Source organism: Puma concolor, chromosome E3 (assembly GCF_028749965.1).
Source record: "Puma concolor isolate L17-30 chromosome E3, mPumCon1.1.hap2, whole genome shotgun sequence".
NCBI classification, from domain to species: domain Eukaryota; kingdom Metazoa; phylum Chordata; class Mammalia; order Carnivora; family Felidae; genus Puma; species Puma concolor.
Window position 1 is genome coordinate 42,008,564 of NC_141682.1, and position 220,669 is coordinate 42,229,232.

General features: G+C 62.7%; 24 protein-coding genes, 1 long non-coding RNA gene and 1 other non-coding gene across 59 annotated transcripts; 9 read left to right on the top strand and 17 right to left on the bottom strand.

Annotated features, from left to right (window-relative positions):
- The first annotated feature begins 1,550 nt into the window (after positions 1-1,550).
- On the top strand, positions 1,551-8,273 carry LOC112860050 (mesothelin-like protein). The gene is made up of 14 exons (XM_086691695.1): positions 1,551-1,771; positions 2,743-2,863; positions 3,731-3,816; positions 3,973-4,099; positions 4,180-4,370; positions 4,696-4,786; positions 4,994-5,135; positions 5,494-5,687; positions 5,765-5,920; positions 5,993-6,120; positions 6,686-6,816; positions 6,896-6,990; positions 7,206-7,461; positions 7,877-8,273. Exons 1-14 carry the CDS (start codon positions 1,632-1,634, stop codon positions 8,140-8,142), a joined length of 2,124 nt encoding a protein of 707 aa, XP_086547821.1. The 5' UTR covers positions 1,551-1,631; the 3' UTR covers positions 8,143-8,273.
- Positions 8,274-8,576: 303 nt separating this feature from the next.
- MSLN (mesothelin) lies at positions 8,577-24,570 on the bottom strand. Of its 2 annotated transcripts, XM_086691693.1 has the most exons (15): positions 22,313-24,570; positions 22,011-22,145; positions 14,693-14,808; positions 13,091-13,300; positions 12,452-12,611; positions 11,766-11,853; positions 11,066-11,109; positions 10,863-10,962; positions 10,410-10,588; positions 10,181-10,336; positions 9,945-10,087; positions 9,739-9,866; positions 9,284-9,378; positions 8,864-9,050; positions 8,577-8,789 (listed from the first exon to the last, which is right to left on the bottom strand). In XM_086691693.1, the coding sequence occupies exons 5-15, from the start codon at positions 12,509-12,511 to the stop codon at positions 8,701-8,703; spliced, it is 1,269 nt and encodes a 422-aa protein (XP_086547819.1). In that variant the 5' UTR covers positions 12,512-12,611; positions 13,091-13,300; positions 14,693-14,808; positions 22,011-22,145; positions 22,313-24,570; the 3' UTR covers positions 8,577-8,700. The 2 variants fall into 2 exon arrangements, with proteins under 2 accessions (XP_086547819.1, XP_086547820.1); XM_086691694.1 differs by lacking the exons at positions 11,766-11,853; positions 12,452-12,611; positions 13,091-13,300; ... (1 more) ...; positions 22,011-22,145; positions 22,313-24,570 and adding an exon at positions 11,494-11,681.
- A 30-nt stretch (positions 24,571-24,600) lies between these two features.
- On the bottom strand, positions 24,601-32,720 carry LOC147573250 (uncharacterized). Its single transcript, XM_086691705.1, has 2 exons — positions 26,462-32,720; positions 24,601-26,304 (listed from the first exon to the last, which is right to left on the bottom strand). Exons 1-2 carry the CDS (start codon positions 27,371-27,373, stop codon positions 26,119-26,121), a joined length of 1,098 nt encoding a protein of 365 aa, XP_086547831.1. The 5' UTR covers positions 27,374-32,720; the 3' UTR covers positions 24,601-26,118.
- CIAO3 (cytosolic iron-sulfur assembly component 3) lies at positions 32,115-39,390 on the top strand. The gene is made up of 11 exons (XM_086691701.1): positions 32,115-32,268; positions 33,490-33,585; positions 34,285-34,428; positions 34,707-34,839; positions 35,343-35,477; positions 35,770-35,888; positions 36,112-36,241; positions 36,904-36,976; positions 37,472-37,609; positions 38,036-38,193; positions 38,442-39,390. The coding sequence occupies exons 1-11, from the start codon at positions 32,203-32,205 to the stop codon at positions 38,678-38,680; spliced, it is 1,431 nt and encodes a 476-aa protein (XP_086547827.1). The 5' UTR covers positions 32,115-32,202; the 3' UTR covers positions 38,681-39,390.
- LOC147573251 (uncharacterized) lies at positions 32,749-38,040 on the bottom strand. Of its 2 annotated transcripts, XR_015245344.1 has the most exons (4): positions 37,533-38,040; positions 37,114-37,402; positions 34,167-36,917; positions 32,749-33,722 (listed from the first exon to the last, which is right to left on the bottom strand). It is a non-coding gene; the product is annotated as an uncharacterized LOC147573251 (long non-coding RNA). The 2 variants fall into 2 exon arrangements; XR_015245343.1 differs by lacking the exon at positions 32,749-33,722 and having other exon boundaries at positions 35,642-36,917; positions 37,330-37,402.
- A 38-nt stretch (positions 39,391-39,428) lies between the features above and the next one.
- Positions 39,429-42,280, bottom strand: HAGHL (hydroxyacylglutathione hydrolase like). Its single transcript, XM_086691706.1, is given in 9 exon segments — positions 39,429-39,718; positions 39,721-39,860; positions 40,124-40,203; positions 40,553-40,654; positions 40,885-40,988; positions 41,066-41,174; positions 41,262-41,379; positions 41,470-41,534; positions 41,883-42,280. Coding segments are annotated over 9 exon segments (849 nt in total). The 5' UTR covers positions 41,988-42,280; the 3' UTR covers positions 39,429-39,692.
- A 670-nt stretch (positions 42,281-42,950) lies between these two features.
- CCDC78 (coiled-coil domain containing 78) lies at positions 42,951-47,474 on the top strand. Of its 5 annotated transcripts, XM_086691700.1 has the most exons (13): positions 42,953-43,362; positions 43,641-43,727; positions 43,801-43,887; positions 44,123-44,437; positions 44,561-44,628; positions 44,754-44,832; positions 44,937-45,062; positions 45,297-45,484; positions 45,552-45,723; positions 45,863-45,951; positions 46,900-46,966; positions 47,044-47,144; positions 47,241-47,474. In XM_086691700.1, the coding sequence occupies exons 1-13, from the start codon at positions 43,303-43,305 to the stop codon at positions 47,350-47,352; spliced, it is 1,551 nt and encodes a 516-aa protein (XP_086547826.1). In that variant the 5' UTR covers positions 42,953-43,302; the 3' UTR covers positions 47,353-47,474. The 5 variants fall into 5 exon arrangements, with proteins under 5 accessions (XP_086547822.1, XP_086547826.1, XP_086547825.1 ...); XM_086691699.1 differs by having other exon boundaries at positions 43,111-43,362; positions 44,123-44,628; positions 45,908-45,951; XM_086691696.1 differs by lacking the exon at positions 47,044-47,144 and having other exon boundaries at positions 42,951-43,362; positions 44,123-44,628; positions 44,937-45,484.
- ANTKMT (adenine nucleotide translocase lysine methyltransferase) lies at positions 47,471-50,016 on the bottom strand. 2 transcript variants are annotated; one of them, XM_025923254.2, is made up of 5 exons: positions 48,664-50,016; positions 48,357-48,461; positions 48,124-48,264; positions 47,861-47,911; positions 47,471-47,724 (listed from the first exon to the last, which is right to left on the bottom strand). In XM_025923254.2, the coding sequence occupies exons 1-5, from the start codon at positions 48,823-48,825 to the stop codon at positions 47,503-47,505; spliced, it is 681 nt and encodes a 226-aa protein (XP_025779039.2). In that variant the 5' UTR covers positions 48,826-50,016; the 3' UTR covers positions 47,471-47,502. The 2 variants fall into 2 exon arrangements, with proteins under 2 accessions (XP_025779039.2, XP_086547833.1); XM_086691707.1 differs by lacking the exon at positions 47,861-47,911.
- Positions 50,017-50,169: 153 nt separating this feature from the next.
- Positions 50,170-54,317, bottom strand: METRN (meteorin, glial cell differentiation regulator). 2 transcript variants are annotated; one of them, XM_086691703.1, is made up of 5 exons: positions 54,125-54,317; positions 53,570-53,970; positions 52,622-52,681; positions 52,331-52,537; positions 50,170-50,869 (listed from the first exon to the last, which is right to left on the bottom strand). In XM_086691703.1, the coding sequence occupies exons 1-5, from the start codon at positions 54,220-54,222 to the stop codon at positions 50,757-50,759; spliced, it is 879 nt and encodes a 292-aa protein (XP_086547829.1). In that variant the 5' UTR covers positions 54,223-54,317; the 3' UTR covers positions 50,170-50,756. The 2 variants fall into 2 exon arrangements, with proteins under 2 accessions (XP_086547829.1, XP_086547830.1); XM_086691704.1 differs by having other exon boundaries at positions 50,170-52,537; positions 54,125-54,316.
- Positions 54,318-60,392: 6,075 nt separating this feature from the next.
- On the top strand, positions 60,393-72,079 carry FBXL16 (F-box and leucine rich repeat protein 16). Of its 2 annotated transcripts, none has more exons than XM_086691721.1 (6): positions 60,393-60,685; positions 67,222-67,880; positions 68,555-69,063; positions 69,471-69,555; positions 69,921-69,984; positions 70,146-72,079. In XM_086691721.1, the coding sequence occupies exons 2-6, from the start codon at positions 67,236-67,238 to the stop codon at positions 70,292-70,294; spliced, it is 1,452 nt and encodes a 483-aa protein (XP_086547847.1). In that variant the 5' UTR covers positions 60,393-60,685; positions 67,222-67,235; the 3' UTR covers positions 70,295-72,079. The 2 variants fall into 2 exon arrangements, with proteins under 2 accessions (XP_086547847.1, XP_086547846.1); XM_086691720.1 differs by having other exon boundaries at positions 60,394-60,680.
- A 1,190-nt stretch (positions 72,080-73,269) lies between these two features.
- WDR24 (WD repeat domain 24) lies at positions 73,270-78,454 on the top strand. The gene is made up of 8 exons (XM_025923367.2): positions 73,270-74,374; positions 75,359-75,536; positions 75,686-76,358; positions 76,908-77,026; positions 77,105-77,226; positions 77,321-77,425; positions 77,505-77,845; positions 77,999-78,454. The coding sequence occupies exons 1-8, from the start codon at positions 73,894-73,896 to the stop codon at positions 78,350-78,352; spliced, it is 2,373 nt and encodes a 790-aa protein (XP_025779152.1). The 5' UTR covers positions 73,270-73,893; the 3' UTR covers positions 78,353-78,454.
- Positions 78,455-78,620: 166 nt separating this feature from the next.
- JMJD8 (jumonji domain containing 8) lies at positions 78,621-80,872 on the top strand. 3 transcript variants are annotated; one of them, XM_086691724.1, is made up of 10 exons: positions 78,621-78,777; positions 78,856-78,954; positions 79,108-79,156; positions 79,234-79,330; positions 79,405-79,473; positions 79,578-79,697; positions 79,772-79,860; positions 79,937-80,071; positions 80,158-80,285; positions 80,832-80,872. In XM_086691724.1, the coding sequence occupies exons 1-9, from the start codon at positions 78,662-78,664 to the stop codon at positions 80,236-80,238; spliced, it is 855 nt and encodes a 284-aa protein (XP_086547850.1). In that variant the 5' UTR covers positions 78,621-78,661; the 3' UTR covers positions 80,239-80,285; positions 80,832-80,872. The 3 variants fall into 3 exon arrangements, with proteins under 3 accessions (XP_086547850.1, XP_086547849.1, XP_086547852.1); XM_086691723.1 differs by having other exon boundaries at positions 80,158-80,254; XM_086691726.1 differs by having other exon boundaries at positions 79,793-79,860; positions 80,158-80,254.
- On the bottom strand, positions 80,287-82,704 carry STUB1 (STIP1 homology and U-box containing protein 1). Its single transcript, XM_086691722.1, has 7 exons — positions 82,401-82,704; positions 81,673-81,871; positions 81,421-81,586; positions 81,123-81,210; positions 80,942-80,998; positions 80,736-80,852; positions 80,287-80,657 (listed from the first exon to the last, which is right to left on the bottom strand). The coding sequence occupies exons 1-7, from the start codon at positions 82,557-82,559 to the stop codon at positions 80,532-80,534; spliced, it is 912 nt and encodes a 303-aa protein (XP_086547848.1). The 5' UTR covers positions 82,560-82,704; the 3' UTR covers positions 80,287-80,531.
- Positions 82,705-82,809: 105 nt separating this feature from the next.
- On the top strand, positions 82,810-84,078 carry LOC147573256 (uncharacterized). The gene is made up of 2 exons (XM_086691736.1): positions 82,810-83,133; positions 83,804-84,078. Exons 1-2 carry the CDS (start codon positions 82,822-82,824, stop codon positions 83,951-83,953), a joined length of 462 nt encoding a protein of 153 aa, XP_086547862.1. The 5' UTR covers positions 82,810-82,821; the 3' UTR covers positions 83,954-84,078.
- Positions 84,079-84,258: 180 nt separating this feature from the next.
- On the bottom strand, positions 84,259-87,061 carry RHBDL1 (rhomboid like 1). Of its 8 annotated transcripts, none has more exons than XM_086691713.1 (8): positions 86,792-87,039; positions 86,173-86,331; positions 85,701-85,925; positions 85,475-85,623; positions 85,245-85,357; positions 85,070-85,170; positions 84,929-84,989; positions 84,259-84,852 (listed from the first exon to the last, which is right to left on the bottom strand). In XM_086691713.1, exons 1-8 carry the CDS (start codon positions 86,828-86,830, stop codon positions 84,581-84,583), a joined length of 1,119 nt encoding a protein of 372 aa, XP_086547839.1. In that variant the 5' UTR covers positions 86,831-87,039; the 3' UTR covers positions 84,259-84,580. The 8 variants fall into 8 exon arrangements, with proteins under 8 accessions (XP_086547839.1, XP_086547840.1, XP_086547837.1 ...); XM_086691714.1 differs by having other exon boundaries at positions 86,173-86,536; positions 86,792-86,899; XM_086691711.1 differs by having other exon boundaries at positions 84,259-84,759; positions 86,173-86,334; positions 86,792-86,845.
- Positions 87,062-88,479: 1,418 nt separating this feature from the next.
- On the bottom strand, positions 88,480-94,147 carry RHOT2 (ras homolog family member T2). 3 transcript variants are annotated; one of them, XM_086691718.1, is made up of 19 exons: positions 94,000-94,147; positions 93,808-93,866; positions 93,637-93,718; positions 93,505-93,548; positions 92,556-92,609; positions 92,056-92,108; positions 91,873-91,981; positions 91,637-91,738; positions 91,452-91,550; positions 91,211-91,319; positions 91,000-91,120; positions 90,671-90,755; positions 90,437-90,579; positions 90,253-90,353; positions 90,043-90,173; positions 89,830-89,910; positions 89,589-89,711; positions 89,298-89,500; positions 88,480-89,012 (listed from the first exon to the last, which is right to left on the bottom strand). In XM_086691718.1, exons 1-19 carry the CDS (start codon positions 94,034-94,036, stop codon positions 88,886-88,888), a joined length of 1,863 nt encoding a protein of 620 aa, XP_086547844.1. In that variant the 5' UTR covers positions 94,037-94,147; the 3' UTR covers positions 88,480-88,885. The 3 variants fall into 3 exon arrangements, 1 of the variants encoding a protein (XP_086547844.1); XR_015245347.1 differs by having other exon boundaries at positions 88,888-89,012; positions 89,294-89,711; positions 93,808-93,861; XR_015245346.1 differs by having other exon boundaries at positions 88,888-89,012; positions 89,294-89,711.
- A 296-nt stretch (positions 94,148-94,443) lies between these two features.
- On the bottom strand, positions 94,444-111,546 carry WDR90 (WD repeat domain 90). The gene is given in 44 exon segments (XM_086691737.1): positions 94,444-94,831; positions 95,316-95,400; positions 95,487-95,606; positions 95,682-95,825; positions 95,935-96,065; positions 96,179-96,353; positions 96,505-96,627; positions 98,692-98,863; positions 99,012-99,123; positions 99,245-99,413; positions 99,502-99,692; positions 99,788-99,947; positions 100,111-100,232; positions 100,559-100,661; positions 101,203-101,300; positions 101,644-101,826; positions 101,951-102,082; positions 102,272-102,340; positions 102,418-102,520; positions 102,788-102,916; positions 103,135-103,296; positions 103,658-103,788; positions 104,277-104,407; positions 104,574-104,713; positions 104,937-105,172; positions 105,395-105,511; positions 105,581-105,711; positions 105,796-105,939; positions 106,076-106,194; positions 106,694-106,751; positions 106,821-106,966; positions 107,045-107,155; positions 107,726-107,794; positions 108,029-108,091; positions 108,211-108,420; positions 108,509-108,612; positions 108,902-108,969; positions 109,054-109,168; positions 109,447-109,617; positions 109,804-109,912; positions 110,000-110,176; positions 110,283-110,374; positions 110,722-110,857; positions 111,291-111,546. Coding segments are annotated over 43 exon segments (5,547 nt in total). The 5' UTR covers positions 110,732-110,857; positions 111,291-111,546; the 3' UTR covers positions 94,444-94,619.
- Positions 111,547-111,651: 105 nt separating this feature from the next.
- Positions 111,652-116,816, bottom strand: MCRIP2 (MAPK regulated corepressor interacting protein 2). 5 transcript variants are annotated; one of them, XM_086691735.1, is made up of 7 exons: positions 116,548-116,803; positions 116,328-116,445; position 116,291; positions 113,552-113,706; positions 112,595-112,722; positions 112,263-112,364; positions 111,652-112,032 (listed from the first exon to the last, which is right to left on the bottom strand). In XM_086691735.1, exons 1-7 carry the CDS (start codon positions 116,597-116,599, stop codon positions 111,962-111,964), a joined length of 627 nt encoding a protein of 208 aa, XP_086547861.1. In that variant the 5' UTR covers positions 116,600-116,803; the 3' UTR covers positions 111,652-111,961. The 5 variants fall into 5 exon arrangements, with proteins under 5 accessions (XP_086547861.1, XP_086547859.1, XP_086547858.1 ...); XM_086691733.1 differs by lacking the exons at positions 112,595-112,722; position 116,291 and having other exon boundaries at positions 113,548-113,687; positions 116,548-116,816; XM_086691732.1 differs by lacking the exons at positions 112,595-112,722; position 116,291 and having other exon boundaries at positions 113,552-113,687; positions 116,548-116,809.
- A 4,449-nt stretch (positions 116,817-121,265) lies between these two features.
- TRNAG-CCC (transfer RNA glycine (anticodon CCC)) lies at positions 121,266-121,336 on the top strand. Its single transcript has one exon. It is a non-coding gene; the product is annotated as a tRNA-Gly (tRNA).
- Positions 121,337-121,694: 358 nt separating this feature from the next.
- METTL26 (methyltransferase like 26) lies at positions 121,695-123,418 on the top strand. The gene is made up of 6 exons (XM_086691731.1): positions 121,695-121,951; positions 122,102-122,264; positions 122,428-122,487; positions 122,868-122,935; positions 123,040-123,118; positions 123,198-123,418. Exons 1-6 carry the CDS (start codon positions 121,755-121,757, stop codon positions 123,243-123,245), a joined length of 615 nt encoding a protein of 204 aa, XP_086547857.1. The 5' UTR covers positions 121,695-121,754; the 3' UTR covers positions 123,246-123,418.
- A 408-nt stretch (positions 123,419-123,826) lies between these two features.
- On the bottom strand, positions 123,827-128,081 carry WFIKKN1 (WAP, follistatin/kazal, immunoglobulin, kunitz and netrin domain containing 1). Its single transcript, XM_086691719.1, has 2 exons — positions 126,046-128,081; positions 123,827-125,364 (listed from the first exon to the last, which is right to left on the bottom strand). Exons 1-2 carry the CDS (start codon positions 126,214-126,216, stop codon positions 123,886-123,888), a joined length of 1,650 nt encoding a protein of 549 aa, XP_086547845.1. The 5' UTR covers positions 126,217-128,081; the 3' UTR covers positions 123,827-123,885.
- A 138-nt stretch (positions 128,082-128,219) lies between these two features.
- RAB40C (RAB40C, member RAS oncogene family) lies at positions 128,220-157,685 on the bottom strand. Of its 4 annotated transcripts, none has more exons than XM_086691729.1 (7): positions 157,532-157,685; positions 156,559-156,782; positions 137,510-137,570; positions 136,961-137,021; positions 131,152-131,229; positions 130,653-130,875; positions 128,220-130,114 (listed from the first exon to the last, which is right to left on the bottom strand). In XM_086691729.1, exons 2-7 carry the CDS (start codon positions 156,698-156,700, stop codon positions 129,834-129,836), a joined length of 846 nt encoding a protein of 281 aa, XP_086547855.1. In that variant the 5' UTR covers positions 156,701-156,782; positions 157,532-157,685; the 3' UTR covers positions 128,220-129,833. The 4 variants fall into 4 exon arrangements, with proteins under 4 accessions (XP_086547855.1, XP_086547853.1, XP_086547854.1 ...); XM_086691727.1 differs by lacking the exon at positions 157,532-157,685 and adding an exon at positions 157,266-157,419; XM_086691728.1 differs by lacking the exon at positions 157,532-157,685 and adding an exon at positions 156,912-156,990.
- Positions 157,686-164,418: 6,733 nt separating this feature from the next.
- On the bottom strand, positions 164,419-177,477 carry PIGQ (phosphatidylinositol glycan anchor biosynthesis class Q). Of its 2 annotated transcripts, none has more exons than XM_086691739.1 (11): positions 177,179-177,477; positions 173,561-174,259; positions 171,727-171,858; positions 171,291-171,411; positions 169,431-169,557; positions 168,963-169,017; positions 168,741-168,852; positions 167,961-168,041; positions 167,391-167,505; positions 165,777-165,838; positions 164,419-164,722 (listed from the first exon to the last, which is right to left on the bottom strand). In XM_086691739.1, the coding sequence occupies exons 1-11, from the start codon at positions 177,475-177,477 to the stop codon at positions 164,570-164,572; spliced, it is 1,956 nt and encodes a 651-aa protein (XP_086547865.1). In that variant the 3' UTR covers positions 164,419-164,569. The 2 variants fall into 2 exon arrangements, with proteins under 2 accessions (XP_086547865.1, XP_086547864.1); XM_086691738.1 differs by having other exon boundaries at positions 168,963-169,116; positions 177,179-177,365.
- Positions 177,478-178,871: 1,394 nt separating this feature from the next.
- NHLRC4 (NHL repeat containing 4) lies at positions 178,872-179,726 on the bottom strand. The gene has a single exon (XM_086692646.1). The coding sequence runs from the start codon at positions 179,590-179,592 to the stop codon at positions 178,909-178,911; it is 684 nt and encodes a 227-aa protein (XP_086548772.1). The 5' UTR covers positions 179,593-179,726; the 3' UTR covers positions 178,872-178,908.
- Positions 179,727-182,020: 2,294 nt separating this feature from the next.
- PRR35 (proline rich 35) lies at positions 182,021-189,103 on the bottom strand. Of its 2 annotated transcripts, XM_086691747.1 has the most exons (3): positions 187,367-189,103; positions 183,179-184,353; positions 182,021-182,893 (listed from the first exon to the last, which is right to left on the bottom strand). In XM_086691747.1, the coding sequence occupies exons 2-3, from the start codon at positions 184,309-184,311 to the stop codon at positions 182,260-182,262; spliced, it is 1,767 nt and encodes a 588-aa protein (XP_086547873.1). In that variant the 5' UTR covers positions 184,312-184,353; positions 187,367-189,103; the 3' UTR covers positions 182,021-182,259. The 2 variants fall into 2 exon arrangements, with proteins under 2 accessions (XP_086547873.1, XP_025779033.2); XM_025923248.2 differs by lacking the exon at positions 187,367-189,103 and having other exon boundaries at positions 183,179-185,410.
- Positions 189,104-193,218: 4,115 nt separating this feature from the next.
- CAPN15 (calpain 15) lies at positions 193,219-218,021 on the bottom strand. 5 transcript variants are annotated; one of them, XM_086691740.1, is made up of 13 exons: positions 217,548-218,012; positions 208,553-208,848; positions 198,802-200,275; positions 197,789-197,997; positions 197,530-197,713; positions 197,220-197,443; positions 196,412-196,537; positions 196,188-196,340; positions 195,608-195,769; positions 195,290-195,522; positions 195,028-195,194; positions 194,769-194,947; positions 193,219-194,621 (listed from the first exon to the last, which is right to left on the bottom strand). In XM_086691740.1, the coding sequence occupies exons 2-13, from the start codon at positions 208,732-208,734 to the stop codon at positions 194,444-194,446; spliced, it is 3,471 nt and encodes a 1,156-aa protein (XP_086547866.1). In that variant the 5' UTR covers positions 208,735-208,848; positions 217,548-218,012; the 3' UTR covers positions 193,219-194,443. The 5 variants fall into 5 exon arrangements, 3 of the variants coding, with proteins under 3 accessions (XP_086547866.1, XP_086547868.1, XP_086547867.1); XM_086691741.1 differs by having other exon boundaries at positions 194,478-194,617; positions 217,548-218,020; XM_086691742.1 differs by lacking the exon at positions 208,553-208,848 and having other exon boundaries at positions 217,548-218,010.
- Positions 218,022-220,669: the final 2,648 nt, after the last annotated feature.

The window sequence follows — 220,669 nt, forward strand, 5'->3', positions numbered from 1 at the left end:
CTCTTTGCCATTGAGGACACCTGCCTGCTGCCTTCATCCCCTCCCGGCCTCACAGCACGCACACTTATGGACACACACGCTCACGGGGCAGAAAGTGCCGCATGCGTGGCTGAACCCAGGTGCCACACTGGATCCACGTGTGCCTGATGTCCCTGTGGGGAACACATCTATTGTTCACATAGTTGTGGCCGCCCCCAGGCACACACGTGTGCACAAAGACAGCAGCACACACGACAGCTGCAGACACGCACGTGTACGAATACACACGTGACCCCGAGGGCACAGACACGTTCCCCAGTGGGCAGGGGTGTGCGTTGGGCGGCTGCCAACCGTGAGCTCAGTCTGTCGCTCCGCCGGGGCCGGAGGGCAGGTGTCTGCTGTGCTCAAGGTCCCCCGGGGCGGACACGGCACCGTCACCTGGCACAGCCCTGGTCTCTCCCCTGCACATCTGCCTGGTAGGCATCGCTGCAGGACTGGGTGGCCAGGCAGGCAGGGTGTCAGGCGAGGCATGGAGCAGAGCAGGGACACAGGTGCCCACCCCCTGCACCAGCCCTGTGCCCCAGGGCTCAGCTGCAGGGTCTGACACACTTGGTGGGCTGGGGTCCCTAGTGGCTGGAGCACCCGTCACCTGGCTTATACCCCCCTGCATTGGACGGCCACCCCGGGGCACGGGAGCAGCCTCCCTCTACAGCAGAAGGTCTCCGAGCCCAGGTGAGAAGTGACGGCTGGGGCAGGGCCACCCGAACCTCAGGGCGCAGGCTGGGAGTCAGTGTCATCGTGGCTCTGGGTGGGGAGCTGAGCCCCTCTGAGCTAACGCTTTGCTCCCTGCAGAGGACAGTAACACCCTGGGTGAAGCGCAATCTAGAAGCCCACAAGCGCCAACACCCTCAGGACCTCCATCTGCAGGCTGGCCAGGGCTGTTCCGGGGCTGTGGTGGGGGTTGTGGCCGGAGGCAAGGTCTGGCTGGGCCTCCAGGTCTCCCTGGAGGAGAAGAGAGCTTTCTAGGCCACCCAGGTGTGGGCACAGGTTAGGGAACCCCTGAAGCTTCAACCCCCAGCTCCCTGCGGGGACCTACTGGGACCACCGCCCCTGCCCTGCAGCTGTGTGGAGATCTGTTTATCGGAGACACCAGAGCCTGCAGGTGCCATGAGCCCTGACCTGCGATAAGGAAGGCCCCGGGGTTAGGGCCGGCCCCCTTCTGCCACTCCCTTTGGTTCCGCAGAGCTTTTGTTTGTGGGGCTGTTACCCTCCCCAAAGACAGAGACACTTGTGGGGCAGCCATCCTGTGTGACCCCAGACTGCAATGCTCTCTCTGTGCCCGGGCCGAGGAGGGCAGGGGACGGTGATGGCGTGGGCCTCATCACGTCCTATCTCCTCTCCAGCTTGTCCTGAACCCACCGCCCGTGACCCCACACCTTCCTGCACAGCCATGGGCCTAAGAGTAGGTGAGACTGCCCCCCCTCACAAAGGGGCACCGTGGACCCTCCGGGGGTGGTTCCCACGGCCGGCTCCTCTTAGGTGGTAGGACCATCTGTGGTCATAGGGACACAGGGAGCCCTGGGCAGACCCTTGACGGATGCCCCCACCAGGCAGGCGCAGCTGTGCCGGGGAGGGGGGGGCGTCAGCCGCTCATGGCCCATTCTGTTCCAGGTGCCCAGGTGAGCCCAGGCCTCGCCCTCCTCATATGGCTCACCGCCCACCGCTCTTGTCCCCAGGCCCAGGGCTTCTCCCAGGGAGGGCTGGATGCCAGCAGGGCTGACCTGTGGGCCAGGTGAGTGCCAGCCCCTCCTGCAGTTCCAACCTACAGGTCACATCCTGGCAGCTGATCCCCTGGCGGGGGGGGGGGGGGGCGGGGGGGGCGGGAGGGTGCAGCTCCAGGGGCTGCACCTGATGGCCCAGGCGAGGCTGAGGCAGGGCTGCCCCCAGCACTCACCGACCTTGCCCCAAGGTGGCCCAGGTCACCCAGTGTCCTGCCTCATGTCCCAACCACACCCGAGTGGCCAAGAGTGGGTCCCCCAGGCTGTCGCAGCTGGGGCTGGGGCCGCTGAACCCCTCACCTCTCACACTGCTCTCCCGGCCAGAGTCCTCTGGCTTTCTTCCCCTGCCCCGAGGCTTGGCTGCTCTCTCAGGTCCTAAACAGAGGACCTCGGTAATTCCCAAGCACTGTTCAGAGGGTTCATGCGTGGGCTCAGCCACCCTTCCCTTCCCTGGGAGTCAGAGACCTCTTGTGGACCATCAATCACTGACCAATCAGTGTGCTGATTAGGCAGGGCTGGAGACCCAGGCTGAAGTCCCATGAGATGCCCTCCCCACACACGGATTTTAGTAGACGCACAGCCTGCGGAGCACTCAGCTAGGAACCAGCCTGGCCGTGGTGACACCGCAGATGCCCGGACCACATCTGCCCCAAACACTCAGCCGTTGCTGGGGCCGGGGAGCTCACTCGAGCTCAGAGCCCCCTGGGACCGGGCCCCGGGCGGAAGCACAGACCCAGAGTCCAGGCCGGGGCCATACTGAAGCCCTGCTCATCGCCTGGAGCCTGGGGCCAACTACGTGCCACAGGGGCACAAGTGCGTGCCGAGCAGAGCAGCGGTCTTGCCTGCGCCCAGGCGCCACCAGCCACCCTTCCTGTGTCTCAGCCCCTGGGTGTTGGAGCTGACCTCCCTCCTGTGCACTGCAGTCCGGGCTACACCGCCCGCCCCCCCCCCCCCCCCACTCACCGCCTGCCTCCTTTCTGCCCAGTGCCAACGCCTCCCTCCTGCACAGCTTCTGGTGCCAGCCGGCCAGCCAGCTGCCCCGGGACCAGCTCTCCGCTCTCATCAGGGCGATGGCGACTCGCCGGGTCCTCCTCAGAGCCTGGCAGGTGAATGGCTGTGGTGGATGGGCGCAGGCTGGGGTGCTGAGGGCAGGGGTGTCCCCAGCACAGGACACGGGCCAGCGGGGGGCCTGTGGGGCCGGGTGGGGGCGAGCTCATGGTGGGGGAGAGAAGGGGGGAGCACTGGGGCCCTGCGGGAGACACCGCCAGCGTCACCACCGCCTGAGGGGTGTCCCTTCAGTAGACCCCTATGCGACAGAGGGTCTGGCCCTCCAGAGGTTGGGCTTTCCCTCCCCTGAGTGATTCTCTGCTGCTGCCCACTTTGGGTCATTTCTAGGGCCTTCTCCACCAATTACCTGCAGACCCCCTGCCTTCTGTTCTTGTGTTCGGGTGAGGGCTTATCCGCCAGGCCTGCGCTGGCCGCTTCCTCCCTCCATCTGTCATGCAGTGTCCCCCTTTGGGACGGGTTCTGGGCCCTGGGCAGATCCCCCAGCCTGCTGGCCTCTCCCCGCAACCCACCACTGATCCAAGCATTGCCCGTCCCTGAGTTTAAAGAAACGGAAAGAAGAAAAGCTACCATTTTGTCTCTTTATAACATTGGTATGAAATTAGTACTGAACTTAGAAGGACCTCAAAGTGAGTCAAGCAACACAAGAAATCCAGGCAGGCGGCCCTGAGATAAATGCCTCTGAGTCACCGTAGTGCAGGGGGGCCCAGGGTGGGGAGGACTCTCGGGCTGGCCTTGACACATCCCTAGAGCGGCTGAGACGGGAAGACGACGTGATGTCCAGGTGAGGCGGGGTCCAGGCAGGCAGGGAAGGGGCCACCCTGAGGGGGAGGGTAACGTGGCAGAGAGAAGGGGGCTGGGGGAGCCCTGGGCTGGGCGAGAGAGTGACCCATCACCGCCCTGCCCAGCTCAGCTGCCTGGCCAACCTGGCCGCGCTGCACGGCCTCCAGGACGACTTTGAGCTCCACCCGCCGGACCTGCTGCTTTTCTACAAGTGAGTGCCCGCTCCCGGCCCGAAACCTGGGCAGCACAGGCTGAGCGTGCCTCCTTTGGAGTCCCGGGGACCCCAGCTCCCCAGGGATATCCGGGCCACCCCAGAGCACCGTTGGCCGGTCCCCACCCTCCCGACAGCCCCTCAACCCTCCCGCAGCCTGACACAGGTGAGGGAAGCCGACTGCCGGGCCTTCATCCACCGTGCCGCCCAGGGGGACACGGAGCTGCTGGCCAACCTGCCGGACCAGAGGGCCGCCCTGCAGCGTGTAGCCTTGGCCTGCCTGGTAGGCACCGCGGGCGGGCCCCGGGTGGGCCGGGTGGACCAGAAGTGGGGCCAGGTTCACGCTGACCTGCCGTCCCGTAGGGAGGACCCCGCTTGCGGCTCAGCGCCTCTGACCTGCTGCTCCTCGGGGTCCTGGTGTGCGACATGGACGCGTCCAGCATCGTGGCCGCGGACCCCCGTGTGCTGCAGAATCTGCAGCGCTGCCATCGGCTGACCGCCCCCCAGCAAGCCGCCCTCAACACGCTGCTGGCCAGTGGGGAGACCACGCTTGGGTAGGCAGGGCTGGAACTCTCTGCCCAGGCCTCCCCCTCCGGAGACCGCCAGTGTGTACCGCTCTGCCGACCTTTGACCTCTCGCCCCGGCTCACAGCCCCACTGACCCCGCAGCCTGGGACACACCGGCTTAGGGGTGCTGCCCCCACCCTCCGAACCCCACAGTCCCCTGCCCCCACACCCGGAGTGGGAGAGTCTCTCCCGAGCAGGGTGTCCCCCGCAGGGCAGGCCCCAGAAAGTGGGTGCTGGGAGAGGGGCAGGCAGCCTCCAGGCCCCGGGGCAGTGCTCCCGACCCTGACACAGTGCCCCCCTTCCCACATGCCAGGCCTCCGGGTTCCTGGAACCTAGAGGGGCTGCGGGCTCTGGGACCCCTGGCCACCTACATCAGGTCCAGCCTGTGGATGCAGGTGCAGCAGGTAGGGTGCTCTGGAGTGGGGGGCTGTCCAGCTGGCTGTGGACAAGGGGAGGGGCGTCCGGCCGGCCTTCCAACAGCCACTCTGCTGGGGACTGGTGTCCCCAGTCCCTCCCTGCCCCAGGGTTTCCATCCGTGGGGCGGGAGGAGGAACCAGGGGCCCCTGCCAGCCCCTCACCAGGGTATGGAGTCTGTATGCCCGCTCTGCCAGGCTGTGGGCCTGGACTTCTTCGGCAGCACGGTGGCCACATACCGAGCTGGGCGGCTTAGCCAGCAGGACGCCAGGCGCTTCGTCACTGGCTTTCTGAAGGCCAAGGCTGAGTCGGTGTCCTCTCGGCCCAAGCGGGGCACAGGTCAGTGTGGCCACTGTGGCCCGGGGATGCTCTGTCTCCTCCGCTTTGGGCTCCTAACCCTAGGGCGGGCTCACCCAACATGTGGCATGCTGGCCTGGGCGTGGGCCTGGGCGTGGCATCCAGCCGAGGGGTGCGGGGGGGTGGGGGGGCATCGGGGTTCGTTAGAGCCCAGTGGAGCTGAACTGTAAGGTCGGGCCTGGGTTGGGAGTCGAGGTCAAACTCAATCTGGTCTGGACAGAGTTTTCTTGGCTAGAGGTCAAGCTTGGGGAGGGAGTCAAGGGCAGGCCAAATTCAGGAGTGAGGTGGGTGGGGCCCCAGGTCAGCACAGGTCAGCTCAAAACCCCCAACCCACCCCCAGCCACAGGGAGACCCTGCCTCCGCGGGGACATCACGGCGGCCACGCTGCGCGACGACCTCTTTCTGGTGCACTATGACTGCGTGCAGCTGGAGTCCTGCCTGGGGAGCCACGTGCTCAAAGCCAACCTGGACCCCCTGCTGCAGCACCCGCTGCCGGCCGAGTGCCAGCGCGTCGTCAAGGCCAAGCTGGCTCGGGTGCGCCGCGGACCAGCTGCGGGAAGAGGTGGGCGGGCGCCGGGCGGTGTGGCCTGACCCCCCCACCCCCACCCCAGGTCTACCCGCGCGGGGTCCCCGAGGAGCAGCTGCCGCTCATCGCCTCGCTGGTCTACCTCTACTCCCGCTCCGAGATCGGCCAGTGGAACGTCACGTCCAGAGACACCGTCGTGGCCCTGCTGGCCTCAGATGTGGCCCTGGAGAACCAGACTGAGGTGAGGGCGGTGCGGGGGGCGTGGGGGTGGGGGGCGCCGACCCCGGCCCCGCTGACCCGGCCTCGCCTCCAGGCTGTGCTACAGAAGTACCTGGACCACAACGGCACCCTCACCGGCGCCCTGCTCGTGGCCATCGGGGGCTCCCGCCTCTGCTGGATGAGTGCCAGGCAGATCCAGGCCATCAGGCCCTCGGAGTTCCGGTGAGCAGGCCCAGTGACCGCCCCCTCACCGCCCCTCAGCCAAGGAGGGTGGGGCTCGGCCAGGCCACCTAAGGCTGTTAGTTTTCTATGGCTGCACAACAGAGTGCCATTAACCCAGCCTTTTGACACCTCTCGCTGTCTGGAAACCGGAAGTCTGAGATCAAGGCGTCACAGGACCAGCTGCCTCTGAGGCCTGCAGGGGATGTTCCTGCTTCTGGGGCTGCCCGAACCCCTTGGCCTTCCCGGGCTGGCGGACGCCTCGCCCCGGCCTCGGCCTCCGTGGTCACGCGGCCTCGCACTCTGTCTGCATACAGATCTCCTTCTTGCATCCAGTTGTTAGACCTTGGGCCACGCTAATTCAGCGTGGGGTCATGTTAGAATAGACCTACAGATAGCGACCACGACTCCATTTTCAAACAAGACCACCTTCTGAGGCTGGGGCAGGTGCGAGTTTGGGGAGGGACGCTATTAGGCACAGTACAGAGGGCGAGAGGAAAGCTGTGGAGGGGAGCGGCCAGGAGCGTGAGGGGCTCCCGGCCTGCCCAGCAGCCTCCTCCTCCCCCAGGCTGGCCGGGGCCCTGGATATCTCCTCCTGCCCTCAGAGCCGGAAAGACGTGCTCTACGCCAAGGCCCGCGAGGCCTTCGGCAGCACCAGGACCACGGCTGCGTATTACCGCTTCATGCGTCCTTACCTTGGTGAGACCCTGCCCTGTGTGCAGCAGCCCGTCCCCAGAAGCCCGCCGCCCCTCTCCCCTCACCACTGCCCGGCCCCCAGGAGGTGCCCCCGTGGAGGAGCTGCGGCATCTGGTCCAGGCGAACGTCTCCATGGACATCGACACGTTCACCAATCTGAACCCCCGTGTGCTGCAGGTGGGCCCTGAGGGCTGCCCGCCCAGGGGAGGCCCGAGCGCCCCAAAGTCAGAGGGATGCAGACCGCGTGAACCCCAGCTCACTGCTGCCAGGCCTCACCCCTGTGCTCACTCCTCAGTCAAGCACTGCCCTGCCAGGTCTGCCCTTGGCCCCAAAGCTGGCCTCTGCGGGACCCTCCGGACCCCCCCACCACGGCCCCCTCCCTTCCCTCGCAGAGCCTGAGTGTCGGCAATGTGACGACACTGCTGGGCCAGAACGTGGGGGACCTACAGAAGGCACGGAGCCACCCGACCATCAGCTCTTGGCTGCGCAGCCTCAACAGGTCGGCCCTTGGCGAGCTGGGCCTAGACACGGACCCTGCCGGCCTCAGCGGCCCAGGCCGCTCCACCACTGTCACCCCCAACACCACGCCCCGGGGGCCCTACCCAGCCCCCACGTCAGGCCTTCTCAGGCACAGCGCCCCCGCCTCCGGTATGCTCCCAACCCGCCCTCGCCTCTGGTGGGCCTTCCCCACCCGGCCCGGTCGGTCTGCCCAGCGCCTCTGTGGACCCCCGACCTCACACTCTGTCGGCCACTCTTTCTGTTTGTCTCCCTGGGTGGCATCTGGGTGACACCAGCCTCACTCTTCACTGGCGGCTGAGTTATTGGAGGACAAAATCCCCTCCTCCAAAACCTGCTGAGTGCCAGAAAGTGGGGGGTGGGGGGGTGGGGGGGAAAAGCTGTGCCATCCCTGCCCAGGGCCCAGGACAGCAGCCTACATGGCCTTCCCCAGCTGCAGGGACGGTGTGAGCCTTGAGGGGGTGCCCAGGCCCGGGAGGCGGCGGGACAGCCCGGGGGCGGCTCCCAGCCGGGACTGATGGGTGCTCCCTCCATGTTCTGCCTACAGGCAGCCCACCAGCCCATCTGGGGTACCTGCCACTCTCTGTGGCCCTGCCCTCTGGCCTCCTGTGGCTGCTGTACTGGGGCACCCCAGGGCTCAGCCAGGACTGCTCCTGGGACACCCGCACTATGGCCTCTGAAGACGGCGCCGCCCCAGCACCACGAGCAGGGAAACGGGGGCTGGTAGCTGGGGTCCACCATGTCCGGCATTCTAGGGGCCCGCAGGGCTGGTCCCCACCCACATCCAGCTCCAAGGACAGGGAGCTGGAATGAGGATCTGGGCCCACCCCGAGGCCAGCCCTGAAGAGTTGACGGAGATGCTGTCCCAGCCTTCTGGTCTCCCTCAGATGCTGCTGGGAGGGGGCATCCCTGAGGGATTCGAATAAAAGACAAGGTGACCTTCCTGCCTGTGTCCCTTTGTTCTGAGCCCGAGGAGGGGCAGAGACCTTCTCAGCCGGGAACGGACTTCTGGGCCGTCGTCTTCCGGCCGTGTCTCCAGACGCCACCCTGAGTGTTGGCCTGGACTCGGAGGGGAGACCCCGGGACGGGAAACAGTGGTAGGAAGGCCCTGAAGGCCACCTGCCTGCCTGGACTACCTCCCCTGGACCCCCTCCTCCAAGTGCAAATAGGAGGGGCTACAACTCGGGAACCACATCTACCAGGTCAGGGCCTTCCCACCACGTCCTCAGAACACCACAGGGTGCCTCTGCAGGGAAGGAAAGTGTCCTTTTATTGAACCCCAGTCCCCTTGAGGCGGGCCAGGGAGCACCGGGGCCGCTTTGGCCAGGCGGGGCCTCCAGCAGGGCAGGTCCAGCATCCGGAGCAGCGGGCTCAGTTCGGGACCAAAGCCCACAGCAGAGTCGGGGCCGCAGTGAGCACAGGTCCGGGTCGGAGCAGGCGGGCGCCCCCTGAGAGGGCCTCTGTACAGAGGGAGTGACTCAGACGCCCCATGCCGCTCCGCTCCGACCCCACCCAGCCGGCCACCCTGGCCCACCTCGGAAGCTGAGGTCCAAGACCAGGTAGCCATTGGGGATGCCGCCTCGGAGCCCCAGGCCCAGACTGTCCAGGTCCTCCTGCAGCTGCCGTGAGATCCAATCCCGCACGGGGCTGCTCTCCCGCGCCGCCTTCAGGCCCACCAGGTTCGGACCCAGAAGGTTTCGGACCTCGGCAACGGTCAGCGGCTGCCAGAGCCCCCAGCGGGCCGTCAAGGGCGCCCTGCCTCACCCACAGAAGGCTGCCGGGCTCTGCTCCGCCCAAACCTCCCGGCGCTTCCCTTCCCGGGAGCACAGAACCTGCCTTGGCCGCTCCGGGATTCGGCGCTAGCCCCGGCGCGAAGACAGCCCCTGCCTGGCCCCGCCCCTCCCGTGACCCCGCCCCCGCGGCCCCGCCCCGCGGCCCCGCCCCGCGGCCGTACCACCACTGCCTCGGGCCGCAGCGTCCGGAACGTGGCCAAGTCCATGCTTATGTTCTGACGGCTGAGAGCCCGCAGGTCCTCCGTGGGGGCCCCACCTGACCGCGGGGAGAGGGCCCCAAGCGTGAGACCTCGCAACAGTCCCCAGTCTTATCCCCTGCCCGGAGGCTGCAAGAAGCCGTCCTCCTTCCCCAAGATTCCCTTTTCCTAAGGAGTTCCTGGGCCCCGGGTTCCCCTGGTGCCCATCTGACCCTCAGGGTGCGTGGAGAGGCCGGAGGTGGCCGCGGGAGCATCTGGGCCGGCTCAGAACTCACAGGGTCTCCACCTACACACACTCGTAAGGGCACAGGGCACAGTGACCACCAGTCAAACCAGCAGTGGCCTAGTGAGGCAAGAACTGGCGGCCCCTGTGTGGGGAGCCTTGGCCATCACCGCCCCCTGGGTGTACCCTGGCTCACCCAGATAGAGCTTCATCTTCTCGAAGTATTCAGACCCGCTCATGTTCTGGAAGGCAAGGCGGGCCTTGCGATAGAGTACGTCCATCTGGGCCGGGCGGCATGCATCCAGATCCGGGGGCTGGGCTGCCCTGGAGAGGCAGCAGGGCCCGGACAGTGAGCCCAGGGCGCAGCGTGCCCACCACCCCCGGCGGACCCCTGGGACTCACCAAACAACGCTGTGGTGCACTGACTCCAGCTGCTCAGGACTGAGGAAGCACAGGTACGTCGGATGGAAAGCGGCCAGTGTGTCCAGGGTGGCCTTGTCCAGCTGGCCCCTTCCCACCAGATAGCGGGCAATCAGGGCAGCCACCTGTGGAAGGAGGCCACGGGTGCCTTGGGGCAAGGAGACCCACAATCCCCTGGGGTCTGCACGGCCTCACACCACCCGCTCCCTCCCTGTCACCTGAGCATCCATTTTGTGCCCTTTGCTGACTTCAAGAAGAGATTTCACGGTTTCCAGGGATATCGTGTTCCACTTGTGGATGTCCTCGGGGGTGAGCTCAAGGAAGAAGTACCCGAGGTGCCGGACCAGGGACTCGGGGTACCCCTGTGGATAGAGCTGCCCGGGGAGGTGACTGGATGGCTGGGGATGCTCTGGCGGGGTGGGCAGGTATGAGCCCCTCATGAACTACCTCGTCCAATTTGCGCTTAAAAACGCCCAGCTGCTGGTAGGTGAAGGGCACCATGTTCACCCGGTCCATCTGAGCGGCCAGCAGGGCCCCATCTACACAGGCCTCCAGCTCCCAGGGCTCGTAGAAGACAAGGTGTTCGTCCACCACACGGGCCCTCCGCTCTGGTGGGCAGGCTTTCTCTGCGGGGGCAGGCGGGGGATTGAGGGCTGGACGTCTCTTGTCAACCTCCTCCCCCCAAACCTCACGTAGACAGACCCTGGGCAATGCAGGACCCCCTCCAGGCCTCAGTTTACACATCAGCAGAATGGAGTGATTCTGTCCCTTCTCCGAGGTTGTCACCGTGGAGCAAGCCGAGCGGCCAGAAAGGGCCACGGGTATGGGCAGGTGTGAGCCCACGACCCTACCCCATCCCTGGGTCTCTTGACAGCCAGTGGGACAGGGTTTCCCACTTACTCTCTGTGTCCCGCCGGTCCCTCGGGAGGAGGACGGTCAGCTCAGGCCGCTGCCAAGACAGGTCCCGGGAGGTGCCTTGCAGCCAGGGGGTCATGACACCCTGAGGACAGAGCAGGGCTGTAGCTGAGCTGTGCATGGCCGGGGGTCCGAGGCCCCCTACCTGGGGCCAGACACCTTCCTCTGTCTCCCCAGAGGGAACTTACCGGTCGTGAGTCTGCAGCCCGGACCCTAGAAGGTAGCACCCACCCTGCAGGGGAAGAGCATAAGGCTGGAAGGGACAGCCAGGGATTCCTGGGGTGCCTGCCACCGGCCCCCACCGTATGTAGGAAGGAGGCAAAGCTGCTCCCCCAACACTGTGCTCCCCCCACAGACTTAGGCCCCTGCACCCCATGATGTCACAGCCCACCCCACCCCAAGGGCCCAGGCGTCCCTCATCCTCCTCCTAAGCCTTCACTGCTCCGGTCGAGGAGTTACCCTCTCCGTGGACACTCTCAGCTTGGCCTGAGCGCCCATCACTGCCCTGGCTCAGCCGCTAATGCTGCAGGGCGTGGAGGTCCAGCAGGGGGGCCGCCACAGTCACCTCTGGGGACAGAGACACGGCTGACAGCCTGCCCAGGTCTAGGGCACCTACCTACAACTTGGGGCACCCATCTGGAACTCAGGGCACCTGTTCAGGACTCAGGGCACCCGCCGAGATTCGGAGCACCCGCCAGGACTCGGGCCACCTGTCCAGAACTTGGAACAGCTGCCTGACCTCAGGGCACCTGCCAAGGATGGGGGAGGGGGCACTGCCCACAGGCAGGGAGGAGGTGTGGGGCAATGAGAGCCTTTCTTGAGGCCCCTCAGCTGTTTGGGCCCCCACTACTTTGCAGCAGCACCCCCCCCCCCCACCGCATTACTCACCGAGGCTGAGAAGCAGGAGCAGGAGGCTGCAGTGGGTGGCGGTCCCACGGGACCCCAGGGGAGGCAGAGCAGCCTGCAAGGCCATTGTCTGTGGAGGACAGCCGCTCTGATATCCCCACCGTTTGGGTGAACAACCCCCCCATCCCCCTGACTACCCCCCCCCCGCACCCCTCCTTTCCCCTCCAACCCACCTGCCTCACCCTGGGCCAGTGCAGGGCCTTATGAGGCTGGACTGTCTCAGAGCCCCACACCGAACCTTCTCAGGCCCCTGCAGGTGGCGTCTCTGCAGCCTCCAGCCCTGCTCTCAGGACTGACCTGTCCACCTGACCCGCCCCCTCCGGGAAGCTGGCCCCTCCTGCAGGGGGTGTTGAGTCTGAGTCAGCCAGGCCCCCAGCAGTGAGCCCAGGCGGGCAACTGGTTAGGGCAGGGCTGCCTCTGGCCCAGGCTGGCCTGATTCCACATTTGCACCAGAGCTGGGGATAGATCTGAGTGACCCCCCCCACAACCTGGGGCGTGGCCACTCTCTCCTCCCCATCCTCCTGCTCCTGGCACCTGCCAGGCTTTGTGCAAACCCAGGGCCCGGCTGGACAAGGCCACTGAGGCCCACCTGCTCTCCTGCTTTCTCTTCTGAGGTCCCTCCCAAGACAGAGGCCTCAGTGTCTTGTGGGTACAACACCCCTTCTTACCTGCCAGTCCCTTGGGTGAGGCAGTGGGTGGACAGGGATTCTGGGGCGGTTCCCCTGCATTTTTGGAGTGGGGTTCAAGGGGCCTTGCCAGCCAGTGTGGGGTGTGGAAGTGGGTGGAGAGCCGCTTTCCAGGGAGTATTGTCCCAGGTAGGGTGGGGACCTGCGGGAGACCGAACCAGTGTAGGCCAAACTACATTCACCCCTCCCAGGGAGGGAGGCTGCCCGCCCTGGGCGTGGTGAGCGGAGACATCCCCTCCCCACAAGCCTCCGTGCAAGCCTGCGTCAGCCCCATCTGGGGTCAAAAATGAGGGGGGCGCACTCACCCATCAGCAACGCCTTTCAGCGGGGCGAGGAGCCTAGCGCTGGGGGTGTGTCCTGGGAAGTGGCCCCAGGTGAGCCTTCTCCCCTCCACCCCCAGGTTCCAGAGGTGGCACGAGAAAACCAGACCCCCAGACCAGTAAACGGGCAATGGAGTGAGGGAGGACCCCGCCCCTTGGATGGGTGAGGCCAGGTGGGCCCCTCCCCAGGCCCATGTAACCAGAGAACCCCCAGCACCTCAGATGGCGCTTCCCGGGAGCCCCTGCAGGCCACCGTGGGCCCTGGAATCTGCATCCCTCACATCTCCACCCCCAGACCCACCCCCGGAAGGCCAGGTTGGGGCCACGGAGGCACTTCGGCTGTCAGGTCTGCAGCTTCCGAAGTGGCCTGAGCTCGACCTGCGGTTTCAAGTCTGTTCCCGCCAGTCTGGAGTGCCCGTGTTTGTGTGTGACGTGGAAACAGTCCCCAGCAGAGCTCTGTCTCCCTCTGCGAGCCTGCTGTCAAGCCTCCTTTTCTGTCCTGCATCGTTCCCTGGGGGGGGGGGGGGGGGGGCGCAGTACAGGGAGGGTGTCAGGGCTGGCCCCATCTCTAACCCTGAGGCCTCTGTGACAGCAGCCACCTGGTCGCTGTCACCCTTCAACACCTACACGCTGGCTCAGGGCCAACTGCATGCTGGGCCCTACTCAGATGCTGGCACATGCTAGAGCGGGCAAGGTTCGGGGCCCGTCCAGGGCCCTGGCAGTGGGGCCTGGTGACAGAGAGGCTGGCCCTGCCCCTGCCTTTCTGCCCCTACCCTGCTGCCAGGTGGGGTCTGGGGTCTGAGCGGACCACAAGCTGCTCAGAGCGCAGAATGAGGCAGAGGTAGCTCTGCCTTGACAGATTAACGTCCAGCTCCTTCCCCCGGCCTGAGCGTCAAGAGCTCAGAACTCGGGGCAGGCCAGCTGCCCCACCCAGCCCACCCCAGCCCAACCCCCACCCACCATCTGGTCTTCAAGCGACAGAAAATGAAGTCAGACCACATTCCCAACTTCAGGTCCTTCTGGTGCGAGTTGGCAGGGGAGCCGGACAGGTTCTGGATCTTCCACGTATGGTCATTTAGTCAGCCCCAAGCACAGACACGCTGTGCAGCCAGCCCGGGGTCACGCGGTGTGGCCGGAGCAGCTGGCACTAGGGCAGAACTGACCCTGAGGAGAGTTGGGGGGGGGTCCTCACACTCGCCAAGTGCGAGGACCTTGGAAGGGGGCATCTGTGGTGGCAGGGGCCGGGTTGCCCCCCCAGCCTGCTTCTTTGGGGTGGCCAGGGTCCCTCCCAGGTGGGCCCTGGGACCAGCCTTGGCTAACCCCCGCTCCCACTCAGACCTTGGCTAGAGGTGCCAGGAGTGCTGATGGACGTGACCCCACCCTCACCTCCCCAGGCATGTTCATGCGGGGTGACCCAGACCCCAGCTGGGCCGTTGTCCCCACCCCACGCAGATGAGGCCATGGTCAGCCCCTCTTGGCCCTGAATACTGGGCTGGGCCCCGGGACACCCCGGGAAAGTCCCCTGGGAACGTCCCCTGGTGCCAGTGGGCCCTGCACTGTGGTTCTTTCAGGGCGATCGACCAAACCCGAGCCTCCTTTGCCTTGGTTTCCTCAACCCGGAAGTGAGGTGGCCAAGAGTCCGGCACCCCCTCAGGTCAGTCGAGCCAAACAAAGGAGGCCTTGCCAGCTGGGAGCAGGCTGCTCCTGCCGCAGGAATGTGGGGGGGAGTCACCCGGGAGGAGGGGTGGCCCCGGGTGGAGAGCAGCCCCAGCCTGGGCCTCCCCTGGGGGGCGCGGGCATGTACCAGGCTCGAGTTGGGAGCTGACGCCTTACTTCACAGCGTCTCACTGCCCCATTTCTCGTGCCGTAAGATGAGGCCCAATGGCAAGGGTGGGTCCCCCACCTGGTGCCGCCACAGGATCTCCGCAGGCCGCCCCACTAGTCCTGACACCGGCGAGGACGCGGAGAGAGAGGATCTCTTTGGCACTGCTGGTGGGAATGCTGGCTGGTGCGGCCACTCTGCAAAACGGTATGGAGGCTCCTCAAAAAATTAAAGGTAGAACTACCCTACAACCCAGCAATGGCACTGCTAGGCATTTACCCAAGGGATACAGGTGTGCTGTTTCGAAGGACACGTGCACCCCCATGTTTATAGCAGCACTATCGACAACAGCCAAAGTATGGAAAGAGCCCAAATGTCCAGCGATGGATGAATGGAAAAGAAGATGTGGAATATATACACGATGGAGTATTACTCAGCAATCAAAAAGAATGAAATCTTGCCATTTGCAACTACGTGGATGGAACTGGAGGGTATTATGGTCAGTGAAATTAGTCAGAGAAAGACAGATATCATAGAACTCCACTCATATGAGGACTTTAGGACACAAAACAGATGAACACAAGGGAAGGGAAACAAAAATAATATAAAAACAGGGAGGGGGACAAAACACAAGAGACTCTTAAAGACAGAAAACACACTGAGGGTTGTTGGAGGGTTGTGGGTGAGGGGATGGGCCAAATTAGTGATGGGCATTAAGGAGGACACTCGTTGGGTTGAGCACTGGGTGTTATACACAGGGAATGAATTACCAGAATCTACTCCTGAAATCATTATTGCACTATATGCTAACTAACTTAGATGTAAATTTAAAAATTAATTAAAAGAAAGGAAGAAAGACAAAGACAAAGGAAAGGTCCATCCAGGGGTGCCTGGGTGGTTCAATTTGTTAAGCGACTAACTTCAGCTCGGCAGCTCAGTCATAATCTCGCGGTTCATGAGTTCCAGCCCTGCATCGGGCTCTCTGCTGGTCAGCACAGAGCCCACTTCAGATCCTCTGTCTCTCTCTCTCACTCTGCCCCTCCCCTGCTCTCCCTCTCTCTGTCTCCTAAAAGTAAAAATAAACATTAAAGGGGTGCCTGGGTGGCTCAGTCGGTTAAGCGTCCAACTTCGGCTCAGGCCATGATCTCACAGTTGATGAGTTCGAGCCCCGCATCAGGCTCTGTGCTGACAGCTCGGAGCCTGGAACCTGCTTCAGATTCTGTGTCTCCCTCTCTCTGCCCCTTCCCCGCTCATGCTCTGTCTCTCTGTCTCAAAAATAAAATAAACATTAAATTTTTTTTAAATAAACAAGGAAGGAAGGAAGGAAGGAAGGAAGGAAGGAAGGAAGAGAAAGAAAGAAAGAAAGAAAGAAAGAAAGAAAGAAAGAAAGAAAGAAAGAAAGAAAGAAAGAAAGAAAGAAGAAAGAAAGAAAGAAAGAAAGAAAGAAAGAAAGAAAGAAAGAAAGAAAGAAAGAAAGATCCGTCCACAGATGACAACTGAAACATTCCGGACAAATCGTAAAAACCAAGTCCTTAAGGGTCCTGGGGAAGGAACGAAATCTAGCAGAATTTGGAGGGGAATTGACACTGACGGAGGAGAGCAGCAGGGAGGAGGTCTCCCTCTGCGTATGTAGCTTTGCCCTGAAGATAGTCAGAGGCAGGGTCCCCGTGATCGGGCTCCAGCAGAGATCCCACCATCTTTCTGACTGAAGGAGGAAGGAGCCCAGGATTAGCAGATCCCAGAGAATAAGCGAAGAATTCTGAAAGACAGCCTGGGGAGGGGACCCCAAATTCTGTGTTTGAACTCTACCCAGGTCTCTTGCTGACCCCTGAATCATACATGTACAAGGCAGACTGGAAACAGCTCAGCCAAAGATGAAATACTGGCCGAGACCGACGGGTCTGCAGAGTTCACTGTTCAAGCCTAATCAAGTTTATTGCCAGCCAAGACAAAAGCATCAACAGTCTTCACAGGAATATAACAGAACGCAGTGTCTCTACGACATGATAGTCACAGTATTCATGGTAAAATCCAAGACCGTGTCAACTATACTTTGCTTAAGAAAAAATCCAGGGGCACCTGGGTGGCTCAGTTCGTTGGGCGTCCGACTTTGGCTCAGGTCATGACCTCACAGTTCACAAGTTCGAGCTCCTCATCAGGCTCTGTGCTGACAGTTCAGAGCATGGAGCCTGCTTTGGATTCTGTGTCTCTCTCTCTCTCTGCTGCGCCCTGGCTCATGCTCTCTCTCTCAAAAATAAATAAATAAATAAATAAATAAATAAATAAATAAATAAATAAATAAATAAATAAAATTGTTAAAGCAGCTATTACAACTATACTCAACTGAGTAATGGAAAATAGGCTTTCATGAATGGAGATGTAGGATACACACACACACACACACACACACGCATATAACCAAGTTTTAGAAATGGCAAACACGCGATTTGGAATTTTAAAATCCACAGGATGAGCTTAATAACAAGATTAATCACTTCCAATTGAGAGTCAGGTAGGAGCTCCTCAGTTGCACGGTTAAATGGGTTTTGAAATGTGGAAATTTCCTTTGCGAGAACACTGAGGAGCTGTAGTTTGAACTCAAAACATACAGCTGCTGCCGATGCACAGAGGAGTGGGGAGCCCGCTTCTCGTCTCAGCTTAGACAGCCTGGGAAGCATGTGACCCGCGTCCTTGCGATTCACATAACGTCATTGGTTGAGATGGCAGTAACGTGTGTATGTTTCACATACAAGTACTTCTTTCCCTTGTAATTTGAGGTTAAAATCATTAAGAGACATGATCAAGTCTGAAGCAAAAATTAAATTGCAAAGCAATTCAGTGTTCGATAATTTAGGTTAAAGGAAGTTCTTCACAGTGAATACAACAAACAGTGGATTGTACACTTTAAATGGGTAAGTTGTATGACATGGGTATTACATCTCAATAAAGCTATTTTTTAAAAATAGGCCGGGGCACCTGGGTGCCTCAGTTGGTTAAGCATCTGACTCTTGATTTCGGCTCAGGTCATGATCTCACGGTTCGTGAGTTCAAGCCCCGCATTGGGGTCTGCACTGACAGTGTGGAACCTTCTTGGGATTCTCTGTCTCCCTCTCTCTCTGCCTCTCCCCCCTGCTCATGCTCGCTCTCTCTCTCTCTCTCTCTCTAATAAACAAGCATTTAAAAATAGACTAGAGTAGAACAGAATAAAACAAAACAAAATAAAAAACAGGCCAAGGCAAGAATATCCAGTAGGAAAAGGACCATCTGTTCAACAAACGGGGATGGGACAACTGGGCAGCGACATGCAAAAGAGAGAAATTGAACCACTTTCTTACATCACACACAAAAATAAACTCAAAATGGATGAGAGATCTAAATGTGAGACCTGAAACCATAAAAGTCCTTTAGAAGAGAACACAGGCAGTAGCTTATCTGACACGGGCTGTAACAACTTCTTTCTAGACATGTCTCCTGAGGCAAGGGAAACAAAAACAAAAATAAACTTTTGGGACCTCATCAAGATAAAATGCTTCTGCACAGCAAAGGAAACAATCAACAAAACTAAAAGGCAACCAACTGAATGGAAGAAGATAGTTGCAAGTTACATATCCGATAAGGAGTTAGTATCCAAAATACATAAAGAACTGATACAACTCAATTCCAGAAAACCAAATAATCCAATTAAAAATTGGGCAAAGACATGAACATTTTTCCAAAGACACCCAGATGGCCTCCAGACACATAAAAAGACGCTCAACATCCCTGATCATCAGGGAAATGCAAATCAGAACTCCAGTGAGGGACCACCTCACACCTGTCAAAATGGCTAGACTCAACAACATGAGAAACAACAGTGCTGTCGAGGATGTTGAGAAAGGGGAACCCTCTTGCACTGCTGGTGGGAAAACAAACCAGTGCAGCCAGTGTGGAGACCAGTATGGAGGTTCCTCAAAAAGTTAAAAATAGAACTACCCCCCCCCCGGGGGGGCATCTGGGTGGCTCGGTCGGTTGAGTGTCCAACTTTGCCTTGAGTCATGATCTCACCGTACATGAGTTCTAGCTCCACATCTGGCTCGCTGCTGTCAGCACAGAGCCCGCTTCATATCCTCTGCCCCCCTCTCTGCCCCTCCCCTGCTCACACTCTCTCTCAAAAATAATAAATAAACATTAAAAAAAATAGAATACCCCCAGTCCAGTAATCACACTACTGGGTATTTACCCAAAGAATACAAGAACACTAATTAAAAAGGATACGTGCTGCACCCCAATGTTCACTGCAGCATTATTTACAATAGCGAAATTATGGAAGTGGCCCAAATGGCCATCGATAGATGAATGGATAAAAAACAGGTGGTGTAGGGGCGCCTGGGGGGCTCAGTCGGTTAAGCGTCCTACTTTGGCTCAGGTCACGATCTTGCATTTCGTGAGTTCGAGCCCCTCGTGGGACTCTGTGCTGACAGCTCAGAGCCTGGAGCCTGCTTCGGATTCTGTGTCTCCCTCTCTCTGCCCCTCCCCCACTTGTGCGTGCTCGCTCTCTCTCTCAAAAACAAATAAACAAATTTTTTTACAAGAAGAAGTGGTGTATATAGAGAATGGAATATTGCTCAGCCATTTAAAAAAAAATACGAGATCTTACCATTTGCAACAAATGGATAGGGCTATAGAGCTAGAGGGTATGATGCTCTGAGTGAAACAGTCAGTTGGACAAAGACAAATACCATGTGACTTTACTCATACGTGCAATTTAAGAAACGAAACAAATGGGGGCGCCTGGGGGCTCCGTCGGTTACGCATCTGACTCTTGATTTCAGCTCAGGTCATGATCTCTCCATTTGTGAGTTCAAGCCCCACATGAGGCTCTGTGCTGACAGCTCAGGGCCTGCTTCGGGTTCTCTCTCTTCCTCTCTCTCTCTGCCCCTCCCCTGGCTCATGCTCTCTCTCTCAAAATAAATAATTAAAAAAAAAAAAGAAACCAAACAAGTGAAGGGGGAAGAAAGAGAGACAAACTAAGAAACAGACTCTCAACTACAGAGAACACACTGACGGTTACCAGAGCGGGTGGCGGAAGTTGGTGCCGGGGGTGAAGAGCCCACTCGTCATGATGGGTAGCAGGTGACATGTGGGATCGTTGGATCACTGTACCGCGTGTGCGAAACTGACATCACGCTGTATGTTAACTCCACTGCACTTAAAACATAGATCGATCACTTAAAGAGGCTAAGGATTTGAACAGACACTTCACAAAAGGTGTGTGAATGGCCAGTCAACACACCCGGAACGTGTGGGGACAACAACAGTGGTCCGACATCACCCACCGCCCAGGGAAACGCAAATCAAATCCGTGTGACACTCGCCCACCTGAGCGAGTCAGTTGGAAGGGACTGACAGCGCTGAGCGTTGGCAGGCATACGGAGCAGCCGAACGGTCACACGCTGCTGGTGGACGCGCATGCCAATGCCGTCACTTTCGTCTGGCGTTTCCTTTTCTTTTTTGGGGGGAGACACCGAATCCGAAGCAAGCTCCAGGCTCCGAGCCGTCAGCACAGAGCCCGACGCGGGGCTCGAACTCACGAACTGCGACATCATGACCTGAGCCGAAGTCGGTTGCCCAACCAACTGAGCCACCCGGGCGCCCCTCATCTGGCGTTTTCTTCAGACGTTAGACATACACCTCACTGCGCGATTTGGTCACTCCACTCTTAAGTAATGGCTCCAGAGAAATGAAAATGTACATCCACGCAAAGAACAGTCACAGTAGCTCTATTCACAGTAGCCAAAAATGGGGAAAAGCAATTTTCCACCAATAGATGAACGGACAGACTAAATGTGGTCTGTCCATCTGGCAAGGAGGAGGAACAAGGCACTGACACGTGAAGAAACGATGAGTTTCAAGATCATGCTGAGTGAAGAAGCAGAGGGCAGAGAGAATATAAAATCTTTGTAAAAACTTTAAAATGCAAGCTAATCTATTATAACAAAAAGCAAATCCACGGCTGCCTTCAGCCAGGCAGCTGCCCCCAGGTTAGGGATTCCTGTTCAACAGGGAGTAAGGAACACAAAAGTGCAGTGGAGACGTCCCGCATCCTGGTTGCGGTGGTGGCTTCGTGGGTGTGTACGTGCCAAGGCTCTTTGGATGGTGCACTTTAAACAGATGCCTTTATTGTACACAAATTGCACAATAAAATGGATTTCAAAATCCACAGCCTTGGGGCGCCTGGGTGGCGCAGTCGGTTAAGCGTCCGACTTCAGCTCAGGTCACGATCTCGCGGTCCGTGAGTTCGAGCCCCGCGTCGGGCTCTGGGCTGATGGCTCAGAGCCTGGAGCCTGTTTCCGATTCTGTGTCTCCCTCTCTCTCTGCCCCTCCCCCGTTCATGCTCTGTCTCTCTCTGTCCCAAAAATAAATAAATGTTGAAAAAAAAATTAAAAAAAAAAAAAAAAAGAGTGCAGAATGTCCGTTTCATAAAAAGTTCGGCTGGAAGTTGACGGTGGTGGTGGGTACACAGCATTGTGAGTGTACCTAATACCACCAAATCGTACGCTTAAAGGTGATTGAAAGAGTAAGTTTTATGTATATTTCACAACCATAAAACATCAACAGCGTTCATTCACGTCAGCAATAATAACAAACTTAGTAGAAAAGTAATCCTTTCTAATAACGATGAGATCCACAAAGTCTCTAGGAATCAGCCTAGTAATGCAGAGAACAACCCAGCAGGATAACGCTATCAGTGCTCCTAAAATTGTTCCGTACAATTGGATCCTATTTTTTTTAAAAAATTTTTAATGTTTATTTATTTTTGACAGAGACAGAGAGACAGAGCATGAGTGGGGGAGGGGCAGAGAGAGAGGGAGACACAGAATCTGAAACAGGCTGCAGGCTCTGAGCTGTCAGCCCAGAGCCCGACCCGGGGCTCGAACTCACAGACCGTGAGATCATGACCTCAGCTGAAGTTGGACGCTCAACCGACTGAGCCACCCAGGTGCCCCAATCGATTCAATCCTATTAAAAATTAAAATACAAGGTTTTTTTTTTTTTTTTTCAGGAATGTAACGATTTTATTTTAAAAATAAAGAGAAAAAATATCCGTGACGTAAGAAGAGACAAGTTCCTGGATACTAAGACAAAGGCACACGTAATGAAGTTAGGAACAGACAGCGGGGGCAGGCACGAGACGACGCAAAATGCCCCCGTGTGCACGCAGGGACTGCTACCAGCAATGGCGGGGAAAGGGACAGTCCGTGGGACAGGTGGGGCAGGGAAATGAGGCCCCTTGCCCGCATGGCGGACAAGCTGGGTGCCAAATTCAGTAAGACCTGCGTACAGCAGAGAACACTCTAGGCACATAGAAGGGCCTGGACTGAGGAGTTGCGAAAGATGCCAAGATCCAAACAGAAACTACCTGCTGATTGTGGGTGAGTCTGACTTCACCAGAATGAAGGATTCCTGTTCCACAAACAATTGGCAGTTAGCAGGCAGGCGTCAAACAAGGAGAGGGACAGCCGAAGCCTAGAAGTGCCCGAGGCTCAGTGAGTACCTAGAACGGGGGAGGACGGGAGCCCCTGTGACCACAGAGATTCCAAGTCAAGCAAGGAGAGGGACAAAATTAGAAAGGTGGGGGGTAACAGGTGTTGGTGACCATGTGAGGGACGGCCCGACGGCGGACACCTGGAACGAAGCTCCCATCCCCCCCACCCTGGCAACCTGGATGTGCCTTCCTTTCCGGTCTCCTCCCAGCGCGGCTCAGCTCCGCGTTTTGCAAGTTGCACTCAGGCGTGCAGCTGGCTTCTCCTTCCTCATGCACGACCTCCGTTTGTCCTTCCTCTCTGTCAGGCGTTGCCCCCAGGCTATTGCTGGCCTTGTCACTCTCTGGGTGAACAAAACAAATGTGGGGCTGCTTATTCTGCACAAAAAGAAAAGGCCTTTTTTCTCCCGTTCACAGGACTAAATCTGTTCTTCATCAGGGAGGGCATCCAGTCACGGCTAAGGAGTCGGATGAACAGTCACTCCTGGTTTGATCTCTGGTGTGGACGCACTTCCGTCTAATCTGATCATCTCCATGAGTCCAAGGGTGGGCGGCCAGGTTCCCCGGCAGGACCCACGTCCTGGCACGGCAGGGTCCGAGCCCCGAGTTCAGTAGGCTGTCTCCAGTCCGGTTTCTCGAAACACCTGTTCCCCAGTGTGGGCAAAATAACAAAAAGAACCAGAGTAGGCTGGCCTGGAGCCTGGAGCAGACCTGCCACGGGTCTCTGCACCAGGTGGCCTCTTCCAGGAAGCCTTCGTCGGCTGGCAGTCTTCCTGACTCTGAGAGGTCAGCCCCTTTCTCCCTGAGCCCCTGTTTCCGCCCTGACGCCAGTGTAGAGCAGAATATTCATTCTGTGAATGAAGACCCACTGCAGATGGCTTTTTACCTTTTTACAGAGAAGGAAACTGAGGGCCAGAGAGGTCCGATGACTGACCAGAGCCCACGTAAGAGTCAGGTCTCTCGGCTTTGAGAGAGGAGTGTGGGGACGGTTCCGGTGTCTGGCACCCCCGGGGCAACATTCTCGCTCAGCCACTGCCCTGCGAGCAGGTTCCAGGGCCTCGGTTTCCCGCTTTGCCGGGCGGCACTTGCTGGGGGTGGCTGCATGCCTGCAGCTGGGCCCCAGCCTCAAGGAAACGAGAGGGCCCCTTCCTGCCCCCCAGAACTGGCCAGGTCCGGTAGGTGGCCAGGGATGTTTCCCTTTGCCGCTGTGTCCCTGAGGCCATGGGGACTGCAGCCACAGGAACCAGTGACCCAGCCCAGCTGGCCTGAGGCAGACGTGTGGGTGGTAGGGCTGTGGCTATTCACCCGGCTGATGTCCCCTGCCCTGCTGAACCTCACCTCTGCTCACAGCTATAGACCTGCTCACGGCCACCAGCTAGGTGGCCACTCGTCTTCTTGGACATTCCGAGGGTGTCCGCGAGGGCCAGGGCTGAGGCTGCCAGCACCACACTCTGCGTCAGCCAGGCCTGTGGGCTTCTTGTATGTTGTGGCTTCCCAGGTGGGCTGCAGGGGCTGGAGAGACGTCACCAGAGGATCTGTTCCGGTCGGGCCCTGCCCAGCCCTCCCGCCACCCCCTCTCACGAATCCACACCATCGTCCTGGAGGCTGTGGTCCACTGCGTGGGGCCAGAGCTCACACCATGGCCATCACTGAACTCAAGGACGGGTTCCAAGGGCCACTGACCCTCTTCCAGGCTTCGGTGACTCCTGTCCCAGTTCACTTAATACTCTCAGTGGAGGCCCACGTGCATGCTCCCAACAGGGGCAGGGCTGTGGGCAGAGCTGGGACTGCTTCGTCCAGGGGTGGAGGACATGGGCCAGGTCCCAGGGAGGGGGGAGTGGGCCAGGACCAAGTTTGACCTGAATGCCCACCTGCCTGCTGCTGCTGCCACCCCAAGCCCTGGGCGATGAGGCCCAGTGGAACCTGTGAGTGTCCCCACGGGCCACCGTGGTACTGGGATAGCCTGCTGGGCTCCCGGAGCCTCCCCCTGACCATCAGCCCTCCCCCAACATAATTTGCCTGGATATGACCTTGATGCCTTCTCAGAGGAGCAGAGGAAGCTCACACACAGCTAGATGTGGGGACCCAGAATGGCACAACAGTATCAGGGAGAGGGGGCAATCCTGGGGCTGACCCCAGGTCTCTACTTGGGCCCTGCTGACCCTGACCCAGCTGGCTCCACTGGCCGAGATGAGGGCCAGCCCTGCCCAGACACTCCCGGGCTTGCTTTGCAGGCCCACTGGCATCTGTGAGTGGTATCCTGGGTCAGAGGACACGGGGGAGATGGAACTGCCACTTGCCCAGCTGACCCGTTCCTCAGGCCCGGTGAACGAGCGTTGCCCCAGCCACCTCCCCCTGGACCTCCCCTGCTGCCACATGGGACCTGGCCTCCAGGGCCAGCACAGCCAGGACATCACACTCTGGTTCCAGACTCACCTGCTGCCCTTTCTGCTGGCCACGGAGGTGGGGGTGGGTGGCCCCGGTGCTGAGTCGGGTAGGGGGCGCCTGGGCAGTGACCCCACCCCTGTGCCCCAACCCCCGAGTGAGGGGCCGTGACGGTGTCTTCCAGCTGCTCCTGGTGCTGGCTCCCCACAGCACCAGTGGCCTCTGCAGAACCCTCCTGGCGTGCAAGGCATCTGGGGGTGAGGGTCAGCAGCACGCAGGGCTACCCTCACTCTCTGACCCCCCCACCCCAGCACTGTTCGGGTCCCTGGGCGGTCACTAGGAGCAGATGGGCAGAACTTGCCTCCCCCGCAGGGAGCTGAACCACTGTGTGGGCTGAGGACATGCCCGCGGGGACCCTCATGCTCAGACGTGGCCACGTGCTCCAGGGAGACTGCGTCTTTCTGACCGAGCACCTGCTATGTCGGGACCGGAGGCTCGGTGGCCCGAGCACGGGGAGGGAGGAGCGAAGCCAGCTGGGCTTTGGAGTGGGACAGGTGCCTCCCTGACAGCCAAGCTGATGGGCAATGCCCACATCCAGGCCCAGTCCTGGATAGGCCCGCCAGCCCAGCTGGCCACCTCCTTCATGGCCTCAGGCACCATCACCCAGGAGCTGACCGTGGACCAGGCCCTGGACCAGCTCTCTGTGGAGCTCCCTGGGTCTGTCAAGACTGGCCTCTGGCCTCCACGTGGCAGGTGTCCTGGGCCTGCTCTGAAGCCACTGCAGCCAGGGCATCTGGGGTGACCTGTTTCCCCTCCCCACCAGACTTGGCCTGTGGCCTACTTGGCCCCACCGACTCCAGGTCTGGTCCCTTCCTCAGACCCCTGGCCACCCACCAGGACCCTACCGCACGTCAGGACAGCTTCCAAGGGCGAGTGACCGGGCTCTGGCAGGAGCTGGCTCACCTGGCCATCAGAGGGCGAAAGTGCTTCCTCACTGTTCTCTGGCTTCAACACATCCCCATCTCCCAGTGCCTCCTGCAGTCAGGGTGACCTCTGGGAGCAGTGGTCCGGATTGGGATGACAAGGACCCTAAGGTACACGGGGAAGTCAGGGCTGCCCAGGGTGGAGGTGGCCCCAGGTCACTTCCTCCGTGCCACCACAGAAGGGAAAATGAGGCTGAGATGAAGAGACGAGCCGGGACCTCGGGGCATCGAGCCGCGGCTCTCACAGGTCACAGCCACGGAGGAGCGTCGTCCGGGCAGTGGTGGAGTGGACCTTGCCGTGAGCCCTTCTGTTCTGCAGAATGGCTCCCCTACCCCATCTATACCAAGGCAGCGGGCTCCTCCCTCCCAGTGCCCCCAGCACAAGAAAGACCTCATCTTCTACGGAGTGTGGGGGACTCCCCCCCTACTCCCAGCTGCTACAGCCCAGGGGAGCTGGAGGCCGTCCCCAGCGGAGACTGGCAGGGCAGGAGGGAAGGGAGCCTGGGATGGGTCTGCTGAAGAGTGCCGAAACGTCAAGAGCTGAGACGTCTCAGGGCTCGGCTCCGAGGCCCAAAGCACGGGGTCACCCGCCCACAGGCAGTGGGCCAGGTCTGACCTCACGAACCAATACAAACCTCACACAGAGAAAACCAAGCGGGCTTCCGGGTTCCTGGTCCTCCAGTCACTGTGCTGGTCAAGCCCCCTGAGCTATCCCGGGGGGTGCTGTCCGAGCCGGCCCCACCTGGAGCTCCATGGAACACCTTGGAAGGTGCCGGGGAGGGGTCCTCCCGGGGCCGTGGGGGCTAGGTGAGGGTGGCCGGCAGGGCAGCACCAGAGGGGCCACGGCCAGGGACGGCGGGGGGGGGGGGCACAGAGATGAGTTAGGAGGGAGCTCAGATGTGGCAGCAGGGTGGGGAAAATGCCCACGTCCCCCAAAAGAAGGCGCCCCAGAGGACCAACCTGGTGCTGCCGATGGGCCAGATGTGAACACGGACATGTGCGTGATCCCCGACCCCAGGGAGGTCTGGATGGGTGGCCCTGCCCGCCTCTGAGCCTGTCATCTTCACAGGGCCAGGCCAGTGGGACCCCCTTCACCCGACCAGGGGTTCCTGGACTGGTCAGCCCGCCGTGAGCATGGGTGTGGCCGGCAATGGCCGAGGGGGCTGCAGGTACAACACGTGGAGGGACTGCCGGGTGGGCTGCAGAGCCGAAGCACGTGAGCACCAAGGGTGCGTGGGCCCGGAGGCCTGGGGGCTCCTGAGGGGGCCCCGCGCCACCCAGCAGTCTCAGCTCTGCCTCCAGACACCCCAGATGGCCCCCTTGATGACTTGGGGGGCTGAGTACAAAGTGCAGACGCAGAGGCAGCTCAGGGCCAGGGGGAGAGTGCCACAAACGAGCCCCACAACCCGCCCCCAGAGAGTCGCCTCGCTCCCCCCACCCGCTCCCGCTCCGACCTGCATGCCTCGAAGCCTGACCAGCCTCAGGCGCGCCCTCCAAGAGTGGACTGTGCCCCCGGCCACACTTCCTAGGCCACAGCCCAGAGGCCCAGCCACAGAGAGTGGCCGGCCATGTCCCGGGGCCTTCCTGGCGCTCTCCTTCTGGCACCTGGTCAGGCAAAGGGGGCTTCCTGCCGGCGCGTCCCCACTGAGACGGCTTCGGCGTCCAGGGCTGAAGCGGAGCCAACCTCCCAGACCTAGGGACACGTGTGCAGCAGTGAGGCCGTGTGGCCGACCAGCTCTTTCTGCTGCTTCCTGCGCCGGGTGGGTGTGGAGGCAGGACCCTGGGAGCCCCAGCGCTCTCTGTGTGACCCTCCCCCCTCAGGCCCACACCGGTCTCTCCCGAGGAGGAACAGGTCATGGCAGGCGTCCTCATTAGCTACTAATTGCAGCCCGTTCCGGCCTCCCCGGGCTGTTGCCAGATTACACCTGTTGACAAGATGTGGCGTCCCCAGCGGGAAGGCGCGTGTGCTGATTATGCCGCTAATGATGTGTTCATTGCCCACGGTAATTTCCTTCAACAAATAAAACGCTGTGTCTGCTCAGCCTAGGGACACTTCTGGCTTCATGAGGAGCCCGGCGTGCACCTGAGGGTGGGGAGGGCTGGTGGGCTCCGAACGGGACACCTCAGGCCACCAGGGAAGTGTCCCGATCCAAGCACTGGACGAACTGCCCGCAGCACCTGCGTGTGCTAAGAGAGACTGCTTTCTCTCTCGATTCTGAGCATAAGGGGCGCTGGGTCCCACCCTGACGCAGACCCTCCCCGAGTGGGCTCTTCCTTTACCCTCCCTCCTCACACCCCAGCCCAGGGCCCAGAGAGCCTCCCAGGTGAGTGGAAGGTTTGCAGGGACTGGCCTGGAAGGCTGTGCCCCCACACCCACCGAGACAGGGCAGGAGAGCCATGATCCTCAGGGACCTGGGCTGATTTACTCAGAAACTCCTGAGCACGAAGGCCCTCACGTGGGAAGGAGACCCCTCAGTGGCCGCCCAGGCCCACAAACAAAATAGTCCCCAGTTCACAAAAAGCACGAGAGCAGATTCCAAAGGCCAGAACCACTTGTTTGGGTGGGAGGCCGGCCTCGTTCTACCTGACCCCCCTCCCTATCAGGCGGGGGCTCCGCTGTACAGGGAGCCCCTCCGTGGGCCCTGTTTGCCCCTCCCCACCCCGGTGCCCGATGAGGACGCCAGGGCCTCTGCACCAGCCACAAGTGTCCGGGTGGGTCCGGTGGGCAGACGGACAGCACAAGCACACGGGCCGCCCCCGGGCACACGCTCCTCCTCCTACAGCCATGCGGAGAAGGGGGAGCGGACCCCACTTCCCCTTTCCGACATCTTGGGGGGCCTTGATGCACAAAACAGTAACCCTGGAGAAGGCAGTGTTTTGAAATTACATTTTAAGAGAAAGTTAAAAAAAAAAATGTAAGTGTTTATTTAGACAACCTCCACACCCAACATGGGGCTCAAACTCACAACCCCGAGATTAAGAGTTGCACGCTCTTCTGAGCCAGCCAGGGGCCCCTAAAATTTTTTTGGAAAAGACAAAGGCCGTTTACTTTTCCTGACCCTAGGTGGATGTATTCCTACAGCACACAGGCTGTCTCTCCCCGCCCCTCCAAGACCCTGCGGGACCAACCCTGGCTTTGCAGCACAGCAGGCGTGGTCCGCCCCAGCCTCGCACCCCAGGGCCAGCGCAGTCATATGACCTGTGAGATGCATCACGTTATGCAGCTGTCCTCTGACCCTTGAGGGTCCCACAAAAGTTGGACATGAGGGCTCTGGCGGGTTGAACAGTGCCCCCCAAATAACATGTGCCCCAAACCCGTAAATGGGGCCTCGCTTGGAAATCGGGTCCTTGCTGAGGGTTAAGCTGAGGGTTTCGAGAGGATATCATGCTGGGAGGTAGGTTGGGCCCTGAATCCAGTGACAAGTGTCAGGAGAAGACACACAGGGTCCATGTGCTGATGAGGCAGATGCTGGGGAGATGCTGTCTTGTGCCCAGGGCTCCCCAGGGCCACCAGGAGCTGGGCCTGCTGACACCTTGGCCTCAGACTTCTGGCCTCAAGAACTGAGAGCGTGGGGACGCCTGCGGGGCTCAGTCGGTTGAGCGACTGTGGGAAACAGAACACCACAATAACCACAGGGGCATATTCGTTCAGGCTCCAAGATCTCTGAGAAAGCTGGAGATCATAGGGTTAAAAATAAGGCGAAAGGAATGGAGCGAAATGCCCTCGGGAAATGTGGCCTGTTCTCTAGTAGGCAGACAAGGATGTTTTGCTTAAAGGAAGCCAGCTGTAAATAACACAGCGTGTTCACTCCCCTCTTTGTTTCTGATCCTGCCATAAAGATTCCTATCATATCCTATGTATCTGCAAGAAAGCCTTTGCACGCAACGGCAACGTACGTTTGTGCTTTAGCTGAACCACATGTACTTTGTTGTCATGCCTTACTAACCTTCTACAGTTAATCGTCGTGGATCTGTAGCTCTGTAAAAGTATAAAAGAAGATGTACAATAAACCTCAGGGCCTCGGGCGGTTGGCTCGGGGTCCCCTGTGCCTCGCTATACTGTCGTCTTTTTCTCGGCTCTTTCACCGCCCCAGGTCCACGGCCCAAAGAGGTCGACAAGCGACCAGCTCTGATCTCAGCTCAGGTCATGATCTCACAGTTCGTGGGATCGAGCCCCGCGTCGGGCTCCGTGCTCACAGCACGGAGCCTTCTTGGGATTCTCTATCTCATACACACAATAAATAAACATTTCAAAAAGAAAGAAAGAAAAAAACTAAGAGAATAAACTTCTGTTGTTCTAAACCCCCCAGTCGTGGTCCTTTGTTGTAGCTGCCTGGATACTAACGTCAGGCGGGTTCCTCAGGCGGTGAAACTCTGATGTGCGTCTGCTCCCACCCAAAGATCTGGTGGCCAGCTTTGGGCAAAGGGGGTCCTGGGGACACATCCAGAGCAGAGGCCAAGCTCTGTACCTGTCCCAGCTCAGGGAGAGGGGTGCCGACACCCAGGCACAGCATCGCGGCCGCTGCCCAGGCTGGCTACGGGGCCCACGGCCTCTCAAGTCCTCAGCTGGCCCTCAGTTTCCCCCACGTGTGTAAACCCCGGCACACGGGAAGCGTGCAGTAAATACTAATGATGATGAAAGAATCTGCAGATGTGAGAGCAGATGCACAGAGGCGGTGCACGAAGCGTCTGCTCAAGAGCCCCAGGTCTCCAGGGACGGGGCTGCGATTGAGTAAAAGACCCTCGAGGGGCCCTTGTTGTGTGAGGGTGTGGGTGATATCAGAGATCCCCAGTCAGGTTGTCTGAACCAGAAACCGTCGCCTAGGTACGGCACGGGGACGCTGGGACCGATGGTTCGATGCTAGGCCAACCTGGGTGCACTCAGTGTCCGGACCTCTTGAAGCTCCCCTGGGGCAGCCAGTTTTATTGAGATGTAGATGCACATGCCATAAAATCTGCCCACTTAAAGGGTGCAGTTCAGTGATTTTTGACATATTACATTAGTAGTTTTCAAATTGTGGTACCATACCTACAACAAAAGTTGCCATAGCAACCCTTTTTACGTGGCATTAGTTACAGTGTTGTGCAAAGATTACCTTGCTTTCCAAAACTTCCTCCTCACCTCACCCTGAAGCCTCCTTCGGGCCCCTGGCAACCTCCAATCTACTTAACGTCCCTGTGGAGTTGCCTATTTCACGGGCTTCATAGAAATGGAATCCTACGATAGGTGGCCTTTGGCTTCTCTCGCCGAGCATCATGTCACCAGGGCTCATCTACACGGCTTTACAGCTGAGTCCTCGCCCGTCTACCCACTCATCTGCCAATGGACACGTGGGCTCTTCCACTTTCGTCCACCCCCACCCTTTGCTCCACTTGGTTCGCTCCCACAGACTTGGGTTCCAGGGGAAGGAGGCAGGAAGCCCGCCCTGCAGGGACCCCGGCTCTGCACACCTACTGGCTGCAGCCCCCCTTCCCGGCGTCGGGAGAACCCTCCCTGTCCCCCCAGCCTCAGCCAGGGCCCCTCCCGTGTAAATCCTCTCCACCACTCCTAACGGGCCCTCATTCCTGGCCCGCATCTCAATGCCATTGTTACTCTCACGAGTCTTTTGTAAACCTACTCTGGGGCATTTCGGTGAAACTAAGGTTGGTTGGGGCTCGCCCACTTCTAAGAATCACTTAGGATTGTTCAGGTTTCAGGAACCGTATCTCAGACCTCGGTCAGGTATTGTCGGGACAGGGGACGGGTGGCGCCTGGGGGCCTGGAAGCGGAGCTCCCGTAGCTGCTACGGAAAGCCTGCCCCAGCTGTTGTAGAAGAAAGTCCTGTCTTGGCAGCCAAGAGGAGCAGCTGCAGGGGCCCAGGACGCTGCCCCCGCCGGTGGACCTTGGGTCCCTGGGCCTCGAGGAAAACCCACAGGCAGGTGTGGGAGTCAGCAGCACTCAAGTCCACACTGGGCTAAGTACTGCAAGGAGACCGGGAGCACAGGCCAGGCTGGGCCCTCAGAAACACGAGATGAACACCGGGACGTGCCAGACTCAACTCCTGCAGGTGTCTGGAAAGCCCCACTAAAAAGGGGTCAGTAGTGACAATAAAACTGGACTCGACACGATTTATAACGGCCCAGGGCCCGAGCCTGGCCAGCAGCAGTCCCGCGTCGCGCTACCAAACCTTACAGGGAAACGGCGCTTTCCCAAGCTGGTCTCCAAAATGACAGAAGAGGGTGTCGGAGCCCGTGAGAGAAGCTCCGCACGGAGCCGCAGAGTTGTGGGGAGCGCTGCCCGCCCTGTCACTTCCATTTCCCTCGCTCTGCAACAGGAACTGCACGTCCGGGGGGGGGGGGGGGGGGGGCAGGCGCCCTTCTGGGGTCTCGAGCGCCTCTGCGACCAAGTATAGCAAGGCCGCTGCCTCTGCAAGCAAGCTCCCAGGGCTAGGACTCAGGGCCGCATATCCCGCCGGCAGTGAGCCCTGGGTGAGGGAGGCAACACTGTGGTCCTGGCGGCCCCTCCGCCCACGCTCAGGAGGCCGGGAAGGTGACACGCTCCCCCGCGGCACGGGCCCCGCCGGCAGGGGGCGCGCGGCCCGGGGGGACGCGGATGCGCATGCGCCAGACGGGTCGCTTTCCGGCAGCGTGGCGGAACAGTCCCGCAGTTTCGCGCCGCTTGGCGACGTTGGCGCCCCGCGCCCAGCCGCAGTACGGCCGCCATGGCGTCGCCCTTCAGCGGGGTGCTGCAGCTAACAGACCTGGATGACTTCATCGGACCGTCTCAGGTGGGGCGGCCCGGGTGGGTGGCGGCCGTGCCTGGCGGGGGGTGGGGGGGGACTCCCCGGACTCCCCTCCGCTCGGTTTCTTTCCCTGAAAAACGAGATCGGAACCCAGACTCCCCGCCCGCGTCACCCCGGGCCTCTGGCGCTCGGGCTAGCTTTCTACCGATGGGGACCCGAGGCCAGGGATGGAGGCGCCCCGAGCCGGGTTCCTGTGCCGCGAGGCGAGGCGAGGCCAGGTCACCAGCCCGCACCGCCCAATAGGACAAGTAGTTTCGGGTCATCACGCTGTCCTCGGCGCGACTGGGGGACGGGAGTGCCGAGTGGGCAGCAGGAAGCGGGAGGGAGCCGGGCAGTGGCGGCTCAGGACCGAGGCCGGACGAACCTGTCCGCTTACTCTGGTAGACGGCGGGGAATGTCCCATCTCAGTTTGGAAGGCAGGGGAGTAGGTCCCTTGGAATCACCTACCGTGACTGGGGCGGGGGGCGGTGGTCGTCCTAGGTGCTGGTTTGGGGAGGAAGACAGAGCTTGCCCCTAAAGGGGACAGGTCAGGTACACTTGAAAGCGGGAGGCAGCCTTCTCTGGTGTAGCTGCCTATCAACTGCACAACTGCACTGGCTGCGCAGGACACACAGGGGCTGGGAGGGGGAGGGCATGGGGCTGGTCACAGCTCCGAGGTCAGGGATGAGCTTGGACAGGGCCCCCCCCCCCCCCCCACCAGGGCTTTCTGGGGCTGATCATCTCTGGGAAGGGAATAGCCAGAGAGACTCTTGTAGTGACACCGAGAAAGGGCAAGAACTCGAAGTTGAAGAGAAAAAGAACATTTCACTGGGCAAGGCGGGGACTCCAAGTGTTCCTGGAGCGATGCAGAAATGGTGGTTCCTGGGCATCCTCTTGGTAGCCAGGGTAACACTGGCTCTCCATGTGTGGCCACGCCTTCGGTTTGTGCTGAACGGAGTAAAGGTCAGGGCTGGTGGTGCCCGCAGGTGCCTTAGTGTGTAGGCCCAGCTAAGTCCGCCTTCCCCTGACTGAGCTGCAGAGTAGGCCTCAGTGCTGGCAGGGGTTAGAACGTGTACCCCTGTGCAAGCAGGGTGACAACTGTATTGCCATGACTGCTGCTGTGGCAGGAAGAGAGTCGGGCAGCACCCCTGTCCCATGTGGTGGTCCCCTCCTCTTCGGTAACCTCCACACACTCGGGCCCCCACTTGGGGTCTCTTCCTGGTACAGGATTGCATCAAGCCCATGAAGGTGGATAAGAGGTCGGGAAGCGGCGTGGCCAAGATCCACATCGAAGACGATGGCAGTTACTTCCAGGTCACTCAGGTAAGTTCCAGCCCAGATGACCAAACACCTGTTTTTGCTGCTCCGTCCAGTCACAGGTACGGAGATCATGGGACCTTTCACTGTCATCAGAGTGGTCAGATTCACTGTCGTCACGGCTCGGAGGGCAGAGATGGTGCCTGGGGTGGTGGTGGAGGGGCACAGAGGCAGAACATGGAGCTGTGGGGGGGGGGGCTCTTTTTGCAGATGGTGGTTCCTGTCTTCCCTTCCCTCTCCCCCACCGCCACCGTGAGTTCTAATTCTGTAAGATTTTCCAGTTAAGGACCCCCTGGGCGGCTCAGTTGGTTAAGCGTCTGACACTCTCTTTTTATTTTTTTATGTTTATTTTTGAGAGAGAGAGCGAACTTGAGAAGGGGAGGGGCAGAGAGAGAAGGAGACACAGAATCTGAAGCAAGCTCCAGGCTCTTAACTGTCAGCACGGAGCCTGATGCGGGGCTTGAACCCACAAACCGTGAGGTCCTGACCTGAGCCAAAGTTGGACACTTCACAGACTGAGCCACCCAGGTGCCCCAACCAATATTTAATTTTTAAAAATTCAGTGGCGCACAAAGCCAGCCTCCTACCACATTGGTTGTCGGTGTTGTGAGCCAGAGAATAAAGGCTTCCTGCAGGTTCCATTATGCTGAGTGCTCGTGTCTTTGAGTAGAGGCCCTCTGAGTCCCGAGTGCTTGTGCTTTCCAGGATGGAGGGACCCGGAAGCTGGAGAAGGCCAAGATCTCGCTGGATGACTGCCTGGCATGCAGTGGCTGTGTCACCTCGGCAGAGACCGTGCTCATCACTCAGCAAAGCCACGAGGAGCTGCGGAAGGTTATAGATGCCAATAAGGTAAGTGGGGGGCGTCTTTGAGACTTTTTTAACCTGACGTCACCCCAGTGTCCTTTGCTCTTGCTGCCAAGGGCAGCCCATCTGGTGCCTCCTGCCTCTTGTAGGTGTCGTCGGCAGGATGCCCGTGAATTGCTGGTCAGGATTTCACACCGGGGTGTGGGGCCCTGCGTGTACGTGGAAGCGACACGCCCTGCCGGAGGCAGCACGCACTCCCCCAGCGCTGGCCCCCTGGGAGTCTGTACAACACAGCGAGTGAGCATGTGTCCTCTGCTTTGCAGACGGCGGCCCCCGGTCAGCAGAGGCTGGTTGTCGTGTCCGTCTCGCCCCAGTCCAGGGCATCGCTGGCTGCACAGTTCGGGCTGAACCCTACAGACACTGCCAGGAAGCTGACTGCATTCTTCAAGAAAATCGGTAGGCAGCAGACCTCGCGTGCGTGCTGAGCTCAGCGTGTGCGGGGTCCGGCGAGGGGCTCCTCCGGCCTCTGACTCACTGAACTCAAACGCACCAGAAACTGTTCTGAGTTGACTTCAGTATGAAGTTTGGGTTTGACAAATGAGAGCTGAGCCTTTTAAGAGGCAGCCATCTGAATCGTGGCTGTCCTCCTCCAGTCTGGAATTCCTGGAATTCTCTGGAATTTGCTCCCCCCTTATTGTTTTTAAACTATCACCTTCGAGGCCCGTTTCCCTGGTCCCCTGTCACGCTCTGGCTCCCAAAGACTTTGGTCGATCTCTGTGAGCCAGGAGCAGGCCTGGGAGGACATGGGGCGGGCACAGGAGGTGTGGCCTGGCCCGGACAGCCGCTGTGCAGACAGCTGAAGCGCCCCTGGAAAGTGGCGTCCCCGCTCCCAGGGGCGTGATCGGGGCCTTGCGATGTAGCCACGCTTCGTGGCGGTGAGGCGGGTGCTTGTGTTGCAGGGGTGCACTACGTGTTCGATACCTCCTTCTCGAGGAACTTCAGTCTCCTCGAGAGCCAGCGAGAGTTTGTGCAGAGATTCCGAGGACAGGCCGACTCCCAGCAGGCCTTGCCTGTGCTTGCGTCCGCCTGCCCAGGTGTGTTCACGCTGCGGGACACGGGGGACAGGAACGCTGGGTGGGGCCACACGAGGCTTCTGCCACAGTGGCCGCCTCGGCAGAAGGAGCTGCCCTGAGAGCCACCTGGGGTCACCCGAGTTCCCCAAGACTGTGATCTCACAGATGCTAGAAGCACACGGCAGTGACAGCAGAGTAGGCACGTTCTTTAACGGGACCAAAACTCCCCCTACAAGCCGGTGCACCCCAGAAGGTCATGCCACTCCCTGCCCAGCTGCTCAGACACCCTGTTTGTTCCCCGTGTCGGCCTCAGGCTGGATCTGCTACGCGGAGAAGACACACGGAAGCTTCCTCATCCCCTACCTCAGCACTGTTCGGTCCCCACAGCAGGTCATGGGCTCCCTGGTCAAGGACTTCTTTGCCCAGCAGCAGGTAACAAGAATATTCCAGCTGTGAACGATTCACTGCTATTGTTCTCAAAGATGAGCCAAGACCTCCGATGTCCACATGGCCACACGAGGCATCTCGGTCCCATCCTGGCCGCTGGCCGGCTGTGTCCCAGGCCGCGCCTGTGGTGTCACCCCCCCACCTTATCCTGCGGGCTCCTTTACTATCAGGTCAGGCAGCGACTTCACATTTCCACATTTCCCTGCAGCATTTGACCCCGGACAGGATCTACCACGTGACGGTCATGCCCTGCTATGACAAAAAGCTGGAAGCTTCCAGACCAGACTTTTTCAGCCAGGACTACCAGACTCGTGATGTGGATTGTGTTGTCACCACAGGTGTGGGTCCCACGTAGTGGTATTGCCCGGGTCCTGCCTGCAGGCTCTGGCTGGAGCTGCCAGCCCCTATGCATGAGGCAGCCGGTGGCCCTCCCCTGGGTGCCAGATCAGACCACACAGCTGTTCCATTGTCTTGGGGGACGTGTGGCCAAAGGGCCGGGTGTTTGCTCTAAAACAGTCTGCGTGAAGAGACGGGTGGGGATTCTCGTCATCCACTCTGACTCACATGGGCCAGTCACCCCATTTTTGAATTGAGCAGCCTCACAGTCTCCCAAGTGCTTAAAATACAGAAAAGAAAATGCTCAGGAACCCAGACAGTGGGGTGGGGAGGGGGCCCCCCTGCATGAACACATGCCCCTCTCCACCTCATGGGGAGCCACGACCACACTGCGGCGGGTCCGGGGATGGGTATATCCACCCCCCCGCCACGCTGCTGGGAGGGTGGAGGGTGGGCTGCGGGTCTTCTGAGGGTCCTCAGAAGTGGAGTCCTTCCTCGCCTCAGTGGCCAGGTTGACCCTCCACCCATAAGCCAGGAGGTGGACGTCCGGGTCTCTGGAGCTAAGGTACAGGTTGCCAGGGATGCAGATGACGCGGGTTTCCTCAGCGTTCTGTTTTGATTGAGATCTCAGCTGAAGCGCCCCTGTGCTGGGGTCTTACCGTAGGAGAAGTCTTCAAGCTGCTGGAAGAAGAAGGGGTCTCACTCTCGGAACTGGAGCCAGCCCCCCTGGACAGTCTGTAAGTCACCACCCACTGCAGCAGAGGGGAGAACGTGAATCCAGCGTCGGGGAGCTCGACGTGTGGGTTGGGGGGTTGCAGGCGCGCTGGGAGGCAGCAGCAGTGAGGGCGTGGGGGTAGACGGTCCCCAGATGGACCTCAGCTCTGCGTCCCCTCCCTTCCTCTTCTCCACCGTGACTTCCTCCTAGCCAGGTCCGCGTCCGCCCTGTCGCCGGTCTCAGTGCACACAGAGGTGGTCAAGTTCATGACCTGGCCAACGGACAGTGCACTGATGGTCATCAGAGCTGTCCCAAACTTGACACACGTCTGAGCTCCCCAAATAGGTGACTCAACAGAGGAATGATTTCTCCCACCTGAGCTTCCTCTTGACACGCAGACAAAGGCCCTGGGGGTTCTGGACTCCTCTCCCATCTAGCAAGCAGCTCCCTCACATGGGAGAGACAAAAGGTCACCCGAAAACTCCCGCTGCCACCGAGGCCATGCTCTGCTCCCCAGGTGCAGCAGTGTGTCTGCCCAGGAGCCCAGCAGCCATCGGGGCGGGGGCTCCGGGGGCTACCTGGAGCACGTGTTCCAGCACGCAGCCCGGGAGCTCTTTGGAATCCACGTGGACGAGATCACCTACAGACCCCTGAGGTCAGTGGGAAGGGCCGGAGCATGGGGACAGGGCAGCAGGCTGGGGTGGGGGAAGACGCAGGGCACCAGCCCTCCTCTCCCGCTCACGTGAACCGGCCTCCCCACCCAGCGGTCCGCGTCCCTGCCCACACCCCAGGGGGTGGGAGCCCCAAGGCCGCGATGGCGCGCCTGGCACAGGGTGTGTCCCGACACAATGCTCCCTTCCACGGAGGGAGGGCGGGGGGCTTTGTGCGACCTCGCCACGCCTCACTGCCATTCTTGGGAGGGAGGATCAGGACACTGAGGCCCCCTGCCTAACGGCGGAAGCGAGCTTTCTACCCTGTCCTTGCATCCCTGTCCTCCACGTCCTCCACCGAGGAGCCGGTTAGGTGGCAGACGTGCCTGCAGGGGCGGGTACCGAGGGAGCCTGGCCTGTGCTCCCCCCAGGAACAAGGACTTCCAGGAGGTGACCCTGGAAAAGGAGGGCCAAATCGTGCTGCACTTTGCCGCGGCCTATGGCTTCCGCAACATCCAGAACCTGGTGCAGAAGCTCAAGCGAGGGCGCTGCCCGTACCATTATGTGGAGGTCATGGCCTGCCCCGCAGGTAGCTGGGGTGGGGCCCGCTTCTCCCAGAGGGCACGGGGGCCCTTTCCAGGACCAGGGCTGTGGGCAGTGTCTCACCAGGGCAGAAGGGGTGGAGGCGGAGCCTGGGGGTCAGGAGGCTCAGGAGGGCCGGTGTTGGGAAGGGGTCTTGGGAAGGGGTCGTGCTGTGCTTCCCAACCCCCCTCCCCCACTCCCCGGTATAGGCATCCTCCCTGTCACCGTGCGCTCACCTGTCTTGCTCTGCTACAGGCTGCTTGAACGGCGGAGGCCAGCTCAAGGCCCCCAACACGCCCGGCAAGGAGCTTCTCCAGCGCGTGGAGACGCTGTATAGCATGGTCAGGACAGAGGCGCCGGAGGATGCACCTGGCATCCAGGAACTGTACCGGTGCTGGCTGCAGGGCGAGGGCTCGGAGCGCGCTGGCCGCCTGCTGCACACAAGCTACCACGCGGTGGAGAAGGCCAGCTCCAGCCTCGGCATCAGGTGGTAGGAGGCCTCCGCGCCAGCCTTCTAGGCCCGCCACAGCCCGCACCCGGACTCCCGGGGACCACCCCCAAAACACGGACGTCAGCTGTGGGGATGTGCCGGAGCCCATACGGAAACGAGCCTCAGAACCCATGGCCAGGACAGGTGTGCTCGTCCTGACTGCCCACTGCAGGAGGTCAGATGGTCCACAAGGTCCCAGAACCTCCCCACAGGCCCAGCTCTGCGAGCAGGGTGCTGGCCACTCCTGCCTTGTGGCCCAAGTGTGTGGGGGTTTCAGCCGGTCCCGTGGGCTGCACAAGGCAGAACAAAAGCAGGAGCCAGGCTCCCACCGAAGCCAGGCTGTGAAGGACGGTGATGGGCAGCGCCGCCGGGCCGGTCAAACTTGGAGCCCAGTGTGAGGAACCCTACCGCGCTGGATGGCGTAGAATGCTGGCAGGAGAAGGGCGCCCAGCCTGCGACACCCCCTGCTGGGGTGCAGCACCTGCCCCACCTGGGACTGGGCACTGATGATGCCAGGCATGGCCTCTGGGACCTGACAGCTTGCGTTCTCTGGGCAGAATTCCAGGTGGGAAGCAGGGTCTGTGAGAGAGACCGCTGAGACTAGGCACGAAGTCCCTTCTCCACTTACAGGAGTGGGGGAGAGGACAGATCAGGCTGAACCCACAGGCCTTTCCTTACCAAGTTCCAAGTCTAATAAAGGGATCTCTCTCCCGATGGTTTCTCTCCGAGAGCATCCACCAGCATCAAAAAAGAAGTCTTTTAAAGCTTTATTCAAAGTTCAAAAGCCCCGTGCACCCCGCTAGGCTGCTTCCCAAACACCCAGGTCTCAGGGCTCACATGCACCCCAGAGAGGGGCCTCATATGTCCCCTGCCAGGGTGCCTACCCTCCAAAGCCAGACAGCCAGCTGGGTGGGGCCATGGAAGGTTCCAGACGCAACCCTCCTGTGGGCTCAATGTGCCGAGGGTTGAAGGAGAAGAGATGTGCTGCCGGGCCGCACGGTGGGTCCACTTGGGGCTCACTTCTGTTGGGGTGTGCTCAGGGCCCCCACTGCAGTGCCAGGAGAGCCCGGGCCTGCGGCTGCAGGGGCTCAGCCGCCCGCTCGAAGCTTGCCCGCTCCCTGCAGAGTGCCTCCAGGACCTCGGCCGGGGCCGCCTTCCCCGTGAACTTGCACACAGGCTCTTCTCTGCGGGGAGAGGGGGCGCCGTGGGGACTCTCCCTGGGGACACTGCCGGGTGGGTGCTGGCAGAGGACACTTCATGAGCAGCCTCTCCCTGGTGCAAGTCAGCCCAATAACCAGTTCCCTGGCACCTCCTGCAGAGCCCAAGTGGCTGCCGAGTCGGGCTCAAGGCCAGCAGGCCGACCCTCAGGCAGCCTGCTCGGTGGGACAGCCCCTGGAGTGGGCACGGGGCCCCCACAAGAAGGCCTGGGATGCCGACCAGTACTCACGCCACCCTTAGGAAGGGGTTGTAGAGGAGCTCCTCGCCCAGGGTGGATGGCACTGTGGGCATGTCGTCCTCATCCCTCTTCTGGAATGACCACAGGCCCTTGTCACAGCCTTGTCTTGAGAGCCCCAGACAACTCCGCTCCACTCAGCCCCGCCCCTTCCTGGGGGCAGGAGCAGAAGAAGGACTGCCTCGCCCCATCTAGTACTTGAGGGCAGCCACCCTTGGGTCAGTTCTGCCAGCTGCCCAGCCCTTTGTCCGAGGCCACCAATCCCTCCCCTCACCAATAGGAGCCTCAGTCAGCAGGATACTCAAGGCTAAGCCAGGTCTGATCACTCCAGGCCAGTCATGCCTGACTCCCCCTGCAGTGCCCCTCCTCCGTCCCAATCTTCATCCACCCTCCAAACCTTGCCATTCAGAGGAGTGGCCGCACCTTGGCCCATGACAGCTTGGCCCTCACGTGGTCATTGCCGGGCTCCACTTTCTGTGCAAACTCAAGGTTGCCCAGCGTGTGTTCGTGGCCACAGAACACCTTCTGGAGAAAGGAGGCACTCAGAGGGTGCACAGTGCTGCCACAGGCAGTGATGGGGGAAGGCGCTCACTGGGGCTGGCCTGGACCCTCCCTGGACCCCAGAACCCCAGGCCTGATCTGCCTGGACTCCTTGGCTAAGGTTCACTCTGTATCCCTGGCACAAGGCAGGTACAGAGTGTGGAGGTTGTGCAGGGAGTCTGGACCTTACAGGAAGGCAAGGGATGCCGGCTCACCGTCTCCGGCGGCAGCGTACCCAGGGTCTCGACCAAGCTCTGATACATTTGCTGAGCTGTGCTCTCCAGGCGCAAGCCGCAGCCACCCACCGACAGCGCATCCCCTGGGGAGGAGAGCAGGTCAGGGAAGGTGGGGCGGGGTCAGAGGGAGGTGGGGCTGGTGGGGTGGGGCGACCAGTACCCGAGAACACCGCCGGCGGATCAGGACAGTCCTCTTCCCATAGGAAGTAGCTCATGTGGCCGGAGGTGTGGCCCGGCGTCAGGAGACAGCGCACATGGATGGCCCCAAACTGCCGCAGAGGGGCAAGCGGCTGGTGACGCGGGAGGGCCCGCGGCGCCATTCCCACCCCCCACCCCGCCCCCGGACCGGTGCTCACCCGCAGCTCCTCGCCGTGCACCAGCCTGCGGGTCAGCGCGCAGATGCGCTCGTCCGCGCCCAGCACAGCCAGCCCCGGCCGCAGCCGCGCCAGCTCCGCGTTACCCCGCGCATGGTCCCTGCGGACGGGGCGGAAGCAGGATCACAGGCGGGTCGGGGTGGGGCAGGGGCGATGCCCTCGCGCCTCAGCCCGCCCCGACCGCGCTCACCAGTGGTGGTGGGTGGTCAGCACAGTGGTCAGTGACACCCCCTCCCGGCCCACGATCTCCAGCAGCTGAAAGGGATGGGAGTTAGGGAGATCCGGCCGGGCCAGGTGGCCGCCCCCCACCCACGCTAGGGCGCCAGGTGTGATGTACACAGACTGCCGGGCAGGCCAGGAGCGGGTAGGGGTAGGGGAGACCCAGCAGACGATATCTGAGCGCCCCGTGCGTACAGAACAGTTAGGCACCAGGGAACGGGGAAAACGGAGGTGACGTGGTCCTAACTTGAGGGCAGACTCAAGATTAGAGAATAGGGGAAAGGCCTGCTCCAACCAGGGTGGTTGGGGTGGTGGGGGGACCCTCGGGGGCCAAGTTGCCTAGGCCCGCAGCGGCGCTCCCCGCCGCCCACAGGTTGCCCTCACCCTCTTAGGCACGGCCACGTCCACGGCCACAGCCTCCCGCGTGTGCTCCTCGATGACCAGGTACATGTAGTTATCCTCGAGCACAGGGATGACCTTGACCTTCATGGTCGCAAAGTCCAGGCACCCCGCGTCTTCTCCTAGAGAGGCCCCCCGCTTCTGAGCCCTTTCCCCTGGGCGGGGGCTTCCCTCAAAGCAGGGCTGGGCGAGGGAGGGGTCAGCTCCACACACACTTCAGGGGCCAGAAAGGGAGCCCGCCCCCTGCTCCGTGGACTTCCCGGAGGACCGGTGCGGAAGCCAACGCCCCAAGCTCAGGCGGTCCGGCCAAGTGCGGAGGCCAGCCCCCAGAGACGCCAACGCCGCCGCCGCCCGCTGCGCAGGCCCCGCCCCCCGCCGCGGGCCCGGTCCCCGCGACCGAACCGCCCGTTCCACGCTCAGGCCACGCCCCTCGCGACGATACGACCTCCCCAGCCCCGCCCCACTCACTCCGCCTTCCCCTTGAGCCACGCCCTCCCGTGCCGCTCAGCGCTCTGCCTAAGCCACGCCCCTCGTCAAGGCCCCGCCCCTCAGGCCCCCCTCCCGTCACGGCGCGACACGGGTCCCGAAATGTTCCCCTTACCCGCAAGGGCTGCGCCCCCCGACTGCGCGGACCGCTTGAGAGACAGCGGGACAGAGATGGGCCCAGGGCACTATCCACAGGGCCCGAGCGGAGCGCGGCGCTCCGCCTGGCCGCCGCCAACGGCCCGCGCCCCGGCGCAGGGAGCAAGCGTGCGCAGGCGGGGGCGCGCGCGTGCCCGGTGGGGGCCCCACGCACGTTCGGCCCCGCCACGCGGGGCGCTGCAGTGCGTCCTCCGCGAAGCCTTCTGGGCTCGGGAGCTGAGCCAGTCCTCTTGAGACCCCCAGCCCTTAACTGGAATGTCTGCGTCCCCTTCCCTCGGGCTGGTGGTGGGAGAATCTGCAGTTTGTTCGCCTGCCCATCCCAGCGTCCGACCAGAAACAGCAGGCACACAGGGGGCGCCTGCTGAGTGTGTGAACCCCCACGGTAGAGCAGGGCACTCTGCGAGAGAAAAACGGTAACAGCAGCGGTCACTCGGTCTCACACCTTCCCAGGCTGGGCGCTCTCATGCACTCCTGGTTCCATCTGCGCCCAGGATAAATGCAGCGGTGCTGGTCTGCATTTCGGAGAGGACAAAACGGACACCAAAAAGGATGGACCATGGAATGAGCTGAGAGAGGCCCCCTCCCCACCTCCTCAGCCACCACCGAACTTCCCCTTCCCGACTGCCCTCGTGGGTGGGGCCCTCAGAGACCGGGGACCAGCAGGAGACCAACAGAGGTCTTAGCAACGCCCCAAGCCTCTGTGTTGCAGCAACAGGCCAGTAGGCAAGGTGGCACTGCACTTGGGCCAGACTTCCTTTTGCTTATGGAGCATGCGGCAGCCCCAGGCCGCAGGCCGGAGCCCCCACCCTGGGCCACTGAGAATGTGAGTCCTTCCAGGACACTCCTGCTTCTGTCACGGGGTCAGGGTGCCTCCCCATCACCTCAAAGGCCAGGAAGGGTGCCGGTAGCCATGTCCTGGATTTGATCCTGGCCATGGGAGAAACTGCCTAGTTCACTCAGGCTGTGGGGTGTGTGTGTGTGTGTGTGTGTGTAGGGGATATTAGGGAGGAAGAGTGCATGGCTGGTGGCTCCATGGGAGTGGAGGCCACAGCCCAGGCCTGAGACCCACCTGGGGGGTGCGGGTGGGCGGTTCCTCCCCAGGTTCTGCGGCAGGCCGAGGACTGGACAACCAGCCTCAAGACAGATCTTCCCTCAGATCTACAACTGAGTGAGGAGCAGCAGCTGCAGGTTGGTGTGGGGCCCTGGGGTGCTAGCAAGGAGGGGTCCCACAGACCCCACCTCTTACTCTGGCCACCCACAGATCTCCAAGGAGTTGGTTGACCTGCAGATCACAACGCATCACTTGCGGGAGCAACACGAGGCTGAACTCTTCGAGCTGAAGAGTGAGGTGGGTGCTGATGTGTGCCCACATGTGCCCTGAACACACAGGAGGAGGGTGCATACCAAGGACCAGTGCTGGGAGGGGTCCGGGGGCACCCCATGTGATTGTACACACTCACGGGGTGCCTGTGTCTCCACCTCTCCCGCGTGTGCTGTGGTGCCCTGCATGGGTCCAGATGATGTTGACCTGCCCCGGGTGTCCTGGCAGGCAGGCGCACCTGCTCACCCTGGCCACCCTGCAGGTCCTGCGGCTGGAGAGCCGGGTGCTGGAGCTGGAGCTGCATGGAGATTGTGCAGCCCCGGCAGAGGCTGACCTGGGGCGCCGCCAGAAGCTGGCACAGGGGCTTGGGCACAAGGCCCAGGAGCAGGTACACTCCATCCACCACAGACCCCAGGTCACCCTAAGTGCATGGAGGGCCTGCCTGGGTGGATTGGGCGGCGGGGAGCCAAACAGGGGTGCACAGGGGCGCAGTGAGGTTGGGACCGGCTCTCCTGTACAGGCACAGCCCGAGGACTTCTTGACCCCTAAGACCGAACAACAGAAGCTGGGGAACAGTGTGAGTGTGCAGCTCCCTAGCCTGGGAATTAGTGCAGATCTGTCCCAGCCCAGGGTGCGGCTGGGCAAGGCCAGGGACCCAGAGCTTGGGGTCTCATTCAGCCAGCCCTTGTGTACCCGGCAGCTACAGGGGGAATGGCAGCGAGTGCTGGAGCAGCACAGGGCCCAGAAGCAGGCACTGGAGACCCGCGTGTGAGTGGCTGCCTCACCCGGGATGGGGAGGATCCGGGAGGGCACCTGGCGCAGATCGGCTGTTCCCAAGAGGCAGAGGGAGGCCCCGCCCTGAGCCCAGCTGAGCTTGACGCCCACATCTGCAGGGCAGATCTGGGTCGGCGGCTGCAGGGAGCCCGAGAGGAGGCCAGGATGGCTGGGCAGCGACTGGCCACACAAGCCATGGTGAGGCCCAGCCCTATCCCCTGACATCTGGTAGATGGGTGTCCTACAACGTCAGCAAAGGGCCACCTCGTGGAACGTAGGTTCAAGGCTGCCTCCACCCGCAGGTATTGTCCGCCTGCCAGGGCCAGCTCCGCCAGGCTGAGGCGGAGAACGCCCAGCTGCAGCTGCAGCTCAAGAAGCTGAACCAAGAGTATGCCATCCAGCTGCAGCGATGTGCCCAAGCCGTGGCCGTGAGCACCACCTGGGGGTGGCCCTGTGCTGGGTGGGAGGCTTCGGGTCCCGCGGAGCCCAAGCCTGGCCCGAGTGCGCTGGGCTGCTTCCGGGAGACCCCGTGGGCCCGGCCTGCCGCACGGCCCAATCTGCTCCACAGAGGGAACCGTGGGAGGAAGTGTGGGCCCAACCAAGCCCCGCCCTTGTCAGCCCTGGCCCCACCCCCACCCCCAGCCCCGCCCAATCTCCTCCAGGAGTCTGCAAAGCGCACCGGCCAGGTGCCGGAAGCCGCAGCCCTGAGGACGTTCCTGGAGACCACTCTGGAGGACATCCGGGCAGCACACCGCAGCCGTGAACAGCAGTTGGCCCGGGCTGCTCGCGCCTACCGCAAGCGCCTGGCAGATCTGAGCCGTAGACATGAGGAGCTGCTGGCCAACCACAGGTGGGCCCGTCCCTGAGACGGGCACCTGGGGGTGGGGTGGCCCTGTATGACCCGACATGTGGCTTAGTGTGCAGCAGGTGCCGGCAGACCCCAGTGGGGCACCCTGGACCCCCAAGGCTACCTTTGATGCAGCCACCTCAGACCTGGAGCCACTGCCTCTGCACCTGGTCACCAAACTCAGTCACCTACCAGAGAACCAGGCCAGGCTGGAGACGAAGCTTTGGAAGCTCCAGGCCCAGGTGGGCTCTCCCTGCTGCCCTACACTGGCCTTGGAGCTCAGAGCCCCAGAAGAAACCCCAGCCCCATGACAGGCTCAGCAAAGGTCCAACCCTTGAGTAGCCTGCCTTACTGAGCTGACAGAGAATTCCTACCACACAGCCTTTCCAGTCCAATGGGCTCATGACGCTGCTCTTGTTCCTACAGAAGGGACCCAGTGGAGCCTCCCAGGGGAGCACATCAGAGCCACAGTGAGTACCCTGGGGTGTGTGTTGGGGAGATCTGCGGGGAGAGCATTCATTTATTCCCCCAACTCTAACTGCGGGGTGGGAGAACAGGGAGGCCCATCTGTGTCCTTGGGTCTCGGTCTATATGGGGGGCATCAACAATCACAGAAAGCCAAGTGCCTGGGGTGAAGGGGGTACCTGACAGGAGAGGGGCTAACCGTGACTAGAAGGATCAGGGAGGGGCGCCTGGGTGGCTCAGTCGGTTAAGCGTCCGACTTCGGCTCAGGTCATGATCTCACGGTCCGTGAGTTCGAGCCCCGCGTCAGGCTCTGTGCTGACCGCTCAGAGCCTGGAGCCTGTTTCTGATTCTGTGTCTCCCTCTCTCTCTGCCCCTCCCCTGTTCATGCTGTCTCTCTCTGTCTCAAACATAAATAAACGTTAAAAAAAAAAATTAAAAAAAAAAATAGAAGGATCAGGGAGAGACCCTGAGGAAGGGACATTTCAGCAAGACCCAGAGGACGGAAGGATGAAGAGGTGTGGTGGGATGGCCAGCAGAGGCCCTGGCCCCAGGACGGGATAGGGGCGGGCCGCCTGGTGACTTTCACAGCCCTTGCCTCTAGATCTCCGTGTGTCTGACTGCAGTGGGCAGGGACTGTGTCAGCGCAACTCCGAGTTTCGAGAAGCAAACCCCTAGAATGGGGGGGAAGTCCTCCATCAACATCCATACAGCACCGGGGTCACTATGTTACCTCGCGACTTAGCCCTGAGTCCCTGTACAGGGAGGGCTGTCCTCCTGTACAGATGGCTCAAAGGCCCAAGGGGGGCCCAAAGTGGACAGGTGGGTCCATGCAGTTCTGCACTGGCTCCCAGCAGGCAAGTCAGGAATCCAGGTGCCCCAATTTGAGCATGATCATTGGTCAACACCCGGCCTGATGCTGGCCCTCATACATGCCCCTCCCTCTCTCCTCCCAGGGGCCAGGAACCTGCCTCCTGGGCCCAGATCCACCAGAAGCTCCAGGACTTCTCCCGTGGCACCCAGGTAGTGGGCAAGGCCTGGCTGGGGACCCCCTCCTCACACTCTGTCCTGCCTCAGAGCTTCTGCCCTCCCCATGCCAGGCAGAGCTGGAACGCGAGCGGGCAAAGCTACTAGTCCGGGCCACGATGGCTGAGGAGCAACTTTCTGAGCTACAGGACTATGTGGACCAGCACTTAGGCAGGTGGGCTGGGAGTGAACTGAGGGCCTCAGCTCCAGGCAAGAGAGTCAGGGCTTGTGCACAGCCAGGCAGGTGACTAAGCCTGACTCCTCCGAGCAGGTACAAACAAGAGATCCTGAGGCTGAGGAAGCTAATGGGTACAGAGGATGCCTGCAAAGTGGGGGCCACCCCTCCAGTCAAGCCCCAGCACTCCAAGACCCGCAGCCGCTAGCCAGCTGTCAAATGCACTCAGCAGAACTCTTCGCAGCCGGCATGGAACCCTCCTCACAGCACCCCCTTGCGGGTAGGGGTCATGCCACCCAACCCTCCACCTAACAAGAGTCAGTACGTGTAGTCCAGAGTCTTTATTGTGTCCAAGTGGTCAGCCAACCTGAGAACGGGGGGCCCCAGGGACTGAGGCAGAACTGGGTTCCGGGGAAGCCTGACCGTTTGGCCCACCACTATGGACATCATAGGCCCAGACACGGTCCAGACCCTCCCCCATCACAGCCACAGGCTGCCAAGTGGGGAGGGGGAAGCGGCCCGACACCACTCGGGCCCCTGCGGGCAACTCTGCCCGCAGCTTGTCTTCCAGCAGGGGGAGCTGTGGGAGAGAGAGCAGGAGGGAGGACAGGGTGGGCAAGATTGAATACAACTGCCCCTGCCCAGCTACTCCAGGCCCAACCCCTCCACTGAGGGTGGCCCGGGCCTCCCCTGGGGCTAGCAAACCCCAGACCTACCACGCTAGGGGCCAGGAACACAGACACGTTGTGGCAGTCCCTCAGGCTCACCTGCAAGAAGAGGTCACCCCAGCAGGGAGCGGGGCCCCAGCCGAGGAAGAGGTGTGGTGAGCTTGGGGTAACTGTGGCTTCCAAGTCCTGGCCCCAGCCCACGCGGGTGCAGGCAGGGGAACCCGGGGTTGTCAGCAGGTTGGCCAACCCAGAGCTGGAAGTGTGGAGACCAGGAGTGGGGGCCCCTGGGGGTCCGGGACTCCCTGGGTTACCTTCCAGAGGTCCTCACGCAGGTAGCAAACACTGCCGGCACAGCCTGCTCTCCACGCGTGCAGCCGGGCCAGCCCCACTAGCCACGGGTTCAGCTCGTAGCCCACAGCCGGGCGGAGACCGCACTTATGAGCAGCCAGCACCTGTGGGCACACGCAACTGTGGGTCCAGAAGGTGGGGAGGTGCGCTGGCGAGAGGGGGAGACAAGGACACCCCCCCGCATCCCACTCCTTACAATCCTGCCGTCGCCAGAGCCCAGGTCCACCGTCTTTCCAGGACGGCCTCGCAATAGCGACAACACGTGCTCCACCTGCCGCTCACTTGCACCGACATAGGGCACCTGGGCAAGGAGGCAAGCGGGGCTGGGTCCCCAAACCTGATCCCACGTGGGGAGGGGGAGGCGGGTGAGACGCGCAGAGCTTGCCTCCTGAGCTTTTCAAGGTCCCCACCCGCGGCCCGCCAGGGAGAGGCAGCGCCTCCCACTCACTGCGGGTTCGGCTCCGCCCCCGGACCCCGCCCCCAGCCATGGCCCCGCCCCTCACCTGCAGCCGCAGCGGCACGCGGCGGAAGCCAGGCTGCAGCAGCAGCGCCCACGCGATGTAGGCGGCCAGGCCTGAGCCCGCCGCCGCCTGCAGCAGCTCCAGCGCGCCCAGCCGCCGCTCGCGCAGCTCCGACAGCGCCTCGCCCGGGTCGTCCTGCTCCATGGCGGCGGGACGCGCGCCGCAGGGTCGCCCCGCCCGAAGGCCCCTCCCGGGCTCGGGTCGGACACCCTCACACGCGACCCGGAAGCCGGAGGGGGCCCTCCTCCCCGCCCCCTACCGGAAGTGGCGGGGCGCCGGAAGTGCGGAGGGAGCGCCGGAAGCGGCCTTCCACTCGCTTTCCGCCGCGGCTCGGCCCCCTTCCCGCGCGTTCCGGGTCCTACTGGGACGTCTGCGGCCGCCAGCCGCACCGGCCCAGCCTGCGCACGCAGGGGACCCCTGGGAAGGGCAAGGCAGGCGTGGCCGGAGCCGGGGGCGGGGGAAGGCCGTGGAGCTTGGCGGGAAGGGAGCCCCGGGGTGTGGGGCGGCCCGAGCCGCAAGGCTGTCTCAGAGAGACTGGTGGAGGTCCCCGCCCACCGCGACACCCGAAGGCCAGCCAAGCCCGGGGGCGGGCTCAGGGAGGACACCCTCCCGGGTCCGTCCCACAGCTGAAGGCAATTAGCCCGAGTGGACAGGACGGGGAGGGTGCGGCGGAAGTTGGGAGCTCAGCTGAGAGGTAGGGTTGACCAGGAGATCTAGCTGACCCGAGAAGGCACATGTTGGCTGTGAGTGTGGTCGGACGGGGGCCGGATATGAGGGGTCGAGCGACTGGCAGCCAGCCCAGCCACGGGAGTGGAAGAAAGAGCCCCAAGAGCTAGGCAGACCACCTTCCTTCTCCAAAAACGCAAAAAAAAAAAAAAAAATGAGTTCCCGGAGGTGACCTGGCAAAGCCTGGGGGTGGGAGAAACAAATAGGGGGACAGAGCCCTGGGTCAGGTGGCAGAGCCAGAACCTCCTCATCGCACCTTGAGGCTGGGTGAGATGTCTCGTGAATGTTAGGGGCTTTCATGTACACAGGTCATGGCCTGGCTCCTTGGACATCCGTGGCCCTGGTCAGGAGCCTCAGCATCAGACAATATAAACATGCCCAAGACCCCTGCCCACACCTTCAGGTATACATCGCCTCACATGCCTGCCTGTACTTGTCCCCAACTGGCCCCAGTCCTGAAAGACAGGCGCCTGTGGGTGGCAGGAAACTCCAGTGCCATGCTCCCAAGAAATGAGCACTGGGGAGGAGGGTCAGCCCCACGTGGCTCACAGGATCCTGTCTCCTGTGGGACTGTCACTGGGCCCTCCCCAGAAAGAAAGTTTGTACACTGGGCTCTAGGCAGTTTGGTGGGGGGGGGTGCTTACACAGTACCCCACCCTCGTGTGTTTTGTTCCTTGTTTTATTCCTAGGGCAGCACCTGGCACCTAGAAGGCACTCAATAAAAGCTGTTGACTGAATGAATGCACGTAACCAGACTCCTCAGTGCACACACCCCACAACTCTCATGTTTACTCAGGTGCTCTGCTCCTCGGCAGTTGGGCACGTACCTGTGTGAGTGCACATGCCCAGAGGTGCCCCACAGGCCAGCTCCCTTAGCCCACAGCCCCCACATACATGCTCACCCACACCGTTTCCCCTTGCCCCCGCCCCCCAGGGCAGGCGTGAAGCCCCTGGCCCAAGACTTTGGGGCATGACCTGGAGCACCCCAGGCCTCCTGTAGCCCTGTTAGCCGTACCCATTTCTGCCCTTTCTGCACCTTATGAAAAGAATACTAGTTGCAAAGTTAGCACTTTGCGGAGAGGGTGTGCATGGGAGGCTCAGGCACTTCCTGGGACAGGTGCGTAGAGACCAGTGTCCAACCAAGGGCTCAGCCCAGAGCAGCCGCCCTACGTTTTTGTGGGCAGGTGGTCTGGGAGGCAGTCCACAGTGACCCCTGGGTGTGGCCAGGGGCCTCCTTCCCATGAAAGGCTGTGGGGAACTGACCACAAAATCAGGGTAAGGATAGCCTTGGAGAGGAAGCCGTCCTTGGGGCCTGGACAAAGCAGAAACCTCCCAGCAGAGGAGGAGGATCAGGAGAGTACACCCATCTCTTCCTCCTCTGGTCTTTGCCGAGATGCTCTTCGGTGAGGGGAAGGGGGCAGACAGGGATACGACGCTCTGCAGTCCATGGGAAAGGTCCAGGCTGGAGATCAAAACACAGGGTCATCAGCACATTGATGGTTTTTTAAAGCCTCGAGGCTGCTCCAGCTCTCCGATGAGGGAATATCAAGGGACAGGAGAGGTCTACTGCATGACCCTGAGCACTCCATGGTTGAAAGTTTGGGGAGAAGGGAGCGGAAGTGAGCCTCAGGAGGGTAGGTGGCTGCAAACCCCTGGGAACCTGCCTCCCCTACCCACAACTGTCAGCCAAATCTGGAGGAAGGAGCCCTGTGTCTGGGCCCTGCACAGACCGGCCGGCCTCTCTTTTAGTCTCGGCTCCTGCCTGAAAGATGAGGCGGCCCCTGGCCTCCATGCCCACCGTCAGCTCCTTCCCCACTGCAGACTGGCAGATGAGGATGGGAAGCTGTTTCTGGGGCTCAGCCTGTGAGTGCAGGTGCCCCACCCCCACCCTGAGCTTTGGCTTCCTCAGGAACGCGTGGGGTTGGAGTGAGCAGAGTCAGCCAGTCCCGGTTCAGAAGCCCTGGCATGCACCCCCACCCCAGGGGCATTCAGCCTCCACACAGGACTTTGTCCCAAACTGCCCTGGCCTTTTATGTGACTGAGGCTGAAGAGGAAGGCGGAGGCAGCAACAATGGGGCTGGTGGCGGGAAATGGTCCTTAGAGACCCCATTGTATCACCCTGCCCTCCAGAAACGGTGCCCGACCCTGCAGAGGAGACCCCGCTCCCGTGAGGATGAGCCATGTCCGGATGCTACGCACGTCTCAGGGCCCTCAGGACAGAGGGGGCCATTCTTCCCCGAGGATCGGACGGGGCCAGGATGACTCTGCTGGGCTCCCAGCGGACCACAGAGGGAAGTCTGGCATCCTGCCAGATTGCACCGCCTTCCCTCACAGGCTAGGAGTGCCGTCTTCCTGCCTGTCCCCCAGTAAAGGGCCCCTCCCTCCTCAGACCTGGGGAGTTAAGCCCTTTTTCCGCTTGCATTCTCACTTACGGAAGAACCTGGCCTCGAAGGTAGGAGCAGCAGAGCTGAGGATCACGTGGAAGGAAGGGTCCCTGCTTCCCCCCAACCCAAGCAGCAGCTCGCCTTCAAGGCACGGGCACGGGCCACTCTCCCACTCACTAGCTGGGTGGCCTTAGACAAGGCATCACTGCCCAGAGCCTCAGTGTCCTACTCCGAAGCAGAAATCGGAGCAGTGGGGCTGGGGGGTGCTTAGATGGCCCAGGCTCAGGCATGGGACACTCCCATCTACGCTGGCTAATGACATCAGTGTTCCTATTGGTTGTGGCTATCACCTCAGAAGCAGCTGGGACCCTGCGGAGGCTGTCCCTCCCCACCCACCCTCTCCCAGCCCCTCCCCAGTGCCCTGCTCCCGGCCGCTCAGTCCAGTGCCACCTCACAGGGGTGGAGGTGGTCGGCGTGGGCAGCCGCATAGGCACGGCTGAATTCCTGGAAGCGGGGTGCACAGCCCAGCCAGGCCTCACCAAAGCGGCTCCAGCCCATGAAGAGGAAGGCGCCGGGGCCAGGACGGACGCCGCAGCGCAGCGGGGTGTGAATGGAGGCCTGGCCCCCGGACTCCCCCACCCGGAACAGCGGCAGCGTCTGTCGGAGGACACGGGCAGCTGCCACTGTGATAACAGATTCCTGCAGCTCTGTGTTGTGGGCAACCCCGCGGATGGTTCCGTTGATCACTGCGGGGAGACATGCTGCCAGTGGCTGGCAGGGCAGGGCAGGGCAGACCCCAGCCCCCACCCCCCTGCGGTGGGGACACTCACCAAAGTCGCTGGTGCACGCAGTCAGCAGGAGCTCGGCGTCGCTGCAGGGCCTACAGACACCTGGCATGAAGGGGGGATCCCGACTGTAGGTCCTGCCCTCTCCTGGACCCCCCTAGGCCTCCCCCCAGCTAGAGGCAGGAGGGAGAGGGCAGGCCGCCAGACCCTCCCCTCACGGCCTGATGGCAACGGGGGACCTGAGGGAGCAGGCGGGCACACACATCTTGAAGACATGCTGTATTCGGGGTGACACTTGCACGCTCGTGCGGGCACAGACGTGGGCCTAGGGGCCGTGCCCAGCGCGCGGGCACAGGGACTCGCCGACCTGCAGGGGGTGTCTGGGGGCACACTCCCATGCACCCATCTTACATAGGCACACCAGCACGAGGGAACCCTGCGGCCCCCAGAGCTGCCTCCCGCCGCCCGAAGACACCAGCCCAACCTGGTGGGAGACAGGAGGGGCTTTGGAGTAGTTGGCCTGGGGCCAGGGTGCAGAACAGAAAGATCCCCTGTGGGGTCAGGCTTCAAGTTCTAAGAGAGTAAAGAGCTGGGCCTGGTGCCCTGCAGGGGGGGCAAGGCAGCGTCTCCATGGTGACCAGGCCGCACACTGGACTTTTTGTTGTACTGGACTGGGGGAGGGGAGGGAGGTCACTGTCGGGCCAGGGAGCCCTGGACAGCTTTGGCTGGAGGCTTTGATTCTGTCCCGCCATCTTCCCCTCCCCCAACCCCTCAGGGACCAGGAGTCCCCGCGGCCTCCCCTTTCCCCCATTCTGCCCAGTGCTAGCTCTTTCCCTACGCTGAATCATGAGGGATTGCCCGCCCCCTTTCCAGACCCTCCGACCTGTCCTCGCTAACTGTGTGGCCTCTGACAACCCATTTCGCTCTCATGCCTGTTGCTCTCCCTGTACAGTGGGGACGACGGGTCCACCCCCCACCCAGCTCATCACTCACCATCGGCACCAAGACCGTGGGCCTGTGGAGGCAGCTCTGGGTACCTGTCCTCGTGCGTTTCGAAGCGGAAGGAAGCCACGCGGCGGCTGATGTCTGGGTGCGGGGTGGCCTGCAGGAAGAGGGCCCGGCGCTCACGGGGACCCCAGCGCACGCACCGGCCCCCCGCCGGGCCCAAACCCTCGGCCAGCAGCAGCTCCAGGGCGCCGCCCGCCCGCTCCGCGAAGACTTGGGCGCCTGCGAAGGACCGCGCGGGCCGCAGGCAGGCGATGCCAGAGCGCGTGCCGGAGCCGGAGCCGGCCAGGGTCAGGCGCAGCGCCCCGGCCGGGTACAGCCACTGGATCACGCCCTCCGAGCAGGCCAGGGACAGCTGCCCCACGCTGCCCGGCTCCTGGGTCAGGCCGCTGGGGACAGGACGGGAGGCGCTGAGGCAGGCGGCCCGCGTCCCCACCCGGCACGGCCCGCTCGCCCTGCACCCTCCCCCGCAGCCAGCGGCAGCTGTGTCCACTTTGTTCTCCGGACCCCGGGGGCGCGGCCTTGGGGGGGGGGGGGTCGTACCTGCCGCTCCAGCTGCAGCCGTCCCCCGAGTAGCCGGCGTGGGTGGCGGTGGCCAGGAGGCCCCAGCAGAGCGCGCAAAGCAGACCAGGGGGCGGCATGACGCGGGCGGGCGGGCGGGCGGGGCGGCGGCGGGAGCCCCCGGGTCGCCAGCCGGCCCCGCGCACCCCTCCGCCCGCGCCGCACGGCAGCGGGGCAGTCCCGCCGGGTCCCGGGCGGCCGGGAGGCGGCGGGCCGGGCGCAGCCAATCGCGGCGCGGCCCAGGAACTTTCCACCAATCGCAGCGGCGCTCGCGGGAGGCGCGGAGGGCCGAGCTCCGGGCTCTGTGCGCCGTGTGTCCCCAGCTCGGGACCCCCGACCCCGGCCTCGCCGTGTGCGCCCATGTCCTGGAGCCCCGGGCCGGGATAGTGGTGGGAAAGGCGCCCACTGGAGCCTCGGGGCGGGCCCTGGGCTTCCAGCTCCCATCGTGCCCCGACCTGGCCCTGCTGATTCGTCCCAAGAGGTGCCCACAGAACCCCCAAGGATGAGGGGCCCGATGCTAGGCGTGTGGGCACCACGGAAAACCAGGAGCCAAAGGACAGCCCTGAGCCCCAGAATCAGGAGGTCCAGACAAACTGAAATGGGGCTAAAACCAAACACCCCAGGGTGCGTGTGGAGGCTGTGTGTGGGGAGGGGGGGAGCCCAGAGATTTCCTTGGAGCAAGGACTTCCTCTGCGTAGAGGGGATGGGGAACAGATGGCCAGGTAGGGCCTGGAGAGGATTGCAGGTGTGGGGGGAAGGGGGAAGCAGACTGCCCTGGCAAAGGCCCAGAGCTGGGTGAAACCCCTGAGTCAGATCACAGAGGCTCTAGGCACAAAGCCAGGAGTCCAACCGCGTACTCCAACCCTTGGGGCCACTGAGAGCTTTTAACCAGGGTCTGCAGGTAACAATATAGACTCTCTGCCATCTGTGGATGTGAACCCTCCACACCACTGCCCCCCACTCAGCCCTCCAGCTACTCCTGAGCCTGAAGGGCATGGCTGGCACATGAGGGAGGTGGTCCCAAGGGGAAAGGGGACACACCCCAGGGCACAACAGGCCCCTGGCTCCAGGCAAGGTGGAGTGAAAACCAACTATCGCAACAGCCAAGAGGCAGAAGGAACCTAAGTGTTTACAGACACAGGAAAGGATAAACAAAATGTGCATCCAACAGTGGACTGTGATTCCACCTTAAAAAGGAAGGAGGGGCACCTGGATGCCCTACTGGGTGGCTCAGTAGGTTTAGCGCCAACTTGGGCTCAGGTCATGGTCTCATACATAGTTCATGAGCTCCAGCCTCAGGCTCTAGGCTGACAGTTCAGAGCCTGGAGCCTGCTTCACATTCTGTGTCTCCCTCTCTCTCTGCCCCTTCCCTGCTCATGCTGTGTCTCTCTCTGTCTCAAAAATAAATAAACATTAAAAAAAAATCTTTAAAAATGGTCAAGGGAGCAAATTTTACTCAGTTAAAAACGAAAGAGGTAGACAGGGCCCGTGCTGGGAACATAGAAGGTAAACGAGGTTCCAGTAGGAGGAGGGGAGAGGGCACCCCGGACAACACCACAGCTGCTGCGGTCCAGGCGCCCGCGGCCACCTCCCACCTTCTGACCAGTCTCTAGGGCCCGTGTCCAGCCGCGGTGTCTGAGGCACGTAGTGGGCTCCGGGCGCCCTCTGGTGGCAGCGTGAGGAGTCAGCTGCAGACTCACCCCTGCCAGCCTAGAGCCCCTGTCTCTGACTCCCCACACCAGCTCTCCCCCAGAGAATGAGTCAATGTCCTGTGGGTGTCCCTGGCCAGCGGCCTGGCCCTGAGCCGTCTCCTCATCACCAGGATTCCCCCGTGCAGACCTCTTACCGTCGCCCAGTGGGTAATGCTGACTCTCTCCCTCAGAAAACCTGCACAGGGGCAACCTGTCTTCACAGCTGCTGCCCTCCCACCAGCAAAGTACCTTGCTGTCGTTAGCCATCAAAGATCTGCTTCCCGTAGGATAAGGAATCCATCAGGCCATGCCTGCCCTCGATCACGGAGTGCAGTGACCAGAAACACTGCAGGTGTTCAGTAAATACATGAGCAGTGAGCGGCTGCACCAATGAGCGAACAGAGGGCTGAATGAGTGAATGAAAGACATCTCAGACTCCAGTGTCTGTGCTCACATGCCCCCAGCTCCAGGACCTTCAGGGCCCTGCCCCTCCAAAGGGGCCTCTCTCCATCCCCACCCATACCCTAGTTCTTCGCAGGGGGTGCAGCCGATGCTGGACAAGGAGGGGCATCCACGCGGAGCCCTGTACTCAAGCAGGGGGTCAGCCCCACAGGACAACGGGCGCCTGACAGGAAGCCCCAGCCCTGGGGGCACAGGCAAGGAACCCTCATGACCAAGGCAGGGGCTGAGCTGGTCGAAGACCTGGGGGAGCGGCAGGTCCGAGAAACAGGGGGGATGCCTCAAGGACAGTGTGGAGCCCAGGACAGACCGGGAACCAGGAAGGTGGCGAGTTGGAGGAGTGCAGGGCCAGTCCCAGGCCCATCAGGTACAGAAGGGCCTGCACTTGGCCTGGAGGGGACAGTGAACAGGTCCCCAGAGTAAGAAAGCCCAGACAGAGAGGTCAAGTTCTTTCACTCGCACAAGACTCGCCTGGGCTCTCACTTCAGCAAAAGTGGGGGAGAAGGAGAGGTGTGGCCCAAGCAGAGGCCAGCCCTGCCTGAGTCCCCAGCTGGACCTGCGGTCATCCAGACCCTTGCAGCTAGGCCCACCTGGATGTGCTGCCCCTCTGGGGTGGGGCTAGGGGCTGGGGACAGCAGAGACAGTTCCCAAACTGAATGCCAGAGGGTGCCAGGAGCCTACCAGAACCCGGACCCCCCGGTGACGTGCTCTGATGGTATCCACCATGAGCACTGGCCTGGATTGCCCCTACCCAGCTTGACCCAGGGTCTCCCAAGGTGCTGGAGTGACCAGCCTGCCCAGAGACCCCATCAGGGAAATGGTCATATCTGCTGACTCTTCTGGCTCCCCTTTGCCAGCACCCCATTTCCCTGACCCTCACCCCCAGCAGAATCTGGCCTTGCCCACCTATGGATGCTGCATCTGGAGACCCTCGACAGCAAGGTTTCTGTCATGGGGATGTTTTCTTCCCCTTGACAAGAAATCCACCCCCCCACACACACACACACACCTTGTATCTTCTGGAGGAGCCAAAAATGCAGCTGCAGATTGACTTGCAGCTGAGCTAAAAATAACTGCCAGGCTCCAGCCAGGGCCCAGGAAAATATCTCATTGCTAGGAGACGACCGTTACTGGGAGACCGCCATTGCTAGGCGACAGGGTTGCCGTGGTGACAGCTGGGCCCTGAGTCATGCTCAGCCCTGTTGCTCCGCCCCTCTGCCCCTGGCAGGCGGCTGGGTCCCAAGAGGAGGAAAGTCTGGGAGCAGAAGGCAGCAAAGGGGCCCACCCCCTGATGCCCACAGCCACCATGGCCACACCAGGCTTTGAGGTTCTCACTCCTGTGGGCGCCCATTCCAGCAGTGGAGTGGTGAGGACGGCGGAACACACAACTCTGCCCCTAACAGCCCCTCCCCGGGCGCTGGGGCACGGGAGGGAGGGCTGGGGGGGGGACAGAGGCGGAAAGTGTGCCCCATGGCTCCATAGCAAGAAGCTTCAGAGCCAGCCGAATTACAATCGGGCATGGGGCTCTCACAGCCTGGGCTGTGCTAGCTGCCGTGCTGACCTTCAGGGCACCCCCTTGGACCCCACACCTATTTCCCAGGAGGGGAAATACTTGCCTGATCCCCCCCACCACCACCACCACCACGGACGGGAGGATTTGGGCCAGGCAGGTGGCTCCAGGACACATGTACCCAGAGCCCCCACAAGGAACTGCCTGAGGACCTCCTATAAGGAGCCCCAGGCCAGCCATGAGGAGTGACCGCATTGTGGGCAGCCCCAACCCCTGATGTGACCCTTCTCCCCGTCTCATAGAATGGTCTCAGGGTGGGATTCACCAACAGCCTTCACTCCTCACCCTCCGGGGACTAAACAACCAGAAACCTCCAGCAGCCTGTACTGGGGAGACTCCTCTGTGCTCATGCACCAGCCCAAGGAGTGCTCCAGGGGATGGAGATGCTCCAGAGGAGGGAGTATTTCAGGTGATGTGATGCTCTAGGTGAGAGGTGCTCCAGCTAAGGGGGTGCTCCAGGTGAGGAGTGTTCCAGATGAGGGAGGTGCTCCAGGGGAGGGAGTATTTTAGGTGATGTGCTTCTGTAGGTGAGAAGTGCTCCAGGCGAGGAGTGCTCCATGGGACGGGGTGTCCCCTATGGGACACCATAGGGGAGCACTGTGGCCCTGGAGGAAGGCCAGTGTGGCCACAGCTCCAAGAGCAAGGGGCCAGGTATAGGGCACAGCTGGGGGCCGGCGGTGCTGGAGACTCGGGGTTTTTGGGCTGCAGCGGAGCAGACAGAGCCCTAGGAGGATGGGGCCGAGTCCCCTGCACCGCGGGGAGAACAGTGGCCGCCATCAGCCACGGAGGAGAGCAGCCGGCTGGACGAGGAGGGTGAAAGAGGTGGAGGAGGGAGCAGAACCCACTGGTATTCGGGAGGCAGGCTTGTGCAACGGTATTTCACATCCCTCCGAATAAATATTTTTCTTCGCTCAGATCCTTCCAAGGCAGGGAGTCTTCTGAGGCCCCGCTGAGGGCGGAACTTGCTCTCTGCATGAGGTCCTGGCACCTCCTGGAAGCAGGAGGTCAAACCCTGTCCTCCAGGTCATGGTCACGCACCCTCCACACCGGGGCCCCCACGGGGTGGAGGATGAACTGGAAGGCCAGCCCGCTGGACTTGCACACCAGGGGCGACCGTGTGGGTGACAGCACTCAGTCACCCCAGAGGTCTGCACGCGTCCTACTCTGACTGCCCGTGCCAAGCTCCCTGCTTTGACCAGAATTAGCACAAAGGCAAGACACTGATTCTTGAGCCCCTGCCACACGGGAAAGCCGCCGTCACCGCAGCCCCAGCAACCGGATCCAGGGCCCTGCACACAGCAAAAGCAGCGCTCCAGCTCGCAAACAGCTAGGCTCCCCCCCTGCAGCTGCCCCCACCTCACAGCAGCCCCACTGGGTCCTGCTTCCCACCAAACGCTGCGAACACCAGCTGTGTTCATTTCCCTCTCCCCCTCCAGGGCCCTCCCTCTTGGCCTTAAGGCTCCTCCCCTGAAATGAAGACCCCTCTCTGCTCTCCCCACACCTGATCCCTCCCCAGTCTCTGCTCCCAGGAGACCCCGGGATGGGGTCCGGGACGGTCACCATTAGCCTCCATTCTCTGCTCTGAGCCTGCTGGGAGGCCGGAACAGAGCCCTGCACACCCTCCCTCTGCATCCCACCCGGGGCCCCTCTCCCAGCCTGGTCCCTACACAGCGGCCATTACCAACACCCGCCTCCAGTGGGTTCCAGAGCGGGCTCGCCAGGCTCAAGTCCTCAAAACCTAACAACCCGTGCACACCCCTTCCGGGGTAACTTCGCCCACCCTGCCATCCTTGGGGTCGCCTGTCAAGTGTCCTGTGCTCAGGAGCGACGCCTCCAGCCCCCTCCCGCGGTTACTGTCACGTGGCCCTCTTGAAATTTCATCGCGCTTGTCACTCCCTTGTAATGATCTGGTGGTCACTTGTTTCTCGGCTCTGCGGGAGAGGGGGCGTCCCCGCTGCGGGGGGTTCTGGACTTGGCACCCAGCAGGTGCGCCGGAGACGTGAGGGCCATGAAGGGGGCTTGGCCGCCCGCTCCGCTCCGCAGGAAGGGCTGGGAGGGGGAGGGGGGCACCGTCCTTGCCCTCGAAGGTGGCATCCCAGGGTCGGGACGCGCGGGGCCGGCACCTGTCTGCGCTGGACCACGTACCCCCGAGCCAACCGCCGGCGCCAAAGAGCTCGAGTCCTCTCCCCCCGCAGGTCTCCGCGCAGGCAGGGCTCTCCCCGGGCAGGCGGCTCTCGGGCTGCGCGCCCTGCCCGCCCCGCCCCGCCCCGCCGTGCGCGCGGGTCTGCTGTTGTGCGGGCGCCCGAGGCGGAGGGGCAGGGGTGCCGCCGGGCCGGCGCGTGCCCGTGGGCGCGCGGCAGGGCGCGGCGGGCGGGGCGGGGCTCGGCATCCTCGGCGCCCCCGCCCGGGCTCGCCAACCGGATTGGCTCCTGGCGCCGGGAGCGCGCGAGGGCGCGGCGTGTAGAGCCGGGCGGGGGGCGCGCGCGGCGCCGCCGGCGGCCGCGGAGGAGCGCGGGGAGGAGGGCGCGGGGAGGGAGGAGGCGCCCGCCCGGCTCCCTGCAAAGCGGCCTTATTTATCTGGGCACTGCCTCAGCCTCCCCGGTGGGAGGCTCGGGCAGCCGATCCTCTCCCACCGGGGAGCTCCTCTCCGGGCGCGGCCGAGGGGGCCGGCCAGGCCGGGGCGCGGGGCGCGGCTGGGCCCTGCCGGCCAGGCCAGCACCTCGGCCGCCTCCCCGCTTCGCCAGCGCCCATGCCGGGCTCCCCATGACGAGAAGACGCCCGGCGGACAGCGTGGCATGAGCCAGGTGCCCGGGCCGAGGTAAGGTGTGTGCACCGGGCCAGGCTGTGGAGCCGGGGAAGGGGCCAGGCCACGCCATCGCGGCGGCCACAATGAGGAGGGGGGAGGGGGCTTCGGACAGGGCCGCCAACACCCCCAGGGTCTCACATACGCGCGGCCGCTTCCCAGGCGGAGGCCACTGAGCCTGTGGTCCTGACAGGCCCTCCCAGGGCTCCTGACCCCAGAGGCTGCCTGGTTGAAGCACGCTCCCCACAGCCACTGGACCAGGGCTGTGGGCCGGTGCCGCCCGACCATATCTCGGTGGAAGCAGAACTGCAGGCCCCCAGCCGGCGTGGCTGGGTGAGATCCTGGACCTCCTTTGAGCTCTGAGCTTCCCTCCCAGCACCACGAGCCCCTGGGCCTATGAGACAGGTGTTAGACACAGTTCCACTCCAGGAGCCATGTGGATGCATGGCGGGGGCCCAGTCTGCCCTGGACACCTGGGCCTGTGTGGAGCTGCCACCACAGCAGGAGGATGAGGGGAAAGGAGGAGGCTGGCCACGTGCCTGGTCCTGGAGGAGGGGTCGAGCCTTGGCCGAGGTTGGACGGCCCCAGAAGGGAAACCGGGCACTCTGAGACTTGCTAGGGCAGGGGTCTGGCCTCCCGGGATTTCAGGGGAGAGAGTCCCCCACCCATCACCCCAGAAGGCACCCAACACCCTAGCTGTTGGAGCCTCAGGGAGCCCACGGCCCAGTGGCCACTCCTCCAGCCCCTCCCGGCCTCTGCACAGGAAGCCTTCCCTCCAAAGAGAGAACAGATGGCGGATGCCGCTTCACCTGCCCACTCGGTCAGTCCCTTCCCGGTACCCGCCACCTCCCAGGCCCCTTCTTTCAGCCAACGCCTTTGAGCGGAGGCCTGGGCTGGGTCCCTGAGAGGGCAAAGGCTTGATGGAGACTTGCTGGCCTGGCAGGAGGTGGCCACAGGTCTGGACCAGGAGCTATGGGGACAAGGGAGATCCAAACCCCGGTCATAAACGTGGGCAGTGCAGGGCAGACTGTTCAGGCCCCAAGGGCCCGCCGTCTCCGCTACTTGGCTCCCCTCTTCCTCAGCCACCTCTCACTTGGGCCAGGCCTATAAGTACCCCTGATGCTGGGCAGGCTCTCTGGACAGGCGCTACCCTCCAGTTCACACCCACTTCCAGGGCACTTCAGTGAGTCCTCTCTCCCAATGGAAGAAGGACACAATTAGCCCTGAGGTAGGGGCACCTGGGGCCCTCGAGACCGCTGGCCTGGGCCCAGGAAGCCTGCGCTGCTGAGAGCCAGGGAGACATCTCACCCCAAGGTAGGGCCCTGCTCGGCTGCCTGCAGCCCCATCTTGTAACACGTGGGTGCTCGCTGCCGTGCCTCAGAGGGGAAGAGTGGAGGTGGCAGTGAAGGAAGGCTCTGTGGGGTAAGTGGGTGGTTCAGAACCTTCCCCACCACTGGCAGGTTGGAGCCGCAGCCAGACCAGTCACAGAGGGTGGGCTTGGACCCCATCGCTTCACTTGGTGGGGAAGAGGGGGAGGGTTTGAGACAGCCAACCAAAGAGGCAGACACTAGATGCCCCCAGTCTAGGCACTGGAGGGCTCATCCTCCAGAGCAAAAGAGCCAAGATGAGGCGTGGAGCCCAAGCCCGTTTCCCAAGGTGCCCAGTCCCACATGGCCAAGCTGTCTTGAGCTTGACCGCAGGACTGGGTCTGATGAAGCACCGATTGGGTCTCTTTTGAAGCCATGTGCTCACTTCCTGGAGCCCCCGGGGCACGGGTGGGGCAGCCTGCACCCCAGAAGCATCCCTGGGCTGGGGGCGGGAAGGGAGTGCTGCCTGGCACATGTGCAAAGTGACAGGGATGTGAATGTGCCTGAGTCACGGGGCTTGTCATGGAGTTTGTCAGCCCGCACTGTGTCCCCAATCCCAAGCTGGTTGTCACCCCAGTCCCTGGGGATGTCACTGCAGATCGACCCGATGTGAATTTTTCTGGCTACCCACACCCTGTCCAGCTCCATGGGCCTCAGTGGGCCAGGAGAATTGGTCAGTGCAGGTCCTATCAGGGCCAGACCCCTCCAGCATTCACGGTGGGCTGTGTCAGAGTATCGGGGATGAAGGAAGAGATCTCGGAGTTGGGGGCCATGAGGAGTGGAGGGTTTCCTAGGCACGAGCAGTCCAAAAGAAGAGAGTCCTGCAGCTTGCAGCCTCTGGAGAGAGAGCAGGGGCATGACAGAGACAATGCTGGGGGAGAACACTAGCCTAAGGTCACAGGCTGGGAGGACACAGGGACAGGAGAAGCAGAACAGGGCAGAGGAAAAGGCCTCAGGAAGTGCACCTGGCCAGCGGCAGACCAGCTGAGGGCCCAGGGTCACCATCTGGACCTCAATGCCTAGCTTGGTCTTTGGAGGTCAGACAAACTGGGGTCAAATCCCAGCTTTGTGCACCTTTTGAAAATTCAGTCTCTGAGCCCCGCTTTCCCCACGCCTGGTCAGGCAGTGTGTGAAGGGCTCAGACCAGCAATAGAGGAGTGGCACTGGGAAGAGCAGGGCAGGACCAGCTCCTCCCTCCCTTCTGGTGGCTCCTGTCCCCTCTCCCTGGATCTGGCCAGATTATGAGGGATGGGCAGGCAGCCTCCTTAACCCTGCAGCTCCCATAGTGGGGACTCAGCCAAAAAAGAGATGTGAGCCATCCTCTTCCCATGGGCCTGAATAATTGCAAGGCCCACCCTAAGCCCTAGGGTCTTGGGTGCCTTCTCAGAGACTCTGGCACCAACCCAACCCAGTGGCTGCCCTCACTGTGGACAGTGGCCTCTGCTACAACCACGATTAACAAACTGAGCTACAAGCAGCTCCCCTACCATCCACTGCCCTCTTCTTCATCTGGCCTGTCTTCCATCAAGCCTCCTGGGCATCTGGCAGCCATATCCCTTTCTGCATGACCCTGCTGACTGCCATTATTCATTCATTCATTCATTCATTCATTCATTCATTCATTCAGCCAGCACTCAGAGGCCACTCAGTCATGGTGCTGCCAGTCTTCAAGAAGTCCCCAGCCAAGGGAAGAGACAGATGGATGGACAGTAATGACTGAGACCCTGGAGATGCTTTTTTTCAGGGCTGGGGAGTCCCGCAGGGGGAGACCGGGGTGGTGCTCACACTGAAGGATGGAGGGTAAGGAGCTGGCAGGGTTAAGAAGTGGGGAGGCCGACTGAGCAAGCAGGGGGCCCATCATGTGCCCTGGGAGGGGATGAGGAATACAGAACAGGGGGTCTGGCTGGACTGTAGGGCCATGGCTGAGGAGGAACCAGAGGCGAGGCTGTAAGGTGGACTTGCTAGGTCTCAGGGCCCAGTGACTTGGCCGCAAAAGAAGCAGTTCCTTTCAGAGCCTCAGCGTGGGCATCTGGAGACTGTCGGCCTGGGAGCCACCAAGTTCTGGAGTCCTCCCAGGAACCTGGAGCCCCCGCAGCCTATCCCAGGAGGACCTCCTCCAGAATTCCGCTCCACACGGAGGCACAAGACACCAGAGGCTGAGGCTGAGAATAGTGCAAGTTTGGCCATCTTTTTAAAACGCCTCTTTTCCTAGCGTTAGCTCCTAGTGCTTAGTTCTAAAGGAGGAGGCAGACCACATAAGACTGGCCACTGCCCCTACCCCATCCTGACTAGAAACTCCGGGCAGGTCCTCTGAGCCCCAGTGCATGCAGTAGGGACAGGAACAAGTACGAAAGAGGTTGGGGTCTCGCAGCCCATCTGGCTGGGTGGGTGGGACCAGGCAGAGGGCCACTTGTCCCAGCCCCCTGCAAGAGACCCCCTGCCTAACTGACAGGAAGACTCATCTCTGACCGCAAGCTCGGTTCTCTCCTAAAGCCCTGACCCCTGGGCCAAGCTGTGGCTGTTTCCAGTTTTGAGCCACAGAGCAAGGATTGTCAGGCTGGGTCAGTGAGGCTGGAGTGTGCAGGTGGAGCCCAGCAGGACCATGGACAAGGTCAGGAGCTCAGAGCTGCTTCCGCCGAGAGGCAGCTCCAGGCGAAGGCACGGCAGAAGGGCTAACCCACTGGCAGGCAGGGCAGTGCCTTCTGGCCAGGGATGTGAGTGTGAGATAAGGGGCAGCCAGGCCTCGGACACCCCCACCCCCACCCCCAGGCGGAGGCCATCCTCGACCTGGCCCCTCCCTCCCGTGGGCTCCCTTCACCCGCTGGCTGTTTTCACCAGCTCCACCCTGAGGCCTGAAGAGGGGATGGGACTGTGGGCGCGTGCAAATGTGAGCTCCAGTGGGGTGGATGGGGGGGGGGGGAAGAGCCCTGCAGATGCCCGGGGCATCCACGTGCACCCTGCCCCCCACCACCAACTCAGGCACTCCACGTGCACACCCGTGGCTGGGAGCATCTTTAACCTAAATCGGCACTGCTCTTGAGTTATTTCTCCCCTGGTGCCACCTCCGCCGCCTCCTCCGGATCTTGGCGGAGCGGGCGGCTTCTCGCCCCGCCCCGTCGCCTGCTGAGCTGGGTTTGCCGGGGCCGGCCCCCCTCCCCACCCCCACCAGCCGCTGTCCGCGGTGGAGCCCGCCGGGGCCTGGCCTCCGAGCACGCGCACAGCGGCTGGAGGGGCGCTGTCCATGGTGCTGCGCTCCGGGGCCGAGCCAGCCGCGCCTGGTCTGCGGGAAGCGGCGGAGGTCGGGTGGGCGGCGCGCCCTGAGCCCTGAGATCCTGGCGCCGGGCACCGGGGACACAGAAGGTATTCAGGCTGGGGCTGCCTTTCTGAACCCAGCACAGCCCACAGGAGGGAGTCGACAGGACGACAGGACAGCCTCTCCTCTGGTCCCAGGAGTGGGCGGCCAGTCGTGGGCTTCACCCTGTCCCTCCATGAGGCACTTCTGATCCACAACGGTTTCCTCATCACATACTGGTTTAAAGAGATCTGGGGCAGCCCTCATGTCAGGCTGCTCCCCCCCCCCCCCCCGCCCCAACACACACGGGGCTGACATGAAGCTAGTGGACATTCAGCGGACGTTGTTATGAATGTCGTGTTTTATCCAGTGTGAGGCTGCTACTATCTGGTCATGAGCTGCAGTAAAGGGACAGCCAAGGTTGGGGAGCCTCCCCTGGGGAGGGTGGGCCTGATGTGGACTGCCAGGCTGGGGGCTCATGGCTGTCAGAGCAGGAAGGCCTTTCGACCCAAAGCTGAGTTGGTAGCCATGAGGCCATATGTTCCCATAGACCCCTGGTCCCAGCCCAGGTCAGCAACCCCTCCACAGATGTGGAAGGCCAGCAAGGGTTGTCCTGTCCAGGGCTTGGAAGCCAGTGGAGGCATGGTGCTGGGTAGAGCAGGGCAGGGTGGCTCACCTCCCTCCCTCCTAATGGCTCCTTACCCCTTCCCCTCAGGACGGCCATGGGGTCCAGAAGCAACTTCCTCACCACTTTCCAAATGCTGACTGTGGGCCATACACTATGCTTAGCCCTTTTCACATGTTGTCCTGTGGGGGTGTATCATCCTTTCTCAGGCTCAAAAGTAAGGAAAGTGAGTCTCAGAGAAAAGTGCCTCACTGAGGCCACAGAGCCAGGGTGTGTGACCCTAGAGCTTGTATGGCTGAACCACTGGGTGCACTGCCTTTCCATGGGATGTCTAGAGTGGGGGTGGGCGAGAGAAGATCTGGAATGTGGAGCAGATGGTGGTACTGTGAGGGTCCCCCTGCCCCCCTCTCCAGGGCTATCTGTGCTCAAAGCCATCTGCCACCCATTCACAACCTCAGAGCCCTGGTGGGGGGGGGCGCATTGGGGGGGGTGGCTTCAGTCCCACCCTAAGAGGAACTCTCTACAAATATGCTTCCACGGCCAGCCCTAGGCCAAGCCTCGACTCCACCACTTACTGTGACCTTGGGCAAACAGTTCATGCTGCTTTATTTTCCTCATCTGTAACAACGGGCACGGTCATCATAGTACGATCCTCAACGGGTTACATGGAGGATTACAGGACAGTATGTGTCCAGGGATCATTGTGCTGGCATCAGAGTAAACCTCACCCTTTCTTTTGGGTAGATTATGAACCACAGAACCTCCAGTAGGCACTGACATTTTCAGGGGCTGGTGTGTGAGTCTCAGACAGGGTCCTGGAACCACTCCTCAGAGGCATGCTGGAACCCCACAGTGGAGATGCAGAGGCCGCCCCACACCAGCTCCCTCAGTCTCCCAGTTCCTACCCGGGTAGAGGTAGGCCTGGCAAACGCTGATGTTGGGCATCAGGGTAGTAAAGGTGAAGGGAGCAGTCCCAGGCAAGTGTCTGTCTGTCGGTGCCTCTCTTCTCTCATCTCTAAAACGAGAACCATAGTACCTAGCTGTCAAAAAGATGTGAGTACTGGTTGAGCTCAGTGCGCATAGTAGGTGCTCAGGGAGTGTCATAGTCATGAACAGCCCTGATCTCACAGTCGGGGAAGAAGGGACTTAGATTCAGATCCTTTCTGTTGGGTGGTTCTGGGAGTGCCAGGGGAGGAGATGCCCTGGGATGGGAAGGAGCCCAGCCATGCTGCAGCAGGAGACTCATTACCCCATCCTGGACCCTGTCTGCAGATCGAGCGAGGAAGATGTCGAGCCCGGGTGTGGACGGCGACCCCAAGCCTCCATGCTTGCCTCGAAATGGCCTGGTAAAGCTGCCGGGCCAGCCCAACGGCCTGGGTGCAGCCAGTATCACCAAGGGCACACCAGCTGCCAAGAACCGGCCCTGCCAGCCACCACCCCCACCCACCCTCCCACCACCCAGCCTGGCTGCCCCACTGCCACGGGCTGCCCTAGCTGGGGGCCTGTGCCCCCCAGCAGGGCTCCCCCTTGGTGGACCAGCCTCAGTCCCAGTTCCTGGGCCCCCAGTGGAGCGGCCACCACTGGCCACAGATGAAAAGATCCTCAATGGCCTCTTCTGGTACTTCTCAGCCTGTGAGAAGTGCGTGCTGGCCCAGGTGTGCAAGGCCTGGCGGCGTGTGCTCTACCAGCCCAAGTTCTGGGCGGGCCTCACACCTGTGCTGCACGCCAAGGAGCTCTACAACGTGTTGCCTGGTGGCGAGAAGGAGTTTGTGAACCTGCAGGGCTTCGCTGCGCGTGGTTTTGAGGGCTTCTGCCTGGTTGGTGTCTCCGACCTGGACATCTGTGAGTTCATCGACAACTACTCCCTCTCTAAGAAGGGCGTCAAGGCCATGAGCCTCAAGCGCTCCACCATCACCGATGCCGGCCTGGAGGTGCGCCCCACCGGTGGCCTGGAAGGGACAGGGGTGGGGTGGGCAGGGCCAAGCAGCAGCAAATGAGCTGGGGGTGGGGGGAGGGAGGGTGCCCCCAGAGGAAACCCCAGGCATACAAGGAGCAAAGGAGCTGAGGGTGGTGCTGGTGCTCTGTGGATCATGTCTCTGGGGGAGGGGAAGCAGGACTGGTTACATAATTGGGGGGACCCAATCCAAAATGAAAATTCAAGTCCCTTGTTCAAAGATGGTTAAGAATTTCAAGACAGCAACATCAAAGCAATCAGTCAAGTGGGAGCCCCCTCTGAGCTCAGAGCCCTACATGCCTGTGAGGCCAGCCTTGGGTGGGGGGGGGGGGGGATGCTGCAAGGGAGCAGGTGCTCAGGCCAGAGGAGCAGCTGTGCAAGCTGCCCCTTCCCCAGGGCCAGGACTCTAACCATCAAATCCTTAACACCAAGTGCTCTGGAGCCCCTGCTCTGGAGAGGCCCTGAGCTCCCAGGTCCCCCTGTGCTCTGCCTCTTCTCTTAGAATGTTGTGGTGATGTGAGAAACACACTGTGACGTGCACTTGTCCTGTTTTACACCCGTCTACACTCGAGAACACTGCTTTCTGCCCCTCATTGGGCTCCTTCCGCCCCGCCCCCCCCCCCCATCCTCACCACGCCCTGCTGCCCGCAGGTGATGCTGGAGCAGATGCAGGGGGTCGTGCGCCTGGAGCTGTCAGGCTGCAACGACTTCACCGAGGCGGGGCTGTGGTCCAGCCTGAGCGCCCGGATCACCTCGCTGAGCGTGAGCGACTGCATCAACGTGGCCGACGACGCCATTGCGGCCATCTCGCAGCTGCTGCCCAACCTGGCCGAGCTGAGCTTGCAGGCCTACCACGTGACGGACACGGCGCTGGCCTACTTCACAGCACGCCAGGGCCACAGCACGCACACGCTGCGTCTGCTCTCCTGCTGGGAGATCACCAACCACGGCGTGGTCAACGTGGTGCACAGCCTGCCCAACCTCACCGCGCTCAGCCTCTCCGGCTGCTCCAAGGTCACCGACGACGGCGTCGAGCTCGTGGCCGAAAACCTGCGCAAGCTGCGCAGCCTTGACCTTTCGTGGTGCCCGCGCATCACCGACATGGCGCTCGAGTACGTGGCCTGCGACCTGCACCGCCTGGAGGAGCTGGTGCTGGACAGGTGCGCGCGACCCCCACGCCCGGGGCAGTGGGGGGGGGGCGGGGGGGCGGGGCGGGGCCTTCTGAGCGGGGAGCCTAGACCAGTGGAGCGACGTGTAGCGGAGTGGCGCTGCCGCGTGATGGGGAGTGGGTTGAGGACCGGCGCTCACAAACCCGGGATCCAGAGTGGCCCTGTAACAAGGGTGGGGCTGAACCGCCCCCCACCCCGGAACGGGTGGTGCCACCAAGCAACCAGGGTGGGGGTTGGGGGGGACCTGGCTGGGGAGAGTCTGTGGAAAGGGAAGCGCTCTCATCTGTGCTGGCGGAGGGGAGCTTCAGGCCTGGACACGCGGGGGGAAAAGCAGGAAGGGGCGGAGCTGAGGGGCGGGGTGTTTCAAGGTGGGCAGCGCCCCTCTGTTGCACCCACAGGTGTGTACGCATCACGGATACTGGCCTCAGCTACTTGTCCACCATGTCGTCCCTCCGCAGCCTCTACCTGCGATGGTGCTGCCAGGTACCCGCCCTCCTCACCTCCGAAGACTGGGGAGCGGAGGTGGGGGATTCGGCCCTTCCCGGACGCTCAGCCCGCTGCCCTGATCCCGGAAGGGTCAGAGGAAGTTTGGGTCCCTCCACGCCTAGCGCGCGACACAGGCCGAGCGCCCGGACTCCCTGGGGCCCTCAGCGCCACTCCCCCGCTGCCTCCTGGCTCCTTGGGAGGCCGAGAAACCCCCTTTTTGAGCCCTGCCCCCCTGCGCCTCCAACAGCTCCAGGCCCAAGGCCTGACCCTAGAAGTGCCCCCCCCCCCCCCCCCCCCCCCCGCCTCCCCGCCAGGCAGCGAGCAGAGGTCGTTAACCCGCCCTGCCCTCCCCTCCCGCCCAGGTGCAGGACTTCGGGCTGAAGCACCTCCTGGCCATGAGGAGTTTGCGGCTCTTGTCTCTGGCAGGTGAGACCCCACCCGCCCTCACCTGGCCCTGCCGGGTCCCTCGCGCCGATTCATACCTGGGGCTGACTCCCCGGGTCCCAGGGCCCGGTCCGGAGGGAGACGCCGGGCGAGCTCCGCCGGCCCCCGCACTCAGCCGCCGCCTCGCCTCCCGCCCGCTGCAGGCTGCCCGCTGCTGACCACCACGGGGCTGTCGGGCCTGGTGCAGCTGCAGGAGCTGGAGGAACTGGAGCTGACCAACTGCCCCGGGGCCACCCCCGAGCTCTTCAAGTACTTCTCGCAGCACCTGCCCCGCTGTCTCGTCATCGAGTAGCGCGGGCCTCCCCGCCCCCGGCGCAGGAAGCCGCCACGCTCCGGGGCGGGACGCCTTCTCCCGGCCCTGCCCTCAGGGGAGCCCTCGCGCCTGCGGCCCAGCGCGGGAGGCAGGGCGAACCTGGTGACCGCCCGGCCCCCGCGCCCCTCCTGGCCCCGCCCGGGCGGGGAGGGGCGGCGGGCGGGCCCAGCCCCACGCACGCACGCACACTCGGGGACTCTGTGCATGCCCCTCGTGCCCGCACTGCACGCCCGCCCTCCACCGCACCACAGCCGCCTCCATCATTCGTCCACCCGCTGGGGGTGGGGGGGGGGGTGGGGCCGGGGCTCGGCCCTAGGGGGCGCTTTGAGCTCTCCTGACCGCCGCCCTTACCACCTTCCCCGCCACACCCCGCTCTGTCTCCCCGCTGTCCCCCCATCTCGGGCAGGGCCCGGAGGGACTGAGGGGAGCTGAGTCCCCCAGGACACAGGGGCCAGAAGAGCCCCAAGGGCTTCCCGCATCTTCCACTGCACCGCGCCTGAGGCCCTCGGAGGGGTGCGAGGGGAAACAGGCCACCGCCAAAGCCATGGCCCGCCAAGGAGCCCAAGTCCCTCCCGCCCGTGCCCCACCTCATGCCAGCCTGACCCCATGAGACCTCCCCTTTCCCTGGCCACTGTATGAGGCAGTCCCCTGCTCGCCCCATCCCCCACTGGCAGGTCTATGGGTCCGTGGGCCAGAATGGGGTGGAACTGGGTTGAGGGAGGGACAGCCCTGGCTGACAATGATATTGGTGTAATCAACATTAACCGAGCCGGCTGCAGCTTACCTCAACCCGGGCAGGACACCACCACCTTGAGAAACCACAAGCTGGAGCAACCCTCAGGCCCTGCAGGCCTTGCAAACAGCCCTGGGTGGACCCCACACCAGTCCCTGTAGCCAGCTAGGCCCAGCCTCCTCAGCGCCACACTTTATCCTGGGCGGGTCTCTGTCAGGTGGAAGCTGGAAAAGCGGGCCCCAGCCAAGGCTCAGGATCAGCGCCAGCCAGCAACTCCAATCTTACAGTGGCCAGCACACCCTCAGCATCCAGAGGAGGGAGGGCTCCTTTCTAGCTGCCCCCACCCCCTCCCCAGCTTCCCAAACCTCTGCCTGCCCAAATGGGCTCTCGCCATGTTCTGTCCAATCCCAAGACATACGGAAGTCCTGGGGATGCTGGCACATCTTGGCAATTGCTGAGGAGGGGGCTGGGACCCCTTTCCATCCCAACCTTGAGCCCCAGGAAATACAGTGCCCACACCCAATCTTGGGACACCCCCTGTCTGGTTGGAAGAAAGTAACCAGTTTCCAGAGAGCCAGAGAGTGAGCGAGAGAGAGCGAGCGAGAGAGAGAGCGAGAGCGAGCGAGAGAGCGAGAGATGCTGTTGAAGCAGAGAAACAGTTCAACAGCCCAAAGATTTCCCTGTCCTGGAGTGCCCACAGGAAGCTCCGGGGCTGAGGTGGTCAGGAGCCAGTTTCTTCAGCCCCTCCTCCCCACGGCTCCCTAGTGGGGAGGAGGCAGCTGTCCATTTGTCCAAAGTATTAATGCAACTGAAGCTGTGATATTTCCAACGACTGTAGGAGGAAAAATTAAGGGGAGAGAGGAAAACAAAACAAAACCAACCAACCCCTAAAATCATTTTCTTATTGTACATAACGACCTCATTCTCCTGTATATGCGGAAGATATAACCTTATATTTGGTAAGTGTTTCTTGTGCTATTTTATCACGTGACCTGTTTATAAAAATATATATTAAAAAAGTTGTAAAAACACGTGTCTGAGTTGTTTTTAGGTCATCCGACCATGGCAGGGGAAGGTGTATCTGCCCAGGGTGGCCCAAGTCTCTGGACTCTTGTGCACCGCTCAACTCATCACACTTTCTGGTTCTCTCAACACGCAGAGGTTGGTGCCACTGTGCAGACTGGGAACACAGCAACGACCAGTACATTCGGTCCCTAAGCTTTCATTGCTTTGGGGAGGAGAGAATGATACCAAAGTCATTACATATAAGAGTAACCTCAAAATATCTAGAATCTAGTCCATCCTTCCAGAAGGGCAAAAATGAGCCCTGTTTCGTGCATTGGGTAACTGAGGTTAAGAGGGAGGCAGGGATGTCCTATAATCATACAGTACAGCAAGGACCGAACAGGACTCAAAACCAGGAAAGAAAGGACGGCTCAGAGAGGGTCATTCGATTGCCCGGGGGGGGGGGGGGGGGGGGGTGGTGTGAACCAGCAGGATCTGTCAGGCACCGGAGTTTGTGGAGACCAAGACAGGCATGATCCCTGCCTGATATACACTCGTGTGCCACACGTAATGACCAGTAAACGAAGGAATGCGTTTTGACAAGCACTGTGGAGGTGACAGTGACTGGAGAGGCCACATGTTAGATGTGGGGGCCGGGGAAGGCCTTTGACAACGAGATACTTAAGCCGAACCCTGGAGCGTGGAGAAGACGCTTTCTGCAGAGCGGAGAGTGCAGAGCAATCGCGTGGCCCGGACAGGAAAGAGCTTGGCGGGCTGGAAGAAGCGGTGTAAGCGGCCGTTGCTGGAAGTGCGCCAGGAGAGACGGAGGCCGGGAGTCTGGGGGTTATTCCTAGAGCGGTGGGGAGCCCTGTGGACTTAGACCAAAGAGTGGTACCTGGCAGCTGTGCGGGGCTCAGATCGGGGGGAACGAGGTGGGTCCAGGGGAGGAGAGTGAGGAAGGAGGTGGAGACGACTGCAGGGATTCGGGACTCGTTTAGGGATGGCTGGACTTGCTGGCGGAGAGTGAGCACCAGCATCAAAAGACCAACCGCTGAGGCGGAACCGCGGGAACGCCCGGCAGCGCCTCTCCCACAGTTCGGGACCATCCTTCCGGCTGCACCAACTCGGCTCCCTCATCCGGAACGCTTGCAGTGAGGTGCCCGGTTCCGCTGAGGGGCCGACAAGCACGGACCACTTCCGGCGAGCAGGTGGGCGGGAAAGAGAAGGGCTGCTTCCGGCCCGGCGGTTCCGGCCAGGCCCGCCCGGCAGTTTTAGGCGATGGCTCCGGTGCCGGCGGAGGGAGAGGCTTCTCCGACCCCTCCAGCCGTGTTCCCGAGGCCTCCCCGGCCCCGCGCGCGCCACTCTCAGTGCTCCGCGCTGCCGGGGTCTCCTGCCTTCCGTCCGGCCAGACCCCTCAGGCTCTTTACACGGCTTGGCTCTTGAAGTCCCGTCGTTGGCCGCGGCGCCCCTCTGGCCCTTCCGCCTCTTCCCTGGAGGCCCAGAGACGGACTGTGGGGACTACTTCGCATCCTTGCAGGGACTGACTGACCGAAGGTCCAGTAACCACCCGGGTCTGACTGTTGGGGGATGGAGCGGGGACCAGGGCTGGCACTGACCGGGTAGGGTCTCCCCACAAGTCAGACATGTCTCCTGAGGGGCGGTGAACGGTCCTGGATTGGCTCCCCAAGACTGACCGGCCCAGGACTAAGCAGTTTGGGGGAACCCAACCAGGGTGGCGGATCTGGACTGACAGGCCCCTCCTGGCTGACCAGGCCAGCCCACTTGACGGGCCTCGTGTCCCCACCCCACCCCCCCACCCCCCCCCCCCCGCCGGGCAGCCATGGAGAAGATGTCCCGAGTGACCACGGCCCTGGGTGGCAGCGCGCTGACGGGCCGCACCATGCACTGCCACCTGGACGCGCCGGCCAATGCCATCAGTGTGTGCCGTGACGCCGCCCAGGTGGTCGTGGCGGGCCGCAGCATCTTCAAGATCTACGCCATTGAGGACGAGCAGTTTGTGGAGAAGTTGAACCTGCGTGTGGGCCGCAAGCCCTCGCTCAACCTGAGCTGCGCTGACGTGGTCTGGCACCAGATGGATGAGAACCTGCTGGCCACGGCGGCCACCAACGGCGTGGTGGTCACGTGGAACCTGGGACGGCCGTCGCGCAACAAGCAGGACCAGCTGTTCACAGAGCACAAGCGCACGGTGAACAAAGTCTGCTTCCACCCCACCGAAGCCCACGTGCTGCTCAGCGGCTCCCAGGACGGCTTCATGAAGTGCTTCGACCTCCGCAGGAAGGACTCTGTCAGCACCTTCTCTGGTGAGGCCCTGGAGGTGGTCGGGCAGGTGGAGAAGGGCACCACGTGCATCCAGAGTCTTCAGGTGTGCTCCCCGAGAGCACTACCAGAGTGGCTGAGGGTCAGCATGGGAGCAGGGGGCGTGGGATGAGGGAGAGCCTGAGCAGACTGTGGCCAACCTGGGCCGCTGAGCGGACGCTTTGGTTTGCTGCCTCCTCTTTTCCTGCCTCAGAGCCCCGGGCCGCTTCACTGAAGGAAGCCACGGGGACCTCCAAGGTCCTCAGCTCAGGGATGAGAGGAGGCGGAGTATGCTGCCTGCCCCTGCCCCCCACGTTCTTTTCCCAGCAGGCCCAGCTCCTCTGCCACTAGCTCAAGGCCAGCTGGCCCGTTCACCCTGATGAGACCAAGTGCGGCACAGGGCGGAGCCCTCAGTCGCCTCAGAGAACTGGGGGGCCTCCTAAAACACCTGAACTACCTGCGCTGTGAAAAAGCTGGAGTCTTTGAAGGCTCTTGGTGTGCTGGTGCAGGGAGGTGGATGTGGACCGTTAAGGTCTCCGGTCCCCGGAGCTGACCCGGCACTCCACCTCAAGGCGAAGGGATGGGGCCGAAGCTGGGGCACCCTCGGGGGAGTGCAGACAGCCCAACAACGCTCAGTGCTCCGATGGCCGGTCCGGAAGGCAGGCCGCAGCTTTGTGCAAGGGCTCACGTCAGATGCAGGATCCAGGGAAAGTCGAGGTCGTGTTTCTGCTTCGGAAACCACGTGATGCCTGGCATCCTGCTCCCTGACCTGATCTACCCGAGCTCCTCTGTGAAGCCTCTGCCCACCACCGCCCACCCTAGGCAGGCTTAGGGGTGTTTACTCCGCCTCCTAGGCTTCCCGGCCTTGGTCATGGGCAGCCATGTGACTGCAGTCCAGTCACTCCAAGGCCGCCACACCTGGCTGCCTTCTCTCCTGGAGCCTCCTGTGGGCTGGCTCTCTCACCTTCTCCCTCCATGGATGTCCACAGGCCAGTCTGAGAGTGTGCGGGACGTCCAGTTCAGCATCCGAGACTATTTCACCTTCGCCTCCACCTTTGAGAACGGCAACGTGCAGCTCTGGGACATTCGGCGGCCTGACCGCTGTGAGAGGATGTTCACAGCCCACAATGGACCTGTCTTCTGCTGCGACTGGCACCCTGAGGACAGGTGTGGGGAGGGGTGTGGAGGGGAGGGCGGTGGCAGTAGGGTGGGATGGATGGGCTCACGGAAGGGCTGCCTCAGAACCTGTGAGGCAGAGAGCGGGGAGCTCTCCCACCCCAGGAGAGGATGCTAAGGGTTTCACGGACCTATTGCAGGGGCTGGCTGGCCACAGGTGGGCGTGACAAGATGGTGAAGGTCTGGGACATGACCACGCACCGCGCCAAAGAGGTGCACTGCGTGCAAACCATCGCCTCGGTGGCTCGAGTCAAGTGGCGACCCGAGTGCCGCCACCACCTGGCCACCTGCTCCATGATGGTGGACCATAACATCTACGTGTGGGACGTGCGCCGGCCTTTCGTCCCGGCTGCCATGTTTGAGGAGCACCGCGATGTCACAACGGGCATCGCCTGGCGCCACCCACACGACCCCTCTTTCCTGCTCTCCGGCTCTAAGGACAGCACGCTGTGCCAACACCTGTTCCGTGATGCCAGCCAGCCTGTTGAGCGCGCCAACCCCGAAGGCCTCTGCTATGGCCTCTTTGGGGACCTGGCCTTTGCTGCCAAGGAGAGCCTAGTGGCCGCTGAGTCTGGGCGCAAGCCCTACGCTGGTGATCGGCGCCACCCCATCTTCTTCAAGCGCAAGCTGGATCCTGCCGAGCCTTTTGTGGGCCTCGCCTCCAGTGCTCTGAGCGTCTTCGAGATAGAGCCTGGCAGTGGCAGCATGAGCTGGTTTGTGGACACGGCCGAGCGTTATGCCCTTGCTGGTCGGCCTCTGGCTGAACTCTGTGACCACAATGCCAAAGTGGCTCGGGAGCTTGGCCGCAACCAGGTGGGTGGGGTGGCCCCAGAGGCTCCCAGGGGCCATGACCTTGGGGGGTTCCTCCGACTGTTACATCCAAACCCTTTCAGGGATTTAGCACTCAGCTCTGGCTGCTCCCACCACCAGCCATCACCCTGGTAACAGGGTGCCCAGTGCCCTGCCGTGAGCCCGAGGCCAATGCCGTCCTCTGGGTGCAGGTCTCGGGTGTTATGGGGTTCAAGTGCCCTCTTGTGGCTCGTTTTTGCTTTTGGATTTCCCAAGCTGTCCCTGCGCTGCAGAGGTGCATGCAGCCACTCTCGTCTCCCTGGGTCAGCAGGCTCATTTCCGTGTTGGCTGCCTTCAATTTCTGCTTTTGTCTATTCCCCTGTAGGAAGGAGGCTAGAATTTTTGCGTTTGGCATAGGCGTCAGTCTCCCCCGTTTGGGGTGGGCCAGGATGCTAGGTCCCTGGGGCAGCTGAACACTGAGAGGTTGTGATTCCATCTGGGCATGGGGGGGTGGGTGCTGCATGGGGTACCAGGGACCCAGGCTCCTTGTAAGTGCCTGGTGGCTGCTCCTAGGTGGCACAGACCTGGACCATGCTACGGATCATCTACTGTAGCCCTGGCCTGGCACCTGCTACCAGCCTCAACCACAGCGTGGGCAAGGGTAGCTCTTGCGGCTTGCCACTTATGAACAGGTAGACGCCTGGGGGTGGCTCTCCACAGAGGGTGGGACCGTTGGAACCCATCTACCCATCAGCCCTCCCTGTCCCCAGTTTCAATCTGAAGGATATGGCCCCGGGGTTGGGCAGTGAGACCAGGCTGGACCGTAGCAAGGGTGACACACGGAGCGACACGGTGCTGCTTGACTCCTCAGCCACACTCATCACCAATGAGGGTAGGCTGAGGGGCGGGCAGGGGGTTGATGGGAGTGGGGCCAGGGCATCCCAGAACCAGCTGCCTCTGGAACGCCCACCCTCCCTTGTGGGCAGATAACGAAGAGACAGAGGGCAGCGATGTGCCTGCAGATTACCTGCTGGGCGACGTGGAGGGCGAGGAGGATGAGCTGTACCTGCTGGACCCGGAACACGCACACCGTGAGTGGGGGCCGGGAGAGTGGGGTTGGGAGGCAGGGCCGGAGGCTCAGACCCTGCCTTCCCTGCCCCTGCCTTGCAGCGGAGGAGCCCGAATATGTGCTGCCCCAGGAGGCCTTCCCGCTACGCCACGAGATCGTGGACACTCCACCTGGCCCCGAGCACCTGCAGGACAAGGCCGACTCGCCCCACGTGAGCGGCAGCGAGGCTGATGCGGCTTCCTCAGCTCCCATGGACTCCTCCTTCTCGCTCATCTCGGTATCACACGCCCTCTACGACAGCCGCCTGCCACCTGACTTCTTCAGCGCCCTGGTGTGTGACATGCTGCGCTTCTACGCCGAGCAGGGCGATGTGCAGATGGCCGTGTCTGTGCTCATTGTGCTGGGTGAACGCGTGCGCAAGGACATCGACGAGCAGACCCAGGTGGGTGACCGGGTCTCCGGGAGGGCCTCCCTGCCACCCCCAGACCTGACCCCCCGCACGTCTGCCTTCACCTGCACCCGGCGCGCTCAGGGTGAAGCCCACAGCGTGCCCACCTCCCGGCCTCTTGCCTCCCTCCCCTCTCCGCACCGCCAGGAGCACTGGTACACGTCCTACATCGACCTGCTGCAGCGCTTCTGCCTCTGGAACGTGTCCAACCAGGTGGTCAAGCTCAGCACCAGCCGCGCCGTCAGCTGCCTCAACCAGGCCTCCACCACCCTGCACGTCAACTGCAGCCACTGCAAGCGGCCCATGAGCAGCCGTGGCTGGGTCTGTGACCGGTGCCACCGCTGCGCCAGCATGTGTGCTGTCTGCCACCACGTGGTCAAGGGTCTGTTCGTGTGGTGCCAGGGCTGCAGTCACGGCGGCCACCTGCAGCACATCATGAAGTGGCTGGAGGGCAGCTCCCACTGCCCTGCGGGCTGCGGCCACTTGTGCGAGTACTCGTGACCCATCTGCGCTGGGCCTGGGGTGGGTGGGGCTGGGCGTGCGAACCAAATAAAGGACGCGGGAGCCGCAGTCTAAGGCTGCCTGTCATCCCATCGTGCCGCCCGACGACGTCCCGGTTGGTTTTTCCGCGCTGGGCGACCGGGGTGGGTAGGTGGCCTCGTCGCCAGGGGAACTGGCGGGGCGGGGGGGGGGGCGTGGCCCTAGCCCGGGTCGGGTGGCCTTCGCTCCGCCTTCGAAAACACCCTTCCTTCCGGGGCGGGCTAAAGGAAGGTGCTTCCGGGCCGTTGCTGCGACGACGGAGTTCCCGCCATGCCTCGCGGCGGCGGGCTAATGGCGTCGGGGGCGCGGCTGCAGTTACTGCTCGCGCTCTGGACGCTGGCGGGCCCGGCCCGGCCGGTGGCCGCGGACGCGAGCGACGGAGGGTGGTGAGCGGCGGGGTCCGGGCGCGCGGTGGGGCCCGGGGCGCGCGGTGGGGCGGGGGTGCTGACCAGCTGTGCCCGCAGGCAGCGACGCGGGCCTGGGGCGGCGGCGGCGGTGGCGGAGGAGGAGCGCTGTGCCGTGGAGCGTCGGGCCGACCTTAGCTACTCCGAGTTCGTGCAGCAGTACGTCCCCCCTACCCACCCCGGAGCGCCGATATCGCGCCCTTTCTGGCGCGCCCGTCCTCCCTGACCTCCCAGGATCTATTTGAACTAACCCGTGGGGGCTGGAGCGGGCAGGCGCGGGTCAGACTTGGCCGTGACTCTTGCCCCTTCTAGCTACGCCTTCTCCAGACCCGTCATCCTCCAGAGGCTCACAGACAACTCGGTGAGTGCTGGCGCCCCTCCTGGCCACTTTCCGCCCTTGCTGGGCCCAGCCCTTGAGTCTTCTCCCCACCCCCTTAGAGGTTCCGGGCCCTGTGCTCCCGAGAAAAGCTGCTGGCCTCCTTTGGGGACAGCGTGGTACGGCTGAGCACTGCCAACACCTACTCCTACCGGAAAGGTGAGCTGCCCCACCCTGCCTGTCAGCATCTTGTAGGCGGCCCCAGCGAGTCCTGACCAGCCCCTTTCCCGCAGTGGACCTGCCCTTCCAGGAGTATGTGGAGCACCTGTTACACCCCCAGGATCCTACCTCCTTGGGCAACGGTGAGTGGGGTTTGGTCGGCCCTGGGGTGGGGTGGGAGGGGATGGGGGCATTGGAAGTACTCGGGTGCCAAAGTTCCTGCGTGTCCTGTGTTCTTTGCCGGCAGACACTTTGTATTTCTTTGGGGACAATAATTTCAGCGAATGGGCATCACTTTTCCAGCACTATTCCCCACCCCCATTCAGCCTGTTGGGTACCACAGCTGCTTACAGCTTTGGAGTTGCAGGTGGGTACCCTGCAGGAGCAGAGGGCATGGGAGAGAGAGAGGGGGTGGGGAGACTACAGGCTGGGTTTGGTTAGCGACTGCCGGTAACTCCACAGGAGCTGGTTCTGGGGTGCCTTTCCACTGGCACGGGCCCGGCTTCTCAGAGGTGGTCTACGGCCGCAAGGTCAGCACAGGATGGGGGCTGAGGCTTGGGGCTCGCTGACTGCAACACAGAGTGACCTTGCTGCTCCCGCCCCCAGCGCTGGTTCCTGTATCCCCCGGAGAAGACACCGGAGTTCCACCCCAACAAGACCACACTGGCCTGGCTTCAGGACGTGTACCCAGCCCTGGCACCATCTGAGAGACCCCTGGAGTGCACCGTCCAGGCTGGCGAGGTCAGTAGGTGACGACAGGAAGGGGCCTCCAGGCTGGACCAGCTGCCACTAACTAATTTCTGTGCCCCGCCTCCGTCCCCCACCAGGTGCTGTATTTCCCTGACCGATGGTGGCACGCCACACTAAACCTGGACACCAGTGTTTTCATCTCCACCTTCCTCAGCTAGCCAGAGTGGGCGGCTGGTGAGCCCAGCACACACCAGCACACGCCCCCGTTAGTGCTCACAGATTTTATTACAGGACAGTGGTGGCGGCAGCCCACCCTCACCTGCTGTTTCTGGCCCAGACAGGTGGAGGTGGGGTTCATGGTCCAGCAGCGAAACTGATGAGGGTGGGGGTGGGGACACTGGGGCAGGGATCTAGGGACACAAACTATGTACAGGGACTGGGAGCTACTGCCCCAAGGCCCTCCTGGGCCAGGATACTAGGCAAGACGGGCTGCCCTTGCACTCGCCCGGCCTCAGTAGTCCTCCACCCAGCCGTTCTCAGAGATGAACGCATCAATGACCTCTTTCATGGCCAGGTTCGGGATGAGCTGTTCCTGGGTCAGGGGGCTCCGGGTGACAGGGTCAAAGTGACCCACACGCTGCAGTGTGCAGTGACAACAGGGTCAGAAAGCGCTCAGTGCTTATGGGTCCTGCTCCCAACACATGTGGGCCCTCACCTGCAGGTGCTCCTCGATGTCCTTGCGGTCGTAGGTGATGCCACTGGGTGTGATGCACGGCTCCCGCATGAGCTCAAAGCTGATCTTGCCACACAGGTAGTCGGGGATGTCTCGCTTCTACAGCACAGACAGTCCAGTCAGGCACCAGGAAGGGGACGCCACTCCGATGCCTGCTCCCCAGCGCCAGAGGACCTACCCGGGCTTACCTTTCTTTTCTCATCCACCTGGGAGAAAAGCTCATCCATGTCTGCTAAGTACTTGTCCTGTAAAGAAGCAAGCAGCTACGCATGGGCCAGACGCCCCATCCCCCTTCCCCAGGCACAGGCCCCCTCCCACCACAGGCACGCGGTCTGGCGCACACCCACACACGGGCTGGGGCACCCTCACGTGCTTGGCCTCGATGCAGGCCTGCTGGGCCCGGATGTGGCTGTCGTCCTCATCACCCTCGTGGTTCCTCTGGCATTCTTCCAGCTCCCTGGGGGTCAGCCAGGAGCTAGTCAGAAATGGGTCTGGCCAGGAGAGGCCACACTCCACCCACCCCTTGTTCAGGTTTCATTTCCCTCCATCTCCTGCTCGCCCGTGTTGGCCTTCAATAAACACTCGTGTTCTTGGCTCCGAATTAGCCCGAGAGTGCTGACTTGAGGGGGGTGGGGGGCACGCGGAGCCTGCCACTTGCACAGCTCACCTCTCCCGCTCGGCCACAATAAGCCGGGTGAGGTAGGAGTGCAGCTCGTTCTCCTGGTGGATGCGCCGCTCCTCAATGCTGTTCCAGCGCTTCTTCTTGGCGATGCGCAGAGCACTAGGGATGTCATCCCCAAAGTTGAGCCGCTGCTCCTTGGCGAGGTTGTAGGCTGGGGGGAGAGGGGCTTCAGGTCACCTGGCCAGACTATCCACCTGGTCCCAGGCACCCCTACAACCTAATAACCAGTAGGCCCACCTCGCTGCAGGTTGGCAATGGCCTCATCATAGCTCTCCATCTCTAGCTGGCATTGTCCCAGGAAGAAGTGTGCCTTCACAGACTGCCCGTCCAGCTCCAGGGCCCGCCGACAGTCTGCTAGGGCCTGCTCGTGCTGCTGCATCTTCAGGTAGCACAATGCCCGGTTGGTGTAGTACACTGCCACCAGAGGATTCCGGGTCTGGGGACCAAGGCCGGGCCAGCCAGCATGAGGAAGTGAGCTCTGCGCGCCCCCCTCTGTCCTAAACCCTATCCCAGTTTGGAACCCACGGTGAGAATCAAGACACCAGAAATTTCTCAGTTTCAAAGCTCCTGCACGCTAAAGATTAGTGGAGGGTGCGCTCCCGGTCCCAAGGCCTGCCTGAGCCCACCTTCTTGCCTCCCACGAAATGTTGCCGAGATAAATTTCCGAGCCCTGTGGAGATCCCCAGCTTTGGGCCTGGAGTTCTCAAGGAACAGGGATCCCTCGTCCGCTGCCCGGGAACCTCAGGCACCCTGAAGCCCCACTCGCCATACTTCCCCAGCAAGCAGCACTGGGCTGGAGAGCAGCGGCCTTGACACCTTTGGAATAAGAGCATCGCTAAACTCTCAGTGCCCAAACGTCCGCGCGTACGAGCCAGGACCCTTCGAAGGCCCGGGGCCCGAAGTCGGGGCCCCGCCCCCTCCCCTGGCCCGGTCGCAGATCCCCTCCCCGGCGCGGGTGCACTCACGATGGCGCGGCCGTAGCAGGCCGCCGCCTCCGGGTACTTGCGGCCCACGAAGAGCCGGTTGCCCTGCTCCTTGAGCTCTTGCGCGCTCGGGCTTTTTTCGGGGCTTCCGCCGCCGGCGCCCAGCCGCGCGCCGCCTTCCTTCTCCTCCTTGCCCTTCATGGCGCCGCGCGGCACAGCCTGGGCTCAGCTCCCAGGCTCCGCGTCTGGCCCACCCAGCGCCCGCAGCCCGAGCCCGCAGCCCGAGCCCGCGATCCGCTCGGGCCCGGTCCAGCGATCCGCCACCGGAACTTCCGGCCGCGGTGGGCGGGGACGCGTGTGCGTCCGACGGGCTGCGGGGGTGGGGCCGGCTGGAGCATGCGCTCGAGGCAAAGCGACCGGCGACTTGGGAAGGCTACAGAAGCGTCAAGAGTAACCGGGGCTGATGTCAGCCCCGCTCCGCCGAGGCCCCGCCCCGCGCGTGAACATGGCGGCCGTCCGCGGGCAGTGGGGCCTGAGGCCTCCAGCCGCCGGGCCGTGGTCCCGGCGCTCCACGGCGTGGTGCTGCGGGCGCGCGGGGACCGCCAGAGCGGCTCGAGGCCCTGGGCCGATGGTAGGGCGGACCACCCCCGATGCCCGAGTCTCCGTCACCGCCCTTCCCCAGGTGTCGAGAGAAGTGTCCGCGGCCACCGAGGGCCGAGCGGAGAAGCACGTGACACGGGACGAACTGGAGCGGCTGCCGGCGTGCAAGCGGGTGGTGAGGGCTTCCCACGTGTGGGGCGGGGCCTCGCGGCGTCGGGGCGGGCCCCCCGGGTGAGGTCCACCACCCGTGACCCCCAACCCGATCTGCCCCGATCTGGCCGCGGAGGGGCCGCTGCCCGAGCTGGTGGTGCAGCGCTCGGCCGGCGCCCTCCGCCTCCAGGCCGACGTGCGGGCAGCCGTCACGGAATTGTGGGCCTCGCGACTGCCTCGGGTTAGTCGGGAGAGCTGGGCGCCCCGGCGGGGTCGCGAGACCGGGCGTGTTAGTGACCCTGTCTGTAAAGTGAGCCCAGGGCCACGTCCATGACACTTGGGGATCCCTAAGAACGGCAGCCCTACGCCGAGGTCGTCCAGACGCTGGCGGGGCATGAGGGCTGCCCCTTCACTGCCCATAACCGTCCTGGCTGCGGGAGCTCCAGAGGCGGCAGCCTTTACGTCCGGTGGCCGCAGTGGCGGACCAGCCAGCGCTGCAGTACGCCCACAAGCCCTAAGTGTTGCACCTTGAGCCGGGTGCAGAACCACGCCGCAGCCCTCAGCAGAGGGAGGGGCCCGTCGGAAGGCAGGGAGGGCATCCCATCCAAGGCCCTGGTCAGGCTGGCGAATGCAGGGCTGTACAGCATAGACTGGCCAGCATCCCGGGGCCCCAAACTGCCTCTGCCCCTCCCTAGATAGTACCTGAGGGCTGTGGACCCCTCACCGTGTGCAGACAGCACTACGGACGTGGGCTGTGGGGCAGAAGCTGTGCCCAGACCTTGGCCCCAGCCCGGCCACCTGATGACACCGTGCCAGCCAAGAAGTGCAGGATTCAGGCTGAGTGAACTTGGGTGTGGCCCAGGGCCTGCACCTGCCCGGTAACCTCAGGCCACAGGTTTCTCTGGGTGTGAGCTGGCCAAGGAGGAGGCTGGCTGCTGCAGGAACTCAATAAACGCTTGCTGAACTCTCATCTGACTGTGAGGACCACCCCACTCCCCACTCCCACCTGCCCCCCCCCCCCCAGCATACGAGTGCAGAAGAGTGAGGGAGGAGCCCAAGCTGTCCACATGGAGGGAAAGGCCCTTACGGTCTGCTCAGCGAGTGGGAAGGAGGCCAGGCCCGCCCTCAGAGCCCTGGTGCAGCCACCTGGTGCTGTGTAAAATATTTATTCGTTTTCCAAAAAGGCTCAGACCGCAAATCGTGATGGGGAGGCTGGGGCAGGGTCTCCTCCAGGGCCACACTTGGGGACCTCCACTGCCTGGCCAGGCAGTCCTACCTCCCCAGGCCTGGGAGGGGGTGGCCAGGGCTGATGTAAGGCTTGGCCTGGACACCATGGGCTTACAGGACCCACCAGTCCCCACGGAGGACAAGCAGTCTTGAGATGTACATTCACAGAGGACAGACACGCGGGCTCGCCCGGTGGCCGGCCCACACACGCCCGCACCCTGGCCTGTGTGGCCCTGAGGAGCCCATCAGGGTGGTGGGGGGATGTGGGCGCCTAGCAGGTCATAGGCGAAGACGTTCCAGAAGATGGCAAAGAGCAGGAAAGTGCCGTAGGCAAGCAGCACCACCCACCAGCCGCACTGGTCCCGAAGTCGCTCCTCATAGCTGCGCAGGATGGTCAGACCCATGCTGACCCCGACCACTGCACCTGCCAGGTGTGCCATGAAGCTGGGCTGTGGGCCTGAGGCAGGCAGTGGTGGGGAAAAGCGGAGCCACACGGCCCGGCCCACCTCGGAGCTCACTGCAGAGAAAGGCAGCAGGTGGGAGGCACCCTGGCCTTAGGCTGAGGCCCCCCAGCCCCCTGACCCCCTACTTACTGCACACCAAGGCCAGCACCATCCTCAGCAGCTTGTAGGGACACCTCATCCCAGCCCAGTTCTGATGGAGCGTGAGACAGAGGCTGTGAGACAGGCCTCGTGGGCCCCTCCCCACGCCCGCCCCGCAGTCCGCCCTATTACCATGACGACGTTGGCCAGGTGTGCCGAGCACAAGGCGTAGACCCCACCAGAGCCCCCCACCACAGGGGCCCGCATGTCGGTAATGGAGACAGTCAGGGAGCCTGTGTGAGCAAAGGGAGAGCAGTGAGGGTGAGGCTCACCAGTGACAAGGCCAGGGGGCACGTGCCTGCCTCACCTGCCAGCACGCCGGCCAGGTAGAGCAGGCTGATGCGGAGCAGACCGTGCACCATCTCCAAGGGCACCCCGATCATCAGCTGCAGGAGCGCGTTGAACCCCAGCTGCTCCAGGCTGGCCGTGTGGGTGTAAACAGATGTGAAGGCAGCGGTCAGGCCACCAGCCCCGGCCTCGAGGGCCTGAGTCCTCCTGACGCCCTCGGAGAGATGCCAGAGGCGGGCCCGGACTCACCCAACGTGCATGAACATGTAGGTGAGGAAGCGCCAGGCTCGAGCACGGTGGCCGGGATGGTACACGAGGGGGCTCTTCATGTACTCAGGGTGGTAGGTCTGCAGCACCCATTTGTTGAGACGGGCCCCGTAGCACAGGAACACGATGATCTGGGAGACAGAGGAGTTAGGGCCAGGCGAGGCCAGGCACGGGGGCGGTTCCCAGAGTGGTGGACAGGTGGGCACACCTGGGCAAGGGTGACCGAGGCCATAAACACGGGGGGTGGGCAGCTGCGGTGCCGGTAGAAGTACCAGTGGCGGTCCACCTCCCGGGGCAGGATCTCGTAGGCGACGTAGCGCACAAACCGCTTGTAGACGCCCAGGCCTGGCTCATCCAGCAGCCCGTCCCGGGGCAGGGCCCTCTGTCCGTTGGCGATGGCCCGCTTAAAGCTGCTTGAGCGTTTACTGCTGATCTGGGGGGGGGGGGGGGGGTGCCTAAGCATGGGCCACCGCACTCCCTGCCCACCCACCCCCAGCCACCCTGCCCCCTTGGCCCCACCCAGCTTCTGGCAGAGTCTGAGGCCCTGCCCCAAGTGCACACCCCTCCCTGGTGGGAAGGGCAGGGAGTGAGGGCTGCCCGCCCACCCCACTCTGGCCAGGGCATTGTGCCTGTCAAGGCCTGGGCCCGTACCCTTGCTGTTTGCCCGTTATGGCACTGACCAGGTCCACCAGCTCCTGGTAGCAGACCTGGCCCCGCTCGTTGCTCTGGGCCAAGGCCACCAGCATGTCCAGCTTGGCTGGGTCCAGAGGCAGCTCATGGCTGTGCACCAGGCCAGTGAAGGTGTCCGCACCGATGAAACCTGTGTTCTCAGGGTCCAGCTGCTGGGGTGGGGGGGGGGCCGCCGGCCAAGGCTTGAGGGTGGGTCAGGCCAGCTGGGAGAGGCAGGCTCCAAGCACCCTGAGACCAGACCTCTGTACCCACGTAGTCCCCGGAGCCGCCAGGACACCAGTGCCTGGGTCCCAGGCCTTCAGCTCCTACAGCTCTTAGGGGCCTCCCCGCCTCATTTCTGCCCTGCCCATCCTCCTGGAAGGATAGGACCAAGGTCTGAGCACAATCTCCCTCCCTCCTTTACCTCCCCAGGCTCCCTGGTCTGGCTGGCCCTCTCCTGGGGTCTCACGCAGGGGGGCCGAGGTCGTGGGGGAGGGGGCTTGAGAGGCTAGGCGCCAAGAGGGGGCTGGACCGCGGCTCTCTGGGAGCTCCGTCGCCTCGGCGCAACCCAACGTCGGGCCGAGGGCTGCGGCGGGGGCGGTGCCGGCGCCCCCCACCCACCCCACGCACCTGCTCCTGGATAAGCTGCAGCAGCGAGCTCCTGTCCATAGAGCCAGGCGGGGCCGGGGGCCGGGGTCGGCGGCCGCGGCCGGAAGGGGCTGCTCTGCGGAGGACTCCGCTCCGCCCCGGCCCGCCCGCTCCGTTCGGCGCCGCGTCACCGAGCCAGAGCCGCCCGCCCCCGCGCGCACGCTACCGCCGCCCGCCCCGCCACGCGCGGCCGGGACACGCGCGCGCCCTGCCTGCGGACGCGCCGCCGCAGGCAGGAACAGCCGCGACCGGAGCTGGGGCCTCGCCGCCACGCTTGCTGCCGTCCCGTTCCGGGGCCGCTCGTTAACGCGGGGAAGCGACTGGGAAACTGAGTCACAGGGCAGCGTCTAGATCCCTCCCTCGCGCGCCCCTCTGCTTGGGGCCTCAGCGCTGAAGCCACCTCCTCGGGGAAGCCTTCCTGACCACTGCACTGCCTGTGAGTCCTTACCAGGCCAGGGCTCCCTTGAAGGTGCCGGCAGGCCCGCCAGACACGCTTGCTCCCAGGCATTAAGAACGCACCACAGCCCCTCCGTGTGGGAACCAAGTCCAACAGGGCAACTAGCGGGAGTCGGGGAGGCTCAGTGCGGCTGTCCTTGCTCAGCCGGTGGAGGCTGAGCCCCAGCACCCATCTGGGCCTGGAGGCCCCTGACTGCTCCTGCAGCCGCGATGCTGCAAAGCAGGACCTCCAGTTCCAGTTCACTGGGAGCCGAGACAGACCCATGGGCATTGGGGCAGAGCCCCCAGCACACGAGGCTGCAGCTGGCTAGGAAAGGTCGCTACTTTCTGGGGACAGCAAGTAGAGCCCTCTAGCAACAGAGGTGACAGAGACCAAAGCAATGTGTCATCGTAGCAACCCTAGTGGCTAGAAAGAGCATCCTGCCCCACCCTAAGGCAGGTAAGAGCTGCCCCCGTGGGCCAGCGGGCCAGGAGGCTGCCAGGGATGTTGGAAGGACAATTTCAGAGTCAACCCCAGACCCTACCCTTCAGCAGGCCTGAGCCTCCCCGTGGAGCAGCAAGCCCCCCCCCCCCCCCCAACTCCTGCAAAGAGCATTTTGGGACTTGGGGAAGGTGCCTCTCAGGACTGCGATGGCAGGAAGGGCACCTCGCCACACCACGGGCTCACTGCTCCAGACCCCAGAACACATACCGAGTGAACACCTAAGAAGCGCTCAAGCCCAGCCCTAAGCCAGGCCCCCTCACCCCCAGCCCTGCAGGCTGGGGTCTCTGGCTGTCCCCTGCCCAGGGAGAGGGGCAGAGGCCTCTGGTCAGGGCCTGAGGAAACAGGGCAGATACCCCAGGCTGGGGCCGGACCACACCAGAAGGGCGACATCTGGGCAGGCCCCCGTCCCACTGCAGAGTCCCCCATCTTCCATACACCACAGCCTCGCTAACTAACGGGATGCTCAGACTGGGGGTGGGGAGGCAGTGCTGCGGGGCACACCGGCCCCGGGGCGGGGCATCAGGAGGCTCTCAGGTAGCAGCTCCCCTCAGGCCAGCATGGACCTTGAAGGGGGCAGAGGCTCGTAAGCTGCAGCCGGGCCGCGAATGAGACCCCAGAGTGGGCCCCAGACCTGGAGGAGGCGTGGGAGCCAGTGGCGAGCTTTCAAGCCCATGCGAGACAAAGGACACATTTTAGCGGATTCAAGGAAAGTTGTCTTCGGAAAGCAGGATTCGAGATGCAAAAGACACCAGCAAAGTTTAATCAGGACACCCGAGCTGATGCCTTCTGAGAGGGGTGCGGCACTGGACCCGTCTCCAAACCAGGGAGGAAGGCCACACGGTGCTCAACCACTTCCTGCCCCCCGCCTCCGGCCCAAAGTTCTGTTTTCCGACACCCTTCACGCCCACTGGCTGCCTGGGACCAGAAAGGTGTGGAGCCCTGAGAACTACTGGAGTCTGGGGTCACACGCTTCCTCGCTCACGAGCCCCAGTGCCCTCAGAACCTCGGGACCCACCCACGGGTCTTGGGCATGGGCAGGGCAGTGGGCAAAGTGTCCCCAGAAACCAGGTTCAGACAGAAGTTAGGTCCCCTCGAGCATGTGGCCCCAATACCAACACCCGGGAGCCCCTGAGGCCTCATCGGGTCTTCACCAGGGCCCTGTAGAGTGAGAAGCTGAGAACAGCAGTGACAGCGGCCCCGATGACCCCCAGTGTCACCCGAAGCCAGAAGGAGGTAGAGTGCAGCTCCCCGTGGGCCAGGTGTCTGCAAGAAAAGAGAGGCCAGCTAGAGGCGCCTCCGGGACGCTGCCCAGAAGCTTGTTGCCACACCCCCACCCGCCTCCTGGAAAGCCCCAGAGCCCACGGGGCTGTTAGCGTGGGGAACAAGAGGGCTCCGACGGCAGGGGGCCACCAGTGAGACCAGACCCGCCCCGCACCTGTGTGACCCCGACCACACGGCTACAGCTGTCCTGCTCTCCCGGTGACAGAGGCTACCGGTCACCGGGCTGAGGACAGGCTCCCACCACAGGGGCTGTGTGCCGGTACCCACGGGAAAGTGGCCATGGCAGCGAGCCGGGTGAAGACAGCGGTGCTGAGCTTGGCCGGGCTGGCGCAGGAGAACGGAGCAGGGGCGGGCAGCCGGTGCCTGCGGCAGAACTCCGCAGGCGACAGGCCAGGTGGCGAGATGCCCTCAGGCAGGTCAGCCTTGGAAGAGACGAAGAGGCAGGGGGTCTGCCCGTCCATGTAGTGGCGCTGCGGAGAGAGGGGCCACGTCAGGGTGCAATCCCCGGTGGCCTGGGCCAGGGTCCTGCCCCAAAGGGACTAGGGGTGAGGGCCTTGCCTTGTAGACGCTGGCACAGAACGCAAAGGACCCGGGGTCGCTGCCATCGAACATCAAGCAGGCCACGTCACAAGCGGCATCGGGTGCGGCGGCCAACAGGCTGTCTGCGCTCACCTCGCACAGCTAGACACAGGGCGGTCTCAGGAAGGGGTCCGGGGCTTGGCCCTCTGGGCCACATTGAGACAGGTCCCCGGCACGGACTCGGGGTCTATCCCGGGGGGCGGGGGGTGGTCACACTCACTATCAGGTACTTCTCTTGCCCGTTGACCTGCACTGTGTTGATGGCGTAGACGGCAGGTTCCTCGGGGAACTCCCTGCGATCCTGGCGTGGAGGAGGGAAGCGTCTGAAGCCCACCGGCCTAGAAGCTGCCCAGAGCCCCTTGCCCCTCGGGCGGCGGGGGGAGGGCCGGGGCAGGAGCTGGGCCCCCTCGCCCAGGGATACTCGGACGCTCACCCCCAGACGGCGGCCGAGGAAGGCCTGCAGAAAGGCGGATTTGCCCACTCCGCGGGCTCCCACCACCTTGCACAGGAGGACGTTCCTCTGCGTCTGCCCCTTCTCCTGGTCCAACCTCTTCTCACGCGTGACTGTGGACAGACAGCCAGGGCGTGACTGAGGGGGCCGCCCGGGAGGGGCTGGGCTTGGGGTGAGAGGGCAGATGCCCACCTGTGATGGCGTGGGCCTGGGAGTCCCGGTCGCAGAGAGTGGGGTAACCCAAGTAACCAAGGTGCTCAAGGCAGCGCCGGACATCCAAGTAGGTCACCAGGCTGGGGGACAGGAGGGACGTGAGGCCAGGGAGGCGTGCTGTCACCGCCGAGCGGGAGGGGGCGGTGGCAGGGGTGGCACTCACGTCCACTGGCAGAGGTACCCGTGCAGGGGCAGCCGGCCCGCCTCGGTGGGGACCTCAAGAGGCAGCTGGGAGCCCCAGGGCGCAGCTGGAAACACGCTGAAGAAGCTGTCCAGCTCCACAGGCGAGAGGCTGCCATCGTGGTCCTACAGGCAGAGAGGCTGTGGGGACGTGTGCCTGGAGGCTGGAGGGGCTGGGGGGGAGGGGGGCGCACGGCGGGAGTCACGACACCCTCACCTGATCGTGCTTCTCAAACACCCTCTGCACAAACTGGTAGCCGAAGTGGTTGAGCTCGGTGCTGCAGCCGGGGGGCACGTGGAGCCTGTGGGGGTGGCAGGGGCTCTGGTTCCCAGGGAGCCCCGTGCCCACCACGCTCCCCACACCTCCCGTGTCCCGGGACGGGGAGGCTCCCGCATCAGCCCCTCGGCAGAGCAAGTCCGCCCACGCGTTCCTTCCAGCCTGCCTCCCTGGGGGGGGGGGGGGGGGGGGGGGGCGCTGAGGAGCCCCCGGGGCACCGGCCTGACACGGAGAAGAGAGGGGAGCCCAGCGCCCCGCCCAGCACTCACGGCGGAGCAAGGTAGTCCAGGGTCAGCTCCAGTGTGTCGCCGTAGCCAAAGCGCCGCAGGATGGTCCACGTGGTCTCGTGGCGGCCACGCTGGATGAACAGCGTGTTCAGAAAAAGGAAGCCTGTCCCGAAAGGGGTAGAAGGGCGAGTGACGCTGGGCACGGCCTGACCCCTCCCTGCTCCCAAGGGACGGGCAGGGCGTCAGGACTCACCGTCCAGGGTCAGCCGGTCCTCCCGCACACCTCCCGCCACGTTCTTGCACACCACCGTCTTCACGTCCTCCAGGGCCTGGGGGGCCAGGGGGTGCCCGAAGCAGGATTTCTGCCCCCGAGGGAAAGTCGCCATCAGCCGGCCAGCCGCCTCAGCGACTGCTCAGCGTCACTAAGGGCACCCGAGGCACGGAGCGCAGCTGAGCCCTCGAGGGGTGGGCACCAGCAGCAGAGGGGGCCGCACCTGGAACGCGTTGAGTTCCTCGTCACTGAGCGCCTGATCTAGGTCCTGGTCTGAGAGCCTGAAGATGCGCGTGAGGGCCTGGACACACGCGGGCCTCAGCTGCAGGGACAGCCGGCTCAGCACGTACCCCACCGCCCCCGCCCCCCGCCGGTCAGCTTCACCTCCTCACCCTGCCTGTCGCCCACCTGCTTGGCCTCAGGGTCGTAGAGCGGGGCCGTGGGGTGTAGCACAGCCTTCTGTGCATAGTAGAACAACTCCGAGATGTTTCTCAGGTTCTTGGCAGAGCACTGGCGACCACGGAGACAGACTCAGAAACGTGCCCAATATCAGAGGACTCGAAGGGCCCCCGAGGAAGATGCTGGCACAGGGGCGCAGGCCGCAGGGCCTTGCTGCTGGGTTCCCGGTCTCACCCGCCACTCACCTCCACGCAGGTCTCGATCTCAGGGAACTGGCTCATGATGGGCAGCACGGCCTCCATCGAGCTGCCCGCCCGCAGGTCTGACTTGTTGCCCACCAGGATGATGGGGACTCTGGGGAGAGAGACCCATGGTCACCGTGGGTGGGGGAGCTGGCGGGGCCCACCCCCCTGGGCCCTGCCCGTTACCTGGGGCCCCTCTCGGTACCCCCGTTCACCAGCGGGATCCATTTGGTGCGGATCTGAAAAGCAAGGCCTAGCCGTGAGGAGAGGGGCCTGCCTGCCCCACAGCTCCCACGTGGAACTCACGCCTAGAAGGGGGAGGTCGAGGCCCACTGAGGGACAAAGTCACAGATGCCGGGAATGTGCCCTCTTGGAGAGGACAGCAAGTGGCACCTCATGCGATCCTAGCAAACACACCCAAGGGACCCGGATCAGCAGCCCACGGCACCCCATTCCACAGACTTCTGACCACCCACGGGCCCTGTGGGGAGACAGGGCCACAGGAGCTCCCCGGGGAAGCTCCGCGAGGTTTCCTGAAGCACTGGTCAGAGATGGGGCCAGACACAAGTACAAGTCGCCCAGAGCCTGGGTCAGCAAGGTGTGCCCCTGAAGTCTGTATGGAGGGCAGCATGGAGGTGGGTGCCAGCAGCAAGGACCGGGGTGGATCAGGAGCTCTATCCCCTCACCTTCTCGATGGTAGCCTCCTCAGACACGTCATACACCACACACACCACGTTTGCCTGCGGGAAAGGGGGTGAGGCACGACGTGACCACGGGCTCCTTGCTTCACGCTGCCCTTGACGGGGCCGGAGACCTTGGAAACGCCCCTCTAGCCGATGCTCCCCGGCTACCGTCAGCTGCTGCAACTTGGCAAGTCCCTCTTGGTGGTGGGAGTGTTGCGGCTGCCAGGCCCGAGCACTGCAGCTCTGGCCAGTGAGGCTGCTGGAGGGCTCAGGACCGACACCGCCGCCCCCAGAACTTGGCACCCCAGCCCTGCATTCCCTTGTCATCTCGGGCACAGAGAATAACGAAGTACGCCGTGAAGGATGACGGTGGCAAAAAGGCCGCCTCTGAGTAACGGTGGCCATTGCCCTTGCCCAGCAATGCCCAGAACACAGCAGGAGCTACAGGGACAGCTACCCGCCCCCACCTCCCCCATCGCAGCCTGGTTCAGGTACAGATCCTCCTGTGACAGCACACGAGCAACGATGACCTATAGCCGTGGTCACAGCACCCACTAGGGTCCAGAGGCTTGGAGCAGTGGACCGGACTACGGGATGGAAGGATAGGTGGCCAAGGCACGGAGGTGCCTAAGGGGTCACTTTGAAGAACACTGAGACTGCTCCCCAGAGCCCACCAGATGAGCAAACAATGGGCGCACTGAGCCAAAGGGCTGGCCAGCCATGTGGTGTGGGTACCAGGGCCCCTCTTCTCCCCAGCTCCCAGCGGGGTGAGTCAGAGGAGCCAGACAGCTCTCAGTACTGGGAGGTCAGGGAGGGATTAGCGAAGCCTCAGGCACCGGAGCACCTTAGTCTAATCCCTCGGAGAGAGAAGCAGATCAGGCGGAGGCAGCAGCCCGCACCCAGGCCCTAAGTGATCAGCACCCCCTTCCTGAGCCCTCAGGGCACGCTGTACCTTGTCAATCTCTTCCTGAAGCTCCTCCGCCGTCTGCTCGGCTTCTGGAAAGAAAAGACACGCTACTGCAGAACTGCCCAAATGCCTGTTACTGGGCAGAGGCGGAGGGTGGGCTGGGCGGGCCGGCTCTACCTGAGTAATCCACGATGTGGGTGGGCACCTTCTCCGGGGTGACGTCTGCGGGGATGGTGATCTCTTCTGCTCGCGGAGGGACCTGGAAAAGACGCGGCGTACAGGTGGCCCGGGACGGAGGGAGGTCGCGCCGGAGAGACACCGAGGGGTGCGGCCGCGCTCGGCTCTTACCTCCGCGGGGAACTCTTCGCCCACGAGAGACAGGATCAGCGACGTCTTTCCCACCTGGGCTGCGCGGGGCGGAGCGGTCAGCGCAGCGGCCAAGAGCGCGGCGCCCCAGCCCCAATGAGGCCGGACCCTCGCCGCGACCCCGGTGGCCCCAAGCCCCCCCTCCCCCCCAAGCTCCCAAGCCCGGGGTCCTACCCTCTCCCAGGAGCAAGATGCGCACATCCCGCTTCATGGCGGCCGCACGGATCCGGATTTGGATCTCGACCCCGATCTCGGCTCGACCCCGGCCCGACCCCGATCACGGATCCAACCCACGCTCTCCCACTTGCCCGCACTTCCGCCCCCCGCCCGCACTTCCGCCCCCCGCCCGCGGTGCCGCACTAACGAGCGAGGCGGGCCAGAGCGTCCGGACTGTGCGGCGGCGCCACCGCGCGGGCACACTGGGCACCGCGGGCACCGCGCCGGAGGGACGCGGCTCTCGCCCAAGGTGCCGCCCCACCCCGCAGCTCCGCCCCACCCCGCAGCTCCGCGCGCGAGGACCTGACCCGCCCACTCTGGGCAGGGAGCAGGTCTGGGGGCTCTGTGCAGGCTGAGCTCAGGCCAGGGCAGCAGGATCCTGGAATGACCATCTCACGATGCCAGAATGCAACACCCACGTTTATTTGAACTTCACAGGGCGGAAGCATACAAAAGCTCTCAGATCGAGAGCACTTTCCCTAAAGTCCAGGCTCTTGACGATTTACAGCGGCAGGTCCGCTGGTGTGTAGACATGGGCCTAGAAACCACCTTGGCTCAGTAGGAGGCCATGGGACAGCTCAGCTTCTCCGCCAGGCCGGCCAGGACCCTGAGCCCAGGGACTCCTCTGTGGCCAGGTGGCCTGAGACTTCCCACACCAGGATCTCACTGTGGGCCACTGAGAAGAGCAGCCGGGCAGAGGGGGCGAACCTGCAGAGCTGCACCAAGTCGTCATGGCCAGCAAAGTCCTGCACGGCTCCCGACTCACAGTCCACCAGCCTCAGCATACGCTCTGCGGGCAGAGGGCACAGGGCTGGGCAGGATAGGCAGAGTGCCGTGCATGCCAGGCCCCGTGTCTGTGTAGCTCCGGGGCCCAGGGGTCCCCCAACCCGTCTGGCTGCCGATGCCTCGTGGAGGAATGTGTAGCTAAAAGCCCTGTGCCCTCCACACCCCCAGGCCTGCTACAGCCGGGACCAGGGGCAGCCGAGCTAAGGGGGGGCCCATCAGCACCAAGGTGCCTCACAACATGGGGCTTTCGAGGCCCCAGTCTACACCACGGAGTCCCTCTGCTGAGGCCCTCGTGCTGGGTACAGCAATCGGCACCCCACACTCCTCATCTCTGGACCCTACGACTCCCCTGGGACAGATGTCCTCACCCCGCTTCAGGGATAGGGAGCTTGGGACACGGAGGTGAGAGGCACATCTCAGGTGGTGGTATGGGTGACCCACTGGGCCCCGCTCAAGACGGGCTGGAGTCCCTGCCCACCAGGACTCACCAGCAAAGCCAATGGCCATGAGGTGGGCTCCGGGGGACAGGCTCAGGGACACAGCAAAGAAAGGAAGCGGGATCTTCTCCACCACCTGTGGGCAGCGAGCATGAGCCTCCCCTCCCCAGCCTTGGATCCCCCCGGCTCCGGGCACCATGCGGGGGGAGGGGGCGCACGTGCCTGCTTCTGGTGGAGGCTGTAGAAGACCACCTCCGGATGCACGCCGAGACCCGCACACGCCAGCAGTGCCCCATCCCAGGGGCAGAAGGCAACAAGACAGGGCGGCGGACGGCTGGCAAACTGGGGAGGGCACAGCGTGCTGTGGTGAGGAGGGCAGGCAACTGTCCCCGCCGCCCGTGCCACCAGGAGCCTTACCTCCGTGAGGGTGGGCGAGGGGGAACTCAGCCAGTCCAAGAGCTCACAGTGGCCATGTGGCCAGTCGGAGGCCCAGATGCTGATCCGCTGGTCTGAGCTGGCAGCCAGCCACAGGTCGGCACCCTCTGCCCCCAGGTCTCCGCACTGGGGGTGCGTGAGGGCTGGTGGGTGCCTCCTGCCCTGCTGTGCCCAATTCCCCTCCCCTGCCGGCACCCCCAAGGCCAATCCCCGCCAGCTCGTGGGGCCACCTCACCTCTTTGTTCGTGCTCTGGATGGTGGAGATCGGAGCGCCCCGGTGGTCACTCAACACGTGGAAGGTCATCCCTGTGCGGGGACGGCTCACGGCCACAAGCCCATCCTTATCTCCGGAGAGGATGGTCTGACCTAGGCCAGGCAGGGCCACACTCTGCTACCCTGAAGCCCCTGACCCCAGCCCAGAGGTATGACCTGGGCCCAGCGGGGGCTGCCTTGTCCCCCTGTGGGCCCCCACCCCTCACCATCAGCAGAGAAGGCAATGGCCGTCAGCGCAGCCCGGTGGGGGCGCATCTTGAGTTCCATGGCAATTTGGGAGACGCTGAAGACACGCAGGGTGCCATCGCTGTAGCCTGCTGCTACCTGCTGCTCCTCGGGACGCCCGCAGGACGGAGGGCTCCAAGCCAGGCAGAGGCAGCTCTGGGGACCCAGTGGGGACACACCAGCACTCCCCTGAGGGTGGAGGACAGGAGCCCAGCCCCAAGGCTGGGATGGGCACTGTGGGGAGGACATGGCCACCACCAGGCAGGGCCGGGATGTGGTCTGGGCTCAGCCCCGGTGCCCCCAGTACCTGGTTCAGCACCTGGAACTGGATCAGGAGCTCCATGCTGGCCAGGGACCACACTCTCACACTCCCGTCATCACTGCATGTGGCCCAGTGGGACGCACTGGGACTGAAAACCACCTCGTTCACCTGCAGGGAGCCAGCCAGCCCCACCTGAGGCCGCGTGGCCCCCAGGCAGAGAGGAGACACAGCAGGCCCGGGTCTTTTTTTTCTTTAAAGACGTCATTTTTAAAATGTAATCTCTGCCCTCGGTGTGGGGCTCAAACTCACGATCCTGAGATCAAGGGTCACATGCTCTTCCAACTGAACCACCCAGGCGCCCCAAGTGGTCTAGTCTTGAATGTGAATTTCAAGCGTAAGCGTGAACTTGTAATGCTTCTCACTTAAAAAAATAATTTGGGGCACCTGGCTGGCTCAGTTGGTTAAGTGGCCAATTCCTGACTTTGGCTCAGGTCGTGATCGCACGGTTTTTGAGTTCCAACTCGGCGTCACAGAGTCCAGAGCAGGCTTCAGGTTCTGTGTTTTCCTCTCTCTCTGCCCCTCCCCCGATCACACTCTGTCTCTCTCTCTCTCAAAAATAAACAAACATTAAAAAATAAAAAAAATAAAATAAACTGGCTGAGTGGTAACAGGTTCCTCTGGGACTCAGACCATGACCTCTATGTCGTCTCCCACAGGAGGGACCCCGGGCTCTGAGAAGAAACAGCCACGGCAGGTCCTGGGAGGAGATGCAGAGGGCCGCCTGGAACACCTTGTTCCACACGAGAGGGAGATCGCCAGCAAATGCCAGCTCAGGTCAAGGCCTCAGGACCCAAGTGTGCAGGCCCCAGTGGGTGAACGGACACAAGTTCTACCTGGACCACGGGATCGCACTTGGCTTTGACAGGCTACAGCATGGAAAGCCCCGGAAAGCATGGTGCTCAGGGAGAGAAGGCAAAAAGCAATGCCCGGGGCAGGCGCATCCACAGAAACAGGTTGGTCTATGAGGACCAAGGACCGGGCAGGGGAATGGGGGTAAATGGTTAAAGGGTATGGGGCCCCCTTTTGGGGAGAAGAAATGCCCTGAAATTTGACTGTGGTGCTGGTTGTACAATTCTGTGCATGTAACAAAACCACAGACTTTCAGCGGAGAAAGCACAGGGCACGTGGCTTATGTTGCAACACGCAGCTGTCACCAAGAACAGAACAAGTATGCAGTCCTCACCCATCTCAAACTCGTTTCTTTGATGGCAACTGTTGTATCTGAACAAATGAACAGATATTTAAAAAAAAAGGCGGGGGGGGGGGCTCAGGTACCAACTCCTAGAACCTCCCGCTGCCTAAAGGCTCGCTGAGCATCAGGAGAAACAGTGAGCACGAAGCTGCAGGACCCACATTTCCATCCAGCGGCTCACAGACACTCCAAACTGGTGGGCCACTGCTGGATGCTGAGGACCAAGCTGGCACCGAGGACACCCAGCCCAGAAGCCAGACGATCAGCTATCCTGCCACTCCTGCCTCGGCTGTGCCTCGGGGGAAGCAAGCTCACTAGGACGTCTCTCCCGAAAAGGATCCGACCAGCACCGCCTAAGACACCCCCGAGCAGTGAGTCATTCTACGAGGACATCGGTGACAGGCAAGCGGTCCCCGAGTGCTTCCTGGTGAGACAGCTCGCTCAGCAGGTGCCACGGGGACAAACCGGCCCTGACCAGGCCCTGGCCTGGCCCCCGGACAGCTCAGACCCCGGGGAGCGCAGGGCAGAGAGGCATGTCCGGCCCCGCGGCCATGGGAGGCTCCAAGGCAGCCAACATGGTTTTTTCGGCAAATCAATTACCAGAGGAAAAAAAGGCACCACAAGAAACAGGTCAGAGCAGGCCAAAAGGCTGGGGGGTGCCACCTGTGGGTCCTGGCCTGGGGGGATGCCTGTGGGTCCTGGCCGGCGGTGAGTGGGGGGGGCGGCCTGGGGTTCTGGCCTGGGGGACTGCCCTGTGGGTCCTGGCCTGGGGGGACGCGTGTGGGTCCTGGATCCACAAGGGGTAAGCACGTATCTCTATGCTGTGGAGTCCTCATCCCTGGCGGGACCTCCAGAACCATTTCCACACAAACCCGTCTGACTGCTGGGCTCGGACTGGGAACAACCTGGGGGAGGCAGGGACAGAGGACAGCGTGTGTGGCTGGCTGCCCTGCCCCTGTCCGGCTTGGAAATCCCCTCACCTTACTCCTGTGGCCACTGATGAGGCGGGTGCTGGTGCCCTCGGCCCAGCTGACATACCAAAGGGTCCCTGCCGTGGTGCCCACCACGCCCATGTCCATGCTGTCGTGGAAGACGGCACTCACGATGGCACCATCCAAGGTCAGTTCGTGCTCCATGAACACAGAGCTAGACCTAAGGTGTGGCGGGGGAGTGGCTTCAAAAGGTGGCAGCCGGGGCCCAGGGCTCTGGGGACACGTCCCCAGCCTGGGGCTATGACCCCCAGGGCCCCACTCAAGGGGTCAAGGACACTGGCTCCCAGACACACCCACACACGTCCCACCTGGCACGGACACCTTTGCGCCTCAGCTCCGGCACGGCCCCCACCGCCCACAGGCGTAGGCGCCTGGTGTTGCTTCCACTGACCAGCCGCGCTCCCGAGCACAGCAACACTCCTGGGGGGTAGGAGGTTGCATGAGCCGCTTCCCCAGACGCCCAGACCTCGAGACGAAGGCTCCCAGGGAGAGGCCCAGCCCCGAGCTGTCAGGGGGCGCGGGGGCTCCATCAGGCACCCACCGATCTCGCCGTCATCTGCTTCCCAGGCCAGGAAGCAGCGGCCGGCACATGTGTCCCAGACACACACCCGGCCAGCGTTGGAGCCGCAGTAGAGCAGAGGCGTGGCCCCGTAGCAGAGCGAGGTCAGCTCGCCCGCCTCCACCTCCTCAGGGATGGGCTCCCGGTGCACCTGGAGGGACACAAGGGCAGCAGGGGTCGGCAACGTCCCGGGGCTGAGCCAGACCCCACCCTCCACCACAACCTCTGAACCCTGGCACCTGGAGGGTGATGTCAGCCCCGCGTTGCTGCAGGAGCCACGAGATGATGGCACCTTGGCCCACGCAGGTGAGCTCTCTGGCATCCCTGGGGTTGAAGGCCACGCCGTGCGCTGGCTCCGGCAGGCGGACGGAGGACAGGAGCTCGCAGGTGGCCACGCTCCACAGGGCCAGGGTGCGGTCACCGTAGTCCCCTGGGGAAGACACACAGTGGATACATCAGCTTCCCGGGAGTCTCAGGACAGGCAGGCGAGCCCAGAGACGACGGTCTCCCCGCAACCCAACTCACCCAGTGTGACGAGCAGCGTGTCGTCCGGTGAAAAAGCCAGGGCCTGCACGGCGGTGTCGTGGTAAGAGAGAAGGTGCCGGCAGGAGCCCCCAGGCACATCCCAGATGCGGATCTGGCAGCGGGAGGCTGTGCTGCTGCAGCCCGAGGCAGAGGCCAGGATCTGCCAGGCCGGAAGGCGGGCGGTCAACCAGGAGGGCACAGCCCACCGGCCCACCCTGGGCCCCGTCCTGCTCTGGGGAGGAGAGCTAGGGTGGCTCTCAAGAATCCAGGCTCCCAAGTGCACTCCGGCCCCAGGCGCACAGGGTAGGGCGTGCGGCCAGTACCTGAGCATTGTGGCTGAGGGCCAGCGTGGAGATCTCCTCGGGGTGGCCGAGCCAGTGCCGCTGGGCGCCAGAATGCAGGTCCTCCACCACTACCAGGCAGCCACACGTGTAGGCGAAGAAGCCTGGGGGCAGGGAGGGCACCCCTGAGCCAGTCGGCCAGGCCCAGGGTGCATCCTCCCTGTTTGCTTCCACAGCCGTGGGCGCTCGCGCCTGGGAAGCCCAGCTCAGAGGCGACACGGTCCGTGCGGGATGGAACACAGGACAGGTTACCGGGAGAACACGCCTCAGCTCGGGGATCCCTCCTGGGCCCGCCCCCCAAGCCCCCCGCGGTGGCAAGGGCTCGCGTGCTCTCAGGCTGGGTAGAGCCTCAGAGCCACCTAAGGGTGGGTAGAGCTGGGCCCCTCCCCGCGGCTTCTGGGCTGGGAGCCAGGGTGCACTGTGGCCCCACCTGTATCTGGCTTCCAGACCACATTGGCCCGCCCGTTCCCGTTGTAGCCCACGACGGCCTTCAGGAGCAGACGCTTGACTCGGGCACTGGGGACAGAGGCACTCTGCGAGGACACGGAAAGGACGATGGTGCGCCGGCACAGCACCCGGCCCCCCCAATGTCTCAAGCTCTTCCCCCCTCAGGCCGGGGCCGGGGATGAAGCCTTAGGTCATGCGGGATCCCAGGAGACAAATGACAGGAGCCTGGGCCCCAAAGCCTGTGTAAGAGGCCAGGGAAGCCGAGAGGTGTGAACGCTGGGGGCAGGCAGTGCGGGAGGCACCTGGGTCGGGAGGGCGCAGGTGAGGCAGGGGCGGTGGGGGCGGGGGGAAGGGAAGGCTCCACAGGACACCACCTGGGGCCACTGTGGGTGTCAGCAGGGCAGTAAGAGCCTTGACCAGCCAAGCCAGAGTGCAGACACAAGGTGCACGGGAGAGCTGCAGGGGGACTGGCCCCAAGGGCTATGGCAGCCAACCCAGGGAGACCCCAGGAAACTGAGCTTCCCAGGGAGAAAGAAGGCTCCCAGAAAATGCAGGGCCATGCCCCCTCCACCCCAGGACCCGCAGCGTCTCCTTGTGAAAGGTGCCGTGAGGATGCCCCCAACTGACCTTGACCAGCGAGGAGGCCTTGTAGCGAGCGGTGAAGTGCCTGTAGCAGTCTGGGCGAGCAGAGGGATGGGCCTGGGCTTTTGTGGTGCTCCGAGCAGCTGGCAGGGAGAAGGAAGAGGCCTCGGAATGTCAGAGCACCCGTGACCGTGACCGTTCAGAGACCCCTCCTCGCACACGGTCGGCTGGCCCTGCCGGATGGGACAAGTGCCTGACCCGCTCCGGATACCTGAGGTCGAGGGCGCACTCAGGCTGCATCCCACTGCTAGCCTGGCCCGGCGGGGGCCCCAGGCCAGCCTACCTGCCCTGCAGGGAACACCTCACAGGGTAAACCTCAGCCTGTCAGCAGCTGGGCCTCCCTTAGGCCACCTGGCACCCACAAGACACCTTGGCCGGCCGGTCATGAGTGTCCCTGCCCCACCCTGTAGCCCCTCCTCTGCTTACTGGCCCAGCCACAGGGGTGGGGACGCATGCTGAAGCCCCAGGGGCCCCCGGCAGCCCCCTGGGCCCCATCTCCAGCCCCGCTGGCCTCTTTCACCAGCATGGGCAGGCTTGAGGCCTGATGGAGCCCCTCGGGGTTGTGGCTCTCCTGGGATGGTCCTTCTTCATCTGCTGTGGAGAAAGCACCTGGGGAGGGGCGGGGAAGGTGAGAGGAAGGAACAGAGCTCCCTAGCCCCTGCCCCTCCCCAGAGGCCTGGAGGGAAGCATGCTGGCTCCACCCAACAGTCCCTCCCAGGACCCCCACCCTTACCGTCAGCACCCTTGAGGGGCCCAGCACGGGCGCCCAGCTGGAGCGGGGAAGCCTGGGATGGCACAGGCACCTGCTGCCGGGGGAGCCCACCGGTGCCTGCCTCGGTGTCCTCCAGCTGCCTCGCACCTGGGCCTGGAGACACAAGAGGTCAGCCTGGGCTCAGGGCCCGGGGCGTGCACGGCACATACAGACAGGTGTCCACACACCCCAGTTCTGCACTGGGGACCCCAGGAAAGGCAGGGGCACTATGCTACCCACAGGGACTGAAGAGCCAGCCCCAGAGATCACCACAAAGCCTACCCACGTGGTGGGGCCACTCACCAGCCTCGCAGGTCGGGGGTGCCCCAGGTGAGTCTCCAGCACTGCGGGGCAACAAGAGTCAGGTGGGGGGGCAGGTAGCCAAAGGCCTGGTGGACAGGGGTCGAGGGCGGGCACTCGCCTTCCCAGAGGTGACCTCCCGGGAGCACCCAGAACGTCCCAGAGGAAGATGGCATCCGCCACGCTGAGGAGCTGCCGCTGGCCAGGGGCGAAGGCCACAGCGCGCACGGGCTCTGAGTGGCCGATGTAGACCTGGGGGCAACAGAAGGCATGTCCAGAGGCCCTCAAGGCATGGCCGGGGCACCACGGTCCTCCCAACGCCGGGACAGAAGTAGTGCTCCACGCTTCACGCAGCGGACGCATCCTGCAGGCCTGGCTGTGACCCCCCGACCCTCCAGACCAGGGCCTGAGCAAGAGGTCCTCCGGGGTGTCAGGCACCAGCGGGCACAGGGTGAGTTGAGGGTATCGTCCTCCACCTGCCCTCCCACCACCCGCCACGCACCTGCCTTCGGCACCCACCTGGCAGCCGGGGCTGGCCTTGGCCGGGTAGTCCCACACCCTGATGACCCGGTCAGTGGCCGTCAGCAGGAAGCGGGCATCCCTGCTTAGAGCCAGGGAGGGGCAGGCCACAGAGTGGACGCCTGATAGCTGCAAGAGGGCTCTTGTCAGTGAAGGGAGATTGAAGCTCACAGAGGCCCCGCGTGGGAGAAGACTCTCCTTCCTCCCTTCTCAGAAAACGCACCCTCTGAGGAGCAGCAGGTGGCCCAGGGCCCCCCGCCCCCCGACTCCTCGAGGCACTGCAGGTACCAAAGCCGGAACCCAGAGAGAAAAAGAAGCCAAGCCGCTGACCACAGCCCCGGGCTCACCTCCCGGACCACGCGGCCCGACGCGGCATCCAGCACCACCACTGTGTGGGACGACGTGGACACTAGCAGGTGGCCGGGGGGTACGGGGCCAAAGCAGATGGCCACAGCCGAGTCCAGGCGGCTGCTGGCCAGCTCTAGGGCACTGACATCAACTCGCAGCAGCTGGGGGAGAGCAGCAAGTAGCCACCGGCCACGACCTCCAGACGGAGCTGACGCCCCCAGAGCCAGAGCGCGGGAGGCGGGCGGCCTCAGGCCCCTGCTCAGCAGCCCTGCCTGCCTGTGGCTCACACGCTGTGTCTGAGTCAAGGCAGTGGAGCCTAGACCCCCTCCGAGGTAAGCACAGCCTCCCAGCTGCCCCCTCAACTCCCTCCGGCTCCATACCGGGCCAAGGAGAGCCCCTGACCCTCTCTGCCTCCCTCCACCCTGGTGGAACCAGGACGGTCACGCAGCAGCCAAGCGATGATCCCCACGGAGTCTGCTGGCCGGACCGACACAGACACACAGAAAGCTCCAGCTGACTCACCTCTTCTAGCGAGGTCGTGCTCACGATGGTCACCACGTACTTGGAGGGGCCCACGAAAGCCAGCAGGCAGCTGTCCCCACTAACCACCAGGGCATTGGGGGTTGGGTGGGCATCCCGGCACACCATGTTAGCTGCCGGCAGCACGGGGGAACACGGTCAACTGGGTGCAGAGAGGGTACCCGCAGGAGACACGGGTCAGGACCCAAACCTGCCCCCCCCACCCCAGCTGTGGGAAACACCAGCCCAGAGCCTGGCAGGTCACACAGCAACAGCCCACAAGACCCGCACGCGAGAGCACCAGGTTACCCGGCTACTGCCGGGGTGGCTGGCGGTTCTCCAGGTGACCACCTGGCTGGCCCGAGTTATAGCAGCCACGAGAGAAAACAGACAGATGGCCTCGGGGGGTGCCCTGGGGTGGGCCGACCCCCACCTGGTGCTCAGGCCACACACCTGCTCCTGGAGCAGGCTGGCACAGACCCTCACGGACCTGCACTGACCTGGGGGCCGAGGAGTCCCAAACCACCCTCACCCCGGAGCTCTGGGTAGCGAGCGAGCCCCACCCCGCGGGGACCCGACAAGGACACGGCTGGAAGGCCCGGGGGGGCCCGGGGGGCCTGACCTGTCACACGCAGGACGCGGCACTGGGTGGTAGAGCAGTGGTACTGGGCCAAGGTGCCCCGAGAGCAGGAGCTGAACAGGAAGCTGCCGTCGGGGCTGGCGGCCAGGCCGGTGACCGCTCCGTGGTGACGCCTGTACCACACAGGGACACCCACCGCCCAGACCTCTCACAGCCGGGCCTGGCCGAGTCCCCGGAGGGCAGCGGAGGGCCGTCCCCCACCCTGCCCAGCTGCCCCCCCCACGCCACGTCAGCTTCCACCACGGGTGTCTGTGGGGCTGGAGCCCGCCGGGCACCCACCTGTGCCGTACCAGGACCCCAGCGGCCTCCAGGCTGAAGGAGCAGACGGCCCCGCTGGCAAAGCCACAGAAAAGAACTGGCTGCGTGGGGTGGAAGGCGATGGCGCGCGGTGTCTCCTCGGGGGACCTCAGGTCATACAGCTGGAGGGCGGGGCTCCGTGAGGGCACGCAGAGGCAGGGCTACCAGATGGCCTCTGGCCTCAGGAGCCCTGTCGGCCAACCTCTCCAGCTGGCCTGAGCCCTCAGGCCCCACGGGCCCTCCTGTGTTCCACGTCTGCCGGGGCCCCACCCACCGGCCCCCAGGGTGGCCTGCAGCCTTCCGGACCCCCCCCTCCGCCATGCCTCCCTTCTGGCCACACCCAACCTGCTGCAGGGTCGCCAGGTCCCAGACGCGGACGGTGTGGTCCTGGGACACGGTGGCCAGCTGCCCTCGGCTGCACTCGGTGGCCAGGGCCAGCACCGGCGCAGTGTGGGAGCGAGCCAGCGTGTTGTATTCTCGGGAGGGGACGTCCAGGAAGCCCAGGTGGCCCGAGAGGGTGGCGGACAGCACACGCAGACCGTCAGGGCTGACGCAGACCCAAGAGACCGGGCCCTCGTGCTCTGCAGGCGAGGGGGAAGAAGGGGGGCTCGGCGACCTCTCGGCCCCTACCCTACCCACACAGACCCGTCTCCTCACGGCCTGCGGCTCCCCCATAACCACCGGCTTCTGGGCTCAGCACTCAGCCCTCTGGAGCCCGCGACTGCCTCCTAGCCAAGGGATGGCCCCAGAACACGGCCCTCCCACGGCAGCTCTGGCGGTGGCAGTCGGTGTCATGGCCCCACCTGCCTCTAGGAGCACGGAGGAGAAGTCCAGGGGCCAGAGGCGCACGTAACCATCATCGGAGCCCACGGCGCACGTGGTCTGGGAGACACTGAGGCTGCTGATGGAAATGCCGGGGCCTAGGGGGTGGGCAGCGTCAGCCCAAAGCATCGGGACCGCTCCCCCCACACAGCGGGGGACCCACCCACCTGCGCCAAATGGCTGCTTCTGTGAGGAGTGGCCGCCGGGGGTCTGTGCGGGCAACAGGCGGCGAGCACGCCGCACGGCCCTGCGCCGGTGGTCGATTTCCAGGATGTGGCCGCTGCGGCCGCACACGTAGCTGCTCGGGAAAGCGACAAGTGAGGGCCGAAGGGGCAGCAGGAAGCAGGACCCAGCCAGTTACGGGAGCGAGGGCAGGGCTCACAGCGTATGGCTGTCCTGGGCCTGCCCGAAGGCCAGGTCGGTCAACTCCAGCACGCGGTGCTCCCCCAAGTCCACGGGGCAGGAACGCAGCTCCCCGCCTCGAAGCCGCCAGAGCCGTATGCTGCCCTGCCCGCACGACGCCATCCTGCCCGGCAGAAACCCGACACTGAGGACAGTCCGCACGCCAGGCAGGAAGGGCAGACTCAGCCCCGACCTGGGCCCCTGGGCTGCCCAGGACCCATCCCGGCAGGGCAGGGGCAGGGCAAGGACAGTCCGATCACCTGGTTTCATCGAAAAAGGCAACCTTAAACGCCTGGATGTCAACGCCGGTGTGCGTCTTTGCCAGAAGGACGGCCTCGCCGCCTCGTCCCACCTGCTCCGTGCCCCAGGCCAGCACCACCTGCGACAAACCCGTGCTGAGGGCCCAAAGCCCACCCACCCACCCCGCCTGGCCTCCCCTACGCCTCAGCTCTCCCTTCCCATACCAGCCCGCCTGGGCCCTCGCGGCCAGGAGTGTGGGCATGTCGGCCTACGTGCGTACCCCGCAGCTTCCACAGACGCTCGAAGCCGGGCACGTCTGCGGAAACGGCAAACACCGACCCACAAGCAGAGACGGACCCGCGGTAGCATAGGAGACCCCGTGGACACAGCAGACTTGCAAAGAGCTGACGTGTAACACACGGCCAGCAAGGACAGCGTGCCTTGTATAAACGCTGCCCCTGTCGGGGATGGCTGAAAACCCGCCGTACTACACGGTGCGCATGGAGCGCGAGGCCGGGCCGGGGAGCTCTGCTTCCCAAGCAGTCTGGACTCTACCTGCACCCCGGCCCCCCAGCCCCGGCCTGTTACCGCTCGCCCGTGGGGGTCCTTGCCCTGGCCCCCCAGCCCCGGCCCGTTACCGTTCTCCCATGGGGGTCCTTGCCAACGCCACAGAGCAGCACCCCGTTGCTGGAGAAGCTGCAAGGGCAGGCGGACGGTGAGCGTCGCTGGAGCTGGCCCCCCACCCCTCAGAGGCCCCACGCCCACCTAAGGGAACAGAGGGCGTGGACCGGGCTCCGGAGCAGGGACAGACACCCCCCGGTCTGGAAGTCCCACAGGCGCAGCATGCTTGGGGGCCGGGCCTGGGCTGAGGCCAGCAGCGAGCCGCTCCCATCCAGCGCCAGGGCAGAGACCTGGGGAGGGGGCAGGTTGAGGGACGGGGCTCAGCCTGCAGGCGCGAGCCCCCCTGCGGACGGGCCGGTGGTGCCCACCTTGTCAGTATGGCCAAGAAAGAAACGCTGCTCCCGGGTGTCCACGTGCAGGACCACAATGACTGCGTGGCAGGGATACACCACAGCAGCCCCATCCTTGGTCCACAGGGCCTGTGCACGGGGGCCAGAGTCCGGTGTCACAGGCCGGTTGGCCTCACGCCTCCTCAACCCCGGCACACCCCACCCTGTGTTTCCGGGATGCGCACACACACACACACACACACACACACACACACACACACACAGGGCCTCCTCTGAACCCCGTCTGCGATACAAGAAACTCTGGGGCTCAGACAACGAAACACCGGAACCCACAGAAACTCGTGGCAAGCACAGGACCGTAGAGACCCAGAGGTGGTGCCCACGCCCAGCCCCACAAGCCAGACGACAAGCATCAGCGCCTCACACAGCAAAGTGTGAGTTCTCGGGCCGACGGAAGCGCAAGCAGCCGGGCCAGTGCTGACCCAGCCTGTGCTCATGGAACAAGCAAGGGACGTCCGGACAGGAAGTCCACACGTCCACTAAGAAAACACAGAGCCACGTGCAGGCATGGGATTGAGGACCTCAACACCCTAAGGAAGCTTATGTGTCCACATAGGCAACCTGGGGAGACACAGGCTTCTCCCACTGCACCCTCTGTGTAGTTGACATGTGATCCAAAAAGAACATAAGAGCCCTCACCCATTTGGTACTGCGGCCCCCAAAGCCAATGACGCCCTTGAGCTTGAGGATCGGATCCGGAAGAAAGCTCTGAAAGAAACAAAGGTCTCCCAGTGAGACCCCAGGAGGCGAGGCCCCATCCACTGGGACTGCACCAGCCAGGGCTAGTCCCTCCCTCCCGAGAAAGTGCCGTCGTCCTCGTGGCTGCCAGCTGCACTGTGGCAGGGAGCCAGGATGTGGCCACAGTGCGGATCCTCCAGGGACTCTAGCTCCTGCCCCTGCCTGGAGTCCAAGGCCCCTGAAGATCACTTGGTGCCTCCTTACTCTTTGTTCAAAGACAGTCTCGCCCAAAGTCATCTCTGGCCTGCTCTGCTTTCTCCCAGGAGGCTGGAAGACAAACGGTTATCAGAAGCCCAGCAGCCCCTGTCCATACCTCATCAAGGCCCCACTCCCTCAAGGCCTCACCCCCACTCAAGGCCCCTACCTTCCTGGGAAAAGGCACTGACCTGGCGCGGGGCCACATCCTCCAGGGCCACGGGCACCACGGCTGACTCCGGGGCAGCCGTGCGAACACCGTTGCCGGCTGTGTGCTTGTCAGTGACCTCCGCCCTGGCCGAGGGCTCCTGGCTACGGTCACGGGGGCCATTCATACCGGGGACCTCCGAGCGCTCACAGAACAAGCTGACCTCTGGAAGGGGCCTGGGCACAGGCCGGGCCTGGCGAGACCGCAGAGGTACGAGTGCCTGTCAGCACCCTAGGGCCACCACCCTCCAGCCCCATCCCTGAGGGCGCAGGAGCACTCACGGCTGTGGGGCCAAACATCTGGACCGCGGGGGACACGCCGTCCGGGAAAGGATTACTGAAAGCCAGTGGGGGAGGGACGAGCTCCCGCACGCGCCCCGGGAAAACTGGAAAAGAGCAAATGCGTGTGGAGCAGAGCACAGAGGCCTGGGGAGAACGTGGGCCCTGGCCTCGCCACTCCTCCGGCCGCAGCCCACCCTTCCACCCTGGGCCCCCGGCGAGGTCTGAGACCAGCAGGCACCCCACACAACCTCCCGCACGGTTCTGGCACCCCAGGACGGCCTCCAGACTAGGCCCGGCCCCCGCGGGCCCCATCCCGCCAGGCTCACCACCCCCACACGGTGCCAACACCCGCTCCTGCCACGCTCCACGTCCCTGCTGACCCCACAGGCCCACCTGCCTCAGGAGGGGAGCGGCTCTTCTGAGCCGGCTCGGAAGATGCTCTTGAGCCGACACTTGGAAACCTTAACGGGGTGGAGGGAGAGTCAGGGTCCAGACTGCCCTGCCCTCCCTTCGGCAGCCGCCTCAGGACGGGCAGAGCCGCTCACCGGATGTGGATGTAGTGCTCGTGCCAGCTGTCCCCCTTGGGCACCGGGAATGCCATTTCTCGAGGTACCGGAGTGACAGGCAGCTTTGCCCGCCGGGCCTCGGCAACGGTGACGGCTACGAAAGGCAGAACCGGTTCAAGGAAGCCCACCCGGCTCCCTCTTCCAACCCAGGCGAGACTCAACACCGGGGGACGATACGGTGTCACCCGGTCCCCAGCCCAGCCACCACTGCCCCTTGCCCCCCACGGGCGCCTCAGGAGTCGGGGGGCTCCAAGACGGCTGCGATGCCAGCCCCTCCTGCTGAGAACCCCGGGACGGAGGGAGGGGAGGTGCACACGGGCAGCGGGAGGGGACGCTGCGGTAGGAGCACTGGGTACGGCCTGCGGCGCCTACCGGGGTCAAAGCACAAATCGCTGGTGTAGAGGCTCTTGACGAGCAGACTGGCACACAGCCTGACGCTCTTGAGGTGACCATAACGCCGGTTCAGGTAGACCAGGAGGATGTCCTGCAGATCCAGCTGCAGGCACGTCCAGCGGGCACCAGAGGGGGCAACGCCAGCCAGGTCTGCACAGCACGGGCCAAGATCAGTGCCCGTGGTCTCGGCGGCCAGCCCACGGCGCTCCACTTGGCCGCAACCACGCGTGCCCCCCAGCACCTACCCCTGTGCCTGGGCCTGCCCACCTCCCTCCCCGCTCCCAGGCTGCCTCTCCGGGACCGCTGAATCCTGTTCCCTCCCTGCCTCCACCTCACCTTTCCTAGACGTCCCGGCCTCACAGATGAAGGGAAACTGAAGCCACGTGGCCGTAGACTTGAACTCCCTGAAGAGGCTGGAGAAGGACACACGGATGACCTGGCTGTCCTGCAGGCAGAGCATGACCATGAGAAGACAAGCGGGGCTGCAGGAACGCACCCCCCACCCCCCAGCCCCCACTCCCGAGCTCGGCACCTCGGTGGCTACGTCCAGATGAATGACGAAGTGCTTGGAGGGCAGGGGCCGGAACAGCACATACAGGTACCGTCCCGTCAGCCCCAAAGACTGGGTGCTGGTTTGGGGGAGCTGAATGTAATTCCCGGCAGACACGGAACCCCGGATGCGATACACCGTGCACTTGAGAGTCTTATCCTGAAAAGAGACAAAGCAGCACACGCGTGACCCTTGGGTGGTTCTACGAAATGTCTCAGGAGCGAACGGGTCCCTGCTGCTGCCACCAAGTCCCTTGTCCACTTACTGTCACAGGAGTCACGTCGCCTTCCTTAGTAGACCGCTTCCACTCGCCCACTTTGAAGTGTCGGAAGACGTTGAGGAACGGGTGCTGCCATGCTGGGGGGTCACAAAGGTATGAGGACCCCCACGGGCACGAAGGCCTGACCCCAGGTGCCAGACCCCCGCGGGTCCTTGGGGGAAACCTGTCCCCGGGTGCCAGACCCGCGCGTCCTGGGGACGGGGGACCCGTCCCCAGGTACCAGAACCCTGCGGGTCCTGGGAGAGGAGAGCGGCATCCCTCCGTGGGCCTCCAGACCTTCCAGGGAGGGGCCAAAGTCTGGCTCTACGCTCCCCCCACGGTGACGGCGATCACAGCGCGCGGACCCGGCTGGGGCAGCGCGGGTTCAGTACGCTCCGGTCCCCGAACCTCGGACCCCGAGCCCCGGCCTCCCGCGCGCCGCTACCTTTCGCCATGGCGTCCCAGCTCGCACTTCCCGCCTAGACCGCCGCTCACCCTACGCAGGGCACGCAGCGCGCGCTTAGCAACGGCCGCCTGGCAACGGCGCCACTTCCGCCGGCCCGCGGACGGGGCCACGTGACCTGCGGCGGGGCGGAGCGCACGAGAGCGCGCGTTGGTGGCCGCGTGACTGCGATCGGCCAGGAGTCCGGTCGCAACGCCCGGGTCACGGCCGGAGGGTGCTCCTGGCCCGCTGTCCGCAGCCTCTCGGACGCCTCGGGCCTCTGCGGCCACTCTCAAGCCGGGGCCCTGCGGGGATGCTCTAGCAAGTCTAGCTGTGGGGACCTGGGAGGGGCCTCTCTGGGGCCCACCTGTATAGCGGGAACACCATGTGTGGTGGGAACGCGCTTGGCAGAATTAGTCCGTACCCACCGACGGCCCAGACTGGGCTCCACCTGCTGCCTCCAGCCCTCTAGCGATGCCGTCCACACCGGGGGTACTCCACTCGGTCCCGTGTCAGCCGCAGGCAACCCCACCCACCCAAGAAGCAAAGCAGTGTTTCACAGGGCAACTCACCTGTGTTCAGTGTCCAGCAGCTCTGGGGTATTAAGAGACAGGACTAGGCATCCTGAGACTTGGCCCCAGCCCCGAGCCACTGGGACTATATCCCAGGGCTAGTTTCGTAACATTTGTGGGTCTGGAGATGGGGTAAAGCACCTGCCAAGGGAAGAGAAAGCCGGGTGGTGCAGGGTAGGTCCAGTGACATCCAAGGAAGAGGAGCTGGCCCAGAGCCCCGGCACCTCTGTCAGGACCCAGGAGGGCCAGAACTGGGCAGAACCGCACTGTGGAGCCAAGGAAAGGTCGGGCTGGACGTGGCACAGGGAAAGGAGGACCCTGACCCCACCCCCCACGCACCAAGTAACAGCCACTCAAAAAGGGCAGTTTCTCGACTTTATTATTAGCCTGGAGCTCCTCCCTGCCAGCCCTAGGGGCTGGTCCCTGGGCACAGTGAGCAGGATTGAGGTCAGACAGTTTCAGCCCCTGGCAGCGTGGGACAGCCGGGCCAAGGGGTCAGCAGGTGCAAAAGTCCAAATGCTGGCACTTCAGGTGTGGCCGGCGCCTGGCCGGGCTCAGGGTGGAGCATGGTCCGCCTCAGCAGTTCATCAGGGCGCCGTGGTCCTCTCCTGGCAGGGGTCCACCATGAGGCTCATTTGGGCCCTGCAGGGGAGCGGTTCCTTCCAAGGTGGCTAGGAGCAGTTAGTGATTCTGGCCAGGAACTGCTGCGCCCACCACTCGTCCAGGTCAATGGGCACGAAGTCTGCGGGCACAGTAGAAGGCTGGGCAGTGACGCTGCCTTCCAGGTCGGTCAGTGTCTCTCCCTGTGAGCTGACCGCAAGCCCTTCACCCAGGCCCAAATGTAGCAAGCGCTAGGAAAAAGCGGGTCAAGTTCAAGCGCCCTCCCCAATCCCCTGGGGCTAGAACCCAGCAGGGCCCAGGTCAGGGTCAGAGGAAGTGGGGGGGACTCCCTGAGGGCAGGGGAGGGCTCACTCTGCAGCCGGGGGTTGGGGGTCTTCTCCACATACTGCACGGGCCTGGGCCCACTCTCGCCAGCTGGGCCACCACCCAGCTGCCGCTCCACTTGCTGCCACGCTGTGGGGAGAGGGCAGTCGGACTGAGCCAGGGCCCTGGCATCCTGTCTTCCGCCCAGAGCCTGGTGGCCACCCTGGACCCCAGCCCAGAACTGGAGCAGGCAGTCCCCTGGACGGTCATGGGACAAATAGAGAGTCGAGGAAGGGCCCGGCCCTCTGGCTACTCTGAGTCAGATGGCAGTGGGGAAGAGGAACAGGGGCCCGAGCCACACCCTCGGGCCTCAACGCTACCTTCAGACACAAATCGGACGTTTTCCTCATGGGCCAGTGTATAGGTCTCTTGGGTCCCCTCAAGGGATGGAGATGTGACGGGGGGCCGCCGGCCATTCACCCGATTGAACACGAGCCTTGGCCCCGGGCTGTGGAGGGGGGAGGAGCCAGTCAGCAACTGTCCAGAGCCCAGGTGATGCCCGGCAAAGCTCCAGGAGCAGGTTCAGGCCACACACCCCCACCCCGGGCCCGGGCCCAGCCCAGGCACTTCCTTGAACTTCAGAGCGGCTGCAGGGGTGGTCGAGGCCGCTCCCCCCAGGCCCAAGCCCCCAGCAGCTCAGTTCACACCTGCGGTCCCCAGCCATGTCCCAGATCCCCAGCAGGGTTCCCTGCTCAAGGCACACAGGTGCTCTTTGTCCAAGGGTCTCTCGGGCACCCCTGCTGCCACCTGCATCCCGCCTCCCCAGGACGGGCCAGGCCTCCGGCAGCCCCTGTTCTGACCTAAGCTACTGCCGGGTCACTCTGTCCCAAGCACAATTCTCGGCCATCTTCTTCCCCCACAAAAGCTTCTCCGTCTCACCACTACCCCCAGTGTGGGAGGAAGGACCCAAACAAGAAGGTGGTCTGAGCCCTTCCCTCTTCCTGGCCGCCCCAGGCTCCGTGGGGATGAGCCCTAAGTGATGGTCTGGCCGAAGACCGCTGGGTCGGGAAGGCGTGACTACAACCCCAGCCCAACCCTGCAGGCCCCAGACCAGGCACCGCTGTTGCCCACAGGGGTGGGAATGTTGAGCGAAGAGGCGGTCCCCGGGAGCCCGGGGCTCAGCCTACTGGGTGTGGGATGTCCAGGGAGCCGCTGGGTCTGTCCCCAGTCAGCAGGGCCCAGGGCGGTGATGGGCCGCTCCGGCTGGCGGCAGCTGGCCTGGCCCTGCACACACAAAGCCCAGGACGGGGCGTGGAGGGGGCGGGGCCCGCACCTACAGCAGGAGGTGGGAGCCGGGAGTCCTGGGCTGCACGTGCCACTCCGCCAGGCACTCGCGGTCCCGCCGGCCTGCTCGCCTTCCTGGGCTCAGGTGCCCCACCGCCGCTCGGGGGTCCTCCTTGGCTGAGAGGGCCACTAAAATAAAGAGGAGGGTCTTGAGGGGCACCGGTCCCGCCAGCTCTGGGCCGGCAGGGTCTGGTGGCCCAAGAAAATGTAGAGGGGCGGGGCTCCTCCCAGGCCTGAGCTGCACCAGCCAGGGGGTGTGAAGGTTTGTCCTCGACTCGGACGGCCCCTCGCCTGCCACCCCCGCCCCCACAAAGGCTGCTGGTTCCAGGAAAGTGGAGGCCGGACATCAAAAAAGCAAAACAAAAAAGGGAATTGCAGCCATAGGCTGTGAATCACAGGGACCACGGTGGTGGCCTGACCAAGGCTGCGTAGGGGCCCGAGGGGCAGGCGCCCACCTGCCTGCTGCCTGGAGTCATTTACGTAAGGCCCCTCCACAGGCCTTCTGGTGAAAGGACACTGGCTCGAGCGTGCACCTGTAGATGAAGGCCACACTGTGCCTGCTCCCGAGGGTGCTGCCCCCAGGCATGCTCCAGTGCCCCTGCTCAGGCCTACCTGGGTATCTTGCCACACAGTCTCCTCTCCGACCTCTGAGGTCAGCCGCCCACCCGTTTTCCAGCCCAGGGCCCCAGACTCCTCGAGAGGGAAGTGACCCGCCCAAAGTCACATGCTGCGTATGGGTGGCAGTTTCAGGACTTAACTGCACACCTGTCTGACCTCAAAGCCCACAGCTCGGTAAAACCCCCAGGCCGCCTCCCCCACCTGCTCACATGACCACAGGTGGTCACGCGGCGTCGTAGTATTTTCTTTCCAAGGACGGATATCGCCTCCACTGATGTTTTCTCTCCCGTCGGTCTCACGCTGGGAGCAAGAGCTCCTCAGAGGCACAGACCCACGTGGCCTGTTCACCACCATGGCCAGTGCCCAGACCCATGCCTGGCTGGAACCCCAGCCTGTATATTTAGCTGGTCAGACACCTGGCACACCTGTAGGGCACCAGGCGTAGAGGATGCGGCAGCGGCCCAGACACGCCCTCTCTCACCGGCCAGTCAGGGTGAGGGATGCTGGGGCAGTACAAAGGCACGGCAGAGAAAACAACAGGAACGCTGCAGCCGTTTTGGGGGAGGGGGGGGCCTGAGAAGGTGCAGGAGAGGGGGTAGGGAGGACCCACAGGCTGCTTTGGCCTCCTGGCAGGGTCCTTTCAAGGCAACTGGGACTGGGGGCAGGGGCAGCTCCAAAAGCGGGAGTGATTTGGGAAGGGAGTGGGCCGGCCCGGCGAGCACACTGCGTGCCTCACTACTCCCTACACAAGCGGGACACTGAGGGACACGCTCCCTCAGGCCCAGGCTGGTCGGCAGCCCCCTGGCCTGGCAGGCTGCAGTGTGCCCAACTGGCTAGGGCCAGATGAGGACAAAGGTGAGGCCTCCTGGGGGTGTGAAGGGCTCTATGCTGTCTGTCCCGTCTTCTTCCCTAGCACTTGCCAGCTGTGTCCCGGATGCGCCCTGGGCCAGCGACAACGGGCAGATGGTGGTAAGTTTCTCCAGGTGGAGTGCCTGGGCCACTTGGGTCCCAGACTGTCTGCCTGGGTGACCAGAGGTGGCTATATGCCTAGGTCTCGTTTATTCCTCCGGGCAGTAGGGCAGCTGTGAGGACCCAAGCTGAAATCACAAGGCAATATTATAGCTCAGCCTGGGTCCCAGGCGTCACCCCCCAAGGCCCCGTTCACCTGTCTCCCCACGACACACCTGTGGCTGGCCCAGAACGTTTTCATCACTAGGATCCAAGTGTCAACCGGCCCCCAGCAGAAGGCCCCCCGGGGAAGAGTCTCGGCCCAGAAAGATCCCCACAGGATGCCGCCTCCAGGCAGGCGCCCGTCACCTGCACCCTCCTCAGCGATGCCACCTTGTTTATCTGCTGCCTGGACACACAGCCCTAGACAGGCGGCCTCAGGCCTCTGTGGGCCTAGAAGAAAGCCCAGGGCCCAGGAAATGCACAGAATAAGTGACACCACAGGCCCAGAGTCGAGACAAAAAAGTAAAAGGCTTGGCTCTGGGAGATGGAGAGGATCTGACCTTCAGGTCAAGGTCACGGGGAGGCCAAACTGACTGGGACTGCCATTCCTGTGGCCACAGGGGTTGTAGGCTGGCAAAACTGGTGATCATAAAAAGGCAGAAAGCTGCAGCTTCCAGCAAGCCCTGACCATCTGTGGGAGGCCTCCCAGTGCCCAGCGAGGGTGTTGTGGGTGAAGGGTAGAGGAGAGCGGTGGCCTGGCAGGGCCAGAGGGAACCACGTGCACCCTCTCCCCTAGCTGGTTCCGCAAGGACGGGGCCAGCGCCAGGAGGCCTTCAGGGCCAGCACTCCCGGGGATATTTTGCTCTTGTCCTCCTGGGCAGCTCGCCTCAAACCTCGGCCTTGCGGCCCAAGGTCGCCCGGGGCATGTGAGTCAGCCGCGTGGAGCTCCTCCGATCCAGGAGCTGGTCAGCTTCCTCCCCACTCGGGGTCGCCAGGATCCCACAGGACCAGCGCGGGAGAGGGGTTCATGCACATCCAGCCCAGCCCCTCCGACCCAGCCCGGTGCCAGGTGAGGTGGAGGCGCCGAGGTGCGGAAGCCGGAGCTGCCCGCGCGCCCTCCCGGGGCATGTGGCCGGGTCTCCGCAAACCTTCCCCAAGGTCACCCTCTCTGTGCCGCGGCGGCCGGCCCACGCGTCTCACCTCGACAGGGGCCAGGGTCCCGGCGGCTGCGCCCGCGGGGGCGATGGGGTCGGCGGCGCGGGCTGCCGGCATTTCAGGAGCTCGCCGAGCCTGCTCTCCACCTGCTGCTGCGAGGGACCTGCGGGCACGGGGCGCGTCAGCCGCCGCCGAGGCTGGGCGGTCACTCCGCGGACCCTCCCCCCGGCGGCCCTGCCCGCCCCCGGCCCCTCGCCCCACGCACCTGTGCGGCGCTGCGCGACCAGCTTGCTGGGCCCCTTGGTGATGGTGTACATGGTGCGGACGGGCAGCCAGCCCGCGCGCTCGCCCGGACGCACGCCCTGCCCTGCCCTCCGCCCGGGCTCGCACTCGGCGGGGGCCCAGGGCGCGGCCCCTTTAACCGGCGGCCGGGCGCGGCGGGGAGGGGGCGGGCCGCTACACGCCCCCGGCCCTTAAAGGGCCCGCGCGTACCGGTCGGCCTCGGGGCACGCGGCGGAGGTCGGGCCGTTGGGAGGCCGGCCGGGGCCGCAGTAACCAGCGCCCCACCCCGCATGGCCCAAGGCCAAGGCAGAGGAAGCGTTCTGAGGCCTGGGACGGCCTTCGGCCGCCTGAAGGCCAGGTGAGCCGCGGGGGAGGCCGGGGCGTTGGCAGGCGCTGGGAACGCTCTGTGTGGACCCTGGAACCAAGGCTTGCCCCCACTCCTGTCGGGGAGCTTCGGCCAAGGTGCCTGCGTGGGCCTGGGCCGGTATCAGGGGGCATTCTGGGCCTGTGTCTTGGGACTGCTGGGCCAGAGACCAGAAAAAGTGGGTCCGCCCCCTGGGTTTGGGCAGGGACCCAACGCCCTGGGAATCTCCCTTCCACTCCAGGGGACAGGAATAGTGGGTGCACTCCATTTCCTGACTCAGCCTCCCATGCCAGGGTCCCCACCCAGCTTCAGGGAAGGGAGGCCCCTTATAGACTGGGACCAGTGTGAGGGTGATATCCTGGGGAGAGAGAAGGTGGGTGAGGACGCCCGGTTTGCCTGTTTAACTCCAATTGGAAGGGAGCAGTCACCTCCCACTCCCGCCCTCTTGGAGGCATAGAGGTCCCCCTCCAGAGCTGCCTGGGGACCAGGCCTGCCTGGAATGTAGGGGCCAGGTGGCCTCCCACCCGCAGGCTTTCTTTGTTCTAGCTCACAGGCTGCTCCGGAGCTCCTCAGGTTGAGGCCGGGGAACCAGGGCACTCTGGAGCCTGGGAGCCTGAGGACCTGGTGGGCTCAGCATAAGGCTCCCCTCATCCTCCATGTGGTTGAATTCAATCCTTAACATCCCCCCACCCAAGAAAACACTCTGTCCAGAGTTGTCCGGGGGTCTTGGAATCCACCCCCGAGGCTTGTGAGGCTCCCACGGGGCTCCTACACTGTTCCCACAAGTATGTGAGGAGGCTGAATGCAGCAGGCACCAGGGCCTGGGGAGTCCAATGGGGCCATGTCTCAGTCCGGGAGCTGCCACCAGAGGGGCAGTGGCCCTGGAGCAAATGCAGCCCCACTTTCCCTACACTTCCCCCTCAGAGCAGGGCTGAAACAGGCAGAGAGCACAACATGGGGAGTGGGAACTGTGAGGGGTTAGCTCCAGTGGGGGGGGGGGGGGGGCGTGACAGCAGGAGGAAGGCACCTGTAGGGAGCAGGGCTGGTCTCCCCCAGAGATGTAGGCTCAGCCTCGCTGCCCCCAGGACACACCCTAGCTTGGGATGGAGCCTGGGGAGCTGAAGTTTCTGTCCCCAGACTCACTCCCCTTCCCCTAGACTACACTGTCCTTGAAGGCAAGTTGGCTGGGACCCCCCTGCAAGGGGCCGGTAACATGGCCTTTGGTGGAGAAGCTGGGAACCCATCCCCAAGCTGGAGAGGGGCAGCTAGACAGAGGGGTGGGGCCTCACCCAGCATGCAGAACAGCGGCCGCCAGCAGCTGGAACCATCTTCCTATAGGGCCTTTGGAGTGAGCAGGCACTTTTACCTTGGACTTGGCTTCTAGAAGCATGAGAAAATATTTTACTGTTGTTTTAAGCCACCCAGCTTGGGGTGATTTGTTACGCTGGCTCCAGGAAGCCAAGGGAAGGGAAGCAGTGATAAGGAAATAGGAAGTGCGGGGGGGGGGGGGGGCAGGGCTAGGGAGGAAGCGCACACCCCCATCGGGGTGGGCAGCAGGGCAGGGGATGTCTTGTTTGCTCATGGCTCTCTGGGCACTAGAGATTCTATCATGTAGATAAACACTCATTTGGAAAGGTGCCCCGTGCCACAGAAACTTCCACACAGTGGGTGAGAAGCTCAAGAGGGCTGCCTGGGAGCCGAATTCCACCTCAGGACACAAAACCTCAGGAGGCCCCACGGAGCACAGGCCATGGGGTGGGGCGGGGGGGATGATGTGGGAACCAAAGGCAAAGGAAAAATGAAATTTCCTTACAACTTACAGCCCATTGACAAGTCCTTGAAACTGGCAGAGTGACCTTCCTCTGGGAGCTCAGCTGCCTCCGTGATGACGCTTTGCTAAGGGCAAAAGGCAACCTTAGCCTGACACCCCCGATCCTATAAGTCTACTTTAACATGTAAAAACTCCTTTGGAAACTTCCCTTGTCTTTTCCTGCCCACGATACATGTTGGCAACCACACTCCAAGCTTATGGCCTGCTGATCTACACCTGAAGGGTTTCATGACTAGGATTTATTGGACAGTAGTAATGACCCTTTCCTAACAACAGCTGGCCCCCTCGAGGTCCTGGAAACCTTGCTTCCCAAATTTCTTAGAGACTTATACTATCTCTAAGCCCTTCCCAACTTGAAAGTACATAATCCATCGCCCCTCACGACCCCAGGGCAGCTCTTTGTGCCCACATTTCCTATTCCCGTGTTTTAATAAAACCACCTTTTTGCACCAAAACACATCTCAAGAATTCCTTCTTGACTGTCAGTGCCGAACCCCAACATTTTCTATGTCAGGGGACACTTCCAGGGGTCCACCGTTCAGCATTTGCTGGGGGGCCTGGATCCTCCCAGAGTCACATCCATGTGACACACATCCATGACTTTCCAGAAAGTGTGCGTTCACAAGTGTGCACACCAGCCTTCACAGGCATGTGCACGTGTTCACCTACACAACGCAGGAAAGGCTGCAGGTCTGCCTTCTCCAGGTCAGAGCCTGGTGAGCGCCCAGTGCAGGGGGTAGCTCACATGGCGTCCAGCCCGGAATGACAAATATGGCAGGCGGGTATCAACCTAAGGTCAAGTGCTGTTGAAAGGAAGACTTTGCTGGGCATTTGGACAGCTTCTGAAGCAGGGCCATAGGGCATGGAGGAAGCAGGGACACCGGTCAGTCAGGTTCCCCGTCCCGAGAACATCTGGTGTAAAAGAAAGCAACGTTTTCTGCACTTTGAACACTTTAGACACCAAGTGTGTGGGTTTTCCTCGCCAAGCAGTTCTCTGCAGACGTCGACCGGGTGTCCTACAACTTAACTCAATTCTGACACTCTTATCCGGCATTATGCAGACCCCCGGGGCTGAGGGCCCAGTCCCACGAGACCACCCCCTCTTCCGATGCCAGTCACAAATCCAGGTTGTCACCTGTGCCTCTGATCCATCAACTCTAACTCCGGTCAGGGTTCTCACGCCCCCCCCCCCCCCCCCCTCAGCCTCCATAATTTGCTAGAACGGCTCACAGAACTCAGGGAAACCCTCACTCATGTTTACTGGTCCATCGTCAAGGATAGGACTCTTGGGAACAGGGATGGAAGAGACACACAGGGCAAGGGGTGGGGAGGAGGCTGGGAGCCTCCAGGCCCTGCGGGGGCGCGCCACCCTCCCGGCAACTCCGTGTGTCCGTTGACCTGCCCGGAGGCTCCTGAGCCCCTTTCCTTGGGGTCTTTGTGGAGACCCCGTGACACAGGTGTGGTTGATGAGATCATCGGTCCTGGGTGATCAGCTCGGTCTCCCACCTGCTAATCACAGGTTGCGTCCCCCGAACACCAGCCCCCAAGGCCCAAGGGTCACCTGCTTGGTGGGAACCCAGGTAAGGTTGAAAGGGGCTTGTCATGCACAAACAGCAGTCTCCTCTCCGCGCCCACACATGGAAGGACAAGGAAAATGCAGAGTACACCCAACGTGGCTGGAGGCAAAAGCGCATTCAGGAAAGGAAAGCCGGGGCTGTGAAATGGTGGTCACGTGCAGAATGCCAGCAGAGCTGCCTGGCCCAGGGGGCCTGTCCAGAATGGCCAGCCCCACACCACTTCCCCAGCCTAAGCTGCAAGACTGCCATCCTCCCCTGACGAAACCCACATCTCGGCCCCTCCACGACAATCCCAGGTTAAAGCCCGGGTCAGGGCCACCATCTGAGCTCTGGCCAGAGTGACGTCGGGTTTGGGGATCTCACTCGTGAGAAGCTGCCCACCAAAGATAAACTGGCCGGCTGCAGAACAGGGCCCCTAGGAGACACGGGCCCCAAGCCGTCAACGGGGAAAACACCTTGGACACAACAAATAGGGCTCCGACCTCCTCACAACGTCCGGGGACCCTGGGCTAGCGCTGGTCAGGTCAGCCTCACCGGAAAAGCCCCGAGCAGCACAGGACCGCGGGGCCGGCGGCTAGGACCGCCCCGCTCGCCCGCGGCCCCGCCCGCAGGGAGCCCCGCCCACGAGGAGCCCCGCCCCGCCGAACGCCCGCGGTTGCCATGGTTTCCACGGCGCCGGCGCGAATCCGGGCCTCAAGCCAGCCTCCCTTAGGCCCCCTCGTTCCTCTCTAGCGCTGGGCGCCCAAGCGACGCCGCGAGATCCCCCAGCACGCGGACCCCGCCAAGATCGGTGCTCCCACCGCGGCTGCCGGCTGCAGTGCGCAGGGGCCGGCCTCCCCCGAGGCAGCGCGCATGCACCGTAGTACTTCTGCGCGAGGAGAGGGTGCGTCACCATCTCTTAAGTCTCGCGGGTAGAAAGCCTGACAACGGCGCCGCTGGTGTAGTGGTATCATGCAAGATTCCCATTCTTGCGACCCGGGTTCGATTCCCGGGCGGCGCAAGCATTCGTTTTAGTTTTCCCCCATGTCGACTAGACGGACTCGCTGACGACTGCAATTTCAAAAGAAAATCAGAACCGGGGAAGCACCAATTCTAGTGCAGCGCGAACGAGACGATTTCAGAGAACAAGAGCTTTGAAAATACCAGAGCGGCCACGGACACCTGGGCTCTGAGCTGATGGTCACCTGTAAACCAGTGACCCCAACTCAGTGCCCAGTCCCCTCGGCTTGGCTGCCGCTCCCGGTGCGACTCCCGCGGCTGCGGGCCCCTTAACGCGCTGCGCGCCTCCTCCTGGGAATTGTAGTCTTTGGGGAGGCCGGACCACAGCTTCCGGCAGGGTTCGCGGCGACGGACTACGGCTCCCGGCGGGCCTCGCGGCGACGGAGTACGGAGACCCGCGGGCCGGCTGAGCTGCTGCGATGCTGGTGGCTGCGGCCGCAGAGCGGAACAAGGAGCCTATCCTGCGCGTGCTGCGGCAGTACATGGACCCGGCCCAGCGCGGTGTTCGAGTGCTCGAGGTGGCCTCTGGCTCCGGCCAACACACGGCCCACTTCGCGCGGGCCTTCCCCCACGCCGAGTGGCAGCCGTCCGACGTGGACCAGCGCTGCCTGGACAGGTGCGGAAGGGCTCCCGGAAGGCCGGGTCCCGGCTGGTGAAAGTGGGCGGGAAGCAAGGGCAGGTGGAGCGGGGCCTGTCCCGCTGTCCAGACTCCTCACGCCACCCAGACCCCTCGAAGGTCCCCCAACCAGGTGCTGCCCTTCCACAGCATCTCGGCCACCACTCAGGCTCAGGGCCTGTCCAACGTGAAGGCCCCGCTGTACCTGGACGTGACCTGGGATTGGGAGCATTGGGGCGGAATCCTTCCCCAGTCGCTGGACCTGCTGCTCTGCATCAACATGATCCACATCAGCCCCCTCAACTGCACCGAGGTCTGTGGGAGCAGGTCTGTGGGCCATGCAGCACCCCTCCCGGTGCAGCAGGAGGGAGCAGGGCGGCGGTCTGCCCCACGTCTCAGATGGGGCACTGAGGACTCTTTCAGGTGCGTGGGGGAGAGAACGCTCTTCAGCGGTGCCCTGTTTTCTCACTCCCCAGGGGCTCTTCAGAGCAGCAGGACACCTGCTCAAACCCAAGGCGCTGCTGATCACCTATGGGGTTAGTGTCCCTGCCGGAGATGGTGGGCCTCCCCTGGCAGGCCAGTCCTGACCCCGATCCCAGCCAGTCTGTGCTGAGCTCTCCTTTCTGGACTCTCTCATTTTGGTTTCGGTATTTTCGGTTGCTTTCTCCCACCACTGCTTGTCACCGTTAAACCCCACCCGGTGTCTTCTTTCTCGAACTCCCTCCTGGTCACCTGCCAGGCTCCCTGCAACCCCTTGGCTCACCAGCTGGTCCTCAGCTGTCCCCCATCTTGGGGGCAGGGAGGGCTGTGTTCTTTTCTTTGTCTGAGTGCCAGCATGCCAGTCTGCCTGTTTGCTGAGGAATGGCTGACCCTGTGTCTGTGGGTGGCCGGCAGAGCTGTCTTCCCGTCTCCACAGCCTTATGCCATCAATGGGAAGATCACTCCGCAGAGTAACGTGGACTTTGATCTCACTCTCAGATGCAGGTCAGAGCTGGATAGGTGGGGGGCCTGGCTGGGAGGGCAGGTGGGCTGGGTGACACCCCCCCAGCCACAACTCCACCTTCTCCCCTACCTCCTTCCCACTGCAGGAACCCCGAGTGGGGGCTGCGGGACACAGCCCTTCTGGAGGACCTGGGCCAAGCCAGTGGCCTGCTCCTGGAGAGGATGGTAGGTGGGAAGGGCTGGGGGCACAGGTGACCTCCCTGGGGACCAGGGGCAGCTGCTCCAGCCGAAACATCTTCCCTAGGTGGACATGCCGGCCAACAATAAGTGCCTGATATTCCGGAAAGAGTAACTTACTCCTGCATGTTTCTGTCTCCACCAAGACCCGTTCTGGCATAAACCCAGATGCCAGCCCCTGCCTCCCAGGGCTGGGCCCTGGGGGCTGCCCTTGCTTGGTCTGGGGGCTCTTGGCTGGTGGCCACTGGGCTGCTTAGAACCTGGGAATAAAGTGTTTCTTGCTGCTCATTGCTGATGTTAACCGCGCCTGCTCCTGGGAGCATTTCTGGCGGTGCTGGGTGGGCAGGCTGTTGTCTCCAGGGGCTCTGTACTAGGGGTAGGAGGGGTCTGGCCTGTGGAGTCAGGGCTCGGGGGCATCCTGGACCGTGTTGCTCTGCTCCGGCAGCAGAGGAAGGAGGGAGAGCTCAGGGACTGCCGAGGCGGGACTGAGCTGGCTGCCTGGCTCTGCTGCCACGAGAGGAGGTGCCCATCTCGGGCAGGTCACGGCCTGTGCTCCTGCAGGGACATGGGAGGTTCCCGAGGAGCCAGCGCTCCCTCGGGCAGCGGGTTACCAGCCGGAAGGCAGGCTGAGTGGGGTGAGGGTCCCACCAGGAGGTCCGGCACCCGCAGGCCATGAGGTCAGGCTTTTATTCAGCAGGACAGGAAGGCAGGGTGGGCAGACACTGGGGCGGGGGGGGGGGGGGGAGCGGGTGCGGCTAGTCCTGGAAGCGGTTCAGCAGCTCACAGGCCTTCTTCTCGAGCAGCTCCGAGATCTTTTTGACACGCTTCTCGCTCGCCGTGCGGACGTAGCTGCCAGCGTCCAGCACGGCCACGCCGTCTCGCACCTCGCCCATGATGACCAGGGGGCCGTCGCCAGCTGTCACGTTGGGGCAGGGGCAGGTCCAGTCCATGCCACTCAGCGTCACCTCCAGGTACTTGGTGCCCAAGAACCTGAGGCCCATCTTGTCATCCTTGAGCACCTCGTCCAGGGCCACGCGGGCGATGCCGCCGCCCCCCACCTCGGGCTCCTCCAGCACCTCGGTGAGCCTCCCCACGATGGCGAAGTCGCTGCGGCACAGACTCAGCGCCAGCTTGCTCCGCAGGCGGCAGGCCCGGCAGGGCGGCGTGCGCGGCACGGGGCAGGCGTCCTCGCAGCTCGCGCGGCTCTCGAAGTTGTTGCCGTTGCCCTCGCAGCCGCCGTAGACGAAGGGGTGGCACTGCCGCAGCAGCGGGCTGTAGGCCCAGCGGGGCTCCCAGCCCTGGCAGCGGCCCTGCACGGCCGGCAGCACGCAGGCGTCGCCGGGGCCGCGGGCGCAGGCCCGCTGGCACGCCTCGTAGGTCTCGAAGCCCCGGCCACCGCCCTCGCAGCCGCAGGCGGGGAAGGTCATGCAGCCCCCGCGCTGGGGGTCGTACTGCCAGAGGACCGGGCCGGAGGGGGCGCCGGTGCAGGCCTGCGCGGCGGGCAGGCACTCGGCCGGGTCAGGGGGGGTGGGCGCCGCGTCCCCGGCTGGCTCCCGCCGTACCACCGACAGCGGGAAGTCGGCCCGCAGCAGGCCCGCGGCGTTGCGTGCGGTGCACGTGTAGAGGCCGGCGTCCTCGGGCCGGGCGTTGTAGAGCACCAGCTGCCCGACGCTGGTGACCACCACGTTGCCGTACATCTGGTCGGGCCGCATGATGAGGGTCTCGCGCCGGTTGCTCTGCTTCTCCCAGGTCACGGCCGGTGGCGGGCGGCCGCTGACCTCGCAGTGGAGGCTGGCCGTGCCCCCCACGAACACGGCCTGCGGGGCGGGGCTGCTGTAGAGGGCGGGTGGCGTCGGGGCATCCCCGGGCGTGGGGCGGGCCGTGGTCTCGGGTGGGCCGGGGCTGCTGGGCGGCCAGCTGAGGACGTGCTTGCAGGGCACCACGTGCAGGCGGAGGCCGCGCAGGCAGGCCTCTGCGTCCATGTAGCAGCGGTTGTAGTAGGTGAGGCCGTCGGAGGCACAGGTGAAGCTGGGCTCCTTCTCGCAGCGGTCACGGCAGCGGCACACGGGCTGCCCGTCCCAGATGTCACAGTCGGAGCCCTGCTGTGCGCACGTGAAGCCCTCACAGGAGGCCGGCGGCGTGGGCACAGCAGGGCCGCCGTCAGGGAAGCGGGCCGCCACGCAGCTCCGCAGCCCACACACGTTGGCGCAGCACTTCTCGGAGGCCTGGCAGTCCTGGGGGGTGGGTGGGGGGCGGGGGCAGCTCAGCGGGGACCCTAGCTCTGCCTGGCAGCCTGTCCAGAGGGAGGGGGGCCGAGCTCCTGCTGCCCCTCCCAGACCTGTCTCCCCCGTGGGAAGCTGAGCGCGTCTGCAGAAGTTTCCCTCCTGTTCTCTAGAGTGAGCCACAGCTGCCCGCTGTCTAGGGGGCCGTCACAGGTGTTGTCTCCCTGAGCCTCACTGCATCCTCAGACATTCCCCCTACAAGGTAGGTTTCACCGCAGAAACGAGGAAACCGAGGCCCAGGGCGGGGCGTGCGCCACGTGCTCAAGGCCGCTGCAGGGCTGCAGGGCAGAGGTCCCGCATGGCCCCCTGCCTTTCTGGCTTGCTGGTCCCAGGGTGCGGGCAGGTGGGTTCGGGGAGTGAGGAGGGGTCTCTTAATCTTCAGACACATGAAGGCGCAGACTGGGGGTGTTCCCTGGGACCCTCGTATGTGCAGCAGCCCAAAACCAGCAGCAGAGCGTGGGGAGCCTGAGGATTGGGGCCCAGGATTGGGGGGGGCCGCAGTGCAGCTGCTGGGTTCCCCCTCTGTGGGCAAGGCCTGGGTGCAGGGGTAGGGTCTGACCAAGCCGCCAAGATGCCCTGAGCCCCCCACCCCCACCCCCAACGAGGGCCGGCGGGGGTGGTGCCTCTGCTTACCTGGTCCCCGATGCACTCACGCTCACAGGTGCTCTGGGCATCCACCCACAGGTTGGGGCTGAGCTGGTTGGGGCACACGCCTGGGTGGCTCCTGGGTCCTGGCGGCAGGCTGGCCCCCAAGGTCAGCCCAACCACGAGGAGCGGCAGCAGGAGTGGCCTCGGGGCCAGCATGGGGACCGCCAGGACAGGGGGTGGGGGATGTGACCACCAGTCCCTCCTCAGGCCCTGCCCAGCCTCCTCCCTGAAGGCATCTGCCTCCCCAGGCCTGTGGTCGCTGCCCCTGCCCTCCAGCCCCCAGCTGATCCTGGGGCTCTCCCCTCACCCCCAAGGTCTAAGCCCACAGCAGATGCTTCGTCTCAACACCCCAGTTCGAGGGGCTGGGTAGGTTCCGGGCCTCTCCCAGCTCTGAGTCTGTGCGTGCGGCGCCAGCCCCTCCCCTGCCTGGCCCCTCTGTGGTCAGCGCAGGGCAGGGGGTGGGGAGGGGAGGAGAGCTGGGGAGGGGCCGAGGCCCAGGAGCACAGAAGACACTGGCCGCGAGGGTCACCAAGGGGCGGAGAAGGGCCAGAGAAGGGCTGGCTGCGGCGGGAGGGAAGGGGAGGGGACACTGTAACTGGAGCCCCTCCTCCCTCTGGGCGCTGGGCTTCGGATGGAAGGGCCCTGGGATCAAAGCTGCCTCTCAGACCCTCCCAGCCCAGGTCAGGGGAGGGGGCCAGGCTGGCCAACCGCCTCCGGCTCTCCAACCTGCCCCAGCTGTCCAGGGCCTGGGTCTCCCCCAAGCAGGCCCAGGCCAGCCCCTTCCTTAGATTTATTTCTTCTAGACAAGACAGAGGCACAGGGGTACCGTGTTCAGCCCAGCAATGAGTAAGCATTCTGTTCCTTCCCAGGAAAAACTCCACAACCTTCTCCTGGGAGAAGGGTCACGACCTGCCAACAGGTCTCGGGGTCAAATTGAAACCCTTTCTAAAGTTAGTGGTGAGGTCCCTGAAGCACAGGGGTGCACAGTGAGCTCGGCCTGGGCCTTTCCATGGTGACCCTCAGCAGATGAGGGCTGGGGGAGGCCAATGCAGGGCTGGACTTTGCCCCCGCCCCCAGGATGGCCCTGGTCCAGGCTCTTCCACAACTGGACAAGGCTCATGCCACCGAAGTGAGGTCCCGGGACGACCAGCAGGGAGGGAACTGTGTGCCCCCAGTACGGCCCCCAGTCGCACAGGCAGCAAACACTGCAAACATGGCTGGTGTGAGCGAGGCACTGAGTGTATCTACTTGGACGGACTTGAATTTCAGTGGTTGTGGCCCCATGTGGGGCCAGTCCCTAGAGGCCAAGGCCACCTAAAAAGCACCCTGGAAACGGGGGGGGGGGGGGTGGTTTCCTGGGAGCTGCGCAAGCGCCTGGGAGGAGGAGCCTTCCCTCAGACGGGTACGGAAGCCCCTCCCTGGCAGGGCTGGCAGGGAGAGCTAATGCAGCAAAACAGGACAAAGCCGCTGGAACCCGCCCTTCCAAACCCTTCCCCAGGGTCTGGGGCCCCACGAGCATCTGCTCTGAGATGGGATGGAAAACATCCCATGACCCCACGTCTGACCTTATGACCTAGGAGGCAGAGTAATAAAAGCCGTGTCTGGTCAGCGTGAGACCGGAAGACGGCCCAGTTACGGAGAATGCATCCTGGGGGACTGTGGGCACGGGGTCCAGGACGGTCCCTCAGAGCTGCGGTCAGAGGCCTGGGTCCCCGAGCGTGGGGCTGCCAGGTTCAGAGTGATCGTTCCCAACCCCCCAGTGCCCACCACAGCCCTGGACTGAGCCTCACGCACTGTCGCCTGGTGGCTTTCCCGGCGAGGGCGCCAACTCCAGGCCCGGGTAGTGCCGTGCTGAGCGCTGGCAGGTGGTGATCCCAAGTCATCCGCTGCATCTCTGGCTCTGTGCCCACCACCCTCGCAGGCAGCGGAGTGAACTCGGCAGTTAGGCCCTGGACCCACGGACATCGAGGGTGTTCCTACCCTTGGAGGCAGCGTGGCACAGAGCGTCTCTGTTGCACCCGTCTGGCCCACCAGGAAAGGCAGTGCAGCCACGCTCAGCCCTCACAGCCAGACGTGCACCAGCCGTCCAGGCCAGGCGTGGAGGGGGTGTCAACGAAGCGGCACCGGACCCACCCTGCCACGTCACACCCACCACTTGGCCAGTTAAAACCAGAGGCTTTAATTTCTATAAAACGCAGCCTGAAAATCAGAGCTGAATTAGGTTTACTGTACAAAGAAACAAAAACCGTCCAAAATGAGCACAGGAATGGTGTGTCAGCAGCGAAAAGTAGTGTTGGTAAGGTGAACGTGGACTGTCCACGTCCTCAAAACACAGTCTGTGTGACGGGGTTCAAAGTCCGAAGAAAGGGGCCTGACAGGCAAGACAGGATGGGTGTGGCCTCCTCTGCCTGACCCTGCTGAGGCCAGGCCTCACACGGGGATCCTGGGTGCCCCTGCACACCCGGGCCACGGCCCCCACCCTGCCTCCCAGACACCCAGGACAGGAGAGTCCCAGAGCCCAGGATGGGGCCGTGAGTAGGAGGTAGAGCTGAGCACCAGTGTGACCCGGTGGCCGTGTCACCAACCAGGTGGCAGGAGGAGGCTGGCTGGCGGGTTCTCCAGGAGAGGCTCGGTGTCTCTGCTGCCCGTACCACTCCAGGCAGCATCACTAAGAAAATCTGGGTCAGAACGGTTCTGGTGACGTGTGACCCCGAGGGGTGACGCCAGGCCAGGAGCAGCTGTGGGGTCACACCCGAGGCCAGCAGACGGAAGGTGGCAAGACTGGAGGCCAGGTGCCCCAGGAGACAAACAGGCAGGTCTGTCCAGACCCGCAGAGCGCCTGGCAGCCCCCCTGAGGATCTCGGCGTCTTCTCACGGGAGATGCTGAGCCGGTTTCATGGAGCAACAGACAGAGATATGACCGGAAGGGAAGGTGCAGAGTCAAGGGGGAGGCTGTTTGCCCCCACATGTGGAGGGACACGGGGGGAGTGCATCCCACTATCCCCTCTGAGAAGCCCCAACATTCCCCTGGGGAACCTAGGAAATTGCCCCCAGCTCTGAGCCCATCTGAGACGCGCAGGATGTCACCCAGGAAGGCGTGGCCGCACCATTCAGACCGCCGGAGCCATGCGGGCTGCCCAGCCCCTTGGGGGGGCACAAGGTGCCCCGTACTCAGGCTGGCGGAGGCAGCCACGGGCCCTAGAGCCCTGCCCAAAGCTCCCACCTGTCCCCTATGGTCTCTGCACAGCCCACACCCCACGTGAAGTGTCTGAACTCAAAGGGTGAAGTCTTGGGGGTTCCTCCTCGTCTTTGCCTCAAATCCCCTCCCTCTCCCAAGGTCCCGAAGCTTGACCCCACGGCTGACAGGGGCTCACGTGTGGCTGCACCAAAGGCCTCCCTGCCCGTCCTTTAAAAATGTACAGAAAGGTGAACATCTTCCACATAAATAAGAAAGGGAGCCAGGCCTCCTGGGTCCCCAAGGACCGCCCCCTTGAGGCCGGGCCGGGCAGAGCTGCCTCCCGGGCACTTCCCAGCCGCGTGGCACTGCAGGGTCCCGGGCTTGTTCCGCCAAGATCCCCGCAGCTCTCTCCGGTCCCGCGGAGCTTCTCTGGCCCAGACCACTGCCCGCGCAGCGAGCCCCCACACTTCCCAGGAGGCGGTGAGGTCAAAGCCTTCCCTGCACACAGCGCCAGGCCCAGCGCCCGGCCAGAGACGCTCCCCAAGCGTGAGCCCTCCCGGAGCGAACTGGACGGGGTGGCACCCGGCCCGTCCTGCTAGGAGATCTTGCAGTTGCTCCTTGAGCAGTTCTGGGGCGGGCTCTGCGGGGGGCGGATGGACTTGGACCTCTTGAGACTGTTGCCCTTGCTGCTGCCCCCGCCTGCCCCACTGGCCAGCGAGTAGGAGCGCCCGTGCATCATGACGGCGTTCATGCCGTTGGCCATCGAGAAGGACTTGAGATGGCTCTTGATGGTGACCGGCAGCGGGAGCTTGTCGATGAGGTGCACCGGGGTGCAGGAGACGATGGCCCGGCAGCACAGGTCCTGCAGGCTGAACACTACGGATGGGGGCGGGGGAGGGAAAGGTCAGGCGGCGGGGTGCAGAGGTCCGCAAAGCTCAGGCTTGCCCTGCTCGGGACCCTGGGTGCCCACCACTCCACAGCCCAGCTGCCGGTGTCCCGTTCCCGACTTCTCCCTGAAGCCGCACGCAGAGAGGTGCCCTGGGAGACCCCGCTTCCAAGGGTCGCCAGCCCTGGCCCTTCTGGCAGCTGGGGTGGGACGGGGCTGAGGGACGGGGGAGCACACAGCCAGGATCTTCATGGGTCAGCTCCAGGAGGGGAGGCTTGGAGCCAGTCCCCTGTTTGCTCCAGGGCAGAGTCCACAGCACTCCCTCCCAGCACTGAGGCGCAGACCCCTGCACAGCGCCGGGACCCCACACAGAGCAGACACGGGGCGCAGGCTAACTTAGCTTCCAGGTGTCAGGGAAGCAGTGGGGACCTTGCTTCCCCTCCAACCCGGGGAGGCCGGCCCCTGAGTGGGCTGCCAGAGGCCCCCTCTGCCTCCGTTCTCCTGACCGCAGCTGCGACACCACCTCACCTCGGTTGGGCCTCCAGATCTTCTCCATGCCGTGCCTCATAAGCACGATGCGGGACAGCTCCGTGAAGGACTCAATGACATTGAAGTTGCACAGAGGGCTGACCTCGAAGAAAGTCATGCCATTCTTCTCTGCGTAAGCGCGTGCCTGCTCTGTTGGAACTTGCCGCTTGAAGGCCAGGTGTAGCCGGTTCCCAACCAGGATCCGGGGGACCCCGGGTGCATGCTTGTGGGGGGGGGGTGCACAGTACTCAGCAGAGGCAAGAGCACAGGACACCCCCATGTTGGCACTGTCCCCCTGCCCCCAAAGCAGGCAGGGCCCTCACTGTCCATTCTGTGGCCACCGAGTATGTGGCAGTCACTGTGCAAGACGACAGAGAGCCAGGGCAACGGGCAGAGGCGGGGGTAGGGACAGCCAACGGGGTCCCCTAGCTTCCTGCCGGGGATGGGAGTGCACCCTGGGAAGGGACCGTGCAAGGGCTATCTATGGATGCACACCTACCTCATCAATCTCCTTGATCCACCGGTCGATGCCGTCAAAGGACCAGCGGTTGGTGATGTCATACACCAGGAGGATCCCCTGCAAGGGAGACACGGGCGTCGAGAGGCCGGGGGCCGCCTGGATGGAAGGGGTCCTATTCCAGGCACGGTGCCCTATGTGGCCAAGCACCACTCCTTTCCAGCATAGGTGGGGCCAGGGGCACTCGGCTCCAGCCAGACAGCTTTTATTTATTTTATTATTATTTTTTAATGTTTATTTATTTTTGAGAGAGACAAGAGACAGAATGTGAGTGGGTTAGGGGCAGAGAGAGAGGGAGACACAGAATCCGAAGCAGGCTCCAGGCTCTGAGCTGTCAGCACAGAGCCTGACATTGGGCTCAAACTCACGTGCTGTGAGATCATGACCTGAGCCGAAGTTGGACATCCAACTGACTGAGCCACCCAGGCGCCCCTTAAGGGGACTGTGTGGGTCACACGTTTTCCACGTGAAAAATGCCTGGCTTTGGGACTCTGTCACGCTTCAGAGGCATTGCTGGCATCAGCTCTGCACGCAGGCCTCAGCCAGCCCTGTCCCCATCTCCTCACCGAGGGCAGGCCCGTGTGGTCCTGGATACCCTCTGTGTGGGGTGATGGCAATGGGGGGGATCTCGTGGGCTCGGTGCTGCCTCTTCCCTCCCTATCTTGAAGACTTGGCTGGAAAACTGGTATTTTTTCAATTTCTTTCCTCCAAACACATTGTAAGCATTATCCTGTGATCATTTAAAAATGACTCAAGCTGAAGGGACGCCTGGGTGGCTCAGTCGGTTAAGCATCCGACTCTTGATTTTGGCTCAGGTCATGATCCCAGGGTTGTGGGACTGAGCCCCGTGTCAGGCTCTGTGTTGACAGTGTGGAGCCTGCTTGGGATTCTCTTCCCATCCCCTCTCTGGCCCTCTCCTGCTCTCGAGTTCTCTCTCTCAAAATAAATAAATAAGCATTAAAAAAAAAAAAAAATCACCCAAGCTAAGACAGTCTACAAAGGTCTACAGACAGTGTGGACAGGCCCTGCGGACAACCCTGGCAGGCAGACAGGGGTGATGTCCCTGACACTGTCCAACGGAGCTCTGCTCAGGGGACCCGGGGGCCGAGCGGACGGGTTCTTAGTTTTCCAACCCAAATTTGCAGGCAGGACGCCAGTCACTCTAGCAGCCCCCCGCCCCCCGAACTGGGCAGAGGATCTGCTGTGGGGATTTTGCCGCACGTCCCTTAGAGACCAAGCAGTCAGAGCTCAGCTCTGGGCTGTCTCCGCCTGCCTGGCTGGCCCATCGTCCCTGCCCGAGAGATCTCCATCACGAGCTGCAGAAAGGTGATTCCAGCAGAGAGTGTAGCTGCGGGCTCCCGCCTCTCTCTGCCCCTTCAGGCCACTCTGAAGCAGGCTCAGGAGCCGGAACCTCCGCAGACAGGATCCACCCCATCCTGCCCCATCAAGGCTCCATTCAGCCTGTGTCTCTGTCATACATGGGGACAATGCAGCTGAGATCAAAAGGACAGGGCACCCTCCACCTCCAAATGCGCCTTTCCCCTCAAAAAGTGTCCTGCAAATCCTGCAAGACTGAAGTGTAGCCCTCGATCTTGTCGACGTGGAGCTCAAAACCCCACTCTTGGGCCGGAAGGCCTCTGGCAGGGCAGAGCCACTTGCCGAGCCGGGAGGGACCCTGGCAGGGAAGGAAGAGCCAGGCCTGGAGCAACGTTCTCTGGAGACAGATGTGCACAGACTCACTTGAAGTCAAGGGCGGAGACACCAGTCTGGCGGGGGCAGTGCCATGAGTGAGACTGAACAGGACCCATGGGCAGCTGGGGTTAACCCTGTTGCCTGGGGCACAAGGAACAAAGCCTCTGTCTAGTGCTGCAGTGGGGGGCCCCTGACCCCCAACCCTGGAAACCCCCCTTCTTTGACATAACAGAGGGCGCATGTAGTGACCTCATCTCAGCCCTGTTCATACAGCTAAACGTGCAGTCCCAGGACTGGAGTAAGTCAAGGTATGGATGTACCAAGTGGGTATAAACGTAAGACACGGAGGTGCACAGCAGACTGTGAGAAGTACACAGATGTGCAGACCTTTTAAGTTTTTTTTTTTTTGAGAGAATGAGCACAAGTGGGGGGTGGGGGAAGGGCAGAAAGAAAGGGAGACAGAATCCCAAGCAGACTCCACTATCAGCTCAGAGCCCGACGTGGGGCTCGATCCCACAAAACCGTAAGTGAGATCACGACCTGAGCCGAAGCCAGAGAGGGACGCTTAACCGACTGAGCCCCCCAGGCGCCCCATCCAGTTTTTAGAAACAGAAATACAAACACACCACAACCCACAGAGAACAGTTTCCACGCACAGCCACGTGTTGGAGGCTCGACAGGGACTCACCTTCTTGCTCCTGCTCACCTGTGTGAGGCTGAAAAGCTCAAACAAGCAGGCAGAAGCTCATCTCTTGGGCTCAGGCTTCAGCCACGCCCCTAGGCGGTTGTGGAACCCCCGGCTGTCCCTCCCAGCTGGCGCCAACCTGCACCCACAACCGTCTTTCTGGGGCTGCCCCAGTCGCGGTCCCTCACAAGGAGGAAGGACACAGAGCTGGTCACATCGCAGGGACCAGAACGAGCGCGGGAAGGACAGGTGGGATCGAGCACACGTGGCACCGATGAGAAACCAAAGCGAGGCTGCTCGTTACCAGAAGACCCCAAGGGGTCCCAAGTCGGCCGCGCATTCCAAGGAGGCAGAAGGAGGAGCAAATAAATTCTCACTATACTGGTTTTTCAATTAATAAAAGTATCACACGCTCAGAGTTTTTAAATCAGCGGGTACTCCAGGGTACAAACAGAAGCTCTCCCCATCGCTCCAGGGATAACCGCTTACTGTCTCATGCCTGACACAGACGGGGATGTGGTGCAAGCTGCCCAGCCCCCACCCGGGACCCCCTGCCCCACAGATGCCAGAGCCTCGTGCCAGGCTCAGCAGGTAGCGCGGCTGTTGGCGCTTAGGTGACTTCACCTACTGTGTGATTACCAACACCCGAGATGAAGGCCTGAGCACGTACAACGTGACCCGGACCACAGGATTCCCAGAGGTGGGAGTGCGGGGCCCAGGTCCTCATTCTGTCCATTTCTGAGCTGCCGCTTATCCCTCAGGAGATGCAGAGAGATTTTAAGGGTGAGCAGTTTGATGAGCGTGGACAAACGTACGTACCTGTGTCACCAGCACCCCAACCGAGGCGCAGAGGTGCACTTTTTATGAAGTCAGTTTTTGCAACGTGTGATACATGTCGTACGGTGAGGCTCCCAAGGAGCTCTGCCTACGCCCCCAACACGCGCCCAGGCTTCTGCCCAGGAGCGAGACAAGCACTGAAAATGGGGAGCAGGTGTCTGTCAAACGGTCTCTGGCCCAAATGCCCCCCAACCTGGGCGGTGACAGGTGGCATGCTGGTACCGTCACCAGCAATCGCGTAATGGTAAATGTGAGCCCGAGACCATTTTTCACAGGAAACCCCTTTTCACGGGAATGAACTGAACCCTCTCTATCCAGACCAGGGCCTGGCCGTGCTCTCCCCAGTGCTAATCCAGGTGACCCCAAACCCTCAATTGAACAGAACGTTCCCTGCTCCTAGCCCCCAGTCCCCTCCCTGGGACTCCAGGGGACCCCAACGGGAGGCACCGGCTTCCCAGGGCTACCTCAGCTCCCAGCAACAGCAAACACGGGCCACAGTCCAGTGGTCCAGGACAGAAAGGTACTCATGGCAAGAGCCACGAGACAGTACCGCTGTGGGGCAGGTGACAACACACGGGGGCTGGCCAGGGGCTTCTGTGTTCTGGACCTTACGGGACCCGCAAGGCCTCTCTGACCTTAACCGGGGGTAGGAGAGTGACAGGAGAGAGGAAACTCCACCAGCGGTATCACTGGCTGCAAGGTCAGGTAGTGCCGACCATGCAGACCCCACGGTCCTCACTGCCACCACCGGACGGGACAGAAGCACGACAGGCAGAAGCACCCCAGACTCGGCGCCCGCTGCCGGCCACCCAGCCCCGAAACGACCAGCACCCCCAGAGCTAGCAAAGCAAAAGCAACAGCTGATACACAACTGACTGGGCTGGATGCTTTGGAGAGAACGTGGACGTGGTAACAGGATGTGCTTCCTCAGAACGTACAGTCTGGCGAACGTGCAGGCCTGGCTGCTGCTTTGGTCCTCAAGTGTCTACACAGAAGTGGGTGTCTGTGGTCTGTCCCACGTTCACACTCACAGCAGGCAGGGCAGCCGAGGCCTCTCGGGTCTTTTCTCAGCATCTCCCAGGGGGCCTTTATTATCACACCCAACGTAACTCCTCCCATCTCTTCATTTTCCGTTTTATTACAAAAGTAGTATGCGTTTATTGTAGCAAAGTTAGGAAATAGTAAAATGCAAAAGAAACACGTCGGAACTCACCAGTGACCCATGGTCCACTGACAATGAACACTAGCGGTCAGAAGACAACCTTCTCGTCTCCTATGTATACAACCACATGTGCCGTCCCGCCTTGAAGCAAAAGCGGCCCGTGGACCACACGTGCGTGCCTGAACTCTCCCTGTGCTCACTCAAGCTGACAGGCCCCAAAGCTGGGACCCACACCCGGAGGTCCCTCTGTCTTTTCTTGCTTAGGCTCAGTTTAGGACCTGCCGGGTGCACACCACCTCTGCAGGGCCCCCCCAGGCATCGGGCACGCACTGGGGGTAGCCTGTGCACGGGTCACATCACCAAGCTGGCCGCTCCAGGGGCAGAGCTCCCAGGACAGGAGCTCCCAAGCCCAGCCTGGGGGTCCTCCACCCCAACCTCAGCAGAAAGCAGATGGGGGCCCCGTTTGGGGTCTTCCTCCCGATCACCATGCCGGAGAGGCTCCCACTCAGGAGGCCCTGGAGGAAAGGCTGGGGCTGGGTGTTCCTGTCGACATCTACTCAGACTCCATCCGACTCTGTCACAGAAGAAATCTCCCTCTGGTTTCCCAGGTCCCACGGACCAGAAAGAGCAGCATGGGAGTGGCTGGGCATTCATCCCTGCTCACGAAGCAAAACAAATGCCCAGGGGACTCCCCTCAAGCCCGAGCCAGAGTGGGGGGCTGGTGACAGGCAGCACCTGCTCCTGATGAGTGCAGACCCACCCGTGGCCCGTGCCCCACAGCCAGAGGCCCGGCCACGTGCCCAAGCGCCAGGTCCCAGCACGAGTGTGTGGTGCTCCCGACGGGGGACCCTGCCTGGGGTGCAGGGCAGCTCTGACTCCAGGGGTCTCCTCTGCAGGGGGGTCACGGCCTGCCCTGAATCAAAGCCGACAAAGCCGATCCGGCAGTGAGAGTCCACAGCTCTGTTGGTGTGGCTACTTTCCCTCTGCCTAGCCTTGAACCACACAGACCCAGTCAGCACGCAAGCACGCTGGGGGAACCTGGGGGCGCAGACAGAAATGGGCAGGCGCCCCTGCCTCTAAGGGCCTGCAGCAGCCCCCTCCGCGGCAGCTCCGATGCTCGGTCCCTGAAGTCCTCAGCAGTGATCCCGGCCAGCCCGCCCAGGCAGCCCCCTCTTCCCAGTGAACCGGTGACGGAGAGGCTCCCCAAGGCTCCCAGCACACTCCCGCAGAGCTCGGGACGCTGACAGGCGCCACGGAGCTCTGACGGCCAAAGCTGCGTCACTCAGAGGACATCCTCGTTTGGACTCCTAGTGGAAGCCGGGTGTTCAAACGCCAAGACTTGCTTAGAAAGAGTGACACACAGCAGCCGGGGAGGTTGTCCTGGAGAATAGCACCCGCACTGATGCTGGGCTTACCTGCGCGCCCCTGGAGTAGGACCTGAAGATGGTGCAGAACCTGCCCTGGCCCGATGTGTCCCTGCAACACAGGGGACGGGGGACACAGCATGCACAGCGTGAATCCGGGGAGGCGCGCGCCCCCCGACCCCCCCCCCCCCCCCAGCGTGCCCTGGCTGACCCCCACGGGCCTATGTTCCCTGGAACCCTGCCCCGCCGGGCTGGAGGAACCCCCCCCCCGTGGGATTTTACACCTCCACACTGAGGTTCTGGAAAATGCTCCTTAATGTGTAGCCCAGTGAAGGGCAAGGGGAGAGGGGCCATGGCCACTGTGGGAATGAGTCTCCACGGGAAAAGGGAGCTGGGCTCGGACTTTTGGGTTCTGCACCACGGAGCAAAGTCCATTCCACGCCGACATAGGGTCTGTGCAAATGGCTATGCACGTGAATGTAAACCAGGACGCCCTCCTGTCTCTTTAAGGGTTCCTGACTCACTTCAGGCACTGTGCAACGACACTGAGGTACCGCAGCCCCTGCCCCCAGGCACCTTGCCTGGCACGGCCTGACTCACCAGAGTTCCAGCTTGACCCGCCGTCCATCCAGCAGGATAGTGGTCGTCTTATAGTCGATGCCTGCAAGGAAGCAGAGGGCAGCTGTAGGCGACGCCTGGGAACGGGCCCGCCAGGGCCGAGAGGTGTGGCACCCCACCTGGGCCTTCCTGTGGCTCCAGCCCAGCAACCCGAGCTGGCCACCCCCGTGTTGCCCCAAGAGCCCCGGCTGCAGGGAGGGAGGCTGCAGGAGGACGGCTCATCTCCATGCTGACCTACTTCCTGTAGGTCCCGTCGTCGACCTCCCGAAGGCTCGGTGTGCGTCGACCTCCCGAAGGCTTGGGCTCACTACAGTCCCCGGGTACTGGCAACTGGAGCGTGCTGGGAGCATTATTAAGGGTAAAGTAATTCCTAAAATGCCATTTCCCTGGAGAGCCTTCTGAAAGACCTATGCTTGCCATATCTTTAGTTTTTATTTTTTCACGCTTTCATGTAAAGAGAAGTCGGCAGGAGCAGGGACACTTAGCCTACATGTAACATCTTCTAGTGCTTTGTGGGCCATCTGGAAACTCTGCACAAGCTCTGTCTTCCCTCCACCTCTTTAACCCTTAAAATTCTCACACTGTGCATATGGCACACCCACTCCGGCACCGGTGCCTCTACCCTCGCTGTGCCTCTGCCTGGAGAGCTCCCAAGTGTGCCCCTAAACCTGGCTCCCATGCGTCAAAAGACATTTGACAGAATGAAGATGGAATCCGCAAAATGGGAGAAGATATTTGCACGTCACGTATCTGATGAGGGGCTGATATCCAGAATAGAGAAGGAAACACGACAACGAAAAAAACAACAAAAAATCCAATTAAGAAATGGTCCAAAGACTTGGGTAGACATTTCTCCAAAGAAGATACAGAAATGACCAATAAGCACACGAAAACGGCACCCATCATCAGGAAAAATGCAAATCAAACCACAACGAGATGTCACTGCGCACCAGACAGTTATAGAAAAACAAACAAATGAACAAACAAAAAATAACAGGCACTGGTAAGGATGTGGAGAAACTGTACCGTCGTGCACGGCCAGGAGGAACAGAAAAGGGCGCAGACACACAGAAAACACTCAGGTGATGCCTCAAAAAATCAAACACAATTACTTTATGATGCAGAAATTCCACTTCTGGGTGCATAACCAAAAACAAAAGCAGGGAATCAAACACGGATGTATTTCCACACCCACACTCACTGCAGCACTATTCACAGCAGCCAAAAGGCGGGAGGAGCTCATGGGCCCATCGGCGGATGGGTAGAACGTGGTCTGTCCAGGCAGCGGACTAGTCCTGTACCTTAAAGGGGAGGAGATTCCGACACGTGCTCGGACGCGGATGGACCTCGAGGATGCTGTGGTCAGTGACATAACGCCTGTCACGGGAAGACAGTGCGGGTGCCACTGGGGACAGAAGGAGACGGTGGTCCCCAGAGGCGGGGAGGGGTGGGCACAGAGCTTCCGTTTGGGGCCGTGGGAGAGCTGTGCGGATGGGCGGCGGTCGTGGTCCCAAACAGCGGGGATGTGCCTCCTGCCACTGAACTGTGCTTCTAGAAACTTCGACTACGTACGCTTTACCACAACACACAGAAAAGGGAGAAGACTGTCTTGTACACATTCTCAAGTGACAGAAACACTTCTCGGAAGAAGCAAACTCAGGCCTGTCCCACCGTCTTTCCTCGACACCTGCCCTTCCCCTGACCCTCAGAGGAAGCTCCTGTAATTCAGTCAAAAAAGCAGCACAGATTTGACCCGAAACTCGCCTCCTTTTGGTTCTGGCTCTACAGCTGCTGTGAGATGGACCACAGGAGGATAATGTGGGAAACAGAGATGACCAGAAAGGTTGTTGGTGTGGACGCCCATCCTCTGGGCAACATCTCCTCCGGGTGGAGATCAGCCCGGCAGGCTTGGGCCTCGGGGACTGGACACCGCCCAGGACGTCTCTGAGGCTCCCAGGAAAGGGGCCGCCCTGACGCCAAGTCCCCCCGAGGCAACTCCCGGAAGCCCAGCTGGGAGCTGCAGGGAGGAGGGCGCGCCCAGGAAAGGCCCCGGAGACGACATCAACGCGGACCGGCACCACGCCGACCTGTCCGCCTGCGCTCCACCCGACCCACTGCGGCAGCGCATCCACGGCGGTCTCCAGTCTCTGCTCACCGGCAGCTCCACTGAAGGCCCGGCCGTGTGCACAGCGTGACCCGCGCAGATGGGCACTCGGGAGCTGGGAGCCGCTCTGCTCCCGGCCCCTCCTGCTGCACAGCCCACCCAGCTTAGGTCAGAGGGCTCCCAGAGCACAGGGTTCTCGGGGAAGGTCACACAGCAGAGCCCGGGGACGGCTCGGAGCCATGCCCTCCCATCCCCGAGGAAGACCGGGCAGCCTGTGCGAGGGGCCTGCGGAAAGCAGACAGCTTCGTGACTGCCCTGCCCCACATCCCCACCTCCCAAATCCGGACAGAAACTTACAGTGTACTTTTTAGAGTCTTAGAAAACACAGACGAGAGTACAAAGAGAAAGGCAGGATCTCCCTGCCGTAAACCTGTGCCGGAACCAACCAGACTTCAGTGCTGAGTCGGCTCGGACATGTCTCAGGTCTCCAGATCTGTTGCTGGAGAATTTCAATCCTCCTCCCCCTACTTCAGCCCCTCAGTCCATAAATACCGAGCGTCTCTTGGAAAACATGATAACCAGAGGCTTCATTCAAAATGCTGAGTGGCTTGTACGGCACAGGCACAACCACTGAGAACAGAATCAGCTAGCGGGGGCAGGAACAGCTGCCCGAGGGCACCGGGGGCGACCGGGCCTCTCACGGGCTGGGTCCCAGCCACCCCAGTGCATGCGCTCAACGCACGAAGCTCAAACACAAGGAGGAGTCATCCTGGGCAGGTCTCAGGCCCAAGGACTTACGAACACTCTCTGGATGGACAACAGGGCACTGGGAGGCCAGGAGGGGCCAGGGGCAGGTGGCCAGAGGCACCCAGGGGAGACAGGTGCTGTTCTGATTCACGATCCTTCTTATTTATTTAGTTTATTTATTTTGAGAGAGACACAGACAATGCAAGTGGGGAAGGGGCAGAGACAGAGACAGAGAGAGAGAGAGAGAGAGAATGAATCCCAAGCAGGCTCTGCAGTGTCAGCACAGAGCCCCATGCAGGGTTCAAACTCATCAAGAGCGAGATCATGACTCATTTACCCCTTGGATAAACACCTAGTAGTGCAATTGCTGGGTCGTACGGCAGTTCTGTTTTTAATTTTTTGAGGAACCTCCACACTGTTTTCCAGAGTGGCTGCACCCGTTTGCTTTTCCATCTGCTACTCTCTCTAGTTTAACTTCTAAACGCTCTTTCTGGCCCTCTGAACGCTCCTTTCGAATAACACCGTGTTCCTAGTTCTTGGAGCCAGTATCTCTGTACCTCAGGTAACACTGCTACTTAGTAGACTGTCTTTCCTCACAGTGGGGCAGCGCCTGGATGTCCACCCAAGAGACCCTAAGAAGCTGCAGGATGCTTGGTGATTCTACTGAACCGGGGCTCCCGGCAGAGCTGCCTGGAGCCTCGGGGGGCGTGCAGGTCCTTCCTCCTGGACTTGGGACTGTCCCAGCAGAGAACTGGCTGCCGCCTCGGGGCAGCACGGGAACACCGCCTCAGCACCACAGGCAGGGCTGGCCGGCCCTCCACCACGCCTGAGCCTCACTGGGAGCAGACCTCCGGTGCCCCTGCCCAGCCGCCCCCCATTTTTAGCCCTGCCTTCCGGCGCTGAGCTCAGAGGGGCCCGGGGGCCCTGCCGGTGCCTCGCAGCCTCTTTCGGGCTTCTGCACTTCATCCTGGAAGTGGTACCTGCTTCCCAACCTGCCAGCCTCTCTCACCTGACGGAGTCACAGGTTTTTAAGACTGTCTTTTCTATTGTTTTACTGGGGTCTCTGAGCGGAGTGGCAGTTCACCTGACACAAATTACCGTTTACATTCCTACTCTACACCAGGCATCGTTCCAGGAAGTAAAGGGGCTCACATCGCTGCCAGATGTACCACAGCTGCACCGGGAGCAAGAGCGACCGAGGGTCCCTCCAGGGAGACGTTTAGAGACCGTGGGGACATGTCTTGCTGTCACAAGCTCAGGAGGCAGAGGCCAGGGACTCCGGCTGAACTGCCATGCACGTGATCAGTGTGCAGCACAGGGAATCATCCCGAGTCCTGAAAACAGCTCCAACACTTGGCCAGGTGTTTGCACAGGTGAAGTTCCCGTGGCCCTCACTCTGAGCGGAGATCCTGACCTGTCCTGCGCAGCGTGTGTGTCCCACGTGCACACCACACTTGGCAGGGACGCCACCACCTTGTGAACCACGGGTGTCTTGCTTGTGCAGAATTTTACCGAAAGTTCTTTACCATTTTGGGGGAAAAAATCACATCACCCGTCGTAACACGGGCGTTGCGTGCACCAGGTACGTTTTCACCGCCCCCGCCTCGGCATCTAGTACGACGGCGCACGAGCACAGATGGTGTAGGGGGCGAGCACTTCTCCACTTCACCTTGCAGCGCGCCTGCGCGTGCGGGATCTGGCTCTGCGTGCAGGCAGAGCGCGTGACCCGGAACCAGCGTCACTACGCTCCGTTTCGGGGCGGTGGGGGCGTGTGCAAAGCCCTGGTCCAGTGAGGCCTGCCAGGGCCGAGGATGGCGCCGGCCACCGCCCCCTGACACCATGTCCCTGCGTCACTGGCCTCGAGTCCCTGCCCTTGACAACAGCCCGGACAGTGCGAGGTGAGCAGCTCCCGGCCCCAGGAAAACACCAACAAAGGCTGGAGGGGGAGGAACACCGTAATCGCGGGCTGAGGACTGCGGCGTTCTTCGAAGAGACGGGTCGGAGAGGGGAGGTGGAAGGGGGAAGCAATGGTGCAGAAAAGGTCATGAGGTTTCAACTTTCGGGAACGCCAGGTTTTTGTTTTTTTTTAACGTTTTATTTATTTTTTTTGAGACAGGGAGAGACAGATCATGAACAGCGGAGGGTCAGAGAGAGGGAGACACAGAATCTGAAGCAGGTTCCAGGCTCTGAGCTGTCAGCACAGAGCCCGATGCCGGGCTAGAACTCACAGACAGTGAGATCACGACCTGAGCCGAAGTAGGCCGCTTAACCGACTGAGCCACCCAGGCACCCCAGGAACGCCAGGTTTTGACAGTGTCCCCCTCCCGGGTGGTTTGGGGGACTCACCAAGGTACACCCCCTCCCGCCGAGACCACCTCACCAGGTGCTGTGACCAGAGCTGCGGGCGTGCGCAGGATGAAGGCTGGCCACAGGCGGCACCGACCAGCAGGACATGACCCTCTGTCGCCCCTGGCCTCTCACGCTTGGGGGTGGGACGCCTGCCACCAGGTGGGGTGTCGGTGGCCACGTGGCCAGCCTGTCAAGACAAGGTGGCACAAGAGCCACGCCGCTGGCCCGAGTGGAGGCGTGATGCCCCCACAGGAGTCACCCGACAGAACAGGCCGCGGGTCACACGCTCTCTGCCTTGACTCCCTCCTTCAGACCTTCACCAATGCCCACGCGCCTGTCAGCACCGACTCAGGACCACAGACCCCCCCCAAGAAGACCCCCGTCATCAGGAATTACATGGGACTCATGGTGAGAGGAACACACCAAAAAGAACCAAGTGACTTCGGCTGCCCGCCCGGTCAGCTTGACTTTGTGCGGAAACTGAGATTGTCGGCTCAGTTTTCCACTGTGGAGAGGGACCAGGGGCTGTTCAGAATGGAGACCCTGCACACAGCCTGGCTGACCTCTGGGCATGGCCCTTTCCCACACGCCTGCCGGACCCGTCTGACGGGAGCGGGCAAGGAAGGGTGTCTCGTCACCTGCCCAGACAGCACGTGGGTCGCATCACCTCTCTGAGCTTCCAGACTTTTTTCTTTAATGTTTATTTATCTTCAGAGAGAGAGAGACAGAGCAGGAGCAGGAGCAGGAGCGGTGCAGAGAGAGAGAGGGAGACACAGAACCTGAAGCAGGCTCCAGGCTCCGAGCTGTCAGCACAGAGCCCGAGACCATGACCTGAGCCGAAGTCGGACGCTCAACCGACTGAGCCACCCGGGCGCCCCTCTGAGGGTCCAGTCTTTATGGAAAAAAGGCAACACTAAATGGATAATTATCCAGCTACTGTACAACATGATTAAAAGCCACAGGAGGACTTTTTTTTTTTTTAAGTCAACTTTATGCTCAATGTGGCACTTGACCTCACAACCCTGAGATCAACAGTCACATGCTCTACCAACTGAGCCAGCCAGGCACCCCACAGGAGGACTTTGTAAAATTCCTCACAGTAAGGGGGACCTGGCTGGCTCTGTTGGTTAAGTGTCCGACTTTGGCTCAGGTCATGATCTTGTGATCTGTGAGTTGGAGCCCCGCGTCAAGCTCTGTGCTGACAGCTCAGAGCCTGGAACCTGCTTTGGATTCTCGATCTCTCTCTCTCTCTCTGTGCCCTGCCCCCCCACTCACACTGTCTCTCTCTCTCTCTCAAAAATAAATAGGGGCATCTGGGTGGGTCAGTTGGTTAAATGTCTGACTTTACCTCGGGTCATGATCTCATGGTTCATGGGTTCAAGCCCCATGTTCGACTCTTGTGCTGACAGCACAGAGCCTGCTTGGGATTCTCTGTCTCCTTCTCTCTGCCTCTCCCGCCCCCACCTCCTCAAAATAAATAAAGAAACTTAAAAAAATAATAATAATAAATAAAACATAAATTTTTTTCAAATGCCTCACAGTGAGAGGAAATTTATAAAAAGGAATTTAAAAAGGAACGAAACAGAACGAAACAAAATGCTAATTGATGTCTTCCTTTGAAACTCACGTGCCAGCGGTGTCCCGAGGGAGAGGAGGCCAGCCCAGCAGGCTGTCCCCACCGCAGCGGCCCACTGACGGGAGTGGGTCCCCGGCGCTCGGGGCGGGCACGCTCCCACAGAGACACCACCCACGGAGCTCCCGGACCGCGCCTCCCAGCGTGTGTTTCCACGAGGACCGGGCGTCTAAACCCGGCACAGGCAGCTCTTGTTTCCTAAATGTTACTCCCCAGGGAAGGCAGGTGAGCTGTCCTCAAGTCCCCAAAGATAGCCGGGAAGCAGAAGAGGAATGCTGGTCTTCCAAGAACCGGAAAAAGCTTCCCGTAGCGCAGGTGGACACACAGAGCGCCCTGGGACCCACACTCTGGCCTCAGGCCCAGGCGGCCCTCGGCATGTACGTGTGCAGCCTTCACGCCAAACCCCCCCCCCCCCGGGGGAAGGCCACGGCACATGCCTGTGCTGAGGAGATGCGCCTCGCAGCACAGGGCACGCTTGGGGACCCACAAGGGAACCGCGCACGTCCCCAGTGGACAGGAAACAATGGTGGGCAGCGTGACAGGCACTCTCACATGGGCCCGGGGTCCCGCCCCTCGCCTCGAGGGTGGTGGGAACTAAGACTTGCTACTGACCTGTGGAGGGGGGCCAAGGTGATGGACGTCCCTCCACGATCATGTTGCATGGGACCACCTTGCTGGCTCGATGGGGCAGGCCGCCCACGCGCAGCCCCACGCAGCTGGGAAGCGAGATGGTGAGCACTGCCGACCCGAGCCTCATGCCAACACGAACTTGAGAAGGATTCTTCCTGTCCCGGCCCACACCTGACTGCAGCCCGAGAAAGACCCCGAGACCCAGTGAGCATCCAGCTACACTGTGACCAGACTTCTGACTCACAGAAACTATTTGCGGATAAAGTGGGTGATGTTTGTAGTGATTTCTTAGTCGGCTTGGGCTGCTGTGACAAAATACAGAAACTGGGTGGTTTATAAACAACAGAGATTTACTTCTCGCGGCTCTGGAGGCTGGAAGTTGGAGACAAGGCCCCAGCAGAGCCTGTATCTGGTGAGGGCCAGCTTCCTGGTTCATGGACAGCGGGAGGGGCCAGGCAGCCCTGGGGGGGGGGGGGGGGGTCTCTTCTACAAGGGCACTGATCCCACTCCTGAGGCTCCACCCCCATGAATGAGTCACTTCCCAAAGGCACCGCCCCTGCCCATTCCCTGGGGGGTCAGGAGACACAAACATCAGTCCACAGCAATAACTAAGACCACCAGTACCTACCAGAAATGCAGACCTGCATCCCTCTCACCAGCCTATAAAAATCTAACCAAACCAACAAGATACAGAGAACTTTTCATGACGGTGTGGTGGGCAGAATAATGCCCTCTCCCTGTCCCTGGGGATGCCCTGGACATGCATCCCTGGAGCCTGTGAACATGCATCCCACAAGGCGAGGGGACCCTGCAGGTGCACCTGAGTAGTTGTGCGCTTTGAGAGGGAGAGCGCCCTGAGTCATCCGGGTAGGCCTGAGGTCTGATGTGTCAGGAGCCCTAAAAGATGTGGACTCTTTCCTGGCGGAGTCAGAGATGAAACTGAAGGAGGAGAGACTCCAAGTCTGAAAGGGACTCGACCCCGCTTTGAAGTCGGAGAAAAAGGAAGGTGGGCGAGGCATGTGGATGGTCTCTAGAAGCTGGGGCAGCTACTGGTTCACAGCCAGCAAAGACAGGGGCGGGACGGACCCATGAGCAAGGAAACAGACCTCCCCTAAAGCCCACAGAAAGGAGAGCCCAACCCCCAGCGTCCTGCCTGCTGACTTGTGACCACATAACTAACTGTAAGATAATGTGTTACAGCACTAACAGGGCTCGAGTGCCTTGTGTAAAAGTAACTAAAGGTTAACTACTGCATTATTAACAAACTAAAGCCTACCCACTGGGGGGTGGTGAAGTAACAGAAGGTGATCCTTAGGACCCAGTGCTGCAAGGCTGTCACAAAGAAACAGGATAAAAGGAAGGCAGATGAACTGTCACCCTGCCACCACGGGACCGCATGGAAAACAGTTTGGTGTCTTTTAAGGTTGGGGTAAACCCACTCACCAGTGTATCCCCGACAGAAACATATACATACAGTCACCAGAAACAGGTATGAGAATGTTCCTAGGAACACCATTCAGAAAAACCCAAACACGGAAGCCATTCAAAAGTCCACGGCAGAAGAAGAGATAAACGCACTGCAGTCCTCACAAGTGGAATGCTACACAACACAAAGGTGTGAGATGTGCGTCTACATCTCAAAGAAAATGGAGAAAGAGAAGGGCGCGGGGCAGGGGGGTGGGGGTGGGGGGGGTGGGGGGGGGGCTCAGTCAGTTGAGCTTCGGCTCAGGTCATGATCTCACAATTCGTGAGTTCGAGCCCCGCGTCGGGCTCTGTGCTGACAGCTCAGAGCCTGGAGCTGCTTCAGATTTTGTGTCTCCCTCGCTCTCTGCCCCTCCCCTGATCATGCTGTGTCTGCCTCTCTCAAAAATTATTAACATTAAAAAAAATTTTTTTAAAGAAATGAAGACGGAGAAAGAGAATCCAGACACACAAGAGTGCTGTGTGATTCCACTTCTAGAAAAACCCGAGAAATACAAATGAGTCTGTAACATGAAAACCAGAGTTTGCCAGATCTGGCAGCAGACAGGCTGATGCAGAGGCCACGGGTGTCCGATGGTTTCTCAGGTGTGCACACCTGTCAACGCTCCCTGAACTGCAAATTTTAAATGGATCCAGGCTTTTGGTACACAGGTTATACCTCGTAGTTTGATTAATAAGGAAAAAAAAAAAAGCTGACAACAGCAAGCATTTGCCAAGATGTAAAGCAGTATTGGTGGTGGGAATTCAGAATGACAGAGGGCTTTGGACACAGTGTGGCAATTTCTTATGAATTGGGCAGACACGCGCACATGTGACCCAGCAACCCCACTCGCAGAGGCACATTCACACAAGGACGTGTGAGCTGGGAATGTGTTTCATGCCACTAAATCACACACGTACAAACGGCCAACGTAATATACATATGTACCACAAAAACAAATGTTTAAAAAAACTTTAAGGATTTGTTCAAGAACGTTCGCTCATACTGGCATTATTCACAACAGCCCAAATCAGGAGATACTCTGAAGTGTATTGACAGGCAAAAGGATAAACGGATTGGGGTCTATGTGCGCAAAGGAACGGGGCTCGGGAGCAGGAGAGACGGTTATGGGGTGCGCCCCGGCCGGTCTCACGTACGTCCTGCCAGGTGAAAAAACCAACAACGCGAAGGACCATCTTGCGTGACTCAATTTTTTTTTTTTTTTTTTTTTTATTTATTTTTTTTTTAAATTTTTTTTTTTTCAACGTTTATTTATTTTTGGGACAGAGAGAGACAGAGCATGAACGGGGGAGGGGCAGAGAGAGAGGGAGACACAGAATCGGAAACAGGCTCCAGGCTCTGAGCCATCAGCCCAGAGCCCGACGCGGGGCTCGAACTCCCGGACCGCGAGATCGTGACCTGGCTGAAGTCGGACGCTTAACCGACTGCGCCACCCAGGCGCCCCTTGCGTGATTCAATTTACGGGAAGTTCTGGAGAGGCAAAAGTAACCTTATAGTGACAGGAAGCAGACCTCGGGGGCCGGGGGCTGGAGGCTGGACTTCCAAGGGCCATGGCAGAATGTGTAGGCAAAGTGGAAACGTTCCCTACCCCAAGTAAGGCAGTGGTTATGTAGGTATGCGCACTGGTCAACTCCTTGAACTATATACACTTGAAATGGGTACATCTCATCACGCGTACATTAGATCTCAATAAACTTTATTTTAAAAAATGATAAACCCACAGGATAGGACCTGTATGGAGTTTAGGTTAACAGGCCCTCTGACCGCCAGGGGCTGAACTACCCTACGAGATGGGTCTGAACACTGACCAGAGCTGGATGCCGAGGGCACAGACGTTCTGGAACAGGGACAGCCCACTAGCTCCTAGTGCCTGCCCTTCTACAGGCCAGGGTTTGCCACTATGGGTGCAAGTCTGTCGCTGGGGAAAGAAGGCAGGGGGCCGCCTGGGGAAGGACAGAAAAGGAAGCAGAAGTTACCTAATCAATTTCAAAATGCCTTTCTAGGCTACATGCTGGCTTTCAGGAGGGCTCTGGGCCACTTTGTGGACCGGTTTCCGTGAAAGAGCTTTTCCTTAACGCCTTAAAACCCACAGCAGAGCAAACCAAAGCAAAAGCTTTCATAAACAGCAAGCACCCCTTGTGTACAAAACTTGGCAAAATAAAGAACGCTTACAAAAAATACAAAAATTACTCATAAGCCCAAAATTCAGAGATAACACACCATAATGTTTTTTCGTATTTCATTGCCCAATTCTTTCATTTGACACACATTTATACACTATGTAATTAGACATACTTTGCCCACTTAACAAGATATCAGAGATTTCCTCATTTCATTGAATATTCACTGGTCATTCCTCCAAACAAACATTGTTTTGTTTAATGTGAGAGAGAGAGAGAGAGACAGAGAGAGAGGGAGGGAGGGAGGGAGGAGGGAGGCAAAGGGAGACACAGAATCCCAAACAGGCTGCACGCTCAGTGCAGAGCCCGACACGGGGCTGGATCTCACAACCCTGGGATCAAGACCTGAGCCAAAATCAGGAGTCAGACACTCAACTGACTGAGCCAGCCAGGCACCCCAAACCAGCATTTTTCTTTCTTTCTTTCTTTTTTTTTTTTAATTTTTTTTTGACGTTTATTTATTTTTGAGACAGAGAGAGACAGAACATGAACAGGGGAGGAGCAGAGAGAGAGGGAGACACAGAATTTGAAACAGGCTCCAGGCTCTGAGCTGTCAGCACAGAGCCCGATGCAGGGCTCGAACTCACGGACCGTGAGATCATGATCTGAGCCGAAGTCGGATGCTTAACCGACTGAGCCACCCAGGCGCCCCTCTTTCTTTCTTTTTTTAAAAATAAATATATATATATATTTTCCATGTTTATTTATTTGGGGAGGGGAGCAAGAGAGAAAGAGAGAAGATCCAAAGTGGGCTCTGTGCTGACACGAGAAAGCCTGATGCAGGGCTTGAACTCACAAACCATGAAATCATGACCTGAGCCAAAGTCAGACACTTAACCAAGTGAGCCACCCAGGTGCCCCCAAACCAGCGTTTTTAAAGGCTATGTAATATCTCACTCTATGAATATACCACATATCTACTGCTGGACCATTAGAAAAAAAAAAAACAAACAGAAAAAAAAAAAGCCTTGATTTTCTTCAGTTGTGTCCCCTATTATCCCTCAGGAAAGATTCCTAATTACTTAGGTCAAAAGGGAAGGCTCTTTAAGGCTCCGGATAACACATGTTGCTGACTCCCTTATAGCACAAAATACACACCCCGGCACATTTTTAATGTTGAGTGTCACCAGATTTTCTCTGTAATATACTTACACAATTACTCTGCAATATACTTACTTAATTTTAAAGTTAAACATCTTAGGGCGCCTGGGTGGCTCCGTCGGTTAAGTGTCTGACTTCGGCTCAAGTCATGATCTCACAGTTCGTGAGCTCAAGCCCCACCATGGGCTCTGTGCTGACAGCTCAGAGCCTGGAGCCTGCTTCTGATTCTGTGTCTCCCTCTCCCTCTGCTCCTAACCCACTCGGGCTTTGTCTCGCTGTCTCTCTCTCTCTCTCAAATATAAAATAAAGAAAAAAATTTAAAAAAATAAAGTTAAACTTCTTTCCATGCATTATTTTTCATTAGAATCCCACCTCTGAGGACTCTGTGTGGCCCTGGCCAAGCGACTTAAAATGAGGGAGATCCTCCTACTGATGATACTACCACCAAGTTGTTCTCACTTATCCAGGAACCTGCTCACTGCCAGCCCCAGTGACCACGAGAGCTGTAAGTGTGCACGCGCACCCAGGACCTCTGGCTCCCGCGGGAGAGCCACGTCACACACGAGTGCGGCAGCCTCCGCACGGTGATGTGAAGCCACGTGCCATACCTCGGCTGAAATCTGTGCTCAGGGACATAGCTGGTCCCTGTCCAAACTGCATCTATAAGGAAATCAGACTCCGCTCCCGACATCTTCCGGCACTCTGAAGACTGCCGTCATCAGACCCAGGAAGGACTAAACCACCCTGTTCCTTCAGTTGCTCAAGGCCGTACGCAGTGCTTTCAAGTCTGGATACTGTCACCGAACCCACTAGCCGTCCCCCGAGCGAGGTGTTGCACAGACCTGATAACTAGGGGCTCACCCGAGCTCGGCCTGGGTGATGGGCACTGCTGCCCAGGAAGATCCAGGTTGGCAATGACCCAGCTCCTGACTGTCTGTACTCTGACACTTTCCAAGATCCGCAAAGTGTCTGCCTGTTGCCAGCACTCGGGCCTTCTTCCGTTCTCTGTTCTTGCTGAGAGATGCCGGTACGTTCTCTTCCAGGGGGCTGGCCTCCTGACACCAGGCCCTCTGCATTCCTTCCTGGTTAGACCACTCCTGACCTTCCCTCCCTCCTCGCGATCCCGAAGCCCTGTCTTTCTGAGCACCGGCCGCTCACCCTGCACAAATCACTTCCCAAATCGCCTCCCCGTCACGCATTCCAGCCAAAGGGCCGTACCCCTCTGGACATAAACGCCTAGCACCATGAAGGGCCAAAGCTTGTCTGGTGGTACCCCACCGTCCCGCTCGTGTCCTGGGGTCCCCACATCCGTCAGTGCCAGGCTTACCCGGTCACCTCTGTTCCCCTGGCCCCCCTCTACCCTCCGAAGGACACACATCCACAGTCGACGAGCTACCCAAGGCTCCAGTCTTGGCAGGAGACAACTGCACGCTGTGGCCACTTCACTAATTCTCCTTCACTACCAGGTCCACGTGAGCACAGTCACAACAAGCAAGCCTTGGGTGTCCCCTGGCTCAAAGGGCAAGTTCACTTTGTTCACTTGTATTTACTCTCACTCCCAAAAGACTTAAGGGGCCCACTTTCCCACCCTAAGGGCGCCCCAATACACCCAGCCTTGGCGCAGTCGGCCCCCTTCCGGGTCTCTGACATCTGCACTCACAGTCCCAGCCTCCTTCCCCTGAATGCCCAGGGCAGTAAACCCAGCCTCATGGGCCACCTTGTCCCAAGCCAGGGTGCTGGACACTGAGACCTTACTCCGTTTTCTCCAAATGCCTGACGGCGACGCCCTGACCCATGTGGCCCCAGGACCCACCAACACCCACACTAGGTGCTGCCCACTGCCGGGGGCCTGGCTGCAACTCCACCCTCTCCCTTCTCCTCCTCACTGGCCACGGGCCCCAGACTAGGTATGTGGTCAACTTTTCAGGGACCAGCAAATGCGCACCTTACCAGTTACAAAAGGAAGTGACGAGGCTGAAAGACCCTTCCTGCCTGCGTCCTTTGCTCCCTGTTGCGGTCTCCTTCCTGAAACACACTTCGGTTTAGTTCATCATCCAAGCCACAGGCTTGTTGGCGGGGACAATGACATTACACGTACCCAACACGACAGGGCAATGTCACTGAGACACCTGTTCTGTTATCCGCTCGAGCTTATGGAAACTGCCGCAGGTTGGGGGGAAAAAAAACTGAAAATTTAAAATATTCTATGGGGTGCCTGGGTGGCTCAGTCGGTTGAGTGTCCAACTGTGGCTCAGGTCATGATCTCACAGTTCGTGGGTTCAAGCCCCACAACAGGCTCTGTGCTGACAGCTCAGAGCCTGGAGCCTGCTTCTGACTCTGTGTCTCCCTCTCTCTCTGCCCCTCCCCTGCTCACTCTCTGTCTCTCTCTCTCAAAAAGTAAACAATTTAAAAAAAAAGTAAAATATTCTACCTACCCACTTTAAGAAAATTTAGGCAAGGCCATGCCAGTTCAAATTACAAATCAGCCCAGTCAGCTTGTCCGGAAGCAGAAACAGACGCTGCCCCTCTCAGCCTGCCACCCTGTCCGGCTGGGGTAGGCTGATCTCTACATCACACACAGCGTAGGTGAGCGCCTCTGGCAAAGGGACAGGTAAGAAACCCAGCCCCGCACAGATGAGTCGCATACACTGGAAACTGGTGGTTTGTTGCCCTGGTTAGCCACTGACCCTGGGAGCTGCTGGGGCTCTGCTCTGCTGGTCACAGCTAGGAGAGAGGCAGGCAGGGCAGGAGCAGTGCAGTGAAGGCAGAACAAATAGGCCTCAATGACTGGGCTCAGGTCCCAGAGCAGCGGGGGAGGCAGCTCCAGGACCAGGGAGGGCACGTGGTGAGAAGAGGGCACCCACACCCATCAGCACCAGGTGCCCAGCGGCCACACTCCGGCCGACAAAGCCTGGAGAGAAGTGTCACCCAGGAACTCAGCAACCAGCTGCTCAGGGCCCAGGAGAAGGGGGTCGGGCAGCCAGCACCTAGGGAGACAACGGGTGCCAGGCCCCGTGCTGCCTGTGACAGCTGCAGAGTCTCGGCTTGTCTGAGTTTTAGCTCCTCATCTGCAAAACGGGACGATGGTGGTGCTTCCATCACAGGGTGGCGGAGGGGACGAGATGACAGACAGCCAAGGGGGAGCCCAGCACTGTGACCACGCCAAGCACACCTCACACTCAGGGCCGACGCCCCTCTTGGAACCTGGCATCTGACAGAAGAAAGGTAAAGCCTAGTAAATCGCCCAGAAAGCGGACAGAACCCAGACACAAGCACCAACCACACACAGAGAAAGAAAAGAGACTACGAGGGGTTGTGCGGTGACCCAGCGACAACAGCAAGTTTCTGTCAACACAGACACGCTGCACACGGGCCGCTTGTTCATTGAGGACACGCAGCAGTTGATGCCTCCTGGGTACACATCTCACACCAACACTGGGGACAAAGCAGCGGATGATGCACCACAGGCATACCGTCCGGGACCCGTCCTGGCTCAGGAAAACAGCACAGCCTTCCCCCTGGGTTGGCGCTGAGGACACACACCAACTTCCAGCCAGGTGGGAAGAGATGTTCAGAACCGTCCAAGGAAGCACCATGGAGCTGGGGGAACGGTGAGCTCCAGCCTAGCCAGCGGGTGGCTGACAGGGGCTGTGGCCGACGCTCTGGACTGCTCCCCCAATGGACAGGGCACGCACTGTTCGCTCCCACAGACATCAACAACCAGCAGGCCCCAGAAGCTCACGCAGACATCACGCTTGCCTGGCTTTGTCCACACCCGTCACAAACGCCTCGCTCCTCCTACTAACCCGCCAGCCACGCCCGAGGCTCAAAGTACACTCAGCAGCTCCCAGCGACACTGACCGCCAGAGAAGCAGACAGGCCGGGATGGATTCGTGTCCGCTAGTGAGTCTTTCAGAACGTGGGCCTATCGACCACAGTGCGCTTGCTCGTCGGCCCTCGAGCCTCACTGTGAAGACCTGTGGGCGCCAAGACGTTCGCTGCCCTCAGAAAGGTGGCAGCGGGCCCGTGCACCCACAGCAAGGGCGTCCCTGGGCTCCGGGGGCGGCCAGCACACACCCCCAGGGCAGACTCAGAGCCGGGGTGCACTCGGGAGTAGAAGTTGCTCATGAAACACCCGCACCTCCTTCCAGCCAGCTCTCACAACCAAGACCCGTTGACACATTGGTACCGGAGCATAATGTCCCAGCAGGTAGCCCGGCTGGACCTCTGTGCAGAGCACGCCTCCCCCAAAGACGGCGCCCGCCTCCTCTACGACCACTGCTGCGTATTTAGGGGAGACAGAGACCTCCTGCAGGGAACGGTTCCAGACCACGCAGACCTGCACACACAGAGCACACCGGCCCGGCCAGAGAGCAAGAGCCTCCTGCGGGCTCCCTGGGGCACAGGCACAGTGTCGCACACGGCTGTCCCCGCTTTGGGTGCCAGCACGAGGAAGGCCACCTGGATGACTCCCGTGTCTGCAAAGCCGAGAAGAACGATGTGCACTCAACTCACACACCTGCCTCAAGAACAAGCTGGGCGAGACTTCGATGCAGGTGAGGAATCAGGTCGGCCCGAGGAAGGGACTTTGATCACCCGTCCTCCACGAAGTGGGGATTTCCCTGCCGTGGGGTATCCGCTCCCGGTCACAGGAACCATGCACGTTCGGGCAGAACACAAAGAAACCGGGAGAGACGCTGAAGGCTTTCAACGGTGAATGGGAAAAAGAAATGCACATGTATCCCTTGCAAGAGAATAAAAAATACAACAATTCCCGGGGAGCCTGGCTGGCTCAGTCGGTTAAGCTTCGTCCGGCTTCGGCTCAGGTCAGGATCTCGAAGTTCGTGAATTCAAGCCCCACATCAGGCTCTCTGTCGTCAGCACCGAGCCCGCTTCGGATCCTGTCCGTTCCGCCCCTCCGCCCCGCTCATTCTCTCCCTCAAAAATAAACGCTAAAAAAAAAAAAATTCCTGAACGTTATTAACTCTTCCAAAAAGCGCATTTACGTTCTCACGGAAACCCGAGAACCGGCTGCTCCAGAGCTCCCCAAACCCTCAAGAGTCTCCCTTAAGAAGCCTTCAGAGAAGAAAGAGGCGCTCTCGGAACCACCAACTTCACTCTGCGAAAGAGCACTGGCCCCCAGGGTCCGTGAGCTGGTGCCCTGACCACAAGCACCCGCTCCCCTGCTGCACACGTCTTAACCCTGAGGATGCTACGCAGAGGCTGGCGCTTCCTACTTTCTAGTCGATGGGAACTGTGAGTGTGCCCTGGCCCTAACTGCACATGCGGCCTTTCCAAGGGTGGGCTTTCCTCACCACTTCTGGAAGACGGCCGTCCCCCCGGCCCAGCTCCCTGGCCTCAGGCAGGTCGCCGTGCTCTACTCGATACTGGCCCTACTTCAGTCAACGTGCCACAGGAACTAGGGCAGCCACCGCCGCCACCCGACAGAGGGGACAGGAGGTGGGACCCCTCTCTCCGACTAGCGGCTCTGTGTGCCCCGAGTGCTCACTGCACCCGACTGGAGTAGCTGCCGGCAGGCTGAGCTAGGCCTTGAAGGCACAGACCCAGGTTCCAGGAAAACACTGCTGCCCCTGATGAAGCCAGGGCCCCTCGCGCTCTTGTAAACGCGCACCACCGGCCTCCGGGGAGCGCGGCTCCCCCTGGAAAGGCAGCCGACCGCTCACTGTCAGGAAGGACACCTCTGACCGGCACCGCGAAGCGACCGTCGAGGTGGCGGGAGCCCAGGACGGGGCACGCCAAGGCCCCAGTGGGGCCCCTCCCTCACCCACAACACACCCAGGGCTGCTCCCTTCTTGCCCTTCGAGGGACCTCCTCTTAGAGGGGCTGAGAACACACGCTCCGGGAGGCGAGGCGGCGGCCGCCTACCACCGAGGCCGTCCCAGCAGGAAGGGCGTGCAGCCGGTCCAGGTGATCCAACAACCTTGACAAGTCCTAAAACGAAAGGTTGGGAAAAACAGCGTCCACGCCGCCAGCCGCCTGTAGGCGAGCAATTTAGCAAACAGCAAACGCTCAGAGCAGTCTGACAGGACCGACCAGAGTCCAAGAAACAAAGCAACAAAGGGCGTGGAGAACAAAGACCTGAAGAGGTAAAATTAGATAAAACTACTTGCGGGAGCACAGAGGTCCTTGCAAAACCTGGGTGCTGACGTTCCCAAGCGGCTCTCCTGGTTCCTCTAAAGGGACCCCAAGTCCACGTGGCTTGGGACGGGCCCCAGCACAGAGGGGGCACCGGCCCCACCGCTGCACTTGGCCGTGTTAACTGCCTTCGCAGGGGACGCGTATGTGCTGCGTATTTGAGCCGCGCAGCCACTAGCGTTGAGAGCGGGGCATGTCCTTCCAGCACCGGCGCCGGTTCCCCGGGCGCAGCCGCGGGGTCACGGGAGCGGCCCGGCCACCCCTGGCACACCTGCTCACGGGCTGTGCGCCGCACAGAAGCCCCCGCACCTACATCCTGGCCCCCACTTTCACAGCCCCTCTCAGGGCACTGCCGGCCCCGCGGGGGCCCGCAGCCACCAGGCCGCTCGCCGCCAAGTCGCGGCCGCCCGTCTAGCGCGCAGCCCCCACGAAGGCCTCAGGCCGATGAGCAAAGTGCCAAGCCGCCGAGAGCTCCGGCTCCGGCTGCCGCGGCGCCGCCGGGGGCCTCCTCCGGGGAAGAAAGAGGAGACGGGGACGCAGGCCCGCTCCCCGCCGGCGCGGGGTCGGTCCGGGCGCCGTGGACGCGAGAAGGCAGGCCCCCGCGACTGCCGGCCGGGCTGGCCGGGCGGGCCCGGAGCGCGGCCTTACCGTTGCTATAGGCGTACGGAGACTCGGCCGCGCCGTCCTGCAGGCTCTCCAGGATCTCGCCCTTGCCCACGTCGCTGTCGCCCACCAGCAGGAACTTGAGCAGGTAGTCGTAGCTCTTGACCGGGCTGCCCTGCGTCCCCATCCTCTCACGCGCGCGCGGGCCGCGCCCGCATGCCCACGGCGCCGGCCGTGGGAGCACGGCGGGGAGGAGGCCTCGGAACGACCTGCGGGCCGGAGCGCGGGTGAGTGGGGCCGGCCGGCGAGGCCCGGGCCGCGCCCGCTCCTCCGCCCCCGCCGCCTGCACCTGCACCACCGCCGCCGCCGCCGCCGACGCCACCACCCGCCCGCCTCACCTCAACGCTGCCGCCGCCCCGCCGCTTCCCGCACGGAGACTAGCTGCCTCGCCGCCCCGCCCCCGGACCGAGCGCCGCCATTGGCTGTCGCCCCGCCCGCCCGCCCAGGCCCATTGGCCCCTGCGCAAGTCCGTCACGGTCGCCGGCCCCCCCCCCCACCGTTTCCCACACAGCACCAAGAAGCCTCCTGTCGCCCCACCTCCACGCCATCTTCATTGGTCGCCCGCCGGCATTTTCTCATCGCCATTGGCCCAAACGCACGTCCGTCACGACTGTCCGCCCCCACCGTTCCCCACGCAGCGTTGCGAAGATGCTGACCGTCTTGCCTGATCGCCGTCGCCGTTGGCTACTCACCTCCGTATTTCCCGGAACCTCTGGTTTGCCGGCACGTCCGTCAGCACCTCCACCGCCCCCGGCCGCTTCTCGCAGAGCACCTCCGAGTCAACAGCAATCCCGTTCTCTGCCCTCGCAACACCTCGGCCCTCGCCCGCCCCCTCCCCGTTGCCATTGGCCACCGCTGCCTATCCTCCCAGAGCCACTGGTCCGCCCACACGTCGATCACGGCCCCTCTAAGCCCGCCCCGCTCACCCCGTGCTTTCCTCCCTTCCCTACATGCTCACCAATCAGGAGCTTGGGACTCCAGATTGTTTGCATACGCCCCCTTCCCACAAGCGGGAGCAGGATGGTGGCCGTCCCCGGGGGTCAGGTGACGCGGCTGGGTCCCGGAGGACTTAAGCCTCTAACAAGTTGCGGTCGCTACTCCCGCAGAGACCTCAGCGAGGGCAGAGAGCCCCCCTGGAACTGTGCTCTCGGGAGCCGCCCTCCCCGCGTTGGGGCGGGGCCCGGGCGTGGCGGGACGAGTCCGGCCAATCGGCGCTCAGGGGAGGCCTGGGAGGCGGGACTTCCTCGCCTGTGGGGGTGGGGTCGCCGGAGGCGCTCAGAGCCCTCCCGCGAACTGGCGAGGGTAAGGGGCGCCGCGGCCTGGCCCGGTGGTCCTTAGGTCGCGGTGCACGACTGCGAAGGCCCAACGTTCTCGAACCTCGGCGCCTGGGAGGACGGCAGCACGGGCCCTGCCCCCAGGGTCTCGAGGCAGGAGCCGCGCCGCCCACCAGGTCGTAGCGAGTCAGGCAGGGTGGGGGTCCCAGGAGGAGAGGGGCGTGGCGGTCCGGGGCAGGACTGGAGGGCCTCCAGGAGGAAGTCAGCCCGCGGTTGTTTACAAGAAGAAAGGGTTATTTTTCGTAATGGGCAAAGAAGTATGCAGAACCTCTGAACACGTGTGAAGACGCATTTTCACTCTGCAAAATGGAAATTAAAGCAAAATAATTCCCCTTCCAGCCATCAGATTGGCAACAGCGCTTGTGGGCCAGGACGTGGGAAACAGCTCTCTTGAGGGGGTCGGACAGGCTCGTAATTTAGCCTGGAGAAGTCCTCAGAAACGAGGTTAACGAACTTCACTGCAACGTTGTAGTCATGTTGAAGGTCCAGAAACATCTAGGACCGCTGTTTGGGAGCTGTTGAATCAACCCCGTTCATGCAGTTCTACAGTGAACGAGATGAGGTGCAAACAACACTGTCGTGAGACGAGATGAGAAGAACGCAAATGACAGCATGGTCTATCCAGTGTAATTTCAATTTATGCTCTTAAAAAGCTAACAACACATTTGATTCCAGGTTTAGGTCTATGAAAGCATAATATGTCCATAGGAAGTGGTCTGGGAAGTATGACAGGATCCTTTCCTCTGGGATTGCGGATCAAGAGTGACTTTCTCTGGGCACTTGGGTAGCTCCAACTCTTGGTTTCCGCTCAGGTCATGATCTCAAGGTTTGTGATTTCGGTCCCGCGATGGGCTCTGTCCTGATGGTGCAGAGCCTCCTGGGGACTCCCATCTCCCTTTCCGCCCTGCACGTGCTTGCTCGCACTCTCTCTCTCTCTCTGAAAATAAACTTTAAAAAAAGTGTCTTTCTCTTCATTGATAACATTTTTATGAGAACATTATTTACACATGATGCTTAATAATGAGTAGCCCTGGGGCACCTGGGTGGCTCAGTCTGTTAAGCCTCCCACTTTGGCTCAGGTCATGATCTCACAGTTGGTGAGTACGAGCCCCTCGTCAGGCTCCCGGCTGACAGCTCAAAGCCTGGAGCCTGCTTCGGATGCTGTGCCTCCCTCTCTCTCTCTCTGCCCCTCCCCCGCTCGTTCTGTTTCTCTCAAAAATAAATAAGCATTTAAAAATTTAATGATAAAAGCACTTTTTTCGCCTTGCATAAAAATCATTGAATTGTGCTCACAGAATGGGTGAATTGTAGAATATGTAAAATATGCCTCAGTAAAACTGTTAATAATAATAAAAGAATTAGTTGCCAAAGCTGAGCCAAGCACAGCCCTTACCAGAGCAGGCACTGAGTGCTACGTGCAGCGGAGAGGCCACAGAGAGGTGGGGCTCCCTGGAAAGCACATCTGTGCAGAGGGAACAGGCATGTCCCCACAAGGGCCATCCCCCGGTGTGCTGCGCCGAGGACAGCCCAGCTGGCATGTCCACCCAGGAAGTAAGGAGCTGGTTGCAAGAACTTTCTTCCCATGAGGTCACCGAACCTAGGCCATCCCTCCAGTAGCAGGTGGTTGTCAGGCAGCCGACCCCAGCGTGAATGGCACCACACCAGTGACCCTGTCCCCAAGCTGCAGCAGCCTTTCCCGGGAAGTGTGCCACGGGCAGGCCTCTGAGCATTTTGGTGTGGTGCCTGGGGGGCTTCCTGAGGAGCTGGTTCCTCTGCTGGATGAGTAGCACCTGGGCCTTCCTCACCTGCCTTCAGAGACTCTCCTCTGGTGCTCCTGGTCCTCTGGGGACGCACAGAGCCGGGACACTTGAGGGCAGAGACTGACTAGGGATGGGCAGGGCCACCTGGCTCGTTTGTAACCTGCAAAGGAGCCCTGACGATCCTGCTCGTGCACTTGCTCAGGCCACGCCCTCCTCCTGCGGAATGGCCCTTCCCTGGATGCTGGGTGGCAGCAGATACAGCCTCCACATTTACAGGAAGGGCACAGCCACCGGCCTCACACAATGCTACAGAAACAGCCAGGGGCAGGGTCTTGTTGGGAGGTAGGGGACCGAGTCCCCAGAGGGGCCAGGGACTGAGTGTTGGCTGGCGCAGCACAAGGGAGCTGGCAGGTGTCTGCCCACCCCTGAACCTCGAGCTGGCAGGGCAGGGAGGGTGCTTGGGGGTGACGGGACCGGCCTCTCCCGCAGCGGTCAGTGGCGGCTCTGCCCTGGCGCCGCCCGCTCCCTGCTCGGAAGTACCAAGACCCTCGTTCCAGGACTGGAAGCACTGTGGGGTTGCCACTTTCCTTCTTGGTTTCTGAGGCTGCCTGAAAGGGGCAGTGGGTGACCACCCACTATCATCCCCTCCCCAGAGATTCTATTTGTTTATTTATTTTTAAAATTTTTTCAGAGATTTTAAATCAGAAGCATCCTTCATCCCTCTAGGACTTCCCCCGAAGAGGCTCCGGTGGCTTTAGCTCCACCGCCTGCTCCCCATCACCCAGGACAAACCGAGGAATCGGGCTCCGTATGCAGGCTTTTCAACCGGGCCTCTACCAGCACAGCCTGTAGAGCAGGTGCAACCGTCCCTGCTTTGTAGGTTGGAGGCCCGTCCGGGGGTGTGATCCTTGGGGGCAGGCTTGGGCGAACTCTCCTCAGGGGCTTCGGGCCCTCCGCTGGGTTCCTGCATTGCTCCCAGCCCCTCTGAACTCTTACCTCCCTGCCTCAGACCAAAAAGGCACCATAGGAACCCCCAGGGTCTGGGGCAGTAGGGCCCAGACAAAGGCGGGATGGGGGGACGGGGTGGCGGGCGAACTCCCTGGTGTCCGGGAGGCCTTGTGGACAGAGGCGCTGTCTCCCACGCAGATGTGTGCCCTTCTGCAAAGACGTCCTGGGGCTAAGTGCCAGCTCTCCAGACTGAGGAGGGGACAGGAAGGCATCCCTGCTGCCGAGAAGGGCCTCAGGCCAACGAACCAGTCCAGAGCAGTCCTCTGCTTCCAAGTCCTGGCTCAGCCTTGCTGAGGTACCACGCGTTAGGTGGTTAAGGGTGATTCCCGGCACCCCCCTCTCTCGGGAGACTCAGGAAGTATCTAGTGAAGAAACCCCCCAGGCCCCCCGCAGGCCTCCACACACGGCTCCTGTCCAGGTGGGGAGTGGTCTGGGCTGTCTTTGCCTTCCCCTCCAGGATTCCCACTGCTCTCTATGCTGAACCCGAAGCTCTGCTCTCCAAGAAGGATCTGGGGTTTCCCCCTCGGGCAAACAGATCTTGGCTCCAAAGTCCTGTGCCCAGGCTCTCTGGGGGCACCCACAAAAGTTCAATTACTCTGGAACTCCCCCCAGCCCAAGGCTGGAGCCAAGGAGAGGCCCCACGAAACCCCACAGCAGGAGGAAGCCGGAAAGTCCCCGTGTGCGTCCAGCAACGACCAATGGCGCAGCCGGCGAGCCGGAGGGTGAGGAGGGTGGACACTCACGTGGTCGCAAACATCTCGGCACAAATTACTTATCAAAGAGTAAGTGGCTTTGCGGAGGAGAACCCCTGGAGACCAAGTAGACGTCACCAGGATGGACGGATGCCACGTGCCTCCCAAGGTGACACCCTGGGAAGGACACAGTCGCGTGTCCAGGGTCTTCGTGCCAAGAGCACAGGGGCTGAATCTTCTGGTCAGAATCATCAGATGAGCCCCACAGAGGGACATCCTACGGAGTAACTGTGGTGAAAGGCAGGCAGGCTGGGGGCACCGGAGGCTACAGGGCCCCGGGGAGCGGCACAGCGAGTGTGTGGCAGGGACGGTGGGGGGGGGGGGCGGAGGAGTTGTGGGGGGGAGGACAGGCTACTGCAGAGGTCACCTGGGGGCGCCCAGCAAGGGGCCCGCCCATGCTAATCGACTCCCCTCGCCGTGCTGTGGCTGCAAGGTACACACTGGACGTTTTAGGGACAAAATTAAGGGCAAGTGACAATCAAATTCTTTGGAAAAGAATACGGCACAAATCCAAAACCCGAAGTGGCACAGTGTGAACGATGGGGAGTGTGGCTCGGGGTGCCAGACAGCACTGTGCACTGTGTTTCTGTAAGTTTGAAATACGTCAACACAGGGAGCTTCCAAACACAGGCGGGGCCGGTGCGCAGACACTGTGGGGCTCAGACCTGCCCGCTGTGTGGCCTTCAACTAGTCACCCTCCCTCTCTGAGCTCATCTCCTGACTGATGTGCGTGAGGCCGCTGTCTCCCAGCCGCGAGAACCGGAGCGGGAAGCGGTGGCCCTGCATGGAAGGCAAATGTCCACTCCTCGGGGCGACCTGCGATCCGGCCTCAGGGAGGCCGGAGCACAGGGCTCTGCCCCGGTCAGCGTGGCACGGGTGGTAAGAGACCTGGGGTGAGGACGAGGCCGTCCACAGAAGAAGGCTGTTCTTGGGAGGATGGGAGCCGCCTGGGAGGTGCAGGGAGCATCTCCTGGTGGCTGCAGCGGCTGGAGCGACCGGTGCTGCCCTCAGGAGGTGGGGAGGCAGCCGGGCAGAGGGGGACAGCTGCCAGGCATGGCCCGTCGAGTGGCCACCACCGTCCCCGAGAGGAGAGGCGGTGGGCCCCACGTGATCTCGAGTTTTGGCATCTGCTGGCAGGAAAGACGGGTGGTGGAGGCTTTTCTCAGCAGGCTCTGGGGGCCTGGGGACAGACCTGAGCAAACTCCTCGGAGGCTCTGGGCCCTCCGCTGGGTTCCCGCACCACTCCCCACCCCTGACCTCTCACCGACCTGCCTCAGACCAGAAAGGCACCCACCACAAGAACCCACAGGGGCCTCGTAGGGCTCCCCATCCAGCCTCTGCTGACCCGTTAGTGGAGGCACAGCACCGGGAGGTGCTGACGGCCCTCTCCGGACTTTAGCCCTTCCCTGCAAAGCCAGGACGGCAGGTGCACAGGCGGCCAGCCAAGGGTCCCTCAAGGCTGCAGGATGAGTAGAGTGAGGCAGGCAGGATCCCTGCCCTGCGAGGAGTCCACAGGTTTGAGGTGATGTACTCATCAGAGCCAGGGCGGCTCACCCCTGCCCCAGGGAGGCCTGCACCCCTACCCTCAGCCCTCTCATTCATACCAGGGCAAGGCCAAAACCAGAGAGTGAGCGACCCTGGGCCCGCCCATCCGTGCCAGGACATCTTCAAGGGGCCGGAACTTCCGTACCCGCCCGCCAGCCCCGCAGGGAGGCCTGCTTCAGGGGACGGTGTGCCCACTGCTCCCCAGGCCGGCATCGGACAAGAAACGGGTGTCACAGACACCGTAGGAAAAGCAATGGGGGCCAGCTGTCCTACCACCCCAGGAGAAGGGGAACCTCACCTCAGCCCCACCACCGTCACGATGGAGGCGGGGGGCCTCCTCAGACCCACTGCCCGGGTGGCGATGGGAAGGGAGAGGGCACGCTCCAAACGGGTGGGAAGTTTTATTGTCTCAGCAGAAAGAGGCGGAGCCAGGACGTGTCCCGTCACAGGCCGAGCTGCTGGGGACTCCCCCAGGGGCTCCCCGCCGTGGCCCGCGGCCAAGGGGTGCGGGCGGCAGAGGCGGACAGGCCCGAGTGCCCGCAACGAACAGAGGCCGCTGCCCCTTCCCCTGCTCGGGCTACGGCACGAGCACAAACAACTCCAGGAGGACAAAACACAGACGGTGCCATCCGCACGTACAGTCTTCCTCCCCCTGGGGATTGTGGGGCTCGCGCCCATAGTCAGAGGCCACGCCAGCCGGCAGGCAGACGCGGCCTGAACGCTGCCCCCCACCCCCCCGCCACACACACACACTGGAGACCACAAACGTGGTCTCTCTAGGAGCTGCCTGCTTCTGTGCGACGTCAGTGAGGGAGATGGTATTTGGCCAAGGGGCCCGTTCCCGCAGGGGTGTGGGGCAGGGACAGGGCGGCAGGGTGAATGGCTGTCCGGTCTCTGGCAAGGCGGCTCCGGGCTCCCACGTGGCCCGGCTTCACGCAGGGAGACCCGGAGGCCCACGGCAGCTCCCCCTGCGGGACAACCTCTCTGGGTGGCTTCAAGCAAACCCTTGTGTGGTCCAGGCTCCGAGGGCAGTGCTGCCGGCTTCCCAGAGGGCTCGGGGCCACCGGGGCTGCTGGTTCTGGGGACCCTGGAGCAACCCCCAAGGACGGGATGCTGGGGGTCCGCCTCAAGGACCGTTGAGCGCATCCCGGTGGAGCGGTCCCTCCACCTCCCGACAGGGAGAGCTGCCAGCCTGCCCCGTTGGCAGTGGCCGTGGTGGTCAGGGGTAGAGGCCTACAAACCCCTCCCGGAGTCTGGGTGTGATGGGAGGGGCAGAGCAGGGCTCCTGGGCAGGCCCCCGGGGGCTGGGGGGCACCGGGTTGCCGATGCCATCCCAGCAGGTCAGGAGGCGGGTCCCGAGGCAAACACTGCTAGTGATGAAGCACGGGCCTGCTGGCCCGGCTGGCTGCCCCTGCGACCTCCTGCTCAGCACCCCGCAGCCTCGGAGCCAGGGGCAGATGTAGAGGCCTCAGACAACCGGGGGCACAGAAGGCAAACGGCACGCACGCGTGCCGTCCTGACGGTCGGCGTCCCCGGCAGCATGGAGGGCTGACTGTGGCCGTGCGGCGGTGCCGGGCGGGCCGGTGGCCAGGGTCCGTCAGTCCCGCTTGTCCCCTTTCTGCCTCCAGGGGTAGATGAGCTCCCCGGAGAAAAGCTTGCGGCACAGGGAGCCCCAGGAGTGGGTGGGGTGGCGGCCACGGCTGGGGAGGCGGTAGGTGCGTGTCACGTGACTGAAGGGCAGGGGGTTTATCTGAAAGCACAAGGGCCGTGGTCAATCAATCGTGCCCGTGTCGGAGCCGGCGCTGCAGCCAGCACACAGCCCCCAGCGCACCGGGCCGTCAATCGTGCCCGTGTCGGAGCCGGCGCTGCAGCCAGCACACAGCCCCCAGCGCACCGGGCCGTCAATCGTGCCCGTGTCGGAGCCGGCGCTGCAGCCAGCACACAGCCCCCAGCGCACCGGGCCGTCAATCGTGCCCGTGTCGGAGCCGGCGCTGCAGCCAGCACACAGCCCCCAGCGCACCGGGCCGTCAATCGTGCCCGTGTCGGAGCCGGCGCTGCCCAGTCGTGCCCTCTCTGCAGCACCCAGGGGTAGCGTGGTGAGCGGCTCAAAAGGGAACACTCCGGCCGAGACGGGCATGCCCTCCTCGAGATAGGCTTCGGGGAGGGGAGGTGGGCCAGACTGGAGGGGTACAGACCCCTCTACTGCAGGACTTAACCTCGCAGGAGCCTGGCAAGTGGTCTGGGAACACGCCCCCCACCCCGAGAACACCACACAGGCTGGCTGCCTCAGTATCTGACTGTCCCTGAGATGTGGCCCTCAGGGCAACCACCCCGCCCCCCAGCAGCCAATAGCCACCCTCCTCCTCCCTCCCACAGGCCAAAGGGGCTGTTTCCGAGAAAAGAGCCCAAGAGAAAAGGCCTGTGTGTCCTGGGGCCTTCACCAAGTCTGTCCTTGTCCACCTGGAATGAGAGCCCGTGGGACCCAGGGCAGGAAACAAGGGTGCAAGGCCCAGCAGGCAGGAGCCCTGCGTGGCTGAAAGCATCTGACATAGCACAAGGGATCCCATCCAGGGTCCTGCCGAAGGAGGTTCCAGGCAGAGGGGGTCACAGTGCCCAGATGTCTCGGAGGTGAGGGAGCCTCCCCTTGGGCCCCACCCATCAGCTCTGCTGCACCCTGCAGCCCTACGCCCAGGGAAGCACAGAGGGATGAGATCCCAGCTGCCCCCCAATCTGGGCAACACCACGGCAGGTGGGTGCCGGGTCAGTCCACTGGCAGCGGCATGAGGGGTGCGCAGAGGCCTCACCTGCATCAAGAGGCGGAGGGGCCTATCAGCTTCATGCTCCAGGACTCGGAACTTCACGCCGGCTGCAGGAAGGGCAAGGTGGCTGTGAGGGAGGGCGGAGCCCCCCAGCCCCACCCAAGGCCCACGGCCTGCAGACAGCCTCCCAGGCCTCCCTCTCCTCATGTCAGCACAGGCGGGTGGGTGCGGGCAGAGGGCCCTGCACCTCCGGTGGCACTCAGAAGGCTGAGGACGGCCCCGGTGGCGCCACAGGCTCACCCGCCCCCAGCCCGGCCCCAACCTTCCCGTCTGTCTCTGGCCTGGCTGCCTGGCCGGAATCAAAGCCTCCACAGAACTTCACCGAAAGGCAGAAGCTGCGTGTCTGGGAGCCAGGGAAGAGTCAGCTGGGCATCGGGGGCACAGGCTGTGCTGCTTTCCAAACGGGATGTGGGCTGGGCTGGGCTGTCCCACAGGATGGACAGGGTGCTTGCTGGGTTGTGGCCACCCTCCCGGCATCTAAAGGTCTTCTAAATTCTGTGTGCGTGGCCGACTCGGGAACCCACCATGCCCCTGGCCTACAGTGTGGGCTCCCAAGCCTGGGAATTCCCAAGGCAGAAAGTTCTTAAAAAGAGAAGCAGGAGCTAATTATCAATTGATGAAGAGGCCCCAAGGCAAACTCAGTGAAAAGGAGAGAAAGCAGCGGCATCTGTGGGTTTTTATGTGAAGTCAAAACAACTCAGCTCTGGCCACGAGCTGTGGGCCGGGGGAGGGAGACCCTGGGTCTCAGGCTCTTCACCAGCCTGGTCCTGGCGAGAAAGTATGGGCAGAGGCTGGAGCCCCTGGCATGGGCCACCTGGGGGCCTGCAGGGGAAGCGGTCTGGAAAGGGAACTCAAGGGTACCCAGTAGGCCGATGTTAGGCCCAAAGCCCACGGAACATGCAGGTTCAAGTCCTTGGCCCTCAACGGGCTGGAAGAGGCTGGTTGAGCTTGGTGTGGGGGCTGAGCTGCAAACCGGACACAGGGCCAGGTCTGCCCTCCCCGTGTTCCCTGACGTGCGCAAAGCCCCTGAACGGGACTGGCCAACTCACGATGCTGTGATCGGTTTGGTCTGCCTCCCTGGGCCTGCCACGGGGATAGCCTCCCCTCAGGGGCATCTGGCCAACCTAGTGGTTGGTGTCATCATGAAAACAGGGGCAGCCAGCTGCAGGGGGCACAGCCAGGAGCAGCTGGGACGGTGGGTACTGTCCCGGTGGGCAGTGGTCTGTGGGGTGGGGCGAGGCTCCTATCTCACAGATCTGGCCAGCCCAGCAGTCTCCGCCCTGGCCTGTCCTCTCCGAGGCTGAAGGGCATGAGCAGGCACACACGGTCACACACAAGCACACGGGGACACTTTTCTGAGCCACGTTCAGGTGCCACCTACGCTACTACACACAGACCTCAGGGCAAATCTCACGCTCGTCGCAGGAAAGGGTGAGCGAGAGGAAAGGTCGCCTCTGCAGCCTCGAAACCCGAGGGCGAGGTGGGTCTCCCTCCAGCTCACTGCAGGCAGCCGGCCTGGTGGACACCAGGGGTCTCTGCCCTCCCCCACCAGCCGCCCCCATGCCCCACACTACTGCTTCCGGCAGCACACGGACCCACCTGCAAGCCTGTAAGGCCGGCAGAGCCGGAGGCCGAGGGAGTACAGCGGCAGGGAGTTGACGAGGTCCACGAGCACATGGATCAGGCCCTGCACGGCCACCACCAGGAGCCGGAGCTACAGCACAGACAGCGCTCAGAGCCACGCCGCACGCCCAGGAGCAGAGCAGCCGGGAGGGTCCCGGGCCACGACCAAGGGCGACCAGGAGCTCGGAACCCCCGGGGAGGGCGCGGTTCCCACCCAGATCCTAAGGCCCAGGTATGAGGAGGCAGGGGGCCGCGAGCGGGAGCAGCTGAGCCCAGGGAAACACGCCACCAGCCCCTCCCCTCGGCGCGGGCCACCTGGGTGCCACGCCCCTGAGTCCTGCGCCCCGCCGCCGCTTGTGCCGCGAGGGTAGGGCCCAGCACAGTGTCCGGAGAGCATAGGAGAGCCACACCCTCCATGGACTGCGGGGACAGACGGCAGGCAGAGCACACACTCATCACCCCCAAGCACTGTGGGCGAGGCCCATCGGCCGGCTTGGCCAGGTGCCGTGGCCAAGGCCCTCCCAGGCCGCGAGCCCCTCGGCTCACCAGGGTGAACACCAGGTAGTACAGGGCTGTGGTGGGCAGGAGGAAGAGCAGGATGGTGAAGAGCAAGGTCCCGATGAACAGCTGCAGGGAGAAAGGACACCACCGTCAGCATCAGCAAGAGCCCCGTGCCGGGAACAGCCCCGTCCCCACCAGACCCATCCGGTAACCGAGCGGAAAAGGGACGCCTGCCGCCGGGACACTCTGGCTTCCTGAGACAAGTCAAGAAAAGCTGCTCAGGACAGCTTTCTCCAGTACTGGGAGGGACGTGTCCGCGTGCCCTCCAGACTCGGGCGGACAGAACCAGCCAGCAGGACATGAGCACATACACCAGAAGCGGGCGGGTGGTGAATTTGGGGCAGCAAGAGTAGGCCTTGGAGGGCAGCACGCAGGGTCCATGTGCCAGGCCTAAGCTATGGGAAAAGCCAGAGGCAGGCCCTGAGCCTAGGTCACCTCCATGCCCTGCCATCCAGCGGCTCCCGGGGGTCCGGCACCCTCCCCAGAGCAGCGTCCACCTCCCGCCTGGGGCAAGGTCCCGTGCTATCTGAGGCTCCGTATGCACCCTGCCCCTTGCAGGCTCCTCACGTTCCCCAGCGTCCGTGCCGACCCTTGGCAGGTGAGGTGAGCCACGGACAGGAGTGTGGTCACCCCATCAGGGTGCCAAGCGGCTACACTGGCCAAGCCGTTTAGAGGACCGGATGGACTGGAGCTCGGGGGGCAGTCGGCTGTGGGTCCCGCCGGCCCCCTGGAGGGGTGCCCCTCCCCTGCAGTCATGCCCAGTACCTGGTCCAGGTCATAGGAGCAGGAGTCCACCCGCTGGCGCAGAACATTCCACTTCTTCCCCCGGAACAGACGCCAGAGCGAGGACAGGCCACAGATCTTCAGGCAGTACAGCCTGCGGGAGGGACACGGGCAGCATCAGGGCCAGGGCTCTGGGCCACCCCGGGAGCCCCCCCGGGCCCGGCAAGCGTCCAGGGTGCTCACGAGCGGGGAGCACACGCCCACCTGGCGCCGTAGACGTAGAAGCAGTAGATGTGGAAGGTGAGGAGAGCGATGATGTCTGACAGGATGGACAGGGCGACCGTCAGGCCCAGGCAGGCCGAGAGGCCCACGTGCCACAGGATGCGCTCGATGAAGGGGGACATGAGGTGGATGTAGCCTGGTGGGATGGGGGACGGTCAGCTATGGGTCCTGACCCCCCCAGTTCCTCACGGACAAGGTGCGCCTGAGGCTGCCAGACTGCTCTCCTTCGTGGCCGTCTCCTGGCCGAGCAGCCGGCCTGGTAGAGCAGGGCTACACACACATACACACACACACACACACACACACACACACACACGGCACCAAGAGGGAGGAAAGCAGGGACCAAGGGGATGGGTGGGGCCCCACTCAGCCAGGGCTGTCCCCTGGGTGCACAGGCTTCAGAAGCCGAGTTGGGGGTGGTCACTGGGGCCAGGGGGAGCTGCCACTCACTGATCCACAGATGCAGATGGTATAGGAAGAAGCGGCCGAGGACCTGGTCCAGCGCCCGGTTCATCTTCAGCCCAGCAGGTGCTCCCATCAGCCACTGCAGGAGATGCTGGAGCTCCTCGGCCACGTGCTGGAGGGATGCAGGAGGGGCACGCAGTCTGTCAGCTGCACCCCACCACGGCCAGCCCATCTGGGCAGGGACAAGGTAGTCTGGGTGCCTCCCTCCAGGTGTCTCCTAACATGACGGGCACACAAGCTTTCCCATGCTTGTCTGGCCAGGGAACCCCTCTTCGCAGATGCTCTGGGACCTGCTGAGAGGCACAGCCTACAAGGCTGACAGTCTTCCCCTGGCCCTCTGGACATGGGGGCCCGAATGGCCATCACCCTTTCCCGCATTCCAACCCTCCCGCCACTGGGCCCACCGGAGCACTCGGCCCCACATGCCCAGATGAGGGACAGACCCCAGCTCACCGTGAACCTTGTAGGGGGAGCCCACGGGTCTACAGTGCCCCTCTGCTGAGGACCCCACCCCACCACCTGGTGCTGCAGAGGCCCAGGCCTGCCCTGGGCGGGTGCCCTCAGGTAATCCTGAAGGGTATCGAGCCCATCAGGGGCCCAGGTGCCAGTGAGAAGGCCAGAGAGTTCCCGGGAGAAAAGGACGGATGAGACGTGAGTCATCGACTACAGTGAGCGAGGGCCAGAGACGGCACGGGGACTCTCACAGGCAAGCAGGGAAGCTGACCCGCATCCTGGTTGCCCACGGAGGAAGCCAATGTCCAAGCGCTGTGCCTGTCCCAGAGCACAGGCCTAAGGACCCTCAGCCTTATCAGCAATGCTGAGACCACAGCGGTGACTGCCCCACAGTCACCGACCCGTCACCCCGCTCCTGCCCACTGTGCGGGCCTACGAAAGCCTCAGCCATGTCAGGGGCAGTGAGGAAAGAAACAAAGCACTCTTTATAAATAGAGCTTATCTAATATTTAAAGGATAAGAGCTAGGCGGCAGGAAGGAGCTTTCATTTTTAAATTAAATATTTATATTTCTGCGCAATTCTGCAAAAGGGAGATCTAAGATGAAGCGGCCAAGAGGCAGAGCATGGACAAGCAAGGTGAAGCGACCAAGCCACCTTCCCAGCCGCCAGGCCCTCCTTGCTCTCTTCCTCTCGGACCGCGTCTCCCAGAGAAGCCATGGGGGCTCCCGGCCTGTGAGGGCTCCTGCCCACAAGCAGGCCCAGAGCACAGCTGCGACTGATGCCGATGGCAGTGGCAGGGGTGGCACGCACAGGGACCACACCGGGGCCAGCAGGCCACTGGCAGAGGCGTGGGGGAGGCCCAAGGGGCCAGAGGGACTGCTCTAAGCAGGGAGACAAGCTCCCCGACAGGAGTGACAGGGCCTGTGGCTCTGAGGAGGGGAGGCAGAGAAGCCGAAGGCTCGGCGCCGGCATAAAGGAGCAGCAGGGTAGAAGCTGAGAGGAGGGCCACGGAAGGAGAGGAGGGAGCCCCACGGACAAGCTGGGCCCCCAGCACTCAGCATGGGAACTGCAGAATCAGCAGTGCGAGTGGCCTGACTGCCACAGGGTGTGAGGCCCGAGTCTGACCGCACACAGACAGCCCTGGACACACGCAAGGTTTCCGCGACGCTTTCTGTGCAGAGCGCCCAAGCCAGGAGCTAGGGATGGGACCCGTCTGGGGTCAAGGACAAGGGCTGCTTACGGGCCCCACAGAGGGAAAGGGCAATGGTGCTCTGGCAGGCGGATGGGCCTCTGCCGCCCCCAGGAAGGGCCCCACCTCCAACTCTGGGACACACTGGGCTCCCCCAACCAAGTCACCCCTGGGACACGCCAGGCTCCCCCAACCGACTCACATCAGCCACGGGGACGAGCGCCTCTGCCAGGTGGCCGATCCGGTCCTTCCCGTGAAGCCAAGATAGCAGCGCAAGACCAAGGGCCACGTCAAGAAACACAGAGACAAGCACGTTGGCCTTTCTGGAAGGAGGAGCCCCACAGGGTGGGTGGTGAGGGGACCAGCCCGAAGGAGGAGCCCGACAGGAGGGAGCGAGTGGTGAGGGGGCCTTTCTGGAGGGAGGGGTCCGACGGGGCGGGCGGTGAGGGGGCCTTTCTGGAGGGAGGGGTCCGACGGGGCGGGCGGTGAGGGGGCCTTTCTGGAGGGAGGGGTCCAATGGGGCGGGCGGTGAGGGGGCCAGCCCCGAAAGGGTCACTGTGGATGGGCTGGGTGTAGAGAAGTGGGCGGGGGGGCACGGGTTGGTGGCATGACCAGCAGCTGTGGTGGAGACCCAGCACCTCATCAGCTGGGTGGGGTTCTCGGCCTTCTGGGTGCTGAAGACAAACGTGAGCTGCTCCAGCCGGTGCCTGAGCTGCTCACATGTGGAGAGCTTGCTCCAGATAAAGGACAGGGGCCACAGCTGGAACACCCTATGAAGGAACCGAGAGGTGGATCTTCAGCTGGGGTTCCCTGTCGGCCAAGGGCCGGGGGCCCCCTTGGCTGGTGCCGTCACCAGGCTCGACGCAAGGCCCTGGAAGCCCCCGAACACCGATGGCCACACTCCCGAACTCGGCAGCACAGGCACATGGCGGGGGGCACAGGCGGGCAGCCCGGCGAGGGTCATGACGCACTCACGGACGTTAACTGGGAACCTGACCTCGTCACAAAGCAGTGACCTGAGGCACACCCAAGGCCAAGCGCCAAGACCTTGCCCCAGGAGTGGAGAGAATGTGCTGTCCAGCCACCCAGCGCCTCGCCCTGCTGGACGGGTGACCCTCATCGAGGGTCTCCAGGCTGCCAGGGCTGCCCCACGAGACTGATTTCTCACAAGGAAAAGGAAGCACTGAGATGCTTCTGCAGACAGTGGGACGTTGAGGGGAGACGTTTGTGAGCTAAGTGCCCTGTCGGAACTCGGCTACACTCAAGAGTCTCCACTTCGAACCTGAGTCCCTGCTGCTGCCAGCAGGAGCCTGAAGGGCGCGGAGCCGCCAACGAGCCGAGTGCCGGGCCCTCAGGAGGAAGGAGGAGGTCTTCGAGCCATTCCGAGCCAACTCCAGGAGCCAGACGTGCTCAGCACACCCCTCCTGAACTCCAGTCAGCTGGAAGGCGGCCTCGCACTGTCTGCACAAGAGGCCCCCTCCTGCACAGCTGTTTCCCCGAGGCTCACACCAGCTGTGGGCGGCCAGGGCCCCGCCGGCACCCCTGGGGCTGCCCAAGGGGAAGAGGGGGCCGCCCTTCTGCACAGTAACAGCTCTGCCTCGCATGACCGTCCCTGTGCTCTAACCCGATGGGCTAATCAGGATTCGGGGCACACGAGCCAGTGTTAACCTTTCTTGAGTCCTGTGAAAGCTGATAAAAGCTAAGGACCGTCTCCCCCCAAAACCGTACTTTGGCTGACACACGCTTTCCTGTCATTCGCTCCAGGGAGTAGTGAAGATCCGAAACCCGCCCTTCGTGTCCAGATCCCCTGCAGCTCTCAACCCAAGGTGCTGTCCACACACAGCCGCCAAGGGCTCTCTGCCAGCACAGGCGAGAGCACTCCACAGCCCTCGGTGAGGAGGTGAAGCCAGTCCCCAGACCCAACAGCCAGAACCCCAGGACCTAGGTGGGGGGCGCCATGGGGGAGCCAGCTTCTCACAGGGGGAGGGGTGCCGGCATTCCCCAGGGCCCTCAAGGACTTTTATAAATCCCTCGGCCAGGCCTGCAGCCAGGAGTAGCCCAGGCCACTGTGGAGAACAGCCAAGGCTAGGGACCACCATCCCGGACACACGGCCACCAGCGAGCGGGCCCCAGCCCTGCCAGGGCCAGGCAAGTGGGTGGGACCCGAAGGCCTCCAGGACAAACAAGTCCTAGGCACCAGGCAGGGCAAACACCAGCCCTCGGGTGGCAACCACCTGGGCCTGCTCATGGCCTGATTGTCCGTGTAGGGGACCGAGCCACCTGAAGTCCACTCTGGCCCCCTACCCAGCGGGGTCCCATGCAGCCAGACGCTGCTGAGGAGGCATGCTCTACCCAGGGAGAAAGGGGCACGGACAGCAACCGGCACGCAGGCAGCCTCAGACATACCCAGAGAGGGCTGGGCTACGGCTCAGGGGCCGGACTTCCTCCCGCCCCGGCCCCAGGGGCACTTACCGGCAGGCGCTGGCGGCTGAGACAAGTGACAGCAGGCCGCCCAGCAGCAGGCAGATGGGCCCCGAGGCCCGCTTCGCCAGCTCCGCGAGGATGCTGGCCTCCACGCCCTCCGACTGCCAGTGGCTCAACCGCACAGGGCCCTCGTCGAACCGGTCGCTTCGGAAGAGCTCCTCACTGCGCGCCACCGTGTCAAAGACAGCAGCCAAGCCCCCAGCACCGGCCACGGCATCGCCAGCCTGGTGGTCAGGCAGGGCCACGGGCGGGTGCAGCTGGGACAGCAGCACCTTGCGCTGGTCATAGAAGACAAGCATGACCTGGTCCTCGCCGGGGGCACCGGGGCAGGTAGGTGCCTGCCGGCGGGTGGCCTTGCAGCTCCAGAACTTGCTGCCCCTCTCCCGGCACAGCTGGAGCCAGGGCTCATGGGAGAAGATGGCGCCCAGGCCCTCCAGGAAGTGGCCCAGGCTCTCCTCGGCATCCTGCCGGCGGTGGCACCAGGTGCCCAGCACGGCCACCCCCACCTGGCTGGCCTGCTGCACCCGAGCCAGGAGCTCCTTCACCTGGATGGGGATGAAGGGAAAGTGCACCACAGCCAGGACCACAGCGCTGGTCTGCTCCGGGACCCACCGTCCCACCAGCAGGCCGCTGTCGGCCGAGGCGCAGCACGTGGGGAAGAAGGCCTTGAGCACCATGCCGGGCACGCTGGAAGAGAGGGGAGAGACCCCGCTCAGGGCCGCCGCCACTGCCGCCCCACGACGGCCCTGACGGACACGCACACGCGGCCGCGTCGACCCCAGCTGCCCATCTCGCGTGGGTACCGCCCCCACCCCCACCCCAGGCCGGGCAACGCTTTCCCCCCTTTCAGAGACAAGCAGACCGAAAGGGGGCGAGGCTACGCGACCCTGGTACCACTCACAAGCGTGTGCAGGGCTGAACGTGAAGGTTTACTTCTTGTTTTTAAGGAAAGTGATGAGAGTATTTTACGTGTAGCACGTGGAAAAACGCAAGATCTCATTAACAATGAAAGATACAGATGAAAATCTGACGAACCTTGATTTACTCACGAAGCCAGCGAGACTAAAGATGAAAATTTAAACAGATTACTTCTGGGCTGAGGGAAACCACATGCTGGCGGCTGTGGGCACGGGACGGGAGCCCCAGAATATACCAGAGGAGCCTTGCTGCTCTTGTGGGGCTCTGGCCACTCCTCTGACTCTCCCCCCCGCCTACGGATGCACCTGTCCGTCACATCAGGGCTGGGTTCCGGGTGGGGGGACTGTTCCCTCTGGTCGCAGTTGAGCTAGGCAGCTGTCTAGACATGGGGACCCTGGAGAATGGCAGGCTCCCCGTTGTTTTCTGTCTAGCTGGGGGGCACCAGTCTTCATGGCCTCTCACGACCTTCACACGGCCCCAAGTGGCTGCAACCCCTGAATTCTGGGAGACCCCAAGCCTTGCCCTGCCCAGAGGTAACTTGACCAGGGATGTGGGTCTCTCAGCAAAGCCCCTCCCAGATAAGACCGGGCGGGCGGCAGGCCCTCACCCAGCAGAGCACTGAGGGCTTCACCTTGGAGCACGCCCCTTCTCAGACACTGACTTCCCCAACCTTGGCAGCACGAGCGGCATAACAGCCGCCCTGGGCTAAGACCCCCAAGCTGGAGCCTACACCTGAGGGAGGCGCACAGGTCTGGGACTAAGCCCACTGTTCCCCAGGTCCTTGGGGACATACGTGTTGGGATGGCAGGACATTTCATCCTCCTCCTATCTGTCGGGGGGCTCTGGGAAAGGCCTTCGGCAGACACAAAGGCCCAGGGCTCAAGAGATCACTGGTATGGCTGCTTTCCTCCCTTGCAGGGGCCCAGACTGGGGCTGGAAGGTAGAGGCCTCTTCCAGCCGGTTGCAAAGGGGGCTTCCCACAGCTGTGGGTTCCAGCTGAAGAGGGTCCTTCCGGGCAGAGCAGCAGGACTCCCAAACGCCCCCTCCTCACCAAGCGACTGGAGAGGGCAGCCAGCAGCAAGTGCAGGCAGGGGACGGCCTGGAGCAGCCGGGGCCAAATCCCGGCGTCCACTATCAAAGGCATCGAGGCCAACTTATCTTCCTGACCCTCCTGACAGGGGCCACTGTGAGACCTGGGAGGAACCGGGCAGCTCTGGTTTGGTGACCAGCAGGGGGACCAGACATCCCACCCTAGGCCTCTCAGTGCCAGCCCACTGAGACACCAGCTTGGCCGAACGACACCATCATGCCCTGCTTGGGGACCCCTTTCACGGGACCTAAGGAAAACTACGCACGGCTACTGCCGGAAAAGAACAACGATCGGCCCAACAGCGAACAGATGCTCTGGAGGAAAAGCTGCATCTGTTGAAACAAAGGTGTTTTCACTTCGGGAAACTTCACTGAGTTGTGCACAAACGGTGAGTGCGTTTTCTTTGTGTGCGTTACGCTTCATCTACAAAGTTTGCCTAAGGAGGAAGAAAAGGCTCCTCGTGTGGAAGGACGAAGAGCAGAGGGCAGAAGCTGGTGTTCTTATCCATGGGGCAGAGAGAGAGAACTCTTCACACATCACGGGGCGAATCCCCACCCGCACCCCCACCTCAGCCTCTGGGAGGGATGAACACAGAGAAGTCTACTCAGATCAGACATCCAGACAAAGAAGAAAGAGCAGGCAATCGATAGCAGAGGTGCAGAGGGAGGAGGGCAGTAACTTGGGCAAAGCGCTGCTCTTTCAAGACGGGAATACAAAGCCAGGGCGCGTGCCCGGGGCGGCCTCGTGTTCACGATGCCAGCGAGTTCCCTTCCCGATCTGTCCGGTGACAGGTCTCGGGGGGGCTGGGACAGCCCTGCTCCCACAGGGTCTCCCTGACAGGGTGGAAGCCTACGGCCTTCTCTCCTGGGCACCAGCGGCCACTGGGGAAAAGTGCAGACGGGACTGGCCAGGGACAGCTCGCTGGCTGGAGCCGTCCTCTGACAAGCCTCCCCACCGCTGCTCCCCCATAATCCGGGAACATTCACTTTTACTCTGTGTAGTTTGTGCTTAAAAAACCAACAACAGTTCCTTCGTTTGTTTTTCTTGCATGGGGTACACACTGCTTCCTACCCCTCATTACAGAAGAACTCAATCTACGATTCTGGTTTTGGGTTTATTTTTTTTTAAGTAAGCTCTAAGCCCAACGTGGGGCTTGAACCACCCCCCCCCCCCCAACAAGTCGCCCGCCCTACCGAATGAGCCACCAGGCGCCGCCTTCCCGCAGTCAGGGACGCCTGGAGGTGCCAAGGCCCGCTCGCTGACCCTGAATGCCCTTCCGGAGGGTCCAGGGCCGGGGCCCGCCCGCGGTGAGCTCGCTGAGCCAAGGCTCCCCGCGAAGGGCGCCCACGCGGCCCCGCCGCCGCCCCTCCCGGGCCCCACTCTACGGATGAGGAAACAGAGGCTCCAGCGGCGACAGCCCCGCGCCGGCCGGGCAGGGGCTGGGGGTAGCCACCGGGGCCCCTTCTGCCGCCTCGCCCGCGCCCCGCGCCCGGTCCCGCCGCGCCCGGGGAGTCGGGGCCCACAGCCCCGGGGGGGGAGGGGCGGCGCCCCAAGGTCACACCGCACGGCCCCCCCTCCTCCCCCCGCCGAACGCTCACCGGCTGTTCCCCGGGGCCGCGCTCTCAGGCGGCGGGGTCGGCATGGGGTCGGGGACCGCGTCGGGCCGGGCCGAGCGGACGACAGCGCTCGCGGCCCCCGGCCCCCAGCCCCGCCGCGGCCGTGCCGCGGGACACGAGCCCCATTTCCGCCGGCTCCCAGCGTTGCCGCGCGACGGTCCTGCCCCCAAAGGCGCCCGAGCTGCCCGCCGGCCCCGCCCGAGCGTTCCGCGCACGCAACGTTCCAGTCCCGGGAGTCGGAGGCAGGCTTGTGCGGCGTCCTTGTCCCCCTCATGCGGCATCCTCGCTCCCGCCAAGGCATTCATGTCCCCTCCCCAGCTCTTGTACCCCATCCAGTCTACCCGCAGTGTCCCCAACACCACTGCCTTCCCATCCCCCAACTTCTCACAGCTGCCAAACCTCCCCCATCCCCCGTTTTCTCATCTGAGGGACCCAGCGGACCTGGCTTTTGAGGGTCCCCAACCTCACTGGGCCACCACCCTCCGAGGGTGAAAAGCAACCCCCAAGCCCTGCATGGGGTTGCGAAAGGAGCTGCCTCCCCAGCCCCAGGCTGGCCCCTCCAAAGGGGTCTCTGCAAAGGGGCGCCCCCATGTTCCCCCAGGGCTAAGTGGGCTAGGAAGGCTGCGGCCATCTGGTTTGATTGTCAGAGGTGTCCCTGGCCCCTCCTGCCCCAGGGAACAATACCACCAACACCAGCAGCAACGAATTACATATACTGAGCACTTAACTGCACACGCTTCCTTACATTGACCACACAACCCTGCCACTCACAGGGGCTGGTACATACGAAAAGGGACCTTGTCAGAGGCATTGTCCTGGTGACAGACTGGACCAGGCACTGTCCCCTCCCAATGAGTCCCCTCACTGGAACTGGGAGCCTGGCCGGGCCCCAGATTCAGAGGAAGCCCTCATCTCCCATCCCTTTGGGGCCTCATTTGCTCATTGTGCTCAAGTAACAGGAGTCTCTCCTCATAGGAAGGCTCTCCTGGCTTGACCACAGTCTGGAACCTTCCCAGCACACCCCACCCATGAGTTTGGAGAGCTTGCAGAGGAGAAAGTGAAGGTTCAGCCCGAGACATAGTCTTACATGGGAGCAGGAGACCAGGGGTATGGAGGCTCCCAGCCCAGCCACATGCCACCCCTAGGCGCCTCTGCTTTTCCCTTACCTCAGTTAGACCCAGAGAAGCTGCGAGAGGCTTGGCGTCTGGGGTGCCTCTGAGGACGGGGGACAGTGAGAGGCCACACCCCTGCCAGCCCAGCCCAGCCCAGCAGAACCCTCCCCGCCTGCTTCTGTCTGATTAGGACCCTGGGGTGCCCAGCCCGACACACCAATCATCTCCAGGCTTCAGCTGCTGGCCTCAAAGCTCAGGCCTCCAGGGCTCTGAGCCTGCAGGACCAGGGCCTGAGTGGCCATGGGGGCAGTGAGTTGGGGGGCCCACTAAACTAGGGTGTGGAGAGGACCCAAACTTGGAGGCTGTGCACCTGGTAGGGAAGGCCGAGAGGTGGTTGGTTTGTGGCAAGTCTGAATCCTCTCCAAGAGGAGGACGGGGCCAGCCCAGAGCCTGGCACAACAGGTGCTTAGCAACTGTCAGCCAATATATCAGGTCAGAAAGTCACGGCCGGCAGCCCTGGATGTCCCTCCTGTAGTGGTCCAGGGCCCTGGGGGCTAGGCCCACATGCAGCAAGGTGCTGTTCCCATCTGAGTCCATGGGTCAGGCTGGCTCCGAGTGGTACTGGTACACCTTGATGTAGCTGTCCCCTGCGTCTGCCACCACGAGCTGGCCCTGAGGGGCACAGGCCACACCCAGGGGCCGCCCCAGCCCCTCAGACACCAGGCAGACGGGCTCCCTGGCCCGAGGAAAGAGGGTCACGCGGCGCCCTTGCTCATCTGCCACAATGACACTGCCCTCCACATCGGTGCACACGCCTGCTGGGTTCCCAAAAGCATGCCCTTTCCGAACCCCCAGGGAGCCCAGGGGCTGGCAGGCACTGCCGAACAGCCACACATCCCCAAACTCTTCGCTCACGGCGAGGCCCCCGTCAGGCCCTGGGCCCACCCAGCACGGGCCCTCCAGACCCAGCATGGAGGCTGGGGCCAGTGGCTGCAAGGCAGGGCTCAGTGTGAAGCTGTGGACAGCCCCAAGCACATAGTCTGTCACCAGAAGGCGGCCAGCGGCATCCACAGCCAGTCCCCGGGGGGCCAGGTGGGTGCCCACCGTGACCCAGCGGCCCAGGGGGGCTCGGGCGGCGTGCTGAAGTGCGTGGACAGCCCCACGGACGAGGTCGCTGACCACCACAAGCCCAGCGGCCGTCACAGCAACGTCCTCCGGCACGAAGGCCCCGGTCCCCGGCAGATGGCAGGGCAGGTGGCAGATGGAGCGTCCCTCGAGGTCCATCACGTGGACGCAGGGTGCAGCCCCGGCCGTCAGGAAGAGCAGGCCATCCGGGGAGCAGTGCAGACCCCGGGGTCCTCCCACAGCCCCTGCCGGCACTGGGATCTGTCCCAGCAGCCGGGGCTGCCGGGAGCGAGTGGGGTCTCCAGGTGGGTCCAGCTTGGGAGCAGCTGGGCGGGGAGGCCCAGGAGGCCAGAGGACAGAGAGGTGGTGGGCAGAGATCACAGTTCGGCCCCTCTGAGCTGAGTTCCTGCAGCTGGGCCGCGCGTGGGGCTGCAAGAGAAACACCCACTGTGGGCCAAGCAGTGGCTACCCCTATTCCCCTGCTCCCTTCCGTGCTGGCGTTCTCCTGTTTTACACACGAGGAAACTGAGGCATGGGGGTGGGGAGCTGGATTCAAACCCAGTTCCACCAGATCCCGAGTGCTGGCACAGTCCGCAAGCCCAGCAGCCAGCCATGTGTCTGGGTCCCGTTTCACCAGACATGGCCCCTGAGACACAATTCTGGGAGACACAGGCCTGTGAAGGCCCGAATGAGCTCACGGGCCTTGGGAGGTCCTGAGGTGGGGGTGGGGGTGGGGGTGCGGTGTTTCTCAAACTCATCTGCCCAGGGAACCCTGCCTTCCCTCAGGCAGGGAAAATGACTCTTCCTGGAGGCAGCCCAAGGGTCTGCCCATCGTCCCCACAAAGCCCCTGGAAACTTCCGACCCCTGAAGGATTAGGCAGGGGGCCTTTCCTGGGCCTCTCTGCCTGCTCCCACCCAGAGAGGCTGGGTGGGGGGCTCCTACCTGGGGCTAGTCGCCCTGGGCCCTGCTCCGGCAGCAACAGCCTCTGTTGCTAGAAACTGGAGTGTGAGGGAGGGGCCGCCTTGATGAGCTGGCATGGGCAGGTGGGAGGGGCAGGTGGGACTCTGGCCAAGAACATGTTTGAGCAGTGGCCCAAGAAAGCTCTGTGGAGCCGCCACTCAGCTGCTAAACCCCTAGAGGCGCCCCAGTGCTGCCGCATTCCTGCCTCGGGGACTTTGTACCGGCTTCTGGGACATTCTTCCCACTGCCCCCACCTGGTCTGGATGCCACTCGCGGTCAGCCCAGCCACCCCCCCCACCCCTTCAGGGAGGCCCGCACAGCCCTCCCAAACCCGCTGTAATGTAATTCGTGGGTTTGCTGCTCAGAGGGCACTGAGCGGACATGCGTGTGAGGCAGCCTAGAGCGCTGTACCCCGGGTACGACCGCAGGGTTGGGACTTCGGGGAAAGGGCTGCACTGGTCCCATGCTGAATGCGTCCCTCACCAGAGTCTGGGGTGGGGAACCTCCAGGGTGTTCATCCTGCCCCCCCAAAACCGGCAGGGTTGGGTCCTGTCTCTCGGATCCTGCTTCTACGCCTGTGAAACTGGGCTGATGCTCCTAAGTTCAGGTCTGCCTGGGGGGTGATGAGAAATCTGGGTGCAGTAGGCACACGGGGGTGCCAACAGGGGGCCAAGGAGGGGCAGGTCTCCGGACGACTCCCAACTCAGCCCACAGACCCTGCAGCCCGTCCAGGAAGCCCCTGGAAGGTGGGGGGTCAGCCCCTGTCTGTGGCTTGCCGCACTTCCCACCTGGCTGACTCACACCCCAGCTCTGGACTTGGCCTCTTAATGCCCCGAGGTGGGGTGGGCGGCCGATGCTATCTGCTGCCCGGCACAATTAATGGGGCAGCCATAGGTCCTGCTCCGACTGGCCCCAGCCCGGCTGGCCCAGCTTGGGGAACCAGGCACAGGCAGGACCCGTCCTCCCTGGGGCCACTCCTGGGTGGGCACGGAGGTATGGCCAGCTCCCAGGAGAGAAGTGATTAGCGGGGCCCAAGGGTCCCCCCGGGCACCCCTCCCTGTCTTCCCCCTGCCCCTGCCTGTGGGAAAGGCCAAGTGTGGCCGTGCAGGGAGGGAAGCAGTGAACTGTGAAGGCCACCGATGCCTATCGTGGCTGCAGGGGCTGGCGGGGGGCCAGCAAAGGCCACGCTGGGCAAGCAGCCCTGGGCCACAGAATGTGGGTGCACCGTATAACCACAGAGGGGGCCGCCTCCAGCATGGATCTGACATTAGGGCTGCCCTGCCAGACACGAGGGCAGGAGGCAGGCCCAGGGGTCCCTGTCCACCACCAACGTGCTGAAACACAGGCCTGACTGGCCCCAAGACCATGCACACGGGCCTCCCCACCTCTGCCTGCTTTACCCGCCTTGGATGGAAAGCTCCCCCCGCCCCATTCGGTTTCCAGACTCTGGCTCTCCCAGGGAGGGCCCAGCCTACAGGAAGCAGGTCAGCGCCTGAAGGTAAATACCCAGCAAGATAGCCCAGGACACTGGCCACCTCAGAAGCTGAGGCCGGGGACATTTCCATGTCAGAGAGTGTCCCAGTGGTGATGCTGGTGAGGCAGGGGAAGAAGGAGGCCCAGACAGGGTGTGTGAAGATAGTTTCTATTTTAACGTCCATGATTGTGATCAGTACGTAGCTATGACCCTCCACTGTCCCTCGTGGCCTCATAGACAGGCGACAGCCATGGCAGGTCAGTCCACAGGCATGCTGGACAGGCTCTAGGCCACGCCTCTGGGGCTGGGGCAGGTGGGGGGCCAGGCAGCGGACACGGGGTTGGAGAGGAGTGCCTGTCTGTTAAGAGCAGAGCTAACACAGAAGCTGTGGTCAGACCTCAGCACCAGGGGGGCTCTGAATGATAGGGACAGCCTCAGGGGGCCAGGAGCCCACAGGCCCACCTCGGGCACCCCAACTGCTACCAGGAATGACAGGGTCCTCCGGGGCCTGAAGGGGGAGGCCCGGGGGTGGGACACTGGAGTCAGCCTCGCACTTGGTGGTGTGGCCAGAGAAAGGCTCAGCTGGTGCAGGGCCCAGCATGCTGGGTGGCTCGGGGGCCCCCTGGGTGAGCGTGGGGCCCAGCTCCCGCTGCCCCCAGGGCCCCACAGGCCCCTTGAGCCCCTTGGTGGGCACCCGTTTCACAGAGAGGTCGAGGGGTGCGTCCGGCGGCCGAACAGCCCGCTCCAGGGCCTGGTGGATGGTGAGCAGCTCCTGGCGAATCTTGCCCAGCTGCTCCCGCAGAGGCCGAGGGGCCAGGCCCCCAGCAGGCGCCAACTGCCCCAGACGCTGCTCCACCCTGGCATAGTCACCCAGGGCCCGGGTGAGGTCCTCACCCACGTGCCCGGGGCCACCTGGCACTAGGTCCAGGGGCTGCTGGGGCAGGAGGGCCATGGGGCCTGGGGGCTCAGGGTTGCTGGGCTCCTTGTCCTCAGGCCAGAGCATCGCGGAGGGGCCAGTCTGCAAGCTAGGGGGTAGAAGCCGGTCAAGAGGCTGCACTGTGCCCCTCAGTGTGCCCAGTCCCTGCCCCACACTCCCCCTGGGTCGTCCCCCCCCCACCAACCGCTTTCAGCCTGGCTGAGGGCCTTGAGACCCCTGAAGGATAGAGAGGCTGGCTCTGTGGCCTTGGTTTCCCCTCTGTCGCCTGAAGCCCACGTTCCTGGCAACTAAGCTCAGAAGGGGGCCCAGCCATCCTGGCCGGCTCGCCTCCCACCGCTCCCAACCCCCATGGCCAGGGGCCCCTGACACCTACCTGCTCTGGGAACCAAACTTCACCACGCTACAGGGGGCCCTCAGGGGCTCCAGACTGCTTCCCAGGGGCAGCCTCCTCTTGGGGTCACTCTGGGCAGCCGGCTCCAGCTCCCCCTCCGGCCCTGAGTCCCTAGGGGCTCCTCCTCGGGGCCAGGGCCTGCCCAGCCCAGGCACCGGCACTTTCAGCAGCCCCGGGGCCAGAGCCCCAGGGGGCCCCTTTGGGGCTGCTGGGGGCTTGGCAGGGGCAGCCTTGCCTGCTGGCAGCCCCAGGGTATGCTCCAGGAGCAGGGGGTAGTATAGGCGGGGGACCAGGGCAGGGCGCTCGGGGGCTTGCGGGGAAGGGAAGGTGGAAGCCGGCGGCAGCAGGGGGCTGGCCGAGGCCAGAAAGGGCATGTGGGCCGCAGCGGCCAAGGAGGGTCCCAGGTAGGAGAAGAGACCCGGCCCGAGAGGGCAGTTGACACCCAGCAGGGACACGTGGAGGCTCTGGGCCTCGGGGAACTCACTGGGGGCGGGTGGGGGGTAGCAGGGGACCCCGCTCTCAGGGCCCGCTGCAGCCGCGTCCACCACGGCCAGGCCCCCGGGAGCCCCGCCCGGCCCCGGCTTCCAGGACTCAGCCAGGAGCCCGCCGAGGCCCACACCCTTCGGAGCATCCCGGGCCGCAGGGGACCCCTCCGCCCCCAGCTTAGGGCCCCCGACGTGGCGGCGCAGGGAGAGGACTGGGGAGGCCAGGTCGGGCGCAGGGGGAGTGTCAGGGGGCCGCACTCCTCCTCCTCCTCCTCCCCCTCCCCCTCCTCCCCCTCCCCCTCCCCCTCCTCCTCCTCCTCGGGGCTGGCCGCCGGCGTCTGTGGGGCCCGAGGGGCGGTCGGGGGTGGGCGCGCGGGGCCCGGGCGCGGCCAGGGGGCGACGGCACGCCCATTCCGGGGAGTCGAGCAGCAGCGAGAGCGAGTCCTTGCAGAGGCTGTACTTCATGTGGTTGTAGAGGTGCGACTTCTCCAGGCAGGTGAAGGGGCACTGGAAGCACTTGTAGTTGTAGGGCTTGCCCCAGGGCCGCGGGATGTAGTGCGGCTTCTTGGGCTTGCGGGCCCGCGCCCGCGCCCCGGGGCCCAGGCGGCACGAGCCTGCCTCTCGGGACATGACGGCGGCCTGCTAGTGGGCGGGGCCCGGGCCCATGGCCACCTGTGCACGGGGGAGGGGGGCCGTGGTCAGCGCCCGCCCCTGACGGCTCCGCACCCCCCTCTGCCCACCTGTGCCCCGCAGCCCTGCCTCCCTGGCCCGCCCCCCTCATCCTCCCGTTCTGCTTCACGCACACGTCTAGGGGCACCAGATGCGGCAGATAAAAACGCAAGACACCAGTTAAATCCGGGTAAACGGCAAACGCTTTTGTAGCAGAAGTAGGTTCTAGCCGATATTTAGAACGTATGCTAAGAACCCCTGCTGTTTATGGGACATTTGAGGTTAACTAAGCATCCTGTGTCTCATCCGTGGGCCCAGCTCTCGTCTCCACGCCACCCCCCGCCACGCCCATAAGCCTCCAGCAGGCCCGTTTCGGGGATGATTCTGTCCGCCCCCGCCTGGGTCTCCGTCTACCCGTCTACCCGCTGGGCATCTGGTGAGTGACCAGAAGCCAGGCATGAGGAGGCCCGTTCCTGGGACACCAGCCCTCCTCGCTCCCCTCCGGAGGCCTCTTCCGCGCTGGGAAGCCGGAGACGAAAGCTGCCTGGGTGAGAGACCCCGGCAGAAGGCTCTGAGAGTCTCGCTACCACTGAGCGCACGTACGCGTGTTCCCGCTCCAGCAGGGTGCTGGGTGCGCAACGCGGGTCTCTGAGGGGGTCGGCCTCACGTGGGGCCAGGCCAGGCTGGGGGGCGTGGACGTCACAGCATGGCCCCCCCGGCCCAGCCACCTGCTCAGCCTGGCTCCATCTGGGTGGCTTCAGGCAGGTCAGCGGCCGAGCCTGCAGCGGCCAAGCTCAGCCAAGACCCTCCTCTCCCCACGCCCCACACACTCGCTCGGAAGCCGCTCCACACTCCATCTGGGCCGCCACCTGGGCCATCCACCGCCCCAGTGCGCGCCTGCGTGGGGCACACGGTGAGTGTGTGCACACCGGCTTCGGGTGTGTGCACACAAGCGTTACCAGGCTCCAGACGAGCCCTTACCCGGCGCCCGGAGGCACAGCCTCTGCACGGCTGGGCCGACTGGGAACAGAGTCAGTCGGCCGCCAGAATGCAGGGGGCCTGGGAGCTCGCCCACTGCCACACACACACACACACACACACACACACTGTGGAGCTCACACACCACTCAGAGTGGGCACAGTGGCTGTGCACATGAAAGCACTCACAGCAGAGCTGGGGTGTGAGTAGACTCTTGGACACACTCAGGCGATTGTGCACACACAGACACACACACACATGCACACACATCTGAGGACACCCACGGTCACAGACACTCTGACAGGTGTGGACACACATACACTCGCCCTTTCCCCCAGGGTTCAGGGACGGCCGGTGGGTTGAGCGGGGCAGGGCTGGGGCAGCCGGGCAGCCACTGGGAACAGGCCATCCTCCTCACCAGCCTTCAGGCTCTGCACACAGCAGGCAGTCACGTCCGCTGCCCCCAAACAGAGGGTGGGCACCCCCCGGTGTGGGGACAGCCAGAGGGGTGGAGAGGGCAGCCCACCCGAAGGAGCCCTTCAGAGGGGGGTCAGCATGGCAACCAGCAGGGTGTGGAGGGTGAGGCAGGCGGACTGAGCCTGGGTGGTCTGCACGTCCACATCTTGGAGGGGAGGGGCTCTGAGAGAAGTGAGAGGGTGGGAGGAGGGAGCTGGGCTCCCCGAGGAGCAGCAGACCCTCGTGGACTTGGTGGTGGGTGCAGAGGTGGGCCCATCCCTGTCCTCCGAACCCTCCCCGAGACACAGATGACAAATGGGCACATGTGCTTGGGAGACAGAGGCGGCTGCGCTGGGGCCATCGATCACCCAGCCCTGGGAGCCACACAGCTGTGCCGCCTGGTGCCGACACCCATCCCACCTCCCCGCCAGGCCCCTGGACTCCGGAGGTGCGGCTCCGCCCGTGCTCCCTCTCCAGATCCGTCCCCTGGGGGTGGGGGGCTTGTCCAGGATCTGTCTCGGCAGCTATTGACCCCACGGGGACCCCGGAGGGGGCCCTGGCCGCACCCCACCCCCCCGCATACTTGTGCACGAGCAGAGGACACCCCCGGACAGTAGCATGCACCCGCACACACCCAAAAGCACATTCATTTGCACACGTGTCCCAACCCGTGACTGGGTGTGTGCTCTGGGCTCCTCGGTGGCCCACACCCCCAGTGTGCTGGCCCGGACCCCTGAGCCGGCTAACCCTTCCCTGTGCTGGAGACAATTGGTGGCAGGGCAGTAGTGGGAGGCCCCACCCCGGGCTGGGAGAGGGGGCACCCAGCGCCGGGAGCCACCACCGGCCACTGGGGGGAATACAGTCCACCCATCCCCACCCGAGACTTGGGGAGCACCCCACAGGGCTTGGTAGGGAGGCGGTGGCCAGCCCCCTCCCTGGCTGAGGTCGACACCCCACCTCCCTCCCCCTTGCCCTCCCCGGAGGGAGGGCGCCCTCCTGCAGGGATGGGGCTGCTGCGCCCAGGGGTCCGCCGCGCGGAAATGAGGGACATGGGGACTGGGGCCGCCTCCTCCACCCCCCCCCCAACCCCGCGCCCGGACACTCCCGGCGTCCCGCGCCCCCGCGCCCTTGGCGCCCAACCGGCCCCGCGCGGCCCCCAAACTTCGCGGGACTCGCCGCCGCCCGCGCCCGCCTTACCTGCGCGCCCCGCGAAGGCTGCGTCCCCCGAGGACGCGGCGGAAACTTCCGGCCCCAGCCCCGCCCGCGCCCCCGGCTCAGGCCCTCTGGGCAGTCACACCGACTCCCGCAGGGGAAACTGAGGCCCCCGCGCCGTCCGCAGTCACTCACTCGGCAGCGAGCCCCCCGAAGCCTCCGCCGCCGACCGCGCGCGGCCCCCCGACGCCGACTCGCACCCTCCGAAGTTGGCGGCGGGACTGGCGCGCGTGCGCTACGGCGCCGGGCTCGGGGGGCGCCGCGACCTCCGACCGGGGCTCACGCGGGAGGGGACGCGCCAGCGCGGGGAGCGGCGTCCCCGGGGCCGCCCCAGGTGCCCCCGCCCGCGTCTCCCGCTGGCCGCACCCACCTCGCTCCGCGGCGCCGGCCACTCCTGGGTCGAGCGGTGGCCGGTGACACCGGCAGGGACGGGGAGCGGCGTGGAGGAGCCGGCGGTGCGGGCGCAGGTGTGCGGCCGAATGAGGGGCTCCTGGCACCGTCCCCGCCCCCCGTCGCCTGCGGGCTGCTGCGGGGGTGCGCAGAGGCGGCCAGGTCTCCCAGGGTCCCCGCAGCGGCGTGACGGGGTGTCAGCGGCCGAGGGCGCGGGGAGAGGCGCCGTCAGCACTCATCCGTCAGGGCAGGGCTCTGGCCCCTGACAGCCGCCCTCCTGAGCCAAAGCCTGGAGGCTGAGCCCCGGGACAGGGGGAGCCAGGAGCCAGCCTGGGGAGGGCTGCAGCCCGGCCAGGGATGGGATGGGAGCCCAGACCAGCCCCGAGAGGGAGCTGAGCCCTGAGAGCGCTGGAGCCCGGAGCCGGCAGCAGACAGTGCGGCAACCCTCCCTTCCCCGCCAGCTGTCCCTGGCCAAGACTTGACTCCAGAGATGTGTCCTCTCCTCTGAGCAGGAGGCTGAACGGGTCTGCACCCTGTAAACCCCTGCCCTGCCCCCTGATGGCTACGGGCTCGGGAAGGGACGGTCACCATGGGCTTGCTTCCCCTTTTCTGTAAACATCACTCCTCACGACCCTGACGGGTGCCCAGGCCTGCCTCTGCGTTTGCAGGACTGGTCCTCGCTGGCCATCCCTCCCGGGAGGACCTGGGGTGAGAGTGGGGGCGGGGGAAAGACTTGGGTATCCAGGAGCCGCCCTAAGACCCCTGCCCCCAATGTCCTCACGGCCAGACCTGTTTCCCTCCCAGCTCCCAAAGTATGCCAAAGGCCACGTTGCTCCCCAAGCTGCCAAAACGTAACGGTCAGGGGTCCCACTTCTCAGCCAAATCCTCGTAGAAATTCACCTGACTGGCGGGTCCCATTCCAGATGCGAACGCAGACTCGCTGGGGCAGGGCCGGACTGTGTCTCTCTCAGGGAGTCTCACCTGTGTTTGGGGGACACATGTGACCCTGTCGTTTCACGTTCAGGATGGGGTCTGCAGCCAGAACGGGAGTGAGGCTCCAGGCCAGCACCGTGGGGGCACAGAAGCAGGCATAGGTTTCCTGGGGTACCCCCTGCTAAATTGGGGGGGCAGGAGCACCTTGGGGAAGGAAGGAGTGTCCTCTAGGGGCCTCTGAGTGTTATCCCTCAAGTGGGGCAGACAGAGGAGAGCACTGGATCCAGAGTTGGAACCCCGGGAGCCTGACCTCAGTTTCCCCGTCTATGCAGGAGGGTGGCGCGGGTCTCCTGGGGCTCTGCTAACTACGACAGGCATCTGTAGGAAATAGGGTCCTGCGGTCTGTCTCCCTTCTGCCCTAGTGTCACCTTCCCTGACACCACCTGAGGGGACCCACTTCCCACCGAGTCCAAGGGGCAGGGCTGGGGGCTGGGCGGCACGGCACGCCAGCCTTCTCCTCTCTGCCTGCCTGGCCTGGCCCAGCTGACCAGCTGACCGTGCAGGCAGCCCTAGGCCGGGAGACAGCTTGAGCGGCCGTCACGCCAGCAGCCCTGTGGAGAGAGGAGGCCAGGAGGCCTGTTCCTTCTGTGCTCAGACCCCTGGATGTGCTCAGCCAGGCCTGGGCCCCTCATCACAGGCACAGGCACGGCCCCAAGGGAGCCAGGGGCACAGATCGCCCAGAGACAGCGTGGTGGGGCGGGGGGGGGGGGGGGGTGTCCCAGGCCTTGGCCACTTGTTCCCGGGACAGTTCTGTGCTTCCCCACACCTCACTGGCTGACCCCTCTGAGGGTCTGGGAGAGGCTACAGCCTCCAGCACAGGGGATGGGCTGGTTGGGGAAGGAAGGACGTGGATCAGGAAGCCCTCGTCCCGGCATGCAGAGAGGGCAGCCAGTGACACCCAGGTGACCAAGGAGGCCCAGGAAGATATGCCTGGGGACCAGCCGTGGAGGCCACTGCTATGGACGGGCTTCTCCAGAAGGTGAAGTAAGAGGAGGGGTGGGGGCACCTCCAGAGGAACCCAGCCCTAAGGGGCATGATTCCTGTGCACTTCTGAGCTTCCAGGAGGGGTCTGCGGAGGGGTGGTCCCTAGAGACCAGCTGTGGCTGCAACCCAATACCTCTGCGTGGGAGTGTGAGTCAAGCCGGCCCATCGGGTGCACATATGACCTTCCCTAGCACCTGCGGCCAGGCAAGGCAGGGATGTTGATGCCAGCCCCTCGCACCCCCGTGCCCTCTGCCCAAGGTGTTCTCACTGGGGCACGTCTGCTCCCTTGTCGCCGGCACACCTCGTGCCCGTGGCTTGTCACACTTTCCACTCAGGAGTGGGGAGTGAGGGTGGGTCATAAACCTCCCACTGGGACCCGCCCCACGCGTGCTGGGAAGAGCTTGGGCCTGCAGAGATAGCTCCTGCCCCCTGAGGCAGTGACAGGGACCCCTGTGGCTTTGGGGCTTGGTCATCCATGTGGCCCTGAGCTCTGAGACACCTGTCGTGTTCCCTTCATTTGCAGAGCGGGTGACAGGAGGCTTGGTCTCTGGGTGCTTCTGGCACCAGTGGGGGCCTGGGGAGCAGCCTTGTCCTCAGCTGGGGCTGGCATAGGGTGCAGTGGGGACCCACAACCCCTCCATCTGATCCCTGCCAGAGCCTCATCTTGGCCATTAACCTCCTCTGCCTGGCTGGCCCACGGCTGTCCGCCTGTCACCTCTATTAATGCTGGTACCTCCATGCGGGGGGCGAGCAGTCAGGACGGACAGCGGGGCCGGGCCAGGCAGGGGGCAGTGGAGCAGTGCCCACGGCGGGCCTGTCTGACTCTCTCAGTGTCGGCACACAGCCCTCCCCAGGACAGGTATAGGGGCCGGGCCAGCCTGTGCTGGGAACACAGATCTAGGAGCTGGAGCCCCCAGGCAGGGGTTCAGAGTCCCTGAGAGGGGTGGCACCATGCAGGAGCCCCTTGATCCCAGAACATGGATCATCCTTGGTACTTCTTCCTTCTCACCCGTTGGAGGTGAAACTCGGGGACTCCTGGCTAAAAGGGGTGGGCCCAGGGCTTGGCCAAAAGGGGCAGCGTCACACCTGAGGGCCCCGGATGCTAGCCTGTGGCTGCTGACCCGAAAAGCACTAGGGAGCCACAGGAGGCTCACGGTGGGGTTGTGAGGGGAGCAGCAGAGCCAGGGATGCGACGTGGGCAGGGCTGTGAGCGGGTCCGGGGGTCCGCAGTGCAGGCTTAACAAGGGCTGGGCAGAGTGTGGCCCACAGGGGACATGTGCCAGGCCTGGGGAATTCTTGGAGAGTCCATGAGGGAGCCACGGAAACGGGACCAGGAATTGGGGAGCAGAGCGGGCCCACCCTGAGGGAGTTGGCCCAGCCAGGAAACTTCTGGCCCCAGGGTCCCCAGGAGAGGCCCTCTGGCTCCAGCTCCCCCGGGCCTGTGGAGGACGGTCCGGCGGCAGCCCCAGCCTGCCTGTGCCCCTAGCTGCGGGCTACCTCTCCTGGAAACCCCCCCACACACCCCCCACCCCCAGATCAGTCCCCAGACATGTTAGATCCTTGGTCCCCTGGGGGTAGGGCATGGGGTGGCTGTGTGCCTCGGGCTGCCGGGAAGGGGGAGGGGGGCTCCTGGACACTCCCTGGAGGCACAGGGAAGAGGTCCAGCAGGAGTGATCTCCCTGTCACGGGAGGCATGTGAGCTAAGGCAGGGGCCTTTCCGATCTCTGAGGGAGCAGTGTGGCCAGACGGGTGGGATGAGAGGTTCGGGCCTCCGGAGCCCCCACCCGCTCCCAAGCCGGCGTCGGCTGAGCAGCGCCTGGGGCCGACAGCAGCCATATGTTGGAAGAGGAGCTATGTGCGTCGCTCCGCGGCCCCCCGGGCCCGGCCTTCCTGGGCCTGTCACACATGATTTTCCCTGCCTGAGTGGCAGGCCAGCCAACAGGAGGGGCAGGTGGGGGCTGCCGAGCCTCTGTGCCGGCTCTAGGTCCCCCCCAAGGCTCTCAACACTGGACCTGCAACTCTGGGGTAGGTCCAAGTGCTGGGCCTTGAGCTTGGGACCCCCGGGATCTTGCTGAATGCCCTGCCCTGTTGCGGTCCCTCCACCCCTCTCCCTGGCCAGGTCAGGGTCGGGGGCCCCGGGAGGACCCCTGGCTGGTTGGCAAGAAACAGCCCTCCTGCTCAGTCGTGGGCGGGCGGCCAAGGGTGCACGCGGGCTGTGTGGGCGCCCGGGGCAGGCGGGAGAGCGCCCGGAGCCTCGGCCCTGTCAGCCCGGCGCCCACAGCCGTGCAGAGGGAGGCGGGAGGCCGCGGCTAATTTGTACACTAAGTGCTTCTGACAGGGACGCTTCACAAGTGAGAACACACCACCGCCCGCCTGGAGAAGGCCGCCGTGGCCGTGTGGGCAGTGAGGTGGCCTGGCCGGGAGGCCAGGAGAGAGGGCTGTGGGAGGCCCAAGGCCAACCTGGCAGGCAGAGATGGGGAGGAGGGCCCAGGACCAGCAGCTTCAGCGGCCAGAGGGTGGGAGACACAGGAGGCAGTGGGCTGAGGTGGGGAGCCGGGACCCAACAGAAGGGGGACGGCCTCTGGCCTTGCGCCCGATCCCCATTTTGGTGGCCCTGGGGTCCAGGTGAGGCCAGCCACGGCCAAGGGCTTGGTGGCTAAGTCCACACCCCTGATCCTGGCCAAGCGCCCACCTCGACCCCCTTCCAGCACCTCCTGTGAGCTCCTGAATCAAAACTAAGGGTCTGGACTATGGGGTCCCCCAACTCCTTCCCAGACACCGTGTGCCCTTTCAGGCTGGGGCCACGTGGCCCCTCTTTCTACCACCCCCTCCCTGCTAGAGCCTCCTCCCGTGCACACTGGGGTTCTAGGGGAGGGGGTGGGCACACAGCAGCCCCCCCCAACTCCGGCCTCGTGTGGAGACTGCGGCCTGGCGGGACCCAAGGATGTCAGGAGCCCGCTGTCCTCACGTCTTGCTTCCTGGGTTGTCCCAGGGAGGGACGTGGCCCAGGATGCTGGGACACCTCAGGGGTGACAGGGCCAGCCCCGTGCCAACTCAAGGTGGACGCGCCTGGGCCCCCACCCCACAGGACGAGGCCCAGTGTGACCGGCGCAGCCGCGGTGGAGCAGGGCGCCCGTGAGATGTGTTGTGGCAGCTGCCCCGCTGCCCGAGGCCCGCCCGGAGCGAACACTGCTGGTGGCTTTAATTGCTTTCACATTCGATAGGCTGGCCTGTGACAGGCCTCTTACACCCGCCCGAGCACCGGCCTGTGCAGCCCCCCCCCCCCCCACCGCAGCCTCTGGGTGTGTGTGTGGGGGGGCGGCCCCCGCTGTGCAAACTGCAGCCCGGTGAGCCACTCGGCACGCCCGCCTCGGCCCGCCACCTGAGACACGGGGATGGGGCCTCCCAGGATGGGCAGGAGGGGACGTGGGCTGGCCGGGGCCGAGCAGGAGCAGGACAGCTGCCGTCCCAGACGGAAACTTTTCTCCCAGTGCAGCCCCTCACTCCATCTGCTCCCGCCTAACGAGCCTGACGGGTTCAGACGGAACCCCTGGAAGCAGATTCCACAGGGAAAAGTACTGTCCTGTGTGCGTGGGGACCGGTCTGCTGACCGTGGCAGGGTGTGCTGTATGCGTGGGATCCGCCTGCTGACCGTGGCAGCCCCAAGGTCTGCCCCAAGCCTCTGCCCTGCCCGGACCCCCAGCCCCAGCCCTTCCGACGTGCAGGCAGCTGGCAAGCCCCCCTCAAGTGAGGTGCTGCCACCGGGCAGGCTGGTGCCCCTCGGCACAGCCCTGCCTGCACAGGGAGGGGAGGGGCCAGGGACCCTGGCAGGGGCAGCAGACAGACGAGCAGGCGTTGTTACAAAACAAAACATTTTTATTTGGTCCATTGGAGCCTGAGTCTGGAAACACCCATGGAGAGCCATCCTACAGGGATGGGGACTGACAATTGGTAAAATAGTCTCTGTGTCAGAAGAGCTGGCCATATATACAGGGTTAAAAATATTCACAGCTCAGAGTAAAAGGGGAGTGGACTGCCTCCCGGTGTTTCTCCAGGTGTAAAAGGCCCCCAGGGCTGCCCGCTGACTGGGAGCTGCAGGACACCGAGGCTGGGTGGGGCCCCCAGGAAGCTGGCCTCAGATGTCTGCGGGCAACTGCAGCTCTCTGGCCTGACAGCAACCTCAAGGGAGGACGGCCGGGTGGCCAAGCGGCAGCTCAGCTCCCTGGGCTTCTGAGGTGGGGGAGGAGCAGGGAGGGGCCGCCGGGCCCTACATGTGCCTAGACAGGGAGCCTGCCAGGGATGCGGACACCAAACAGCAGGGCGGGACCTGGGCCTGGCTGGACCCTGACCGGGAGGCCCTGACCTCCAGCCCCCGGGGCATGGCTTCGATCCTGGCAGGCGCTCCAGGAATTGCATAGTGTCGCCAGAGGGGCAGCTGGGACCTTCCCCATCCCTGGCCCTGAGCCCACGGTCGCCAGGCACCTGCCTCCGGGGACACACTGCTGGGACTCCAAGGACCCCTGCTTGCCTTGTGGGGGCTGGAGGGCAGGGAAATGTGCTCTGGGGGTAAGCTGAGGCGAGAAGGCTCCTGATCTCATGTCCCATGAGGGGTGGTCCCTGTCCTCACCCCCACAGAGGAAGGTGGTCCCTGCTCAGCCTGGAGTCCCAGTCTCTGACCCCTACACGGGAGCGATCCCCGCTCTCACCCTGGGGTCCTGGCTTCTGACCTGCCCAGATCTGGTTCTGGGAACAGTGCCCCTGGCTGCCTCACCCAGGCAGGAGGCCCCAGGCCCCCAGGGAAGAGAAGCCTCACCTTGGTTTGGCCCTGGCAGTCTGAACCCGACCTGGAGGTGGCCGGTCAGAGGGGCCGGCGTACAGGCCCCTTGTGCCAGAGGCAGGTTCGAGGTATTCTGCTTGGTAGCTGGGAGGCCCTGGGCAGGAGGAAGGGGCAGGGAGGAAGGCCTAGGGGAAGCTACTGCAGCTAGTGGCTCCCTGGGCGGGGTCCTGAGATTCTGGTTCAAGCGGCCTCTGTTGGGGTCTCCCTCATAAAGTGCACGTGGGGGCTGGGAAGGTGGGGTGGTCACAGAGGCCGGGGGCCATGCAGGCCAGCGACTTCCGGCGTGAGAGGGGGGCTGTGGGTGCCCCTGGAGGCCGTCCAGTCACTGAGGAAAGCCTGGGCGGCTTTGCGGTGTGCCAGGCGGTGGGTGATGGAGAAGCCTGCGTTGCCCTCCAGCTGGGACAGGATCACCAGGACCTGCCTGGGGGAGGGGGCCGGTGAGGATGGGGGTGGGGTGGGGTGAGGGGTGGGGCCGGTGCCCACCCGGGGAAGGGGCCAGTGAAGGCAGAGGAAGCGGGGCGGGCAGGGGGCGGGGTCGAGGAGGCAGCCGGGCCCGGGCGGTGCCCACCTGTGCAGGGGGGGCACGCTGTCCTGGGTGCGCAGGCTGCCGCGCGTGGACACCACGTTGAAGCTGTCGGAGCAGTCACACTGCACGTGCAAGTAGGACTTGGGATGCCGGTTCTCCACTACCACGATGAGCCCTGCCCAGCCGTGCGTCAGGTAGTAGCAGGTCATGCCCTCGCGTCCCTGGACAGCAGACGGTACAGAGTGGGCTGGGACGGGGCCTCCCCTCCTCCCCCCACCCAGGACCCCGCCCGCCGGCCCACCTCGTGCCGCTCGCCCCGGCTCTCCGTGAGCAGAATGATGGCGTCGGCCAGCGTGGTCGGCTGGGCCTCCACGGGCTCCACCATGACCAGCCTGGAGCTGTACACGGCCAGCACGTGGCCGGGCGGCTGCGGGGCGCAGCGCGGGACTCCCGCCGAGGGGCTGGAGGCTGTGGGGGGCGGGAGTTGGGGGCGTGAGTGGGGGAGGCGGGGGGGGCACAGCGCGGCCCTCCCTGCGGGTGGGGGGCGGCGGGATGGGACTTACCCTGCGAGCCGGCTGGGGGTCCCGGCGTGGCGGGGCTCCAGTGGTTGAAGGCACAGCACACCACAGCGTACTCGCCGGGCTCCAGCATCACGTCGCAGTTGACAAACTTCTTGACCGCGCGCTTGCTGTGGGCCAGCAGGCGGCCCAGGCTCAGGCGGCCACCGCTGCCGAAGGACGCGCGGAACACCAACACGCACAGGTCCAGCAAGTGGCTGTCCCCCGAGTCGGCGCGCCTACGGCCAGAGGTGGGGCTGCGGTCAGGGGAGTCGCCCCGCCCACCTCCGGCCCCGCCCACCGCCAGCCCAGGGCCCCGCCCACCTGCTGCCTTCCTGGAAGAGGGCAAACTCCAGGGACGCGCGCTCCAGCACCGTGAGAGCAGTCACCCCCACGGGCCCGCTGGCAGAGCTGGGGAAGCAGCCCTGCACACGCGCCTCCTGCCAGTCCGAGTGCACCTTGCAGATGTCCACGGAGTCGAAGTACCTGGGCAGCGAGAGGACAGCTCTGCTGCGCTCGGGTGCAGGCACTTCTGCACCGTCTCCACTCCCTGCCCCAGGCCCCAGGGGCATCTCCTGGGACCAGGGTCGGGAAGCCCTGGTCCTGGCCTGTTGCCCCTGGACACCACCAGGGGTCCCCAGCCCTGAGCATGATGAAGGGGGGAGGAGGAGGAGGAGGCCCAGCCCTGGCAATACAAGCCCCTCCCTCACTGATCCTGTGCCGAGCTGGATTCTGGAATGCCCTCCCCCCCCTCCCCCCCCCCAAGCTGTCGGGAAGGGCAGGTGGGGTCCCCAGGGCAGGGCACCACACAATGGGTCAACTGGGGCAGAGAGATCAGGTGAGTAAGGTGAAGGTGGCTGGAGCACAGGGGCTGCCATGGGGCCTGCCTGCAGCGTCTGGGTACCTGATGAAGTCGCTGTACTCCATCCAGAAGACGCCTTCGCTGCTCCCATGTGGCATGAGCTCGCTGCGCAGGTGCCCTGGCCAGTGCGGCCACTCATCGGACCAGCTGCCGTTCCAGGAGAAGCGGCCCCACGGGTTCCGGAGACGCAGGAGCCTGCGGACCACAGGGCTGAGGGCCATGGCCGTGCCCCCACCGCCTCCACCACACATCCACCCGGCCCCTACCTGGAGCCCTGGACGTCCCGGACATCTAGAATGGAGTAGGCGTGGCGGGGACGCAGGCCCAGGCTCTCGTACGTGGCATCGTCCACCTTCATGTTACCCCCACCACAGGAGGCACCCATGAGGAACCTGCACGGGCAGAGCAGCCTCAGCGACTGGGGGCCCTTAGTAAGCAGGAGCCTCTCTGCTGGCCCTGCCCCCCAGTGGGTGGGGGGATAGGAGGAGAGCGGAAGGTAGCAGGGGTGGGGGGAGGGAGGTCCTGCCTGTGGGACCCTCATGAGACACAGGGGACTCGGGAAATTGCTGGCCCAGCCCCCTCCACTGTGGTCCAGGAGCTCAGAGGCCTTGGGCTCCAGTCCCCACAAGCCTCCTGAGGCTGGCTGGTCCTGCCGGCTCCGGGCTGTGGCCCTCGGAGGGCAGCAATACTGCCCACTATCAGCCGAGAGCACAAAGCCGTCTCTCCCAGGCCTAAGGTTCTGAGCCCTTCCCACAGACACACTGGCCAGCGCGTGCCAGGTCTTAGAAGGGAAACCCCACTCCCACCAGGTGCCTCCGTGGGGCTCTCTCTCCATGTGGCTCCGAGTGGGCCCTGGCAGTCACCAGAGGCCCAACTCAGGATGAGGCCTTCCAGGTCAGGCCAATGGGCAGCATCCTGCCTGCCGTAAGAGATGCTGGCGAACTTGAGGTGCAGGGTGTGGGCCAGAGGGCGCGTGTCCCGGTTCTCCCACCGCTCCAGGCCCCGGCCTGGCCGTCCCCTTGTCTCGCCTCTCCTCCCAACGCCGCTGACCGCCACAGCGCCCGCCCCTCTTACCCAGCCTCCTTAGAACTCAGCATTTTGGCCCAGATGAGGTCAGTGTCAACGGGCTCCTCGCGGGGGTTAGTGGAGCTGACCTGCAGCGCCAGGCTCTCACAGGGGGCACCGGTGAGCGTGGCCAGGCCTTCGATGGCGCGCCCCGCCTGGAGGGCGAAGTAGGAGCCGTGCAGCTTGGCCAGCGCCTTCTCGATGAGCGCCACCCACAGCTGCTTCCGCTGAGCCTACAGGGAGGGGCTGGAGTCGAGAGGCCTGGCGCCCGCCGAGACCCATGATGCCCGCCCCAGGCCCCCCCCCCCCGTCCCGCCACCTGGGAGAAGAGGAGGAAGCCGGCCTCGTCGCAGGGTAGCATGTCGTCCACCAGCACTGTCGTCCACGTGCCGTCCTTGCAGAGCCGCACCTGGTAGGCGCCCTCTGCACACAGGCTGCGTGTGACCATCACCCGCTCGACCAGGTCAGGCCGCTCGGCCAGCACGGCCAGAGCGCTCAGGAACCTGTACGGAACCAGGGCCTTGCTGTGAGCACACTGGGCCTTCCGCCGCCCAGCCCCCTGTGGGCGCCCCGCTCACCAGCAGTTCCCCAGCAGCCCCTGCAGGATGTCCGAGGGCCGGAGAGTGTGGAACACGGACCACGAGGCGTTGTGGTCCCTGGAGACGGAGCAGTTGATCTCGTGGGGCCGCAGCCACTGCCGCACACGCTGCTGGACGCTGTCCCCCGCGGGGAAGCCCACAGACTTGGGCCCAGGGGGGAAGCTGTCATCCACGAAGTTCACACTGTTCTGCAAGGGCCATGGCCTCACACTCAGTCTCCTCCTGGCTGAGGCCAGAGCCAGCACTCTAAAGATGCTGCCTGAGCCCCAGAAGCAAGAGGGTGGGTATGTGCAGCCACCCTGACCGATCTGGAGGTCCTGGCCAAGGCTTTGTGTGAGCCACACCACGCCATGTGGACACGGGGGACACTGCACATCCCCAGCCTGGAAGTTACAGGGATGGCAGGCATGGGGGTGCGGAGAACCTGGGATGGGGAAGCCAGGGCACAAACCCCCAGACAGGCTGTCAGGGTGGGCTGCTGGCAGTGATGGGGGCAGCAACCTGAGGGGGGACAGACAGTCCCTCCAAGTGACGTGGGGGGCAATGCTCCCCTGGACTCAGGACCCCCACAGCTACAAGGGCAGAAGAGAGTGAGGAAGTGTCCCAACCCCGAGTTTCCGCAGGGTCTCCCTGGCTGGAGGAGGCACCAGGCCTGCCTGTGGCAAGAAGCCTGCACCTGTGTCCCCACCTCCCCGTGGCTTCACCATCTACGGGAAATCACAGCCGAGAAGGGTCAGGAGTACAGACCCTCATGCGTAGACAGATCAAAGGGCAAGGGGTAGGAGACCAGGCTGGTGCACAGAGCTTGGGGAAGAGAGTGCTGGTGCTGTCCCTCCGGCCAGAGGAGGACCACCCAGAAAGGACAGAAGGTGCAGACACCTTGGTCGGGGGACGGGGCGGGGGGTGGGGGTGGGGGGGCGCCACAAAGAGGAGACGTCTGTGGAAGCAGAGTGCCAGACCCGGAGCGGGGCCACCATCAGCAGGGCGCTCACCTCCCGGCAGAAGGCCACGATGTTTTCCCAGAGGGCCTTGGCCTCGCCCTCATCGGTCTGCCGCCGCTTCTCCACGTGCATGCTCTCCCTGCGCCTCAGGGGCGCGACGCCCCGGCGCTGGGCCACCAGGAGCTGGGGCGTGTGACAGGCGGCACAGTGCTTGGCCCTGGGCGTGTTGAGCAGAGTGCAGGCAGGGCAGGCCCACTGGCCTGGGCGCTCGGGCGGCCCCACGAGAACCGGGCAGCTGGCCTTGTGGGCTGAGCAGGGACCGGACTTCTCGGCGCTGCAGTCGGGGCAGCGGGTGGGGGGCTCACCGTGCTCCTGGAAGCCATGCAGCTTGGAGCAGCCGCACGCGGTGCATCTGGGGGCTGCCGTGGGGTTCCGAAGTGTGCACTTGGCGCATGACCAGGTGGTGAAGTCGGGGCTGGAGGGGCTGGCTGGCTTGTAGCGCACAGTGTCTCCAGCCAGGTCAATGACGTCGCTGCCCGGCACAGCACCGCAGGCCTCGCAGCGGGCAGGGCTCGCGGGGCCGGGCACAGAGCAGGAGCCACACCGGTGCGGCGCAGGGCCACCCTCAGTGGCCTCCTCCTCCAGCATGCTCAGCCTTTTGCTTGACAGCAGCTCTGCCAAGCGGGAGGCCCCGGCTGCGGTCCGCCCTGGGCCCTGGGGGGGCCCCTTGGAGCCGGCAGTGGGTGAGGGCTGGGTGGCCTCAGGCACCAGTGGCTGCAGCTGGGGGGGAACCTCGCGGCGGCTGCGAGGCACAGGGTTGTTCTGCAGGGTGGGCGAGAAAGGACTGAAGGACGGCACCCGGGGGGGCTCCTGGTCGGTGGCAGAGGGAGGGTCAGCTTCGGCACCTTCCCCGGGCTGGGGTGGGGCAGGTATGACGTGGAAGCCGGCGGGGGCCACGATCTCGGGGACCACCAGGGCCTCGGGAGGGATTCTGGGCAGCGAGAGTTTCCGGGGGCCTCCGCAGGCCGAGCAGGAGCTGGCCACGGGCGTGTTGTGCAGTGTGCATCGCTGGCAGGCCCAGCCACTCCCAGGCTCTGCTGCCCTCTCCTGCTCCTCCTCCTCTAACTCCTCTTCCTCCTCCTCCTCCTCCTCCTCGGGCCGCCCCCGAGCTGGCTCTGAGGCCGCCAGCCCCACCGTCCGCACGGGGCCGGCTTCCTCCTTGCAGCTGCCCCTGGGCTCCGCCAGGACCCCATTGATGATGGGCAGCAGGGACGTGCCGGGCACAGGCTCTGGGGCAAAGCCGCACACCTCGCAGGTCTCCTTGCCCAGGAAGTTCCGGAACGTGCAGCGGGCGCAGGGCCATTTCTGCTCCTCCACGCTGAGCCGGAGGATGTGGTCGAGGTCAGGCTTGTGCCGGGGGGCCTCACAGATGGAGCACTGGCGCTGTCCGGCTGGGTTCAGGAAGGTGCAGCGCACACAGGACCACTCCCCAATCGCGGCCATGGACCCAGGAGAGTGCGTGTGGCTGCAAGGGAAGGTCCTGATCAGTGCAGGCCCGAGTGTCCACCTGGGACAAAGGGGTTGAGCCGCAGGGTCTGTGTCCTTCTGGGCTGTAACAGACATCGGCCCCATGAGCGCAGCCTATGAGGGGCTCGAGGATTCTGAGGAGTCAGGAGCCCTCAAGGCCTCCAAGCGACCTCACAGGTCTGTCCTCAGACCCCTTCTGGAGGGGCAGACCTGTGGGGACAGAGCAACGGGGTCAAGACACGCTACCCTAGTGGCCACGGCGCTCTGCTGGGGAGGCGGGCAGTCTTTAGCCAGTTCCAGGAGAGAGTATGAGTGAACTTCCTGGACGGGAAAAAGGGCATCCTCAAAAATCTACAGCGAACATCACACCCAGAGGTGACACGCTGAGTGCTTTCCTCCCAAGACCAGGGGCTCAGCACTGCTGGTCAGCATTGTACTCGAGTCTCAACCAGAGCAGTTAGGCAGGAAAAAGAGGTAAGAGGCATCCAACTGGAAAGGAAGAAGTAACACTACCTCTATTTGCAGAAATCCCAAGAATCCACAAAAAATATACTAGAGTTGGGGCGCCTGGGTGGCGCAGTCGGTTAAGCGTCCGACTTCAGCCAGGTCACGATCTCGCGGTCCGGGAGTTCGAGCCCCGCGTCAGGCTCTGGGCTGATGGCTCGGAGCCTGGAGCCTGTTTCCGATTCTGTGTCTCCCTCTCTCTCTGCCCCTCCCCCGTTCATGCTCTGTCTCTCTCTCTGTCCCAAAAATAAATAAAAAACATTGAAAAAAAAATGAAAAAAAAAAAAATATACTAGAGTTGGGGCGCCTGGGTGGTTGAGTTCGTTGAGTGACCGACTTCAGCTCCGTACCTTCAGCTCCGATCTTGCCTCACACTGCTTGGGATCCTCTGCCACCTGCACCCCCCCACCCCCACCCCCGCCGCTCCCCTGCTCATGCGCGCACTCTCTCTCTTAAAAATAAATAAACATTAAAAAGAGAAACCACCAGAGCTGATAAATGAATTCAGCAATGTTACAGGGCACGAGATTGACACACAAGCGTCAGCTGGGTTTCTAGGCCAGCAAGAGCTTAGGAGAGCAATACCACTTCATCCAAAACAATGAAATATCTAAGGATACATTTAACTAAGGAGGAGAGACTTGTACCTTGAAAAGTACAAAACGTCACTGAAAGAAATCACAGAAGACATGAAGGAATGGAAAGACATCCCCTCGACCGTAAGACTTCATACGGTTACAATGACAGTAATTCCCAAGTGATTGATAAAATCAGATTCAATGCAAGCCCAATCAAAATCCCATTTTTCTTTTCTTTTTTGCAGGAATGGAAAAACCTGATTCTAAAATTCATATCAAACTGCAAGGACACCCCCCTCCCCTCAACTAGCCAAAACAATCTTGCAAAAGAACTCAAGACAAGGACAAAGCATGTATCTACATATGGTCTGTGTGACCAATAGGACAGAAGTGAGCAGTCTGGAAAACACCCTCACACATATGGTCAAAACTTTTTTTTTTTTTTTTAATTTTTTTTTTTTCAACGTTTATTTATTTTTGGGACAGAGAGAGACAGAGCATGAACGGGGGAGGGGCAGAGAGAGAGGGAGACACAGAATCGGAAACAGGCTCCAGGCTCTGAGCCATCAGCCCAGAGCCTGACGCGGGGCTCGAACTCCCGGACCTCGAGATCGTGACCTGGCTGAAGTCGGACGCTTAACCGACTGCGCCACCCAGGCGCCCCAGAAACTTCTTATTTTTTAAGTAGGCTCCACACACAATGTGGGGCTTAAACTCACAACCCCGAGATCAAGGGTCACATGCTCTGCCAACTGAGCCAGCTGAGCACCCCTCGTCAAATGATTTTAGATAAGGGTGCCAAGGCCGCTCAGGTTGAGGGCAGTTTTTTCAACAAATGGTGCTGGGATAGCAGGATCTAAGCACTAAACAATGAAGTTGGGCCCTTACCTCACACCAGTAACTCCAAATGGATCAATGACCTAAATGTAGGAGTGAGAACTATAAAACTCCTACAAAAAAAACCCAAGTAAATTTTTGGGACCCTGAGGGGCGCCTGGCTGGCTCAGTCAGTAGAACATACAACTTCTGATCTCAGGGTTGTGAGTTTGAGCCCCACACTGGGCATAATGCCTACTTAAATAAAAAATAAAATAAAGAAAGAAAAAAAGATAAAATTCTGTGACCTTGAATTTGACAATGGGCCAGTTACGACACTAAAAGCACAGGCCAATAAGGGGAAAATCGGACTTAGAATGAACAGCTTCCATGCTTCAAAGGGCACAGCTGGACAAGTGAAAAGATCACTCATAAAAACGAGAGAGAATATTTGCAAACGTGTCTGACAAGGGTTTTGCATCCAGGAAATATAAATAACTCCTGTAAGTGAATAACAACAAAAAATCTGTTTTAAAAATGGTCAAAGGATGTGAACGGACATTTCTCCAAAGAGGACACACAAGTGGCTATGGAAGCCTGTGGAAAGATGCTCAACATCACTGGCCACCAGGAAAAGGCAAACCGAAGCCCCCGAGAGGCACATGATGGCTGGCCGGAATCCACAGTGCAGACGACAACAAGGACCCACAGGCACCGGAGAAGAGAGAACCCGTCGCCGCATCGCCAGCGGGAATGCGGAGGCAGCCCTCAGCACGTGACAATTACCACCTGACCCAGCAATTCCTCTCCTGGGTGTGCACCCCCAACAAATGACAACTGGTACCCCAGCACGCACACACATACTCAGAGCAGATCTATTCACGACAGTCAAAGGTGGAAACAACTCAAAGGCCCGTCAGTGAATAAACAGGTAAACGAACTGTGCACTGTTATTCGGCCCTAAGAAAGAATGAAATTCCGACACAGGCAGCAATGTGGATGAACCATGAACACATGGAGCTAAGTGAGAGAAAACAAACACAGAAGCACAAAAGACTGCACGTTGTAGGAGTCCATTTACAGGAAATCTTCACAACGGGAGACCCAGAGGCAGTAAGAAGTGTGGTGGCCCCCAAGGGCTGGGGACAGCTTCTTAAGGAGCACCGAGGTGATGAAGTCCGGGGACTGGGTAGAGGTGATGGGCACACACAGTGTGAATGTACTAAATGCCACTGGTCATTCACTCTGAAATGGTTACTTGATATTGTATGAATTTCATCTCAAAAAAAAAAAAAAAAAAAAAAAAAAGAACTCAAGGGGAGGGCCTAAGTGACTGGGGGTCACGCCCACTCAGGGCCAAAGGCTGGCTCCCCCAGCCCAGCTACTTCTTTGGTCTCTCTGGGGACCCTGGGCAGACATCTGACTGCGAAAAACAGCCTAGCAGTGGTCCAGGCTCACCCGCTGGGTCAAGGGAGGGGAGGCTGTATCCTGAGGGGCTGGGCACTGCCCACTCACCTGCTCACTACCAACCCACACCACCGCAGGCCCGCCCTGCCTGGCCCCACGGCACTGTGAGAACCTGCCCTCCCGTGGCACACGCCCAAGCTGCGGGGGCCACGCCCGGTGAGGCCCACCCGCAGCTGGCAGTCCCGTGGGGTTGTGGTGGGGAGCTGGCCAGCCCAGGGGCATCCCGGGGGAGGTGTTCAAGGTCAAAGGAGGCGGGAGAAAGGGGAGAGCCCCTTCCACCAGCAGCTTATCCCGAAGTGCTGGCAGTGCCCAGACCCGAGGGATCCCGTGCCCCTCCCAGGACGGGTGGCTGCAGGGCTGGCTACACTCACAGTGCACCGCACCCTGCCTGGAGCCCCTGTCCCTCGTCCCGAGGGGGCAGCCTGCAGGCACGGCCGTGTGCCCCAGATGCCAGGTGCAGTGGCCACAGAGGACACAGCACCTCCCAGCGGCTGGGCTGTGGCGTGTGCGTGTATGGGTCTAGTAGCGCTGGAGGGCAGTGCGGGGGTGGGGGGGGGCAGGGTGCTCCCCGCTCCTCTGCCGCCTCAGATGGGTCAATGCCTGGGGGCGGAGAGAGCCCTTCCACCTGCTTCTCAAGGGCTAATCTGGGTGCAAGGGGGCATCTACACTCCATGACACACAGTCTCCTCACCGATTGTAGCTCTTCTGCCTGGCGGAAAAATCAATTGTTCTTTACAAGGCATGAAGCCCGTGCTTCTGATGCTGTTTATGCCAAAACCTTTTGGTTCAGGAAGAAAGAAAAGTTGCCTCTTCAAAAAAACACAAAAAAACAAAACAAAAAAAAAAACCCAAGCAACAGGAAAGTTTCTCAGGGCCCAGGGCAAACTCTGTGAAGCCACCTTCCCAGCCTGTGTGGCCGAGGCTCAGGAGCCAACACAGCCTTGCCCACAGATGGCAGTGCCCAAGCAGACAGACGGGCGGTGGGGTGCATGGGTGCCAGGCTGGGCTCAGTACAGGCACTCAGCACCAGCAGAGAGGGGCACACGAGCTTTGGCCTTGGCTTCCGTGCTACAAAAAGCCTAAGAAATCTTCCTGGAGACCACTGGGCCCTCCCCCACACTGTTCCCCACTCAGAGAAGGGTCCACAGTCAGGGTGTGGGTCACAGTGTGTGCCCAGAGACACGCACACAAGCATGGGTTAAGTCCTAGGCTGCTTTCACCCCAGCTCCAGGATCAGGGCACGGTCACTCACCCCGCACACCTCACCTGGCTTGGTCGCGGGGGCCACCAGAGCTAATGTGACACTCTGGAGACCGTCCACTCCCGAGTGGGGTCTCCAAAGAAAAGCCCCTGGCCCTGGTGCAGGAAGGGGAGATGACACCTGTTCTAGGACACATCTGCCCTTGGATCCAGGGCTCTGGGGGTCCTAGATGCTCTAAGCAAGGACAGCATGGGGAGGGAGGGGGCCCAATTCCCGTTTGCCCTCCTAATCTGCCAGCTGGCCAGTCTCCCACCTGGGCCCAGCTAAACTTGAGGTATGGTGTCTGTTGGTCCTGGCCAGCACCTGGGGACACTGGCGGCACGCGGCAGGTTTTGTAGCCATCGTGGTGGACAAAGCACACCAGGAAGGTTCTGTCTGGGGTTCAGAAAGGGTTAAATCAAAGTAGTGCCCGAAACTCAAATTTAGCCCTGTGCAGGGGCGGCCCTGGGGATGGCGGCAGTGGCACGGGGGTTCCCAGGACAGGCAGTGGTGAGGGCACTGTGCTCCCTCACTGACCCCTGCAGCCCACATCTCGGGGTCACTGGGCAGGCTGAGAAGTGGCTCAGAGGTCAGTGACCTGCTGACCAGAGGCCCCTGGCCCTCACCTCCCTCAGGTCACCTCCAACTCCACAACCCCAGAACCCCAGGTCGCCCCGATGTGACGCAGGGCCCGGGTAGGAGCTGAGGGCTCACAAGACACTCAGAGAGGCCAGAGCACCCAAGCAGCCTGGGAGGAAGCAACGGCGTCGGGACCCGGAGCCAAGCCAGACTCCAACACAAAGCGCACCCGAGCGCCACGACACCACACAGTTCAGGACACGGGCTGAGTTGTGTCTTGGGAGGAGCCAGCTGCCCATGGAAAGACTTGAGTTACTCCTTACAACAGAAGGCCAAGTCAATGGGAAACTGAGGCACTTGTCCAGAAAATCCCAACTCCAAATGCCCACCGTGCCCTCAGTCTTCCGGGAGTCGCCGGCACCCGGTTCCAATTCAAAAGGGAGGCTACGGAGTTCCTCTGGGGGCACACTGTAAGCTCCCCCTAGTACCCAGGACACGCACGTTTGCAGGAACACGGACGCTAGTGGTCACCAGCGCAGGGTGCAGCACAGCCCTGGGGGGATGCCTTTCCTCCCCAGACAGTTGAGAGTGGTAAGTGGTGTCCACACTCAAGGCCCTCAGTGAAGCCGCCAGACCTGAGGCTGTTAGGGTCCTGGGCAGGCCACGCCAAAAGGTCTGGATGCCCCACTGGCCGTGACCACAGAACCCCTGACCCGAGGTCTCGAGGCAGGCCTAGGTGCCCTCCTCTGGGGTCATCCTCCTCATTTCTGTGTTCCCAGGGCTTGCAGGAGACGATGCCCTCGGCCACTGCTTATGGATTAAGGTGAGAAGCTCCCAAGGCCTGGCGGTGGGTTACAGGGAAGCCGGTGCAACGGGACGGTCCCGGCCAAGGAGACAGCGTGCCCAGACACGGAGGCTCTTCAGTGAAGGGCGCCCTCCAGACTGGCAGAGCGCCCAATGCGTGTGTGCGCGCGTCCAGGTGTGCGTGTGGGGAAGGGTCCTGAGGGGTGGTTGGGCGTGGGCACCTGCCTTTCTGCCCCATTTCCGGCCATCTGCCTGGTGCAGCTCCCCCCGACCGTTTCTCATCCGCAGTCGGGGCGTCTGTCAACTCCTCCTGCTTCGCCTGCTGCTCGCAAGGGCACACAGCGACTGCCCCGGGTCTGGCTGGCTGCAGGGGGCAACAGGAGGAGCCGCCGGTGCCCCAGCCCAGGGGAAGAGCCTGGCAGGAGGCCAGAATGAAAAAGGTTGACTCGGTTCGGCAGCGTGCGCCAGGATCCAAAGTCTGACGGGCACATGTGTCCCTCAGCACGCTGGGGTGTGGTGTGCAGGGCCCACACCTGGCCTGCTGCTCCTTTCGGCCGGCCCCCGCCCCAGGACCCAGTAAGGAATTACCCCCAGGAAGGAAGGAAGTGGGCATTTGTGAAAAGCGTGTGGACAGACGGGTCACACGGGGAGATGCCCCACGTCATCGGTCGGGAAGACGCAAACCAAACCACATGGGGATAGTGCCCCGCACCCGCCAGGGTGTCTGGATTCAACCAGGCAGATGGTCACAAGTGTTGGCCAGGGCGGGGAGAAGCTAGAACCCTCCCCCCCGTCACTGGTAGGGACGCACAACAGTACAGCGCTGTGGAACACAGGCTGGAGCTGTCTCAGGAAGTCGGGCAAACTTACAGTGACCCTCGGCAGCTGTAGCCCTGGGTCCCCGCCCAAGAGAAAGGAAAACGTGTGTCTGCACAAACGCTTGTACGTGAATGCTCACGGCTACACGATCCGTGAAAACCAAGTGGAAACAACCAAGTATCTGTTAACTGAGAAACGGATACAACAGGACGGGGTCCGTCCGTACAAGGGGGTATTTATTATTCAGCCACAAAAAGGAATGAAGCCCTGACACCCACTGTCACGTGGACAGACCCTGAGGAAGTCACACTCGGTGACAGAAGCCAGATGCAAAAGTTATACGATTCCACTGGTATGAAATTTCTCGAAAAGGCAAATGTACAGGCAGGAGGCAGGATGGCTGCCCGGGGAAGGGTGGCAAATGGGCAGGGTCCCCGGGGGCTCAGAGACCTGGAAGCACAACTCTATGGACGTCCAAAGCCAGGCAGCTGCACGCTTACAAGGGGGTGAATTTGAGGGCACGCAAGTAGACACACACAGATGTCTACCCGTGCGTCACCAATACCGTGACGAGGGAACAGAGGAAACTCCTCCTGTCGCTCACTGGGCCACCAGGCCCAGTGCCTCCTGCCACCGGGGTAACTTAGGTAAGACGGCCAGATGCCGCCACCGGCTGGGCTCACTTCTCCAGCACCCTGCAGGGGCCTCCAGTGCCATTCCAGAAGGGAGATCCGTCAGGACCCTGTCTACTATCCACCTAGCCGGTGACCCCAGAACAGGCCTGGGGTCCAGACACCAGAAGACTGTCCTGCAGAGTGAGCACGCAGCATGGCAGGTGCCTGAGCGAAGGTGTGCCGCCACTGGCGGGAGTCACAAGAGAGCAGGGGCTACCACTGGAGGTACCCTGAGTGCCTGCTGAGCACGAGGCTCCCCTCTCCAGCGAGGCCACAGGAGGGGCCAAAGTCAGGGGTGGGCCATCTGAGCCCAGTCCCCGCTGAGACCTGAGCAGTGGGCACAGCGCCCAGGCTGCTCCCCACCAGTCACCCCAGAACTCCTGGGGAAGGGTACCCAGGTGACTCAATGGGCGGCCTCGGCGGAGAAACCTGGGCGGAGCCCGGTCGTGCCCGCAGCTGGCTTGGGCTGGCATGTGAAGGCCTGCCTGGGCAGGGGCACCACGGCAGGAGGAGCAGCAGAGCAAGCCCTGTACCTGGCAAGCAGGCCACACAGTCCCTGTCCCAACTACACCAGCCAGCCAGGCCCAGACCCACGCTGCACGTGTAGGGGGAGGGCTGGCGCCCCAGGTTTTCTCCAAGAGCCTCTCAAGTCTCGGGCCTTGTGGGGGAAGCGACTTGCCAGAGGATTCTCAGAAACAGGACACCCCCCCCCCGCCCCCGCCCCCTGCCCAGGAAGGGTCACTCTGACACAACAGCACTCCCGCCCCCGGGCCCTCCCCTCCCCACCCTCTTACCTTCGGGCCCGGGGACGCGGGGACGGGTGCTGCCGGGTGACCAGGGCACCACCCCAGACAGGCCCCCCGGGGCCGCTCCTACACCAGCCGGCTGCTGCAGGGGGCCCAGGGTAAGGCGGTCCCCCGGGGAAGCCGTGGTCCGACTCGGTCTCGGTGGCCAGCGAGGAGGCGGAGCTCCCCATGGCCCCCGCGGTGGCGGCCGCGCTGAGACCCGGGCCTGGTCACACGCGGCCGGCAGCGGGTGAGGTGGAGCATGGAGGGAGGACAGCGCCCACGCCGGAGACAGGGCGGCCGGGCTGGTCAGTCACACGACAGAAATAAACACAGAGAGAATAAAGAGAAAGAGGAGAAACAGCATGACTCACGGGAATGAACCCCCAAAGCCTGGGGAGGCTCCCCGGGGCACAAGCGACCTCGGGGACCCAGGACCCCCACCCCACCACCAGCGCCCCTGCTCCGCTCCTGACGACCGACCACAGCCCATCACCTGCCCCCCGGGGGGGGGGGGGGGGTTGGGCATGTGGTCTTCAGAGGGCCCCACCCTCAGGGAGAAAGAAGTCACAGGATCACGCTGTATTGTAGAGACAAGGCCTGAGGGGCATCAGGCGGAAAGCAGAGGAGTGAGGAAGTGTGCGCAGTGGAGCTGGGCAGCCCGAGGGACGGCCTTCGGGAGGGGGCACCAAGGACCCATGTGGCCCGGCAGAGGCAAGCGGACTCGATCCACCTGCTTCTGCGGAGCCTTCCTGAGGGTGAGCCTCCCAGGCCAGACGGACCCCAAGGGCCCAGGAAGACAAGGGGACTCTGGCAGAGACGGCCTGCACTCAGGGGAGGCTGTCTGACGCCCCATGGGACGAGGGAGAGACCTCGAGGCTTGTTCCAAACAAGGCAAGTTCCAATGAGGCTTGGGGTCAAGGAGCCCAGCCCCCAGGGGGCCGGCGGCTGGGGTGGGACCGGGGGAGGCCTCTGTGCAGTGCAGGCCAGTGGGCGCCCAGGCTCTAGAGGGCCATGGGGACAGGGTACGTGGGTGGGGCCAGAGGCTCCCCGAGCCGAGAGTGACCAGCAGCACATACGCGGCTCTGGAGGCCAGGGCCGGGAGAAGTTTGGGTCCCCTGCCCCATGAGAGCTCCAGCCAGATCACCCGGGTCCTGTGCACAGCCTTGCCTTGGAGGGATGGGGACGTGGGTGGGACAGAGCAGCGCCAGCCCCCACCACTCGGGCCTCCCCACGGGGCACCGCCAGAGCAGATTCTGGGAGGCAGAGACCCCGTGGCCTGCAACACCGACACCATCCCGCCCCATCCATGAAGGAATGTCTGCGGGCACCGACCCACAGGGGCCGCACGAGCCACAGATGCCCTTTCCAGTCGCCCGGCAGCCGTGTGAGGAAGGTAAAACACATGGAAGGACTCTGAAAGATGCATCTTATGTAATCCGACACGTCCTAACTGTCCCTGCGTCGGCGTGAAATTGAGGTAAAACCACGTGTGAGCTAGTGATACGATTCCAGGCGAGATCCTCGGACTCCGCTGTGATGGCGCCCCTTCGTGTGGACGAGACGAGCTCGAGTCAGACCCCGAACAATCAGAACAGCCCCCTGGACTCCAGTCCACGCGGGAGCCCCTCCTAGGAAGGGCCCGAGTATTTCTGACCCACCTTTCACAGCCAAATCCGGGGCAGAGGGGCCTGAGGTGGGGCCATATGCACTTGAGGGACCGCAGACGCTCAGGCTTGGCTCCAGGGCTTGGGGGGTCCCTGACCAAGAGCTCTGCCTGTGCCCCCCGGGAGAGCAGAGGGCCGGCGCGGGGTGGACCGTGCCACCTGCCCTGAGTCAGTGCCAGCACCAGATGCACCCGAGGCAGGCAGAGCTGAGGAGAAACCAGCCCCCAAGCAGAGTGAGGGTGTGGCCCCAGGCTTCCCAGGGGGATGTGACTCTGCCCGGAAGGAAGAGGTCTCAAGGGCCTCGCACAGGCTGGGCATGCTGTCCGAAGCACCGAAGCACCGTCGAGGACCCACCGGCTCCTCAGTAAGGCCCAGAACAGGTCTTCGGCAGCAGGGAGGTGAACGCTTAGGCCTGTCCCGGTCGCTCAGGGAGCCCTGCACGTGGCTCCCTGAGCACCAGCCTCCTGACATGTCTTCGGGGAACTGGGACCCTTCAGGCCCCATCTGGGGTGGGCTATGTGGTAGCAGCCCAGCGTCTCCTGGCAGGGCAGAGGCAGCACAGGGTCCCTCTCCCCAGGGGCTCAAGACAAGGGGTGCCCTGCAAGGGGAAATGCTCCCCAGAGAGCAGCTGGCTCCAGAGGGCCTCTCTGGGACCGCCAGGGAGGACGGCACCCTGCATCCCATCCCCCATCTTGGCCCCACTGGGGGTAGTGAGACCCCACGAAGGAGCGTCCTGGTAGAGTGAGGCCCCCTGGGGAATGGCCACCAGCCCCGTGCTAACCCGAGAGTGCCACCTGCGCGGGGTGACGTGCGGGAAATTCCGCCAGGGAGGCTGGTCAGTCCCGGACTCTCACGCTGGCTCCGCACCAGAACAACCAGGCATGGGGACATTTCCACACCCTGTTCCACAGGCCCTGCCCCTTAAGACGAAACCCGGGGGAGGGCCTCCTGTGGGGCAGAGCACACCCCGACCCCAGGTGACGGGCATCACGCCGCCCTCCTCTCCTGCAGGGCCTGCTGGGTGGGCAGAGCCCTCACCCAGGCGAAAGAGTGGACACAGGCCACACATCCACACCTCCTGCATCTTCGCTCATTCAGCAAACACCCGTCAGCTGCCCGCGTGGGCCAGGCAAGCGACAACACTCAAACCCTGTGCGTGAAGGGCGCCCCTTCCGCTGCCGTGCCTTAGGACAAGCGCGATGAACATCACGTCTCTGGGGGGGAAGCCAGAGCGCACACGGTGGTGGCGCCAGACTCCCGCGACGCGCAAAGGGCAGCGTGCTTGGTTGGCAACGTGGCGCCGAGGGCAAAGCCCTGCCCGCAGCCTGACAAACCACCCGGGCCCCCTCGGCCTTGTTCGGGAGCCGCTGCCCTAGATTTAAACGGGGCAGCGGCCTAGATCCGGCCTCATGGAAGCCCGGAGGTAGGGCTGCAGTCTCCGTTCTGAGGTGCTGACCAGCAGGGGCTGAGCGGCCTGTCCCCCAGCGAGGGGGGTGAGGCGTGCGCCTGGCAGGGCACGACCCGCCCAGACGGACCAGCACGAGAAGGGCTAGATGAGGACTACTCTGTCCCCCCACCCACCTCCCCTGCCCCTTGGGCCCTCTGAGAGGGTGAGCACTGAGACTTCAGCAGGCGCAGGGCGGGGAGAGTAGGGGTGGAGTGCTGAGGTGCAGGGGTCAGGTGAGCTGCTTCCGCCAAGTGAGAGTTCACCCAGGTGACACCCAGCAGGGGCCACCCACCCTGCAGGGGTCACCATGACTTGTCAACCGAGAAGCCTACGGGCAAGTAAAAGCCACGGTTGGGGGGTGGGGGGGTGAATACACAGTACGGGTCACACCCCAGGAGCCAATCGGGGTGTTTACGGCCCACTGTGTCCTGTGCTCCTGGGTCCCTTAGCCCCGTGTGACAACGACCCGGGTTCCACACAGCTGTATGCTGCCTAACGATGCCTCTTTCCGTATGCACACTCCTCGCCCAAGCCCCTCCCCACACACGCAGCACCACGACTATGTCCACGCTGCACATGCTCCCCGAGTTGTGCTAGTTCTCCCCGGGTGAGAAGGCGAACTTTGTGTCCCAGCTCCTCAACACCCCCACCCAGGTGTCCCAGGGAGCAAGTCTACATGTACCTCCCAGTCCCGCAATAATGGTGAGAACCACAGCAACCCTGACAGGCCGCCTGAGGTCAGCCCCAGGACAGGCCCACGGGGGTGGGCACAGGGGGAGCAGCCTGCTGGGGGGGCACGGGGGAGGCGGGCACAGGGAGGCATGGGGGGAGCAGCTAGCTGGGGGAGGAGAACGGAGGGGGCACGGGGGGGAGCGGCCTGCTGGCAGGGGTGGAGGGACACGGGGGAGCAGCCACCCTGCTGAAGCCCAGAATCGCACACAGCAGACACGAAACCGGGCATTCAGCACCCCCACAGCCTGAGTGCAATTGGGCCAGACCCGCCCTGGGGAGAGCCAGACTTTGACCTCCCTGTACCCCAGGACTGAGAGGACAGCACTCTCCCTCAAGGCCCATCCCGCCAGGGTGCCGGAGTCGGGACTGGACCACCAGGCCAGTAGGGGTTCCCTGCAGCACGCCCTGATGCAAGGTGGCCCCGAGAGCCAAGCTCTCTCTGGGCAGGGCGAGGGGTTGCCTGCACTGCACACGAGCCCTGTGGCCCAGACGCACCCACAGCCCTTGGGACGGGGCCCTCCCAGCGCTTCAGGTGCCAGACCCTCCACGCAGAGGGAAGGCTCCGTGACAGCAGGCTTGCCGGCGGTACATCCACCCGGAGGGCACTCCCTTTCCTGGAAGGTTCTGGACTCTGGCCCTGGGCCTGCACACCCACCCCCAGGCTTATCAGCACGAGCCAGAGTCCACTCCGTCCAGGCTCTGCCTCTCACCCCCGGGCCAGGGTCACACGAAGGCTGTCTTACCCTGGGCACGTGGGCCTGGACAAGGAACAACCCTCATTGTCCAGGCTGTATGCCATCCGGACGGTTCCCTGAGGAAAACGTCCAGATGGGAGCCTGGTGGACACCTCATCCCTGAAGAAGCACTTGCAATTTTAGGGGCGGCGTCCAGAAAGGGTCTCAGAGGTCTCTATTTTTAAGTACGATCATGGAGTTGTCTCGACATATTTTTTAAAGAGTACTGGGGCCAAAAGTTGGGTCCTGCGCAGTCATAAATATGGGACATTGATTTATGTATTTATTTGTCATTGCAGCAAATTGATGGAGTCCCCTGCTGTGCTAGACCCTGACGTGCCAGGGAGCAGGACAATGCTTCCAAGGTTGGTGGCTGAGGGACTAGGTCCCTTTAGAAGCTCCATCTGTCCCTTACCCAGAGAAGGCTAGGGGCTCCAGGACAGCTGCGTGGCTCACCAGCCCCTTGCTGCCTGCTTCAAGACCCCTCAACTCCATGGGCCAGCCAGGGTGGCAGATGGGGCTGTTGAAGATCCTGAGTCCTCAGGGGACAGGGGCTGCCAGAGAAAGGTGCCCAAGTGGGCAGGGCTCCAGGCCAGCAGCCTGCCAGCTACGGAGATTCACCTGGACTCGGACCCCAGCACCACCGGCCACTCTACCCACCGACGGGGCAACCATGTGCAGCTCTGTGCTCCTTGGTACAGGATGACCGCGGTGGGGAGGGGCGCTGGCGGCCTGCTCGGTCCTTCAGGCCAGAAGGGCCCAGACTCCGCCTCGCTGTGGCCTCCTCCACCAGACCTCTGTTGCCCTTAGGCAAACACAAGGCCGGTCTCCCCCACCTGCTTCGCAGGCCACTGTGCCCTGGGAGGTGACGTCACCAGCCTGCTGAGCTCAGAGAGCCAGGTGCAGGGTGAAGGTCGTGGGCCCCGAAAGGGTACCTAGCACTTCCTGTTATCAAACTTGAAAGGAACAATACTCTGTCCCAAACCCTTGCCCTCGGGACCAGGAGCTGCCGCCTGAGGGAACTACAGGATGGCGGTCACGCTCGTCGGCATTTCTGGACTTGTCCACATCAGTCAGGTCCTGGCGCCGGGGCACATGGAGCACCTCTGCTCGTCACAGGGAAACAGGCAGCCAGTGACCGGGGAGAGGAGAGGAGGGCCTCTCCAGACAGACGCACTCACGCACGGGGGTCTCGGGGCTGCCTGCACGGAGGGGAGGGGGTCACTGAGCATCCTTGAGTCTGTGGAGGCTTACACCACCTCAGCTGCGCATCATGAGAAAGGGTACACATTCCAAAACGCTGTTGTCAGAGGAACAGGGACGTTCTCAGGGTCGCAGTTTCTTAGTGCACAGGTTCAATATTGCTTAATGTCAGATGATATGTTCTACAGGGAAAGAAAAAGCACCAGATGTACCCCCTCACTTGGGGCGCCTTCCTTGGCTAGGGAGGCCTGGTAGCGTCTGGCCTCACAGCAGCACAGGTTTCGCGGGGCCGTGGGGACACCTAGCCTGAAGCTCACTTTAAGGGAGGAAGAAGGTGAGTCGGGGAGTCGGGGAGCCGTGCAGCCTAGGCCCCAGGAGCTCAGGCCTCCCTGCAGCCACCGTTCCCGAACGGCAGGGTTCCAGAACGTACCACCTCCCTGTTAAGTGGAGGGAGGGGACTATCAGGCCAGGGCAGACGGTCCTGGAGTTCAAGGTGAATTTAATTGCAAAGGGCAACGTTTTGGAGAAGTGTGGATGCCGGGAGATGGAGCTCCAGAACGAACCCCCTCCGCCTCAGGTCCGGGCTGTGACAGCAGGGGTGGGTAGGGGCTGCAGTGAAGGCCTCCTCTGGACAGACACACGTGACACCGCTGGGCAGCAGCTATCCACCCGCTCTCCTCCCTGACTACCTCACAGCACCGTCCAGGCACGTCCTTCAGCCTGGCCACCAGGGAGGTGGGGACAAAGCTCCCCTCAAGCATGCAGAAGCAAGAGAAACAGGGCACGGAACAGCCACCATGTGTCCCACTCCCATCTCCTGCAAATCCACCCCTGGTACCCAGACTAGTCCTTGTGGAAGGGACGGAGTCACTGACTTCCCAAGCGGCCCCTCCTGGGGTGTCTGTGCTGGGCCAGGACAGCCCTCTGTCCTCCCACAGCCCCCGGCCCCTGGCCCCCTGCACCCAGCCGGCCCCGTCCTGGCGGCATTCACACAGCTGTCTGCCAAGCCCCTACTCCGACCCTGCAGGGACCCACAGAATGATGGGGTGTGGCTGGGCAGGTCTCTAAGCCTGAGAGACGGAAGCAGCCCAACCTTCGTTCACAGAGGGTGGAAGCCAGCAAGGCCACTCTTAATCCCGCAAAACGTTGTGGGGTGCCATTCTGTACTCCCCTGGGAGGCCTGGAGCTACCTGCCAGCAAGCAGCTGGGGAGCAAGCAGCTCAGGGAGCACCTACTCGGTGTGGACGGGACACCGCTGAGCACCAAGGGCCCGCATGCGCACAAGGAGCCAGAGACAGGGCCCGAGAGGTGGAGTCGGAGCCCGGCACAGGCTTCCTGGGTGTTCTCGGCAGAGCGGGAAGGGAAGAAGGTGGGGGAGTCTGAGTCCATGCCGAGGAGCTCTGCACAAGACATTGGGCGACAGACACGATCACAGTCCTGCTCTGGGACATTCCCGGGGTGCTGGTGCTGAATAATGGGGTGCAGGGCGGGACCAGAGGAATGGAGCACTGAGGAGGTGCTGGCAGCCCAGGTAGGAGGGGAGAGCAGGACCAGGGCTGAGTGACCCCAGAGCTCGTTCCGGACGCCCGGAGCCGGAGTGTCCCTGCTTGGGACGCCGGCCCAGGCTTTGAAAATCTGATGAGGAAGCCACCCAAGGCACCCCATGCCTGTCCCCACTCTGATGTGGGCCTCTCACTGCAGCCTCACACTCCGGGGGAGAGCAGCAACCCAAGACATTCATGGACACACGTGACCAGTCACCGGGGCTTCCTGGTTCTTCAAAAAGCCTAACCAGTTTGTTTGACCACACCCTCCCGTGCCTGAGGTACACGGCGGGGTGGGGGACGTGGGGGGTAGGCAGAGGCTGCTGTGTGTCCAACAGCCGCGAATGCAAGCCTGTGGGTGGCTACCCCCTGGGGCTCTTCACCCACCGTGGGTCCAGAAAAGACACCTGCGGTCTTCGAGGGATTTCAGGGCAGAATACTCTTTCCAACTGCCGCAAATGTAACAGGCCATGGAACCAGGAGGTACAAAGGCAGCCTCACGGGTTGGAGACCTGGATGTGCAGCCCCCTGGGCCCCTTGGCCTCAGTCTGCTCATCTGAAAGCAGGACTTACCAGGGAGCCACCCGGGACAGGGGCCCGGAGAGCTGGGTGAAGGGCAGGGGACCCAGAGCAAAGACGCAGGACCCGAGATCGGGGGTCCCAGCCTGGCAGTGTTATCGCTGAGCCCCGGACTCTGCAGGGCTTAAACCTGGCTCTCGGGAGGTCACGAGGTCACCGGCCCGTCGGCCCAGAATCAACTCAGAGAGATTTTAGAGGCGGAAGGGAAGGGAGAGAAGTGCTCCTTCTGGGAGCAGAAAGTAAGATGTGCCCGACCTGAGGCCAGGCTGAGTGTGGCCCCCTGCCTGTCTGGGGCCCTCTTTCTGTGAGTCAGACCAGGGAAACTCTCTGCTCACATCTGAGAAAGTCAGAAGTGGAGGGATGCAGTGACTTCCCCCTCCTGCTCTAGCCCAGTCTCTGGGGGGATGGAGGGGGTCACGGACATGGCACAGCCCACTAGACCTGGCCGACGAGGGGCTCAGGGAGGAGTGCAGGCTCAGCTGGGCCTGTCTGCCCTCCCAGGCCTGGTGGCCCAGGAGCCCTGTCGCCTGCAGTCCGGTCACAAACTCTCCTGCATGAAGCGCCCCTCCCCCCCACTCCCGTCCCCGCGCGCCCCCGAGCCAGTCAGGGCCACTTGACCACACAAGGGTTCACTGGTCAGTATGAGAAGGGGTGGCCAGCGGCCTGGCAAACGTTCTCAGGGGCCACCCCCTGTAACTTCCCTGTCTCCGGAGAGCCAAACCAAGAGAAAGAGGAAGTGTGGGGTGGCCGGAGGGCGCCGCCCCCGGGGAAGTGCCCGGAGACGCGCTGTGGGCAGGGATGCGGGGAGGCAGCAGGGGGCACATCCCCTAATGCAAGCGGGATCAGGACAGGCCTGGAAGATAAGGGCACTCAAGGGCAGCAGGGGCTGAGGCCGCTTCCAGCGTCCGCAGCACCCCGGGGCTGGTCTCCCAGTGACCCAGATGACCCGGGTCCGCGCGCGCTCCCCTCTCAGGCGGCGCCCCCAGCCCTGCTCGGGCTCCGGCCAGCGCTCGGAAGGCGCCGCCCGCCGGGCCCGGGCTCCGGCGGGGGTCCAGGCCGCGCCCCCGACCCAGCCCGGCCCGGCCCGGCCGGACTCACCTCCGCAACCTGGCGACGCCTCCTCAGTCCCCGCGGCCCGGACGGCGCGGCCCCAGGCCTGCTCGCCGGCGCCGGCCGATCCACAACTTCTGCCGCCGGCCTCCCGCGCTGAGCGGCGGAGCAACCGCGCGGCCGGCCCGGCCCCGACCCGGCCCGCGTCCGGCGCCCGCCCTACGCCGCCTCCGTAGCGTAGCGCCCGGCCGGGGCCCCGCGGCTACGGCGCGCCCGGGGCGCACGCGGCGCTGTGAATCGCGCGAGCGGACTACCGCTCCCACAGGGCCGCGCGGCACCGCCAGGACGGAAGCTCGGGGAGGTGGCCGGTGCGCGACGCAGGCCGGGAGTTGTAGTCCTCGGGTGTTGGCCAACAGCCGCTGCGACCGTCTCCGTCCAGGGGCCCGCCGACTTCCCGGGCCTCCCCGCCCGCCAGCACCGCTGGAGAATGCCAAGACCCGCGCCACGGGCGGCGCTGCGTGTCGGGTCTGGCTCGGAGTGACGGAAGGAAACCTTCCAGGAGAGGACTGCGCTGCTGCTCCCAGAATGCCCTGAGCTGGAGGAAGGGGCGGGACTTCCACCCCGCCGGTCTCTGAACTTCAGGCTATGCGTTGCAGGCCCAGGTGTGGTGCTGTGGTTGCTTCCGCGGCTGTCTGGAGGAGCACCCGACTAGGCCCTGGTCCCTCCGTCTTCATGGGGCCCGCAGACCTCCGTGGCGTCCTCCCAGGGTCTCCCCAGCCCTCTTACCTCCCATCCGCCGCAATTCTCTTTGCAACTTGTCTGCTTCCGCGGGTCCTCTCAAGGCTTCGTGGTCAAAAGCTCCAGTTTTGGTGGGACCGACCTGGGTGGAGACACGGCCTGGGCACTTACAGCGTGACTTGGTCGCATTACTTCTGTGAGCCTCGGTTTCCTTCTCGGTGAAGGGGGACGAAGTGAGATACCACCCACGGCGCGCTCAGGCTAGTGCCTGACAGGAAGACCCCTAAACCTGGGAAGCCAGTGTTGCTCCACAGGGGCCTCTAAACACACCCGCCCCGCTGCCGCCACCACCATTCACAAAAGAGCTTCCTAGGTCCAGTCTCGACCGTTGAGTTCCCTTTGGACAGCTTGAGGTCACCCAGCCAGAGGTCAGGAAACTGGAGGCCCCTATGCCGCCTAGATGTTCGGAGGCAGCAGGACGTGGAGTGAAATGTTCACTTGCGGCCGAAGCACAGGGAGGCTGTGGAACGGGGAGCCAGGATGCTGAGGGCAGAGCCCTAAAGACTCGTCGTGTTCAGGGGGCACTTGGGGAGCCTGAGGAGGCACTGGTCATGCAAGAGACGAGAAAAACCAGGCATGTCGGCTAAGAGATTCAGGAAGAGTACTTGGCTGTGGCTCAATTCTGCCTCCAGATAGGGTAGAGTTGGGTTTTGTTTTTTTTTTTAATTGTTTTGGGAGAGACATAGCGTTTGGGGGGGGGGGGGGGTGGAATCCCAAGCAGGCTCTGCAGTGTCAGTGAGGGGCCCAGTGTGGGGCTCAAACTCACAAATCCGAGCCTAAATCAAGAGTCGGACGCTTAACAGACTGAGCCATCCAGGTGTCACACTTAGAATTTAAGTGGAAGCTTGGTTTGTTTCAGTGTCCAGAAAATCTAAGCTAACCTCAGTAGGACCTTCAGGGACAGAGCTCAGTATTCCCAGGAGACCAAGCCCCAGGAAAACCTCTCTCTGACTCTCCACATGCTGCAGCCGGGATGGTGCCCCTTCCTGAGTTCTCTAAGCAGCAAGCTTGTGACTTGCCTGTCCCTAGCTTCCTCCCGGGCATGATGGCTGTGGAATTACAGAAGACAGTCAAGGGCCGAACTCCACAGGTCCCCTTCCCTCCCCTGCCCCTTCCAAAGCACACTGCCTGGGGTGGCTGTGTTTCAACTGGTATCATGTAACTTCCCAACAAGATAAGCCACTGAAATCGAGATTCCTGTCAGCTCACTGCAGAGTTTTTCAGAGCCAGGCCATACACCAGGGGCGGTGGGGGGGTGGGAGCGGTTAAGGAGAGAGGAGCATTCCTGCCCTTCCCAGCAAGGGGCCAGGGCCCGTTGTCAAGGGGGAGGAAGCCCAGTCACTACAAGCGGGCCTCAGGAGGAGTTTTCAGGACTGTGGAGTAGCTATGTGTCCAAGGTAAGGGGAGGGAGCTGGAGAAGGGTTGGGAAGGGCCGAACACAAAGAGCCCTGTGACAAAGAGCCCTGTGTATGGGTGGGAGGCGTTGGCTCAAGCATCCCTGTGCAGATCCCACGTGTGCCCATGCTGTTCTTGGCTTTGGGACACAGCAGTAGACGACATACCCAAAGACCTTCACGGAATGGAGATTCTAGCGGGATTCGGGCACAGGGACCCTCAGTGGTGGTACGCACATGCTGGACCAGGGGCAAGTGGGCCACGTGCAGGATGACAGTCTGTGTCCTCACTGCCCTCCTCACTGCCACCCACACAGGATCCAGGGCTCCCAGGCCTGACCCTGGTGACCCTTTGGAGTCCGGCTGCTGCAGCCCCAGCTGGGGAGGAGTCCTGGGGCCCCTGCTCACCACAGGCCAGACCGTGTCCCCTCCCCATGGCCCTCAGGTTATTGGCCCGGTGGGCCAGCACACCTGGGTTCAAGCCCGTTTGGTGCCTTGCTGGGTGGTTGGGGGTGGGGTCTTTGGTCTTCCCTGGACCTGTCTTTCAGTTTTGTGACTGGCGTGCAGGTAGCTTAGTGCGAGGGATGTGGTAAATGCATGGTTTGCCGCTCCTGTGGATACCTGGGCTGGGGAATCGAGTCGGGGGGGTTTGGCCAACAACCCCCACTTCAAATTAGATTTAGTCACTTGCCCATAGAACCTTCTCACTGTCCTTCCCGACTACGGTGGCACTTGAGCTCTCCTCCTCAGCCTGGGCACCCAGCCTGAACTTCTTCCTGATATTCAAGCCGAATCCTGTCGGGACCTATGCTTCCCCTGTGCTTTCAGTTTGGGTATACTGTGTGACCCAACCCCCCCCCCCCCCCCGCCCCAGGCCTCTTCTTTATCCGAATACATGTCCCATGGGGACACTGAGGAGCCCCAGATCTGCGATGCAACCCCTCAGCCCAGCTTATACTCGGGCTGTGTCCTCCCATG

Excerpts from the sequence above, each read along its gene's own strand:
- LOC112860050 (XM_086691695.1), top strand. The coding sequence starts at position 1,632 with ATGGCCCATTCTGTTCCAGGTGCCCAGGTGAGCCCAGGCCTCGCCCTC. Across the intron at positions 5,921-5,992 it reads CCCTGGAGAACCAGACTGAG|GCTGTGCTACAGAAGTACCT; the intron begins GTGAGGGCGGTG and ends CCTCGCCTCCAG. Across the intron at positions 6,121-6,685 it reads ATCAGGCCCTCGGAGTTCCG|GCTGGCCGGGGCCCTGGATA; the intron begins GTGAGCAGGCCC and ends CTCCTCCCCCAG.
- MSLN (XM_086691693.1), bottom strand. The coding sequence starts at position 12,511 with ATGCAGGGGAACCGCCCCAGAATCCCTGTCCACCCACTGCCTCACCCA. Across the intron at positions 11,854-12,451 it reads CTCACCCAAGGGACTGGCAG|ACAATGGCCTTGCAGGCTGC; the intron begins GTAAGAAGGGGT and ends TGTCCTCCACAG. Across the intron at positions 8,790-8,863 it reads CTTGGACCTCAGCTTCCGAG|AGGCCCTCTCAGGGGGCGCC; the intron begins GTGGGCCAGGGT and ends CCCTCTGTACAG.
- LOC147573250 (XM_086691705.1), bottom strand. The coding sequence starts at position 27,373 with ATGAGGACGCCTGCCATGACCTGTTCCTCCTCGGGAGAGACCGGTGTG. Across the intron at positions 26,305-26,461 it reads TGGCCCATCGGCAGCACCAG|CCCCCACGGCCCCGGGAGGA; the intron begins GTTGGTCCTCTG and ends ACCCTCACCTAG.
- CIAO3 (XM_086691701.1), top strand. The coding sequence starts at position 32,203 with ATGGCGTCGCCCTTCAGCGGGGTGCTGCAGCTAACAGACCTGGATGAC. Across the intron at positions 35,889-36,111 it reads ACTTCTTTGCCCAGCAGCAG|CATTTGACCCCGGACAGGAT; the intron begins GTAACAAGAATA and ends ATTTCCCTGCAG. Across the intron at positions 37,610-38,035 it reads ATCACCTACAGACCCCTGAG|GAACAAGGACTTCCAGGAGG; the intron begins GTCAGTGGGAAG and ends TGCTCCCCCCAG.
- CCDC78 (XM_086691696.1), top strand. The coding sequence starts at position 43,303 with ATGGAGCATGCGGCAGCCCCAGGCCGCAGGCCGGAGCCCCCACCCTGG. Across the intron at positions 45,724-45,862 it reads TTTGGAAGCTCCAGGCCCAG|CCTTTCCAGTCCAATGGGCT; the intron begins GTGGGCTCTCCC and ends CCTACCACACAG. Across the intron at positions 46,967-47,240 it reads ACTTCTCCCGTGGCACCCAG|GTACAAACAAGAGATCCTGA; the intron begins GTAGTGGGCAAG and ends TCCTCCGAGCAG.
- ANTKMT (XM_025923254.2), bottom strand. The coding sequence starts at position 48,825 with ATGGAGCAGGACGACCCGGGCGAGGCGCTGTCGGAGCTGCGCGAGCGG. Across the intron at positions 47,912-48,123 it reads TGCGTGAGGACCTCTGGAAG|GTGAGCCTGAGGGACTGCCA; the intron begins GTAACCCAGGGA and ends CTCTTCTTGCAG. Across the intron at positions 47,725-47,860 it reads TGTTCCTGGCCCCTAGCGTG|CTCCCCCTGCTGGAAGACAA; the intron begins GTAGGTCTGGGG and ends TCTCTCCCACAG.
- METRN (XM_086691703.1), bottom strand. The coding sequence starts at position 54,222 with ATGCCGCCCCCTGGTCTGCTTTGCGCGCTCTGCTGGGGCCTCCTGGCC. Across the intron at positions 52,538-52,621 it reads TGCGTGCACCAGCGACTTTG|TGATCAACGGAACCATCCGC; the intron begins GTGAGTGTCCCC and ends GTCTCCCCGCAG. Across the intron at positions 50,870-52,330 it reads CATGGGCTGGAGCCGCTTTG|CCTGGACCTTTCCCATGGAC; the intron begins GTGAGGCCTGGC and ends TTTGATCTCCAG.
- FBXL16 (XM_086691721.1), top strand. The coding sequence starts at position 67,236 with ATGTCGAGCCCGGGTGTGGACGGCGACCCCAAGCCTCCATGCTTGCCT. Across the intron at positions 69,556-69,920 it reads ACCTGCGATGGTGCTGCCAG|GTGCAGGACTTCGGGCTGAA; the intron begins GTACCCGCCCTC and ends CCTCCCGCCCAG. Across the intron at positions 69,985-70,145 it reads GCGGCTCTTGTCTCTGGCAG|GCTGCCCGCTGCTGACCACC; the intron begins GTGAGACCCCAC and ends CGCCCGCTGCAG.
- WDR24 (XM_025923367.2), top strand. The coding sequence starts at position 73,894 with ATGGAGAAGATGTCCCGAGTGACCACGGCCCTGGGTGGCAGCGCGCTG. Across the intron at positions 77,426-77,504 it reads GGACCCGGAACACGCACACC|CGGAGGAGCCCGAATATGTG; the intron begins GTGAGTGGGGGC and ends CCTGCCTTGCAG. Across the intron at positions 77,846-77,998 it reads ACATCGACGAGCAGACCCAG|GAGCACTGGTACACGTCCTA; the intron begins GTGGGTGACCGG and ends CCGCACCGCCAG.
- JMJD8 (XM_086691724.1), top strand. The coding sequence starts at position 78,662 with ATGCCTCGCGGCGGCGGGCTAATGGCGTCGGGGGCGCGGCTGCAGTTA. Across the intron at positions 79,474-79,577 it reads TCCTACCTCCTTGGGCAACG|ACACTTTGTATTTCTTTGGG; the intron begins GTGAGTGGGGTT and ends CTTTGCCGGCAG. Across the intron at positions 80,072-80,157 it reads GCACCGTCCAGGCTGGCGAG|GTGCTGTATTTCCCTGACCG; the intron begins GTCAGTAGGTGA and ends GTCCCCCACCAG.
- STUB1 (XM_086691722.1), bottom strand. The coding sequence starts at position 82,559 with ATGAAGGGCAAGGAGGAGAAGGAAGGCGGCGCGCGGCTGGGCGCCGGC. Across the intron at positions 80,853-80,941 it reads AGGTGGATGAGAAAAGAAAG|AAGCGAGACATCCCCGACTA; the intron begins GTAAGCCCGGGT and ends TCTGTGCTGTAG. Across the intron at positions 80,658-80,735 it reads ACATCGAGGAGCACCTGCAG|CGTGTGGGTCACTTTGACCC; the intron begins GTGAGGGCCCAC and ends TGCACACTGCAG.
- LOC147573256 (XM_086691736.1), top strand. The coding sequence starts at position 82,822 with ATGTCAGCCCCGCTCCGCCGAGGCCCCGCCCCGCGCGTGAACATGGCG. Across the intron at positions 83,134-83,803 it reads TGCCGGCGTGCAAGCGGGTG|ATAGTACCTGAGGGCTGTGG; the intron begins GTGAGGGCTTCC and ends GCCCCTCCCTAG.
- RHBDL1 (XM_086691709.1), bottom strand. The coding sequence starts at position 86,830 with ATGGACAGGAGCTCGCTGCTGCAGCTTATCCAGGAGCAG. Across the intron at positions 85,624-85,700 it reads CCTCGGTCACCCTTGCCCAG|ATCATCGTGTTCCTGTGCTA; the intron begins GTGTGCCCACCT and ends TCTGTCTCCCAG. Across the intron at positions 84,990-85,069 it reads ACCTGGCCAACGTCGTCATG|AACTGGGCTGGGATGAGGTG; the intron begins GTAATAGGGCGG and ends ACGCTCCATCAG.
- RHOT2 (XM_086691718.1), bottom strand. The coding sequence starts at position 94,036 with ATGAAGCGGGATGTGCGCATCTTGCTCCTGGGAGAGG. Across the intron at positions 91,121-91,210 it reads GGACCGGCTGACCCTGGACG|GCTTCCTTTTTCTGAACACG; the intron begins GTGAGTCCTGAC and ends CTTTCGGGACAG. Across the intron at positions 89,013-89,297 it reads GCTGCCATGGCCACTTTCCC|ACACCTGGCCCACGGGGAGC; the intron begins GTGGGTACCGGC and ends CTTTTCTTGCAG.
- MCRIP2 (XM_086691735.1), bottom strand. The coding sequence starts at position 116,599 with ATGTACACCATCACCAAGGGGCCCAGCAAGCTGGTCGCGCAGCGCCGC. Across the intron at positions 116,446-116,547 it reads GGTCGCGCAGCGCCGCACAG|GTCCCTCGCAGCAGCAGGTG; the intron begins GTGCGTGGGGCG and ends CCGTGCCCGCAG. Across the intron at positions 112,365-112,594 it reads CGTCCGATTTGTGTCTGAAG|CGTGGCAGCAAGTGGAGCGG; the intron begins GTAGCGTTGAGG and ends CTCTCCCCACAG.
- METTL26 (XM_086691731.1), top strand. The coding sequence starts at position 121,755 with ATGCTGGTGGCTGCGGCCGCAGAGCGGAACAAGGAGCCTATCCTGCGC. Across the intron at positions 121,952-122,101 it reads GACCAGCGCTGCCTGGACAG|CATCTCGGCCACCACTCAGG; the intron begins GTGCGGAAGGGC and ends GCCCTTCCACAG. Across the intron at positions 122,488-122,867 it reads CGCTGCTGATCACCTATGGG|CCTTATGCCATCAATGGGAA; the intron begins GTTAGTGTCCCT and ends CCGTCTCCACAG.
- WFIKKN1 (XM_086691719.1), bottom strand. The coding sequence starts at position 126,216 with ATGCTGGCCCCGAGGCCACTCCTGCTGCCGCTCCTCGTGGTTGGGCTG. Across the intron at positions 125,365-126,045 it reads GTGAGTGCATCGGGGACCAG|GACTGCCAGGCCTCCGAGAA; the intron begins GTAAGCAGAGGC and ends CCCACCCCCCAG.
- RAB40C (XM_086691729.1), bottom strand. The coding sequence starts at position 156,700 with ATGGGGACGCAGGGCAGCCCGGTCAAGAGCTACGACTACCTGCTCAAG. Across the intron at positions 131,230-136,960 it reads CCTACTCCAGGGGCGCGCAG|GGGATCCTCCTGGTGTATGA; the intron begins GTAAGCCCAGCA and ends TCTCCCTTGCAG. Across the intron at positions 130,876-131,151 it reads GGATCAAGGAGATTGATGAG|CATGCACCCGGGGTCCCCCG; the intron begins GTAGGTGTGCAT and ends CCCCCCCACAAG.
- PIGQ (XM_086691739.1), bottom strand. The coding sequence starts at position 177,477 with ATGCCGCATGAGGGGGACAAGGACGCCGCACAAGCCTGCCTCCGACTC. Across the intron at positions 171,859-173,560 it reads TCAGCCGCCAGCGCCTGCCG|GGTGTTCCAGCTGTGGCCCC; the intron begins GTAAGTGCCCCT and ends GTTCCTTCATAG. Across the intron at positions 169,558-171,290 it reads CGCTCGTCCCCGTGGCTGAT|CACGTGGCCGAGGAGCTCCA; the intron begins GTGAGTCGGTTG and ends GCATCCCTCCAG.
- NHLRC4 (XM_086692646.1), bottom strand. The coding sequence starts at position 179,592 with ATGGACCTCGAGGGACGCTCCATCTGCCACCTGCCCTGCCATCTGCCG.
- PRR35 (XM_086691747.1), bottom strand. The coding sequence starts at position 184,311 with ATGTCCCGAGAGGCAGGCTCGTGCCGCCTGGGCCCCGGGGCGCGGGCG. Across the intron at positions 182,894-183,178 it reads AAGTTTGGTTCCCAGAGCAG|CTTGCAGACTGGCCCCTCCG; the intron begins GTAGGTGTCAGG and ends TCTACCCCCTAG.
- CAPN15 (XM_086691740.1), bottom strand. The coding sequence starts at position 208,734 with ATGGGGAGCTCCGCCTCCTCGCTGGCCACCGAGACCGAGTCGGACCAC. Across the intron at positions 197,444-197,529 it reads GCTTCCTCCTCTTCTCCCAG|GCTCAGCGGAAGCAGCTGTG; the intron begins GTGGCGGGACGG and ends CCCTCCCTGTAG. Across the intron at positions 196,341-196,411 it reads CGGGACGTCCAGGGCTCCAG|GCTCCTGCGTCTCCGGAACC; the intron begins GTAGGGGCCGGG and ends TGTGGTCCGCAG.